Genomic DNA, 212748 nt, shown 5'->3' on the forward strand with positions numbered 1-212748 from the left:
GCCAACAACCAGAGCATTCACATAACAACAGCCAGTAAGTTGGGTATATTTTTTGCTTCTTTTATTTTTTTTTTTGGTTTTTTTTTTTTTTTTTTGGTCCAGACCAGACTTTAGCCTCCCCGCTAGCAATTTACATACACAAGCCCCGCCAGACGATTGTACATTTTAAATGCTGCGACATGAGACCGGGTAGAAGTTATTTAAACTTTTTCCTTGCCAGCTCAGTCTTTGCAGCAAGTCGTTTTACTCTGGCTGCTCTGATGAGCTCCACTCATAAAGCACTATATTTGCTATGTTTGTTTTCCAGTTTGGCACAAACGAGCGTACAGGCAGCCAGCCCCATTCAGTTGGCATCAGCATAATGATGATGAATGGCCCCTGCTGACATATGAAGCGCATTAATACAGTCTGTGCCATCGGATCGAATGGGACAGCATCGGAGGTGGGAATGGATGGGGCACCCTTCCAATCCATGGGATTCGTGTGGATGAGCAGCCATATCGCTTCTGTTAACGAACTCTCGATGGTGTTTAAGGGATTACTGGGTTCCCAGCAAAACAAAGGCATTGAAGGCAGGAAGTGGGTACATTAAAAACCTAATAACCTAGTAAAGCAACTAAATCGATCTTGATCACTGTGGCAAAAATATAATATTTGAAATAATGTTTTAATACCCATCAAATTCTTGTGCGGGTACCGAAGCACACTCGACTTCATTAACCATCAAATGTTTTTTTCGTTTTTGTGTGGTAGTTGGCATACGCAATTAATTAAAGCATAGTCAATGTTAATTATTTAAGCGCGTAAAGCTGATTACATAAGATAAACAAGGCGAAATCCGTTATAATTTATAATTACTGCACGCTTTATTGACTTACTTATGCAAATGACTTTGTTTTTGCAGTTAATTATCTCATAAGTTCATAATTGTTTGCATGCACTTATAAAACAACTTAATGAAATAGGCGAATGACGTGGCTACGATAATTTATTTATGTTTCATATGCTGCCCGCTAAATTGAAATTTGTCCAGGAGCCTCAAACTGTTAATATCCACACAGCGATTAAATATTGCATTTATTAAGCCGCATCTGTATGCCAGTTCGGTGAATATGGAATTGCGCAAATTACAATTAAATAAGTAGTCAATGGCCTGTAAAATGTTGTATTAATATTAATGAAACAACAATGGCCGGACTAGGTATTCTCGTAAATTATTTGCAGATTGTAGCTTACGCCAATTTAAATTCTGATTACGCTCCGACCAATTTCGCAGCATCGAAAGTATTGAAAAAAATACACGAGTATATATACTTTTAATTAAAATAGTAATTGTAATTACCACATACACGACGAGCCATAAAATGTAATTATCTGGCGTACTTATTTAAAAAGATTGTAAGGGATGCCTTTGGCGGGATTCTTGAAACGGAATTATTCGCCGCCATCTCAACATTTACTCCGAAAAAGGACGAAATGGCCTAGCAACATGTAGCCAGTAATTTGATTTCCCCTTCGAAGGACAATAAACTACCCCTGAATGGAAAATACCACCCCCCTCCACCGGCACAGTTGAAATTAACCACAATAAATACATGCAGCCCGTAATCAGGACAAAATTGCATCAAATATTAATATGGCAAACGCATTAATTTAACAACAGGCCAAATGCATTATATTTAATATGGGTTCCTGTCCGATTTCCCGATGCATAATTAATGCCTCGGGTCACGCAAAAGTTTATCAATGCCCAAACGTCTTGGGGTTACGCAACTTTTTTAATAAATTAAAGCCAAGCAAATGGGAAGTGATGTTGCCAAAAAAATACCGAATATAAAAATATGAAAGGTGAAAGGGAAAGCGAAAATCACAGCGAATGATTAATGTTAAAGAAATATAAAATGTGCCAAGCGATTAAAAGGCGGCCTTGCCCGTAACGCATTTATTTATGGCAATCATTTATCATTTGTTGGCCGGACAGGACCTCAGCCACGCCCACACCCCCCGCTCCCGCCCCACACTGCCAATCCGTTCAGGCTAGACAGGATGTGTGATAATGCAGCAAAGGCATGCGCGGCACAAGGACCTCTGCCTTTCGGACTTTTGCAGCCCAGCATTTCGATGGCCCACATGCCAAACAATTATTTATTTGATGCTCCACCAGCTACCTTTTGAATAAAAAATGTTGCAGCCCTTGGATACAACAGGATTGGGTGTGAGGGGCTCTGTGTCCCTCGACAAATGGAGCCAGCTCCACTGACTCCCGATTCCCGACTCCAGTCAATTCCATACCACTGACATGTGTCAATCAGAACAGAAACCGGGACAGAGGAATAATCTCTGCTCGGACTGAACTTAAATGTATTATGACAAATATTTTGCAATCTCTGCAGCGAACTGATGGGCGGGGCAAGATGTCCTGGCCCCACTTTTTCACTCCGCACTCTCAACAGAAACGGGCGTATTGGGCTGGTGACAAGGTAATTGGGTCAGAAAGCTTTTGGTAAATTAACAAATATCTATCTTACTCATCTATATCTATCTTAAGTTATGGAAAATGTCAGAAATTATCCCTACTGGTTCGCTTTGCAGTTGGTAAATTTGAACCCTAAAATAAGTCCAGTTTTAGAGGCACTTCATTGGGTAGTGGGTATCCTTGAGCCTGGCATATCCTGCGACGACTTATTCTTGTCTGTCAAGCAGCGCACAATGCCGTTAAAATAAAAATCATTTCGGTGCAAATTTATTGCGGCATACGGCTGCGTTTGACATCGTCTTTTTGGGTGCCATCTCTTCTTTCCGCCGCCTCAGTTGCTCCCGACGCATCCTGACGCATCCTGGCGCATCCTGATGGCTCACTCTCACTTGTTGGCGGCTAGGAAATGCATGGCGCATTTTCGCTTTCCCTGCGAGTTTCGCTCACTTTACTTTTGCTGAATGCTCGGGCCGTAAATCAATTTTTATATTTATTATTTTATGAATCGCGATTGCTTTTATTTCCATTTTTATTTTCAATTTGAACCGCTTGGCTTGCCGTCGGCGAGCGGCACTTAAGTACGCATCGTTTGCATGCGCGGCTATCGCGCAATTTAATTTACCGTATGGCGCACGAGCGACCTTAATTGGAAATATGTATTCGCATGTGTTCGCCGTGTCCGTATCTGCACTGCTGTCCTGGTGTCCCGATGTCCTGGTGTCCCGATGTCCTGGTGTCCGTATGTCCCGCTGTCCGTATGTCCCGATGTCCGTATATCCCGATGTCTGAATGTCCGTATGTCCGTATGTCCCGATGTCCGGATGTCCCGATGTCCGGATGTCCAGGTGTCCGCAAGTCCTTGCCTCCTGTTCTTGCCCAGCTTTGCAGCGATGATAGCGCGCAGCACGTAATTTTGTGGTCAAGGCGCCTCTCATTTCTCTCGAATGCAGCGGAAACGCGCTTCAAGATAAAATAAAATTAATTTCGCAGAAATAACGCTAAGAATTATGAGCAGTTCGATGCTCGGGCAGTGGTAAATATTCCATTAAGAGTTTATTTTTATGCGATCAATGAAGAAATAACATCAAATAAAAGAAAAAGCGATAATTAAAAGGTAGTTCTTGGAGTATAAGGCACTAACTAAAAAGGCACTCAGCTTGTAAGTTCTGAAAATAAAAATTAGTGAAGTCCATCTCTTAGTTCATAGAAAAATACCCCTCATGATATAAAAATCTTTGATTGCTGATAGTTTAACATATAGACCAAACCACATAGGGCCAAAACCGACGCAGTTCTGCATGTGAGTTCCGCCTACTAATTGAAACACTTTGCACTAATGACGGTCTCCATGCTAATGACACGGCCGAACTACTTATTAAATTGCCAATGATTCGCACGGCGCGAATGAATGGTGTTCGCCAGATATTCGGCCTGTTTGTTGATTGTTTCAAGGGAACAAATTGAGGTCGCCTCCACATATCACATGCAAATTTGGCCAAATCCATTCAGTCCGTTTCTGCGTTGATGTTCGGACCAGGAATGCTGTGAGATCCTTTGGGGGAAGGACGAAAGGATGGGTGGCAAGGGTCGGTGCTATTCTGGTGCCTTTGTAATGTGTACACATTAACGAAATTTGCATATTAATTAAAAGTTAACGACGCTGTTCTATTGTTGGTATTTTGGTATTTGGTTTCCGGGCCGTTGGATGCCAGCTGGCGGGGCCAAAAATCATTTACCCACCAATATACACAACCATCTAGCATTGGTTTGGTCGGAATGATTTAATCTTTCGCTATTTTACACGATGTCCCATCAACAGCCATCAACAGCTGGCTAATTATGTAAGTTCATACAATGCCTGGAGGGAAACTCACTGCTTATCCCCATCTCCCATCTCAGTTTCCCTCTGGCATCGCATCGATTCAAAGTTATAATTGCTGGAAAACTTTTGGCTAGAATACATTCAGCCAAAACATCGTCGATTTGATTGCCGTTGTTGCATTTCGAGTTAGGCAAATCCAATTTTCAAATTGCCAATTGCATCAAACGGCAAAACGGAAGAAGGATGTGAGTGCGGTTATAGTTTTGGATTAGTAATTGGCATAAGGAAAGCACAGTCAATGGTTCAGGAATCAATTGGGTGGCGCAGAGGGCTGGAAAATCGCTTGACTCTGGCAAAATATCAAAAATTGTTATGAGCACAGTGTGCCAGTTCGTGTGCCTTCAATGTCAATTTGCACATGTGATATGCACATGTAGGCAAATTTAATAAAGCTTGAGAACAAATTGCAAAGTAATTTGCGGGGTGTTTGCCCAGAATGGGTAGCCACTTGCCAGCTAAACCTAAAGTATTGTATATCCAAATCGGAATCGATGCAGTTTGCAGTTTGCAGTTTTGTGCAAACCCAAATTGAAATGACAATGGACAATAGGCCAAACCGCACACCGAGAAGCACACACACAATCCCCGAATCCCCAAATCCCCAAGCCCCGATCCCAAATCCAGAATAGTTGCCTCCAGAGGCGGGGCATCTAGCCACAGCCCAGTGGGCTGGGAGTGGTCAAGTCAAGTCAGTTGGAGCAGAACAATTGAAATAATTGCCCAAAATGTGGGTGGAGCTGCACATGGAGCTGGAGCTAACCGATGTCTAATGGAAAAGAATAAAACACACACATGCAAACTGCAGAAAGGATAACCGAAACCTGCAGGCACAGCATGTCGATTTCCCCCAATGCCAACGCACAGGTAAATGGAAAGAAATGCAGTTTGTAAAATGCTCCTTGACCGGGGCTATCGACGCAAGTCGTACTGTGTAATTTAGTTATCCACTCGTATTAGATGCCTTTGCGGCTCTACTAATTACGGAAATAATATTTACCCACACAGGGCATGAGGAATGGCCTGGCCAAAGGCGCCACATAAATCCTGGCCTCCAGTCGAACGGAGCATCTCTCATTAGACGGATGACCAAAACAGAGGGCACCTTCGATAGGCACACATTAAATATGCCTCCGAGTTTGGAGCTCCGTTTTCGGCACATTAACAGAGCACTCCGTTTTCGGTTCAGTTTGGTTGGAAATCCAATTGATTGATGGCCCGGAGCAGCGCGTCAAGGCAAATAGCCATTGGATACATCTTGGTCCAGTTTAAAACTAGCCTTGGTTCTTTAGTACTTAACCAATCACGCTGGCTGGCGAAACCAAGACCGCCAGACAATGAAATTTTCAATAACATTTTTAGCAAATCATTTCAGTGACCTCCAGAGCGAGAGGATAAATATTAATAACTTGGTCACTCAGCGCAGAAAAAGGTGAAGGCTAAGCCGAGTTCTCCAGATCTCCTGGCACCACAAACAGCATCCAACTGGGGGAATAGAGCTTCTCAAATAATAAAAATAATAATAATAATAATAAAGCAGCGGACCCAGCACAGCGAAGCACGTAAAGGAAGGGCAGTGAATAGACAAATAGTTTTGTTGCTGATGACAATACAAAAACAGTTCAGCCAGGACAACAGCACAAAGCGGCCCGAGCGGCAAAAAGGATATATAAAAAAGGAATTCCAGCCGGCGCATAATAAAGAACAGTCAGAAGGGTGTTTCAGCCCGGTTTCGGTTCAGTTTGGTGAGGGGTTGTCACAGCACAGGGTCTCCCAGCACTTGAGAGAAAAAGTACATCTACTTGAAATGCAAAACTGCGTTAATTACTATCTGAAATGTTCAGGTAAAAGTTTGTGTCAGGGCAAGATTTTAAAATATATTAAATATTACCTTATAACAAGCTTTGCAACACAAATATTGTGGCAGTTTTATTATTTGATTTTACTAGGGATTGTTATTAATAAGGAACTTTAGCTTGAAAACGAAGCCTATGAAGCAGGATTACTTTGTCGTGCCTATTTTCCTTTCAGTGTAAGCAAAATGGAAATATTTTTATAAACTCGCTGGCACATGAATAGACGAGAGAGCATAAGAATGCAAAGCCATCTACCTATGAGCCAGCCACTCTGGCTTAGCCACATGCCCAGTCCTGGTCTAAATATTAAAATTCATACGCCATGTCGTACAGCCAAATCAGCAGGGCTTGGTGGTGCCACTACTCAGGGCACTGGGCACTGGGTGCTGGGTGCTGGGTTCTGGGATCTGGATGCTGCTCCTACTGCTGCTCCTGCTGTGACAACAATCACAACGATTTTCATTAGGCAAACAGCAGTGGCACAGCATATTTGCCGTGAAGCGGCATTGGGCCAAAGGCAGAGTACCCACTAACCACTACCATGCAACTAGCAAGCCCAATCCCATTCTCGTACAACAATTGCACAATTTATGTGGCATATATTTGCCGCACAGACGGTGACGGTGCTGTGTTGGCCAGGTCAACTGGCCCACTACCACTCCGGAGCTCCGTCAATCCGGCAAACCTTTTGCACGCCTCCGCAACGTGTCCGACAATGCCATGAAACGAGCCGTTAAGCTAACACAAAAAAGAAAATACTCGTAGGGTCCAAAGCGATATATATATGTGTATATATGTACATGCCGTATAACGGTAGAGATATAGGTGGAGAGGTATGCCGTGCACACTCGAGAAGTAAACTGCAAAAATATTACAAATTCAAAATGCTAAATGTGCATTTAACTTGTGTATTTATGTAAATCTCTCGGAAATTATTTCCAACCCCACCAAAGGTAGAGCCGACATGAACTACGACTTGTGGAGTCCCCAATCCCCCATCCCCCATCCTCAATCTCCTCTACCCCCACTGCTCGACTGCAAATCATTTGAATATACTGGTATTTTTCATCCATTTCTGTTGTCAGTCGCTCTGCCACATGTTCATTCCCATTTCGATTCCGCTCGCCTTGTCTGCCAATTGTCACCATTTCGGATTGATGGCAAAGTGAACGTGGCGCGCTGCTCCTTCTTCAGCATTTACCTCCATGCCACCAAGCCCGCTGCGTCCTGGTCGTGGTCCTGGTTTTGGGTTCAAGTTCTAGTTTCGGGAGGGGGGATCTGCCAGCGCCAGGAACCACAGTGCTCCGGTTTTCGTATGGTTTTCGCTTTACTTTCGGTTCATAACTGAGCGAGGCTATTTTACGGGCTGCAGTAATAGTATCTGTGCTTTTTTTAAGACTGCCAATAAATCTGCACAACTTTGCAAAAGCGAACAGTCGTTTACTAGGTTTATGCGTCTCGATTTCATGGAAATGCAAGCGCAATACTCGATCTGCGCAAATCTCACTCAAACAATCAATTCATGCCGTCCATTCAATTAAAACCCTCCTTAAATTCATTCTGCCCCTGTTTTACTCTAAGTAAATCAGTCTACGAAGCGTAGGTACTCTAACATTTAACAGACTTCAGCAGTTCTGAATTATTAATTGCCGAATTAGATATGCGTGTAAACATATTACGTAGAAGGTGCTGCAAAAGTACAGTCATGAATTTACCTTGGCGTGGATTCATTTGCGTCACGTTATTGCATATTTATGGCCACTGCCCTGCACCGAACTAAACTACGTATGAAATTATTCAAGGTAATGTGTGGGACGAACGACTCCGGTGCATTACGAATTCTGGTTAGCCAACAAAGTGCTAAATCCGATTTAAGCCCAAGTCCAAGCCAGAGCTATGCCATTTCAGGGAGTTGGGTTCGCTCCTGGATCGTCTGCAAGGGAATATGTAATGCGAGTTGCTTCACCTTTTGCAATTAAGTTTTCAGAAATCAACCATCAGGCCGGCATTAAAGTTGTGCCCGTACATTTCTGATGAGGCACTCGTATTACCTTGCGGCATTGGGTTCTCCTCAACCGCATCCACATTATCTGGCAGTCCAACTTGGCCAGCTGGCAGACAAACAAGCCTCCAGGATCAGGGAGTACTGCGTCCAGGAACCAGACACCCGGTGCCCCATTCAATTTGCTCTCGTTGCTCCGACTTGAATGAGTTAATCCTTTTGCAAATCGCCGGCATATTATCAGTCTGGCGGGACTGAATGAAACGAGACGCCGTTGTCAGCTATTGTTTATCAATTTTATGCAAATCGCAGACACTTATTTTTTGCACTTTCCAAGGGGGTATGTTTACTTTGTATAAGGTTTGTGCAAGACCGTCTAGAAATACACTTTAATACAAGATAATCTTTTCATAATCATTTGGAGAACTACTATTATCATCAATAAACAATATTGCCTCATTTACTTAGGTAAATGAAGCACAATTATCTTTTCTTAAATTATATTCATATGCTCTTTAAAGCTACCACCTAAATGAAGTAGAAGCTGATTATTTGAGTTTGGAGTATTTTTGGTGTTATTCAAGCGATATAAGGGTATCCACACATCGCATAGTTGAGCCCAGCAAATTGTCCCTTTTTTCCCGCTGTTTTCCTCCCGTTATCAGGTGGACGGCATATTTTTGAAATTGAATTAAGTCGGCTTTTCGGCATTGAATACATTTTAATATTTTAATTTGATATGCATGCGACGAGAGCACAAACAACGGTGGCTCAACATTTAATCAAATAATTAAGATCTCGAAACTATTTGGAGTGGGCAGAGTGGCACAGAAGGCGTATTAGCCACTTGAAGAGTTTATCTTTCGCTGGAACTGCGTTTCGAGTGATGAGTGATGAGTGGGTGTGGATTTGTTGATGATTTTCGTCCTGTGATGGAGGCGATTTCCAGATAAAATTGCAAATGTTTGGTGGGCCTTAGGGCGCTTGTGTAGCTGCCGTTGATTTCCCGCTTAGTCGAAAATTCGTTTTAATCCCACACGCAGTGGCCAAACTTTCACTTCTTGCCCCGCGGCGAAGGCAACTGAAATTGAAACTGTTTAGCCCGGGGGCTAATGGCAGCGGCAGTGGCAGTGGAAAACCAGTTTGTTGGAAAATCAGCCTGCCAATGCGGTGGCAATCATGTGCCTCAAAATAAATCCCTTGCCCCCGGGGCACACACGACTTTCGGCGGACGAGATTTTAATTCAATTACATCTGTAGCTGCAAGTCGTGTGCAAATATTTTCATAGGACAAATTAAAACGTCACCCACCCAGTCCCGTCCACCAGCCGCCGTCTTTGAATCCACGGATTCCTCGCAAAACCACCACCAAGTTCTCGAGTTTCTCGGGAAGATGGTGCCCGCACCCACATGCGTGACGCGCTGTTTGCACTCGAGACAGAACTTTGGCCCTCTTCTCGCAGCTCGGCAAACAAGCCTGTTGGCCACGATTTAAAAATGCCGCCCCGAAAGGTCCTGCCGCTCCTTTGGCCCCACTCACACACCCAAGTGCGTCAGGATGAGCTAGCTGGTGATTGCGTGCATTCGTGTCTGAGGATTGCCACTGCCCACCGGGGGGCGTATAATTGTGGAGCAGCGTGAGTTTCAGCATTCTGCATTCGGCATTCGCCGTGCACTCCGCTTTCTGGACATTTCTGGTGGGGCAACCGGAGGGCTAGTCCGGCAATTGTCTTCTTGCTCGCTCCCCAGTGCTCCTTGCATAATAATGATCGTAGTTGTGGGCCCTCCGATTGCCCCAAAGAACCCATCCACATATCCTCATACCCCAACGCCACTGGCACAGGACAGCCACTGTATTTATCTGTGTTTTTGTGAGAATTGTGGCTTCTTTTCGGTGCCAGCTGTCTGTAATTATGTGCGCATAAGCAAGGTCCTTGTTGTTGGGGAATTGCACCACTCTTCAGCACAATCTCGTTTTGAAATTGCCATGAATCAAGCTGCAATGCTGGGCTTAGGCACAGACAGGCTGGGAATACTCTTAAGTCAACTAATTTATTTTAGGCTATATTTATTCAAATTATATCAGCCTCTGAATTACATCTTAAGATATGCTTTACATAAAAGTTGACACTTATTTTCCAGTGGAAATGGGTATTAGACTTCATTTTGTATGGCCCAACTTTAAGACCTGCAGTATACACTTCAGATGTGTAATACCCTCTTATAGAGCATCAAGAACACCAGCAGTGACACAGAGTGACATTTTTCAAAAGTTCCTTGTCATGTTGCGCCGACTATAATTTAGCAAACCCCCTTTCAAGTTTGGGTCCACCATATGCAGCAGTTTACAGAATTTAACACAGAAGCCGTGGCAAAATACCTCCAATCAAGAAACAGCAAATAAAAGCCCAGATAATAGCCAATTTGAGCCCATCAGGAAACCTTAAATTCAATTGACGCTTAATGCAGTTATCCAAGCGCTAAAGTCAATCGAATACTGATGGCTCTCCGCACGCCACGAATGCCTCAAGGTATTCAAATTACACGGAATTTTAATAATTAAAAAATGCAGCGATGGAGCGAAAACAGTAGCAGTAGCAAAAATTATGTATGTATATTCGCTGCGTCAATAAAGCCGCAAGTTGGGTCTTCGAATCGCCGAGGGTGAAGAAAAAAAAAAATGGGAGGAGCGATAAAAACCAAAGCAGAACTTCGCACAGGAAGTCGCTATGGGGCGAAAATCTGATGCGGAAATCGAAATTTGTTAAATGGAGCAATCGATGGATGGCGATGACTGACTGTGCCACGCCCCCCAACGCCAGCCGCCCCCTCCCGTGCTGTGGATACACTGTATACACTGCCCCACATCCCCAGAGAAAATCCGGAGTCGAGACTTGCGTTTGGTTTTACATTTTATCGCTTGTACGTTTGCACCATTTCAATTACAAACAATAACAATAAAAAGTGGGCGGCAGTGGGCGTGGTGCTTAAGGAAAATCGCGTAAGGGGTGGGGTGGGAGGAATTAAGACAGAGTTTTATACGTACACATCAATTTACAATACTGGTTGAAATCAAAGAGCAGATTTATTTCGGATTATTTCGCAGTATTATTCGATATTATTAAAACTGCGCACAAAAAACTGTTCAAAATAAGGAAAAACAGCAGCATAAATAGATTTCCATACAACATATATTTTAAAAATTAAAATCGAATGGAATCGAAGAAAAAAATTTTAAAACTTGATACTGATAGGTTTTTCGCTTCCCTTGCAATACTGCATAAAATAAATGTTACAGCGGGAAAATATTTCATAAAAGATGCTATTTAAGATGCCATTGGAGTGGCCGCTGCTGTATTTATAGGGCCACATAGAAAAAAGCGGAAGCAGAAGTGCAAGGGAATTAGTTCACACGGAAGTGGCTCACCCCCGGGCCTTCCAATTCCCCACACCCCCTCTATTGGATATCCAGGTGACGGAGGATGAGGTACAGATGGAGCAGGATGAGGAGCAGCGTGGGGAGCTGAATGATGAGCTGGATGAGGGGCAGGCTGAATGGAGGACAAGCAGAGCTGCGTAGCTTTCGTTCGGAAGCTAGGTGTCGAAGCGGGAATTGTAGGTAAATATTATTGTAAAAGAAATTTAAATACGGATTTTTTCCACTATCTCGGCTGTGCCCATTCCATGTACCATGGCCCCCATCTTCTATATACCAGCCAACTTGGCTCACGGCCTGACCCATTATCCTTCGGACGGTCGCTTTGCACTGACGTTAATGGAATTTCTGAGCTCTTTTTTTTTTTTTTTTTGTGGCGTCTCTATCAGTGGAGAAGCGGGGCCAAAGCATTTGCTTCTTAAAGTCTGCCCCTCGAAAGTTTTCTTAAGAGCGAACGCAATTGGAATAAACTAAAACTCGTCAACTCTCAAGGCTCTCGAAATCAATTTGAATCGCACATAACAACTGCGACTGAAAATTTCTAAGAAGTGCAGTTAACCGCAACGAGGAAATGGAAAACTCATTTGTGGGAAAGCTACGACATTCAAATGCAATGGCGTATTTTATTCTGGTCAAGGCTAAGCGGACGGACTAATTTTAGAAAAGCAAAAATAAAACTCATTAAAAACGAGCTTAGAGACAATACATTTCTCCATAAAATGGCAAAAAGCGAAGCACTTCAAATTGAGCGCATGAAAATACTTTAATAAAGCGAATTTCAAATGAAACCAAATACGAAATGGCATGATATACAATTTGTATACATTTTTTGGTCAAAAAAATATAATAAATGGTATTCTTTTGACATGAAGTTCGGACTTGTTTACCGTTGCCAGCTGGATAACAAATTGGGTTTAATAAACCTAAGACATGAATTTTCTGGTAAATACATAGTCTTGCCTTTGTCTATCTATTTGACACATTCAAATAAAAGTTTTTGTTTCCGTGTAGCCTTCGAATTATCTTCTGCCCCTAACTAAGAACTTTTCTTATAATCATCGATGTCGGCCAACAAACTTGAGATGGGGCGTGGATTGCCCCCGGCGATGGCATAGTTCTCGAGCACTTTGCATTTGCCACAGACATGGCCTTGCCGCTGTTCGAAGTTGTTCAAAGTAATTGAACATGCCTCACCTTGCAGCGCAGCTCCTTCGAGAAACCAACCCAACCCATTCCATTCCATTCGCCCACTGTAGAGCACCCATAATCTATCAGAGGAACTGCAATTGCAGCATTTTGTAGCACAAAAAAAGAGGAAGCAAACTCTACAGAATAATTATTGATTTTAGACATCTAGCCCAATTAGCGAATTTAATTAGGGTTCGGGTCGCATTAAATCAAGATGATATATTGCAATGGCCGTTGATAAATGAAAAATGCACTCTGCACAGAGGCTGTTATATATTTTGCGTTGGAAAAATAATAATTATAAAATGAATACATCAGTGATATAGCTAGATATATAAAAAGTGAATCTACCAAAAATCTTCCTAAAAAGCTCTTATAATAATTATAAATTATAATTATAAAATGAATACATCAGCATAGCTGGATAAATAAAAAGTGAATCTACCAAAAATCATCCTAAAAAGCTCTTAAAAATTAGCAATCAAAGAAGTTTCAATATATTTTGATTGGAGCTATATGTAGGAAAATCGATTTGAAATCTTTTAAAATGTATCCGTTAGTTCTAAGAAACTAGTATTTTTTCACTGTGAAAAAATATGGAGAAGGCGGTGAAATCTATTCTACTCACTTCGTGGTCATGCTGTTGATGCCTCGCTTTTTCACGGCAGACTTTAGCAACTTAACAGATCATTGGTCAGTGGATGTGGCAGTGGCAGTGCCTGTGGCAAGAAGTCGTTTGCAGTGGGTAGGTGTGTACAATATACCCCCAATACAGCCACCCACCCAGTTTCCCAGATTACCGAGTGCTCCACGTGGCAGTGTGGTCAGCATTTGATTCCCACTCAGTGCTCGATGTGCAGTGCACCGCGCTTAGCGCTTTCATTCAATTAGCCATGTCCACTGATTTACGAACCGGGCTCGAAGAGCCGTAGAAGTGGCTAGGAGATGCCGCATTTGAGCCGGGACGCGGTGACAGTAATTAATGGAGCAAGTTTCGAGCCGGATATAGATGGCATTCAGTAGCTTCGTCATCGTCAGGACCAAAGCGTCACACCTCACTGACTGGGCCGAGTCGAATAAATAAGGCGAAGAAGGCAGCAGAGTCAACGAAATAAAATCTCACAACTAAAAACTTATTTCATTAGCAATTTCCATCAAAGGACGGACGGTTCAGCCACAAAGATGGCAGGATGTCAGAACGCCAGGAAATGTCCTTGTCCACTCGATGCGCCGCTCAATTTAATTCAACGCTAATAAAAAACCATATAAAGTGAATTTCGCTGCGAATTGTGTGGCCATCAGTGGTGGAAGTCGCCTGGACAACACCTCCGCCGGCAGCGGAGTGTTAATCCTGACGCAGTCACAATGCGGCAAGTGAGCAGTCCCTGAAAAGGACGAAAGGAAAACTTGGACATAAATAAGAAATATATAAAAGAGCAACGGAAAAGTTTATGGGCAACATTTTTAGTTGCGGTCGAATGAATACAAAAGTGTATTCCACGAACAACACACATTAATACGCACACGAGTGAGTTGGTCAGCAGATATACTATGTAAGTGGCTGTACGAATAAAACTAGAAGCAACATTTATTATATATCACAAGTGGCAAGCAGCATCCCGATTCTGGGCCCATTGTTGGCCCTGCTCCGCTGTCGTACTTTTATTATTATTGATGACAATTTTGAGCAAACAATAAAACGAATAGCTAGCTGGCCAACAACATCAGCGTCCACATCAGCAGGCCCAACATCTGCCAGCTTTTGGTCCTTCTGACCATCCAAGTGACTTGTGACGGGGTCACTTGCCAGCCAACAACATTTAACTAAACATAATCAAAATAGGCTAGGCGAATCGAAAAGCTGCCCAAGACTATGCACTCGGAAAAAATGTCCAAGGTAAAGTTACAAGTTAGCAAATAGCAAATTAAAAAATTGTGATACTGGCTACTCGTACTTGTTTGATTATGTTCCCATCAGTTTTCTGTCTTGTCAAATAGTTCGAATTTAAATTCTAAAATATAACTAATGCTATTGCTAAGCTTTCTTAAGTTTTCACTTCCTGCGCTCCGACCCATTTTCTCCCCATGTAGTCACTGACTTCGACTGGGTGAAATGCTGAAGTGTGACCGAGAACTTTGTGACAATTTATGGGCGCGAAAACTTTTGGCATTTCCGTAAGAAACGACAATGCAGCTGCCAATTGCCAAAAGCCGCGCCACAACTAGTAAGTGAGTATAAAAATGTCAATAAGAAAATAAATTAATGTGAGCTTTTCCACCCAAAAAAACAAGACAGAATGCTATAGTCGAGTTCCCCGACTATCAGATACCCGTTAAAAAGCTGGTGAAATTCTGGAATATCGGTAGAAATGAAACATAGAAAATTCAACAACATTTTCAAATTCTAAATGTGAATGCAGATTTTTAGAGAATTGCTCCAGAAACATTTAGAGGTATGCCACTTCAAAATACGATTAAGATTAGTTGAGTTATGGACTTTAGAACTTCAGCCTTGGGACATATTTGAATTTCCACAACATCATCACATCAAAAAAATTACAAAAAATTTGGAAAAAAATAAATTTCCAAATTTGAATGCAGATTTTTAGAGAATTGCTCCAGAAACATTTTGAGGTATGCCACTTCAAAATCCGATTAAGATAAGTTGAGTTATGAACTTTAGAACTTCAGTCTTGGGGCATTTTTGAATTCTTACAACATTATAACATCAGAAAAATTACAAAAATTAAAAAAAAAAAAATTTCCAAATTTGAATGCAGATTTTTAGAGAATTGCTCCAGAAACATTTAGAGGTATGCCACTTCAAAATCCGATTAAGATTAGTTGAGTTATGGACTTTAGAACTTCAGCCTTTGGACATATTTGAATTTCCACAACATCATCACATCAAAAAAATTACAAAAAAATTGGAAAAAAATAAATTTCCAAATTTGAATGCAGATTTTTAGAGAATTGCTCCAGAAACATTTAGAGGTATGCCACTTCAAAATCCGATTAAGATTAGTTGAGTTATGGACTTTAGAACTTCAGCCTTGGGACATATTTGAATTTCCACAACATCATCACATCAAAAAAATTACAAAAAAATTGGAAAAAAATAAATTTCCAAATTTGAATGCAGATTTTTAGAGAATTGCTCCAGAAACATTTAGAGGTATGCCACTTCAAAATCCGATTAAGATTAGTTGAGTTATGAACTTTAGAACTTCAGACTTGGGGCATTTTTGAATTCTTACAACTTATAACATCAGAAAATTGAGAAAAAAATTGGAAAAAAATATATTTCCAAATTTGAATGCAGACATTTAGAGAATTGCTCCAGAAACATTTAGAGGTATGCCACTTCAAATTCCGATTAAGATTAGTTGAGTTATGGAGTTTATAACTTCAGCCTTGGGACATATTTGAATTTCCACAACATCATCACATCAAAAAAATTACAAAAAAATTGGAAAAAAATAAATTTCCAAATTTGAATGCAGATTTTTAGAGAATTGCTTCAGAAACATTTTGAGGTATGCCACTTCAAAATCCGATTAAGATAAGTTGAGTTATGGACTTTAAAACTTCAGTCTTGGGGCATTTTTGAAATCTTACAACTTATAACATCAGAAAATTGAGAAAAAAATTGGAAAAAAATATATTTCCAAATTTGAATGCAGATTTTCAGAGAATTGCTCCAGAAACATTTAGAGGTATGCCACTTCAAATTCCGATTAAGATTAGTTGAGTTATGGAGTTTATAACTGCAGCTTTGGGACATTTTTGAATTTCCACAACATCATCACATCAAAAAAATTACAAAAAAATTGGAAAAAAAATAAATTTCCAAATTTGAATGCAGATTTTTAGAGAATTGCTCCAGAAACATTTAGAGGTATGCCACTTCAAAATCCGATTAAGATTAGTTGAGTTATGGACTTTAGAACTTCAGCCTTGGGACATATTTGAATTTCCACAACATCATCACATCAAAAAAATTACAAAAAAATTGGAAAAAAATAAATTTCCAAATTTGAATGCAGATTTTTAGAGAATTGCTTCAGAAACATTTTGAGGTATGCCACTTCAAAATCCGATTAAGATAAGTTGAGTTATGGACTTTAAAACTTCAGTCTTGGGGCATTTTTGAATTCTTACAACTTATAACATCAGAAAATTGAGAAAAAAATTGGAAAAAAATATATTTCCAAATTTGAATGCAGATTTTCAGAGAATTGCTCCAGAAACATTTAGAGGTATGCCACTTCAAATTCCGATTAAGATTAGTTGAGTTATGGAGTTTATAACTGCAGCTTTGGGACATTTTTGAATTTCCACAACATCATCACATCAAAAAAATTACACAAAAATTGGAAAAAAATAAATTTCCAAATTTGAATGCAGATTTTTAGAGAATTGCTCCAGAAACATTTAGAGGTATGCCACTTCAAATTCCGATTAAGATTAGTTGAGTTATGGAGTTTATAACTGCAGCTTTGGGACATTTTTGAATTTCCACAACATCATCACATCAAAAAAATTACACAAAAATTGGAAAAAAATAAATTTCCAAATTTGAATGCAGATTTTTAGAGAATTGCTCCAGAAACATTTAGAGGTATGCCACTTCAAAATCCGATTAAGATTAGTTGAGTTATGGACTTTAGAACTTCAGCCTTGGGACATATTTGAATTTCCACAACATCATCACATCAAAAAAATTACAAAAAAATTGGAAAAAAATAAATTTCCAAATTTGAATGCAGATTTTTAGAGAATTGCTCCAGAAACATTTAGAGGTATGCCACTTCAAAATCCGATTAAGATTAGTTGAGTTATGAACTTTAGAACTTCAGACTTGGGGCATTTTTGAATTCTTACAACATTATAACATCAGAAAAATTACAAAAAATTAAAAAAAAAAAAAAATTTCCAAATTTGAATGCAGATATTTAGAGAATTGCTCCAGAAACATTTAGAGGTATGCCACTTCAAATTCCGATTAAGATTAGTTGAGTTATGGAGTTTATAACTGCAGCTTTGGGACATTTTTGAATTTCCACAACATCATCACATCAAAAAAATTACACAAAAATTGGAAAAAAATAAATTTCCAAATTTGAATGCAGATTTTTAGAGAATTGCTTCAGAAACATTTTGAGGTATGCCACTTCAAAATCCGATTAAGATAAGTTGAGTTATGGACTTTAAAACTTCAGTCTTGGGGCATTTTTGAATTCTTACAACTTATAACATCAGAAAATTGAGAAAAAAATTGGAAAAAAATATATTTCCAAATTTGAATGCAGACATTTAGAGAATTGCTCCAGAAACATTTAGAGGTATGCCACTTCAAATTCCGATTAAGATTAGTTGAGTTATGGAGTTTATAACTTCAGCCTTGGGACATATTTGAATTTCCACAACATCATCACATCAAAAAAATTACAAAAAAATTGGAAAAAAATAAATTTCCAAATTTGAATGCAGATTTTTAGAGAATTGCTTCAGAAACATTTTGAGGTATGCCACTTCAAAATCCGATTAAGATAAGTTGAGTTATGGACTTTAAAACTTCAGTCTTGGGGCATTTTTGAAATCTTACAACTTATAACATCAGAAAATTGAGAAAAAAATTGGAAAAAAATATATTTCCAAATTTGAATGCAGATTTTCAGAGAATTGCTCCAGAAACATTTAGAGGTATGCCACTTCAAATTCCGATTAAGATTAGTTGAGTTATGGAGTTTATAACTGCAGCTTTGGGACATTTTTGAATTTCCACAACATCATCACATCAAAAAAATTACAAAAAAATTGGAAAAAAAATAAATTTCCAAATTTGAATGCAGATTTTTAGAGAATTGCTCCAGAAACATTTAGAGGTATGCCACTTCAAAATCCGATTAAGATTAGTTGAGTTATGGACTTTAGAACTTCAGCCTTGGGACATATTTGAATTTCCACAACATCATCACATCAAAAAAATTACAAAAAAATTGGAAAAAAATAAATTTCCAAATTTGAATGCAGATTTTTAGAGAATTGCTTCAGAAACATTTTGAGGTATGCCACTTCAAAATCCGATTAAGATAAGTTGAGTTATGGACTTTAAAACTTCAGTCTTGGGGCATTTTTGAATTCTTACAACTTATAACATCAGAAAATTGAGAAAAAAATTGGAAAAAAATATATTTCCAAATTTGAATGCAGATTTTCAGAGAATTGCTCCAGAAACATTTAGAGGTATGCCACTTCAAATTCCGATTAAGATTAGTTGAGTTATGGAGTTTATAACTGCAGCTTTGGGACATTTTTGAATTTCCACAACATCATCACATCAAAAAAATTACACAAAAATTGGAAAAAAATAAATTTCCAAATTTGAATGCAGATTTTTAGAGAATTGCTCCAGAAACATTTAGAGGTATGCCACTTCAAATTCCGATTAAGATTAGTTGAGTTATGGAGTTTATAACTGCAGCTTTGGGACATTTTTGAATTTCCACAACATCATCACATCAAAAAAATTACACAAAAATTGGAAAAAAATAAATTTCCAAATTTGAATGCAGATTTTTAGAGAATTGCTCCAGAAACATTTAGAGGTATGCCACTTCAAAATCCGATTAAGATTAGTTGAGTTATGGACTTTAGAACTTCAGCCTTGGGACATATTTGAATTTCCACAACATCATCACATCAAAAAAATTACAAAAAAATTGGAAAAAAATAAATTTCCAAATTTGAATGCAGATTTTTAGAGAATTGCTCCAGAAACATTTAGAGGTATGCCACTTCAAAATCCGATTAAGATTAGTTGAGTTATGAACTTTAGAACTTCAGACTTGGGGCATTTTTGAATTCTTACAACATTATAACATCAGAAAAATTACAAAAAATTAAAAAAAAAAAAAAATTTCCAAATTTGAATGCAGATATTTAGAGAATTGCTCCAGAAACATTTAGAGGTATGCCACTTCAAAATCCGATTAAGATTAGTTGAGTTATGAACTTTAGAACTTCAGACTTGGGGCATTTTTGAATTCTTACAACATTATAACATCAGAAAAATTACAAAAAATTAAAAAAAAAAAAAAATTTCCAAATTTGAATGCAGATATTTAGAGAATTGCTCCAGAAACATTTAGAGGTATGCCACTTCAAAATCCGATTAAGATTAGTTGAGTTATGGACTTTAGAACTTCAGTCTTGGGGCATTTTTGAATTCTTACAACATTATAACATCAGAAAAATTACAAAAAATTAAAAAAAAAAATAAATTTCCAAATTTGAATGCAGATATTTAGAGAATTTCTCCAGAAACATTTAGAGGTATGCCACTTCAAAATCCGATTAAGATTAGTTGAGTTATGGACTTTAGAACTTCAGCCTTGGGACATATTTGAATTTCCACAACATCATCACATCAAAAAAATTACAAAAAAATTGGAAAAAAATAAATTTCCAAATTTGAATGCAGATTTTTAGAGAATTGCTTCAGAAACATTTTGAGGTATGCCACTTCAAAATCCGATTAAGATAAGTTGAGTTATGGACTTTAAAACTTCAGTCTTGGGGCATTTTTGAATTCTTACAACTTATAACATCAGAAAATTGAGAAAAAAATTGGAAAAAAATATATTTCCAAATTTGAATGCAGACATTTAGAGAATTGCTCCAGAAACATTTAGAGGTATGCCACTTCAAATTCCGATTAAGATTAGTTGAGTTATGGAGTTTATAACTTCAGCCTTGGGACATATTTGAATTTCCACAACATCATCACATCAAAAAAATTACAAAAAAATTGGAAAAAAATAAATTTCCAAATTTGAATGCAGATTTTTAGAGAATTGCTTCAGAAACATTTTGAGGTATGCCACTTCAAAATCCGATTAAGATAAGTTGAGTTATGGACTTTAAAACTTCAGTCTTGGGGCATTTTTGAATTCTTACAACTTATAACATCAGAAAATTGAGAAAAAAATTGGAAAAAAATATATTTCCAAATTTGAATGCAGATTTTCAGAGAATTGCTCCAGAAACATTTAGAGGTATGCCACTTCAAATTCCGATTAAGATTAGTTGAGTTATGGAGTTTATAACTGCAGCTTTGGGACATTTTTGAATTTCCACAACATCATCACATCAAAAAAATTACAAAAAAATTGGAAAAAAATAAATTTCCAAATTTGAATGCAGATTTTTAGAGAATTGCTCCAGAAACATTTAGAGGTATGCCACTTCAAAATCCGATTAAGATTAGTTGAGTTATGGACTTTAGAACTTCAGCCTTGGGACATATTTGAATTTCCACAACATCATCACATCAAAAAAATTACAAAAAAATTGGAAAAAAATAAATTTCCAAATTTGAATGCAGATTTTTAGAGAATTGCTCCAGAAACATTTAGAGGTATGCCACTTCAAAATCCGATTAAGATTAGTTGAGTTATGAACTTTAGAACTTCAGACTTGGGGCATTTTTGAATTCTTACAACATTATAACATCAGAAAAATTACAAAAAATTAAAAAAAAAAAAAAATTTCCAAATTTGAATGCAGATATTTAGAGAATTGCTCCAGAAACATTTAGAGGTATGCCACTTCAAAATCCGATTAAGATTAGTTGAGTTATGAACTTTAGAACTTCAGACTTGGGGCATTTTTGAATTCTTACAACATTATAACATCAGAAAAATTACAAAAAATTAAAAAAAAAAAAAAATTTCCAAATTTGAATGCAGATATTTAGAGAATTGCTCCAGAAACATTTAGAGGTATGCCACTTCAAAATCCGATTAAGATTAGTTGAGTTATGGACTTTAGAACTTCAGTCTTGGGGCATTTTTGAATTCTTACAACATTATAACATCAGAAAAATTACAAAAAATTAAAAAAAAAATAAATTTCCAAATTTGAATGCAGATATTTAGAGAATTTCTCCAGAAACATTTAGAGGTATGCCACTTCAAAATCCGATTAAGATTAGTTGAGTTATGGACTTTAGAACTTCAGCCTTGGGACATATTTGAATTTCCACAACATCATCACATCAAAAAAATTACAAAAAAATTGGAAAAAAATAAATTTCCAAATTTGAATGCAGATTTTTAGAGAATTGCTTCAGAAACATTTTGAGGTATGCCACTTCAAAATCCGATTAAGATAAGTTGAGTTATGGACTTTAAAACTTCAGTCTTGGGGCATTTTTGAATTCTTACAACTTATAACATCAGAAAATTGAGAAAAAAATTGGAAAAAAATATATTTCCAAATTTGAATGCAGACATTTAGAGAATTGCTCCAGAAACATTTAGAGGTATGCCACTTCAAATTCCGATTAAGATTAGTTGAGTTATGGAGTTTATAACTTCAGCCTTGGGACATATTTGAATTTCCACAACATCATCACATCAAAAAAATTACAAAAAAATTGGAAAAAAATAAATTTCCAAATTTGAATGCAGATTTTTAGAGAATTGCTTCAGAAACATTTTGAGGTATGCCACTTCAAAATCCGATTAAGATAAGTTGAGTTATGGACTTTAAAACTTCAGTCTTGGGGCATTTTTGAATTCTTACAACTTATAACATCAGAAAATTGAGAAAAAAATTGGAAAAAAATATATTTCCAAATTTGAATGCAGATTTTCAGAGAATTGCTCCAGAAACATTTAGAGGTATGCCACTTCAAATTCCGATTAAGATTAGTTGAGTTATGGAGTTTATAACTGCAGCTTTGGGACATTTTTGAATTTCCACAACATCATCACATCAAAAAAATTACAAAAAAATTGGAAAAAAATAAATTTCCAAATTTGAATGCAGATTTTTAGAGAATTGCTCCAGAAACATTTAGAGGTATGCCACTTCAAAATCCGATTAAGATTAGTTGAGTTATGGACTTTAGAACTTCAGCCTTGGGACATATTTGAATTTCCACAACATCATCACATCAAAAAAATTACAAAAAAATTGGAAAAAAATAAATTTCCAAATTTGAATGCAGATTTTTAGAGAATTGCTTCAGAAACATTTTGAGGTATGCCACTTCAAAATCCGATTAAGATAAGTTGAGTTATGGACTTTAAAACTTCAGTCTTGGGGCATTTTTGAATTCTTACAACTTATAACATCAGAAAATTGAGAAAAAAATTGGAAAAAAATATATTTCCAAATTTGAATGCAGATTTTCAGAGAATTGCTCCAGAAACATTTAGAGGTATGCCACTTCAAATTCCGATTAAGATTAGTTGAGTTATGGAGTTTATAACTGCAGTTTTGGGACATTTTTGAATTTCCACATCATCACATCAAAAAAATTACACAAAAATTGGAAAAAAATAAATTTCCAAATTTGAATGCAGATTTTTAGAGAATTGCTCCAGAAACATTTAGAGGTATGCCACTTCAAAATCCGATTAAGATTAGTTGAGTTATGGACTTTAGAACTTCAGCCTTGGGACATATTTGAATTTCCACAACATCATCACATCAAAAAAATTACAAAAAAAATTGGAAAAAAATAAATTTCCAAATTTGAATGCAGATTTTTAGAGAATTACTTCAGAAACATTTTGAGGTATGCCACTTCAAAATCCGATTAAGATAAGTTGAGTTATGGACTTTAAAACTTCAGTCTTGGGGCATTTTTGAATTCTTACAACTTAACATCAGAAAATTGAGAAAAAAATTGGAAAAAAATATATTTCCAAATTTGAATGCAGATTTTCAGAGAATTGCTCCAGAAACATTTAGAGGTATGCCACTTCAAATTCCGATTAAGATTAGTTGAGTTATGGAGTTTATAACTGCAGCATTGGGGTATTTTTTAATTGTTTTGAATTGGTACAACATTATACATCAGAAAAATTACAAAAATATGTCATTTAAAAAATTTTCTAAAGTTGAATGCAGATTTTTAGAGAATTGCGACAGAAACATTTTAAGGTATGCCACTTAAAAATCCGATTAAGATTAGTTGAGTTATGGATTATAGAACTTCAGCATTGGGGTATTTTTTAATTGTTTTGAATTGGTACAACATTATACATCAGAAAAATTACAAAAATATGTAATTTAAAAAATGTTCTAAATTTGAATGCAGATTTTTAGAGAATTGCGACAGAAACATTTTGAGGTATGCCACTTCAAATTCCGATTAAGATTAGTTGAGTTATGGAGTTTATAACTGCAGCCTTGGGACATATTGGAATTTCCACAACATCATAACATCAGAAAAATGAGAAGAAAATTAAAAAAAAAAAAAATTCTGCATTTGAATGCAGATTTTTAGAGAATTACTCCAGAAACATTTAGAGGTATGCCACTTCAAAATCCGATTAAGATTAGTTGAGTTATGGAGTTTAGAACTTCAGTCTTAGGACATTTCTTAATTTTTTGAAATTGTCAAATGAGCACTTTACAATAGAAAATTTTATTTTTACCTTTTTGAACGCTTTACAATACAAAATTTTACTTTTCCCTTTTGAACACTTACAAAAAAAAAAAAAAACAAATATAAACACTTTACAATATACATTTTTCCATTACACTTTTTGAACACTTTAAAATAAAAAACAAAAATAAGCACTTTACAATGCGAAATTTTCCTCTAATTATATGGAACTACCATTATTTTAACACACCAAGATTTTAAAATGTCTATAAATTTATGCACATAAAATACCACCCAAAAAAAAATGGAACATAAATTAAATCATTAAACACTATTTGCGGCGAATTTCGCATCATTGCCAACACACTTGCATTTATGCACGGCGAAGTAGAAGCACGGCGGATTTAAAACACAGCGAACTGTCGCATCGAGACACACACACACACATGAAAAGGCGCGTCACCCGCTTGAATGACTAAATTAAAACCGTAAATTCGAATATTATATTGCATCTTGCGTTCGCACGTTATTGCTAACATACTAACTAGCCGACAATGCATTAATTTTAAGTAGAATAACACCTTTTCGATGTCTATTTAACATAAAATTGGCAGCTGCCAGTTTTTGAAGCTCACACACACACGTGTGCACCGAAGCACGTGGTTTTTCACTTCTTGCCGGTGCTTTAATTACTCAAAATCGAAACAGAAAGATAAAGAGATAAACAGAGATAAAGATTACTTAGTATTAACACAAGTTTTAACTAATTCCGAACGCTTTTAGTTTAATTAAACTTATAAAAACACGTGATGCGAAAAAGCAACCGTCTGAGAAATGCGCAGCTAAGAACTGGCAGGTAACGACGTACTTAGAGGAGAGGAAGAAAATGGAATAAGCGAGGATCCAACGGAACATTGCTCTCTTTCTGCTCAGAGGGAAAGAGAATAGAGAGCTACTGGAAAATAGAGAACTATGCAATTTTACATAGGCAAATTGTATGTAAGCTGGAAATGCATATAAAATAATATCATTCTTATGTGATATAATGTAAATTGGAGTGCTTTTATTATAAAATAAATGAAATAATACTGCAAAATCACATAACATACATATTTAAATACATTCCTGATTTTAAAGCTGGCAATTTGACGATCATCACACCAAAGAAATTACATAAAAATTTATAAAAAATAAATTTCCAAATTTAAATGCAAATTTTTAGAGAATTGCTTCAGAAACATTTAGAGGTATGCCACATTGAATTCCGATTAAGATAAGTTGAGTTGTGGACTATAGAACTTCAGTATTGGTGCATTTTTTAATGTCATTTTGTAGTTCCTGAGATCGAGGCATTAATACGGACTCGGCTATTGATCCTGATCAAGAATATATACACTTTATATGGTCGAAAACGTTTCCTTCTGCCTGTTACATAATTTTCAACGAATCTAGTATACCCGTTTACTCTACGAGTAACCGGTATAATAAAGTAGCCTGAACCGCGCACTCAAAAAAATGGCCAGTATTGGGAAAAGTTGCTGGGACACAAAAAAATATGAAAGAAAATTTCATTAGGCTGGCAGCAGCCAACGAGCCAAGTTGCTGAAAAGTTAATCTAGCAAACTTTTTGGACAGCCAAATTTTTCAGTTGCCAGCATGTGTGTGTGGGTACTTAAAAGATTTCCATCCACAGGTAACACTGATGTATGGCTGATTTGTCTTATCTAATTTGATTGAATAAATTTGAATATCCGCAAGATGATCTGCTCCAATGGACGCAAACTTTATGTGTCTTAGAAAAAATTATGAAGATATTTTCCAAATTTACTGGCTGGCAAGGATGTGCTCCATCAATTTGCCACACTCTCAATAGACCAGCTCATGTGCTGCTGACACATTCAATTGATTAAACGAAGCCACAACGCCGCCAAGGAAACTTTTCGGCCAGATCCTGGATGGGTCCTGGCGAAAAGGAGGAGCGGAAGCTCATTGCAGGGCAAAGTTAATTTTGAATCGTTTATCAAACAGCGTGGAGCTGCAAACTTGAAGTGCATGTGCTGGCAGGCTGCCATATTCGAGTACCTGACTCTAGAATTGACTAGAATTTGACTAGAAAAAACTATAACCTTGTGTGGAAAATACTGCGCATATATGTGGGGGAAAAACTTGTGGGCGAAGGTGCTCCAGCTTCAGCTATTTGTCAAATTTGACTCGACTTTGGCTGCACTGGGTCTGGTGCAAATTGATGAAATGAGTTGTGAAAATTCACAGAGAACCTACTTGCATGCCATATGCGCATACACAAGTTAATGGAATCAATGCAGCAGGTATGAAAGTAAACGGAATGGAAAATAAACCAATGTTATGCAAACAAATGGTTTGGAAAAAAAAGAAAGACTCCTTGAAAGCTGAAAAAATCTGCATTCCGTTTGCCTACTAGGGCCAAAAATGTTGAAATGATGAAGTGGCAGTTGCCAAAGAAAGTATTTTGGCCGATTCCCACGGCAGCCAGTCAATCATGGAGTCACTTAACACGCTCCATATCCTGGTGCTTCAAGCTCGGAAGAGAACTGATTCCATATAGTACATATGAATTATCCTTGACACGTGTAATTCGCAGCCACTAGCTGCTGAGGTGTAATCGTTTACCGCTCGAACGGAGTGCCAAATGAGGCGACACACTGCACTGCAAGAAAATCGGACCGCCATCGGAAGCAAGCAGCGCAGTAAGACACTTGGATAACTAACTGTGCGAAATACTCTTTAAAGTAAGATTAGAATTCATAAAGCATGAATAGGGACATTGTCGACCAAAGTTAAAATCATTCTATTATAACTTACGATTTGCCGCGGTGCATGGTAACCCTGGAGCTAGGCGCACAGAGCGGAGAGTCCTTAGTCCGCAAGGACAACACAAAGCAGGCCAATCCAGCGCACTCATGCTGGTGCTTTGGCTTTATGGTCAGGTGTCTCAAGATGCATGCCCCTTTTGGGGCAACTCCAATCGGCAGGGCATTGTAATGAGCTCATTGCGCGGAGGTCCTTGCCGTGCACAAAGAACCAACAAAAGGAGAGCGGCAAACAAGGACTCCTGCTGCTGCTGCTGCTGCTAACTACGCGCATTTTCCGATCCATTTATCACAGAAACAGCCTCCGCCGGGCAGGACTCGAAACCAAAAGCGAGATTTTAAGCGATATCCTGCCAGACGATCGTTGGCGGAGCTCATTGTGCTCCTGTTCCTGCTGCTCTGTGTGTGTATGAGTGTGTAGTGCGCGAGTTAACGGGAAATCGCAATAAATGCGGCAAATGTGTTGCTTTGTGTGCTGTTAAACGCATTTTTATAGAAATTGCTTTCATGCCAGCCATCCAGCAAGCGGGAAATGCAGCGGGAGCAGCGCCCATTTGTATGCAATGCCTTTTTCCCCTTCTCCACTCCTTTCTCCTTTTTTTTGCACTGATTGCACTTTATGCGCATTTCCTTTGTGTTAGTGAGTGTGTTTGTGTATGTGTGTGTGTGGGGGTGCATATGCAAGGCAGTTGGTCTTTAGTGCGCATTTCCATGACAAAAGCACACCAATTAGCGAGCGTTTAATGCAAATGTTTTCGATTGCCACATAATCGCTGGCATAGAAGGCCTTTTAATAAGTTAAACGCCCAGGACAATACAGACGCCACGATATTGTGTTCGGCAATGATTGCTATGGCCAGGTCCTCAGTCCTCAGACTCACCAAATTAACTGGAGTGCGACAGTTTCTAGCTGTCGTAAAAACTTTTATTATGCATGCATAGAGCTAGCAGCCAACTGGGCATCCTGCAAATAACTAAGCTGCCTTACATAACAGGCAAGGGCAAACACAGACGCACCTCGGGGAGTGACGGACAGTCCCAAATGTCTGGTCAAAATGGGTCAGTGCCACCATTAGCTCATGAAACTGGAACACTGGCGACCCCGAAAGGCGAGATTAGCCCGCACACCAGCACACCCGTACATACACCTGGCATGCCCAAGGATAATTTTCCATACACCATATATGCATATATGTATGAGCAAGGCAGTGGATACGGTCAGGATGAACCTCCATTAGCTGGCAGGAAAAATCATTGCTGTAACAAAATTTAATGGTAGTTTGTGTGAATTATGCCAAGTCCATTCGAAAAATTCCAAGACTGCCGAGTTAACTATATGTTTCAGGAGCCACTGATGCGAAATACTTACAAATGTCTAATATTTTTATCAAGTTATATGAAGCTACAAGTGTACAGCTTAAACAAGGCGTTTCCCTGTAACTGAAATATTAAATATTTGGCAAGACTTCAATCACAAATCAAATGAATATTTATTAATTCCAGTTCCCAACAGCGCCTGCAGCACAGTCAACCATTTAATATACAGCCAAGGAACACTGTTAAACTCGAAACGCCAGCCCGCAGCTCATTAAATTTTTAAATTTCAAACAGATAGCAGCGGGTAAGAAGCCGAAATCATCAACTCCCAATGAATTGCAAGCGGCGAGACCACAAAGCAATTTACACAAGCGAACGCAGTGGAGGCCATAAATTAAAGGCAAATGGTGGAAATGGAGTGTGCGGGATGGAAAAGCGTAGTATGAGGCACGGCATTTTTCACATTCAAATTTCCCGCATCCAAACAAATCCGCTCTGAATGGTGGTTGCTGGTCCATGAAAGCAGGTCCGAAAATATAAAAGCAGTTAAGAGAAAGAAGGCCAGAGCGCAATAAGAAAAAAGCCCAACTAACTACAAGGGTTAACATGAATGACCGTTTGCCGGCAAGGCAGCGGCAACAATTTCCACAGCCGAGTGCAACTTAATTTCAATATAAATAAATAAAATGCTCAGCGTTGCTCGGGTCTCTTGTATGGATTTTGCAGATACTTTTTGCACTTTTTTCGAGTCCTTCGTCAGCCAGTGAATACGAGTGTGTATTCAATATATCAAGAGCAAGTCAGCTGCAGCGGACAGGCGGAGATTGTGCGTGGATTTGCGGCAGTGGCAGTGGCAGTGGCAAATATCATTAGATAACGATATAACTACGACTTTCCTCGGCCTCGGCTCACACAAATAATCCCATTTATGTACTTATTGCCGCCACACATCCGGTCAACAAGTTGTTGTGTCTGCCCCAGCAGCATTCCAAAGGCAGTCCGTGTTCGCTTCGCATCGGCTTGGATTGCTTCGTCCTGGCCTTTGTCATCGCCACACAGAAATACACAGGAATACACAGGGACACACAGGAATACACAGGAATACACAGAAATACGCAGGCGGCGTGGGCGAGGGCATATGGACAGGACATGGCATTCGAGCTATGTGTCATTGAAATTCAATAAGGACAATTCCCCCACGCAGCAGGCGCTCGCAGGGGGCGGTGGTGACTGGGGGCGTGGCAGGACTTTGAGCTAACATTGTGGGGCCAAGACAACATCGTCTTTTGCTGGCCAATAACTTCTGCTTCATTTTCTCAGTGCGAGCACACTGGTAAAATTTCTATAATATTTATAATATAGAATAAAGTAGTGAAAATGGTAAATTAAATTAGATGTTTTTATACTTATAATTCCCAAGTTCTTGTTTCGAACCTACTCCTTTGTATGATTTTTCATTTCAGCCTTTAGCTTCAATTTCTTTCAGTGCTGCAGAATCGTGGCTTGCTCTCTGGTCCTGGTTTCATCCAAGGACCAAAGCCAGATGACTTTCGTTTCTGAGAAATTGATTTCCGCTTATGGCACTTTGCCCTTGCTTACATGTTGCTCGCAACCAACACAATGAATATTTATGTGCAGTCCTCTCTCCCTCTCTCTCGCTCTCTTATCTCCCGTCCTTGTCATCGACATGTAAAACTCAGATTATGTTAATGACTTCATTAAATCATCCAGGGGTCGTACATTCGGAACATATAGACATCTTTCCAATTAATTATGTTTACCTAATTAAATACCAACTCTATCCTTAGCCTTTTCGTTGCAGGGCAGCCCTTTTGTAAAGTTTTTTGGCCTCAAATAATCGCAGTTTTTAAGTTGCATCAGCAAAGGTGCATAAATGTTTCCTCTCTCACTGGCAGTTTTCTCAAGTTGCTAATTGCTCATAATTAGAAGCGGCGTACGCGGTGGCCTGAAACAAAAATGCTTTCAGCCGAGTCGCAACTTCCTGCCAAGCTAATTAAAGGACTCTCGCGCAGCAGTTAATGCGCTTTAAAAGGCATTTCACGCGAAACGGCTACAATGAAACTAATTGAAAGTAAAGTTGCACCGAAAAAACTGCAATATCTTGATCTTAATTGCAGTGCGAAATGCGGCAGGAAGCGAAAACTCGCACTATGAGCGACACACACAGGGCGTATGCGCAATGTCGTTGCCCGCGTCTCACTCGCTTACGATATAGATATATGTATATAGCCGATTCCGAAGTGCGAGTGCCAATCACATTAGCGTTTAATTGTCCTACAAAGGCTGACCACAACAAACCGGAGGCATAGGCATGCAAATTAACTGCAAATATGTCCAAACTGTGGTCCGCAAGCCCACAACTCGGAGTTATGAACAAATTATTGTGTACTTAGCACAGCTGACCACAAGATTGCAGTTGCTTAGCTGGAGTGATGGGGCAAGGACATCCATGGCACATCCGGCAAATCTGAGTACACACCGGTCAATAATGCACTCATTTCGAACCAGTGTGCGCAGAGGGATGTACACACATATGCGGTCAGTGATTGAGTTGTTCGCTTTTGCAACTGATTTATTGGCCACCACAGAAATTGCGCTCAATATTATATTGAAACGTGCCAAATTGAATGCAATCGGTGGCTAAAAACCCAGCCTCCCCCCACAAAACAAAAGCACATCGAGACGAGGTATTTGGAAAAGCATGCCTAATTTTATACGGCAATCACTCAGCCGCATGTATTTTTCCGCCATCAATCCGGTTGCCATTTGGCCGTACTGCAAACTGCACACAGCACACCGTTTCTGAATAAATCGTGGTGTTGAGTGTGCGAAAACTGAAATTGCACTTCATTAAATAACCATCAAAACAACTCAATAAAATACTAAATTCTCGCAGTGAGCTCTCAACGAACTGCGGCCACTCACTCAGTTGGGAATGCGATTGTGCATGTGTGTATGAACAAGCTATAAAAATAAAACAAATGGTCGAAAGTTTTTCAATTTAACTACGGTTACATTGCGCGGTCCAGCAACACACACACATACGAATATTTTTGGTTAAATTCTCGGAGGCAGCACAAGTAAATTCCGGCTGACTGATGTGTTAGCCATCATCTCAAATGCACACTAATTTAATCAAATGCAGTCCATCAATGCCTCCTGCATTTGATGGCCAGCGCAGAGGCATCCTGGCTAAAAGCCCTTCTCGTCGGTTATCAGTTACCAGATATTACAGGCCGTAATACCAACTGCTTGTTCCAGAAATGTCCGTTTTCGTTATGGCCCGTCGTCAGTTGCTGATAATCGGAATAGGTTTATGTCAAATCAAATGGTTGAATAGTAGGGCACTTCTGAGGCAAAAAATGCAAAACTGTTGGCGAAATGCAACTGGCCAATGTGAAAGAGTGTTTGGCAGGCAAGAAGCGCAAAAAACCGAAATGATATAATGTCATTACTCGTCAAGTCGCCCAAATCGAAAATGTTGGCAGGGAATTTAATTTTACATGGATAACTTAATCACCCATTTGGCTCAATTTAAAGTACAGCTTTGCTTTAAAGCAAAAAGGTGTGCAATAAATTATAATGCAATGGCATTGCATAATTATGTTGTGCAATAATTTTCCAACTATTTCCGTTTTGACTTTAGGCCATGTGAAAATTTGGTTTTCCCGGAACAGACAAATAATAGAATTTAATAAGATGTGACCCCAAGTTTGAGCTGGGCAAATCCATGTGTGCCTTTAATCGATTGAACTCACAACTTTTCTTTGATGTCGAATTCTATTTGTGCACGAGCCGTGACCCCAACGAAAATCCCACTCAAGGGCAAAATTCATTAATAATTCTAGCAGAGCGTTAAAGACACAAAGTCAGTCATAAATGGAAGACAAATAAATGGCAAAGAAAAAAAACTTGGGATGAAATGCGAAAGGACATTCCTTGGACTTGTGGCTTTTGTTTCGCCAACTTTCCGAATTGTTTTGCGGCATTCTTTCTGGCAATATGCAGCAATTATTAAGATTAATACCTCTAATATGATGGAGCCTTCGCCACAAGAGCGTGGCCGAGATGTGTGAGGTCAAGCTGATGTGTTTTTAATGAGTTGAAGGATCTGCAGCGCGCTACGGAGTCAGTAACAGCAATTAAGGCGCATTAATTAATATTAAATATTTCAATGGCAATTAAATGGAACAATCCTAGATGCCCATGGACAGCAGCCGCAAAAGCCGCAGAAGTAGATGATGCAAAACTTTTGCCGGCCTGCCAGGCGAGCAAAATGAAAATTTCATTAGCCGCAAAGGCCAAATGAATTTCGCACCGCCATTCAAATGCGCCTTTTCGAGTGAAAAGTTTTCAACTTAGCCCCAAACAGGACACATGTTACAAAATTAGCAAATAAATTTCAAGTACTGCCAAACTTGCTGCTGCGCGCATTCGAAATGCAAATGAAATGCACGCGATTGTTGATCGGGCGGGGAGCTGGAAAAAAAGGGGGAATTTATTTAACTCTGCCAAAAGGAAACGGAACGAACTGAACTGCACTGAACTGAACTCAGCTGGAGTGAAAGCCCGGCTGCATTTTCTTATGACCGAGGGCAGGAAAATATTTTCCAAGGCATTTCAATTTGGCCCCGCAATACGCGTAATTGAAATTTGCATTTGTGTGGAACGTAGGCGAAAACAGAACCGAAAAGGAAAATCAAATGAAATAGGAGGTGCTGTTGCTGGCCAAAGACGGGCAAAAGGACCAGGCCAAGAAACTTCGTCCTGCGTCCTGAAGAAAGACCAATTAAGAGCCGCGGCGTGGAATTTTGATTGCGGCTTGCAAATTTCCAGCGGGCCAAGTCAGGAATTCAGCCAACGGGCCTCACACGCGGCCTGGTTTTGGCCACAAGCAGAAGGTAATGAAAAATTTCATTTTTCCAACTCTCCCCCCCCCTTTCCACGGTCACTCTGCAGCACATTTGAACTGTTGATATTTATTCAAAAGGAGGACGAGACACTCAGCGCTGGCAGTTGACATTCAAGTCAATCGAAACTTTGCACAAAACGCGAGGCTGTGTCCTCGGTCACCTGAGTCAACAACAACTCGGACTGACCCTCTCTGTATGGCGAAAAGCAAAAAAACAGGCTATGAAATGCCGCCAGTTACTTTTGCCAAGGAATTGCAAAAAAAGTTGCTCGAACCAGTAAATAAATGGGCGGCAACCTACCACTGAGCAAAAAGTAACGCCAAGATTTTTAAACTGTATTACAAAAGTTTTTCATAAAATGCAAGCCTCGGCAAATGTAAAAGTAGAAAGCTGTAATTTACCCCAACTTTATAAAAATAAAGAACTGTTTACTGGGCCGAACTGCCTATCGGCTTATCATTAATTAATTAAACACTTTAGTTGCCCTAAAAACCATGTTTCATACATTCATATGCAAATTTGAACTTCTACATAAGAATGCAATAACGAAAAGGGTAAAAAGTTCGCATTTCAAATTGTAAATTCAAATTCGAAGAATTTAATCACGCATACGATTTTTTTCTGTGCCACAATAAAGGAAACAAAACGGCCTCAAAAACTTTGGAGCCCAGGACCGCAAATTGTTTAAAACAAGCATTGCACAAAAAACTCAAGAAGCAACACAAACAGGCGGCTCAATTCCAGGAATAAAGCCAGAGGACATTGAATAAACCGTGCGGAGGGGCAGTGGGGGCAGGGAAATGGGGACATCAGTTGGCATTACAGCCAAGGCCAAGTTTCGGGCCAAATCTTTGTGGCTAGTGGACCAACAATAACCGGCAACCGACAACCGACGAGCATCGGCATCGACGGCCGAAAGGCAATGGAACCGTAAATTCTATTGCATGACTTGATTAAATTCGCATGCAACGATGACCGTCGACCCCGAGCCACCCACAGTGGAGCTCCTCCTCCAGGAGCCCCCATTAAAACCCACCTCCAAGCGGGCCAAGCAAAGGCCAGCGCCACTGCCAACTATGCCATAGCTGGCATTTTCTTGGCTGTTTGCTGGCTGCCTTGGCTCCTGGCTTCTGTTTTTGCTGGCTGTTGGACTTTAGCCTTTCCTTCGACCGTTTCCTCATTTTAACGTTTTAACGTGACTTAATGAAGTTTCAGTGTCACAGCAAAATCTGCTCCTGCTGCTGCTCCTTCTGCTCCTCCTGCTCCTCCTGTTAATTTTATGATGGATTTTATGCAGTGCGCGGCAAAGGAAACTTTGAACTTTAATAAGTATGTGTATGCAGGCATTTAACTTTGCCAGCGTTTTGTAGATTTTTTCTACTCACTTTATTTAATTTTTTTCATTTTTTTGGCCATGTTAAGCTGGGTGGCTAGCTGGCTGGCTTCTTTTCTATGGGAACTTTGCTGAAATATGCTTCACAGGGCTTGAAAGCATTTGAAGTAATGAAAAAGAAGCGCAAAAAATTGCATCCAACAAGTAACACACACACACACACACTCGTTCCGGGAGAAATGGGTGGGGGCTTACTGTACAGTGAAGCTGCGCAAAATTTAACGAAGCTTAACCTCATTCAATGTGAAAATACACTTTACTTGTACTTTGCGCTGTCATTTCGGTAGCAACTCGAGCAGCAATTGTGCAAATACTTTGTGCCGAAAGTGCGGTGACGGTGGGCGTTGGTGTTGCTGCCGGTGTAAGGGGCGTGGCAAAGGTGGCTATATATATATAAATGTATATATAGAGGAAGGTGGCGGGTGCCAACCTGGTGAACTTTGCAAACTTAAATGCGGAGCAGAATGATGAATGATCCAAGGATGCGAGGCTAGCAACCCAAGGAACTCACTTTATCTCCGTTTCTGCCGACTTTCTCTTGATTTCCCGCCAGAGGCAACTTCTCGCACAGAGAAAATCACAAATATAAGATTAAAATCTGAATATAAATGCAATACTTCAATATTTCCTTCCAACTTCAATAGCAGCAGAAACAAAAATGGTAGCTACAATAAATATAGAACGATTGCTTAGTGACCTTATTAATTATTATTAATGAAATAATTACGTGTTTATTCTTTATTTAATTTAACAATCTGAAAGTCTGTTGAATTAGAGTTAAATAAATATGAGTTCCACAGGCAGCAACTATTTGGCTGAGTGCACTATAAAATCGCTGAGAATCCTATTCCCACAAAGGTTCTTTAAAATTGAATCACTTTGGCCCCAAAGTGCATTGTCAGCTTTGAGTGAGCGAGGGCGTGGCAGGTAAATTATGCAAGAACACCGATACCAAATGTCGTCGCCTGCATCCAGCTGAAAATTGAAAGTGCTGCAATCCGAGATCTTAGCCGCGTTTCAAATGCACTTGGCAAAGAGCGGACCGCAGGCGAGCGTCACCATTTGTGCAATCAAACATCGAAATGGCCGCGACATTGACCGCAAGCTTCCACAGTGTGAAATCCGATGCGGCTGGGAGCCAGCCTGCACAGTGGTTCCAGAGCTGCTGAAAATGGCCAACCAATTGAGGCGATTTTCGGAGCCCCATTCAAATGTGATTATGCAAGCTTGAAAATAAGAAATATGTATGCAATCAGAACTTACTAATATTAACCTACTTATATTTATTTAGCTTACAACTTTAGTTTCTAATCAAGTGCTACTTACACCATTTTTATTATTTATATAAAAATATAAATAAAATATAATATATAAAAATTTAAATATATTGGATCGATTCATTCATCGAATCGAAAGAAGAAGAATTTTTGCGAACTTTACCAGAAAGATGGCCATAAGTTGTAGATAACGATGGACAATACTTTGAATAATGCTACTGTAATGATACCCTCATAGTAAATCACGACACTTTGAAGAAAAACACTACGAATTAATTCCAGCACCTTATAAATATAAATTTATATTAAATTTTTCAGCCCTCTGAACCACAGTGCAATAGGTCGATGCTCAATGCGGCCCAGCAATTGCGGTATAGCTGCGTATTTGGTGATTGCGGATTGTGCGGACAGCGGATCGCCGCCTCACTTGCATCTGAAAGGGACAACCAGAAAGGGCCTATCTGGAAGTTGGACTTGATGCCGCCGAGTGAAAGTTAGTGCCTGGGCTGCCACTTACACAATCCACGGTGGATTGGCCAATGAACTTGAAGTGCGGACGCGGCTATCCAATTACAAGTAGAGCAAGCAATGGAAGAGTGTGTGCGCTATAAAAACGCCATCGCGATGTCACAAATTTGCATTTCAAAGCGGAGCAACACCCACGCCAGCTGCATCCAAACACGCACTCCGCTGGCGGATTTGGACAAAGGACAAAGGACACACACACGCACAACCACCCATCGTTATGGGGCGGCCAAAATCGGGCCAGGGCTTTGGGCCACCTGCCACCAGTTCATTAATGATCTATGCATTAATGTGGCTCGCGTTGGCCATGACAATGGAGGCCATAGATGCCCCACTGCCTCTGTCCCTGGCCGAGTACCCGCTCGGCCTGCCGCTGGAACATGGCAGCAAACACCATTACCAGGATGCGGGCGTGGGATCGTTGCCGGGATTAACAGGATATACGCGAAATTATTATGGCCCCACTGACACTGCAGCCGGCGATGACTTGGCAACATATGGAAATTATGCTCACAATCTCCTCGCCACCCAACAGCACCATCCGCACTCATCCCTTGGCACCACGGCCAATGGCTTTGTGCCCTTCTACTACAACAGCCAGCTACACCAGCAATTCACCGCGGGTGAGGAGCCGCCTCGCGACCCATCGGCCAATATCGATTTTGTCATTAATACGGCAAATTATGAGCCAAATTCCGCTGGCTACGCGGTGGAGCCCCATCCCGGGCAGCACCACTACGAGAGCTATGCATATCGGCCACGGGTGCAGTTTGCCACGTCGCCACCCGCTCCCGGCCATTACCATTTCGAACAAATTTCCAATTACCGGGAGAATCGGGAACATCGGGAGAGCGGCCAGCGGGAGCAGGAGGCGGCGCAGCACCAGCAGCAGCAGGAGCAGCAGGATAATTCCAGTGTCGATGCGCGGCTCAAAGAGCTGCAAGCACTGGCCAACTCAGTGAAGCGTCAGCAGGAGGAGTCCTTATCGAGTCTCCAACCCAATCGGGAGCGAAACCAGCCACTGGAGCAGCGACCACTGCAGCAACTCGAAGCCAGACAGCTGCAACATGTGCAACATGTGCCACATCAGCAGCCACACTTGCAGCAGCATCTGCAGCAGAAGCAGCTACATCCAGTGCAATATCCTCAGGATCAACGGCAGCAACAGCGCCTGGGAATCGCCCAGGATCAACAGCTTCTGTACTCCCACAAGCATAGCCACATGGCGGATCTGCCAGCCATAACCACCAGTGTGCGCCACACGCCGGAGAGCAGCAAGGCGGTGGCCGGAGTGCCGCTGTCCAAGCACATCGAGATCACCAAGAGTGTGCCCATCACGCACTACCAGAGGCAGCATGTGCCCTTCAAGCAGAACGTCCAGGTGCAAGTGCCACGCACCGTGATCGCAGCCATACCCAAGCCCATTCCCATCAAAATACCAGTGGCCCAAGCGGTGGCCGTGCCCCAGATGCAGGAGGTGAAGATACCCATCGAGCGGGTGAGGCCGGTGCCCGTGGAGCGACCCATTCCCTTCGTGGTGGAGCGCAGGGTGCCCTATCGAGTGGAGAAGCCCGTGGTCTCGCCGGTTTATTACCCGTATCCGGTCAAAGTGCCCGTGGTGCGCACGGTGGTGCACAAGCAGCGACCCCACCATGTGGCACCCGGCTGGAGTGCCACCGGCAATCATCTGCTAGGTTGAGTCTCTGCAACTACCATGTATGCATCTAAGTTAGGTTCTTGAGTATATATTCCTAATCCAGTTTTACACCCTTTCAAGCGGGGTTTTCAGATTTGTAAAATCAATGTACAAACTTTTGGGTAGTCAGTAAATATTATGTGTTTTTGGTGAAATGTTCTAAGGTGGAATTAAAGAAATACACGAACTTTACATAAACTAGAGTATTTTTAGCTGCCCAGCCCCGGAAAGTAATTGCAATTAGGCAGCCGACAGCGACTGCAGTAGCTTCCAGCATGCAACTCCTTGATCTGAGATGCAAGTTCCTAGTTCCCAGTTCCCAGTTGCCAGTTAGCAGCTACAAAACAAAACAAGGGATTCCGAGTCGAAGTTGAAGCTGGAGTCACAGGGCAGGTCCCAAACCGAAATGAAGAAAAGTAGCCGAGTAAAACTTTTTAATTGAGCTAAAATCCAACAAATGCGGCTAATAAATATGTATTGAAGTGCGGATGGGCAATGCAAAGGGGGGCTGCAGCGAAAGTGCAGGAAAATGCAGCGGCTAATTGCCAAATGTAACTCCAGTTGCAACAACTTTCAACTGAAGCAGCAGAAGGAGCAACAATGACGCACAAATAAACGCGACGTTCAACTTCGCCGAAGCGTTAACGAAACAGCAACAAAATTAGCCAAAAAGTAAAGTTGCAGCAAGGGTCGCGAAAGTCGGGCCAGTAGTTTCTGGTTCGGGAAAGTGCTGCAAGTTATTGCCGGCTAATGAAATTAGCCCTAATTGACGTGGGAGCCATTCTACTCCATTTTTGGCGGCGAAGTGTGAAAGAACTCCTCGTCACACACAATTTAATATTCGGCAGCACAGGAGAATTTAAGCAAATTGTGTAGTTAAAAATGAGTTCATAGACTCAGGGGTTAAATTATTGATTTATTTGTTGATTTATGGTTTACACCTGAAGAAAAAGGGGCACCAATTACTCAGCTAACGAGAGATGCAGCTATAACGCCACCTAGCGGCGGCCAAGCGAATCTACAGATGGCCAGATCGAACGGCTGGTAAAATTCTTTAAAAGTGCCATGATTTTTCGAATGAAATGGAAACATTTCATAATAATTTAATTAGTTTTCTAGCTGTGTAATAAATTTCGTAAATTTAATTCGCTGCAGGCCACATTATTAGCATTTATATGCCACATACGTATGCAGAAGAAAACCGCAAAGCGACGGAAACCAACTAAAAATCAAATATAATAAGCATGCGTGCAAATCAACGCTTGTCCGTGAATCCGCACCAATATATACTACATGCACATGCATATGCAAATAGTAAATGGCGCTTGCAGCCGAATAAATGTGCATAAATTCATAATTGCACTGCCCACATTAACCGCTTCGTTAGGAATTTTGCTCATCTGACCACTGGTCACCACAGCCGGCGGCCGTTGTTCCCTGTTTTCTGGCCACCAGAGCCAAATCCAAAATCCAACGTCTAACATACGACATTCGGCAGTCCCACTTCGCAGGCCAATGACAAAAGCCACAAAACGCAATGAACATGGCGCTCCGGTCAGATTGTTGACCGCGAATCTGCTGATGAGTATCTCGTTTGTGCCATGTGCCCTTTGACCCCGTAACCCTTTAACCCTTTAACCCTGCCGCTGACACACACACGCCAGTTCAGCGAATCGAATGCGATTGGGTGACAAACCAAGTACATAGTGATTGAATTTTATAATTATTTCATTTTAGAATCACATTTCAACGCTACTAATATAAGAAAATCGTTTAAGAAAGGAAATTAAAGTGGATTTTTTTCTTGGAATTATGTTTCTATCTTAACTGCCCCCATTGCGCACTTTGAATTGAATGTGTGGCGCAAATATAATCGAGATGACAGAACCAAAAACCGAAAGCTCTTAAATCAGCGCCACACTTGTATCCCTCGGAATTCCTCGAAAAAGGGCAGCAAAATGACTTTATAATTTCGGAAATGACTCTGCACTTTCGAGCAGGTAAACTGGCAAAAGGAGGGGTTAAGAGCAGCAGGGCGACAAAGATAAACATTAAAAATTAATCAGCACTTTTGGCTCAAACTTTGATAATTGCCGGGCGGCCAAAATGAAGCCAAGAGCGTAAACAGCTACAAAAACGCTCCACACAGCATTAAATGGTCAGAAAAGCGTGGGCGCCAGACGGGGAGTCCTTTGAAAAATGACAGGAAACCAGCCATCAGTTAGCGCGGGAAAAGCAAAGTTTTAACCCTTTTGTGCGGGGAACCCCATTCACCAAATTCACCCCATTTCGGCCAAAAGTTGTGCACATTTTTGTTTGTGAAATTGATGTGCATCATAAAAATTTGCGACTCAGGTGGCAAGTTGTTACCTTTGATGCGCCACGGAGCGGACTTGAGGCGCCCTTCTTGATCATTTTAATTGAGGCAACGGAAGGCGTTGTGTAGATACCAACGAGTTGAAAGTGAAAAGTGCGGACAACGGGGCGTATGAGTGATATTTCATGTTCGCCACTTAATGGACGCTTGGCACCTTAAACACCGCCATCCGTTTGGCTCGTAAAGCCGAAATGCCTGGCATATCTTTTATGATTACCATAAACTATTTACACAGAACTTTAATAATCTGGTGCGTGCAGCAGCAAAATGTTTGCAAGTATTTTATGCGCCAAAGGATTTATGTCGACTCACAACATCCCGCAGGATCGTCTGGTGTTTTGCGAACTATACGAGTATACTCGATGTGTATGTGGCCTTGTTTGTTTTGCTTTTGTCGGCTTTTGCCAGTGTGTCTGGTGCTGTTGACGCTTTTGACTCACTCAACACCCCGCACCTTCAGCACCTCCCCCCAAAACCCGCCCAAAAAAGCAAAAGTTTGCCAACACAAACAGCTACTCAGGCGTATAATTGCCATTAAAGTGCGCTTAAAATGAGCTGAGAGACCCTCGAAACGAGCTGGTTTTATCGGGCTCAATACGTGGCAATGGAGTGCTGTGTTGGCCCGGCCTTTATGCATAAGTACGAGTATCAATATTTCACAACTTGGCCCTTCGGGGGTCCCGGCAATTAAGCGCTGCAACTTTCGGTCGTTGGGCATTTTTCATGCCACATTATTCCTGTAGCATCTACGATGTATAGTATATGTGTGTGGCCTGCTGGAGCTCATCTGGCTCGCAAATTAACCAAAAAAGGGGTCTTTCACATTCAGTGTCCGAGCTCCTGAGCTCGGATATGTCCCTAATTGAAGCCCACTGACGTGTACTCGAATATCAGATTGCAATCTATTTTGCTTCAGCTGAATGGCTTCTAAGTTGCCATTCGAGCGGGCACAATTTATGCCTGGCTATGGCTTGCAGTTGGGCATGGAGATGGGGCTGGACTCGCTTTTGATTGACAGCTTATGCTGGAAAATGCAGAGATATGATTACCTTAGCTTGCCTGGAGAATTGTCATCTTGGTGTCAGGATAGACAATGCTGCAAAAGCAAAGCCAAAGCAGCAGCAGAAGGGGGAGATGTAGCATCAACTCTGCAGCTGCAGCTGCAGCTGTGGCTGACAGCCGTCAGTTGAGAAATGAAACTAAATGGCAGAAAAGCAAACATTTCCCAGCACCGGATCATATTTCAAATTCAAACTGTGACCGGGCGTTCTAAGCACATAATGAGCAAAAATGTTTAAAATCAACAGCAAAAACCTTCTACTGAAAATGCATAGCCGTTGACATGCTGACAGCACATTATTTACCTCGCCAACAACCAGAAACAGACGACCAGTGAAATTATGAGCTCCGGCAATATTGCAGCGCAATGAGCTGAACTTCGGGCGCAATATGTACACGTATAGAAATTCTGCTCATGTATCCGTTTTTAATAAATTAGTTTGCAATTTGCCACGCCTGACTGGCTGCGAAGCAGCCAAGTGGCGCAAAAGGTGCAACTTGCTGTTGCAGCCAAAGTGGCAACAACGATGCGCAACCAGCGGCAAAGCACCAAAGAACCTTCTTGGAAACAACACTCACCTTTGAGCCTGTTTTCGAGTGCCATAAAAGCCAACTGCACGGTGAAAACATAATGTCGGTATGTAGCATATAGCTGCGATGCACTTCCGTTGCGCAACGCCCTCTACAGTCGTCCAGGCGCACTAAATGTCTGTCTGCAGAAGCGAATTTGCTTGCTCCTTCGAAGGACCTGCGATTTCTGTTTGTATCTCTGTTATGCAATTGTAAAGTGCGCATGTTACTTAATCCAGGACCAAATCGGACAGTTCTTCAAGTAACAAGAGTTTCAAAACGTTCTAAACCATAAATTCATACTTTTTGCAACGACAATTTGTATAGCTTCAAATCATACAAATTGTTCTTGCCCTTGAATAATTTAAGGTTAGTTTGACCCTTCCTCGAATACGACGACCTTCAAGCCCACGCAAGCCATCTGTTTGGCAGGGAATATTTGAATGAGAACTCCGCGGCTTTAAGAGCGATGGCCGTAAGCCACTGCTGGCTAATGCCGTCATTCAATGTCAGGCAATTTCCGGCGCGCCAAGCAGAGCATCAGGCCAAATTCGAAAATTCCGCGAAGGGCAATGGCAAATTGGTAATTGGTATAGCGTTAGCGCGTTTCGCGGACAGGATGGGACAATCCGCAATGCCAATTCCAGCCAACCTGATCCCGAAAAGATGGCCCAAGGGGCGGGGGCTGCTCCTGGCCCAGACGATGTGTAAATCATTTTAGCAAAACGTAGACATAATCTCAGAGCACGGGTATTGCGACTGTGCACGTGCCAGAGGCTTTTATTGTTGTCTGCCCGCCGCTCGTCTGATTCGCTCGAAACGGCAAAGGACCCTAAAAAATTCATAACATGTAGCGCCGCATATCCCCAAAATCCACACCCGAAGACGACGACAATGTGAGCGCCCATCATCAGCCATCAGCGACCAGGATGCGGAGTTTGTGGATGTGAATGTGGATGCGGAGGCCACTGAGCCAGCAACCATCTCGCTGAGTGGCGGTCTTACGTGGCAATGACATGGGGGGATAAAAGTATCATTGCTTTTAGAGAGAGTCCTCATCGCGGGCCTCCTTAGTCCTCCTTAGTCCTCCTAATATTGCCAGGACGAAGCCAAGGCTCGGCCGTCCGTCCAGCCATTGTGGCCACAATAAAAATTCGCATTCCCATTATATAGCCATCACCGTTCTTACTGCCATTCGCACACCCCAAAGCGGCATACGTACATATATATATTCCCACCTAAATGGGAAAAGTGGGCGCGTTACGGATGTGGGCGTACACAGAGAAAAATGCTGAGAGAGTGGCAGTTCTTTGGAATATTTAAAATGGGTCTACATGACAGCATTTCTAAATTAAATGCAACTGATAACACATTTATCTAATCAGCATAACTTAAGCCCTTCAAAAACATATGACACGCGGTTATTTAATTGCTAAATTAATACGCCTAGCGGGTTGTTTAATAGCAAATAATACTATTTCGAAATAGTTCAGTTCAAGTGCACCAAAAGCTGGCGGCAATCAATAGAAACTCCGCAAGTGAAATGAATGTCGTTTAATGGGCTGTGGGTGGGGTGAAAAATTAGACAAAGGAGTTGTGCATCATAAACACTTTAAAAATCATTTTTGGCCAAAAGTTTGGCAAAAATATTTATATAAATAGCTAAACCGAGGCGAACGAAACTTTTTTGTGAGTTATATATTGCGTCTACAATTTGGAGAGCAAGCTCAAAACTTTCATTATGCAAAAGTTTTTTAATAAAAGTGCAAACATAGTGGCAGCTGACTCCAAAAAATACCGCTCTTACCCTCTCTCTCTTTCCCCCTCATTTTGGCCACATGGCTAACACACACACACACACACTCACACACATGGACATGCACATGCACATGCACTTGGCCGTTATTAAAACCAACAGTTTTGTTTACTGCCACACGGAAGTGAGCGTGTGGTTGTGAGCCATCTATTCCCAATTGCATATAATAAAGTTTTTTGCACCGTTTTTCGGCCTTTTTACCTGGCCAACAAAGATATCGCACAAATTCAAATTCGCACTTGTGGTGCCAATGGTATTTAATTAAACATTTGAACTCAGCAAGTTGCCTAAACGAGTTTATATTGTTGCTAGGACAAATAATTAGTGTGATTCACTCGTTATCTGCCGACGAGTGATTTTATGTCATCTGCATCAAATGTGTATTCACATTTTCACACATGTGCTTCTAATGCTCCCATTTGCGAATTTCATTCTCATGCTGGCTATAATTTAAATTAATTAGTTTTATGCGCACCACAAGGCAAACTCTCCACAAACTAATAAATACATTGCCAGGCATTCAAGGAGAGGCCAAACTGAATAGTTAATTAAATATCGCACACACTTTTATGTGCAGCTAAAAACAATATTGCGGTATCGCAAAAATGTGACTAATAAAGCGGCGTAATAAAAATCATAATAACATTTTAAATGTTTAATTTAACATAAAAAGTGAGTGAAAAGCAAAAAAGCCCCGTAGCACATAACACTGCCACCGATGGAGGAACGCGAGTCCAACTTACACAGCCAACCGAGTTGGCAGCGATATTACGTATACGCACGCATGCACATGGCGACATGGCAAATATTTTGTATGCAAAATAAAGTACTCGAAAAGTCACTTAAAGTGTGTCGCTGGGCGGGCGGCTTCCTGCTCCGGGCTAACCGGCTGACTGGAGGGGCATAAAGAGCGTAAAAAATGTTAAATGATAAATAAAATTTACAACCGCAACAACAGAGCAGCAGCAAACCAACAGCGAGCATATGTGGCAAGCGAAGAAGTTTCGCCCTTCTCGTCGAACGAGCGACATAATAAAATGCAATTTAGACATCAAAAATACACAGTAAATGGAGCAGGAGTAGCAAGTCGCAGCTGACAGGACGAAAAGGACGACAGGCGGGCGGCTCCTCCTCCAAAAGGAGGAGGTTCGCGCAAGGAGTCACAGACAGCCGCGTGACTGACAAGCGGGGGGAGACGGGCGAGGAACCACAGCCGCATCCGCGCTCGCATCCGCAGCCACATCCGCGCCAGAACGACAAACAGGCGAGAGCGCGCAACACGCAGGACAGAGGACAATACACTTAGAACTAAGCTCCAAAGTGCTGGAGTGCACAAAATGTTGCTTAAAGTTGATTCTTCTTTATCAAGGGGTTGCTTTCTGTGGTTGCTTTCTGTTTATGTTTGCCAAGCGGACTTGCCTTCATTATTAATTACATTACTGAACGCAATAGTTGCACCTATTTGCTAACAAAGAGAAGGTTGTAAAGTTATATATTAGGAGGGGGGCTTCTACGAGGGAGGTATTATGAAGTTGCCATCTAGATGGAAACAGATTATCGAACAAAACGGCGCATATTTGAACTAAATCCGATCACTGTAACACTTTTTATAAGGCATTGAATAAAGAGCAAAAAAGCGGAAGGGAGATATTTTCCAACCTATTATTTATTTTATTTATTTATTCAACAAAGTAATGTGCTGTAGAGGCTAAGTATGTCCGATTAGTCTGACTTCGTTTAAGCAAACACTAATGCCTATTGAAGTGCTAGGAATTTTCTCGCAGTGCCCATCGACGTTTGAGGAGGCTGTGCGTGCGAGCCAAAAGGATTGCCGGAGCAGACAATTTACTGCGAACGATATGTTATGCTTTCTTTCCACCACAGCTCCTTCGTCCAGTGCATACTATATTTGAAAGCAGTGCGCTGGGGCACACTTCTCAGTGAGTGGAATGGAGCTGGGAGCTGGAAACTGGGAAAAATAGGGGACTGCGTCCCTTGGCCAATTCAGGCGGGCAGCAAATCAAAGCTGAGACCAGCACAGGTGACATGGGAAGCGGGCCAGCTCGAGCGGCGTGCCAGCGCGTAGCGGGACAACAAAGGTGTGCACTTAATTTAATTAGAGCCGGGAATGGGGGAGGGCCAACTTGAGCACCCACTTTCCAGGCCGAACTGGCGATGTAATGGTCTGGAAATGGCATTTGGCAGCCTGCGAACAACGGCGGAGAATGCGCGAGCCTTTTGTGAAGATGAATTTCATTTCATTAAACACAAATTTCATTGTGTGCGCTTAAAGTGAAATTAAATAAATGAGCATGGGCCCTTTGGGATGGGGTGCCAAGTGGGTTGGGCTGGGTCTAAAGGGGTTATGTCCATGACAAATGCACCGTGAAATCGCTGCTAAAAACCTCCTGCTTGCAATACGTGTGTATGTGCCAAGTCCGCCTTGCCATTTTGCCCGGTTCTCATTCGCATTCGCATTCGGTTTACGTTTACCCGTTTGTGTTTGTATTTTAATGCAAATTGTTGTAATGTTAAATGAGTCACAAAATTGTTGTACATCACGGGGATTAAATGAATTTTAAAACGCGACATTAAAAATGGAATGCGGAATGTGCAAAACTGCATAATGATGTTCGCTTTGGTTTGGTGACCCAAAAGGCGGGGACGACGGTGGCGTATGCGTAATGTGCTTATAACTATAACGAAATTCGCGTGCTCCGGATGCAAATGAGGAACGCTGGAATGCAGGAATGCAGGATGGGATTTATGAAAAGTGCACATCTACCACCAGCTCTTGACCTTGTGCAGCACGGTCTTAAAGACGGGCACCTTCACGGGAAACGGCTTGGGCACCTTGATGGGCACATACTTGACCACGTGGTAGGGCACATGCTTCTCCACCGGCACCGGGATGTGCTTCTCCACGGGCACGGGGATCAAGCGCTCGACGGGAACCTTTAGTTCCTTCTCCACCGGCACCTGCACGTTCTTGGTGACCGGTATGTGGATGGGCACTGGCTTGCGAACGGGTATGATGACCGCATGCGATATGGGTATCTTCACCTCCTTCTCCACCGGCACGTGCTGCTTCTTCACGTGCTTCACCGGCACATAGTTGATGATGTCCACATGATGCGAGTGGTGGGTGTGTCCCTGGCCATGACCACTTGCCTCCGACAAGTAGTTGGAGCTCTGCTCCTGCCCAGCATCGGGATGCTCCTCAAAGTCATCAGCACCAGATCCGCTCGAGGCAGATGCAGCCGATGTCGAACCGGATCCAGAAACGGATGGTTCGTGATGCCCGAAGTACGAAGGGTGCTGTTCCTGCTGCTGATGCTGCTGTTGGTGGTAAAGTTGCTGCTGCAGATGCTGCTGCTGCTGGTGCTGCTGCTGCTGCAACTGCTGGTGGTAGGGCTGCCCCTGCTGGCCATCGTATCCAGAGTCTGGCATGTACGGCGGCAGGAAATTTCCCATTGAAATTTTATCGTACGCATAGGGATGAGTGGCCTGCTGTTCCGGCTGCTGCTCCTCCGGCGCCGATGATGTCCACTGTGCGTAGTCCTGCTCGGGACCAGATCCATAGGCCGGCAAAAATCCACCATTATGCCCGGCACCGGGATAATTGTAAATCGACGAATGTTCCTGATTGTTCTCCAATCCACCGCCAGCTTGTCCATTTCCCGAGCCAAAATCATGGGCACCAGCTGCTGCAACGGCAGCGACCGCGGCGGCATCTTCATTCTGCTCCTCGTAAATCGGTATCTCCTGCTTGCTGGAGCCCAGGGCCAGTGCCTCCGTGTGCGTGGGTGCCACCGAGCCGTACCCATTGGTAACGTGTCCCAGTCCCGAGAGATTTGTTAGCCCGTTGAGCATGCTGGCCAATCCTTGACGGGAGCCTGAGGAATGACTGCTGCTAAAGGCCCTCCGTTCGCCCGCATTTCCCCTTGGAATTTTGGCCGAGCCATACCGATGATTGGGATGATGCTGCTGCTGCATCGCCTGGTCCATTGGCAGCCATCGATTCTCGAACAAGGACCCCATATTGTGATAGGACGGGTGGCTCCTGGTCGTTTCTGTCGAGGATGCGGTGCCGGCGGTGGCGGTGGCGGTGGCTCCACTGACAATTGTCAGTATGGTGGTGGCTGCTGCAATGAGCGGCATCTGCTGCGGAGGATAATACGCAACCATTTAATATGCAAAACACTTCAGTCGCGGAGGATAATCAAACAGAAAAGGAATCGACTAAACGATATCCATACCTAACTTTCAATGGGCCATAGAGCACTTTAGATATTTTAAGATATTTGTTTTAAAATTTGCAGATCTGAGCATCCTTTTTATGATCTCTCAGCTTTAAGGTTTTTTTTGTTAACATCACCAGCCGCAATATGCCCAAAATGGCAAGAGTACCTATTTTGTTTGAAAAAAGTGCTGAATAGCATGGGTTTGTATTCCACAATTTTTGCATAATGCATTTTTAATATCCCGACTCCGCCGCCTGCCGCGCCCTGCAATGCCATCCATTCCACACTCACCAAATTAAGGTTCGCCATGGGGCCTGGTGGGCTTCGAACTCTGGCTGGGATTGGGCTAAGACCTTGACTGCGGCTGCTGGCCGACTGCTGCGATGGTAATGTGGCCAAACTCCAGGCGAGACAGCGTTTTTATATGTGGCTCCCAACGACCAGGACAGATCTGCTCCGAGAGCAAAGCTCTTACACAATCTGCTGCGGCGGCAGCACAATTTTCAGTTTTCAGGCTTCATCTGTGTGGTGATAGAAGGCGGTTGGCCAAAAGTGAGTGTTGGCCATTCGCTGCTGACCTGTTGCCATTTCTCTCGCGCTTTTTGCTGCAGCATTTATGAATTAAGTTACGCGATCAATTCAAATTGTGCAGCAAAACGGCAGAAACATAATAAAAAAAAAGGAAACAAATGGAAAATGTAATAACCAAATCATGAGCAAGAAAACCGGCTCTCAAACACTTGGAAAAACAATAAAGTTCAAAGTCATTTTCCCCGGCAACGACAAGGAATTAGTCGACCTGGCACGCGCCACCATCGCAGTGCAGCTCCATGGTGATCTGGCCACGATCATCCGCTGCGGCGTGGTGGTGGCCTTCACCAGGTGCTTGGAAAACCTGCACTCCTTCAGTCGAGTGGAGTGCAGTGGAGTGGAGTGCAGTGGAGTGGATGGCCAAAGTGGTTGGACCGCTTTTGGGTAAGCGTGCTGGACAAAAGCTGATGACTGTGAGTCCATTTCTGTGGCCCAAAGCATTTCTATTTGCCATTGTGTTTTCGTGTTGTGCGGACTTGCCTTCACCTTTTTACCAAAAAGGTTAGTTTTAATTGTTTCAACAGTGGTTTTCTTTTCTTTCTGGCTCTCTCTCTCTTTTTTTGGGCCATTGTTCGGCTGGGTTTGAGGTTTTTCTGGGCTCAGCAATGGGGCGTGGCGGGCGGAAAAGTGAACGCCTTTTAAGTGCACCTGCAGACATGATGCTGCTGATTATATTTTTCTTGCCAAGCGTAACAGCTCGTTAGTATTTTCAAGTGATTTTCATTTATTTTCCCTGCCTTTTGCTGCAGACCAGCCGATGGAGGAAAGGCCAGGGCAAAAAAAGAGAAAAAGGAAGTGTACTGATTTGAAAGGAAACAAACATTTCGCAGCTGCCCAAAAGAGTCTGGGCTCTTATCGTTGCTCCTCGGCTGCCATGGCAGTCACCTTTCTGGGTATTTTTTTAAGCGAAATTCACGCTTACTTCATTTCAATTACAATTACATGATTCCATTTCTCTCGCTGGCTGCTCGCAAATGCAAAAGTGATGTAACTTACTAGAGGCCAGCGCGATTACCTGGCTGTTACCTTCTCATTCCCAAACTTCAAGCTTCCAAACTTCCAAACTCCCAAACCCAGCAATGTAAATCCACCAATGGAAACCAATCAATAGCTTTGAGCTGGCACAAATGTATAAACAACATGAAATCGCTTTTTAAATACTATATTTTCGCTTTCCATTTATATTCGTTTTTTCTTTGTTCCTTTTCTGTTTTGGTGGCGTGGCTCAAACAAATGACACAGACGGGCACAGATGCAGATCCATATTCAGATACATACCGATAGATTCAGATACATATGCAGTGTGCAGTGTGCAGTATGTAGTACGTAGTGCGGGATGCAAATGCCAGCACTGAGCGGGCTATAAAATAAATAAAACTGTTTCGCATTTTTGTGCTGTGCTGAGTCGAGTTTTTAAAACTCTTTCAAATGTTGTGTAATATTTTGCCAGCCCGTATATTTATTTTCGTTGCATTGGTCGAAAGGCAAAGGAGAGAAATAAAGCGACAGCACAGGCGAAATATGCATTTGAAATACCAGTTTTTGGGGGTGCAAATGCGGATACGCCTGTCGTTCGAATATCCTTGTGCAACGTGCTCATATTTGCATTGTATTTATGCACAGTTTTATTGTTGTTTATTGAAACTGTGGGGCTGCCAACAAAGGCTATTGGAATTTTGGTGCCTAAATAGAAGTGCCAACAAAACTAAGCACACTCTTACATTTTGTCAACTGGTCCATTTTCAACACCACAAACCTGGTTTTGTCAGCCGGAAAATAATAGTTGGACTTTTGGGTTACCCCGAAATGGTTGTCTTCGTACGAAAACGAAAGAATTTCACAGTCTGCACTCAATTTGTGGGCTGACTGCAATATTTGCACCCTTTACCACATTCGTTCTTGTATTTTTAAATAAATGCATGAACAAGATTTTCAATCATTTGCAGTTTATTAGCAATAGTTATTAGTGCCCTTTTGGCTGCAGTTTCAGAAGACCCGATTAAAAATGCGCATAGCTTTTTCTTGGACTCCTGAAAACCAGTTTTCATGCCTCGTTCCTCTTGACCCATCGTAGATTCCTGGCCCTAAAAAATCGACGTTTGCGTGCCGAGATGTTTGGCATTGGATGTGCAGGAGTACACCCCGGCGTATACTTAATTGCGAGCGTGTTTATTATCTGGCTGTGCTGAACGTCATGGTCGTAAATTAAAATGACACGCTTTGCATATCCTGCCACGCCCCGCCCCTCCGGCCGCCCCTTCCGCACACACACGCTCACACACACACACGGCAGCAATAAAAATTTTAATTATTCAATTAAATTACACTCGAAGGCGTTGCTCACAGCTCCTCAGTTCCGCAGTCCAGAGTCCAGTGTGCGGAGTTCAGAGTTCACAGTTCAGAGTTTGGCGAAATGCGAAATGAATGACGGCCCATAAAATTGACACCGCCACACTTGCACGAACAACGAAACAGAAGTAGGCTGGAGTGGAGGCACAAGGACAATGCATTGGCACGGCGAAATCATATAAAAATCATGTTTATTTAATTTGCATTACAAAGGGCCGCCGCTCGTTAAATTCACTCCACGGCCGACCGGCCACGCCCACGTTTTAAAAAACAATAAACCCTATATATGTACGTGGGCGGGAGCAGCACGTAAAATGATTAGCAAATATGCCACCGAAATACTTGCAGATACGGCCGCCCGGCGGGGCAGGGTGGGGGGTGGGGTTTGGCTATAAACTGGCAGGACATTAAAGGTGGGGCGTCGTCCTTAAAGGAAGGTGCCGGTTTCCAAGAGGTCAAGGGGCAGCGCTTGGAGCTCTTGGGCACGCAATACCCTCGGCGGACGGGAGCATTGAGGCAAGGCACGCATATTTAATTAGCTTCATGCACTGCCGTTTTGTGGCCAAATGGGTGGTTCACTGGCTCAGTGGGTGGGTGGCTTGGTGGGTGGCTTGGTGGGTGGCTGGTGGGTGGCGCCAAAGACGTTGGCCATTCGAGTGGGCGGACCTCGGCAAGTTAGTGACCGCACAGTGAAGATTCTCCCGGGGGAATCGCCTGCGCCAGATTTGATTAGGTATTGAAATGATAATGGATTACAGGCAGCACGATTGCCTGGCTTTATACATATTATGCAAGTACAGCGCTTGCGAAAGAGATTTGCTTTCAACAGGAAAGTAATCTTAAAGGCTTCTTAAAGGCGATTTGCCGACACTGGCATATTAATGCCACTTTTTTGTATGTTTTAGCAAGCTAACAAGCTTAGGAGTTAAAGTAATAATAATACCTTACGATATTAAGTTCAATATTCGAATTGTTGAAAGCACTGAAATAGCATGGAAATGCAAATCCTTTAATTCCATTTTTGTGCAACTTAGGCAATCTAAGCGGCTCAATTTACGGTGATCATTACTGCATTAATTAATTTAATTCGTATTAGCTTAGTTTCCTGTGAGAAATAGTTCGAAGCTGGCTTAAAATTGCAGTTAACAAGTTGCTTGTAATTAAATCTCTTCCTTCAAACTCTGCCTGCCAGAATGACACAAACTGCATTCAATTATATCCCAAATTGCGTATTATTTCCAATATAATGAGAGTGGGTTTCCCATCTTTGGCAGGGCGAATCCACCATAGCACTCCATTTGCACTTCGTGCGAGGGAATTTGAGCTGAGTGGCCGGCTTGGCACATTTTATATGCGTGTCCATGTCGTTCCTCTGATGATTTTTGCCCTGTTCAGTGAGTTTCTGGCTGTTGTTGCTCTTGTACTTCCACTTCCATGTATTTGCACTGCTAGTTGTACTTGTAGTTGTAGTTGTAGTTGTAGTTGTAGTTGTACTTGTAGTTGTACTCGCTGTGTGATTAATTCGCGCAAAGAGTTGTGCGCTTCCGTTTCCGGCGGTGTTGTTGTTGGCAGCAGCGCTCGAGCTTTTGTGTTTCACATTTCACAGGAGGCTGATTTGTGCTTAGCTGTGGGTGAGTCGGTGGGCGGTGAGCGGTGGGCGGTGAGCGGTGGGCGGTGAGCGGTGGGCGGTGGGCCACAATATTAATTGTTTTGTGCCCAACGAGGCTTAAAAACACATGCTCATGTAAGCCACGTCCGCTGCAGTGGCCTCCTCATCCCTCCCCATATACCTACACACATATATTGTGCCCCCCGTTGGCCTTTTCATGTTCACGTTTTGAAAAATCTGGGAAACGCACCGGGATTTCTGGCGGGGATCTGGAGTGCTGTGGAGTGGAGTGATGTGGTGTGGTGTGGTGTGCCCAACATTGGACGCTTCAGCTTGGCCCCAAACATTTAAGATAAGAGCGCCACAATGGGTTCGTTTGTATGCCATTAATATGAAAATCAGACACACTTATCTTAATTAGTTAGTCGCTCATAAAAGGGCCAACTGAAAAGTCAACCAAGCAGCTCATGGGACATACTTACTGGGTTTCCACTGGCCAGCTGGAGGTAAATAGCTCAACTGAAAATAACGCACACGCAATGGGGTTCATAGCATTACTTTTTTCACATTCCCACTTTTTTTCATTTTTTTCATTTGTTTTTTTTAATATTACACAATATTTCCAGGGGGTGTGTTCAGCTTTGTGTGGCTTCTAATGTGCCAGCATATACAAATTATGGTGCTTAACATGTAATACTTAATTTTGTAGAACAAGCGGCGCATTTAGTTTTTGGTCCCGTTCCCCAGCTCTGTTCCCCTCTCCCTTTTCCCTTCTTGTTTAGGGACCTTTAAAGGCGCACTTACCGCCGGCTAATTCGCGTTGAGTATGCGTCATGTGGTGCGCGGCGAAAGGGTTGCCATCACACACTAAGAAGCACGAGCAGCGAAACTATAAACTTAAATTACAGGAGCTATTCTGCCACTGCTTTAAGTCTAACGAAGTACAAGCTAGTAAATATAAAATATTTTATTAGAATTCTTAGCTATCTTTACCTTGTCTTAAAGCTGAAGTTCAAGGCAGGAAAAGTATTTTCACGGAATTCAAAGGCGAAGAATTCGCAGTAATAACTTTTTATTTGTCTTTATACAGGCAGTTATCATTTCCTTCCGAAATTATGTATTTATACGCCATTTTCGCCCTTTTCACCGACAATTTGTTCAAGTGTCATTGTGTTGGCCGGGTTAGTAGGCGGCCAAACGGCGACAAAACGTCATCGGAGCCCAGAGACTTTTAAGGAGTCCCCTAGACCAGAGACCAGAGCCCAGAGTTCCGGGCGGCAATGCGCAATTGAATGAACACGATGCCGATGACTCTGACGATGACTCCTTTGAAGGAGCTGCCGCTGAAGTTGAGCTGATTATTGCTGCCTTCTTTATGTGAGTGTGAGTGTGAGTTGGTGGCGGTGTGTGTGTGTGTGTGTGTGAGGGGGTGTGTGGGGGTGTGATCCGGGGGCGATTCGTGGAAACGAGCAGCTAATTTAAAATGTATACGAGTGTCGGGGACAGAGAGACAATAAAGGGGAATGGATGGGCCTGGATGGGAATGGAGGGGATGTTGCCATTTATGGCCATTACCATGAGGCATTCAACTTTGCCCGTTAACTGCCTGAATGCATAAATTAGCAATTGATTTTTGCTGCATTAAATATTTAAGATGCGTACTTGGCTGTTTAAGGGTTGACTTTAAGTTTTTGACCGCGCTTAAATCGCCAGATGATCAGAAGCACTTGCCGCTCGCAACTTTTTAAGACCCCTGACAATTTGAACTAGCAGAAAGTTCAAATGTTTCGCTGCTCGTGCACTTAGCAACACTTTAGCTGCCACCTCACTCAGTGCAGCCCCCTCGTTTTAGCCATCTTTACTTAAGGTTTGTACGTACATATATACTATATAAACACTTTTTTATGGCTACATTGTGCGTATATTCTGCTGGTTTCCTTCACACTTTTTTTCTTTTTTGCGCCATTCTCGTAATATCTATAAACGTAATTGGATATGTGGCGCGTCTGACTGTTTGACTGGCAAAACTTTGAGCTCTTCATGCGATGCCGAACTGGACGCCCGGAAAACCCACTATTTCAACTCCCAAAACGCACGCCACACGTCTGTTCCGCCCGGGAAATTGGCAACAATTGTAGCAAAGCCGCAGAATGGCGGCCATAGAAAGTTGTTATGAAAATTTTCTAAGCGCTTTTTGCTCCCTGCACTTTTCCCCTTTTTCATGCGATCTGTCCTGCTGAATTGCCGGATAGGCAATCAATTCACCAATTACACAACTTGGCGGCGAGCTGTTATGTAATGCGATAAGTGGAAGCGGGCAATCAGATCTTGAAATACAGATACATATGTAAACTTATACAAGCTTGTTGGAGAAAGAAATCGCTTTTAATATTTCCTTAGGAAACATATTTTCGTGTAGCCGCCCTATAATTCCCAACTAGTTCTAGTGAGGACTGTAAGGCATGTCTTCTAATTTCAAGTAATTTCGGTCGAGCAGTGAGTGAAGTGTATGTGTAGTGTATGTACCGGTGTATGTACCGGTGTATGTACCGGTGTATGTATGTATGTATACATGTATGTATGTATGTATGTATGTATGTATGTATGTATGTATGTATGTATGTATGTATGTATGTATGTATGTATGTATGTATGTATGTATGTATGTATGTATGTATGTATGTATGTATGTATGTATGTATGTATGTATGTATGTATGTATGTATGTATGTATGTATGTATGCATGTATGCATGTATGCATGTATGTATGTATGTATGTATGTATGTATGTATGTATGTATGTATGTATGTATGTATGTATGTATGTATGTATGCATAAATGTATGTATGGACATATGTGTGTAGCGTATGTGTTACTTGCACAAAGTAGTAAAAATTGTCTTAATTAAAGCCTGAAGAATGTTTAACTTGCTGTTGGAACACATAGTTATTGCCGCTTTTAATATTTGTTTAGGAAACATATTTTCTTGTGGCCCTATAATTACCAACAGTGAAGACTGTAAGGCATGTCTTCTAATTTAGAGTAGGGATGTCGTCATATTATCAAAAAAAATGATGATAATATTTTAAATATCACATAAAAATATCTTTATCCGCTGGTTCCATAAATACACTTCACAATCCTAAAAAAAAGCTTACTTTATATTCTTTATAATTAAGGAAAGTGCAAAAGAGCAGCTTACCGCAGTTAACTTAACTTTTGATTAATATTTCCGCGCAGTGCAGCTGAGCCGCTTGGCGTGGAGCTGTGGAAACACTGACAGTCACTTGCTGGTTTTCCGCTTCAACTTTGGCAGCATGTCTAGTTCGTCAGATGGCTTCCGCCAACAGCTGCCGTTACTCTTAACCCTGACCGCCAGTTTGGCCCACTACTCCCACTGCTCAGGCTGCAGGCATCCTCGAAGCCATTTGCCATTTGCCATTTTCCATTGCCTCCCCAATAACTGGCTGAAACTTTATGGGAAATTTCGTGCGTTAAGCCTTTTGACAGCTGCACCAATTTGAAGTATTTTTCTTAATTTCCCCAATAGATTTTTCCGCACTTTTGCGGCTGCAAGTTGAAAGTAGCCACAGAGGGTTGAAAAGATGGTAATATCTGGCCGAAATAAGTGGAGATGGTTTTTGGGGGCCAGGAAGCTCGGTTTGAAAACTTTGGCTTAATGTTTGCGCATTTTATGAACCTGCTGGAGGAGCGTGCAACTCTACGATGGCTATATAGCAACAACTATTTTGCACTTAGTCGCAGTTGAAGCATAAAATTGATTTTTAATTGGAAATTGTTTGCATATTTTGTGTACGGCCAAGCAGCCAAGCAGCCCCCTTTCACCTGGTGAAAGTGAGCCAAAGTGCATGTGAGAATTTCTGTGTGCGAGCAATGAAAAATGAAAAATGCACAACAACAAAAAAAGAACAACTTTTAAAAATCCCTGACCTCAAGTGAAACGAGCAGGGAACTTCAGATAGCACACAGTGTTCACTTGAGCGTTTATATGTTGAATTTTTCATTTCTACCCTAGCAAGCTACTACTAATAACTTTGAAATGGTTAAAAAATGAGTATTGTTTACATAATTTTTATATTTATTGCAACCATCGCATTTAAGCTACTTACTTGGCACTTCCGAGCTCGATCGTGCCACTTTCGATCCGCCCAAAATGGCCAGACGGCAGGAAATCGAATTTACCCACTCATTTCCCAACCTCCACCAGTTGGAGTTTATTAAAATTTCACATCAAACATCCGCATAGCGAGCAAAACAAAACGCGAGTGTCTGCGTAGCGGGTCATCCACAATGCAGTGGGTGGTGGACAGGACGCAGTCCAGTTGTGACCGGCGCCGTTAACTGGGTCAGATCCGCCGGCCAAATCGCGGTCGCCGATTTCGCTGCACCTGCGACACCAGCCCACTGAACCACTGCATTGCACAGTGTTGCACCACCAAGACATCCGAAAAACACCCATCCACCAGCCATCCGCCAGCCATCAAAGTGATTCCAACTGTCGAGCATGCGCTGTTCTTGGGGGGATTCCCCTGCGGCGAATTCAATGGCCAAAAGCATTTCACTTTTGGCACTCTGGCACAAAACAACACACAACACAATCGCTGCCGTGTGTACTGTGTGTTGTCTACAATTTCCCTTTTGTATATCAATTGCCTTTCATTTTATGGCCTTTTATTGCTTCATTTCGGAATTTTCGGTGTGTTTACCATGCGGCGTCCTGTGCATCGCGTGTCCCAGGCCCACGGGGCATTGGATACGTCGTTTTGGGGCTACGGGTAACGGGTTACGGACTACGGACTACGGCACTCCGCTCTACGGACTACGAACTACCAGCTACGGACTAATGATGCCACTTGCCGGCAGCAGCAGCGGCAACAAAAGGCGCTGCAGAAGTTTGGCTTCTGGCATTCGACGTGGCGTGTCCTGGCACTGCCAAAAACCACAAAAGAAAGGACAGCGGAAATCAGCGACTTGTTTGAGGTGGCGTTTTGAATGCCCTTTCCTGTCATGGTGAGTGGAATCGAGTGAGTTTGGCTACTGCCTTCAATGGATAGTTTGAATAGTTAGCAGAGCAAGTGATCATTTTAAATGATTTAGCAAGTAAACAAATGTTGCTAATATTAAATAACTAAGTTCCAAAGATATAAGATCGCAAGGAGCTAAAGCTATTAGAAAGTTTAAATGCATCGTAATTGTATCCAGCTGAATGCCGAAATCGCAGTACCCCGTCGTTTTGTTTGAGAAAGGACAGCTCGTCCTGCGACCGCCTATCTCATGTCCTTTGTCAAGGCATGTCTTTAGTCATAACTACTAGTGGTTGTTGTTTTCAGTTTGTTGTTCGTGTTGCTGGCGGGTCATGTGCATGTAATTATTTTTAGTAAAAATATGTGAATGCAAATACTGTAGGCCTCATTCGCAGTGCAATGTGCATATTTTATGCACTTTTGCTTTCCGCTTGACAGCAAAATTTATTTGACCGACTTATTTTTCGTGTTCCCATTTTCAGTTGTTTATATTATTTTTTTTTATTTTGCATTTTCTACAAAGGGGGCGTGGCACACACAATGGGTACAGAGACAATAACAGCGTTGACAACAGCGACATTGCTCTTGAGAATTACACTTATATATGTGCATATGTGTATCGCAGTTTAAACAAAAAACTTTTAATTACATTTGAAACCACGCACCGAAACGAGCGAGAATTAAATTTCATATGCAAATTGTTGCCAGCACTCGCGGCCCAAATGAGCAAACTTAATGGCCAACAAATTTCAATCGAAGACGCAAAGGAAAAAGTAAAAATATTTGCTTAACAAAACATTTGCTCCTTTGCCTTGGTGGAAATTTCGGGAACACTTGGAAAAAGAATGTTTTACTTTTAGAAAAGCTTCCTCGTAAATTGTAAGAAATACAGCTTTATTTATCAGCAAGATGTCATTTTTTTTTATATTTGTTGTACATTTCCAAATAAAATTAGAAATTATATTCAAAAGGGACATGATAATACCACCGATATTTTTAAACTTGGATATTCGAAGTATTTCTTGTATTGGGTAACTATAACATATATTTTAGGATTTTTCTCTTATTTCTACGAGTGCTGGTGCAAAAAATGTAAAGATTGCCACATGGCTAATGATAATTATCAAGCCAACACTCGCACACACTCACAATTGTTCCTGGCGCCCATAATAAATATTTGAAAATATTTCTGCGTAATTTTATTTCCCAATTTCAAGGCAAATGTGTGAACAGTTGCGTATGTGCTGGATTTTCGGTGGGCCGAAATGGGTGCTTCTTATGTAACTTTTGCCAGCCATACTTTCGCGCCTTTTGCAACTTTAGCGTTTTCATTATTTTATTTAATTAGGTAAATGTATGCAAAGGCACCCAGCCCATATGCACATGTATGTGTGCTCTCCCACACACTCACACACACACCCACACACACGCATAGCGCAACATGTGCCTCGGTAATTACAATTACTTTTAATAATGTTGCTTTAAATGGGCTAAAAGGGTTCAGGTTTAGCTCCTGTTCTTAGAAAGCTAAGCAGCGAATTAACTTTTCGCGCTTGAAGGAAATTTAAACGGATTTCACTGGAGGATAAATCAAAAATCATGAACGCGGTTAATAAGGTTACGTAATTAGGAGTTTTTAGTCGAAAGAAATGGGTGCTAATCTTCAAGGATTTGAACAGCTTCCTAGGTATTTTACAAACTTTTGGTAAAAGTCAAATTTTAGCCTGTTCCTTTCAAAAATGTCCAGATAAAACTCTTTGCAACAGAAATAAATATCTCCTTTAACTTTTAAAGGAAGAAGTATAAAAGTATGTGGTTTTAGTATTGATTCAAAAAATATTTCAAATCAGATAATCATAATAAATCAAATAATATTTCAAATCAGAGTAAAAATTATAAATGCAGCAGTTAGAGATGCACTGTTACATGCTTATAGGCACTGTTATACGTATACAGTTTAAAGCCATATCAAACAGTTTGAGACGAACTGTTCACAGTTGGCTTTAGGTCAACTGTCACACGCCATCACGCACTGTTATACAGTTTCGAAGTTACACAATGTGTAATATACAGTTTAAGACGAACTGTGCGTGACTACCAATAGCATTTCGAAATGAAAAACTCATTTGATTTTATTTTCATAATACTTTTTGCTTGTTTATTAATATTTTTATTGATTTTGTATTTTTATACATTTTTTACTTTCGTTTTAATACATAATATACTCCCGCATATCCATTTGGTGATAAATTCTCCCGCAATTCTATAATATGTGTTTCGTCCGCTTGTACATAATACAATAAGAGTAGCTATACAATTAAAGATAGAAAAGTGTTTGACTTAAGGCGTACAAACTAAAAGATGTCTTCCAGCAGTTAAATAACCAATTAACGTTATGTCATAGACAGATGGATATTATTAAATAGATACAAATAAAATAGTAAGATTAATAGTAGGTATAGCTGGAAACATATATCGTACAATTGAAATCACTTTTTGAGCCTGGGCTCAACAGCATAAGCTCGTTACAAACGAAATGAAAATTGCCGCATAAAATGCAAACAAAACCAGATCTTGCGGGTAAAAACCAAATCTAAAACTGCAAAGCATTCAGTAATGAATTAAAGGCCATTTGGAAATTTCTTTCCTTGATTTTCTCCATTCTTTCTCATTCAGGAAGAGGATCAGCGTGAGCATGGAAAAGCAACCAAAAAGATTTATTCTAATGCACCCGGTCGTAATATCGATTGGATCCGCTCTTGAGCTTTTCAATTATTGTATTTGGGTATCCAATATATCATGTTTTTCTGCCCAGCCTGGTATGATCCAAGTAACTTTTGTATTGTTTGCTGCTCGAGTATTTGAGAGTGTTATGCCTTTTTGCATTGGGTATAGAAAATATTTTATACACTTTATCATGTTTCCTGTGGGTAGCAAAGTCATCTTTGTCATTTCCTTTTGAATAGGTTGTGGAAAAGCGAGTCTACGCGTACATATATATATCGTTTGTGTGTGTATATACATCAAAATATTTGTTTAATTTACGCGTACTTGGCATATGTATAGATTTCATTATGTATACTTTGTAAAAAAAGAAAATTTAGCTACTTCATCTCGCAGACTTCGCTGCTCTACCGCAAATAAGGACAACGAAATCAATCAAAGATACCAGCACATCTCGCTATCAGTTCTCGCTCCGTGATCCCTGATCAAATCATCAATCTCCCATCTAAATATCACTTTCCGGGCCAATAGTAACTAAGCAATCGAGCCGCACACAAAGCCTTAGTCTAGAATTTTACAATGTTGCATTGTTTCTTGTTGTTGAATATGTTTTGTTTGCTTTTTGCTGTGTTTCCATCAATGGATTGTTTTTGGGGTGTGGTGTCTGTTGTCTGCCGTTGACTAATTGGGATGACTTGGACGCTTGGACTCGTGTGGACGCTCAACGCACTCGCGAGGTGGGTCTGCAAGACAATAATCGCATTAAGAACAGTTTGCAAATCATCCGAATATCATCACTTACCTGGGCGAATGGGCAACCGCCTGGCGTTTGGGCGTATTTGGCGCCGTAACCGCCACTCGATTGGTGGGCGTGCGTGCCCTGGCCGAAGTGGGCGTGGCGGATGTGGGCGTGGTCGCGCCGGCCAGACTGTAACGCTTGGGCTGCACTATCCTGCTGGGCGATCGAGTGCTGACCTTGGCTCCGCCGGCGGCTTCCTGGGCGCTGGTCAGTCTGCTAGGGCGGGGGGAGGTAAAGAGACCGGGTTTGTTGTGGCTTTTAGTGACAGTCTTGGGATTGGCCGGCCTAGCCGGTGAGGGCGTGGCCAGAACGGGGGCAGTACGTGACGAAGTGGGCGTGGAACTTCTGAGCATCAGGCCCACAAACAAAATCAACAACATCATGCAAAATAATAATTTTGACGCACGGATTTGGTTGGTCGGTTTGCCAAAAATGAAAAGAAATAAATTTTGGAAACATAACATACATAAATGGTTCGAAACAATTAATTTTGAATTTTCGCCAGAGGACTTGCAAGTCGGAAGCATTTAAATTAAAATGTAATCTTTTAAGTTATGCTTAACATACTTTTCCGACTTGCACTTCATAGTTTAAGATGTGAGTTTTAAAAACTACTGACCTGCCCGCTGGGTAGCTAACAGGCCTTGGAATCCTAGACCTTGGCGCCGAATTGGAGCCAGTCGAATTGGCCGAGGTGGGCGTGGAGCCGCCGCTCTTGGTGGCCGCCTCGCAGGCCAGCTCTTTCAGCATACTCGAGTCCTTGCTCATGAGCTCCCACTGGATTTGCAGGCGCTTGAAGCGATTGCTTTCGATCTTGCGCTGCTCCAGCACATCCACTGTATCGCGTTTCAGTGCGCCCATGGAGATGTTGGGCGAATTGGGTGGCGTGGCGAAGCGTTTGGCATGCTGCTGCAGTCCGGCCGCCACGCCCTCATCATTGAATGACACCTTCTTCTGCTGGCTAAGCACTCGGCTCACCTCCTTTTTCAGGGCAGCAGCATCGTAGGTCACCTGCTCGCCGGAAGACTCTAGAATGGACGCTATCTCCGCGTAGTACTTGAGCTCAGAGCGCGGCAAGGAGGCCAGGAAGCTCTCAGCCCGAGCCCTGGCATCCAGATCCTTGCGGGAAAGCCTCTGCTTCACAGGTTGCGCCGGCTGACTGTGCTCCTCCTCCTCAAAGACATCGGCAAGTTCGTCGGTGGAACCCAAGCCGTAGTTGTTCGGTGGCTCCTGCAAACTGCGCCGCTTCTCCAGCTTGGTCAGCTTCTGCGTCTGCTGTGCCTCGATCATGGAATTGCGCTTGGAGCGCGCCTGTGCGGAGTGTGCCTTGCGCAGAATGCTTCGGGGCATGGGTTGCGGCGGGGTTTGAGTTAACTGACTACCGGGACTGGTTTCCACGCCCGAGTCCATGCGCTGCTGATCGTACTGGTACACATACATCTGCTTCAGCGGATCCACGTCCAGCTCAGAGTCGGTAAGCAGCGTGGATGAGCCGCGGTAGCCGGAACTGGGCTGTTGACTGGAACCCGAGCTGGATGCCTCGTCCATTTGGGTCTGCTGGCCCTGGAAGTACTTGGCACAGTCGCAGATGTGCGTGCGATTTCGGCGCAGCGGCGGCGACATACAGAAAAGTGGACGCTGAGATAGCTCCGCATCCAGCTGCCGCACCAGGTGCTTCACCTCCGGAATGTGCTGCAGCCGACGGCGGTATTCCGTCGGCAGCAAGGTGGCCAGCGACTGCCAGTCGGCCACGTGCTTGTAGTCCAGCGTCTTGAGGATTTCATCATCGCTCACGCTCTGGCTGTTGTTGCGCTGTTTCTTTAGAGATCCCGAGCTGCTGGTACTTCCAGTCGCCCCATCCATCGTCATCTTGTAGTTGAAAGGTGAGAAGATCACGTCTGTGCTGGCATTAGTCTTAACGAATCCCAAATCGGGCAGGGCATAGTTTGGATAGATCACGTATATGGGCGCCTGTCGCTCCTCACCCAAGTTATTGAGTTTCTCGAGGAAGGAGGGCGGCACACAGCGATAGCGTTCGCTCAGGCTGCTCCTGGTGGTGCTCAGTGATCCGCAGGAGGTCTGCATGGAGCGCGTGATCATTTCGGAGCTGGAGGCACACGACAACGGGCGCGTACTGGTACCGCATCCCGCTTCCGACCGCCTGGGCACCTGGGTTAGCTGCTCCGAGCTGGCCTCCGAGGACATTTGGCTGCCAGTGGAAACCTGGGCTGCCAGTTGGTACAGCTGTGGATTCCTTAGTGGCATACTGCGACGACGATGTGCTGGTGAATTGGTCGCAGTTAGCGATCCCGTGGAACTGGAGGTGGCGACGTCATCGTAGAACACTGCCTCGGAACGGGCCCTCAACTGACGCCTGGGTGTCTCCGTTTCGGGGTAGTGTTCCTCCTCGTCATGCCGACTAACTGCCGAACCTTTGCCCGAGTCGTTCATACTCTTCTTGCGAAGTCGCTGCTCCAAGGAGCCGCTACTGGAGCTGGCCGCATCGCTGGATGGCCAACAGCCAGAAGAGACATCCATACAGGTGTGCGCACTTGCCTGGGCACCCAAATCCTCCTGACCGCCACTGCTGTTGCTGCTCTTCTGCTTGATGAACAGCTTGACTAGATTGAAGGCTGGCGGATTTGAGGAGTTGCCCGAGGAGGCCGAGCCGGAAATATGGAAATTCTGGCTCTCATGCGAGCAACTGCAACGATGCTTGTGGCGATGGTGATGCGAGTGGTGATGCTGCTGTTGTGGTTGCTGTGATGTGGGTGTGATCTGTTCGATGGGCAGCTGCTGATCCGCCTGTTGCTGCAGTCGCTCCGAAATCGACACACTAATGGATATGGGCATCTGGCACATGGGCAGCAGATTCCTGGACCTCGACTTGCCCGCCTCCATGGTGGAGGTGCTGATCGCCTGCGAGACGTTCAGCGGCACCGCCTGTGGTCCATTCTCCTCCGGTCCCTGCTCCTTGAGGCAACTGCCCGCCATGGACTCCTCGTTCTGCAGATTGGGCAGACTGCTGCTCTTCCTCACTGTGCACTGTGGTAGGTGTCTGGTTATGGTGATGGTCTCCGTGTTATTATTCCCCGAAGGATACCTGCGAGCGGGCGAAACAAGGAGTAACGAGCGTCTTTACCACAACAGACACGTCGAGCGTTTGGGATTACAATTTTGTTGGCGGAAGGTTTTCTTTTTCTGGTTTTTTTTTTAGGTAGGAAGCGGTGTGAGGTTTTCGGATTGGTTGCTGCCAGGGTTTATGACTTCTTTACCTGATGGCGTCTGTCCTGGGTTTATTTGCATAATACTTTCGGGTTTGCTGTTATCCCGGCTAATCGTTTTGTGAATGAGTTATGCGGGCTAAACCAGTAATTGCCCATCCTCAAGGATTAACTTGCCTAATCTCGTTTCGCGACCCGAAACCAAAAGCCCTTGAAGGTTAGCATATGCCGGCGTGGAATATACGCCAAAAAGACCCAGTTCCCATTTGAAATTACCCCCCGAACGAGACGTTCGTTCCATACGTTAATATTCCAGCCGGCAGGCAAATGGAACTAAATTGAATTCAATTGAAATGACCCCACACGATTGCAATGAGAGCAGCCTGCAAGGAAGGGGGAAATGTGTAACATCCGCCGGTCTTGATGATGAAGTTTGGCATTCGGACGCTGGACTACTAGTTATCTCATATTTTGTTCATTTAGCTTGATCAATACAACGCTGTCTCTGAGAACATATGGCGCAATATTTACTTAGTGACTTTAACTCTAGAAAACCACCCGGGCAACAGCCAATCCTCAGGATAATGTGCGAATCGGGTGCGGCATGTATTTGTCTTGCTGAACCTACCGCTGTAGCTTGGCCGCTGATGACGTGGCTGCCTGCCCCTTGGGCGACATGGGGCAGAGGGGCTGGAAGGCCTGGGCGGAACGCGACATGGACACCTCCAGGGCTTTATTGCGTTTCACTATGTCCTCCAGATTGCTGTGCAAGTTGATGCAGTTCTGTTTGTTCCTGGCGGCGATGTCACTGGGATCCGCTGCAAAGAGAAGGTTAAATCTGTAAGTTTGGACTGACACTTAAGTACTTGAATTACTCACCATAGAAACTATCATCCGAGTAGAGCACACTGCCCTCAAAGGCGATCGTGTAGTTGTCCTTGTTGCAGGTGAGTATAATCTCGCCGTCGTCCGGATAGGCGTCCATATCCAGTGAATCCACCGAGATGTGCGACTCCCTCACCGGCGAAAAGAGCAACTCCGACTTGCAGAAGGAGTTGTCGATCAGTTCGTTTGTGGAGGTCGTCGACGTCTGGGACATGTTGTGCTGCAACATATTGCTGTGATGCAGCACCTGTTGCTGTTGTAGCTGCTGCTGCTGCTGTTGTTGCTGCTGTTGCTGCTGAAGCAGCAAAGATTGCTGAAGACGACTGTTTGCGCCGCCCAAGCTCTTGCAATAGGCGGGCAGCTGCGAGAGCAGGGAATGTATGTCCTCCGCCCGGAAACTCTCCATGTCCACCTCGGCCAGATTGGCGTCCAGATTCTTGGCCAGATCCTCATAGTAGATCAGATCCCCCATCGCATTGTACGAGGCCGAGAGGGAACTCAATACGCTGCGCTGCATTCCGCCGCAGCCATCTCGGTAGCCGTAGTCCAGGAACCACTGGTAATCGGAATTGTCGTGAGTAAAGTCGTGCGACGAGGCCAACGAGCAGTTGAGATTGTTGCCACCGCCATTAGTAGTTTCCCGCATCCCGACACCGCCACCGCCACCACCACCACAAAGCATCCCACCTACCCCAAGTTGCTGCTGCTGTTGCAACTGCTGCTCGCTGCTGCGACCTCCTGGCGTGGTTGCATTGCTATTGTAATCCGATTCCGGCGTGGCTGCCATCTTGCCCAGCACAAAGTTATTGTTGCCCTGATGCTTCCTGGAGTTGTCGTTGTCGCAGTAGAGCAGACCGCTCGAGTCCTCGCCAAACAGGAGGCTGTCGCTGGGCGTGATGATGCTGCTGCTCACCTGCTCATTCAGGATAATGCTGCGCAACGCGTTGTTATAGCGATCCAAGTTGCTCAGCACAATGGCCACATTCTGCTTGAGACTCTCCTCGCTCAGTTCGTCCGCAGCCAGATCCTCCTCCACATCGCTGCTGCCCAGCGATTGCAGTTGCTGCTGCTGGCACTGCTGCAGATGTTGCTGCTGCAACAGGCGATCGGTCAGCTGCTGCTGCTGGTACCGCTTCCCAATCGTCGACTGCGCCGTGTTGCTGAATGGCGAATTGCTGGGACTGTTCAGCGGATTGCGGTAGCTCAGCGGGGAATGTGGCGATGATCCGGGCAGAATGTGGGCAGCCGTGTTGTTGCCGTTGTTTAGCTGGCTGAAGGGCAAGGTCTGCTGAAACTTATGGGGACGCTGATGCTGCTGCTGCTGCTGCTGCTGCTGTTGCTGTTGGGCCAAGCGTTGAAGCAAATGTGGGTGAGAGTTGGGATTGGATGGAGTGAATGCTTGCTGATGGATGGGTGAGTTCTGATGCGGCTTCTGCTGAGATGCGGTGAAATGCGGTTTGCTGTGATCGTTGTTTGTTGAGAATTCTGTCATGCCACGTCGAATTTTTGTGCCTGCAAGCAGAAGAAGGTATATCGTACACGTTAACATCAAGTCTCACATCTTAGAATAATATACTTAAAGTGTTGTAATACTGCTGCTTAAACTACCTTCTCGATAATCCCACCCGCAGTGCCACACAATGTCAATTGTCTAATCAGCATTGACACTGAACTTGGCTCAATTAAGATGCCACAGCACCGGGGCGAAACCAACTCCGGCTAATGATCTATCCCCATTTCCATTTGCACTTTCCCACTCTGCCTCTAATGGACATTAGCGTGCCGCATACATTTCGGAGCAGTAAAAACCTGACTGACAGAGGCGCCCATCTATGGTTGGCATGTTTCAATTAATTTTTACGATGCCAGACGCGCTGCTGTAGCAAATAAGGATGACACTATTCGGGTGACAGACTCGCGACTCCCTGGATTCCAGAAAAACGAAAAAGCTGTAAAAATTATTTTTATACGTCTAAGAGATTTTTACGAGTCAACACCCATGGACCGCCTCGCATCGGGTCGGATCGCTGTCCCATGTCCTATGTCCCCCATCGTCGTCACTAAAAAGTTCAATTGGAAAATGTGACGTTTTCCCATCTTGCCAGGCGGCAACCCATCTTCATGCAACATGCAACGCCCGTCCGCCAGCGGCAATTAAAGGTTAAACTTGATGGTATTGCATGTCTCAAGGCGGTAATTCAGTAATTCAGTGCCGAGGAAAACCTTCTCGTTTGCCGCATTGCCATCGATTTCAGTTGCTGGGTACGACTTCGAACTTACGACTTTCTTATGCAATTCCTGCACAGAATTTAGATTTAAAATTAACTCCGCGCATAAACAAATCAGGAAAATCTAGGAGAAAAATAGGGCGGAGTAGCGAGTTGGGGTACCTCCCAGAAAGTGCAGACACAAGGGATTATAGTTTTCAAATAGATTCTCCCCCAACTCAGCGAACTTTTCCTACAGCCGACAAGTGGCAAAGCACATGTTTGTCCGCCCAGCCATCTTTCAACCCCTCCCACCCCTCCAAAAAAAAAAAGAAAACCAGAAATATGAAATGGAAAGCCATTTCATATTTGGGCCAGCGCGAGATAGCGCACAAATAAAAATACTTTAATGCATTTTGTGTGTAGATACGGACAGTCGGTGGGGTGGTCCGCTCCAGCATCGGTGCACTGCAGCACTGGAGCCAGAGGAGGGCCAGTGACGAATGGCGACCCCTGGCCTCTCGGAGCTTCTCGGAGCTCAATTAAAGTTAATTGAAATTACAAAAGCCCGTCTCGAGATGCTCAAGAGGCTGGCAGAGCTGAGAAAGCAGCGAAGTCTTTACGATGACACAACTTTAATCCACAGCAGTTAAGCATGGTTATATTTTATTACTAATCTTTGTGATGCCCAGCAAGGAAGTAATGAAGACATAGTATACCCGCAGTTTACATTTTCTACAAAAATAACCCTTTTCGACTGCATACCTCTTATATATTTACAAAAGTACTTCCGTATCTGATTTTCAGTTTTCAAATGTATGTATCTTAACTGGAGGACTTATAGCATTCAGTAGTTAGAAAGGTTTAAGCTAACTTAAATTCCTTTTATATCTTAGGCACTAAACGTATTGGGTTTAATTAAAAGCTAAGACTTATCAACTGCGCACCTTGGCCCAAAACTCTGCCATTGTTGCGCTGGTTAATGCTGTTGTTCAGATAGTTGTTCAGATAGTCATTGTCATTGTTGCTGTTGTGGTCCACATAAAGTTGCTGCAGTTGATGCTGCTGCTGCAGCTGTTGCTGCTGCAGCCGCTGCTGTCGCAAATACTGTTGGTTGCAGGTGAGACCCGCCGTTGTAGTTTTTTCTGTTGCAGTTGCCGGAGGCGAGGGCACGCCCTGTTGCAACAGCTGCTGTTGCAGGCGTCGTCGCTGCAACAACTGCTGCTGCAACAGTTGCAACTGCTGCTGCTGCATGCGCTGGTAGAAGCGTATCTGCTCGAGTTGCTGCGGACTAACGCCAATGTTGCCGGATTGAGTCTTGGCGGCACTGTGCCGCTGATGTTGCAGCTGCTGCGGCACATAGTAGTTCTCCTTGGAGGAGCTGTTGCTGTCGCAGCCGCTGCTGGTGCTGCTGCTGTTGCTTGTGGCACCGGCGACATGTTGCCAGCAGGCCGTGTGGTTGCCATTGGCATCGTGTTGGCTGTGTGTTGGATTGCTGTGGTGGGTGCAATCGATTCCGGCCCTGGAGCAGGCGGGACAGCGCTTGGAAATGTCTACGAATCTCATGATGAAGGCGAGCAGCAGCAACAACATCTAGTTGTTGCAGGCGTATGTTGCTGCCGGTTTATTTTTGGCCAGTCCGCTGCGGACCAACGCTGCGATGTTGCCAAGATGTTCTTGGCAGTGTCTCTGCTTCACTTTGCTGTATTTTTAGTTATTGGCTCTTTTTTTGTTTTAAGCGACTCAACTCCATTGATTGGTTGCACATTTTGTTTGGATTTTTCCCTTCGGTTTTTGTTTTCTATGCTGCACTTTTCATTTTGATTTCATCGTAGTCTTTTGATGCTATTTATACATGTTGTTATGCTTGATGCGTAAGTTTTCTCTTCTCTACACGACACATGGACCAAGTTTTATATATAAAAATAACACGGAGTGTGTGTGCTACACTGTTCAGCACGAAAAAGTTTTTGTGTCTGTTTTCGTTGTGAGAAGCATATAAAAATAATTTACGAGTTTTCTGCAGTCGGTTTTCGGGACTTTAATGTTTTCCTTTTTTCCTAAACTTTAATGCGGAGTTTCGACGAAAAACGTCTATAATTATCCCGCCAAACTAACAATGTGGCATAAACAAAAGCTGTGTTGCCACCGGCGATTTATGCCCCTGCGGCTTTGGGCCAAACTCGGAATGCAATTCCCTGGCCTTTCCTAGCGCGCAAATTAACTGCATTCGGGCCTCGTTAGCAAAAGCGTTAGCAGCAAGGCCCCAAAACCCCAAAACCCTCAAGGCGCCTAATTTATGGCCTCCAATTTCCGACACAAAAAACGGAAATGGCCATCCTTGCTGAACAGGGCTTCTGAAGCCTTGAAGCTTTGGCCAGGCTCGCCGCCGCAGGTGTCTAAATTTAAATCGCTGGCCGAAAAAGAAACTTAGGCAAGTTCATTAATATTAACTTGCCGTCCGACTTTTTGGCGAGCATGTGTCATAATGTTTGCTATTGAAATCTATCTAGAGCGCACATGAGCTTGCCAAAAAAAAAATAGTATCAAGAAGCACCAGGTGCTTGACATAATGAGATTATATGATTATAAGAGATATATCTGCATACTTGATGCCTGACATCAGCAAACGATACAATATCTTATATATATACGGGATAGGTGCAACTAAATAGAAATTGCATACGTCTAAAAATTGCTACAAAATTGGTGAGCAAATGTTTATAAATGCAGAATATATAAAAATCCTTTTTTTTCTTTTTTTCTAGTGTAAAACGGCAGACAAAGGATCGCAAAATGGCCACCAACCACCGGGGAAAGCGTCGCGCAAGAAAAGGAAACCCTCAGGACTGCGTTTCCATATCGAGAAAGGGAAAGTCTGAGGAGCGGCAGCAAATTGCCACCGAGGAGTGCTCAGGCGCACCAAGGACCTGGCTCGGAAAATGCCAAACGGCGTGCCGCATCTGGCAAACGGCCAAAATACATAGGAACCAACCACAAGGAGGTGGCACGCACAAGTACAGGAGTATATATACGATATATGTTATGTTGGAAAAAGTGCTCTCGCATTGAGGCGGCATTTAAGCAGCTCCGATAAACATGGTGGCAAGTTGTCCGTGGCCACGCTCCAGCTGCCTTGTATTTGCCAACAGCCATGAAGTTCTTGAAATCATAAACATAATGCTTTCGGAACGAGCCAACGAACGAAAGAAAGAAGCCGACGCACTGCGAAAATATATATTGTGAAAATTGCAGATGCATTTCGATTTTGCACGCAACTCATTTGGATTTCTCTTTGCACCTTGCAATTTTCTGCGGCCGGGGCAAAAATAAACAGCGCATGTTGCCGATGCGAAAGTACAGTTTCTTTCACCCAGTTGGAGCAGCAAGGTGTATCCCCCACCAGGTTCAATCACATTTTGAACTCCTCCGAAGCGTTTGTTTAGGTGTTGGCATTGCGGAAAAGTTAAGAGAATTATGTGGAAAATTACACATTACGCATTGCCCTCTGAGGTCGCCAATTGAAAGCTACAAATTTAAACCAATAAAACAAGACTTTTTTAGCTACTTTCTTTTTGTTTCCTATAGACAGTTGCAAACCCCCTAAAAATGTCGCATAGTAAGCCCTCTTTTATAAACACACGTATATATGTATATTTTCCTCATTGTTCTAGAGAAGGCAAGCATTTTAGTTTAGTTCAACGCACTTGTTGGCCTACATTGCGCCTAGAAAATGGCAGCGGGGAAACTCTTTTGGCGGAGTACGCCATGCCCGCCAATTAAATGAGGCAGCCCAAGAAAAAGAAAATGCATCTGCAGATGGGGATGCAGTTACAGATATAGCCGATGTTGCATTGTCGATGTTGCTGCTATTTTGTGTGCCGATTGTAATTACGAAATGATCAAACGCATGTGTGCATATCGACGCGGAAGTCTTTTGGTTTGGCGAAAAGGTCAAAGCTATTTGCGAAGCTGGCTAAAAACAGATGCAGATACAGTTGCTACTGTGGCAGGCAAATCGGGCTTATCTGCAAGTTGCAAAACGCTTTCATTTGGCATGTCTAACTATTTGTAGGTGATAAGATAAGCCTTTAAGCAGGTAGAAATGCAACTGACAACCTGGTAACCGATTAGATACAGACGCCGAACTCGGATGATCTCATTTCCTACTGCAGAAAACTCGTAAATATTTGTTAAATGCTGGCATTAATTTACCCCAAAATGGATTGCGTATTAGATAATCCCAAACAGTTCGTTGTCAAAGAGAACTTTGGTTCCTTTGTTCGTATCAGACATTAAAGAAAGTACACAAACACACACTCTTCTCGTCTGCTGACGATGCACTCAAGATGGCCAATCTAACGAGTATCTTTGAGATAATTCTGTGGGGCTTGGCCCACGCACAATTAAAGCCCTTTAAGTGATTCCACTTTGATTGGGCTGCTGCTGCTGCTGCTGCGTCACACAAAGTATCTATGAGTTTATTATTCACACCAGACGAACGGAACGACGAACGGAAGAACGAAACGCGTAAACAAATTAAGCGAAATGTGAAACGAAAAATAAGAAATACACATATAGATATATGTATGGAAAATAATCAAGGCTTTCACAACCGACACGCTCCGCACATTTTCACAGTTGCACCAGCCCAAGGAGACTGACTGAAAATGAAAATACGCGAGCGGCCACGACAATCTGAAATCCGAAAAAAAGAGGCGAAGCGACGGCTACAAAGCGACGAGGCCTCTGTGTGTGTGCGAGAGTGTATCTGTGAGAGGGCACCTCCCAGTGTAAGTATCTTCGGGGTGTATCCGAGTCCAAGTCCGAGTGAAAAGAATGAAAAGCGCCCGAAAACGCACGAAGTACCCCAGCGCACCGAACATTATACAATGTGGTGCATCGCCGAGTTAACCCCAAAATCAAGAAACATGTAGCAGGGACTCCAGCGAAAAGTGAAATCGAGAGCGGCAACTTCGTAGATGCGGCTAATAGCTCCATCTGCGGCGCAGCAAGTGCAACCCTTTGGATGTCGTGGGATTGCAAACGTTACAGGAGTTCAGCAGCCATGGATTCAAATTCAAGAAAAAATAGGGAAGTTGCTTCTTCTATTAGAACTGGGAATTAGAAATTACCATTCTATGAACTACATTTAACATTAATATATATGAACACGCTTTATTATTGTTTGATGTCTAAGACTGATAGCAATTTTCCTTTAAAGAACCGAATACAACACCCGTTCAAATAGCATTTATAAATAACTTTAATCTCTTCTAAAATCTAAACTAACTATACAAACAAGTAGTAAGTAACAAGTCATCGTTGATGATTAATGAAAGATTATTATTAAGCCCATTTGGTTATGATAGTCTGAACTGATTTCAAATAAATAAATAACTATTTCACTTTTAACATTTGTACTTAACGATCAATCATTTCAGCTTGTCACAGATAGGATTCCCCTAGATATAAAACAATTTCTAAATTACTAAAAACCATTTGTAATATTTTCCTCATCAGCCGAATAAATCACTGCGATAAGCGCCGACCATCTGGCAAGTAAATCAACTGCAGATTTTGATTTATCTCTGTGCCTAATGAAGCTGTTCGAGTGGGAAGCCAAGTGCCCACTTGGTCCGGCCAAACAAACATCCCTCCTCCACTGCGATGGTGGTAAATAGAGCCCGAAGAGCCTGAAGACGCCTCTTCCGGCAGGATGAAGATCGGATTCCCCGGCACAGCGCATGTGCACGTGCTGCAACCAAAGCAAACAGCCATGTGCCACCCTCTTTGAAACCCAACACCGAACATAAAATTATATCATAGAATCAGAGTTCGAGGGGGGTTCAAAGGACGGGGGCGACGCACAAGTGCTCATTAACAATTACAAACAGGCGATCAGTCAGTGGAGCGCACTGAATTTTCCAATAAAAGCATTATAAATGCGCATAGATTTCCCCCATGAGATTCGAATGGGCGACAAAGGCAAGGCATGAATGAGTTGAATACATTAAGTAATCATCGGCATTCCCAGCACAAACACCCTGTATATACATATACCCCCTATCCATTATCAGCTGTTTTGGTGAACTGCTGATTAAATCAACCTCAAACCGACGGGGAATGTTACAAAAGATACACATAAAGATCGCTTTCAATGAACAGCAATTGGCTTGTTTACATGCAGATACGAAAAAGTATATATACAAACGCAAAACTTGTCGCTTTTTCTTTTTTTGTTTGTATTTTCTGTTACTTTTATTCGTCAATTAATTATTGTCGGCTGCAAAAGATCAGCGGATGCCATATGTCGTGGGTGTTGCGAGGGGAAAAGCAGCAGGTCGTGATCATAATCCATAAATTAAAAAAATTAAAATACCAGACACAGCAGCCCGATCGCAAATAAGAGAGAATTATAATTGATCTGCAGCTGGCGAGAGAAAGACTACATGGCATACTTTTAGGTGGATTTCAGAATTTTCCTTACACATCGATGGTTTGGCTTTAGTTCTAATTAAATTTAGTTGTTTTTCCTCAGTTGCAGGTATGACTCATCCGCCGATTGCCAAAGTCAAGTATGACAAATCCATTTGCCCCCAACTGCCGATCCAATTGTGGCGCTCGCCAAATTAGCATGGAAGAATCCACCCTCGAATATAGCACATAGTAAGTAGCATATACATCTTTATATATCTTTTGTGCATTGCTTGACCTCCCGCATGAGCGTGTTTAAATGGTCTTGCACAAAAATAAGTTGCCAAAGTAAACAAAAGTGCAGCTCCGCTTTCCTTGCGGTGGGTCCACCACCTCCACGACTGGATGAGCTGAGCTGATATGGCATGGGATGTGGGATGGGATGTGGCTCCCCAACACGGGGCTGCACTTTGCTCCCGGCTAAGGGTCATCATCCCATCATCCCATATTCCATCCCAATCCCATCCCATGCTGCGCGAAAAATTCTGCGCACAACCTGCGACGCAAAAAAGAGAAATCCTTGATGAGGAAGCCATCCAGTTTAGGTGCCATGAGTAAAAAATGATAAATGTGGCCATTTTCTGGCGTCTAAATGCTTGATACTAAATGCTTGATACTCAAAAATGTCAGTTTGTTTTATAAAAAGTGTATTTCACCACAGCTTACAAGTTAGTAAGTAAGCGTTACTAAATGACAATAAAGCTAAGTATTTAGTAATAATTAGACTGGTTTAATTCTAGAAATGTTGAAGAAAGTGTAATGGGATTTGTCCGATATGTCAGCGAATCATACTAATCCAATAAATTCATTCAATTCAATAGAAGCTGATGTCTGGTCATATTTCTAAGCCAATAAACTGATGATATGGATTAAACATACTTACTGAATATAAGATAAATAAAAAGATCTACTACGTTTAATTAATTTGAATTATTCCAATCGCGTAACTTGGCTTCAGCGCATATGGAAATCACCCAGTTTTCACTATTTGAAAGGAAAGTTTCATGTTACCGATAGCTCGATGCCCCTCGATGTTCATGGTCATTTATCATTCAGCCGTCAGCAAGGGAAAATATTATAGAAGCATATTTAATGACATATTTAAACGTCCAAGAGGTCGTAATTATGTCAGTGCCGCGTTGACAAATCTCGAAAGATCGCCGCGAAAAAAGGGTGCCTGCATTTGGAGCGTCACATGTGGCCAATGGGCTAATTAAAGACTGGCGTCAAAAACGAAAGACTCCTCATTGTTTACTCATCCCCGAAGAACAGACTCGAAAGAGGCTCAGTTTTCACATAGGAAATCAACGAGGGGGAACCTAGCACAAAATTGAGACTTACACGGATTCACTTCTCTTGGCTTGAAAGCAGATTCAATTGCACAAACCAGCAGGCGAATCGCTTCCTAGTTTGACAACAGAGCAGCGGGAACGATATTGAAACATATTGACAATTTCACAATCGGCCACAAAATGAAATTGAAGCAGATGTTGGCTGTGACAACCGCATGGATGATGTTCTCCTGCTGGTGTGCTTCGATTTTGGTTTGGGTTGCCACTTGCAGACCTTGACAGCAGCAATATGTCAAATGTCAATTTGCTACACATACGAGGAAAACAACTTAACAAAACCGAAAGCATGCCGCACATAGTGCACACATACTTCACGTACTATAAAATTGACGAAAGAAATTGCGTCAAGTGTGGTTTTTCTTGTCATAAAGTGAAAGTCGAAATCATGCGTAATTACCGCTCCATAAAATGCGGAATAGTCTACTCGCGCCATAAGATAAAACCGATCGATCAAGTCTGAAGTCCCAAGTTTTGAGGAGTCTGAAGACAGGCGACAAAAAACGCAGACAAAACCTACGCAGCCACTCGATGCGTGCAACTATCCAACTATCCAACCATCGAACTATCCACATGTCTTCGCTCCTCGGTTGTCAATAGCGTTTAACGCTTGTCCATGAACAAATTGGTAAATCTTGCCAACGACAAGCCATACAAAACTTTAAAATTTGTGAAAATTAAGTTCGGGCGAACGTTAAATGCTCTTCAGGCCGGGAAATAATTAAAAGAGGTATTTTCAACACGTTAGAAACTTCATTTGAACGCGCCACCAACAAATTAGAAAGTATATATAACGTAAAAATAAATCCATTTACTTATCTGCCCAAGATATGGGAAATAACTAAGGGAACCAATAGTGTCTATGTTTGTTTTATTTAACCATTAATAAATTTATTGATGGTCATAAGGTCGGAATAATAAGCGTTCGAATAATATAATTGATTTAACTATATGTGTCATTATAAATACTAATTGCTTTATGGTTACAAATATAAATTGGAGGTCGTGGGTTAACTCATTCCCATGCTGCTTGCAAACCACATCGAATCAATTAAAGCCCATTCAAATATACTCTTCTCCGCGCTCAACACACGTCATTAGGAAAATGCATAAATCTGTCACGGATCTCACTTTCCGATGAACCCGTTCAACTACTATCAACCACTATCTTTCCGTGGGCTTGGCATTGCCTAACGATGTCATTTGCCAATCCACAGATAACTGGCCAAGACAACACCAGCGAACTGCAGGCGAGGAGCCTTGAAAATGACGATAATAAAAAACAAAAACATCGAAATTGAATCTCTGTTGCATCGCTGAGTGGATAAGTTGCCTATGTTGCATAACCATCGAAACTGTCAATGTTAGTTTTCTCTCCAGCAAAAGGAAATATGTTTATGTGAAAGCTTTTCCATTATCCATGGCCAAATAGATTTGTTATGCAGATAGACACTTACAAAACGAAATCAGCATTAATAGGGGAAAATGGGAAATAGGAAATATCTATAAATGTCATTTTAAAGCAGGCCCATAATATTATATGGAACTTCGAACATTTTATGACATTATAACATAGAGAAACACTTTGTAGTAAAAATATCTACTCATTGTTCTAGCCGCATTCCATTGCCTTCGATGTGTCACTTTCGCCGTAAACGTTTAAGTAACTCTTCTTAAATTCTGGTCAATTGTAATTGTATTCCAACCCATTGACCACTATTGCATATGGCTCACGTGCTCCTAACGTAACGACGTGACTAAGTGTGCGCCATCATTCCAAGTGTCCAAAAGATGGGCAATTATTGGCGATGTGTCATTTTCGATTTAATCGGTTAGGTAACTGTTCTTAAAAATCTTGGCAATTGTAAACTTGATCTATGCTGCAGATCCGATGGGATTTGCATATTTCCCACTCCACTGACCACTAGTGCATGTGCCTCACGTGCTTCTGATTGGACGACGTGACTAAGTGTGCGGCGATGCTGATCCGCCGAACCCGCGATCATCTCCAGTGTCCAAAAGGTGGGCAATTATTGGCGGCAAACCACCTGTTTGTGTGACCGGTGGTTAGTTCCCTCGGTGGCTCGCGACCCTCCCAACGATTTGACGCGGGGATTTCTGATGAAATTCATCGGTCGCCGGTTACCTAAGCGATTAGCAAGCGTCGCGTAAGTAACCAGCTTGGAGCCACAATGAAACCGCTTTGGCACGGGAAATCGCACATTTGTTTACGTGCGCACCGGCAAGCCCCCAGGTGATTGAGTGGGTTGATTGAACCGCCGCAGAGATTCTGGCCCCGACAGCCATCAAGGCTCACTGACCTAGACCAATCGGTTGCTGATTTATTGATCATCTTTATTGATAGCTGTGTGTGGTTAGATAGTAAAAGACATACAATTTTGGGCATTGCTGCACAGGAGATTGGAAACTTTCAACTTAACTTCTAATGGGCGATAGCGTTGTAGGATTAGGCGCAGTCCCGCGACTGATAGAACAGTATGTAGCCCGTCTCCGAGGACTTGTGTATGTCCGAGGTCAAACCGTAGAAGTCCTCGATGGTGGAAGCCTCGATTTTGTCCACCATATCATCGTCGAATAGCAGCCACAGTCCGTGGCTCTTCACAATGGATATATAATGGCCACGATTCGGTCCGGAACCGCAGTGGATGACCACAGCGGTCAGATCGTAGAGTCGATCAGGATTCACTGCATCATCGGAGGTGTTAAAGAGCCTCAGTTCCAGTGGGAACACAACGCGATGCGAGACCTTGATGTGCCTGTTGAACTGCTCCATGTACTTGAAGCGCTTGAGATGCAGGGCCAGGATCATGGGCAACTTCTTCACACGCATCCGCTTCTGCGCCTCCTGGTAACTGCAGCAATTGTCGCACTTGAACTTGTTGTCCGAGCACAGCGTTTCCGTGTTGCTGAAGCACCGCAGGCAGTGCGTAATCGAGGTGTTCTGGTCCACATCCACCTGGAGGTCAAAGAAATTCTCATCCTTGCTGCTCACCGTCTCGCAGTTGAGGCACCGCGTCTCCGAGGTGAGTATGCCCTGAAAGATCTCGTGCACCCATGTGGGCTCCGAGTTGGCCCCATTGGTTCCAGTCCCGTTTCCTGAGATTATGGGCGTTGTGGTGGCCGTCAAACTGCCACTGGCATCCAGCACACTTGTGTTGGCATTCAATGATCCCGTCGAGTTGCTACTGTTCCCATTTGAGTTTGTCGTCGAATTGGAGTTGGAGTTCGAGTTGGACGTTGAGCTGGACTTGCTAGCTATGCTGCTGGCCATGGCACTAGTGCTGCCGCCTTGACTTGAGGACTTTGGATTCCCATTGCTGGGTCCTGCATTCCGTTCGGCCAGTATGATCTCATTGATGTGATTGATCAGAAAATTGAGAAACTCGTGCGCATCCTGCTGCATATAGTTATCGAACTCCTCCTTCTCCTTCCGCAGCCTGGTGATGAACTTCTTGGGCGCAATGGAGCCCACCTTCTTCTTCTGCGTGGCAATGCTATAGAACAGATCCGCCAGACAGGACAGCAGCGTCTCCTTGGGCCTCTTGTTCTTGGCCTTGTACTCGAGTACCTTCTCGCGAAATGGCTTGCAAAAGTAGAGGGCCTGCAGCACCGAGTTGCTGTAGCAGGTGTTCCCAAAGTTCACCAGCCCAAAGTAGTGCTCATTCGGTGGGAACAGATCGGAGCCAATCTCCCGCTCCAGCTGCGACACATTGGCACCCATGCCGGCACCAGGAGCTGCAGCGGCACACCGGTACAGAAATGACCACACCGTGGTTGCTTTGATTCAGTCGTCCTCGTTCTTTGTCGTTCGTCGGGATCGCGCTGTCTTTGGTTAGAGCATTTAAGTTCTGGCCTACTGAGTTTTGCTTGGAATACTTTTATTTTATTTTTTTTTTGGGGCAGAGGCGCACAAAACACTTTTTTTCTGTTTCTGTTTCTGTCTGAAAATAAATAATTTTGAAGAGGGGATACACGTGAGTTTGCTTCGCATAACACAAACAACAGAAATTAAAAATATTTTTTATATTTACTTTGCTTTCATTTTTAGTGTAGTACTTCGATTACTTTTTGATTATTGTTACGTTATCAGTTTTGTAGTAATTTAAATTTGGAATTTGATTTTGCGACACTAAAAACCAAGCAAATAATTGTAAAACTAAAATGCGTAAGAAAAGCAAATGAAGATCTTCAATGATTCAACTCTCATATCCCCTCTCGAAAATTATTTGTAATCTTGGGTGTTTTGCATTATAAATAATTTTTTGAACAATTTGTATTGGGAGTTCACTGAGGAAAAATTTTGAAATCAAGACATAACAAATTTACAGATTTTCAACTAATTTAATTCACTTATTTTAGCATAACATCTTAGATTATCACATCATTATAATATAAGTATTATTCACACAGTTCCAATTTTATATATTTATTGATAAATTTTAAACAACTTATTGGGATTTTGATTTTTCTAGAATTTTTCCTCAGTTTGTGAAACTCAGACACGTAGAACATATTGCAAAATCGGTTCAAGGATGTCCATGACCTTCAATAAAAAAACATATCTTTATGGTAAATATTCTTTATTAACATTCATGGTCGCCAGTGAACTTTCGTGCCATATTTTAGCGTGTCTGAATGAAGCCAAACTCACGATGATCAAGCTCAAATTTTCATTAAATGAATAACCTTTAAAGCGTTTTATGACTTGATCATCATCCAAAGTCCGAGTGTGAATCAAAATCCATAAATGTGCCATAAATATGCAGATAATTCTCATGTAATTCGAAACGAAACATATGCAAACATGACAGTGAATCAGCGCCATCGAGCAGCTGGTTTTCGATTTCATATCATCCAAGCCAGCTTACAGGCTGAATTGGATCGGCCGGCGGCGTCTAGACTTCGAGATGACGGTAAGGGCTAAATATAGTGTCAATTTTATAGACCGTAATTGGAGAGTTCGGTGCTTTTTCTGTGAACTGCTCGCTCAATGGCAGTTGAATGGGAAAATTCCGCATGCCACGCAACGCCCGACCCGGCGAGTGGCGGTCGTGTGCCATGGGCGGATGCACCCGCTCCACGCTCGCCGAGAATCGTATAAAAGCCGAGGCGCTTGGCCCTGCAAACTTACAGTTACGATTACCAGACGGCAGAAGAAACATCAAACAACCAGTTAGTACGAGTGCCAGACAACCAGCCAAGCCCCCTTAACTTTGGATAAGCAAATCACAGACAGTTGCATCTACCACCGATTCCCGAGGAGTCCCGAGACATCACATCAGATCCCCAAGCTCTTGGAAAGGATTCTTCACACAGCGTGCAAGGAATCAGCCGAGTTGGAGTATCTTCGGACAATCCTATCTAAACAACGCAATGCCGGCAACGGATTAACAACGGAACCCGTCAATAATCTATCAGCCAAGGTGCTGAAGATTTTAGCCTAAGTGTCGTTTAAGCCAATTTAATAAGTCTCCCGACTGAATATCCTTAAGTGTTTTAAACTGAAAATGTTTGGCAATACGTGCTAAAATTGTCAATAGTTCCTATACCCTTAAGAGTATACCAAACTATTACAGAGCATGAAAGCCTGTTGTTAATTTGTCTACATTGTTGATCTTGCTATAATAAACAATTTCAAGCTAAAATCCATTGTATGATTTTAATTGCATTACGTGAATTTGTTGATATTGCTCCAGTTTGGAGGGGATTTTTAAACCACTTTGAATAATTCTATCCTCGATTCCGCTTGGTTTTGTAATAGATTCTATGGCATAGTGCCATTTATCTGCTCCACTAACTATGGTAATCAAGTATGAGTTCCTTAGAATTACCTTGAAACCTCAATTTAGCATCGTGCGACTTGGTTTCGTATTAAAATTGACACACTTGTGTTCAATACGGTTGAAATTTGAGAATACTAGTAAAGGGAGTTCCTGCTAAAGCTAATGATCGAACCGGGTTAAATAACTTTGAAACGCAGTTAGAGAAAGTCCCACATGAACCCTCAGGAAATTTATCGATTAAGTTTGGATTATATAAGTTAATATCTCAATGTATGTAACTGCAATAGCTACTACAGTATAGCTTTTACTGAGAAGTGATCTAACGAAATTACAGTATCTTAAAACGCAATAAAAGAGAGATCCTTTCGTGACACAATAGGTAATAAATAAAATTGTTGTTTTTTTTTTTTTGATCATTAATAGAAGCCGTGTACTAAAAACAATTATTAAAATTAACCAACGTGTGTGCATTATTAATGTGCTATCCTGAAGTAAATGCTACAATGTCTTTATAAATGGGATGTACGAGGAATATTGGAATTAAAATGTGATTGAAATAACCAAACCAATTGATTACATTTTACACTGGAAGTTGATACACTAACATAATGTTATTGTAAAAAATATGTAGTAACGAAGCTTATACTTGGGAGTCCCACCAGTTTTGGGGTGTAGCAAACTGTTATAAGTAGTCTTTCAATTGCAATAAACAATAATTGAAATCAATAGTGTGTGGAGGCAACAAGTTATGTATATTCTAGTCGACTCGTTTGATGGTAAACCAATAAACGAAATTTAGATACCCTTTGAAAGAGTATAAAAAACGTGCTTCGTTTGTTTACATTCAGAACAGGCTTTAACTAGTACTAGAAGTCGTAGTAACACTAGTCATAATACTCCTAGTCATAGTAAAACTAATGAGTCATGAAGTGTGCCATTCGAGGGTGGCAATTACCAAGAAGTGATGTTTGTCGCACTTATTGGCAATTATTATATGGTTTGCACACTATCACAATCAAATTTATTCAAAATTCTCTGGGAGTGAATCAGCTTTAAGAACTGGGCTACTGTAATGACCAGCAAGTGGTAGAAGTCCCGTGAGAAAATATCATTCACAGCTATAAATATAGAACAAATTAATGATGCTTGATCGAAAAAAGATTTTCCCAATTCAAAAAACGCCCATACAAAAGTGCTGGACGCTAGCCCCACTATAAAAACTGTAAGACATACGAACGATCTGTCTACCTGGGTAATTTTATGCATTACTAACGACCAGCGCCACGTCGATATAAAACTCACTACCGAGTGGAATTTCATAACAGAAGTGAACTGAACATGCAAGCGATTGTAAGTGCTGAAGTCGTTTAACCCTGTAATAACCATATAATAATAATGTGATTTGCTTTCAGTTTATATTGTGTACACTTCTTGTATGCCTGGTTGTATTATTGGGATTAAGTTGGGGCGGCGGAAGTTCGGATACCCAGGACGTGACCACCTCGAATCCCAAGTTTCTACTGCACAAGGACTCATATTCTTTATATGACGAGGCCAAAGATGTCATCAAACACGGAGCGAAAGATAACGATTTGAATGGATTCACTGAACAAGAACTTTTGAAATCAAAAGCGAGATTTCAAAAGCTTCTGACTATTCTGAGGCGACAACCAACAAAGGATAACTATTCTCCCAAGGATTTACCAGTTCAAGTTGATGCCACCAGTGATCCATCTAATGCAGAAGATACAACCATCTTATGTAATCCAGTTCTTGACGAAAACTGCGACCCAGAGTCTATTGGACCAAGACTAAGCGCAACTCTACTAAAGATCCTCGCTTAAATTAACTGATCCCCACAGATCTTCAGAATTCGGAACCAAACCAGAAAAATATTAAATTATTTATATTTATTAATCTATTAATATTACTAGACACTTTAATATACATATGTATCCACATCTCGACTTGATTTCAATTTTTTTATTCGTGATATGATCAACATTCTATTATCTGATCAATCAAATGCTTTTACACGCCATCCAGACTTCAACAGGATTATATGATTGGATAATTTGATATCTGAAGTCGAGTCTATATAAACTGAAACTCAATCATTTTGATCCTCAGTATCAACATAAAAATGCTACCTATTGTAAGTGCAGCAGTGTATAGTTAAAATTCAAGAAAGCAAATATAAAGATAAATCAACTTTTCGCTTTAGAAAATATTTCTGTTCCTTGTGCTTTTGAGCATCCAGTACACGTTTGGCCTTTCAGACTATCCTAACTATGATAGTCATTCGCCAGTCCAAAGGAAAATCTATACGAAGGAATTTACATCCAAGCCATTGGTTTCTTTTACGGATTTGAATGCCAAGGATTCATCAGATGACGCAACAAATTATAATAGAGACCCTACGGACCCTTTTCATATATATCTTAGTGTACCCGTACTAAAAACGCTCGCTCAAAATAATTCATAAGTTAACTAATACTTGCGATGTGAAAAACTTTACTTATTTTTCAAAATGCAAAAAAATCTGACCGAGTTGATGATTGCCTACCTAAAAAGAATGTGTTTGAACGTTTAACATAAAACCAGTTACATCTAAGTTTAATCTATTAGTAACAAAATTAAAACAAATGCGATTGTAAGTATCGCGTTCAGCTCTATAATGTAAACGATATTAAATCAATATCTATTAACTTTTTGCTTCTAATATCGATCGATAGATTCAACGGCATCTTTAATCAAGAGTATGACATTTCAATGATATTATACACAACTTGAATGGAAATGTCACCTAGAAACAAAACAAGAGAATCTATGCACAGAAAACAAAGTACACTGATTCCTAAGTCTATAAAAGATATACATACGTGGAAATCAAAAAGAATCTGGCCAATCATTTTCGAATATTTAAAGAGCAGAAGAATTACTCAAAGCTTAATCTAAACCTAAAGAACAGTGTCCTACTTAGAGCAGCTCTACTTGGAATACTTGCTTTTTTGTTCATAAAATATAATATTTTTCATTCCCTTTCATACCTGTTTCTCATAGAGTAGAAACTAGATCGTTATGATGTTGTACAAATTCGAAAAAATTAAGTAATGGCCCAAGTAATGGTCCCATAACTCAACTTATCTTAATCGGATTTTGAAGTGGCATACCTCTAAATGTTTCTGGCGCAATTCTCTAAAAATTTGTGTTTTAACTTAAAAATTAATTTTTTTAATTAAAAAAAAAATGTTGCCATGTTGCCACTCTCACTTTTTTCCCAGTTTCTACCGATATTCCACAAAATGTTGAAATTTCTCGTTTGCACTTCCACTAGCTGAGTAACGCGGAACTCGACTTGTTCTCTTGTTTTGTTCTGTAATGCGCCTCGAAGTATGTGCTGTAATCTAGAAAGTAATCTAAACCAGTTTTCAATAATTATCTACTTATTAGCATTATAAGTTCAATATAAAAGCCAGTGCCAGACAGTTCAAGTTTTAGTATCAAATCGAAAATGCAGTTGCGGGTAGGTTTACAAGTAACTCGGATTGTGAAAAAGTGGTAATAAATGTATTCCATAGTTTATATTATTGCTCCTGGGCTTGGTAGCCGTTGGAAATTCACTTGGCACAAGTCAACTGGAATCAAAAACCCCATTACCTAATGTAAACAAGGAGGAGAAACCGAGTTTAAAACCCTGCAAACCCATCGAAACTTCGAGTTCAAAGCCAAAAGGACTAGGCATTACTCCTAAAGTCGCGTCAGTTACTCCGGAGTCAACTACAACTTCTGGCAAAAACGTAAAAGTAGTTGATACAAGTCTAGATGATTGCGAACCCATTACACAGGGTATTGGATCACGATTGAACGCGAGAACTCTGCAAACACTGGTTATAAAATATGATAAGGAGAGGGTATAGCTGAGTGAAACATGAAATTCATTAAATAACATTTATATAAACTTCCTTTCAATAATAAATACATACAAAGAAAGTCGTTAAAATTCTAAGAAGAAAAATTCTAAGTTGATTGATTAAAGCAAAACTGACTTAACAATTTAAACTCGTTTTCATTCAATTCCTATTCTAATGGGAATCTCACTAACTGGGAATTCGATATAAAAATCACTGCTAGCGAGATCGAGCTTCAGTATCAGATCGAATATGCAACTATGTGTAAGTATTCAATTAAACCGGATTGCATTGATAAATAGCGCTAATAATTTCAACTACTATAGATTATACTTGCGCTGCTTGGCTGGATCGCCGTTGTAAATGCTGGTGGTCTAAGCCAACTTTTCCTAACGGCATCAAATAGACCATCTTCCAATGAAAACTATGATCAGCCTTCGTCTAAGCAGGCCATATCGACCATTAAACAGTGCAAGCCCGTTGAAACTACGACTTTAGAGCCAAATGAACTGCAGCAACGTACCATTTCTCTTGGAGTTGCCAGCACAAGAGATACTGTACCCCTTCCAACTCTGGCTCCCAGCTCCTCTATAAGTTCCACGGAAATCAACACTAATATTAATAAAATACCCGATAAAAAGGAGAGGGGGGTTGTGCCTCTACCAACACTTAAACCCACTTCCACTTTAAGCCCGATTCAAGCTAGCAGTGAAGATGATCAAAGGAGTGTACCTCACAGCGGTATTAGAGAAATAATTCCATTGGCTGCAAAGGCACTGCGAATAATTAAAGAAAAGGTTGATGAAATTGTACCCAATTCAATACCAATTGAAAAACTTGTACCACTACCAACTCTAAGGCCAACTTCCACTTCAACAACTACCGAAGCTCTCTTGGAAACGGAAGACCAAACCCAGGATGATTGCGAAACCCTTCCGGATGGTATTGGATCACGATTAGATGCCAAAACACTTAAAACGTTAGTTAAAACTCAAACGGGATGAATAAGAAGTTTTCATTTACAAGTTACAAAATATCTAATAAATTCTTGATACCAAGAAAAATTCTTTCTTGACTCTCTTAAACGTCACTCGCTATTTGTCATAACACTGAACCCGTTTTCAGTCGCTATATATCTGAATGGGTAATTTTATGAATTACTAACTAACAAGGGGCTCAATATAAAACGAACAGTAAGAGAGATATAGCTTCAGTATCAGTTTTAAAATGCAACAGAGTGTAAGTATACAAGCGAACCGGATTTTATAACGTTACAATAACTAACTTCATATATAGATTCTAGTCCTCCTACTCGGCTGTGCGGCATTTGCCAATGCTTTTGGCATCAGCCTGCTATTTTTAAACCCATCAAGGGACTCTGTCGAGCCGCCAGCAAATTCAAAACCATGCAGACCTATGGAGGCTGCTCCTTCGGAAAGGGTTCACTCCCTGATCTCGCCATCTGAACAACCAAGTAGTATGCCGATTGATCCTGTAGTCGTTAATGGCAGACCAGTGGTACCTTTACCGACACTTGCACCGATTTCCACTTCAACTGCAACCCAGTTCAACAGAGGAACATATGAGGGAAATGTGCCTAATCTTCCGGTGGAGTGCCAACCCCCTCCCTTGGGTATCGGAACTCGACTGAGTGCGCAGCTCCTGAAAGTACTAACAATCTTGGGCTAAAAGGATACCTTCAGTATTTCATTGTTGAAAATTGTTTGCAAAGGATCTTGATATTTCATGATTTTAAGTAAATCTCGTCGAGGTTTTGTATCAATAACTAACTCAAGGTTTAAGCTTGTTTCAATTTCGTATTTAATAATAAATCTGTCGATCTTAATACTCATTTGATTGGGAAATTTCTTTTTTAAAACAATCCTTTAGCAAACGATTTTCCAAGGCTTTTCCCCCAAAGCCGCGATGACACAGACGGACCCCCCAAAGACTAGACGCTCCAATAGAGGCAATTAGTGTCAATCAGCATTGCTGGGGGCAATTATTAAATCCACTCAATAGTCACAGGTCCAATAGCAATGGAGGAAACCCGTTTTGGGGCGTTTGCCGACAGCAGATCAGAAAAATCAGAAATATCATAAATATCTCTCTCTATATCTGTCCGAAGAATAATGGTTGCGGATCGCCAGGTCGAAAACTCTCAGTTGCAATGTTACGGACCGGTTTTACTAGTTCCGTAGTATAGATTGCAACTACTGCAAGAACACAAAACAAATAAATATCGTCATCTCATCTGGGATTCCGTTCATTCAGTGCCTCAAAGCAGCTTAAATTAGAATGATCAGAGTTACTACGGTGAGTCAAAGTCCTCTAAAAACAAAATGCGGTGTAAGAAATGTTTTGAAATGTTTTCAGTGCCTGTCGGTGTTCGTATTATTTGTCCTTTATATCCATCAAAACCATGCCTCCACCAAAGTGCTTTACGAATTTCAGTGAGTATTTGATTGATTTTCATTTTGATTTCACAATAGTAATATTTTCTCTTTCCAGCATTAGGGAGGCCAACCAACAGCGAGATGAAAAGGGGCAGATCAAGGACTCGTCCGAGGAATCTGACAAGGAACCGGAACTGATCATCACGGGCAAACGAACCTCTTCGTTCGTTTTCCCCGCCAAGGATAACAACTATGTGTATGTGGAAACGGCCACCTATGTGGCGGATAACAATGGTTATCATGTCAAGTACAACATCACCTTGGATACCGTGGAACTTGACCGTCGTCTCAGCGGACAAGTTCTTAAGACCACCGCTGGCTAGGCGACGCATCGAGTATTAACCTAGTAACTAAGTCGTAGTTGTAGCAAATACTACATTATTTATTCGAACTAGAAAGTGACAAGTTCTCATAGCGCCATTGCAAATAAAAAAAAGGGACTTTGAAAGCGAATTGGTGGCAAACATTAAGTGGATCCCAAACGGATGACAGTGCAGTAAGTTATGGCACTTTGTCTTGGCTTTGTTCCAAAAGTGCCACTTTGGCATTATGATTTACGAGTGCAGAATACATACTTATACTATGATATACGATTTACAGATGCGGTCAACTTGTTTGAAAGTATGTGTTGGCAATAACAATCAATATCACTTTGAGCCTAAAACAGCTTATCCAAATAAACCAGGAACTATAAACTATTGGACTATTAACTTGACCAGCTTGACAGCTGTGTGCACTATAAGAAAGTAAATTCCCTTACCGTGTGTGGAGTTTCCTTGATGGCCGTTGTCTGGTGATGATTGCTAGCTGGCAATTTCTAGTCAATTTCCGTGGTTAAAATGTATTTAGAAATCAAGCCTGAGGAAAATTTCAATCTGCAATTAGAGGAGGAAGGGGAAAAATTAGTAGCGGCACGGCCAGGCACTGTGAGCACAAACAACATTTAATTATACGCTACAGGATGATGATGATGAGTCGGCCCCAACCTTGGGCCCGGAAAAGCCATTAGCTCATTAACTAATACGTTTGCATAGCATATGTACAAGTACACATAAGACTTGGAGCTCGGAGAGCGGCTACCTTGAGGGTCAAGTGCGAATACAGCCCACAGAACGCGATTATCAGATGCTAGAGTGGGAGAATTGGAGAATTGGAGGAAAATGAGCACTCAAATTAGAATTTAAGAATTTTAGGTCAGTCGCGTAATTGAGAGGCTGGGCAAATTCACTGCAACGGTTAATGGAACTAATTAACCAATCAAGCGGTGGTGGTGACGATAAGCCTCGGTTCAAGTCAAAAATCGACGCATCTCTCGATTCCCGCTCAGTTTCGTTTCGGCAATCATACGGATCACACGGAAAAAGTAGCCCTATTGCCGTAGATAATGGCCTCTCCACCGCTTGGACTCCTGCTGGGAGCCATCCTGCTTTCCATATGCGCCATAGATGCTACAGTGCCTCATTCCTTGGCCGCCAACTATTCGATAGAGATCCTGCGACTGGCCAAGGCGGCTCACATCAAAGCCTATATGGGCGATGACAAGGAGCAGCCGTGCAATAATTTCTACAACTATGCGTGCGCCAATTGGCCGCGTTTGCATCCCGCTCGAAAGTCGAAGACGCGGTCCAACTACCTGGAGGAGCTCCAGGAGCTGTATATCCGGAAGAGTGCCGATATGCTCAAGAGTGCGACAAGGGGAGCTGAGAACAGTGCCGATCGTCAGTTGAAGTACTTCTATGGCTCATGCCGCCTTCAAGCAAATGACACGCGATCCGCTTTGAATACCCTGCAAAATGTTACGGATTTCCGAGGCGGTTGGCCCGAGATACGTGTTGCCTCCTGGTATCAGTACGAGTACGATTGGCTGCAGGTGGTGGCCAATCTGAAGCGCAAGTTGGGCGTGGATATCTTCATAGGACTGGAGGTGATAGTCGACTACAAGGAGGAGAAGATGCATCGCCTGAAGATCGGTGCTCCCCAGTTTCCCATGTCACGGCGTCACTTCGTCCATCCCCACTACGAGGGCACTCGGGATCTCTACGAGCGTTCGATCGAAGATAAGCTGAAACTGTATTTCCCGGAACAAACGCAGCACTGGAGGCAGGAGGTGGCCAGCCAGGTCGTCCAAATAGAGCAGCAGCTGGCCAAGGGATTGCCCCACAATCCAGCTCTCACCTTGGCGCAAACCACTCGCCAAAGGACCGCCGCTGAGATGAAGGCTGCCTATGGTAGCTATGTGGACGTGACCCGGTATTTGCAGTTGATTTTCAACGACAACCTGTACATGGATTTGTATGAGACCCCCGAGGATTACATGTCCAATTTGGTGGATGTGATAAGGGAGACCCCCAAGCTGCAGCTGGCCAACTATACCATGTGGAAGGCTTTGGAAGCATTGGATACCGCACGAGTGCCACCGTCCCAGAGAGCAGATATTTGGTGTGTCCAGCTGGCTCAGCAATTCTTCCCCCATCAACTGGAGAGTCTGTTCCATCGCAACTTCCACCACATGCAGATGATCAATGAGATGCAATCGACGTGGTCGGATATCAAGCGAGTCTTTCGCGAGGATCTGCAGGCCTCGGAGCGTTTACTCTGGCTAACATTGGAGACCAGGCAGAAGGCCATCACCAAGCTGGAGGCTTTGAAGCTGCATTTCCGGACCCATGACGACAACAAGTTGATTCGCCAGATGCACGGACTTAATCTGCACATGGATCACTTTTACCCGAACTTGGTGAGCGTTCTCCAGTGGAAGACACAACGCGGTTTGGCCAAGTTGGTGGCCGACCCGGTGACAGAAGATGAAGTGCACAAGCTGCCGCACTACGAGATCCAGAAGAATCGCATCCAAGTGCCGATTACTTTCCTGCAGGCAAGATTCTTCTGGGATCCCGCCTATCCGAATGCCCTGAAATACGCCACCATGGGTGTGCTTCTCGCTCGCCAAATGCTTCACGGATTTGATGGTGTGGGAAGGCGTTACGATGCCTATGGTTATCAGAACAACTGGTGGGATCACACCTCGGAGAGTTCATACTCTCGACGTACCCAGTGCTTCCAGGAGCAGTACGCCATCTTTGTGGAGTACAAGGGTAAGCCAGTGCAGGATAAGGATCTGCTGCGTAGAATTGTAGCCGATAATGGTGCCCTGGATATCGCATATCGCGCCTACCAACAATGGCTGAAGAATGCGGCCGAAACACCGGTTATATATCAAAGAGAACGTCTGCCAATCCTGAACCATGACCACAATCAGATCTTCTATCTGGGTTATGCGCAGCTCTACTGCACCGACTATCCGGAATCTTTGGAGCGGTTTGATGAGCTTCCCGAGCAGCTGCGGGTTAACACGGCGCTATCCAATTCCCAACCATTCGCCAATGCCTACAGTTGCTCCAGGGAGGAAAAGCTGAACGCCCGCTTTAAGTGCACGCTCTACTAGGAGGAGAACTTTCCCTGCATATGCCTAACATGTATCTATTATACGAGATTACGAAATAAAAGCATTTGTTGCTTGCTTGTGTTTTCTATAACCAAACCTAAACCCTTTTAGATATTGTATTTTAAAGAGCACCCAAGTTTAAGTATAACATAACTCAAATAATTCCTGCATTACAGAAGCTCTTACAACGATCCAATCAGATTCTGGAAGCGAATCTCTTCTCTGCCCGCTTCACTCTCTTGATGGCTGATAACCCCAACTGACCCTTGGTCATATCAACTCGGACTCTCGGCAGCTGGAATGCGATTGTGAGTGGCGAAGGCAGTCGATAGCTTCACCGAGCTCCGGCAGCATGTCGGACCCGTGTTGGACGACAGTATTTTTATGGCTGCTCTGGCTGCCACACCTACAGCTAAATGTCTTGGTTTCTGGCGAGGATCTACCACCGCCCTTCCAGCGGATCTACCAATCGGAACAGACGGTACGACATTCAAAAGCTCAGGAAATGGGTAGTCATGTGAACAAAAGCATCGATCCCTGTGTGGACTTCTACGCCTATGCCTGCGGCAACTGGAAGTCAACTCTAACGCCACAGGAGCAACTGCAGCAGCAAACGGACCGGGAGCTTCTTGTGCTCGTGGAGGAGGCTGTGCGGAGAGAGGATAGCGTCATAGTTCGACAGGCCAAGGAGCTATTCAAGTCCTGCATATCGGCGCAGGCTCATCAGAGCCAGCAGCAGCAGCAGTTCCTCAGCGAGTTCATCACCCAGAATGGAGGATTTCCAGCTGTTCCTGGCTCCCAATGGGCAGTGCATCACCACGATTACAATTGGCTTGGCGTGCTAGGTGGTCTACGGCTGCGCTATGGAATGGACATTCTGATTGGACTCCGAGTGGGTTATAACTATGGCAATGTAAATGAGAACAGCTTGTATTTAAGCGAACCCAGCACGTTGATTCCAACCGAGCTGTGCACCCGGAATCGCTCAGATATTCGTGACTCCATTTACGAACCCCTTGAGCATCGCGTGGCATCCGAACTTAAGGCTTGGTTGGCATTGGGACATGAGGAATCTGCTCGTCTGGCTGCCGACATCCTCAGTTTCGAGCACGAGCTATGTGGCGGGATGAAAGGTGGATCCTTTGATCCCTGGGATGCTGAAGAGCAGCTCTACCTAGCCAACTACACACGCCAAACGTTGCGTGAGTTTTCGAATTCATATGAACTAGATTTGGAATCATATGTAAGGGCCAGTTTTGGCCAGGATATTTATAAGCCCGTTTACATGGCAGCACCGGAATATTTTCGCCAACTTAAACGCACTGTGGGTGCCCACAACATCAGTCTAGTGGCAAACTATATAATGTACCGAGCGGTGTCTGCTCTGAATTTTCCTCTGGACGATCGCCCACAGTTAAGGAAGCGGGCGTGCTTGGAACGAACCAAAGAACTACTTCCCACGGCATTGGGTGAATTATATGCCCGCCAGTTTGGAAGTGAAGATAGCAGAGTGCATTTGGACAATCTCTATGATACATTAAAGACAGCTCTGAGGCAAAGTCTGGGTGCGGAATGGTTGGTGGAGGGCAGCCAGCGGGTGGGTCAGGAAAAACTAAGGAACTTAAAGCTGCAGCTGCCCACTTACGAGCGTCCAGTGATCCTCAAACTGCAGCTGGAACGCGGCAATTATTGGCAAAATCTGCGCCAGCTGCTGGGAGTGGTTCAGTCCCAAAGAAACAATCGTCTTTTTGAAGAGTTTGTGCCTGCTCCCTCCGATCCCGTGGAGGCCTATGAGGCCAGGGTGCGACTGAGACCAGTTCAGCGACGTTTGGATATGGGATTGGCCCTGCTGCAGCCACCGGCCTACGATCCTCACTACGGCCATGCCATCCGCTACGCCACATTGGGCGTTAAGCTGGCGCAACAGTTGGTGATGGCTTTCGACGATCCGCATTGGTCGGTGGGATTGCTCGAACGGGATAATTGGGATGGTCAAACGGCCTGGCAATATCACATTCGAAGCAATTGCTTTGCCCGCCAGGTGGATAATTATTTGAGGCCCAATGTAAGTGCTACCACGCAACTGATCACGGACAGTGCAGCCATCAATGTCGCCTTTCGGGCGTATCTAAACTGGCTGGGTTTCCAGGAGCCAAACAACGACTTCACAAAGCTGACGAAGGAAACTCTGCCCGATCTTAACTACTCAAACACGGCTCTTTTCTTCTTAGCCTATGCCCAGCAGCATTGCAGTCTGGACGAGATTCGTCCTAGGGACAATCAAGGGACTCCAGAAGTATACCTCTACAGTGCCCGACAGAATCACACCTGGACTCGCCTGCTTGTAAACGGACCTTTGCGAAACTCAGCTGAATTTGCGAGTGAATTTCGGTGCCCCATTGGATCACCCATGAATCCTGCCAGCAAGTGCATCATATACTAACAGTAATGGGACTATATACTAATCATGAACGCTTCTGAAATATACTGCATTTCACTTATTGAATAAATATCAGCATTCGTGTTAAGTTGCTTTTAGAAAAAGTATGTTTCTAACAACTAACGTTGAATAAAATGCATATCTAAACAATAATTGTTGTCAGCTTAGAATAATCTACATTTATAAATATAGTCTATACTATAGATCGGAAATACTTCCCTGTCTGGGAGAAATTGTAAACCTTCCCGGTCCAATGGATTACAACATTTGCTAACTTGATAGCAGGAGAACCTTGTCACCAAGCGAATGGTGTTGTTTTGCTGTCAATGCCAAGTTCTCGGTTGTCGAGGCCGAGTTTGTTTACTTCTCTCGCAGATCCCAGAACCCCAATGGGTGCGATAACCCACAGGGACTGAGAGCAATCTTGACCCAGTTCTCCCAGGTTCAAGCCCAGCCAGGAGAAGCTTCCGATTCGCGTATTATCAAGCCTCCAGACAGAGCAGTTCAGTCGATTTTTCAACGCCAAGATGAGAGCTACCAAAAGCGCTTGGTTGGGCTATCTGCTCGAACTGCTGCTCCTCTTTGAAATCCAACTTTGCCATGTGACTGAAGGCCGACAAAACCATATGAATCGCATGCAGATGAGTGGAAACTTCCCAGACTCACGTGAGGAGCAACTGGTGCGCCAAAAAATAGCTACGGATGTGCAAAAGTACATGAACCTGAGCGTCGATCCCTGTACGGATTTCTTCGAATACGCCTGCGGTCAGTGGGGCCGTTATCACAAGCGCCAGCTTCGTCCGGATGAGTTGTCCACCGCTCAGCAACTGATGGAGACCAAAATCTCGGAGCAATTGCAGCAGCTCCTCACCCAGCCACTGCCACCGCAACATCATCCGAACGGATATAGTGGACCCAGCATGACGAATGTACGAAAAGTGCGAGCTTTCTACGAATCCTGCGTCGCAGTGGAGGCGAATGCCGCTGAGAGGCGTCGCTTTCTTATGAAGATTCTCAAGGATAATGGGGGATTACGCAACGTACCCAACTCCAACTGGCAGCACAACCGTCAGTGGGTCCAAACACTGGGTGAACTGAGAAGGAACTACGGATTGGACATACTTTTGGGTCTGGAAATTGATCTGAATCTGCAGAGCATGAAGGGGAATAGCATCTACTTTGGCGAGCCCAAGCTCACCATCATTCCAGCGGAGCACTGCAATGCCTTGGTCACCCGAGGAGCTCAGGTGCGAGATGAGGTCTACGAGCAGGTGCAGCAGCAGGTGACCGAAAACTTTCGTGATTGGTTTGGCATGGATACCGGAGAGGCGGCTAGGTTCGCCGGAGACATTATCCGTTTCGAGTTTGAGCTATGCAAACAAATGGGAGAACAGGATATTCAGAAGACAGAGGAGGAGTTTCCGCCCGCCATTCAGGCCCAAATTTACGGCGCACGCCCTCGAACTGGTCAAGAGCGTCTACGGCGCCAGAAAGGAGGAATGACCCTGACCGAGCTCACCAGCGAGATGGGCAATCACTTGGACTTCAAAATGTTGGTAGAGGTCATCCTAGAGAGTCAGTACCCATCCCAAGTCTACCTCCGTTCTCCGGAATACGTAAAACATGTGGTGAGGACTGTTAAGGCCAATAACCGCATCACAGTTGGTGGCTACATTATATACGTGGCCCTGAATGAACTCAATCAGCCGCCGGAGGAAGCACCTTCACAACGTGCCCGCCAATGCGTCCAGGTGACGCAACGTCTCTTTCCGCAAGTTTTGGGTGAAATGTTTCAGCGCCATGTACAGCGGGATAATGCGAAACATGATCTGGACGCCGTATTCAACGATGTGATCAAGGCGCTCGAGGAGCAGTTCCACGTGGAATGGATGGACGAGAACGATCGGAGAGCGGCTAGAACCAGGCTTTCTCAATATCGAGTCTCACTGCCGGATTACCAGAGTTTAGACCTCTCCGATTTGCAGTTCCAGAAGTCGGAAGACTACTGGCGCCGTTTAGAGATTGCTCTAAAGTATCGTTCCCATCAGCAGTTCGAAGGCCTCAGGGGCAACGATTTCGGCGAGGATACAGACGGTCTGGATGCATTCGAGGTGCGAGCTGCTTTATCGCCCCGCCAGCAAATGATCCTGGTTGGATGGGGTCTGCTGCAGGCTCCCTACTACAATTACTACTACCCCAAGTCTCTAAAATATGCGTTATTGGGCCACCGATTGGCCAGTGCATTGGTTCAGGCATTCGATGACGAGGGATGGAATCATCATCCACAGGCGACGTCCCAATGGAATGAGCTGACCATGTCTGGGTACCGAAATGCCAGCGAGTGCCAGCGGGCTCAGTACAGCAGTTACTTGTACAACGAACCTGGCGAGTTTCGCAATGCCACCAGGCTAAGAGAGATTATAGCCGATGGCAGCGGTCTCAACTTGGCTTTCAACGCATATTTGGCTTGGCTGGAGCAGCAGGATCACAAGCTACGCCCACTGCTGGCGAAAGAAACGCTGCCGGAGTTGAACTTCACCAACACCCAGCTGTTCTTCATATACTTTGCACAAACGCGCTGCTGGGCAAAGGACAACCAGGAAGCCATCCTGGACTCGATGCCTCTGATGCAGCACACACCGGAGAGATGGGATGTCAATGGACCGCTCAGCAACTCCGCGGAGTTTGGACGGGAGTTCGGCTGTGCCCTGGGCACACCGATGAATAGTGGAGACAAGTGTTTGGTTTACTGATGATGACGAGGCGGAAATAAAATACTTGGAAAGTAAGTCAAGAGAGTGGAGTTTCTGATTGAAGTGTGGTCAGTAGGATGCCAGTTTTTTTTAGGTGGGTATGCAAACATATAAAAGCAGCTCGCATTTACTGAAAAAACAGATATCTTTAAAAAGGTAATACGCAAAACCCCTCTAGTTCTCGCTGTCTCACAGTTTTTGTGTCAATCGAAGCTCTTGAAGGCAGAACGACGTGTCTACAGCCTGGGCTGGGTTTTAAGCACTCGAGCACGCAGCGCTCCATTCAAACCGATTCCGTAAGAGATATGGGCACTCGTTAGTACCCATCCATCGGATGTAGGCAGATGCCTCGACCTTGAACCGCCTGTCAATCGATTGCCCGTGGCCATACAAGGCACACGCATTTCCGCTCAGTTTAATATTAAGCTTACCTGCAATGACACAAGAATTGAGAAGAATTATTAACAATATTCATCAGAGCTTGAACAAGTTAAACAAAAACAATACACAATATGAGAATCATGAGCCACGTTTAAGTTAAGTAATCACTCTTCAGACGACATTGTCTGAACCTTTTATTGAGCTTAATTTTCTGATTCACCTTTGCTGATCTCAATTATAAATACAGTTAAATTGTATGCAATTTTTAGACATAGGGAAGCTCACTGAATTCGTGTTGCATTCTACATGGCACTCTAGTTTTCTGAATATTATTTATTGCAACCCATTGCAGTCAAGCATCGCATTGCCTCCAAATGGAGCGGAAGTGCACCATGGCCAGTGCATAATATTCTGCAACCTCTTGGAGCGTATCATCAATTACGGCTATGCAAAAATGGCATACAATTTTTCGTCTCAATGCGTCATGGGAGACACAAAGACTATGGCTATTAATTATAATGGTGGAAGTTTTGTAATCGCTTTGAAAGACATACGAAAAAATGAGAAAACCAAAAACCTAATAAAAAGAGCCCGCAAAGTAATTTTCAATTTACATTCGGTGGAAAAAGATGCCACGGTCTTGGGTATATCATTACTGGCTCCACAAAAACAAATGGGGAAAAATGTTCGCACAACGGCCATAAAGTGACGCGGAATTCCAGCCAAATGACCTTCTCCCCTTTCTGCAGCCCCCACATAGCCGCCGGGGGCACCTTTAAGTATCACGCTTCCCCCACAATTATGTGTCTTTGGCGAGACAATAGCCATCAAATCGGCGTCTTCGGCTCCGTTTGTAGCTGGCTAATCAGCGAAAAGAGAGAGAAATGCTACGGAAGCTTTGGGAAAGCCAATAACAATAATTACCAGATAATCCAAAAAAGTTACGATGCAAAAGGTGTTTTTCATATGGTAATCAAAAGGTTGGGGTTATTCAACTGCCACCGGTCATCTAGGTACACTGAGCTTTGTGGGCCTACAGAATATTAAACTCCTACTCACTTAAGCGGATTTGATCCAAAAGGTGCGGTTCCCCTTGGATCCTTTCCGGTTTCTAGGTATTTTTGGAAAGCAACCTAATGAAGCTTTATCTACGGACACAATGCTTTGGATTGTGCATAGCTTATGCAACTTAATTCCACGATATCAACGCAGGCAACGTCTCTTAAGACCCATAAATTTGACAACGCACCCAAAACTTAAATGAAAATGTGAGAAAAATACCCAAAAACTGCAGCGAACAACAACGAAAGCAGCTCGCGAGTCCATTTGATTAATCAACTTTACAAAGTCCCCAATAAATCAGGCGCAAGTATTTAAACAAGACAGACGCTAGGCAAATGACCCAGTTTCCTGCCCCCCATCCATCCATCCAACTATCTGTTGGACTGTCTGCCCGTGGGTCTTCGAGTGTTCGAGTGGCATTACCAATCTATGCCAAGTGACTCCAAAAAAGCTGGCGGACTCCAAGACGCCGGACTACTGATTCCCCCGGGCACGTCTGCCTGTTCCCCTTTTTTAAATGTTTGCGGAGCGATTCAATATTTCATTCACACATTTTTAACCCAAATTCGAAAATGTCTTTGCATTAAAACAGTTTCATAAAAACAAACACTAAGTGGTTCTACACATGTCGAGCGGCATTCCAACAAATTGATTTTGAACGTGGCCAAGAGAACAGATTGGAACACAAAGCAGATCAATGAATGGCCAGCAGGTGCGCCAGTGATGGGGAAATTCTTATCTTTGCAGGCATTAAGAGTGATGATATCCAAACAACACTTATTGGCGTGGACGAGTTTCTGGTATCTTAACCAACATACCTAACTCATAGACAAGCAGGTAAAGGGAGACACTCTCGTATATCCCATGGAATCTGGGTGCAAACACTTTTGTAATTTAAAACTGTTTACGTTATATCCACGAGACAGCAGAGATCGCGGAGAAACGAGAGCGAAGCTTGGGGAACTCACATATCTCAGATCTGTGCACATACTCGTATTGCTTCAGAGTTATTATTATATCTCTGCGGCAACTTCGCATGTGGGCGACGCCTCTGGGTTGTCATATATGGCCTCCATTTATTCACAGTGCATATGTACGGGTTATAAATACTTTACATGAGACTTTGGCAAGCCATAAGTAATGAAATTTATTTCGCAGTCAATTGAATTCTTGCTCACAGTAGGCATCATGGTGCCTAGGTGCGCCCATATTCGGATTTGTCCAAAACAATTTGTCATTATTCTAAGGCATTATGACAAGTGAATATGTCATGCATATTGCTCATTAGTTTGGAATCTTTTATATAAGTTGTTCTTGTGTTACAAGTATAGATGATTCTAATATATCATGTACTACCGTCTTATCAACCTAAATATGACCTATATATGACTGCAGGACATTGAGCTCGTTTTCGGTATTATTGTCCAGAAAAACTGAATCACTATTTGTATGTGAAAGTCGGTAATTTGAGTTATGGAAGCTCGATTGTCTTATACATAACATGAGATTGGTGCTGAAAGTTTTTTCCAGTGCGCCAAGCAATCTGACTACCACTGAAACTCAATAAATACTGCATACGTGGTTAATTAAAGTGAGCCATTGGACTGCAATCTTTGGGGGTGTTCCTGGGTACGAAAACCAATAAATAAGGCCCAAATGGGTTCGCCAGGCAGAAAGTTTTCCGGCTCAGAGGGTGGCCAATATTCATATCGCGTCCACCGCATGGAACAACCCTCTTCCGCCAGCTGGTAGATATTGCCACGACATGGCCTCTTGGATTCGAAACTACATCTTGCAGAGAGTGAGTGGGCCCAGTGACTCAGTGGCGATTCATTTTGGAGCGGATTCAATTGCACACAGCACGCGAAAGAAAAGTATCTGCGGGTAAAGGTAGCGTGTCAAGGAAACGGGGCTGGAACACTAACACCCACCACCCACCGCCCAACGCCCACAACCAACCGCCCACCGCCCAGCGCCCACCGCCCACCGCCCACGCCCACTTTCTCCCCCTGGCAATCAGCTGAGAGGCGGAAAGAGAGCAGCGCCCTCTCTCTCCAGAAAATCGATTTTCCAAAACAAATGCAAACTTGTGGCTGCCTAGGCTGCTAAAATTTGCCAAATAAAAACGCATTTACCTTTGGCAAACGAGAATCTCTGTCGATCCATGCGGAAATATCCATTGTAGAGTCACATAGAGTGACTGTATCCATTATATAGTATATAGTATGCTTTGTTCCAGCGATAAGGCGCAAACAATTGATAATTAAGTAACGCACGAAACAAAACACAAAGCTGAGCACTTGGCGAACAGTGATTCAATTCAGTTGAACAAAATATTCACTTGAAGCTCAATGCTCCACATTAGAACTATTTCGAAATGCACTCTATATACGCACTGCTGGAAGTGGAAAATGGGCAATGGGAAATGGAAAACTCAAGCCCGGAGAGAGCTAGAGATTCTGGCTTTTGAGTGGGTGTGGTGAGTTTTCCCAAGGCGCTGACTTATCGATTTCGTAATTAGTCGCGTGTATATTGCCAAATAACCCGCGTTATGTTTATATTCCTCCACGCACTTGAATATAGAACTGGGCAATCATAAACGAGTCTAAATATGTATTTGCCTCCAAATTCGATTCCGCAGGGGGATACACACACGACAAGGCGATTTCCGACCCAACCACGAGCCACTCAGCCGCCGAGCAAAGTGAGCACAAAGTGAGCGGGCACAGTCGACCGTCGATGTGTGGCGCTGCTTTGTAACTCATTTGGGCGCTCGGCTCGCCTCGACCATTCCGCTCGCAGCTCACTCCGCCCGCTATGCTGGCGCTGCTTTCTGCCGCGCAGCATAAAGCAGCGGCAGAGGCAGAGGCAGCTACCCCCGGGCCAGATGCACACAGTGGGCCAACTCTTCCAGTCACGAAGCGCTAGCGCACACGTTTCAAATGCCCAACTTTAGGTAAATTTGGTATAAAAATTACGATACTTGGTGGAAAATTATTCAACTACACCAAATATTCAAAACAACAGCTAAAAATTCAATTAATTACCCTACTAGCTGCAATTCCAAAATGTAAAAGCCTTTATGTGCATTTAACATAAAGTATGAAGAAAATTACTAAATAATATACTCTTTCATCATATTAGTCAGATGAAAGTACAAAGTACTTTTCTTAAGACTTACATTCTGATTACTGGCTTTACTTTTCTTATTCGAGCAATTTGATTTGGAATTACTGTTTAGCACACGCTTACTTCCATTCCCAATCCGCACAACAAGCAAACAGCCCCACTTATAGGGTATTCGAGCCAACAACAGGGTATTCCGGCGGCGTTCACTACAGAGAGCGATACTCAGCGCGAGGCGGAGAGGCGGGCACAGGCAGAAAAGTGGAGCAGCATGCTCGTGCTGATAGCCAACCGCCTGCTCCATGACACAGAGCCCATGACCAGATCCGCCGTATTAGCTGCACATAGGAGTGTGTGCGTGCTGATAAGACGGACGGAGTATCGAATCGTGCGCCTGCCGATCAATAACCCGAAAAGTAAACAAAGCCAACTGTCGATCGGTCACGCATGCGCCCGAAAAACCCACTGAAATGCTACCAATCGCATTTGGCCCACTATTGGCCATTGGCCAACTGGTTTCTCTCGTGGGGGGGAGAAGTTAAGTATTCCAAGACGATCCGCATTCTATGCAGATTAGAGTCGCCGCCAAAGGCGAGCGATTTTCCAGCTGCGAGCGCAGGAAACCCGTTCCGTTCCGTTCCGTTCCGTTCCGTTCCGAGGTTAATGACACAAACAGACAGCGTATACATTATTATATTATTAATGCAGTTGCAGTATCGGCCATTAGCTAACAATCCCCCACAGATGAGCTAATGATGTACGAGCGGTCAGTCAGCAGGCACGCCACATAATCGCACCAAAAATTATCTACGGACCGCCAGTTCCGAAACATCAAGAAATTCCAAAGAAGCTGACACAGCTGGACATGCGATGCGCAGCGAAAGGGATATATTTTTAGTCTGCGGCAAAAGAAAGTGTGTGGAATTGAATTAACAAGACGGTAACAATTTCTAAACAAAAGCTGTCTTATGTGTGGAAATTGTGAAACATTGGGAAGCTCTTAAAATCCATCTCTAATTCATTGGTTTACGTTCGTTGTAAATAATCGAGGAATCCAGGAGTTTCAAGGAGCATGTCAAAATAACAGCCCAATTGGATAAGTCGTCCAACCCTGAAGATAACAAAATTCAACACGCCTCTCGGCAGTCGAGTTACCGCTCTGGAAAAGCGATTTTCCAATGCGCAGGCGCACTCTTTGGCCAGAAAATTACGGAAAATGGTGAGAGGGAGTAATTGGGACCGAGAGCAGAGCATAAATGAAAATGTGTTACAGCCACTTGGCTGGCATAAAGGTATGGAATCTGCATAAACTGCCTATGCCACGTTATGATGAATCATCTGGTTGGGTTAGGCATGCCACATTTCACGTGAAATGCGAGTGGGTGTGGGAGTGGCAGTAGGAGCTGGTGGAAATGGGTGGTTCTGGGACGGGGGTTGGAGTCAATTGCCTGGCCAAAGGAGTACATAATTGATGTATGGGCCAGGCCAGGCCAGACAGCGTGACTGCGGCTAATGGCAGCTGCTTGAGCTGGCCACCGACCATTTGGCAGACGTTCCACAGAAAACATTCTTAGATTATTATCTATAATCAATACAAGAAGTTACGACGAACGACTTCCGGCATTACACAAACGAGTAGGGTCGCCCAAAATGAAAATCAATCGAGTCATTAGAAGGCGAGGGTCTCCACGCCACTGAAATGCAAATGATTCGTAGTTTTACTCCCAAGAACCATTGATGGGAAACGATAGTCGCATCGATACGTCTGAATGCGCAGAGATTTACGTGTGACTTTGGTTCCAAAAGCTTGATTATGACCATATATATTTCCATAAACAAAGCGAAGCTTTAGTCAGCGACAAGCTCGAATTACTGTTTGTTTCTTTTTTCGTTTTCAGTATTTCGATATGGTGTTCCAAACAAGTTTACCGAAAAGACCTCAAAGCTATCCAAGTTATATCTTAGTCACTGCAGGCACAGATGCAGTTCGACTTCCGTAATTTCACTTTATAATGTTGCATCTGATTAAGATATCATACTTTTCTTTATACTACTTCCACTATTATCAGAAAAAGTGGATAATTTTTAAATGGCGGCAATTGTTTTTATACTAGGAAAACAGTTTCCATGACATTCTTAACTGGACTTACTTTAATCCATGTTGTACAATAAGAACTTAAAGCAAACCATTGAAATGGTTAATGCACCATTGGAAAATGATCTCAAGAAATGTTTTAGTGTCACGGAAGCTGATCTGCACTCCAGAACTTCTATGGTGCCCCTCGCTCGTGGCTAGCGATAATTATCAAGTTAATAACTCAACACTAATTAGTCAGGTGCTCTGATGGGCGGGCGGGCGCGAAGGGGCGGGCCAATGCGACCCTAGGTCGCGGACCAAAAACAAAATACCATTACAGCGCCGTCCAATGTGAAAACGAAAGCGATACGGCGATTTTTCGGCGAGGAAAATCGGCCGCTGGATGGGAAATGAAAATCAAAGGCGAGAAACGAAAAGCCCAGGTGGAATGCGACGGAATGGGAAACTGGAGCTCTCGAAAGCAATCCAAATGCCAGGTAAATTAAATCGCAGCATCAGCGGCGGTAGCAAATCAACTTAATGACGATCGCTGGCAACTTTTCCGACAGTTTTTTCTATTTTTTCTTTGTATTTTATCTGGCGATCGAATCGTGAGGTGAAATGAATTTAAGTTGCCTTTACGAGCCACAATAAAGCGGCTAAAAAATCGATGAGTGCTCAATTAACTGTTATTCGTAGTACGCCCACACTCACACACACACACACAAATAAATAACAATACAAGTATTACCTTTTTCAGTTGAACTTTTGGTGGCTTTTTGGCAATAGTCTCAACAAAACAATATCGTTTTTGCAATTGGGCCACTCCCACTCCGATTTTTTCGTTGCCAATATTACAATCCGGGCTTTATTTATCTGCCCACCACTGTTAAATACAATTTACTTTTTGCAGTTATGTCAACTTCTCTCTTTCAGCGCGGCGTCCTTTGTTGTTGTTCCTGTTGTTGTCGTTGCAAAATTGTTCGTGTAAATTATGTACAGTGGTGGTTGTTTCTGGTTTGCAGGTGGTCTAAAACACTCGCGTTCGTTGGGTTGACGTGGTTTCGATGGCACTGGGTGCCGCACGCATAATTTGCAGTTTGCAAATCGTCGTTTTCGTTTGTAATTTGGCTATTGGCTGGCTTTAACACGGAGAAAACTTTCGACGTTTCTTGTTGGTTTTCTTATAATGGTTGGAGCGACCAGTGTGTGCACACGGCGTGGAAAAGTAAAACTCTGCGAACAGTTACTCGCTTAGGGTGACCATCCCATGGTTGGGCATGCCGAATGATGGTTACTTCAGTAGGCCTTTGCTTGAGAATGCAGTGGCATGGTCTTCCTAAGAGAGTAACAGTTGAATCACTGCTTTGCTGCCAGGGCTGCCAGGTACTGAAAGTAATACCACTAATTAATTTCTTCACTTAAGTTATTTGCAGCTAAATTGCAGTAAGTGTTTTCTTTTCTGCTTAACTTGTAGTAGCTTTGTTGTATTTAAAACTATATTTAACTATATTTTACTGACAGCGTTGCTGGAAATGTTAATCGTTTTCAATTAAGTTGGCAGCCCCATTGCTGACGCCGCAACCAAAGGCCACAAATTTGTTTACTTCCGAAGAAATGCTAATAAATCATATATTAATCGGATTATTAATTAGTTTTGTAAGAACAGGATGTGCAGAAGATGACGGACTCTGCAGTGCCGATCAAAAATCCTGCGGACAAAGTGAGCCAGACCAAATAAACGAGGACGAATGTAAGCAACTCGTTGCCGGCGTTGATTATATTCGATTTTAACTACTCCCCTTAATTTAGTTAGCTTCAGGATACGTCGCCAGATCGAGAAGGCTAACGCCGACTACAAGCCCTGCAGCAGTGATCCCAAGGACAGCGACTGCTCCTGCCACGCGGCTGTCTTGAAGCGGGATCTCGCGCCATACAAGTCAACAGGTGTCACCCGGCAGATGATCGAGAGTTCCGCGCGATACGGCACCAAATACAAGATCTACGGACATCGCTTGTACCGGGATGCCAACTGCATGTTCCCAGCCCGCTGCGAGGGCATCGAGCACTTCCTGCTGCCGCTGGTGACGACGCTGCCCGACATGGACCTGGTCATTAACACCAGGGACTATCCGCAGCTGAATGCGGCCTGGGGAAACGCGGCAGGTGGCCCGGTGTTCTCGTTCTCCAAGACCAAGGAGTACCGCGACATCATGTATCCAGCGTGGACATTCTGGGCCGGTGGACCGGCCACCAAGCTGCATCCGCGTGGCATTGGACGCTGGGATCAGATGCGCGAGAAGCTGGAGAAGCGGGCGGCAGCTATTCCCTGGTCGCAGAAACGCAATCTGGGCTTCTTTCGCGGTTCCCGCACCTCCGACGAACGTGATTCTCTGATCCTGCTCTCGCGCCGCAATCCGGAGCTAGTCGAAGCTCAATACACCAAAAACCAGGGCTGGAAGTCGCCCAAGGATACCCTGGACGCACCGGCCGCTGATGAGGTCTCCTTCGAGGACCACTGCAAGTACAAGTACTTGTTCAATTTCCGCGGTGTGGCCGCCAGTTTCCGGCTGAAGCATTTGTTCCTCTGCAAGTCGCTGGTCTTCCATGTGGGCGACGAGTGGCAGGAGTTCTTCTACGACCAACTGAAGCCCTGGGTGCATTATGTGCCGCTCAAGAGCTACCCCAGTCAGCAGGAGTACGAGGATATCTTGTCCTTCTTCAGGAAAAACGATGCCCTGGCCCAAGAGATCGCCCAGCGTGGATACGACTTCATCTGGGAGCACCTGCGCATGAAGGACATCAAGTGCTACTGGCGCAAGCTGCTCAAGCGATATGTGAAGCTGCTGAAGTACGAGGTGAAGCCGGAGGATCAACTAATCTACATCGGGCCCAAAAAGGATGAGCTGTAGCGATGGGAAGCTATCGCATTTGAAATGGTATTAGGATCAACAACTTCTCATTTTGTATTAAGTTGCTGAGCGCAAAATGAATCTCTTCGTCCGCATTCCATGAATTTTTTATTTCCAAGATTCAAAGAACTTCTCGAATATTTTTATAGACGCCATTTATACAAGGCCATTTGTTTTAAGACTCAAAGTTCACAATATATTTGGAAAAAAATGTATATACTCTTTGATTTAAATTATGACCCAGCCAAGTATAGGTAATATTATATAGTAAAATAAACTTGTGCTCACTTTATTTTATCATAAAATTTATATTCTGTAATACATAAGGTGTTTATATCTTTTAAAATCTGTGAAATTCAAATTTAAATCAGCCAGTGCTGCCACACCCACCGGTTGATGCAACATACTCTTCACTAGTGTGACCACACCACCTTGCACAGCTCCTGGTCAATTGTTACGTCACTGGCCAACAGCTGATCAAAAGTTTTGATTTGGTTTCGATAGCATTACATGGATTCCGCATCATGGCAGCTCAGCTGAATCCATTCCGCAATGCCTTCCGGCTGCCGGCCAAACAGCGCATTAACTGGTTTCCCGGCCACATGACCAAGGGTATGCGGCAAATCCAGCAGAAACTGCGAAATGTGGACTGCATAGTGGAGATTCACGATGCACGCATCCCATTGGCGGGCAGAAACTCCCAGTTCTTTGACACAATCACCGGTAGGTACGTCTCCAACCATAAGCTACCACTTAATACGCATATATTCCGTAGGAAGTGGCGTTAAGCCGCATATCCTGGTGCTGAACAAAGTCGATCTTCTGGGCGCCAAACAGCAAAGGAGCGTGCTCCAGCAACTGAGGAGGCAGCAGCCGGAACTGCAGCACATCCTGTTCACCAACTGCAAGGATCAGCGCAACCACGGCGTGCTGGACATCCTGCCCTTGGCCACTCGCCTCGTGGGCGAGAGCAGTCGCTTCAATCGCACCCAAGCAGCCGAGCACAATCTCATGATCATCGGTGTGCCCAATGTGGGCAAGAGTTCGGTGATCAATGTCCTGCGCAATGTGCATCTCAAGAAGAGGAGCGCCGCACGTGTGGGAGCCGAGGCGGGCATAACGCGATCCGTCGGCGAACGCATCAAAATCCAAGAGAATCCGCCGGTTTACATGATCGACACACCTGGTATCCTCCAGCCCTCCATTAAAGATGATGAAATGGGCATGAAACTGGCCCTCGTGGGCTGCCTTCCCGATCACATTGTGGGCGAGGATCTGATAGCCGACTACCTGCTGTACTGGCTGAACAGCCACCGCAAATACGAGTACGTGGAGAAGCTGAAGCTCAGCTCCGGACCCAGTGACAACATTAGCGCCGTGCTGGCGGAGTACGCTCATCGGGAGGAGCTGTTCCACAAGGTCAAGCAATACGACGGACGGGTGGAGGTGATGACAAATTTATTGGCGGCCGCGCGAAAGTTCATTCACTTCTTTCGCTCCGGCCAGCTGGGTCACATAAATCTGGACGAACCCAGAGGGTTGAGATAGCTTTACATACGCATTAACTTAGGGGCTAAGATTAAACACTGAACAGACGATTCTGCTAGAGTTATCATTGAGTTTCCGCCATGGGCACATCGATGGCAATGTCGCCAACGCCGGGCACTGGAATCGAGTACGAAACGCTGGCCAGATCGTCGGGATCATCGGCGAGATCCATGGGCGTATGGTGCTGCGGCACCTGGTCCACCTGGGGCGCCATACCACCGAGATGTCCGGCCAACTCAGCGGCCTGATCCACCTCCGGCGGAACGTCGACGGGAGCACTGCTGATGTGCGGATAACTGGTGCGCGATGCTGCCAAACGCAGCTCCTCCGGCACGCCCTTCATTCGGCTCGCAATGTGCCGGGAGTAGGGCGCCATTTTCTGGAAGTATGCAATCAGCATTTGCGGATCCTTCTCCGCTATCTGAGCCGATGGCACCAAGTCGAACTCGTCGCAGTATTGCCAGCGAACCAGGTACTTGATGTCGCCCGTCACATCCGTGGCGCCCACGATCTCGGCCAGCTCCAGGCCGCGTTCGTAGCCACGCATCTTCTGGATCTCCTCGCACTTGGGCTTCTTCTCGCCGCGCTTCTTTGACTTGGCACGCGACTCCTCGAATTTCTGGATGAGATTCGGGCAGTCGCAGTTCTCCTCGGGCTCCCAGGTGTTGTCCGCCGAGGTGTAGCCGCGCCACTTGATGTAGTACTCCACCTTGCCGTCGCTGGTGATGCGCTTGTCCATGATGCGTTCCACCACGAAGTTGGGCTCGTTTTTAACCATTTTGATTGCGTTTTTATTAGATTGTTTACAATAAACTTGGCTTCGGTTTTCCACTTGCTAGTGTGACCGTTTGCCGGTTGTTTAATTTTACCAACTTAACTCTTACAACAGTTATAAGAGCACTACATACGAAGCGGTCACACTTGCAATCCACGCGCTTGCAATTTAAAACCAGGTGAAATTTCAAAGCTCAGGTGCGATGGATTCTACGGAGGACGAGTGGCGTGCCTTTAATCCGATGGCCAAGGACTACTATGACGAGGGTGGCAACCGGTACACCAGCGAATCCGGCCAGAATCTGATCGACGAAGCTCCTGTGCCGCCCAAGGATGAACAGGAGCAACGTGCCGCCAAGCAGGCGAAGTATCCATACTTGGTGGTGCCCAAAAGTAGTCCTTATGTGACCGAAAAGATGCTGATCAACTTCTTTGGGCGGGCGCTCATCAAGGAGATGGAATTCCGCCGCATGTCGCGCGTATACTTTGTCTACTTTGAAAATATCGGGTAGGTTTTAAGCACTTACGATCAATATATAAAATATATTGAGCAGATTAACCTTTTCTAGATCCCTGGAGACGGCGCGACAGCGAGTGGAGCGTTATCCGAATCTGATCAAGTGCGTCACTGGTCGGCCGCAAAAAGATCGGGAAATCAACAGCGAACCGGTGACGTTGACGGAATTGATGCCAAAACCAGGTCCGGCAATTTCGCCCACCGAACGTACACCAGTGAATCGCAACAGAGATGTTCCCGTCTCGACCGGTGGACAACTGCATCCGGAGTTCTTGCAGTCACCGCTGGTCACCAAAGCTGATTACCAAAGGGGTTCGTTGTTGGCCACCAACGATGCAACTCAACGCTATCTCAATGTCAAGTATGAGTTCGCCCTGGAGCGCCATGATGTCTACAAGCTAAAGGATGAGAAAAGAATCCCGCAGGTTACTTTGCACTTTCGCTCCGGTAGAACCATTCCCGTGTTAGTATGGTCATAGGGTAACCTGCGCCTGATTAGCTAACGCGTATAGTTTGTACCACTTAGGTCAACCGTTGCTCCACCTGAAGAGGACAAAACGGAAACCCTGCTGGGAGATGGCGTCAGCAAGTGCGTGGTCTGCCAAAACTGGACAGACACTTTCTGCAAGCTATGCAAAATGCCCTTTTGCGATGCCTCCTGTTTCGCTGATGTGGCAGAGCAGCACAAGCAAGCTTGCGGCAAGGGCGAGATACTCAAGCTGGACGAAAAGGTGGGCCGGAAGTTCCCAAAACCCGGTTTGCCACCGTCCGGATCGAAAGTAAGGATTACTGCATTCGAGCAGACTAACGTGGTCTATGTACGCTCGGCCGACATTCAGGTTGATGTCGCCTATTACACAGTGCTCATGGAGGTAATGATGCTGGGCAAAACTGCCTCCAAGCTGCAGAATGGGCCAGACTCCGGGCAAATTGTGCTCTACAAGTTCGAGGGACATATGTCTCGCGCCTTGGTGCTAAACGTGGATGATCCCAAGGATATCTATGTGGTCTGCATTGACTTCGGAAGCGTTGAAGTGACGCAGCTGGAAGATCTGTATGAATGCAGTTCCTATCTAGCTGGTTTGCCCTGCTACCCCGTAGCCGTCAAATTACGCGGCGTTCCTAGGCGTTTTGTGGGTCCCAACATTAGGGAAGTCATGTACGAGCTGGACCAGTCCCTAGTTTTCGATATTAAGTACTCGAAACGCGAGTACGACTTCAGCAAATGCTTGCAAATCGTGGTGATGACCGAGATCGACCTGAATAGAAGCCTCAACCGCCTTTTCAAGACCGTAATTACTCCTGTGGAGCCGTCTGTATCGGATCTGGGATATAAAGAGGATGTAAGCCGCAAATTAACAATTGCCAAATATCCTAATTTCATTTGTAATTCGCCTTGTCGGTTTTAGTGTCTCCCATATATTCCTTTGCGCTTTGGAAAGAACATCGATGTTGTGGTCATGGACAACACTTTCCTGAAGTGCGGCTTTGTCTACTGCACCTCCAGAGATCTGGCTTACGAAGTTACCAGAATGCAGCGCGACATACAGGAGTACGGCGAAAAGATCGCCAAGTGCGCCACCTACGCACCGCCGTAAAGTTACTCGCCGTTTTCTTTTGCCCATTTGTCTAACGACCTCATTTCATTTAGGATAAATGAGCTTTGCATAGCTAAGTACGAAGGTAAATGGTGCCGGGGACTCTCTGTAGAATTAATAGGCGACGGTTATCCCAGCATTTTGTTCATTGATTACGGAAACATAGTGCCGACCCACGTCACCGACATTCGTCCCTATCCGCCGCAGTTTGCCTTCCCTATAATGACCACACAGCTGGATTTAATTGGTAAGTAGGTTCTCTGAGGATAATGATATTGTTTCTATAACTGGCTTTTCGTAGGTGTGCCTGAGCAGCCCACCGATGAGCAGATCAAATGGCTGGAACATTATTATCCCACTGGGACCGTCATTAATTGCAGCGAGATCATTTACTGTGAGGAGAACGATACCTATTCCACTCGCATTGAAAAGCTGCAGGAGCTCGTAAGTTTAGACTAAATTCTCACAAGGTAGCTTGCGCGAAATACTAAAAACTAATGATTGCCAAAGAGTGGACAAATCTTCCAGGGTAACTAAATTCCTAGGTATAAGTATCTTATCTATGAATATAATTCTAACGTTGGAGTTCAAGTATTTTTATTATATTTAGTTGTTCAAGTTTTCACCTTAATTTTTCTTGAATAAACCCGCTGAATACAATCCAGACTATCCGAAATAGCAGTTTCCTGTAAATTCACGTAAAGTTTCATGAATAAAGTTGGACAATTGTAATGCAACTCATACCTCAAAGAAATCACAGTCAAAAGGTGGCTCAATTGCGGTCCAGTCTGCCAAATTCTATGAGTTACAAAAGCAATTAGTGGTTTATTAGTAAGATAATTCGAAGTACTCACATCATCTGTATTTCCGGCCATTTGACTATAGAACTGCAACTCCTCCGTGGAACCTCCAGCTGTGATGAGAGTGTATATTGTCGTGTCCATTGCCCCAACGGCCAGCAGTTTATTGGCATGCTCCCTGGCATTGAGATTATAAATTATTAGATGTTTGCAGCGGAGAGCTCGAAGCTGCGACAAGTCACTGGTCAGAATCAAGCCAACCATGGGTTCCCCTTCCGCAAGAGAATTAAATAAATCCACCTTCTTGGGACCATCTAGCTGCGCATGGTCTAAACTATAACTCTGACAGTAGCCCCTAACCAGGGTAAGGCAATCCTCGCTGTTTGCCAAAATGCAGCATTTCTCTCCTCGCTCTGCCACTAAATTGTCCAGCATTACGTGTAGAAACTCAAACTTGGCGGAATCGTACAGTCCCATGTCTGGCCAGGGCGGTAGTATGGTGTCCAGTACCTCCATTAGTTCCTGCAACTCTGTTTTATTGACCAAAGTCTTTAGGAGCACAGGATGGTCGCAAACAGTTCGCACCACTTCCTTCAACAATGGCGATTTCTAAAATACATATCTGATTTTGATGTGGATGTACATAAACGGATTGCATCCTTCTTACCACTTTGGAAGTTTCCGCATAGTCTGAAAGAAAAATTAGTATTCTTTTCTGTAGTTCAGCTGGAGCTAGTAGACACAGAAATTCCGATTGAGTGAATTCCATGGGGGGATTATCTTTCTTTAAAGAATTTTGTTCACACATTTTCTTCTCCAACACATGCGAAGTGCCGGAAGTGGGGGCTTCATAAGAAACATGTTTCATTTTATGTTGGACGATCTCCATATGCGATGGAGTCAGTGCATCCGCCTCGCTCTTGATCTTCTTGAAGGGAGCCCTGGCTATAAGAAGTGGTGAAGAGGTGTCTGCATAACCATTCTGGGCATCTATTTTCTGGCACCAATTGTCTATTTCCAACTGGCGCTGCGTAAAGCACTCCTCCACAGTTTTAATTTCCTCCTGAACCTCCACATCCCTGCTGCCCACTTCCAGCTGATCGTTTTCCCTGAGTTCCCGCTGCCTAAAGCATGTCATGGTGTCCACCACCTTGCCAGTGTCATCCTTTAACGTTACTACGGATCCGGTGACCACCAGGGTTCCGTTGCCAGTCCACGTCTTGTGCTTTTTGGTGGTCTGATTGCGCCAGAGCACGTGGAAGATGCGGCTGTCTTTGAGGGGATTCTCGCCTGCCTTGAGTGCTCGGGGTCCCAGGCTTTGGGAGCCCCCTGAGGTGCCCCATTCGCTGGGTAGAGTGCTGTTGGGCCAGGAGCAGGGTGACTGTGGTTCCACTTTTGGATGCGGATCTTCATTCTCGCGCTTTGCTGCGCGGCGCATGGAAGGAGCCTTGGAACGCCGCATTGGAGATGAAAATTACTAGCTGGGCTGGGCACTAGATATAAGTTATTGTGCCCGATTCTGCTAAATGCATAGTATGTAAATGAACATAATAAAAATGAGAAGGCGCAATTTGTTTTCAAGCCACTTAGAAGTGTGGCCAAAGTAATGAACTGCGAAGGGTATTTGGAACCCTTCTCGCTAGCCGAGCCAACGGTCACACTGGCACGCTGATGGTAGCCGGCTCTGGACGATTTTCAGTGGAAATCTCGCAGAGACATTGGTGTTTTTGTGCATCCCCCTAGCCACGATGGCGTTCCACTGGTGTGACAACAACCTGCACACCACGGTGTTCACGCCGCGCGACTTCCAGGTGGAGCTGCTGGCCGCCGCCTACGAGCGGAACACGATTATCTGTCTGGGCCATCGGAGTTCCAAGGAGTTCATAGCCCTAAAGCTGCTCCAGGAGCTGTCGCGTCGCGGACGCCAACGTGGTCGCGTCAGTGTCTATCTCAGTTGCGAGGTGGGCACTAGCACAGAACCATGCTCCATCTACACGATGCTCACCCACTTGACCGACCTGCGGGTGTGGCAGGAGCAGCCAGACATGCAGATACCCTTTGATCATTGCTGGACGGACTACCACGTTTCCATCCTGCGGCCAGAGGGATTTCTTTCGCTGCTTGAAGATCGCGAGCTGCTGCTGAGCAGTGTCGAACTGATTGTGTTGGAGGATTGTCACGACAGTGCCGTTTATCAGAGGATAAGGCGTCTCTTTGAGGAGCATATCATGCCAGCAGCACCGGTGGACAGACCGCGAATTCTCGGACTTGCTGGACCGCTACACAGCGCTGGATGTGAGCTGCAGCAACTGAGCGCCATGCTGGCTACCCTGGAGCAGAGTGTGCTTTGCCGGATCGAGACGGCCAGTGATATTGTCACCGTGTTGCGTTACTGTTCCCGACCGCACGAATACATCGTACAGTGCGCCCCCTTCGAGATGGACGAACTGTCCCTGGTGCTTGCCGATGTGCTCAACACACACAAGTCCTTTTTATTGGATCACCGCTACGATCCCTACGAGATCTACGGCACAGACCAGTTTATGGACGAACTGAAAGGTGACTTCTTTAAGACCAAGTAAAATCGTTAGCCTAATAAGTTGCTTACGAATTCCAGATATACCCGATCCCAAGGTGGACCCCCTGAACGTCATCAACTCGCTACTGGCCGTGCTGCACGAGATGGGTCCTTGGTGCACGCAGCGAGCTGCCCATCACTTTTACCAAAGCAATGAGAAGTTAAAGGTGAAGACGCCGCACGAACGTCACTACTTGCTGTACTGCCTAGTGAGCACGGCCCTCATCCAACTGCACTCTCTCTGCGATCACGCATTCCAGCGCCAGCCGGGAAGTGGCAGCGACTCACGCCAAACCATCGAACGCTATTCCAGCCCGAAGGTGCGACGTCTGTTGCAGACACTAAGGTGCTTTAAGCCGGAAGAGGTGCAGACCCAAGCGGACGGACTGCGCAGGATGCGGCATCAGGTGGATCAGGCGGACTTCAACCGGTTATCTCATGCGCTGGAAAGCAGGTGCCGAATGGTGGATCAATTTGACCAACCGCCAACGGAAACACGAGCCCTGGTGGCCAATCTTGAGCAGATTCTGCACACGACAGAGGACAGGCAAACGGTTAGAAGCGCCGCTCGAATGGCTCCTATTCCTGTTCCGGCAAAGCCGAAACCTAGCTCTGGCACCAACACAGCACAACCACGAACTCGTAGACGAGTGTACACCAGACGCCACCACCGGGATCAAAATGATGGCAGTGACACGCTCTGCGCGCTGATTTACTGCAACCAGAACCACACGGCACGCGTTCTCTTTGAGCTGCTGGCGGAGATTAGCAGGCGTGATCCCGATCTCAAGTTCCTACGCTGCCAGTACACCACGGACCGGGTGGCAGATCCCACCACAGAGCCTAAAGAGGCTGAGTTGGAGCACCGGCGGCAGGAAGAGGTGCTTAAGCGCTTCCGCATGCACGACTGCAATGTCCTGATCGGCACTTCTGTGCTGGAAGAAGGTATTGATGTGCCCAAGTGCAATTTGGTTGTGCGCTGGGATCCCCCCACCACATATCGCAGTTATGTTCAGTGCAAAGGTCGAGCCCGTGCAGCTCCTGCCTACCATGTCATCCTGGTGGCGCCTACTTATAAAAGCCCAACTGTGGGTGCAGTGCAGCTGACCGATCGGAGTCATCGGTTTATTTGCGGGACTGGTGATACTACAGAGGCGGAAAGTGACTCTGACGACTCAGCAATGCCAAACTCGTCCGGTTCGGATCCATATACTTTTGGCACGGCACGCGGAACCGTCAAGATCCTCAATCCCGAAGTGTTCAGTAAACAACCTCCGACAGCGTGCGACATTAAGCTACAGGAGATCCAGGACGAATCGCCAGCCATAGCTCTGCTAGACACTAGCAACTCCAGCGACGAGGCCGTCAGCATGAGTAACACGTCTCCAAGCGAGAGCAGTACAGAACAAAAGTCCAGGCGCTTCCAGTGCGAACTGTCCTCTTTAACGGAGTCAGAAGACACCAGTGATTCCACAGCCGACATCGAATCTGTTGATCGTTTAACCAGCACTACCAAGGAGTTGGTGCACCAAATGGCTCAATATCGCGAGATCGAGCAGATGCTGCTATCCAAGTGCGCCAACACAGAGCCGCCGGAGCAGGAGCAGAGCGAGGCGGAACGTTTCAGTGCCTGTCTGGCCGCCTACCGCCCCAAGCCGCACCTCCTAACAGGAGCCTCCGTGGATCTGGGTACTGCTATTGCCCTGGTCAACAAGTACTGCGCTCGACTGCCTAGCGACACGTTCACCAAGTTGACGGCTCTGTGGCGCTGCACCCGAAACGAAAGGGCTGGCGTGACTATGTTTCAGTACACACTCCGGCTGCCCATCAACTCGCCATTGAAGCATGACATTGTGGTAAGTGCCTTTAATACAAACTATTTCAGATTTCCTACTATCTCTTTTGTTTTTAGGGTCTTCCGATGCCCACTCAAACACTGGCCCGTCGACTGGCTGCCTTGCAGGCATGCGTTGAACTGCACAGGATCGGTGAGTTAGACGATCAGTTGCAGCCTATCGGCAAGGAGGGATTTCGCGCCCTGGAACCGGACTGGGAGTGCTTTGAACTGGAGCCAGAGGACGAACAGATTGTGCAGCTAAGCGATGAACCTCGTCCGGGAACAACAAAGCGGCGTCAGTACTATTACAAACGCATTGCATCCGAATTTTGCGATTGCCGTCCAGTTGCTGGGGCACCATGCTATTTGTACTTCATCCAGCTGACGCTACAATGTCCCATTCCCGAAGAGCAAAACACGCGGGGCCGTAAGATTTATCCGCCCGAAGATGCCCAGCAGGGATTTGGCATTCTCACCACGAAACGGATACCCAAGCTGAGTGCTTTCTCGATATTCACGCGTTCCGGTGAGGTGAAGGTTTCGCTGGAATTGGCTAAGGAGCGCGTGATACTAACTAGCGAACAAATAGTCTGCATCAACGGATTTTTAAACTACACCTTCACCAATGTACTGCGTCTGCAAAAGTTTCTCATGCTCTTCGATCCAGACTCCACGGAGAATTGTGTTTTTATTGTGCCCACCGTGAAAGCACCAGCAGGCGGCAAGCACATCGACTGGCAGTTCCTAGAGCTGATCCAAGCCAACGGAAATACAATGCCTCGGGCAGTGCCCGATGAGGAGCGCCAGGCGCAGCCGTTCGATGCCCAACGCTTTCAAGATGCCGTCGTGATGCCGTGGTATCGCAACCAGGATCAACCGCAGTATTTCTATGTGGCAGAGATATGTCCACATCTATCCCCACTCAGCTGCTTCCCTGGTGACAACTACCGCACGTTCAAGCACTACTACCTCGTCAAGTATGGTCTGACCATTCAGAACGCCTCGCAGCCGCTATTGGATGTAGATCACACCAGTGCTCGGTTAAACTTCCTCACGCCACGATATGTTAATCGCAAGGGCGTTGCTCTACCCACTAGTTCGGAGGAGACAAAGCGGGCAAAGCGCGAGAATCTCGAGCAGAAGCAGATCCTTGTGCCAGAGCTCTGCACTGTGCATCCATTCCCCGCCTCCTTGTGGCGAACCGCCGTGTGTCTGCCCTGCATCCTATACCGCATTAATGGTCTTCTGTTGGCCGACGATATTCGGAAACAGGTCTCTGCGGATCTGGGGCTAGGAAGGCAACAGATCGAAGATGAGGATTTCGAGTGGCCCATGCTAGACTTTGGATGGAGTCTATCAGAGGTGCTAAAGAAATCGCGGGAGTCCAAGCAAAAGGAATCCCTTAAGGGTGATACTATTAATGGCAAGGACTTAGTTGAAGTTGAGAAGGAGCCGATAAGTAAGGAGACCCAACTAGACAAGGATTCCAAAGCCGATAAAGTTGAGAAAAGTGCAATCGAACTAATCATTGAGGGAGAAGAAAAGCTGCAAGAGGCCGATGACTTCATTGAGATCGGCACTTGGTCAAACGACATGGCCGACGATATAGCGAGCTTTAATCAAGAAGACGACGATGATGAAGATGCTTTCCATCTTCCAGTTCTGCCGGCAAACGTTAAGTTCTGTAAGTTATTTAATTCCTTTGCTTAGGATCAGAAATAATGCCTAATACATATTACAGGTGATCAGCAAACCCGCTATGGCTCGCCCACATTCTGGGATGTGAGCAATGGAGAAGGCGGCTTCAAGGCTCCGAAGAACAGTCAGAATAAGCAGGGCGCCAAGAGCAAAGGAAAGGGTCCGGCAAAGCCCACATTTAACTATTATGACTCGGACAATTCGCTGGGCTCCAGCTACGACGAAGACGATAACGTGGGACCGCTCAATTACATGCATCACAACTACAGTTCGGATGACGACGATGTGGCAGATGATATCGATACGGGGCGTATTGCGTTCACCTCCAAGAACGAGGCGGAGACTATCGAAACCGCCCAGGAAGTGGAGAAGCGCCAGAAGCAGCTGTCCATCATCCAGGCAACCAATGCCAACGAGCGGCAATACCAGCAGACCAAGAACCTGCTCATTGGATTTAATTTTAATCATGGGGATCAGGAGCAGAAAGAACATCCCACCATTAGATATGAAGAATCCATAGCTAAGCTTAAAACGGAAATTGAATCCTGCGGGATGTTGGTGCCGCATGACCAGCAGTTGATGCTAAAAAGAAGTGATGCCGCTGAGGCTCAGGTTGCAAAGGATTCGATGATGGAGCTGTTGAAACAGCTGCTGCCGTATGTAAATGAGAATGTGCTGGCCGAAAAGCTGGGTGATAGGCGGGAGCTTCTGCTGTCGGATTTAGTAGAGCTGAATGCGGATTGGGTAGCTCGGCATGAGCAGGAGACCTATAACGTAATGGGATGCGGAGATAGTTTTGACAACTACAACGATCATCATCGGCTGAACTTGCATGACAAGCAACTGAAACTGCAATATGATCGAATGGAAATTGAGCCACCTACTGCCAAGAAGGCCATATCATCAGCAATATTACCAGCTGGCTTCAGTTTCGATCGACAACCGGATTTGGTGGGTCATCCAGGACCCAGTCCCAGCATCATTTTGCAAGCCCTCACAATGTCCAATGCTAACGATGGCATCAATCTAGAGCGACTGGAGACAATTGGAGATTCCTTTCTGAAGTATGCCATTACCACCTACTTGTACATCACCTACGAGAACGTGCACGAGGGAAAGCTAAGTCACCTGCGCTCCAAGCAGGTTGCCAATCTTAATCTCTATCGTCTGGGCAGACGCAAGAGGCTTGGTGAATATATGATAGCCACTAAATTCGAGCCCCACGACAACTGGCTGCCACCCTGCTACTACGTGCCAAAGGAGCTGGAAAAGGCGCTCATCGAGGCGAAGATCCCCACTCACCATTGGAAGCTTGCTGATTTGCTAGACATCAAGAACCTCAGCAGCGTGCAAATCTGCGAGATGGTCCGCGAAAAAGCCGAAGCCCTGGGCTTGGAGCAGAATGGAGGTGCCCAAAACGGGCAACTTGACGACTCCAACGACAGCTGCAATGATTTTAGCTGTTTTATTCCCTATAACCTTGTTTCCCAGCACAGCATTCCCGATAAGTCCATTGCCGATTGCGTCGAAGCCCTCATAGGAGCCTATCTCATTGAGTGCGGGCCCCGAGGGGCCCTACTCTTTATGGCCTGGCTGGGAGTAAGAGTGCTCCCTATCACCAGGCAGCTGGAGGGGGCTAACCAGGAGCACCGAATACCCGGAAGCACCAAACCAAACGTCGAAAAGATGGTTACCGTTTACGGAGCATGGCCCACACCGCGTAGTCCACTGTTGCACTTTGCTCCCAACGCTACGGAGGAGCTGGACCATTTACTAAGTGGTTTTGAGGTGTTCGAGGAGAGTTTGGGATACAAGTTCCGGGATCGTTCGTACCTTCTGCAAGCCATGACACATGCCAGCTACACACCCAATCGATTGACGGATTGCTACCAGCGCTTGGAGTTCCTGGGCGATGCTGTACTAGATTACCTAATTACGCGGCATTTATACGAAGATCCCCGCCAGCATTCTCCGGGCGCTTTAACGGATTTGCGGTCGGCACTGGTGAATAACACCATATTCGCCTCTCTGGCTGTTCGCCATGGCTTCCACAAGTTCTTCAGGCACCTATCGCCGGGTCTTAACGATGTGATTGACCGTTTCGTGAGGATCCAGCAGGAGAATGGTCATAGCATCAGTGAGGAGGTGGGTGAAAGGAAAGTCACTAATAATGCTACATCTAATTGTACTACTCTACTTTGTTTCAGTACTACTTATTGTCCGAGGAGGAGTGCGATGACGCGGAGGACGTTGAGGTTCCCAAGGCATTGGGCGACGTTTTTGAGTCGATCGCAGGCGCCATCTTCCTGGACTCAAACATGTCACTGGACGTGGTGTGGCACGTATACAGCAACATGATGAGCCCGGAGATCGAACAGTTCAGCAACTCAGTGCCAAAATCGCCCATTCGGGAGCTGCTCGAGCTGGAGCCGGAAACAGCCAAATTCGGCAAGCCCGAGAAGCTGGCGGATGGGCGACGGGTGCGCGTTACCGTGGATGTCTTCTGCAAAGGAACCTTCCGTGGCATCGGGCGCAACTATCGCATTGCCAAGTGCACGGCGGCCAAATGCGCTCTGCGCCAGCTCAAAAAGCAGGGCTTGATAGCCAAAAAAGACTAAGAAGTCATCGCTGCAATCGTGTTTCATTAGATTTAATGATCATTTCTTTAGGCTTAAGAACATTAATTGTACAAATCTTAAATATATTGTCTATGTCGGAATAACCAATGACACTAGTCTAATTTGAGCAAAAAATGTTGCACGTTACACTCCTATCGAAATATCGATATAATGGAATTTTAAAAATTGAAAATATCTGCGCTACGTGTAGAAACATAAATATGCAACCTCCTCGAAAACAGTGGATCAAATTGTAATGAAACTTTTTGCATAAGCAATTAATAAAATTACAAAACTTTTAAGGTACCGTGCAAAGTGGAACACGATCTGTGAGCGGAGTAATTAATATTTGTTTTTAGCGTGGGTATTTTTTATACACAGTATTTTTATTTTAGCACAGCTTCGAACACGATGAATGTAAAAAATGTACTAATATAAATATGCAATCTCCTCGATAACTGTGGATGAAATTGTAATTCAACTTTTTGCATAATGTGCAGAATACTATTCCTGTTTTTTTCGACAAAACATTATCTCAGAGGTAATCGTTGTTGATAAGATAAGAAGTCGTATCCGCTGAAATCCGTCGTCAAATAAAAGTCAAAGATATGTGCAAAATTTTTCGCGATCTAAACTCAGTCGGATTTGGGCATTTGATAAGCTATGGCCGCTGCAGTAGAGGGTGTTCCCTATGAAGAGATAGTGACAAAAGAGGTGATGGCCACGCCGATAAGATGGCATTAATTATAAAGTGAGATTGCATTGCAGCTTATAGGTACAGGCTTTTTTGGGAGCGTACACAAGGCCGACTGGAGAAATCGCGAGATCGCAGTAAAGAGAATTCGAGAGGGATGTGAAGACAAAAAGATTGCAAGGGAGATCTACCAGCTCGCAAAAGCCAACCATGTGAATATAGTTCAGCTCTACGGAACATCCAGGCATGAGGGCTGCACTCTGCTCCTGATGGAGTACGTTGATGGTGGATCTCTGTCCAGTTTGCTGCATGCGGAAAGCAAGCCAAGTTACTCCCATGGCCACGCCTTCAACTGGGCGCATCAGATCGCTCTGGTATGTAAGACGTCCGCCGTCGAGCGAAGTTATTGTGCCGAATGAATATTGAGAATGCCTTACAGGGCTTAGCCTATCTCCATGGCATGCAGCCGAAAGCAGTCATTCATCGCGATATAAAGCCACTTAATACACTGCTATGTCAGAAGGGACTCAAGCTGAAGATCTGCGACTTTGGAACTGTTGTGGACCTATCCCTATCGATGTCGTGTAATGCGGGGACCTGCAGATACAAGTCTCCCGAGGTAAGAAATCGCTTGAACTGAAATCTTATCTAATAATCAGCTTATAATCAGGTTCTACAAGCAAGTCAATTCAATGAAAAGTGTGATGTGCACAGTTGGGCAATTACTTTTTGGGAAATACTGTCGCGCAAAGTGCCATTTGGCCATTATGATACCCTTTTCGAACTGTACATGGCTATTAATGGAGGCAAGACATTTACTCGATATTATAAGGATCTTTTGTAAGGATCTTAAATTTCAGATGAAAGGCCGGACTTAGGTGATATTATGGCAGGCTGCCCCGAGGACACTATTAGTATTTTAAGTGCTTGTTGGGACCCAGATCCCAACAGAAGATTCTCTATGGAACTGATTTCCCAAATCATGGGGAAAATCGTAAGTGAGGCGGGACCCATTGGACCACTGGATTTTTACTCATAGAACATTAGTTCTTCACCACTTCACGCATTCCATATTAATAACAGATATCGTTGTGAACGTTAAACACTATTTTATTTTCTTGAAAACTCTCCTGAAATATTTACATTGTACGGGATAGTGTACGCATTATGCGGATTGGTTGGTTGTGTGGGATGTGGGTTAGATGCTTTTTGGGGTGTGGAGCGCCAAATATTCAATTCAAGGTTACATTCCAGTGAACTGCAGAATAATTTGCGGAAATACATAGTTTGTTATTTTCGTTAGATGCGGGTATAGGTTTAGGTATTAGGTATGCATATAGGGAATTTATAAAATATGATCTAGGCATATGTTTTACAGTATATGGATCACTAGCAATACGTTTGATAATGTTACCTAATCTGGTGATGTTTTGTTTTTGGTTTTTACCTATCGAATGTAAATTTAAAAAATTAAATTTTAAAACGTTTTAATAAATATATTCATATGTGTTTGTATATATATTTTGCTTGCTTGTTAAAACAAAATGATCCTCGCTCATTCGTTTGGTTACACAATGGAAAACTGTAACGTTTCGTAGAGTTTTGTTTTGGAGTATAATTGTTTCGTTAGTTATAGGTTGCCTTCTTACTTATTCGGTTTTGTTTTTGTTTTAATTGTTACATACTTTAAACTTATATATATAACTATATATATAAACATGCGTGTATGTAAGCATAGTTTAATTAATTCAATTGGTTTTGGTATAATTGTTGTCTTAATACTCGCTATAATTGTTTTCGTTTCGTCTTTTTTTCACCGCACGTTCCTGCCTACGATTTGTTCAATGTCTTCATATATATGGATATATGGATGTTCAAGCATATATATTCCCTTTGTATTGTTGTAATTTAGGTCGCATTAATTTTGGTTGCATTTGCTTCACTTCATTTCGGCGTTGAATCAAAATCTTCTCATTAAAAACAAACGAACGAAACATAAGGATGTTCTGATTGCGAGATGTGATGGACGAATTTAGAATGAACTTCAGAGATAACAATGAATTATAGAAAAGGATGGCTTAGTTATAGTTGTTGCGATATCGCCAATACTCATACCTTATGCTGGTTTTACAACTTAAAGAATCTTATGGTGTATAAAAAAAAGCTTAACAAGGTAAATAAAATATGGTCTTAAAGTGTTAACAAAAGGTGTCAAAAACGTTTTATTGTTGTCATTTGGGTGTGATAGGTTTTAGGTTGTGGTAAGAACACAGGTATCAATAAATAATTACAAATTAGGAGGTTACAAACGAATGATTACACTTAAAAGTCGGCTTAAACAATAACTGAACGGCTCGGGGACATTCGAGTACAAGACTGTTTGGTAAAACTATTTTACAAAAGGTAAAAGAGCAACACATATTCGAGTACAATTGGTGTTGGTCGCACGATACACTGGGACAAACACATAATTAATTATATTCGAAACGGATGTATGGAGCACAAACAAACGTTTTGAAAGCGTAATCGGCATGAAACGTTGATAATGACGATGACATTGTAGCTTTATATGTCGTGGTTACCTGTTTTCTCGATTAGATGCATATACAAATTCTAATTTGGATTCTGCTCACGATTAGGATTGAGATACATGGGGAGTACATTGCTATGTATATGTAGCTGAGTATGAGTACAATATTGTAAGAGGTCTAGTTGCAACTAGCACCTGCTCTCAGTTTTCTACGGAAAAGCAGCTCTAAAAGTTGCCTACAATGCTGTGGAACTCATGGGGCATGCAATTGTATATAGGGGTTTGGTTAATGCGATTAACTTTCAGAATTCCTAGACGTACATACATGTGACTGACTACATGATAGATGTGGGTCGTGTGTTTGTGGCTTGTCTACGATTACCTTTCGAAACGAACACAATATGAACTCATTGGGGAAACGTCATCTAAACAAATGCCGAGTACTATAAGATGGTGGGTGGGATGGCTGATGGCTACGGATTTTTGGTTTGAAATGGTCATGATATACACAATCATAATTGTAACACATTCGCTTAGCTGCAAATTGCTTCTGTTCTTGAGTCTGATTTAAATCGAAATCTATGTGTCTGTGTGTGTTGTTGGTTGGTTGCTATATACTTATTCTACAGAACGACGTCAGGCAGGTCGTGCGGCCTTGCCTAGGCGCGCATTTGGTTTTCATGTACGATTTTCCTTTCCTTATAGTAGATCTCCTCCGACTCCTTGTCGCACAGCAGCAGGACCACGGCTCCAAACAGAAAGATGGCCGCGCCCCAGCCAACGCCGTAGGCCCAGCCGAATTCCCAGACTCGTCGATTGGCTATTACACGAATTAGAATATTAGTCAGTGGGGAGTTAAGCTTAAGATTTCTAGTTTCCATACCCATGGTTAGTTCGCCGGCAAAGCATACTGGATATACGATCAAGGCGGACAAAACGGCCAGCACTGCGAAAAAGTAACATTTAGCATGTGATTCTTTCATAAACCTAGTTAGTTACTCACAGGATACAAGCATCACCAATACAGCTATGCGGTAGAACTTATACTTTAGATTATGGTTCTGCGTCCGGAGGCCCAGACCTGTCAGTACTGTGGCAATGACATCCGTTATCAGCGTGATAATGCAGAGAGCGGCTGTGGCCTTAATGTAGCCTTAAATTATACAAATTGTACGTTAAGTTCTTGCTTAAGATTGCTGTTACTTCATGTAATACATACCAACATCGCGGGTCCAATAGCATCCTGGCGGGTCCTGGATGTTGAATGGCAGTGGCGACAACGAATCGTCCTCAATGCAGTGCACAAAGAGACCTTGCCGCCAGTCCGAGGCCATTAACCAATCTGTGGACGCCAGGGCCATAATCATCAGGGCCACCACGATGACGCCGCAGATAAATGCAATCACCTGTGAAGGCAGAGAAATCAGTTGGCCAATCTGTAAGTTTCTGAAACTTCAGACCAAATGCATACCTTAAGCGGCCTCGTGATTGTGATGGTCTCAATCGTCGTGGTCGGCGCCATTTTCTCCGCTGGTGGACGTAGAACACTGCGTGCATGATAATTAATATTAATTGCGTGGGAGTAGTGTTTTAACTGCCTTATCGGCCAAGCCAAACTCACCTTATCGACTATATGCAGGCAAAGTGCTGCCCGCAGCTACTAATTGGAATGCGTTTCAATGCGTTTCTTGGTTAGTTTTGCTTAGTGGGATGTTGGAAGGGTTTCTTTTTTTTTTTTTCGTTTGTAGGGGCAGGCAAGTAAATGCTACTCCGGTTGGCTATAACAATCTAATATAAATGCTTCAATTGGCGTTTTATTGCTTTTGGTTTGCGCGCTGAGGTTTATCCAATGCGTTTTCAATTTCAAATTGCTGGCGGAAGCAGCCCGTTCAACATCTGTATGGTCAAATGGGAGGGATTTGTTTGTTAGCAGGACGGGAAACAGAGAAATTGGTGACATTCGATTAGAGCGACTGGCGCACATTGTTCGTACAACATGTTTGTTTACATCAAAGCAGTTAAGTAAGCAGCAGCAACATGCAAAAACAACTCGAGCAACAACATCGACAAAGACAATGGCAAACTATTAGGGGTTCATTCCAATCGAACTGCATCAACTAGACAATTAAACCTACAGTAGTGCTCAAAGTTTTACGTTTAATACTGCTACTATTCTATTACCATTTTTAATGATTTTACCTCTATATTGTTTAGATTCACATAATAACATTGATAAGTGACAAATACGATCAGAGTTTGGTTGAGAGGTCTCTACAACACAGCAGAGTAAGCTATACTATTTTGACCACAATTGTAGACAGCAATGTAGTATGTATGCCAGGGATTAACTGACGCAATTTACAAAACAATGCGTTGCCACAGTTGAATGAGTTTGGGATTGTTTAAATTGAAATCGCTCTATTATGCCAGACAAAAACGCGGCGGAATATTTCAGTCTTCATTGGGGGGAGTACAGACCCAATGACAAAAGACGGAAGCTGGGGTGATGAGGTGCAGCCCCCACATAAATTATGCTGCAAGGCGACTGCAACTAAGCATTTGCAATGCTGGAAATACCGCCAAGCTAATTATCTACTCGCATTCCATTGCTATACCCTATCTGAGGATACAATAGTATTGGTCAAATGTTTGCGACTATTTATATACATATGTTATAAATATGGGTCAGAATCTTGATAGGTTTTAATGTCTCTGATAATTTTTTGACATTTTTTTCAGAATATATAAAATAGGTCTACCTTACTAGTAATCTTTTGTTTTCAGAGCAAGTCCATCTTTTAAGGAAATTATTTTGTCAAAAATGTATAATGTTGAATGAACTTTGTCTAAAAATGCAAGCGTATATAAAATTCGGCTAAACAAAACATCATATACACAATTCACACGATTCCTTGCCAATTTTAATATCTTCAAGATACAGACACGCAAACAAAGATGCAAAGATTTGTGTGAGTAGATGTTGCGTCTAACGAATCTCGAGATATTTCGACGGGCCAGACGGGGATAAATATAGTTTTACATATAGCGGCTAGAAATGTTGAATAAAAACAAAAACGAATTTCGCAGATGAGCGAGTACTGACTTTGTGTGTGTGTGGTTGTGTGTGTGTGTGTGTGGGTGAGTGGCATGGCAACAGGATCATAACGGTTAATCGCTATATAGAACGTAACGGTAACGGCAGGCAAAATTGGGGCAAATGGCCAAATGCAAAACAACAACAATGACAAGGGCGAGGGTATTTCTATACACGTATGTATGTACATATGCTTCAATATATATGTGTGTGTGGCTATGCGAAAGAACGGAAGCAAAACAAAATGCGATCTGTTTAGGTTCAGGAATATACCTTTCCTTATAATAGTCCAGGGTCACCGATTCGGAATCAAATTCTGAATAATCTGGCAGCGATTCGGCATCAAAGGAGCTCATTCCGCTGAGCGTGTAATTGGGCAAGACGTTCATTTTGTTGTTGTAGCCAACAAGGCTACCCTGCTGCTGTGGTTGTTGATGTTGCTGCTGCTGCTGGTAATGCATTGTTGTTGCTGTTTCTGCGTTTGTTTTAGTATATTTTCCTTATTAAACAATATGGCACACGCACACAAACTAACGCTCACTAGAAACTGGCTGCTATATTTTTTCTCTATTCTCTTTTCGCTGCCTTTTCACACTCTCGCCGTCTGCTTTGCACTTTCGCAAAAATATGCGTCGCTTTTTGGTTCAACCTGTGTGCACTTACACTCTGCTTGAAAAGCTCTGTCACTTTCCCACTTTCACATGTTCCTCGACCACTGACTTTTCTATATAATCAAAAAATAAAAACGACGAAAATAATAATGTTTTGCTTCCCTCATAGAGCTGGAACTAAAATCGATGTATTCTCGATACCATCGATTTGGCTTGGCATTTTCGATAGCGATAAGTGCCTTGAAACTATCGGTTAATTCACTTTTACCGTTGACATAAGTTTTAATACAAATAATTATGTAAATTTATAAGACTTTGCTTTCTTAGATAGATAGACAGATTGCCGAGGTGTTAATTTGTATCAAATCGAAGGCGAGGATTTGTAGAAATTTCCTAACAGAGGGAGCGACACTATCTGTTGCACCCTCAAAAGCTATGTGGAGCATGTAAACACCGCTATCTGATTATTATCTATGTACATACATATGTACATCTTCTTGTATTTAAAATGACGAACCGTAATAGAAAAATATAATATGATATCAGTGTTTTCAATTACTTGATTTCACAACTTGAGCGCAAATGGGAAGTTGAGATGCCAAGTCGGAAGTCAGAAGTATTCCTACTGCTGAACTTAACACGCAAGTAAAAAAATAATTAATTATTTCAAAGTTTTATTTTTTTCATTAAAAAAAGTTCATTTATTCCTCAAGCATTTAATAACTAATCATGTGGCGCTTTTTTAACGGTTTTACAAAGCACTCGATGTATATCGGTGGGGGCCAAAACCAATTACCATTTTAAGCGGGACAATAAATACTGGAAAACAATGTGCCCGTTTGACACTGTGCGTAAGAAATCGGCGTCGCGTGGCTTGGACAGATTATCGAACAAAACAAAATTCGACTATAGAATCTCTTAATTTCGTTTTCATCCTAAAGAGTCCGCGGTGGACCCAGTGAATCTATGGCCACGGACACGGTGTCCAACGGCGAGAACTTCGCCCAGCACTTAACCAACAACAGCGACGACGACGTGATCTGTCCCACATGCGACGTAAAGATCAAGCGCAGTCAGGTGGCCGATCACTGCCAAGTGGAGATGGAGCGATTGCACAATCCCCCCATTAGCGCTGTCAATCCACCGGCCACAGCTGTCGGAGCAAGCGGACCATCCGCGTCCGAAAACTCCGGTTCGGGATCGGGAGGCAGACAACCGTGGAGCGTGTTCCAGCGGGTGCAGCGCAATCGGCAGGCCCGTCAGCGCCAGCGCACCAGGAAGCGTCCGGCTTCTCCTGCTCCATCAGCAACTGCAAATCCTACGGCAGCAGCTCCTCCGCTTCCAGCAGCAGCAACACCGTCCGTAGCTGCTGCCGAATCGAGCCAACCCACCTGTCCCGTGTGCAACCACAACTTTCCGCAGTCCAATATCCAAGAGCATGTAAATCAGTGCCTGCGCCAGAGCCGCCGAAATGGTCAGGCCAATGGGGAACGGCATTCGAGTGAGGACTCGGAGGACAGCGAAGAATACGAAGAGTACGAGTGGGCGGGACAGAAGCGCATTCGCGTATCCACACTCGTGCAGGGTGGCTATTCCGCCTTGGGCCTTGGCCAGACTATCAAATACAATGGCAGCCAGCAGGCGCAGGACGACGAGGACGAGGATCTCAACGTGGACGAGGATGATACACACATATACGGTCCTACGCAGTATGGCGAGGGCGATGTGATCCCATTGGTCAACGAAGACACGGAGGGAAATGTATCCGAGGCGGATGTTACCAGCTATGTGCGCCGACTTATCTCCTCCAGCGATGGGCCCAAGCCCAACCATTCCAGCGAAGCCATCGAGCAAGAGACTGCCACTACCAGCAACGTGGAGGCTTCACCTGGCAGCGAGGAGCCATCTACGTCGCGGTCTACGCGTTCCACCTCCCAGAACCAGCAGCAAATCATCGAATCGCTGAAGGCCAAGCTGCGGCTCTACGAGAAGCAGGCGCAGGGCAAGTACAAGTGCCTGATCTGCATCGACGACTACAAGAATCCCGCCATCTCCGTTTCCTGCTGGCACGTCCACTGCGAGCAGTGCTGGCTTCAGACTCTCGGTGCGCGAAAGCTGTGTCCGCAGTGCAATTCGATCACAACGCCGAAAGACCTGCGACGAATCTACCTGTAGACGTCCACCTCAGACTTGTTATCCCCGCTGCCAAATTGCTTTCGCCATAAAAAAGGCTTTGCTCCCAACGCAGCTGTAGATGATAATCCCTATACATATTATTTATATAGATTACAAATACCAATTATATTACGTGACATTACAATAAGCCTACCATGTAACTCTTGCAATGAACCGCAGAAAACATAATTAATAAGTAAGTGTACTTAAAGGATAATTTTAATGAAAAAAGCATGTAAAAGAGGAAAAAGCGTTTAAAGACATGCTAACTATAGCGATTTTCAAACGAGTTATTTTAAATTTCTTATTTTGAACTAAAATCAAAATGCAATTAAAACAATCCGTACAATATTGTTTTCAAATTTTATTTTTGGCTTCAATAAAAAAAAAAAAACTAATATAACTATATGCATATATATTTGATGTGAAGTAAATCACAAATATATTCTATAGTGTACCGGTTTGTTTCGATGTTCAGTTATCGATAATTCAACGTTTGCTTTAGAGATGAGCTCGTTTTGTGTTGTAGCGGTTCCTCACGCGCCCATCTCTATATAACATTGCTTGGTATTCTGTTCAATTTTTCCACAATGTCCGGCTCCGGTGGGATTTAACTGGGAATATTTGATCTGTAAGCTAACCCTGTTGTCGTTGCAGGCGCCAATCCCTTCGTCCAGTTCCAGGAATCATTTACCCAGGACGGCAACGTCTACAAGTATTTTGATCTGCCCTCCATCGACAGCAAATATGGTAAGTAGTCATTATTGTTATCATTATTTTTGTTATCTTTAGTATTATTATAAACCCCCACAGATTCGCTGCCATTTTCCATTCGCGTTCTGCTGGAGTCTGCGGTGCGCAACTGCGACAATTTCCATGTGCTGGAGAAGGATGTGCAGAGCATCCTGGGATGGACTCCATCACTGAAGCAGGGAACCAGCGATGTGGAGGTCTCCTTCAAGCCAGCTCGTGTTATATTGCAGGTATGGATCCACAAGTCGATGATGTTTGTATGCAACTTTTCGAGATATTTCCTACTTTCAGGACTTCACTGGCGTACCCGCCGTTGTGGACTTTGCTGCCATGCGGGATGCTGTCCGCGAGCTGGGCGGCAATCCTGAGAAAATCAATCCCATCTGCCCTGCCGATCTGGTCATCGACCATTCCGTTCAGGTTGATTTCGTTCGCTCCTCGGACGCATTGACAAAGAACGAGTCTCTGGAGTTTCAACGCAACAAGGAGCGATTTACCTTCCTCAAATGGGGAGCACGCGCTTTTGACAATATGCTAATTGTGCCACCCGGTTCTGGTATTGTGCACCAGGTTAACCTGGAGTACCTTGCCCGAGTGGTTTTCGAGAGCGACAATTCAGCAGACGGATCTAAGATCCTTTACCCGGATAGCGTCGTAGGCACTGACTCCCACACCACAATGATCAATGGATTGGGTGTTCTGGGCTGGGGTGTTGGCGGCATTGAGGCGGAGGCCGTGATGCTGGGCCAGTCAATTTCCATGTTGCTGCCAGAGGTGATTGGCTATAGGCTGGAGGGCAAACTGGGCCCGCTGGCCACATCCACAGATCTGGTGTTGACCATCACCAAGCATTTGCGTCAGCTGGGTGTCGTCGGCAAGTTTGTGGAGTTCTACGGCCCCGGAGTGGCGGAGCTCAGCATCGCAGATCGCGCCACAATCAGCAACATGTGCCCTGAATATGGAGCCACTGTGGGCTACTTCCCAATCGATGAAAACACCCTGAGTTACATGCGCCAAACCAGTGAGTTAATCTAAAACATTTATTAAATTGAATACTAGATATCCATGGATTGGTTCCTTAGATCGCTCCGAGAAGAAAATCGATATTATCCGGCAGTATTTAAAGGCCACTCGACAACTTCGTGACTATTCCCTTGAAGATCAGGATCCCCAATACACGGAGGTGAGTGGGATTCGGTTTCACTATGCAAAGACATACTTACAAGCCTTTTTGTTTACCCTGCAGTCTGTAACTCTGGATTTATCCACCGTGGTGACCTCGGTTTCGGGGCCCAAGCGACCGCACGATCGGGTTTCAGTATCCAGCATGTGCGAAGACTTCAAGTCGTGCCTCATAAGTCCTGTCGGTTTCAAGGGATTCGCCATACCGCAGAGTTCCTTGGCTGCCAGTGGGGAATTCCAATGGGACGACGGAAAGAGCTATAAGATAGGTCACGGATCTGTTGTGATTGCCGCCATCACCTCCTGCACGAACACTTCGAATCCCTCGGTGATGTTGGGCGCTGGTCTGCTGGCCAAGAATGCCGTGCAGAAGGGTTTAGGTATTCTGCCTTATATCAAGACATCATTGTCACCAGGATCAGGAGTGGTTACCTACTATCTCAAGGAATCCGGTGTTATTCCCTACCTGGAAAAGCTGGGCTTCGACATTGTTGGCTATGGCTGTATGACCTGCATTGGCAACTCGGGTCCGCTCGATGAGAACGTAGTGAACACCATCGAGAAGAACGGGCTGGTTTGTTGCGGAGTACTGTCGGGAAACCGCAACTTCGAGGGTCGCATCCATCCCAATACTAGGGCCAATTATCTGGCCAGTCCGCTCCTGGTGATTGCCTACGCAATTGCGGGTCGTGTGGATATTGATTTCGACATCGAACCGCTGGGCGTGGACTCCAACGGCAAGGAGGTGTTCCTTCGCGATATTTGGCCTACGCGTAGCGAGATTCAGGATGTGGAGCAAAAGCACGTTATTCCCGCCATGTTCCAGGAGGTGTATAGTGAGTATACCTATCCAATAACTTTTAAGATCTCAGTGCTAACTGACCGCTATTACAGGTAAAATTCAGCTGGGATCCAGGGACTGGCAGACACTGGAGGTGTCTGAAAGCAAGTTGTATCCCTGGAGTGGAATATCAACATACATTAAACGACCACCGTTCTTCGAGAGTATGACCCGGACGCTGCCCAAACTTAAAGGTATCGAGAAGGCTCGCTGTCTGCTGCTGCTGGGAGATTCGGTGACCACCGATCACATCTCGCCAGCCGGCTCCATTGCACGGAAGTCACCCGCAGCGCGCTATTTGTCGGAAAGGGGTCTAACGCCGCGAGACTTCAATTCGTATGGCTCAAGACGGGGCAATGACGCGGTGATGGCGCGCGGAACCTTTGCCAACATCCGTCTGGTCAACAAACTGGCCTCCAAAACCGGACCCAGCACCGTGCACGTGCCAAGTGGCGAGGAGATGGACATCTTCGATGCGGCGGAACGGTATGCGCGCGAAGGTACACCTTTGGTTCTGGTCGTGGGCAAGGACTACGGCAGTGGTAGCTCACGTGATTGGGCTGCCAAGGGGCCATTCCTGCTGGGCATCAAGGCGGTGATCGCTGAATCGTACGAGCGCATTCACCGTTCCAATCTGGTGGGCATGGGCATCATTCCGCTGCAATTCTTGCCTGGCCAGAGCGCGGAAACTCTGAAACTGAGTGGCAGGGAGGTGTACAACATTGTCCTGCCCGAGGGCGAATTGAAGCCGGGCCAGAGGATCCAGGTCGATGCTGATGGCAATGTCTTTGAGACCACGTTGCGCTTCGACACTGAAGTGGACATAACGTACTACAAGAACGGTGGCATTTTGAACTATATGATCCGCAAAATGCTGGATTAGTAAGAGCATTCGTTAACTTTCATATTCCATATGCATTTCTAGGCGACTTTTAATTGTTATTATGTGATGGGAAATAAAATTTGACTTTCATCTTTTAGATGATGTTTATTACAAATTAGCTGTTTCCATGAAATGTTAAAACTTCTTAAATTACGCGCTCTGAGTTTTATCGATAGCAAAAATGCCGATGGCCAAACCAGTCCCCGTAAAATTTCCTAACGCCTGCTGGTGAATCATCGACAATGCAGAAGTAAAATCGAATAGTCGCTGTTAGGTCGCTGTTAACTTAACATAATTCGCTGCTTCTTTTTTGTCCGTCCCGTGGACTTTTCTCCAGAGGATTTTGATTCCAATTCGCAAAAGAAAAACACAAATAAGCAACAGATCGTGTGTTGGCCAACAACTATACAGCCAGTGCTCGATAATCTTTTGGAAGAACCGCGGAAAAACGCAACAACGCAGCAGGAAAGTCGCGCCTCCGCCTCCCCACCAAAAAACAAAAAAAAAAAGATCTCGGATCGTAGAGGGTTTTATTTTGGGCAACCACACTTGGACTGGTGGGTGCTCCGGTTCCGTCGACGTGTGGATAGTGCCCAGTGGCGTCGCGTCGCTTTGGATTATGTCATTTGTTTACGGGGAATTGCCGCAGGCCCAGTAGCCAATGTTGCATCCGAAAGAGGCAGCGAAAACCTGTAAAAATGTAGACTGTGTGCGTGTGTGTGTGGGCCAGTGCTAGTGTGTGTCCGTGTGTAGTGTTTGTCCGTGTGTGTGTTTATGTGAGCGGATAATGGACGTTTAGTTTTTGGTAGATTCCGTAAGATATATAGTGAAATAGATATAGCCAAGAGATCCAGGGAGCGGTAGCCATATATGTGCACAGCCACCGCTACCCGATGGCCACGTTTAATCCTGGCGCCAGCAGCAGTGCCGCCGATATCTTGAGCGCCACCACAGCAACAGCCACTTTTCTGGTGCCCACCACTGCAGCAGTGTCGCATCCTGGTGCCCATCCTGCCCAGCTGCAGCTGGACCAATTCGGAGGCTTCTCGGCGGCGACGGCGACTCCCCTGCAGCATCATCACCATCAGCAGACCAACTCGTCGTACACCTTTGTGCAGATCAAGAGGGAACCCTGCCAAGTGTCCGAGATCAGCTCCAACAATTGCCACCAGCAACAGCAGCAGCACCACCACCAGCAGGTGCAGCATCAGGGCCTGTCCTCCGCCTCGATGACCGCCTCCTCCAAGACCATGTCCTCCTCCACTCTGACCACTCTCGTCAAAATAGAGGCTCCCTCGCCAAAGGTATCGGAATTGGAAAAGTCCTCAGGTAGGTGACACACAGCCACTGGTCAAGAGCACTCCTCATCGGTTAATTACAATTCCATCAGGCAACTCCGTGCCCATTGGCATTGCCGTGGCCAGGAAACGGACGCAGGAAGCCCTGGTGCCGGCCATAAACACGCCCGCCACGCTGCCGCTGCAGCCACCACTTAACAAGGACTTGAACTGCTTCGGCATACGCGTCGCTGACCTCGGTGAGTGCCAAGCTACACAGAGAGAAAAGCATCTTTATCTCAAGAATGTGTTAACAGTAGTATATGATATTCAATGGGATCTAAACTTAAATTCTCTGATATCTTAAAGATAGCCAACGCTTGCATAGACACTTTTCCACAGCTTTTACTTTGAGGATCATTCGAAATTACTAGATGCTGTTTTCCAGATACATTTATATGTAAATTTACGAAAATCATTGTCTTTGCCATACTTTTTTTTCAATCCGTGTACCTTCTGGGCATCTAATTGAATTGAGTCACCAGATTTGAGCGCCCTAATGAACGGCGCGTTTGTGTTCCCAAGGGGCAGCGGTATATAATGCTTATGAAGCCAGGACGTGGACGTCGTTCAATTATGCCACTAATAAGATTGCCAACAAACGTTCAGCGTTGTGCGGAATTCCTTCAGTGAGCGATGGGTCGAGGGTGTCGCCTCCGCCGAAAACAACCCGCTGGAGTTGAGAGGGCAGGAATCATATGATGGCCGCCTGTTGTGCGGCTGTCGTTGTTGTGACAGCCACCGAATCGACTGGATTCGACTCAAAACGGCTCTGTCCTTATCCTCCCTTGCGGGTAGAAGGAAACCGGTGGTAAATCATACGAACTTCTAAAGCGGAAGTGAAACGAAAGTGAAACACATTGCGATTTGAGAAGGGAGGCTCTGCGACGACTTGGCTTTGGCCGACTTGGAACTGCTCTTGCTAGATGGGCACATTAAATATGTTTATATCCTTTGGGGGTGTGTTTCGTCACCGAATTGCCAATCGAATTTCATTTTCCGGATTATTTTTAAAGCCTGCTAATGGTGTAATAATCAACCATGTCCATGAGGCGAACATTTTACGATCTTGGATGGGTTTCTTTTTCATTTCAATCTATTTACAAAATAATAGCAGATGGGCCACACTCTTCATCAGCACTAAGAGTATAGGAAGCAGTGTACTTGGGTTTTATCACTACATGTTAAATAACTCAAAATGATAACGTCTATAAATAGGTAGAGCGATATGCTGGTAGGCCAATTGAAACATTGCACTTAACCACGTTGAATATGTAATTTGTATTACTTTGCCTAAACAAAATTGCAAGCAGTCACGTTTTTACCAGGAATCTCCACTTAGTCACTTATTATCAAAGCTGATAAAATTGAAATCACAAGCAACTTTTTGCGGAGTTTTCTATTTTACATATATATGATACTAGAAGTTAAATGCTGTTATAAAAACCCAAGGAAAAACAGTTGCGTATCGGAAATTTTATTTTTATATTTATGCCGGGTACTTCCCAGAAGTTCTCTTTTGCTAAAAAATCGTTTCAAAACAGCCTAATCTTGATTAGGGGTGTTTATTTGAATGCAGAAAATACTTTTTCCTTTTAGATTATTAAGATGATTTCAAACAAATACCTATTTCCGTCGTACCAGTCGGGTAGTAGTGCTTTTGATTGCTGAAAAACCCCTTATAAAGTAGGCGCATTACTCACGGTTCGGCAATGAGCAGAGTATCCAGGGCTTCGGCTTAGTTAGCACGCTCCAATGAAGCTGAAGCTGAAGTTCCAGTTGCGTGGGCGCCAGGCGGAGGAACATCAGAGCGAGAATCCAAAGACAGATTACTCATGGACTCATGCTCGGGTGGGTGTTTTTTCAGTCAAGGTAGCGGTGGCTGTTGCTAGAAGTAGTAGTCAGAGATCTCTGTGGGGGAACCAGGAATAAGTAAGGCATCACCTCTATAAGGGATGCTCGAGCTGGATGCTCGATGCATGAGTGGATTTCCGGGGATGGGAATCTAGAGGCAACTGTGTTACCCAGGGAGTTATCCTCCAGAACAGGACCTAGCAACATGACACGCCGAATTGGATTTTGGTACACGACCATATGGTAGAGTCGTCTTGCCGTGGCGTTTGGTTATTATTTTTTTTTTCCTTCCTTGCCACAAGTCACATGCTATTTATAAACGTTTGCTGGGTAGTTTCTCGGTCCGAAACAAATCACTTGTCAAAAGATGTAGCTCTAATTGCGTTTCGGAGATGGGACACTGTCGAATACTTGTCATTCATTTCGATTCGAGGGCGGTGGTGGGTTTCCCAATTCAGAACCCATAATGTAATCCAATTACAGGGCATCACGTTCGTTTTAATCGAATTTTTGTTGAAATTATCCAGCCAGAGGGTCGGGGGTGGGTTATTCGAAACGATTGGGATGTGTGATAGTTGCTTGGATGGCGTGGTGGTGGGCGGTTGGGCGCACGCGGTCATCAAATGCATAGTTCAAGGACACTGCAATATTTCACGTATACATACACATCTTCGCTTACAACTAAAGTTACACGGCAGGCCCGAAACTTTATTAAACAAACGAACGTCAAGCGAAGAGGTTGGCATACTCTACTCAGAATTTCGATTCCCAAAGAAAAGGAAAGGAAAGAAGCGCCAAAAATTTACTGAATCCTTTTTACTTGGCTCTTTCAGGTGCCACCAGTTGCGGCAATTTGTACTTTACGGGCAACGGCGACCTGATGACCACCGGCACAGCCACCGCCGAGGAACTGGCTCTGAGTGCAGCAGGTGTGAACCGCGCACCCTCCACCTTCTGGCAGTATCCAAGTAAGTTGTCCATGTTCGGAGCATGCTACAAGTAGATCCCCGGCAGAAAATGCTAAATGAAAAATGAGATAAAAAAAAACAATCCGTGCTCACCGCCACACTCTGTCTCCACCTCTATATTTTGGTTCTCTCTTTTTCCGTTGCGTTTTGTAGATGCATTACCCATTGAATCAGTGATTTCCATGTCGCCCGCCACGGTGGGCCTGCAGTACTCGCGGGAGGCCAGTCGCGGACAGGTGGTGCTGCTGCCGGCCGGCCCAACAGCGCTCGGTAAGTCAGCCGGGAGGATCGGCCTGATCTCCTCATTCGCACTCCGCATGCCAGCACCCTCCTAGGTGTCCTAGGTTAATTTGATTTCGAGACTCGATTCGCCAAAACAAAACTAATTCATGCTTTTAAACTGCGCTTCTCTCCCTCCGCCACTCCCTCGACAACTCCAAACTCCAAACTTCAAACTCCAAAAAACCCCGAACTTGAACCTACGACTTAACTGAATCGCTACCACGTCCATGCACAGCAGGCATATCAAATTTTCCCCTCTTAACGCCCACAGATCCGTTCCAGCAGGCAGCGGCTGCGGCGGCCTTCGTCTGGCCCTCGGCCTACATCCCCCAGGCGCCGGCACCTGGTGGTCACTCCGCTGCTGCAGCCGCCGCAGCTGCTTCGCTGCAGCCGACGCCCAACTTGTCCAGTTTGCCCAACTTCATCTTTCCCTCTATGGGCGGCCACCAGGCGCTGAGCACAACGCCATCGTACGCATCCACCCTGCAGCTGTATCTGGCTGCTGCGGCCACTGCGACGGGCAGCTCGACGATGTGCCAGCACAGCAATCAGCAGACCAGCACCACAACCACCAATTCCACCATTAATCTGAGCCTGGCCGCTGGTTCGGGGGTCACGCAAAGCGGCAATGCGGCTAGCAGCTTAAGTTCCAGCAGTAGTCTCAGTGCGAGTAGCTCCCGTTTCCTTAGCCTGGCCACTGGGCAGCCTGGGATTCCGTCACTTCTCTCCTTGCCGCCGCCGCCAGGAATGAAAGAGGAGTACTCAATGCCGCTGGCATTGCCGCCTCTTGTGCCGCTCGAGGCGGCGCGGGATAAGGAGCAGGCATTGAACCTGATGCGTCTGCCCACGCCGCCCACCTCGGCCACCATGGAGCCGTCTTCCCTAGGACATGCAACGCCCCACCATCTCTTCCAGTCGGGTGCCATGGCTACGCCCACGCCAGCATTGCTCAACCTATCGATGCATGGCAACGGTGGAGAGCTGCCTGCTGCCACGCCGCTGCCTGCGGTTAGTGATGAAGCGGCGCTGAACTATAAGCTGCATGCACCGTTGACGCCGCAGACACCACCTCGCCTGGCGGAGATTCCTGTCTCGGGATCGACTCAACTTTTGCCGCAAATGCAGGATGTCAATATACAGACGGATACGCCCGTTTGCAGTGAAGACGAGAGCTTTCCGGGTTCAGCAAAGCCCCAGGATCCTGCTGCAGAAGCATTTCCGCCTCCAATCCTTGTCCAGCCGCTGGAACTAACAAAAGCCAGTGAAGCCAGCCATACCCAGCCGACCGAGTGCCATACCCAGACCGAACCCAGTGACATACCCAGTGCCAGCCAGGAGGAGTCGGCGGAGCAGACTCCCCCGGAACCCATAGAAACGATGTCGCAAGCCACGCAGGCCGATCAGACAGCCCCCGAGGACCTGACCGGCTTGGAGCTGCTCTCGAACATAAGCACCAACAGCAAGCCACTGGTGCGAGTAAAACAGGAGCCGGTGGAGCATGTAGAGCAGCCCCCGCCACAGCAGCAGCCTGTGAATTTGATGCCGTCAGAGCCTACGCCGCCTATGCTAGATATGGAGCCCACTCCCGCACCCGAACCACTCGGAGGGCTCAAGCTGCTGTGCGCACTGGCCGAGCAACGCATCCAGGAGGAGGTGGTGCAGGGCAGCAGTCTGTTCGCTACGCCCTCGTCGCGAACGCCCACACCTACGTCACAGGCTCTGGGAACGACAGCTGCGACTCCGCCCGTTTTCGAGGCCAAGTCCTGTTTTGCCTTTGGGCAATCACAGGGATCCGTCTTCCCCTCCTCATCATCCTCCTTTCAGATGCCATTAAGCTCACCCGGATTCCCCTCGATGCAGGGCATCGAGCTGCCATCCACTTCGGCTGGTGCCGTTGCCGAACTGACTCCTGTCAAGCGCAAGAAGCACAAACATTCCAAGTCCTCAGGCAGCGACAGCCGCAAGTCGGCGCGTTGCAGCAAGAAAAGCAAGAAGAAGCGGCGCCACAGCAGCAGCCGCCAGCAATTTTCCGCTCCAGCGGAGGAGGATCTGGACCTGCAGGACGAGCAGCTGCAGTCGGAGCTGCGCAGTGCCCTCCACGCCCTGGATCCCAGCTACGCACAGCGATTTGGCCAGGAGGTGTTTAGCATCATGGATAATAGTATGCGTATGCGACTGGCGGATGTTACGCGGCAGTATCGCAAGAAGAAGCGGAAGCTGGATGAGATTTCCAAGCACAAAAAGAAGAAGAAGTGCTCCAAGCAGCAGCTGCAACTGCAACAGCAGCAGGCATCGCAACAGGCAGTGCAGCCACCCTCTGCTCTGCAACAGCCACAGATGACGCTGTCCAGTGTCCTGGGGTAAGTGGAGCCTTTCAAAAGCCATTTTATCATAGACCTAACACAATTTGTATTTTTAGGACTTCATCCCCGCTGCGCGATTACAAGTTCCCAAAGTTTTCGAGCAGTAACCTTCAGGCGTCGAGTTTTTTGCGATTCCCGGACAAGACGCACTCCTTCCCCCCACCGCCGTCCCTACAGCAATCCCAACCGGAGCCCAATCCCTTGCCCAGCAGCAGCTCACCGAGTACCTCGTCCTTCGTCCGCCTGGAACCCAGTGCATTGGACGCGGCCGTTGCCATTGCACCAACTACCTCTGCGACTTCCGCCTCCTGCTCACCATCCACCAAGCAGGCGGCTTCTGCGGTGCGGAAGCAGCGAAAGATGAAGGCGAACACCGGCGGCGCGGCTGGAGAGCAGACGGCGGCCACGGAGGCAAAGCGGCGGGTTACCGCCATTGACCGCGAGCTTCAGCTGACCAGCGAGCACCTGTATCGCGATGAGACACGTGTCTTGACGGACATGGGTGGACTTTTCTATGCGGGTGTAATGAAGCCGTTGCGTCCGCCAGATGTGTATTCCATCACATTGGACGGCGAGCGTGGCAACAAGTCGCATGTAATGTCGCGCGAGGATATACTCAAGGATACGGTGAGTGAATACTTCACTCTTACCCACTGATACAACTATATTCATTCATTTATTGTTTTTAGATTCTCGAGGTAGCTCCGAAGAGCGTGGAGAGTGTCCCAGTAGGTACGCGCCTGTGCGCCTACTGGAGTCAGCAGTACCGATGCCTTTATCCTGGACGAGCCATCGACTCCGAGCAGGTTGTCGACGGAGCGGCCAGCAGCGCAACGAATTCGGCTACAGCAGCGCCGGACTTTGTCAGCGTTGAGTTCGACGATGGCGACAGCGGCAGGATCCGCTTGCAGAACATCCGCATGCTTCTCAGCGATTATCCCATAGCAGGTGCGTGTTAATTTCGCCTTTTCATGGGTGTTCAACTGTAGCCCGGCACCATCTGTGCCTGTGGACATGACGGTTTTTCTTCCCAACCCCTCTGTCCAAACATTCATTTGTTGTGTACGTGCCTCCTTATTTACTACTTTGTTATTTTCGTTCCCTCTGCCCGACAATCCCACCTAACCCATTGGAACAGAGTACAACGATAATCCCCTCTACTCAGTAGGCAAGCAGAAGCGAAGCGCTCTGCGCGGGGGTGAAAGTGGACCTGTAGGAGTCTCTCAGGACCACTTGAGCGTGCCCGGCTGCGAGGATTCGCACAGCCACCACAGCCTGGGTATGAGTAGCGATAACACCACTTCGCTGGCGGCAACTATGGAGTTGTTCACGCAGCGCAGTGAGACGAAGCGCCTGAAGAAGAGCCTCAAGAAGATGTCCAAAGCTCAAAATGGCATCAGTCCGGCCGCGGCTACCAACGGTGGTGGAGATGCCGCTGCCTCTGGCGAAGGTGTCAGTGCAGAAGACGCCGCTCGAAAACACCATAAGCACAAGAAACGCAAGAAGCACAAGAAGCATCACCGCAAAAATGGCAGCGAGGAGCAGGAGCAACAGGTCGTCCAGCAGGACTACTCAGCGGCAGGCCAGGAGGCGACAGAGGCTCCTTCCTCAGAGATGGCAGCAGCAGCTGCGCCAAACACGAATCGCGTGAAGGTGGAGGTCAAAGTGAAGACAGAGCAGCTGGAGATGGAAGAGGAGACCGCATCCAATCTCATGTCAGAGATATCGGATGAGGTAAGCGGAAGCAGTAACTTTTCCCCACTTATTTGAGAAACCCTTTTTTGTTTACTATTTATGGCAATTTTATTCACTTAAATGGAAACACAAATATTTACAAAAAGACCCAAATTTGTAGTCAGGAAAGGTCAATTGCCAATAGCCTTTTTTCTGATTCCTTGTTCACCATTTGATTTTTGTAGAATGGTAAAAATAATATTTGTATTACACAATCCGAATTATTTGATTATGGAACAATTGCAATAGCTGCAAATTGAAAGGGTTGTCCCAAATGAAAGGGTTGAAATAATCCAATTTTCGCTCGCAGGCCAAGGGCGACGATCTGGTCGAGCATAACAACTCCAAGGGCAGCAGCAAGATAGCTGCCTTCCTGCCAGAACGGCAGCTTTGGGGTTGGTATGGTACCGCCTATCGCAAGGCGGGCGTCAAGGGACGCGCCAGAAAGCAATTTTACAAAACAATCAAAAGGGGAAAGGAGACTATCACGGTAAGTGCACATGCTCATATTTCAGTGCAATTATTGTATTTAATTTTGATTCTCTTATTTGATGCACTGCAGGTCGGGGACAGTGCAGTATTTCTATCGACGGGCAGACCAGATCGACCCTATATCGGACGCATTGAGTCCATGTGGGAAACGACCACGGGCAACAAGGTGGTGCGTGTGGCGTGGTTCTACCATCCGGAGGAGACGACCGGCTGTCCAAAATTAAAATTTCCGGTAAGCCACACCATGAATTTCCTACCAAAGGCAAGGGTAAAAGATGAATCTTTCATTTTTAACAGGGTGCTCTTTTTGAATCGCCGCACGAGGATGAGAACGATGTGCAGACCATTTCGCATCGGTGTGAGGTGCTGCAGTTTGGCAGTTACTTTGAGAAGTTCGGTGCCGATTCGAAGCAATATCAATCCATATACGATAACAATGATACATATTATTTAGCCGGGCACTATAACCCAAGGTTACAAGTGCTAAAACTACAAGACGATATTCCAACTCTCGAAGAGCTGCAGGATACAAATACTACTACTACTACAGAAACTACTACCGAGGATTAAGCGAAAAGTGGATAGGCGTGGTTAGGCATAGTGCATACAGATCTATATATATACAATATATATACATTATACATATATTTTACTATACGTGAACAGATGGAGCAGATATATACCTATATGTATACAAATATTATTTCTATATATTTTAAATGCATTACGTATTTCGAGAACTCAAAAAGCATACAAAAAGATCACTGGCGAGAGTAAAAACAAGAGAGAGAACAAGGAACTAAGCAACAACTACTAAATTAATGTGTAGTTACGAGAAGCGCAAGCAATTTTAAGTTTAATTTTGTAGAAAAAACAAAACGACAAAACCGAAAAAGCGCTTTGATGACGACAATGTTAATTCACTTCAAGTTCACCGAAAGTTTACAAACGAAATGTGTGCTTCTACATCCCTTGGACCCTTGACCCTTTGGACACAACACACCCAACATAACACAACCAACATAACACATCCAACACAACCAGCATACCAAGCAACCAACCAACAAACACAGTAAACTCTTAGATCAGAAGCTATAGCTACAGATATGGGATACACTTGTTAATTGGCGTGTATACCTACATGTTTCAGATGAAATTTAGAACGTGTTTTAAAGATTTTAAGCAGGCAACATGCAGCAACTACTACTATAAATGTAACAATTCAATGTGATAGCAAAACAAAACCAGATGTTGATGTGTACAGAGGAGAGAATAAGTATAGATGATAAATAAGAGATCAAGCAGATTGTGTGTGTTGAATATTTACAGTTTGTTTTATTCAAGACGAACAGCAACGTATAAAATCAAACCTATCTTTAATTACATCAATAAACTTGCCGGATATATTGAAATCCCCTCTTTTATTTCTATTACTCAATTGGTCGTCTTTGAAATTCGAAACACCATTTTCAGTTCGACGCTCTAGACAATCCTGGAAATTTAATTCAAATAATTCCTTTCATACATTTGCACACTGAGAACAGCTTACACGCATTTCGTTACACTGAAAACATGTGGAGTGTTCAGGCCTTGGTGGTGCATCTGCTGCTGCTCGGCTCCATCCTGAGCATCTACTTCCAATCGACCGTCTTGTCGGATCTGGAACCTTTGAGTACCCTGCGCGAATTAGGCTTGGAACCGCCCGCGGATCGACTGGTGGTGTTTGTGGTCGATGGACTGAGGGCGCAATCTGTGTTCGCGGACAACTGCAGTTCGGTTCCTGACCTCCGGGAGCTGTTCATTGGCCAGGCACTAGTTGGCATCTCGCGGGCGTGTCCACCGACGGTAACTCGACCGGGACATATCGCCATCTTCGGCGGCTTCAACGAAGATCCTGCTGCGGCCCTCACCAACTTTGGCTGGAATCCGTCCACTTTTGATACCGTTTTTAATAGGAGCAGAAACGCCATAGGCTGGACGCAGGATGTGGTGGCCAAGATCTTCACTCACTTGCCCACGGGTGGAGCTCCACTGCGTTTCAAAACGTTCGCCAGGTCGGACATTTCGGGAAGACTCAGGCTGGATCAGTGGGTTTTCGATAAGGTGCGCAACTTCCTGACCAATGAACAAAATGTGCAGCCATTGCGAAATGCCACCTCGGTGGTCTTCTTTGTGTACCTAGCCGATATCGATCTTGCCGGGCACGCCCACACGCCCTACGGCTTGAACTTCCGGGAAAAGCTTAACTACACCCAACGGGGCATCCGGCAGACCTATGATCTCTTCGAAAGCGTTTTCAAAGACAGTCGCACCGCTTACCTGATGACGGCGGATCACGGGATGAGTGATGCCGGTGCGTTGGGCCCTTGAGTTACCCTGTTTCATCTGTTCACCATTACCCATGCTACCCTCTGTTCTAGGTCAGCACGGTGGTGGCGGAGATCGCGAGGTGGAAACCCCTTTCATCCTCTGGGGTGCTGGTGTTAAACGCTCGGCGCCGGATCCCGTCCAGAACTTCACGGCCAGTGAGAATGGTCCCACCCTGCCATTATACCAGCTGGAACAGACGCAGTTGGCGCCACTTATGTCCGCTTTGATTGGCCTGCCACCTCCCATGAACAACATGGCCCTGATGCCTCTCGGATTCCTGAACACCAGCGTCCAGTACGAACTGCAGGCTCTACACCTGAATACGATGCAGTTGCTGGCTCAGGCCAGGGTTCTGATAAATCGACATGAGGACGGCATTCTCTATCTGTGGCTACCCAAATTTGAGAGTCTGGGGACGGCAGAGATAGAAAACTATCCGCTGAGAATGAAGTATCTGGTGTCCCAGGAAAACCACGACCAGGCCGTTAGGGTGAGTCAGAATATTTCCAAGCTAGCTCAGCAATGCATGGAGTACTACCATGGGTATTATCATCTGCCGCTGCTGGTGGCCACCACTGCCTCCTACTTGGTGTGGTTCTACCTGCTGCTGGTGCGACTTACGCGGGAGTCCATTCATCCCAAATCGGAGCGTGAGGGCTACCTTACATGGATCACTTTGATGATGGGCTTGGGCGGATTGGCGCTTCTGGAGCTAATGATATTGCAGCGGGTGCCCCACTTAACCGCCTTCTATCTGCTGCTGCCCTTCGGAATCCTCATCTTGGCCCTGGCTGAGCGTCCCTCACAAGAAAACGGGCTAGTGTGCCAGTTCCCAGTCCTTCACCTGGTCGGGATCGTTGTACCCGGTGTTCTCCTAATCTTGATGGCCTTCCACAACAGTCACATTGGGCTCCTCTACTTCGCGGTGGTGTGCCTCAATAATCGCAGAGCCTTCTTCAGACCCTCCTTGAAGTTCATTTTCTGGCTTGCCCTTGTCATCCTGCTGAGTGGAATCCTGGTGGTGAAGCAGAACTCAAGCCTGCACTTTATCACTGAGGCCATTGGAACTTATATTGAAAACAGCCACGTGGTCTACTTCAGTATGGTGTTATCCGTCATTCGTCCGCTGGTCCTGGGGCATCAGCAAGCCAAACGTGTTTGGATCGTCAACATGGCGGCTCTACTGGCAGCAGCATACGGAATCTATCAGTGGGATGCGGATCAGCCAGTCTGCACCTATGTTTATGTGGCATGTTGGTCATACCTTGCCTTTGCCTTTCTATCAATCCCTTACAGTGGGACAATGAAACTAAGACGCCGCTTGGAGCTGATAACTTTCAATATGCTGACCGTACACATAATGCTGACCACATCAATTGGTTCGCTCTTTGTTCAGATCATGGTCACCGAGTTTGTGCTAGGCCTGGAGCTCTACGAAGAGAGCATCAGGTACACAGATCTGAAGGCTGGGATCACAGAGCGGGATGACAACCAAGGCACAGAGGACTCACAACCTGGGAGTCCGCTGGAGCACTTAAGGCAATCCTATCGCTATGCGGCACTGATTCTGCTGTACTTCTACGTATCCTTCTTCGGAACTGGCCACTGGTTCTTCAACTTTACATTCAAACCCATTACATCGCGACTTTTCTTCCCACAATTCCAGCTGCACATGATTGCGGCCTTCATACTGCTAAAGATATTCATTCCATCAATCATCGTCATGTCGAGCATATACGCCCTGATATCCTTTGGCCAAAAGAATGTCCGGTCTATCTTCATCTGCCTGTTTCTGATGAACGACTGCATGAGCTTGTACTTCTGCTACTTTGTTAACAACCGAGGCTCCTGGCAGGAGGTGCGAAAGTCGTTAGATCGCCTCCTGGTGTCCCATGTCTTTATCATCCTGCTGCTTGTGTGCTCCTGGATCGCCAAGGGTTTCCTTGTCAACACCAAGGAGATTAAAGCTATACCCAGAGCACAAGTCCAGACGCTCGCCAATGATACCAACTTAGTTCAGGACAGTCAGGCTTAGAGCCGTCCGGATACACGTATGTGCCAAAATTATCAAGTTGCTGTTCATCTTAATTGAAATATGTTGGTCCTGCACCAATGATGAACTCAAAGCGGTAATAAATAATATTTGTATGCCAGTATAAACCATTTTTACGAAAGTATTTAAAGTTCACTGTGGCTCCTTCGATGTAACGCATACGACTAGTAGGATATCGTATGCTAAACAAAAATCTGGGTGATGGTTTCTTAATACCAATGACTCTTATTAGTTGCTACACTAAAGTTTATTATCTAACTTTCGCCCATCAAAGTTCTAATGAAGTTGGCGAGGCAAAGCTGACTACCGTTTCTGGTTATGACATCGCTAGACAAGCATTTGTTTTGGGGCTTCCACACTCGACCCCAAAACCCATTTGCATAAGGGGCAGCCCGACGAATGCGTGTCTGTCGATGATGTTCAATGGGCACCCACATGGGAGCTTCGCCACCCCCGATTTCCACCTCCGTGGAAATTCCGTACTCTTTCCGGGTCTCCACCCGCTGTCCGATGCGTGCGTTGCCTGGCTGCGGGGGTCACGAGACCAGCCATCGATCCAACAGAAGGAAAATTTGCATTCGCCAGGCTTGGGAGATAGGAAAGAAGCGGGTTGACGAGTGTGGTGCGGATGCGTGCCTGGAAGACACAATAATTAAAAAGCGATTTGTCTAGAACCAGGCGGATTTAGGGAGCCAGTGGGTAGGGGTAGGGGGAGCTTGGCGTGGTTCCGCCTCCGGCGGACAGGCCCCACCGAAAATGAGCACCACCCCGAAGTGGTACTGCCGCAACAAATCCCAGCCGATGCACACGTTCGCGGAAATCGGCAAATTGGGCCTGGAGCTGCGTCGGATTACCAAGCGGATTGTGATCGATGTCAACTCGGCGATTTTTAGTGAACATGTAAGTCATTTGCAGCATCTTATTTAAGTTGCTACCCCATAAGTTGCCCCTCGAAGGACACCATTTTGGAGGAGTGCGAGCGGGTGGTGGAGCAGTACTGGAATCTCAAGGACGAGAGCAAAAATGCTGACTTCCAATCGCTCGCCAAGAAGATCAAGAGAAGTCCCTACAATCAGCTGCTGATGAAGAAGTTCCATTTGATAATGGATCTCAATGACAGGCGTTTTTGCCAGCTCACCTTTGTGCTGAAGCGAACGGTGGGTATTTGCATCCAGTATCCTTGCATTCGGAATGATCTTGAAATCCCTTCAGTTGAGCTTCCTACTCCGCAAGTCAATGCAATCGGAGATGTGGCTGAATTGGGCACTGCACATCACTCAGTTGTACAACAAGTGCCGCAAGGTGGAGAAGCCACTGGCTACGGTCGAGGTGGATAAGCCACCGGGTGACGACGACCTGGAGGAGGAGCCCAAGCTGAGCGGCAAGCGGAAGGAGGAGATGCCCGCCAATGTGTGCAGCAATATGTACCCTGCTCTGCTCCTGGCGCTCAAGTCCATTGACTTTGGTTACGTTTTGCAGGTTCAAGTTGTTAGATAACCCATTACATACTCATTTTTAAAGAGCTTCTTTCATATAGTTGGTGGCTCAGACGCGGGTGGAGCAGAATGCCCTGGACTTGGTTTTTGGGCTCTTCAACATGGGCGAGCAGGATGCCTGGCGGGAGCAGCAGAATCTGGAGTCCACCTCCTCCAGCCTGGAGATTCTGCGCACCCTAAACATATCCTTCGCCGCCGGCGATTACCAACCGTATTGTGACTCCGCCCAGGATTACAAGTCCATGCAGCTGCAGATGGCGGAGGAGGGTCTCCAGGATCATGATCGCCAGAGCCTGCGCTGCAAGCACACGGAGAGCTTTCTGCAGAAGGAGCGGGTGTTTATTGCCCAACTGATAGCCAAGGCCACGGAAATTAGTCCAACCATTTTCGGTAAGTTTTGGGCATTTCCGTCGTTCGAAAAAGGATTTCATGTGCCTTCTGATAGACAATGGCAAAAAAGGACCTGTGGATATGAACGCGTACATTGTGAAGGGCTTGCGGCTGCTCTGGTCCTATGTGGGCATTATCTTGGATCACATACTGCTCTGGTGGATTGACAATCCCGTGTCCTGCTATCGCCTAACCCATATCGATTCCATACGCAGCTGGCTCTATCATCAGAGTGTTAATGGTCAGTAAACTATATAAATATATGCATCAATAGGCATATACATTTCTTTGCAGATATTCCTGAACCTGTTTTTTCAACGCTTCGTGGAATTGGTGAAATCCTTACAGGATTTGTGTGCAACAACATTTGGGATCAGCTCTTTCGTCTCACCTTAATATCCTCCAATAATACCAATCGCTTGGTGAATGTGGTAGCTGAGCAGTATCGCGATTGCCCAAAGAATGTGATACACATGCATATACTTTAATATATTCCATTTCTAAAAGGACTCATTCCTTCAGGAATTTGGAACCCCAACCGGCACCGTGTGGATCAGTATATTCGCCAACCTCGTTAATCTGAGTAACCAATATTTCTCCAATCTGGAGGCGCACAACAACTCCAGCCTGCTGCCGGTTGCTGAACAGATACCCATACTCCATAGGCTGGGTAAGATGGGGATAAGTTCATTATCACAGATCGACTCGCAATATTCGCAATTCCCATCCATTTGCAGACCATTCGGTGCATTCAATGCGCCTCTGGGTCACCGAACAGGCGAAGCTCCTTTGCTGCGAGTGGAAAATGGACCGATTCTTCCAGATTCTGGAGCACGATGTCAAACTGTGCCTGAATGTCTTCATTACCTTCCAACTGCCCAAACTCACTGCCGACCTGAGCGATATACTCATGCTGGTTTGCGTTGCCCTGCGCACCAAGCTCATCGCCGAGGTCAACGCCAATATAGACAAGCTAAAGGTAGGACTTATCTGTGCGACAGGGAGTTGATACTAATTACCCATAATCCTGCTGATCCCCCAGAAAACCACCGACGAGTGTGTTCAGATACTGTCCGCAGTTTGCCGAGTGCTCAGCCTAGCCAACTTTACGCTGTGTTTTCCTGCCGCCAGCTTCTGGCAACGCGAGGTGTACAACAACGATGAGAAGAGCCTCTATGTGGGCTACGTGCTGGACGAGATCTATCTGCCCACTATACGTGCCACCAAGGACATTGTCATACTCAAGCTGATCCTAAAGCTGATCTGTGAGGCCTGGCTGGACTTTATCTACCAGAAACGCATCCGCTTCAGTGTGAACGGAGCGGTGCGGTTGCTGAATGATTTCGATGATGTGCGTGAGTGGATCCTGGCCTGCAGTTTGCTGGACGAGGAGCAGCTGGATAAGCTGAGCAACCACGAGGTGCTGCGCATGTGCAAGGGTGTGGGCAAGATTCTGCTCCGAAAGCCGGAGGATGTGATCTCCATCACCCAGTCGCCCAAGTACGACAAGAAGTCGCGTAAGTTGTGGTTGAACATCCATCTGGATCCTTTTCGGTAAGGATTTTTCCGTTCTTCTTGCAGAGGATGCCTCTGCCCAGGACACGCAGCTGCCTTCGGAGATGTTTGTCTCCAATCAGAAGCACTGGCTGCAACTGAGGGCCAGTGGAGGCAACGGATTTCCGTTCCTGAAACTGTGCTGCGGCGATGTTGCCATGTAGATGACCTCGTCAGGGGGTACAAATGTTTATTGAGTCGCTAAAATGCTTTACAAAAGTGAGGGTCTAGAATATATTATATATATATTAGAAAAAGGGCAACTATGGTTATGGTTTTTCTCTTAAGTGGAAATCTCCCCTAGGCGGGCACCTTGCGACTAATGATCTTTATCAGCTCATCCACGCGCTCGCTCTTGCCGGCGAATTGTTTTGGATGCGGTCCAATCATTTGAATGATCATCGGCACGTCTTGCGAGACCTAAAAGATACGAAAATACTCGAACATTTGACAGCTGTCAATTTGGTCTAAGCCGAATATAGGTCAATACCTCGAGGAAGCGGACGAGGGCCTTCAAGGTGCGGAAGATCTGGTCTTCGTTGGGACTGCTCTGGAAGAACTGAAGAATGGCCATGGCCAGCTCCACGGCAATATCGTCGAATACCTGCAGATATATATAAATCATATCCTGAATATAGGATCATTTATAATACTGTGCATACCACTTACCACAGTCTTCACTTCCTTGATAGCAATGTTGTACAGGATCATGCTGCCAATGTTTTTCAGCTGCGGGCAATTGGATAGGATGCAATGGACGGCCACCTTGGTTGTCACCCGTATATTGGAGATGGTCTGACCATTGTACTCCCACTCGGAAATATACAGCAGCCATTCGGATGGACCCAGGTTCTCAAAGAGATTGCACATCTGAGACATATTGAGACGAAAATATAGTGCACTGGTGCAGCCATTATCACATTGATGGACCTACAAACATGGCCCAGGCCTGCTGCTCCTCGGGCGTCTGCTTGTCAATGTCCTGGGCGTAGTTCATCAGTGTGTGATCTCTTCGATCCTGGTGCAGAATGATGATCACATCATCCTTGAGCGCCGCATAGGCCAGCGTGCGGATCAGGTGTATCCGTGTGTCCGGTGAGAAGGCCTGATTGTCCCGCAGGACGCGCTGCACGAAGATCAGAAAGTTGTCGCCCAGCGCCCAGGAGCCGTCGTCCTCGATCAGGTACTGGTGCAGCTCCTCCATGGCCACCTCCTCCTCCTTGTAGATCTTGCCATCCAGCAGTTTCACTAGGCTCTCTAACTCAGTCTTTATCTGTGGCGATCAAAGCGGAAAGGATAAACTATTTAATATCTGATGGGTACATAAATACCCCATTAGGGATTGGATAATATAAGTTACGCATTAAATGAAGCTTCCAAAAGTGCATGTAATTGTTTACAAACAAATTGGCCAGTTTGTGTATACAAGGAACCATTTTTGTTGAAATGTTTGAATAAATAATCGCATGCATTGCAAACATGGCAAAGAAATTAGCCAAAAAGAGTCCTATAGGCTAAAGTGACTGTAAATACTATTTTTGTTTAGCAGCCGTTTTTAGTCCAAATTTTGTATCTGATTCTTGGATACAGCATCCTACTCGGTGGACTTACATCAATGTCTTTGAGGACCAGCGCCGGTTCGCGTGGGACTTCCTTCTCCTCCGTGGACTTGGAGCGCTCCTTGCCATTCTGGGACTGCTGTTGTTGGGCTGCGGGCTCTGACATCGCTGGTCTATTAATAGCCGAGTGAGGAAATTATAATAATAAAATAAATTGTATACACGAAAATAAACGAATATGCATTTGCATGGGCCACAACAAACTTTCGCTGCGCAAGAGCAGCGTCACTCGCAGGGCCATAAAATTGCAAGGATTTTCACTTTTTATTCGATATTATTTTTTACGAGCTGCTTGCGTTAATGTTGTAATTTTCAGCGCAAATTGCCGCTGAGGCGTGCTGAAATGTTTACAATTTCGGCAACAGAAATATGCGAGGAATTTGATGTTTCATATAAACAAAGAGGCGGAAAAGCATTTAACTTAATTAACAGCAGAGAAGAAAGAGAGCAGGGAAATGAAAGGGAAAAGGAAAAGCGGTTGCCGGCGGACGCAATGGTAGAGGAAAAGTTGTCAAACCGAAGTGTGACAGTAAAACTGAGGAAAACTCAAAATAGCCGTGGTATTTTTAGTTTTTTACTTTACGTAGACAAAAACAAGGTACAGAAGATTCTCAACTGGCAACACGAAATTGCATGCAATGTGATATAAACGATTTTTCCGGCCTCATCCGACAGAAATTAGTCCATTATAATCAAATAAAATGTGAGATATTCCCACTAAATTTGCATAATTTATAGATTTCCAAATTACTCACGTGCTATTTTAGTGATGTGACACAGAAATTCCTTCACTTTCGACACCAATTTCTGGGAAAGTCGAGAAAAAAACACAATTCAGAACTCAACTAGGGCACAAATGCTATCACTTGTTTGTACAAAATTCCGAAGATGAATATATGGTTATTTATTTTCCAGATCATGCAACTTTTGTATAATTTTTCATTCAATTCCGGAGATCGAGTAGCACGCGAACCGTTTTAGCAGAGAGTCGCCTAGAAATTGCCTCTGTTTGTTCGGAAAAGTCCCGTGGAAGTGTGAGGAAAAGTTTCGAAAAATGCACACTCAATGGCGTAGGAGCGGAGCGATCTGTGCGAGTGCTTTCGGATACATCCGATCGGGTCGGGTCTATATAAATAGATACACTTGCCTCAGTTCGCTCGCGAGCGAATTAGGGCCAATGCAGCTGCACTGGCCAAAATCAGTGGGCATTGTGTGGGACTTACGCCCACTTTAAGCCTGTCCAGTTCGGTTTCAAATTGAAGTGGTTTGCAGTGGTTTTTATTACGCTCTGCAAGGGCAAGGACCATCCTTCACACGTCAATGCAATGTTAATGTGCGGGGGCGACCCGGCTGGGAAAGGTCGGGAAAAACACAAAAAGCCATTAAGTGGCAACCAAAATACATTCCAGGCCCAGCTGGGGGTCCTGTCGCCTTCTGAAAGCAACAAGTCTCACATTGCGTAGCCGAGATGTTGACCAAGGCCCAAGCTGTTGCCACTTTCATTTGGCTTTCGAGTGTTAAGCGCATCGGTTGCTAAGTGGATCCTTATTAAAAATACTCCCGCAATGAGAACGTTCATGAGGATTTCCCTGAGGCTGGTCGCACTCCTGGTTTGTTTCATCTGCTCCCAGGCGTCGCTGGAAAGGGAGAACGAGGGCCCCAATATGGCGAATGTGAGTTATCAATGCATAAACTATTTCACAAATACCAAACAAAAAGCGAAAAGACATTGTGAAATTAGCGTATTTGTGCCTAATGCTACTAATCGAAATTGATAACATGACGCATTGTTGAAATTTCATTTGGTATACACACATAATTGAATAGTTGCTACCTTATTAATCTTGATTTATAATTAATTTATAATCGCTCGGTTTGTTTGCAGCACAAGCTAAGTGGCGTTATACAGTGGAAGTACGAGAAGCGACCATTTTGCAATGCATTTACAGGTAATTTTAATAAAATATATATTACTATGCATTACAATCCGTAAGACTTGCAGGATGTGGACGAAAGCGTACGTATCCCTCGTACCCTCCATTCTCGTTATTCAAGCGCAATGAAATCGAAGAGAAACCCTATAACAATGAGTACTTATCTGAAGGTCTCAGTGATTTGATCGATATTAATGCCGAGCCCGCTGTGGAAAATGTCCAAAAGCAAATCATGTCCCAGGCCAAAATCTTTGAGGCCATCAAAGAAGCCAGCAAGGAAATCTTCCGGCAAAAAAACAAGCAGAAAATGTTGCAAAATGAAAAGGAGATGCAACAATTAGAGGAGCGCGAGAGCAAATAAATCGGACAAATCGGATTTATCGGAATAATCGGATTGATGGAAAGTAAATTGACTGCATGGTTACCACACTGGTTTTGTTATTGTACATACTATCTTTATCCATGACTCCTTGAATTGTGAAGAATTCTACAGCACTGGCATTGCATTCAATAAAAATTGTTGACCTCACTTTCTGTTGTTTTTTGGACTACTATATTTATTGGTAAAACAGCCAATTATACACCACCATTTAAAGAGCTCATTATTTTTACGAATATGAATATACAATTTGTTAACCTATGCTATCTCTTCGTGGCATTAGTAATTGGTAATCGCAGTGGGTTCCCGTATCAATGCATACTAACGATAACGATAAGGGCAATCATAAAATTTATTTCAACCGCAAATAGATGGATTGCACCTGCAAAACCTTTGCAGAAGACACCTTTGCAGAAGTTGACCCAAAAAAATAAATATTTTTTACAGCTATATAATTTACTTTAGAAGAAATTATTTACTTTAATTTGTCTTAAAAGAAAAAACGATTAGTCTTGTAAATTTCTCTCCACTCTACCGCCCAAAACTGCCACACCCACATTTGGGAACAATTATATGTATAATGTTGTACCAATTCAAAACAATTAAAAAATGCCCCAAGGCTGAAGTTCTATACTCCATAACTCAACTAATCTTAATCGGATTTTGAAGTGGCATACCTTTAAGTGTTTCTGTCGCAATTCTCTAAAAATCTGCATTCAAATTTAGAAAATTTTTTAAATTACATATTTTTGTTATTTTTCTGATGTATAATGTTGTACCAATTCAAAACAATTAAAAAATGCCCCAAGGCTGAAGTTCTATACTCCATAACTCAACTAATCTTAATCGGATTTTTAAGTGGCATACCTCTAAATGTTTCTGCGGCAATTCTCTAAACATCTGCATTCAAATTTAAAAATTTATTTTTTTAAAATTTTTTTATAATTTTTCTGATGTACCAATTCAAAACAATTAAAAAATGCCCCAAGGCTGAAGTTCTATACTCCATAACTCAACTAATCTTAATCGGATTTTTAAGTGGCATACCTTTAAATGTTTCTGTCGCAATTCTCTAAAAATCTGCATTCAAATTTAGAAAATTTTTTAAATGACATATTTTTGTAATTTTTCTGATGTATAATGTTGTACCAATTCAAAACAATTAAAAAATGCCCCAAGGCTGAAGTTCTATACTCCATAACTCAACTAATCTTAATCGGATTTTTAAGTGGCATACCTTTAAATGTTTCTGTCGCAATTCTCTAAAAATCTGAATTCAAATTTAGAAAATTTTTTAAATGACATATTTTTGTAATTTTTCTGATGTATAATGTTGTACCAATTCAAAACAATTAAAAAATGCCCCAAGGCTGAAGTTCTATACTCCATAACTCAACTAATCTTAATCGGATTTTGAAGTGGCATACCTTTAAATATTTCTTTCGCAATTCTCTAAAAATCTGCATTCAAATTTAGAAAATTTTTTAAATGACATATTTTTGTAATTTTTCTGATGTATAATGTTGTACCAATTCAAAACAATTAAAAAATGCCCCAAGGCTGAAGTTCTATACTCCATAACTCAACTAATCTTAATCGGATTTTTAAGTGGCATACCTTTAAATGTTTCTGTCGCAATTCTCTAAAAATCTGCATTCAAATTTAGAAAATTTTTTAAATGACATATTTTTGTAATTTTTCTGATGTATAATGTTGTACCAATTCAAAACAAATAAAAAATCCCCCAAGACTAAAGTTCTATACTCCATAACTCAACTAATCTTAATCGGATTTTGAAGTGGCATACCTTTAAATGTTTCTTTCGCAATTCTCTAAAAATCTGCATTCAAATTTAGAAAATTTCTTAAATGACATATTTTTGTAATTTTTCTGATGTATAATGTTGTACCAATTCAAAACAATTAAATAATGCCCCAAGGCTGAAGTTCTATACTCCATAACTCAACTAATCTTAATCGGATTTTTAAGTGGCATACCTTTAAATGTTTCTGTCGCAATTCTCTAAAAATCTGCATTCAAATTTAGAAAATTTTTTAAATGACATATTTTTGTAATTTTTCTGATGTATAATGTTGTACCAATTCAAAACAATTAAAAAATGCCCCAAGGCTGAAGTTCTATACTCCATAACTCAACTAATCTTAATCGGATTTTTAAGTGGCATACCTCTAAATGTTTGTGGAGTAATTCTCTAAAAATCTGCATTCAAATTTAGAAATTTATTTTTATTTAATTTTTTGTAATTTTTCTGATGTATGATGTTGTAGAAATGTAAAAAATTGTGGTGGCATACCTTTGAAGGAAGGAACACATAGTTATTGCCGCTTTTAATATTTGTTTAGGAAACATATTTTCTTGTAGCCCTATAATTCCCAACTAGTTCTAGTGAAGACTGTAAGGCATGTCTTCTAATTTAGAGTCGAGCAGTGAGTGAAGTGTATGTGTAGTGTATGTACCGGTGTATGTATGCATGTATGTATGTATGTATGTGTGTATGTATGTATGTATGTATGTATGTATGTATGTATGTATGTATGTATGTATGTATGTATGTATGTATGTATGTATGTATGTATGTATGTATGTATGTATGTATGTATGTATGTATGTATGTATGCATGTATGTATGTATGTATGTATGCATGTATGTATGTATGTATGTATGTATGTATTTATGCATGCATGTATGCATGTATGTATGTAGTGTATGTGTTATTTGCACAAAGTAGTAAAAATTGTCCTAATTAAAGCCTGAAGAATGTTTAACTTACTGGAAACATATTTTCTTGTACATAACATAACAACATAATTCCCAACTAGATCTAGTGAGGACTGTAAGGCATGTCTTCTAATTTATAGTCACAAAATATTTCAAGTAATCTCTCTTACCGGTCGAGCAGTGAGTGTAGTGTATGTGTTCTTAAGTGTGATTACTTGCAAGATCACATTGGCATCCCTCTTGAACAAATAACCAGGAAAATGTAGTGGCATACCGAAAGTTTGTTTCCAAATGTTGCCACGCCCACACTATTGAAAAATCTGATATTTTTTCATTTTTGAATATGTATATCATGTAAATTTCTATAAATTTGCTAACAATTTTTGTCACACCCACTCCAACGCCCACAAACCGCCCAAAATTGTCACGCCCACATTTTCGAAAAATGTTGTGGTATTTTTTCACTTTTTTATATATCTTGTAAATTTCTATAGATGTGTAAAAAAATGTTTATGTTTTTTTTTAATTTTATTATGTTTTTTCCCAATTTCTACCGATATTCCAGAAAATGTTGAAATTTCTCGTTTGCACTCCTGTAGCTGAGTAACAGGTATCTGATAGTCGGGGAACTCGACTATAGCATTCTATCTTGTTTTTTATATGAATAAAAATCATTCCAAATAACTATTGTATTTCATCACCGTAGTGCTTTTATGGTAATTTGGGCACTCTTTTGGACAATCGCACTCGCACTCCATGCTTGGGAATCAGGGCAATGCCACTATTCTCGAACTCTATTTCGCTCCTGCTCATCACCTCGACTTTGAAGTTCTGCAGGATCTTGATGATGGCTAGTTTGGAGTTAATACGACCCATCCTCTGGGCAATGCAAATCCTGGGACCCTCGCCAAACGGCATGAAAGCTGTGGGATTGAAGTTGCGACTCTGCTCCGAGAAACGGTCGGGATCATAGGTCTCCGGGTCCGGGAAGTACTCCGCATCATGGTGTATGCCGTACAGGGAGATCACAACTGGAGTTCCCTTCGGAATGACGTGGTTGGTGTCGGGCACAATGTAGTCTTGGGTGCACTCGCGGTTCAGGATGGGAAGACCAGGATATTTCCGTATGGTTTCCTGCACACACAGATCCAAAAACTCCATTTTGTGCAACGAATCGTAGGTGATCCTTCCGTCGTTTTTGGCCAGTGTCTCGTCCACTTCGTCCTGTAGGCGCTTCAGTAGTTCTGGATACTGGGCCAACTCGTAGATCGTAAAGGCCGCTGTCGATCCGGTGGTCTCCTGACCAGCTATGTAGAATATAAAAGCCTGAGCGGTGATCGCCTCCAAGGAAATGGTTTTAATATGACCTGAAAACATTAAGCTACTTAGTCTATCTTAATCGGTATTTAGATTGTATTATCACTTACCATCTGGTGTCTTCTGGATGCTGAAGGACTTCTCGTCATTCTCGTCTATCTTGCCGGTATTCCTCAGCTGAATGAGCAACTGCAGCAGATCCTTGCGCACTATTCCATGTTTCTCGCGGTACTCAACGGTTTCCTTCACAATCTGCAACATGGCCAGGCCAACTGGATTTTTGAAGCCTATTCTGAATAGGAACTGTGCTATCCTACAAGCTAATCCATTAAACACAGCATAACAAAAGCCCTCAGGTATCACTTACGAGGGCACCAGGAAGATCATCATGCCAAACAAGGCATTAAATCTATTATTGGCTCTGGCCAGCGACACCAGTTTACGGAACTTATTGTCAGGATTCTCGAAGCTATTTACATCCAAGCCAAAGATAGTCGAGGCTATTATATCAATGGCATAGTTTTGCATCACTTTCTTCATATCCACCTCCTTGAAGCCCTCCTCCGGCAGCTCCTTTTGCAAATGGGCCACCATCTTGTCGCCAATATCCTCGGAGGTGCTGAACATGCTCTTCAACTTTCCGGATGTGAAACACGGCGACAGCATGTGCCTCATCGACCGCCAGCTCTGACCCCGTAGCGAAAAGATATTGGCCGACAGCGGATCCCGCTCCTCATCGACGTACACGCCGCGGTCGTGGAAGCTGGCGAAATCCTGGGCCAGCACCCGGCGAGCCAGGTCCGCGTCTCTGACCAGAACAGCCGGACGGAATAGCAAGTAAATGCCCAAGACGCGCTCTTTACTCTTCACATACACATCGTAGATGGCCAAGCCCATGCTTTTCTCCTGCCTCCACACGCTGTCCAAGCAACCGAATGGAATCCCGGAGTGCTTGTCAACTGGAAATCCGCGACGCTCCCAGTACTCATAGTGGCGCTTCAGATAGAACCACGCCAATGTCAAGAGCGATATGGCCAACAAAACCAGCGAAAACATAGTCAACGTATTTGGACCTTTCTTGTGCGCAACCTTTCCCTACGAAAGCTAATATATAACTGACTATCAAACTGAAGAGCTTCTACTTTTATACGCTAAAACTCAACGATTATTTGTTCTCTTTATCAGTAACGTTCTCTTAATTCTTTATAGCGAAGAATTCTTAATGAACAAAGCTATATTGATAGTCTTGATAGTAGCTTTATATTCGTGGTGAAATGCAACTGTTTAGCGTACGCAAAACAAAGCTTTTTGTTATAAGCTAATCAGTATTATATACAAAAATGCTAAAAGGTCGATTTATACAATAATTTAGAATATAGATCTTATAAAACAATTATTTTTAAAAATATTTTCGTTTACTGCTTATTTATGATAAGCTGCTGTTTAGTTTATATACTTTAGTATAGCAACTCTATTTCAAAATCGAAGAAACCGGCTTAAGAGTATATGGTTTATATATTATTAAATAATCAATTGATATGTGTCCTCATTCCTAGCTAGATCCCTTTATCAATATGTAAAGTTACATTGTGGGTTTGATGATTTGCCTTGGACATTACTCGCACCGAAGTGGATCCCCTGCTGATGCCTGTACTGTGAAGATCTTTTGGCTGCTGTTTCTCGGACCAGGGCTTGAAATCGAAATGAGATCCCTCCAGGTCCTGGCAATCCACATGGGGGTTACCTCCATCGCGCAATCTCTGCATAACATGCTCTCTCACTCGGGTAATTCCATCGGAGTTGCGACAAATGATGGCGGCCAGACTTGTTTTGTAGATCTCCGCCAACTGAGCTGCAGGATCAGGTAGAAGGTGGTTCTCAGTGAACGAATAGGAGTTCGAAGGACACTTACCTTTGGTGAACTTCTGTGGGCCCATTTTCCTTTCGTACCAATGGGAGTCGCCCAGTTTGAGGCGTAGAAACTGGTCGGACACCATGCAGCTGAGCAGCGGTCCAAAGATGGCTCCATCCAGTGGCGGCTCACTAAGTGCACCCGTATAGACATCTACATCTTGCGGAGATCTGCAAGCAAAAGCGTTTACCCCTAAGGCAACACAATAAATCATAAGTTTTCTTACTCATAAATCTGCCGGATGGAGTCCAACGTAGCGTTGTCAATGGCCAGAGACATCTGCGCCCACGTATCCACCGGCGGCAGGCGACAATGGCGACGGAAGACTGGATACGAGGGTATGCCATGATCCCGACCCCTTTGAATGTTCAAGGAGACCAAATCGAGTCCACACAGAGGCACCCTATCCTCGGCAGTGCCTTCGAACAGCTTCTGGGTAACCTCCAGTGAAAAGAAGCGATCCACTTGCATCACCGGAGTATTGGCCGCTGCCATCAGGGCGTGGTCAATGCCATGCTCCGTCCAGAGCGAGAATGGATTGAAGAGCATCTTGTGCAGTTCCATGGCCTCGGGACTGCTGTTATCCCTTGAGATATTAAACAATCCCGGCAGAAGGGTGTGCGCAAATCGGAATGCGGCTGCTGCAAAGCAATTGGCAATACTTGGATCCACATCCGGGTCATATGTATCCGGAGCATTTAGATTGTGCTTGGCTGGCAGCAAGCCCTTGACCTCGCTGAGATTCTGCCCGAGCAGCACAGGCAAAAACTCATTGTATGTGATGTGCGCCATCTGAGCACCCAGAATCTTGCGGGCCTCCTGGTAGAGGCGCTCGTCTTCCCAGTGTGGATTCTGCTCCTGCAGTTGCCGAGCCAAATAGTTGTGATGCCTGGCCCACAGCAGATGCATGGATGTGAGCAGCAGGTTCTCATTGGCCCGGTCGTCGCCAGACTCGAAGCAGTATTTACCCAGTCGCGTCATCTGGACTCGATTGCAGCCATCTGCCGGATTGGAGGAGATGGGCAATAGCTGGCGACCATCATCTGTGAGAAACATCCGCAACGATCCATTGATAAAGCTGCGCAGCTGATTTTGCCGCTGCTCCAGATTGCCGTACACGACGGAGGCATCAATAAAAGCCGTGGCCTGGTTCAGCTGCATCCGTGGACCAAATCTACCCGTGGGCGCTGGAGCAGATCTCACGAAATTCATGCAACTGATGTTGTACTGCTTGTAGTAGGGATCATCTGGCAGAATTTCAACCGGATAGCATTCCGGATGCTGCTCACGAGTGGCAGCCACACAGCAATCGATTGACTCCCCCTCCTGCGAAGTGGTGAGCGATGTGGCTGTGATGTCGTGGTCCATGAACTGACCAAATACGGCCAGCATCACCGTGAAATTCGAGTCCGTCTCGTAGCTGGAACGATGGATTTTCAGAGAGACCTGACGCGCGGGCGGTAACCGTCCATGATGACTAACGCGGGGAGCAGCAATGCCATCCGCATAATCCGGAGACACCATGCGACGGTACGGAACCATCGAGGCTCCGTAAGTTCTGGGATGTTGCTTATTGTTACACACTCCGGTGGATCTTCTATAGCGTGCATTGAAATCGCAATCCAAACGGAGCACCGTAGGATCGGGAAGCACTATCTTGGGTCCCCAACCAATGTTGCTGCGTCCCGGCTGTTTGGTGTAGTTAAACCTCTTGGCTATATCCATGGTGGCCTGGTTCTCCACATAGCCACGCCGAGCCAGTTTTCTCGCCTCTGGATTCGTGCTCAAGGAACGATAGTGCCGGAAGGACGGCGTATTCACCTCGTTGGGCTGCAGACCTTCCTCCAGTATTTCCCGATCTCCCAGAGCCTTAATCCCAGCACTGACCGCCTCGGCACCATCATGATTGCCCAATGCCGCTTGCTGGAGCGCCCATTCGGCCGCCGGTTCATCTGGCAGTGGCCTGTTTGGGGCCAATTCGCCATCCGTTCCATTGACGACGAAAAAAAAGCTGGGACCCCCGTCCGCTCTGCCCAGGGAATCGCTGAACACCAGGGCCAGGCACAGGGCGGTTAATACAATCGCTCTGTGGTTGGGAAAGTGAAATTACTTTGTGGTTTGCTTGCTGCGGTTAGGCGCGACTAAACGTTCACAATGGGTCAATAATAGAGTATTAAATATCCCAATGGAAGGGGCTGGAAAATGTGTCTCACTGTTTAAATTTCTTTAAAGAGCGCAAAAGTATCCTTTTAGGAAAACAGCACCTAGTTATTAAAGCTATTGTTTTTAGGCATAACACAATTTTTATGGTGTCACTGTTTTTGTTCAGGTGTCACCTCAGAAAGGTTACCTTTAACACAGCCTAACCAATTTGTACTTTTGCCGCAGCTTCTACGCTTCGATTCACACTCACATAAAGGTGATGCCCATGCAGCACTGGAACTGTCGCATCTTGTTGCGTCGCGAACGCGGAGAAACGCCGCCCGGAAAGACACGCTCCGGTCCCTGATACGGCGGCAGGACCACATATCCTGAGCTACTGGGAACGGCATCGGTAAGCGGCGTTGTTTCGTCCGTCATGATCAAAGTTAAACTGATGCGCACCGGCGACAAATGCAAACAGCACAGCTGCCTAGCCAGGCCGACTCTAGAGTTGCACCGAACACTTGGTGGGCTTCCGACTCTCCGCTCGCCACACTTCAGATACTTTCGCCGGCAGAGCCCGGCTGCGACAAAGCAACTTAGTTTATAATATTTTATAATGCCTGCGTTTGAGCGACGCAACAACAAGGCAGGCAACTGTCCACCGTCCAAGAACACCAGCCATCATTTTAAATTCTTAGCGTAAACTTTAATAAACGACATGTGAGGTGCTTGATTAGACTTCCATATCGTCTGGCTGTTTGAACATGTCGGCCACATACTCGTAGGTCAGTTTCAACAGATACTGGAACGGTTTCTGCTGCGGCAAGTCGCCGAGCTCCACGCTCTCCAGAAAGTCTTCCATGGGTGGAAAAAAGTTCTCAGACTCGTGGCCCATCAGCTGCGAGATTTCGATGATCTTGAAGAAGAGCAACTTCTGCATGTAATGCACTGCATTATTGGGATCGTAGTCCGTCCAGTTATTGCGCTTTATGGCCGCACACCAGATCTTGTGACGCATATCGTAGGGCTGTTCCACATAGCTCAGAAGTTCTAAAGCTTTACGGAACTCCGTTTCGGTGGCAGTTTCATTTTCCTCGGCGATGTAAAGCTGTGTACAAGAATTACAAATTATAATCAAAGTAAGTATTACAATTTGTGCAATCTTACGTTGATAATCTCCTCTGCTTTGAGCACCTTCTGTTCTGTTGGATCGAAGCCAAAGATTTCCAGTACGTCATGACCCAGTTGCGATTGATATTCTACCAGCGTAAGATCTGCATTGATCTTCTCCACTTGGGCAGTTAAATCGGATTCGGCTGCCGCGAAGGCAGCCAGTTTGGCTAGCGAAAGCATAGACTTCTTGCGGGCTACAAACTCCGTTTCGCATTGGGCCAATTCGTACAGTACCTTGGCAGCCCGCTCGAAGTCACCGTTGAATATCAGCTGGATCCAGCCTAGGGACGGATGGTCGCGCATGAACTGAGCCAAAGCCGTCTGGTTGCCCTTGAAACGTTCGAAGACCTCGCCGTGCCGGTTCTGGCGCAGGTGCCAGTTGATGGCAAACTGCGAGAAGTCATATTCCTCGTACTTGCGGGTGTAATCGTCCAGCCGCTCTTTGTCCTGCGTCTCATCGCAGATTAGCACCAGGCTCTGAAAATCGAGGTACTTCTCAGCAAGCTTTGCGGCGTACTCGTATTGGCGATCTTTGACTGGAAAATAGGCCGTATGATATATGTAAGCGGTATAAACTATGAATAGAATGGGAAACTTACTCAGTACAGAGATGAGTTCCCTTCGCTGAGCCTCAAACTGCTGCTGCAACACATTGAACTTCTCCGAGTCGCGCACACTTTCTAAGTAAGTTTTCCGTCCGTCCAAAACCAAATCAATCAGTTCGAATATCTGTTGGTACAATTGATGCTTTAGCTCAGTCTCGCTAACGCAGTGGCCGCCATAGCGAACGCTAATGTCAATGAGGCGAGTCAAAGTGTCGCGAACACCAGCACTACCAGCCATCGCAGTCCAGGGAAGATTCTCGCAGGATGGTAGTTTGTCGCTGTTCAGTCTAAAGCTACTTGCGTGCTGCTCGCGATGCCTGAACACTTGTCCCAAAACGTCCAGGACTATAGAGTTTATGTCGTTGATAAAGTGGGCCACTGATACGGTGGTCTGACTCTGAGCAGCAATACGATCGTCAGCAATATCCGAAAGGGCCTCGAACACGTTTTGGAACTTCAACAGCTTCACGTAAAATATATCCTGGTACGTAAGGCTACCATGAGGCTCCTCTTCCCATATCGCTACGGTGGCTTCGATAGCCTCTTCAATCAGCTTGGGCAGTTTGGTCTGCAAGGATCGCAGAGCCATGGCAGCCACTATCTTTTCGCTGATATCAGATAGAATAAAGCTGGTGGGTTTTAACAAATGGCTTCCGCAAGGTATGGCGTTTAACTGTAATAAAAATAAGAATGTATTTTATTAATAATCTACGCACATGAACAGTTTGTGATTATACCTTTTCCCAAACTCCACTGGAATGCAAAAACGTTATGAAGTGCTGGAAAGCAATGATCTTGTCCCTTAGTTGATTGATAATCTGCATGGAACGTGAGCTTCCGATGGCATGCCTATTAATTTCCTGATCTCCCAGGGCCTCCTCCCATCGGGGATCGGATATTGGAATATCCTCCGCCAAGTCCTCGGCGATGGTAATAACAATTCTATCCAACTTGTAAGCATCCATGGGTGCACCATTTGGATCGGCCCCAGTGACGTTGCGAAGCAGCTCATCAACGATTGTCTTGACCATGTTGCTGTTGCGTTTCAGGTGATACAGGAAGGCTGCCTTCAGTTGCCCAACCTCATCGCTAAGTTCGTTGTACATTTCATCCGGATCCAGTTCGAAAAGATGCAGATTGTGAGTGCTGCCAGTCACAGCAGACTGGTCGGGAGCTCCGAAGCTAGCGTTGAACGAAGTGGGAGCATACAAATCTGGCGTGTTGCAGGAGCTCATGTTCATCATTTCGGTACCATCAAAATCGCCCGGTGTAATAGAAACTAGACCGTGTGTGCGGCTAAAGAACAAGGGCAATTGACTGCAGATGGCGGCACTCAAAATGCGATCATCATGCAGATGGAACTCAATCTTTTCCGCCTCTAGCTCTGCTGTCGGCACGGAGCTGGACAAGTGCAGAGGATACACAACTTTGGAAGTATACAAATAGATGTGACTACTGCCGACTACAAAACGCAGGCTGAGGCAATCCTCCTCAGTCTTGGCACTAAAGAATTTATTGATCTTGAGCGGCGTGAATGACTCTAGGAGCATACTTTCTGCCTGGGCACTGCCAGTAACTAAAACACATAATATTATCATATCATATCATATACAAATTAGCTTTCAGAAATTTCTTACCCAGAGCGTAGCACATTTGTGGAGCATGAGCAGCATTCACAGCTCCAGCCAGTATGTAGGCTTTGTTCTTTACCAAATGGAAGTCCAGCAGATGGAGATCGATCTCCACATTATCCGCTGGGAGTCTGACGTTCCAGAACTTCGTTTTAAACTCTTCGCGTATCCTGCGCACCATCTCTGCATCCTCATACAGAAGGTTTTCGGTGTTTCCCTTGTTGGAGAGACTCCAGCGCTGGATTGCTCGATCAGAAAGCACAGCCACAACAGTTTCTCCACTTTCTGAATTGCTCTCGCAGCACATGCCGACCAAAACCTTAAAAACAAATCTTGAGAATTTGATCCCAAAACTGATCGAAGATACTTACTTGATCTTTGTCTGCACCCGTGTTCATTCCGATCAAGATGGAGGCAAACTTTTTGCCAAAACCACCAAGGAAGCTAGTGGCTGGCTTGATAGTCTTATGGTGCAGTGTGTAACGCCCATTGGTCAGTCCTACCCGCAGGAACACCAGATTGCAGGTGGTTGTAACGGCTAGGTAGCCCTGCTGCGTTGGCAGACTGAGCAGTTGGACAAACTCCTGACCAGTTAAGATGGAGAGATCCACAGAGTTCCCATCGTGTGCAATCGATGACCAGTAGCGAACTTCTCCCGTGGCAGATACCGCTATACAGGAGGCCATTTGCTGACCCTCCGTTTGGAAAACACTAATTAGATCACTCTTGTGACCCAGGTCACTGTAGGGTAAAGTCAATTCCCGACACTGGGCCAGGCCACCTCCACGTCTTGCCAGTTTGCCTACACGAGGTGGCGAACCCGATTTGGCCGTGTCCTTATACTGCCAAATCAACAGGCGTCTGCCTTGGACAACCTGAAAGAGGAAATGGTAATGATTGCTGAACCAGATGAAATACAAGTTGCTGTAACATTACCCAAGCCCAACCATTTTGCGTCACTTTGGCTGTTACTGTGCCCGCTCCTGGACCTGCGAAGGTTAGTGCTTCATTGACCACCACCGGCAGTGGGCAACCGAAGCTCTCGACCGCATTGTAATCGGACCGGATGCCGGGAATGGACTGAGTGGAGCGCACGGACAAGCTGAGCCGGCTGAAAATGGTTAATTGATGAGGGGTGAATTCCAGGAAGATCCGGAGCACATACCTGTTGGTCAGGGCAGTCTTTTTGAGGTTCCCCGGCATCTGGGCGCAACTGGCGCTGCCGCCAAAAATTGATTTTCGCGTGCTGTCAGCCGAAGCCGCTGGCATGCTGTACCTGCGTGCGCCTGAAGAAGACTCACGGGATATGCCGTACAATTGCTTCTGCAGATTTCTCTCCATTTTTTGTGCTGGGTGTTATTTAAAAATGTCTATAAACAACAAATAAACAACTATTTTTGCAACCGCAAACAATCTAGCCGGCATGCGTGTGAATCGATTATTTATGGCGCAATATCGAAATCACAGCTAAGAAATTTCGAATTAATTATCGATTATAAGTCACGACATTATGCACATTATCTACCCAACTTAAAATATAAGAAATTATTAATACTGTGTGAGCGATAAATAATTTTATTTTATTTATTTTCTTTATTTATTAACAATTTGCGGATGTCTTAATATTCGTGAGTCCATCCCTAAAAGAAGTGCATACACGATGCCATCACTAAGTCAAGACTAGAATTATTTCATAGCTTTTCGTAAACAAAACGAAAAACTCCAAGCAGATGGCCACCTGGACCCAAAATGAGCCGACAGGTGTTACCAAGCGCAGACGTTGGAATCTGGAAGGTAAATCTTAGAGCTTTGAGTGATATACGACCAGAATGTATCCACATACTCCCTTAAAGATCGTGCCTCTTTGAACAAACTTAAGCATCACATTGCCGAGGAAGGATGTCCCCAGATGCAATACGATCTGGCCAAAGAGTTACTCGATAGTGCTATAGGTGAGTATAGAGATTCGTAGAAGAACTACAAGATAATGTAGATTGCCGTGCCCGCCGTAGAGCCGAATCTTGCCAAAGGTAATCAGAACCAGAAGGCCGTCAACTGGCTGGTGAGTGCCGCACACAATGGACACGAGGATGCGGCCAAGCTGCTCCGCCAGTGCTACAACAATGGCAGCGGTATTACGGCGGAGAATGCGGACGAGGTGCGACGCTGCCTGGCCATGACTCCTGGCGAACGGGCGGCCAGAAAAGCAGCCCGGGAGCTCTTTGCCTGCCTATCGAATGGAAACGAGCATATTACGCCCAAGCAGTTGGAGCGCAAAATGCGGCGCATCTACAATTTGCAACGCAAACGACGTCGACGCGACGATGACCGCTCCTCTTCGAGCAGCGAAGGAGAACAGGAGCCGGAGTGCGAACCCCTCGAAGATGTGCCCACTATTGACCTAGCCAATGTGGAGCGTCGTCGCCTCATCACCGAAGCTCATCTCGTTTCGGCAGCTTCCAATTACAGTGCCGGACAAATGCCCAGCGTTAATGATGCTCTCACATTATCCGTCCCGGATCCGAGAAGCTTGGACCATGTACCCTGCTTCTACCGCATGATATTCCACCCGCTCATCTTCTTCACGCTCTTCTACCACCGGCTGCTCAACTTGATTGTGTCCATACCCAACGTCATTCCGCTGAGTGTACGCTGCAGTGTGCTCGTTGCAATCTCTTGGTGGAGCAGCCGACACATGCTGCCCCTGGTCAGCTATTACCTCAGTCTGGGCATCATGATCTGGGCCACGTGTAAGATGCTCAAGACCAAACAACAGTTCGTGGACTTCCGCATCTGGTCGGGACTGTTTCTGAGCTACGGGGATCAGAACATTGAGGCGGACATTGCGGAGCAGCGCTTTTTACGCAACAATATGAAGCCGTACCTGTACTTCTTTTGTGCCTTCATTTGCAACCTGATCGTCTACCCGCTGGTTACAGACGCCTGGCTGCCACACTCGGAGCTGACTATTATCTCTGGAGCCTTCACCTTTATCACCGTGTGCGTGTCTATGTACGCCTCCTCCCACCTACTGCCTGACTGGCTAGTGATCGTTTCCTTTGCCGTAAATGTGCTTGCCAAATATCCGTACGAAATGGACGAGGTTGTGTCCACACGCTGGCGCTTTCTTGACCTACGCGTACCTACCTTCTCATCGTTTGTCATTGGCAATGGGATTGAATTCTGTTTGAATTGCCGCACTGCCTTGTATCTGTTTATTCCTGTGCTGCTAATTATGATGGCCAAGCGCTCCCGTTGGCATGGAGTCTACACATTCCTCATCCCGCACTGTGTCACGCTCAGTTGGCTGCAAGTGTGCATTGCCACCTCGCAAAGTGCCACCGTGTTTGGAGTGATGCGTGCGGCCCTCGGCTTGGCTGGAATTGTCTTGTTCCTTCCTCTGTTCGGAATCGTGGCACTGCTGGTGCCTGTCTTCGTGGCCATAGATAGTTTGGGACTGGCCAGTGAGCAGCTCAGGTGGGGCAGCACGGCTCTCGCCTGCGGGCTGGTGGTTGTCCTGTCCTGCATTTTGGCGTTAAACCGAGCCACCCAGAAATACATCACAATGCTGCAGGTTAGTGTTATCTGGATAACCAAGTTTTAAGTGCCTTGTTCATATATTAACAAATAACCTTTCAGCTCGTCATGGCCATCACAACAGCGTGCTTATTGGTCTTCCCCTATATGACCTCTAGCTTTAAGGACACGCCCCGCTTTAATGCCATGCCCAGAGTGGGTCTGCACTCGCTTTCCGAGACGAATACTCTGCCCTGGGATCGCTTTTATGCACTTTGTGCTCAACCTCTTCACGAGCAGCCGAACAAGATAAAGGCCCAGCTGCGCTGTTCCCATTTGAATGGAATGCCCGTGACATGGCAGGGCAGCGTCTCCAAAGTGGAAATCTCGCGGGTGTCTAATTTTTTGGAGGATTTCATTACCAACTATCTGCCCGTATGGCTGGGCAGGATGCTGCGCTGCTTGCATGGCGAGAATATATCGCAGCACTTTAAATGCGATCCCGAACTGGATGCCCAGTGCGAGGAGTGGCAGAGCGTAATCAAGACCTTTAATGTTCAGAGCGGTAGTTGCACACTGCAGCGTTGGAATCGCTACGAGTACGAGCTGCTGGTCAAGGTGGGCGCCAAGAAGAGTGGCCGGCTTCTTGGCCGTTCCGCCACTACAGATGTGATCCTACAAGCTCACCATGACTTTGGGAACTTCACTCGGCTCCTAAGCGAAGGCGATGTTGTACTTTTCTACGGAATCTTGCACAATTCTCGGCTTTTAGCTGACAACGTGCAGGTGAAGCTGAAAACCATTGAGTGTGTGGAATGCCGGTCGCGGGATTTGGGTACGGCCAGCATCGAGCGTGTGGTGGCCGCTTCACCCATGGATGCTCGTCTCCAAGATTTGATGAGAGGCATCAAATACTTGTTGAACGCTTTGTTGAATCCTTTAATTACATTCAAGTAATTTTCATTCTATTAAAAGACTCACAGGAAAATGAGTTACTTGGAAATCGCTCAGCCCATTTTATTGACCCAATAAAATATGTATTATTTGCAGTGAGAGGAACCTGCTTTCTGCTGCGGCAGTATTTAAAAAATTATATTGGTTGATTATGTTTAAGATTGGTTGGGGTTATAATCCATACTCCATTAAGCGTTTTATTGGTTCTCAAAAATATATAAGAAACCTTATCACTGAAGCCTTTCTTTATTCTAAAATATGTAAATGTTATTATTAGTTTTTTCTTGTTTGTATTGTTTGAGGTAACTGATCCACACCTTTGACATTTAAGTCGAAAAAGTCCCGAGATAAGCCCTTTTTCGCCATCTTTGGTGAAGATGTTAGCCAATTCGCAACAGGTACTTTTGGAAAATCCTGATTCTCCAAGCTCTTCAACGAATCAAACTCAACATCCGGATCCAATTGCAGTTCGACATGATTGTGCAGCTCACAAGGCTCCGTGCAGATGAACTTTTCGGGTGCGTTGATCAGGAACTGGACTCCGTCCAGTAGGAGCTTTCTGTGGGCAGGATCATCCACTCCCATCACGATTAGATCGCTGGCGATAATTAACTTGCAGCGGGCAAGGCTGTCGTAGCCCCGCTCCACGAATTTACCGGCGTACTTCTCCATGGTCAGCAGCACCAACCACTCGCGTACAGCGTGTAGACACATCCTAGTCCTTTTACTCCAATCTTTAGATCTCCAAATTGTACACTTTCAAAGCTGTCAGTTTTGACAACTGGGAACTTTACAGTTTTGATATGGCATTCCATACATTCTCAATAATATTCAGTTATAAAAGATTTTCTTTGTTGCTAAAGCATAATAAATAATTTAATAGTTAGTTTTAAAATAAAATTTAAGCAAAAAAAACATTCCTTTGTTCTGCATGATGCTTTTTATTAACAATGCGGGCACTAATTATTTTAGCTAGATACAACTCGAATTATAATAATACATTTAATAGATTTTAAATTGTATTTCATTTGGATCGTGCACCCCTGGCGATGTATCGATAAGTTATCGAGGCCAATCGACTGCCGCCCACCACTAGCTCTCCGCGAACGTTGTTTCTCTCACCACACTTCGGTGCAAAGTGTATTTAAGTGGCCAGGCGGTCGGTGCTCGAGAACACACGCGTTTCACCCACCTGAGAGGGCTGCAGTTGTCTTGACGGGCGCGGAAGTAACAGATACCAAATAAGGAGAACACTTGTCACCATGATACCGACCATAACGAAGAAGTACCAGACAGTGGTGATTAGCACGGGCAACATCATCACCACCGAACTTGGACAGCGCAAATCGAACGAGGAGCTGTACGACGGCCTGAAGATAACGCTCCACTCCGACCCGAATGCGGAGCGCGTGGTGGTGGAGAAGGAGATCGACCAACTGCACGGCCGTGTGCAGCGGGCCACCCAGGAGCTGACCACCCGCCTGACGGAGAATGGCCGCAATGAAATCAGTATCGGTGCCAAGATATTCCTAAATCGTCACTCCACAGAGTGCGTGAATCAGGCGGTGGAGGCGCTGCTCAGCATACTCAGTGTGACGCACGTGGACAATGTGGTGTTGGCCTACCACCCGAATGCGGTTGCCAACGCAACGCCGGTGGCCACAACCAAATCGCCCTGTTCCGAGGGCTCCACCGTCAGCAGAGCTGCAAATTGGAGTCAGCGTAACGGAAAGGAAGGAGTAGCAGAGCTAAAGGAACTGTACCAAACACTGGAGCAGTATGCCCTCAAGCAGCAGATCACTCAGCTGGGCATTGCCGATTTGGATGCGGCAGCGCTGGAGGAGCTGCACAAGAGCGCCCAGGTGGCGCCCACAATTGCCCAGGTCAACCTGTCCACGTGCTGCGTGGTGCCAGCAGAGCTGCAGGAGTTCTGCACCGCTCACGACATCCAGCTGAACACGCACAGCGATCCCGAGCTCCTGCTGCCCGCGGAGCAGTTCGACGGACTGGCCCCTGGCTACACAATTGACTGGTCGCTGCGCTATCAGGTGCATGTCCGCTGCCGGGGCGTTCTCACCGCCAAGGGATACATTGTGGGCGCGTCAAGGTCGAGCGATTAGTTTTTAGTAACTCCCACATACAGATGCTAGGCTATAGTTTTAATATTTGTAATGTATGCTGTGTACAGTGGTGTACTTATTGTTTGTTATACAAAACCCCAATTGAGGATTCGGAGCCGATCGATTCACTTTACTGTAAACGATTTTTAAATACTTATTCTGAACATAAAGCGTTTCAAAAACGACAATTGGCAAATTGGCTATTGTGTGTCACTGGCTTCCATCTGCTGGGGGTCAGCGATTCGAGCCCCAACCGGTTTGAATGCCTCGGTTACAAATTAAGTATACGTCCAGCTGGTGTAATTTATATGCTCTGGTCGCAGACGAGCACTTGGCGATTTCCTTGTACTGGCTTGTTATTTGCCCCACTAATCGCTGTCTAGGCCTCCGCTTCTGGTGGACTCAAATCTAATTAAAGGCAGACGCGTCTCGCCCGACGACCCATCCAGATCACGTGGCTGACCCGCTCGCCTGTCGATACAACAAAAATGAAATAAATATAAAAAAACAAAAAAGAAAAAAGAAAAAAAGCCCCGCAGTTGATTAGAATATTGTATACAATGGCAGATATATTAAATATATAACCGGTGATTTAGATGGTATCAGCATTAGCAAGGGTGCAACAAGCAACCACCGGCCATAAATAAATCCAGCAACAATAAATGGAAATAGTAACCAAAAAAAAATAATAATAATAAAAATGTGGAATCTGTCCGGCTGAAATTAACTAATCAGTAGGGAAAATTTACAGCGACCGTATACGACTCGAGTTAGTCAAGTTGAGACGCGAGATTTGAGTGAAGGCAAGGCCTTTAAGTGGAGCATTTAATTGACAAGTGGTAGCAGTTGGTGGACGAATGGTTTATAAATGAGCCTGGCCAGTGGGAAGGTGTAAGTTGGCTGCGAAACGGAACATGTAATTTGGGGCTAAAGTTCAAGAGCCATGTGCCCGATTCAAATGTATGTATCTTAATAAATGTACTTGAAATACACATATAAATAGATGGGAGTGTTGTGGCAAGGGGAATACAAATACCGCGCGCACTTATCGCGCTGTTTCTCCCAACAGAATGACTTGTGTGTTTCAAAAATCCCCAATATAAAGAGAGAGAGAATGAGCACGGAGAGATAGCTGGAGCTGACTCAATATAACTTGTTTTCCGATCATTACAGCTCCGGGATCGTTTCGTCACTAAGTTTGTGGTATCTATACATGCGATGCGATGACGCATCGGCCACCAAAATAAACATTGGCAACATGTTGCCAACGAAATTGAGACATTGCAAAGAAGCCTCTGGAATACAATCAAACTGGTGGACATTAAAGATAATGAGGAAATTCTATAGCTGTAGCGGGCCTAATCAGCTCGTTATCATTATTAGCCATTTTTTTTTGCATTATTTAAGTCAAAATCGCATCCGAGTGCAGTGTCGCTTGATAAGCCGTGCGCCACACAGGGCGTATACGTAACGTGGACATTATAAAATTCGTCTACTATAATATGCGACCCATCATTATGTTCCGGCTGACTTACTCAGAATGATTTTGCACTTTAGGCTGTATGTATCACACATTTATCTGGAGTCCAGAACTTTCCACAAGCCGTCATTAGAAAAACAAACAATTGGGATTACACCATAACAGTTGTTGAGTCTTTATTAAGTTAATTGAATATTCTTTGAATGCTTCGTACCCACATTATCCTTACCATATCTAGTTGCCCGCACTTTTAGCTCCATACTCGGAATGCATCGTATATATTTAGGGCCATTAACACACGAAAAATGTACACAGGTAGTCGATAATGAGTTACACTTGATAAGTTTCATCTTCTATAGATATATCTAATTACAGGAATTATCTGCGCTGATGTATTATTATTATTCATGTTCATATGCGGAAAGACTCGTTCAATGCTTTTGGTTACATTTACATTTCACATTTTTGTGGGCCATTAACAATTAGCTACAGCTACAATTAGATTGCATCGTAAAAACTAATCTCACTGAATCGCAATTCAAAATAATACTCTGTATAATTTCGCTCCATTCGAAAATCAAACTCTCTTTTTTCTGGGGACGGACGCTGTGTCTGACAATTGAAATCGTTTAATTGGCATTCCGAATTAACAAACTGAAACTGGCCACTCACTCAGTTTGGAACTTGATTACATTCGTTGTTGTTCGTTCGACCATTCTGGGGACCATTCGATTTGAATCGCATCGAATCGAATTGAATCGAGGCAATTGGGTGGCGGTAATACAAATCTGAAACCGGGCCGTGAACGCAAGGGGGTCAGGTCAATATCTTGGGTATCTTTTGTGGTCAGAACTTAACTACGTTCGTTGCTGTTTGTCGTGCCCTAGGACTGGTAAACCATACAGTAAAAAATGTATCAAAATCGCCCCTGACGCCATCTCAAAAACAAGAAATAACGTACAAAAATCGTTTGTTGGTCGTAGACATCTTAAATAGTTCGATATCTGTGTTATGGACTCTGTGTTGCACATTCTTTTAAAGTAAGTGTTCTCGTCTAGTTTCTCATAAGATTCAAAATGTATACTTTTCACGACCTGCGACTGCGACTCCGATATAAATTCGACTTGTCGTCCAATAGAAATAAGTTTTTAATTGGGACATTATGAGCTTGACAATGAAACTGCTTCTTTGTCTACCGTTTCACAACAATATACGTGTATCTGAAGAATTTCATCTAATTTACTTATGGTATTTCCTATCGAGAGAGTACAGAGTGGAGTAGTTAGTTATAGACACATACGGCTTTGCACATTGAGATAGCCACGTTAATAGTATGGTTTCTAAGGGGGCCAACAGTTAGAGTAGATTGTGGGTATGGGGAATAGGATGATCAAGTATGGGAATCTTGGCGAGCCAATTGCAGAGAGGAGTAGATTGGGTTCGGGCTTGAAAATATCATTTCTACAATTAATAAATACAAACATTTGAATTTCAATTTGCAGTTGCCTATAATTTTTTTTTCAACATTTAGTTGTGCCAATATATTTTTAAAAAATATCTTCCGGTTTCGTTATCATATTTGTTGCGGTGATTTTGTTTACATACTAAGCAATTGATTACAGCTAAATTATTTATTTAATCCAATGGAATTGCAATTTTCAAGAACACACACACATGAAAGACATCAAGAGTGACACTTAAAATGCGTATTGACATCTGTTCATTGAGTTTCGCCATCGATTTGATTTGGTTTTGTGTTCCGTATTTACCGATTTAACATTTAGATCAAAAAATGTGCCCCTAAAAATGTCACAAAAATACAATCAAAACATTTGGTTACTAAACTACAATACATACAATAAAATACATTGATGCACGCATAATATTTATATAACATTCATACATACTACTTATGTACGGGCGTAACCTTCAATACTCTAGAACAAGTAACAACAATCTTTTTTTTGTTTAGTCCGATTCGTGTGTGTGTTTGCCTGGGTAATGTTGAATGTATAACTACTGAAAATATAATACCATTTCAATTACAATTTCATCAGTTTGCCATTGCAGCATAAGTAATTCAGTCTAATTCTGGAATTGGTCAACGATCATTGCCCTGGAGAGGGTGGAAGGAGTTGGGAATGGTGATTGGATGAACCCAAAAACAAAAGCATAACTAAATTTAACAAGAATCGGAACAGCTAATTCGTATCATCGTTAATGCCGGGTAGCCGAAAAATCTCAAAAGTTTCGAAAACAAAATCTAAGTGTGTGAACCAAATTATTTGCCTACTTTCGGGCACCTATATCTTAAGTTTTCAGATCTCTACAGATCTTCTTGTCACCACCAACAGTATAGCGTACTTCATTCCTTCGATGCTTCTCCAGTTCCAGTGGGATTTGAGTCCGATTGCTCAGATCAAATGCGATTTTCGATTTGAGTGTTCGATGGCCGCCAGCAGCTCATGCTTCTTGCGGACGTACAGGCGACCCTTCTTCCAGGGATTCTGTAGTTGCAGCGGTTTGAAGTCATCTCGCAGGCAGCGTTCCCTTGCTCCAATCACCGCCACCAGGCAAAAGTTCTCTAGCATCTCGGGTCCATAGATGGGGCCATTGTTCCCCTTGAGAACCACGGCCATGTTGAGTTGCTTTACCACCAGGTTGATCACCTCGCGGGCCGTCGTCTTCGGTGTTACGTGAATCTTTAAGCTAGTTCCACTGGCCAGACCCGTACTGTAGGCGGTATAAACTTGAATAATCCCCGATGTTTGTTCTGCGTTGAGACTGGAACAGCTGGCTGAATCCTCTTCGCTGCTCTGCCGTGACAAGCTCTTCATCGATGACGCCTTCGAAGTGCTGGCTACCGGCTCCTCGCCTCCCACTGCTCGTAGCTCTGCTAACGTGCTTTTCAAATAGGGCCCACCTTCGCGCAGGTTTGCACTCGATGCGGCTTTAGTGGCTGGCTTCAGCGGTTTGTGTTCCAAATCCGTTGCGAAGGCTCCGTTGCCGCTTCTCAAGGAAACACTGGATCCAGCCAGGTATGGCGCCGAGCTAGAGCTGTGCACCGTAATCAAGGGATTGGTATGGGATGCGATGTTGGAGCTGGTTCGTTTGCGTTGCGCAGCTACAGCTTGCGAGTGGCGCAGTGCATCCGCCAGAGTGTCATCGGAACGAGAGGGCGGAATGGCAAACACACTGTTTGTGCTATTTCCATCTGAGGCTGAATCCACGGCGGAGTAGAAGCTGCGGGACGTGTAGGTGGAGCTCATGGAGTCGCCACTGTTCTTCCTAAGTGATACTTCAGAGCATATCGACCCCGCATATTCGCTGATGTTGGAAACTTGTAGGAGTTGCTGTTGCGATTGTTGCTGCGGCTGCTGCTGTGTAGGAACTTGTTTGGTTGCAGGTTCCACTGGAGTGATAGCACTCAGTTCCAGGTTCTGTTCCGACTTGGAGTGCTCGGGCTTGTTCTGCGATTGATCTTCACTAGTCCCTGGACCCGGCCAACTGCCTCTTCCTTGGCCCGTCTTGGAGAACTTGCTCTCACGGATGGGCAGCTGTAGCAGCTGTTTGTTCGCGGAACCTCCTGCGGATGTAGCTACCGATTCGTCATGTCTTTGCTGTGCAAAGTCGAGTATTTCTCGCATTGCCAAAGAGGGTTGGGCGTTTTTGTTCCGTGCGTATGCCACCACATCCATTAGCCATCGTACACTTTTCCACACAATTGTAAGACTCGCACTGAGCTCCTGCAGCGTGGCCAAACGTTCCTTGGCCGCCTGCAGTTCACTGCTGGAGAATGCCTCGCGAAGTGAATGTGTGGCCAGTGCAGTATCCAATTCTAGGATGCAAGATAAGCGGGCGTACTTCTGTATGATGGCCGGCTGATAAGTGCGCAGGTGAATCATCTCAAAGGCCTGGATACTCAAGCTGGCCAAGTCATCCCTCTGTAGCAGTAGCTCAGACTGGCCGGGCACAGCGCATGAGGACTCGGCGGATGGACACACCACGAGGAAACTAATGTCTGGACTATGCTCAATCACCTCCACATCATACAGGCGGTGGGTGGTTGCATCAGCGATTTTGATGTTCATACTGGCAAAAAGTTTGTGCATTGCATTGGTGAGATCGTATAAAAATAGGCGCTGCACCTCCGTAGTTGCTGCCCCTCCGGAAGCTGCATCACCTCCTTGAGCGCTAAAGTCCAACGGCAGGCGTAGGGGATCGCTACTGCAGCGATGAAGCACTTGCCACTCCTCGGCCGTTATGTGACTGTTTTCGCGCACCTTGCAGTGCGGCAAGACATTCGGCGTTTTCACGGGCACTACCACCTGGATCTGGTCCATGGAGCATTGCATTTTTAGGTATCCTAGATAGAGACCGGGTTCTAAACGCTGCAGCGCCGCCTGTTGATAGTGCAATTGATCTCCAATCGAGGAGATGAGCAGCTCGTTAATGGTGTAGTCCTCGTGTAGAGCACCTAGCTTCTTTTGCAGCTTGCTGACTGGCACCCATCTCGAGTTCAGGATGGAGACGGCCTTCTGGCTCTTTACAGATTGCACACAGGTTAGGACCACAGTGCCCTGAGCATCCCTCAGTGGCTTATAGTATAGCTGGCCCAAATCCGTTATGCCCAGGGCCGATTGCATCTGACATACGGCCGATAGAAGCTTAGTGCGAAAGTGAACAGCGGATGTAAGATTGCGCTCCATATCCGAACGTAGGGACTTAACATCCTCCCAAGTGCAGGCCACTTTCATGAGCCAGTAGTAATCCATGTGCAGGGCACTGGGATATGATTCATCCACCTCGATGACCGGCGGAAAGTCTTCGCTGGTGACCAGTACTTTATCATCGCAATGAATAATACAAGAGAAGTAAATGCCGCTGTTCAGGGATATAAATACATAGTAAGTAAATCTTAAATCGGGAATTCCATTATTTCATACCGTCTCAGTGTCTTCTGGAACTTGGTGGTTACCGAGAACAACTGCTTAATGGTAGTCTTCTTTTTGGGATTGCGTCGTTGGGCGCTCGCGGGATCTAAAGTCAGCTCGGATACGTCGGCGGGTCTTGCCAACCGCACGGCGGTAAATAGATTGTCCAGGATCCGGTGACGACCCACGAATCGGTCCTCTCGATTGTCTAAATCCCGCCAAGCTGCACAAGGGAGTTCAGTTAAAAACAATTCCTTTTTAAATATTTGCTTCAACTTACTTGAGGGCACCACACTAGCCGGCACAGAGGTTCGATAGGCTCCCCATCCCTTCACATTGCCGCACGCAGATCGCAGGAAGTAGCGACGACCCTGGGTGAGGCCCGATATGTGACACTGGGCACCCATCGTGCCATGGAAGCTGATCCACTCCAGCAGCTCACTCTCGCCCACAACGTTGTTGAAATCCGCGCGAGTCGACCATTGTACTGTACAAAATGAAAGTGTACCGGTTACTTCTAATGTAATATAAATATTAATGTTATAAAACCGTATGTTCATCTTTAAAAACCTTTGTGATAGGTTTCAGTTTGTTGTTACCCGTCTGGTAAAGCGAAGTATGCGGTTAGAATCAGACAGACAACGAGAATCAAATCCAGAACCACTTTCTAACCGCAACATGGCGGCCCAACCACAATCACAAGTCCCATTCCACTGCCTTTGGCACTCGACGTTCCTGCGGCTTACCTTTGAATTTCGTGCCGATGGCCCCCTCGAAGGGCTCTAGGATTTGGACGCTGATGGAATTGTCGCCCGTGACGTCGACGACCACGGAGGCGGGTGCATCTGGGGGCCTGGCCTGATCCCAACCGAGCTGCAAGCGCCGCAGTCCCTTTACACGGCGCTCCCAGATGCCTATCTGTTTCTCCACCTCGCTACCCGTGCAGCCAGTTACCGATGCGCTTGAATTGCCTGCAGGGAACGAGTTAAGATTCTGATTAAGTGCACTCTCAATTGACTCGACGACCACTCACCAATTATGATGCTCGAGATGGAGGGACGCGATGCAAACACCGGTGGACAGAGGCCCTCCGGTCCACTTAGATCATGAATTCGCGACTCGGCGTCCTTGAGCAAGCCGTTCAGTTTGGTGCCAATGGTGTCCACAGAAACTGCGGATTGAGATTGATCGATGAAAAGAACAGTCGAAAGACAAATCAAAAGGCACTTACACTGAGAGCCCTCCACAGCGCCATGCTGAAGCAGCATCCTGGTCATGGAGCGATTATTGCTTAACACCGCCAAGTCCAGAGCAGATAGGCCATCGTTGTTGATGCTGGAAAGGATTAGGTATATCAGTTGCCATGTGTCCAGTTTTTGTAGAAGAGAACCAAGCTCACCTGTTCACATCTACGTCGGTGGACTCTAGAATAGTGCGCGCCTTCTCCAGGTGACCATGCTCCACTGCCGAGAACAGAGCTGTGAATAAATAAATCAAGTAAGTACCCTGCGGAAACGCTTTTCTAAACTTAACAATAAGCTTAAGACGACTAGAAACGGTGGCGATGCGTGCCATGTATGTGGATAGGTTTTGTTGGGTCATACCATGCAGATGCAGATTGTTCTGCGTCAGTTTGTCCAGCTGGGCTTGGGCCAGCTTCAGCTGTTTTTTGGACATTTTGTTGGTCCGCGGATGAGGTGTGTCTCCCGGGTTTTTATTGCGCAGCTGTATCGGCTGCCTGTGCACCGAAAGTTGGCCATTGGCCGAGGCATTCTCATCGCCCAGGGGTGGTGAATCCAATTCCGATGAGCCCGTCTCATCGTGATCATCCCGTAGCTTGGCATTTTTTGGCTGCGAGTGCCGCGAAATGCACAGTTGCGATTGGGAATTCGATTGGGGCTCGGTTCGCGAATGGGGCAGAAGGAATTCCATTTCCTTGAGATCCTGGGAGTGGCAGGAGATGGCTGTCCGTATCTTGGCTACTGCCGCATGTTGCGTCAACTGTTCCGACCAGCGACTAGTGGACAGCAATGGGGCCGGATAATAGGTGGGATAGTTGTCCTGGTTGTTGTTATTGCCGCCACTGGGATTAACCACCTTCTCCCGCAGCCTGACACTATCGATGTCACCGTCACGTTTATCTTGCGGCAATATGTTGTCTGTGCGAGTATCGTGATTTGTGTTGAATACAAATAAAGAAGGGAAATCAAATTAAATGCAAAAATGAAAATCAAATAAAGGATATATGGAAATAAAACGCGGATGTGTGTGTGCATATATTTACAATGGCAAATGACCAGGAGCACCAAGTTGTGTGTGTGTGTGTGTGTGTGTGGAAATGTAATTTAATTACAGTAATTGTCGTTTCTGCTTGCGATTAATTAAATATTAAACATTAATGCCGTTCACTCCTATTCGTAGCCGCTATTATTTTCTATGCAATTGGGAATGCCGTTGCCTATGACCAAAGCCAATTAAATTAATTATGCACAAACCGTTGTGGATGCAAGCCATGTGTGTGTTTTAGAGCATGTGTGTTGGAGTGTGTTATATGAGGTATCCGTGAAGCAGCCAACCCACCTGGACCCAAGTTAACGAACCCACCCACCCAAGGGCAGTCGGTGCACCCAACCAGCCAGCCACCCACCAATTTTCATTCAATTGACTTTAATTCGCTGCCATAGCCCAGCAGATACATGGATTGTTGTGTGAGCAAGCATTTATGATGAAATGATGTGGCTCAGTTTTTTAATTACCCCTCATGGGGGCTTCTTCTTCTCTATATGTAGATATATTTATATACGGGTTAAGGGCAGCCAGAGAATTACCGATCTCTTACCATCGATGGCATAGTGGCTGTGGCGACGTTGCTGTTGCGCCGCTGCTGGCGATGATGATGGCGACGATGATGCGGAGGTGGCTGAGGATGTGGCGGTGGCGGTGGCGGTGGCGGTGGCCCGATGCGGGGACACTTTCAATTGACAGAACCTGGTCAGCTCGTTGAGCGTGTGAAACGATTTCTGGCGGACGAAGACCGCCGGAGAACGCAGACAGCTGCTCATCGGGAGCTTCTGCGGCATATTGGGGAGCTTAGTGCTATCGCTGTGGTAGCATCTGGAAGAGCACACAACATTAACGACCCGATTTGGTCATGGATTAGGCCAGTTTATACTGTCTTCACATGTGTGCAGCCTGCTTTATATACACATGCATGTGTATCTACGTTTTCATGGACACTCGTGAAATGAATATTCATCCTCCTAGTCTCGCATCTCACACCAGTTTTACGGGTTTCGCCGATGGTTGTAAACAAATGGAATGCATAGCAAAGACATATGCAAACGAGTTACCAAGAAAAATCGCTGTGTGATGTAATGATAAAGCACGGGAATATCTGCCCTGGGAAACCCTACCCTTGAAATAGACCCACAGCTGCCTTTCGATTCATATGACACAGGCCATTTGGCATGGGTCATTGACCCACTTGTAGGGTATAAAATCTTGATTGATGGGCAATAAAAGAGTTTGGCAAAACACAAACAAAGCCATGGAAACATAACTGGGATAAATACAAGCTTCCACTGAATCACAGTTTTAGTTGTTACTGAAGCTATCACAAAATGGGAGTTTTATTGGCTGGAAGAAAATGCACGACGAAAGCTTTTTGCTCACATGAAATGCATTTTAAAGTGATGCATACACTTTTAAGAGGATACGAACTTTACTTTTAAAGCTTTTCAAGAATAGTTGAAGAACAATATTTGTTTCCTGCAGGTTTCCCCAGGTAATAACTTCCTCGTCACCATTTCATCTTTTATAGGATTTAAGAGGGCACCTACAAAGATTCAGGTAGAAAATCGGCTTCGATAAAAAAATAAACATTCCGTTGAATCCGCTTTCGGTTGTTTTGTTTCCTCAGAAGATTTGATTCACTCGACCAGAAATGTTTTTATAGTAGAATGTTATTCGTCATAAAAGTAGTTAAGCTACACTAGCTCTTCAAATGTGAAATTTGTCTAATTGGCTGAATCAAATGAAGCTGATTTTTAACTTAATCATATGTAGACGCTCTCAATCACTGCAATCTCAATCAGGACGATTTTAAATTCGTTTTTAGATACACCACTTTGCACCGGTTACGATATGCAATCACACTGCTGAGAAGGTTAACATCGAAGGGCTTAAAGGACACCTACGGCTGTTCAGGTAGGGCATCGGCTTCCGAATCGTGGCCGTGCGCATGCGCGTCGTTCCATAGATGCCCTGCTGGGCATGTCGAGTGATGTCCGCCAGCACGCTACTGGATTCCTCGCCACTCAAGGTATTCTCCAGATCCGAGTCGAGAGTGGCTTTCGGCGCGAGTTCTGTTTGCCGGCAGTAGTTCTCGGGGATCTGGAGCAGTTTGCAGGCTTTCCGGGGCAGCCTTGCGCCCACTGGCAAAGTGGACATGAGCCTTTCGATACCCAGTTCATCCTGGTCACAGGACTCGGAGTTCATCGCTCTTTTCAGCGGCACAAATTCGTTCTTGCCCTTCACTTTGGTGGTCAGAACAGCCACTGCATCCAGATCGCCCAGCATGCGTAGTGCCTTGGCCGCTTTGCTTTTGTTCAAGGTGGCCGATCCTCGCGAGCTGCGACTGCGCATGTGCAGCTGGGTGCGCAGCTTAAAGGGCGACTGCATCGGCAGGGCGGGACTGTGCAGCTTGTTTTTTAGCCGCCGTAGGGAGGAACGGACCGAATGAGAGCGGCGCAAGGCGGGCAGCGAGTCCTCGCTCTCATTGTCCTTCTGCGGGGTAACTGCAGCCGCCGCCTCCTGATGATCCTTAAACTTGGCATACGAACTGAGAGCCTTGCGACGCTCCATTGGTCACAGCAACGTTAGCACTTTACTTTTTGTTTAGTTTTTTATTACGACTATTATGTTTTATTTGTTTTACTAGGCATTTCCTCCGTATGGCGAAGTTTTCCGCTTTTCGATCGATTGGGTTTTTATGCCAGGATTTTCCGTTGTGCGCGTCGCGTGGTTCAAACTCAAACTGAGAGCAGCCAGGGGACGTGATTCAGAAGCAAATTTACAGCCCACATGCTCTCTGAGAGCCACAGGCTCTCTCTGGTCCTGTTTATCCCTCACGATCTCTCACTTTACAGTTGAGGTCAGCAAAATAGCATCCGAATGTGAGTTCCTGCATATAAACCCTTGAATTCCTGCACACAAGTCGTATGATAAAGTTCAGCGTGGCTAAATTAAACACCAGGCATTCAATATGTTTATATTGTAAAGATAAGCATACAGACCAATGCTAAAGCTATGATACGAATGTGCCATTTGTTACAATTTAGATTGGCTGACCTACTGATAAGGGAAACTATTTTCTTGGAAACATATTAGGGCAGATTAGATACGCATAATTGATCACATAATTAACATGACTCGTGTTAAGTGTGATATAATAGATTTGCAAAATCGACTTAAAGCAACTCCTATTATACTTCCCGCGTCTGTATTTCAAAGTACTTCCTACACCTCAATGCTCTCTTTCTCTCGCTCACTGAGTTCCCAACGCGCTACCTACCCTCCAAATGTTGTTTTCAGGAAATATCAATCTACTTGATCCCTGTTTACTGCGCTTCGCGCTTTTGGTTTAATTTTAGACTGGGTCCGCCGCATTAACATACATACATATACCTACCGAGATACGAGTATACCTGCCTTTCAACTCGCCTAAGCTGTCGCGGTTCCCGAAAATCCTTAGGATGCCTTTGTTCTCCTTCCGCGAGGGTGAGCGGGTGTTGTAAAATCAATTATCGGGTATTTCAGGCGACGTGAAACAAGAACAAATCAGCTGTGGTCCTTGGAGGACAAATGCATCGCTGCCACCGAGTCCTGGCCCTGATTTATCGATGTCTGTCTACAAATTTTGGTTGTATATGTAGGTGTTGTCGTCGCCCCGAGCAGTGAAGACAAATGGAATAAATGAAATTTACGTCGCGTCTAGGAGTCGTCGAAAGTCAGTCCCTGATTAGCCTCATAAAATGGAAAACTAATTGGAACACCGAAATCGAAAGAAACGTATACGAGACTTCGAGTATGTGCCCCCAAATCAAAGCGAAACTGGTTTCATTTTTCAAATTGCTTCTAAATACATATGTATGTACGTGTGTGTTTCGTTTGAATTCCATTTGTTTGCTAATTTTAGACAACAATGTCCCCATGTGGATGAGTGTCGCACGCTGGTTTTGGTCCACCTGTCAACATCCCCTTAGTTCCTCGGAAACGCTGGGAGCTATTGTGACTCGGATATCATCTATTAATATTTAAACATTGGGCGAGGTCAGTGACGAAGGGCGTTTTTGTGGTGACTCAGGCCGGTCTCTGACTTAGATTCGGATTGTAGCTCTGGTTTGGTAAACATTTCTATATTGATTCACCACCCGATTGAATAGTAACACCTTTGGTATTTATTAGACAATCTGTCTACGTTATTCCTAACAAATTTAATGTGTACCATTAAATTACATTTTATGCAATATTATAAGTGGGTTGTGGTATTGTATACAGCGATTCTCAGATTATTTTCTTTGTTTTAAGCACACACTAATATTTGATGAACGTGTATACTTCAAAAGATAATATGCTATTTTCTTCCAAGATAATATTTTTGCTATTCCAAAAATTTGCAGTTCCAAGAAATGTACATATAAGGCTTTTTTAAAGCAGAATCCAAACTATGAATCATAACAATTTCATTGAAAAGATTTTTTTAGTGCTTTAGTCCATAGAAAACCCTGTTCTCAAATAAGAGCGTATTAGCTTAGGGCTATTTAAGTGATAAAATCGGGGAGTTGACTGTGCCCCTGCCCCCTCAAATCAAGCTAAACTGTCAATTGGGGGTGTGCAATAAATAAAATTTGCTGACCCATAAACTTGAAAAAAGCGAGAGTGACACTAACGAAAAAATGCTGGAGATGGAACTTGATGCCCAGGGAACTCGGTTTTGCAATTGCAGGATAATAAAATTTATGAAGCTACGCCGCACAAAATTGCCCAACATAAATCACGGCGAACGTTCTCGACGACAGCCTCGTAGGAATGGGATCCAATGATGTGAGAGGACGGGATGGAGGTCATCGAATGGACCACCCAAATCCTCTCGGGTAGACAAAACAACATAATCCACTTAATGGAGACGACAAGGGAGTCCCGATAATGGAAGTCGTCTCTCCTTTCTGGAAACCCCCGTAAATTATGCAGAATTTATCTTACATTCTGTGCTGTCATAATTGTCAAATCTACCACACATTTAGCAAACTTACGAGGGACAGACAAGTTGCCAAGCAGCCAAGCGAGTGAGCAGCCCAGCATTTTCGACTTAATTTAAATAAATTTGCCGCTTCCTCAATAAAAGCAGCTTTGAGAACGCTGGATGTGCCTCAAACTGGAGTCTCTCGAGCTGGAAATGAGGAAAAGGCCAGTGAAGGCAGAAGGCAGACGGGCGCAAACAAAAAGCATATTTTATATGACTCTGATTTCGAGTGCAAATCGCATTATGAGGAGTTCAGCGGAAACGCTAATTGAATTTAAGTAACCATACCCCGCCCCCAAAGGCATTTCTGCCGTATAAATTGTGGCGGCAGGCGGGTAAGTGGAGCTTTCAACTTGACCTTTGTCCCTGCAATCAGCAAACGCATTTAATTCTATTGGTTTACTGTGTCAAATCACGAAACTAATGTATTCATATTAATCAGATATGCAAATTGGACCCTCGTCGCTATCACAGTAACCAAATGGAAAAAAATCCGCCACTCTCTTGGTCGAGAAAGTCCCAGCCAAAATGGCAATAAACGTTTCGACCGGGTCACTCGGACTCGCCCAACTTCCTGGCCCATTTTTGCCCCGACCATCTTCCGCCTGATCCGCTGTGGAAACAAACACAAACCAATAAGCCAGCATTTAAAATTATGTAAATCCAGCGCGATTTGCACAAAGTTTTCGCCGTTGACTATGTTTTTTTTTTGCATTTCTGTCGGATTTCCTTTTTTTTTACCTCGGGCGGGGTCAAGGCGCAAATCTGTCGTGCATAAAGGGATCTCGGTTTTTGCGTAGATTTTGACTTTTTTGGGTTTTTAGACTTTTGGCCTGCAAATTGAAAAGTTTATGCGGGTTATGGGACTAGAGTTGGGGGGAAAAGGGAGTGCACTATTAACATGGTCTAAATACGCACACAGCAAAAGTTTCAAAATCAACAAAGAGTTTCAGCTCACTAATTTTTCAAGCCCTTAAGTCAATTGTGGTTTTGCATCGTATTATTTCACCATGTTTTTACTAAAAAGCAAATTTGGAGGCATGCTTGAATACGTGGCACAATTCCTTAGACAAGAAGGTATTCGTGTCTCTCTTTTTTAGAAATTGGCATTACTCTGGATTTTTGTGAGTTAATAAAGAGCCACTTTGTACACGTTATTACATTTTCTAAATGAAACTTCCTCGTAAAAATTGGTATTGCGTTTCTTTCACGATTCGGAGAATTTTTTGGCCTTGTTACAATTTTCTCGGGTGACCAAGTTTAGCGTGTAAGAAAGCTCAATCGGCACATTTGGGTCACTCACTACCAATACAACGGCGTGTCCCACTGCCTGTTCGTGTGACCTTTGCGGGCATTAAGTTCAAAAGTCGCACAAGTTTTCTCTGCGGCTGCCACAGAGCATTTGACATATGTGCCGCCCATAGCCCATAGCCATTCATTTGCATTCTCCTATGTGTATCTGTAGCTGTATCTGTATCTACAAACTGTGTATATCCGCCGGTTGCCGTGTTTGGGGGATTCGGGAGTCGGAATCGGATTGGGACTGGTATTGGGGGTCGCCGTGTGGGTTCTACGTGCTCATTGCGTTCTTTGACAAACGTGACAAACGCAACTTCAATTCAGCTGTCGAAGATATGTAGGGAATCACAGCTATAACGACAACGACAACGGCAAGCATTCCATTTATATTGTTTGATATAAAAGTCTTTTGATTGATTTCGCTTTGCTTATCTGCTTTGAAAAGCGATGTCCATGAGAACACACATAGAAACTGAATGGGAATAGCCATAGACATAACTTTGGTAACCGGAGGATAACCTAGGGTCAGCCGGGTTAGGAACTGAGGGAGTTGAGGAAGTTGGGGGCCAAGTGAAGACCATTATGGTGTTACAGTTTGCACGACTCGTTGGTCGCGTTGTTCGGCATTTGAAAATCGATGCGAAGGCCTTTAAAGAGTTGCTCCTATTACAGGCAGAGATTTAATAAATTAGCATTTCTGCGAACTTAATGAGTCAGGCGTGGGCGCTGTCGTTCTGGATCCGTTGCTCATGAACGGCACTGAATGGTGGCTGTTGGAAAAGACTGAGAATTGTCATACGACAGAGCTCCCTTTTGTTTTCGAACATATAAAAGCGGTTCTTATTCAAATATCGTTACCGCACAAGTCACGCTATTCTCCCATTTCGCTAAAAAGCGCTTCAAATCACACATTCTACCTTAATCATGGGGAACACACCTATGGGATTGGGGGTTCTCTACCTTATCTGCAGACATACTTATTGTACAATACACATTGACGACAACTGATATCTTTGCCCGCTTGTTGTTTTGTTGCTTCCCAATGTTTATTTTTCAGCCATGAGCTGCGCAAGTTTTTGAGCTGCCAAAACCAGCAAATGCGATAACTATAAGATGGGCGGAAGAAGCGGTGGAGGGCTATAAGTAAACAAACTGAAGGAATTGGTAAAAGTTGCCAGCAATGTGGCACAACAAATTTTACGATGAATTCTTTTTAATCAAACATTTAAAACTTTTTAATAAGTGCACAACTCCAAATAAAATAGAATAGCGAAGGCAAACGCAAACATAAACTTTGCCCTGCGGGGTGTTCTTAAGTGCTTCGGGTCGGTACCCCTATCCAACCCCAACAAAATCCACTTTTCAGGTGACTATGGATCACGGAACTTGGCTACACTGGAAGAAATTACATCCCTTTTATATAATACAGCGAAATAATATTAATGCTGAATATTATTTTCTCGGTACATTTTTTGCTGTGCCTTATTTCTTCATGCTTTAAAGCTAGTAACTTTCTCTGTACATTATAGTTTTTGTACTTTAGCCACAATAAAAGGAAAACTCATACATTCGTCTTTTGAATCATTGGAGGGTTTACGGTTTTCTTTTGCTTAACGAGCCAAGATCGAAACAATGGTTAAAAACAACCGTTGAAATATTAATGGTCAGCGTGAACTTCGGCTTGAATTGCTAGCAAAGTGGGTGGAAAATGGGAAAATGGAACTTGGTGGTGGCCTAGGAAAATTGCGTGCTGAGCCAAATTTGCAGCTGTCAGCGGCAGAAAGTGCAGTAAACAAACCGCAAGGCACAACATGCACGTTTGAAAAACGCAGTTGGAAATGAAAAACGTAGCTGACGAGATTTTTTTTTTTTATAATGCCGGGTTTTTCCAACTAACAGATGAAACATTTTCCTTTTCAGACGCCGACAACTTTGACTTTCCTGCGGTGTGAATAAACCTTGGTTAACAAAAGCCAAGACGACGCAAAAATGTTGCAATAGTTGAAGTTTTTCATGTCGTTGCATATTTTTCAACCCTCCCCTCCAACCCCCTCAACCATCACTCAAAAAACAACAACAAAGTAAGAGGCTGCCTTTGTGTAAGAGTGTGTGTCTCTAGTTTGGTTGTGTATGTGTGTGTATGCTAAAGGTGAAGTATGTGTGCGTTGCTTACCTGTTCATTGTGCGGGGAGCGTATTTAAAATTGCTGCACAAACCACTTTAATGAAAACGTCGACTGTGAAAACAACACAACAAATGAGACAACAACAAAGATCAGTCGGCTTGCAAAAAGCTTTTTACAGTTGCAGTTCCTTGTGGCTGTGTGTGTGCGAGCGACAGAGGAGCTCACACGGAGAGAAAACCTGTCGGTTTTAGTTTCGATACAGCTTTATAACTATATAATTTTGTTTTTGACAGCATAATTTTAATTTTATTTCGCTGTGTATTCCACGGATTGTTTTTAAATTTAATTTGTGGGTTAAGCATTAATGAATTTAATTGACACCAAGCGAGTTTATTTGTATTATCAAATGTAAAATTTCATTCATAGTGATCAGAATTGTTTGCAGTGTACATAATTATGTTGCATCAAGAAGGGGGCGGCGTGCGGTGAAGAAGAAGACGCATCAGAAGGGAGACACTTTGATAGACACGTGAGTAAATTGCTCTCGCCTGTTCTCCCGTTCCCTTTTCTCATGCCGTCCCTCTCTTCCGCAAAAGCAAAAGTTCACTTTCGCTGCCCCCTCTCTTTCCTTTCGCCTGAGCAATTGTTGTTGTGGCGGCTCCCACAAAGTTGGACATGCAATCCAATTACCGTTAGAGCACAACTGTCTCCCAGCAAATTGCAGTTTTTACTGGCACGTAATATTTAATTAACATTGCTAATAAACACACACTACGAATTTCTCTTTGCCCCGCGGCTGTTTTTGTGTGTAGTTTTTTAAATACTGTTTTGACTTTAACGTTTCTTTTTTTATGAAAGCGACGCCTTTAGTTTTTTGACACTTCTTAAGCAGCACACACACACGTTTCGTTGGCTCTCTCTTTTTTAGCAGGTAACACCAACAAACTGATCTCTCTCTCTCTCTCGCAACACTCACACAGCGACACAGCAAACAGGTAGCGCGTATATGTACGTACACTCACACACACGCAGGCGCAGCAAGCGAAGCAGAAACAAAACGCAAAGAGACGCGTATTTTCATTTGCGCAATTTTTCAAATTCACCAGAAATCCGAGATTCTTATTCAGCACTTTCAAACAAATACAAGATTATCCATCCATTGGACGTGGATTATAATCAAGGGATTCACCAATTGGAGCGCTCGTGTTTTCAAAACCGTAACGATCGAGTAGGAAATTCTCATTCGCGACGCCGACAAGCAGTGCGCTCTCCGCTCAAAAGACGATCGCTGACTGAGAAATGAGAAAAGCAAGTTGCTTTTCAGTTGTTGCGCCTGCGATCGTGATCGTGGGGAATAACAGTTGTTGTCCGCCAGCGTCGCAGTCGCAGTCGGCGTCTGCGTTGGCGTTAGCGTTGGCCGTTAATGGTCAGCGCTTCACAGTTAATCGATGGTATCCAAGAAGACGCCATTTTAGTGGTTTGGCATTCAAAAAGCTAGCTAGAAAACAGCGTAGATCTGGCTATTTTGTATGCTTTCAATGCCAAGCTGTCAGCACTGAACGTTACTCTTTTGTGGCGTTGCAAGTTGCTGGGGGCAGCGATAAAGCGAACTAGTGAGTGGGAGAGAAGATATCAAGCTCTCAAAAAGTCTATTTGTTGCTATCGCAGCAAAAGCGTAATCCATTGGGGGTTGTGAAAGGAAGCTCGGCTTTACAAATTCTTTTATCACAAGCAATTTCTCGAAGAAGTCGATAAAAGCAGTTACACAGGAAAAATTACTATAAATTGATCAATTAAGAAACTGAGCAATGCTATCTGAAAAATACTTAATAATATACAATTTGCTCTAGAGCTGTGCTCCATTACTTTACTAAAATGAACTGGATAATTGCAGTGACATCATATCTTTTTTAAAACCTACTTGTATGTGCTTCTTTCTCAATATGTAACTATAATCCGCTGGGTTTACTGATTTGTGTTAATCGTAGCCTTGTTCCGGCTTTTCATTTCTTCCTCTCCGATAGGCTGGGCTTTGAAGTGCACTTCCAGGAAAAGTTTGGCTACGAGTGTAGCAACTTTTGGTTTTAGCCTAGCAACTATGTTTTTCAACGGATTGAACCACAAGGCACTATCTCACAAGTTTTCACCTTTGGCTTGTTGAGTATTTTAAGGCCTTGAAAGTTCGTTTTCATCGGCGGCTATGCTAATGTTTCACCTTTAAGCAAAGTTTGTGCAGATTCTCTAGTTCGCTGCATTAAAGCGAATGTCTGATTTATGCGCCGCTCTGCGATTTTCAATCTTTTAGACTTTGAGCTTCGGGCACTTGGCCCAAGTGGCAATCGATTTAATTCCGCGCCTGCCCGGCTTTCCATCCGGAAAACTCAAGTGCGCATTTGAATTTCAATCAGCCGGCTGCAGCGAAATAAATAAGCCACCGATGACTAGAACGACGAGCTCTCTCCGTCCACTTCCACTTCCCTTTCTGGCCAGGAAGTGCGCTTCCCAACGCAACAGTGATGGGTGAGTTGCTATATTTTTGGTTTTATCTAGCTAGTTCTAGGAGAGCAAATACTTTGATTCATTGAAAGCTAATAATCCTCTCACTTTATTAATATTTAACTACTTCAGCTGATAAATAATGAACCTTTGGAACCATTTATAATCCCACCTATATACACTATATACACTACACAATCAATGTTCTGTGTAAATAGCCACAAAGTTTGAATGAAATTCCAAAGCATAAGCTGTAAGGAAAATGTTAAGATTTAGAGTGCTTATGACGTAGGAAGAAAGTAGATGGTTTGCTTGGATAGCACTATCCATTGATACGGCACGCATCGCCTGGCCACAAAGTAGAAATTTTGGATTCCGCATCCGATATTCCGCACTCACCGTTTATGATTCTGGTCAGCTTGGAGCGGCGCGTGGATGAGGGGCTGAGCATGCTTTCGCGCCGACTGCTGCTGGCGCTGCTGCCCCCGTTGCCGCCACCTGATGGCCCATGGTGACCCGAGCCGGGTCCACCCGTTGCTGATCCGGATCCCGTGTCGTAATTGACATTCAGCTGTGCCTGCACCTGCGAGGCAAAGGAGCTGGACGTTGAGGTGGAGTACAGGCTGCTGGCCGAAGGACGTTTGCTGAATGGCGAGGGGCCGCCGGAGGCGGAGGCGGAGGCACCAGGTCCCGTCACTGCCAGCGAGGGGCGTGGCGACTCACTAAACACAATCTCGGCAAAGGAATCGATGCTGGCCGAGCGTTGCAAAGCGCTGCTGTCCTTGCGCCTGCAAAAGGAACAAAAAAGAAAACATAAATAAAATAGGAAAACACATAAACCACTGCCATGAAACACGACGAGCAACTCAATGGATTCTGGCGGGGATTCCCCCAGGAGGCGGCCACTGGGATCCCTATAACAAGTGCAAACTTGCCGAGTATCGTAATTACTTCACGCTGTCTGACATTTTAATGAGCTGCCCGCCGACCATTAAGTGCCGCTGCGGTCACTGGCCGACCGGCCTAGTTGCCATAATGCGACCGTTCTTTATGGCCACGCCAAGAGGAGAAAGCCGCTCAACGGGGCAGCGGTACCAGTGTCGCCACTGCTGTGCACGCAGAAAAAAAAGTGCAATAGCAAGTAAAATAACAGTATGCTAATGTTGCCCAAAACTATATTGTGCAAATCAAATCAAAAATCAAATGCAGATCAAAGCAGTAGGCGTAGGAAAATCGTATGTTTCCCGAGATGGATAGCGGATTTTAGGCATACGTTTTTGGATACTTTCAATGAACAAACGGTACGACTTTTCTGTGAGTGCAGCCACCACAGCGGACAGCTGGTGCTAATGCGATGTCGGGGATAATGCTGACAAAGTTGACGCATGTTCAAAGTCGGCAGAGCGTATTTCTTCATTCAAGTCAAACACTTTTCTGCGCTTTTCCCGCACTTTTCTTCGTTTTTTGCTGACTTCGGCTGGCACGCTTTTGCCCATGACTGGCCAAGTTTATGGCCTGCGAATGAAGGTGAGTGATGTGGCTGATGGGTCAGAGTAAACTGCAATTTACGGGCCACTTGGTGGCCTAGTAATGGATTAATTTGCCATCTGCCTGGGAATCGGCGATGGAATGGACTGGGCTGAACTGAACTGACTGCACCGTGAATTTGAACTTTGGCTGCGAACTTTGTTTTTCTTCTGCTGCATCATATTGTGCAGCGCTTACAACGCCACTCACAAATTGTGTTTCCCCCTGGCTCTTTTGCTCATTTACAGCATTTGCATAATCAGAGTCAAGTTGGCAAACTCGACCACATTAAGCACGCACCAGCCTTGAGATGAACTTTCTCTATGCGAGTGGCTCGTAACCAGTTTGTCCTCCAATGAACGCTCATATATTAATGCCAGATTCGGTTGTGTGTCCGTACAACATGTCGTATGCGCAACATTTTCAATTAAAACCGCAAAGGCTGTCGGCAATCTCATCGCCCTCGTAGATTCAAATTGAGGGATGGGGTTGGGGTTGGGGTTGGGGTATAGAGGACTCCGCCTTGTAGATGGATGCATTCGTACACACGCTAATTCTGTTAATCCGAAACCATAATAGGGACCCAGAGTCGCTCTTTCGTGTTTTCTCGGAACAATTAAGTGAGTTTGCAATTAAACACATTCATAATTTGCCAACAGCTAAATACGCTTAATCAACGCAAATTCAATCAAATTACGACGCTTTTAAGCAACAAACAAAGTGCTGCCCCAACCCCATAAAGTCGACTCTTTCCCCGGCAAACTGGTGCTTTTCCTTGCAACACTGCGAGAAATATTTACTTAAGGCTTACTTAAAGTTGGTTTTTAAAGTCGGTAAAGACTTATCTAGTGATACAATTAAAGTATTCCAAATTGTATAAAGAAACTGCAAGAATGTGCAATGAATATGAATTTTTCTCTGTGTGCTCTCACATACCGTAATAAAGTGCGGTGGAAAAACTTGCACTCGTCATCGTCGTGGATGCCTGATGGCTGGGGCTGAGTGGGGCATCCTTGGGATGGGCAGGGTTTGGTTCTGGGGGCTGGGGTGTGGTAAGAACTATAAGAAACCCCCAAGCCACAGACACATTTCACGACAGGCGACAGGCGGCAAAGTAGACCCTAGTTAGCTCTACTTGACTTGCCGCTGTGTCGTGTTGCCCTTGCCAGTTGTCAACCTCTCGTGGGCGGATTGGGATGCAGATGAAGAATGACAGGCGACCATATGCCCAGAGTTCTCGGAGTTCCCGTAAGATGGTAGCGTGTTTGCCAACAAACCTCAAAGTGTAGCTCTGGTTGAGGCAGCCAGGAGCTGTCGATAGTAATGATTGTTATTAACTTATGCATACAAGCACTTTAGCCGACTGCCAACTGGTGCCAATAAGTCAAGTGCTGTGCCAAACAAACTTGGCCAGTGTTTTCCTTTGCCTGGGATACCATATTGGAAAATCCACAATGCCTTCGAGCATTTGAGTTGACAAGGTCGTACATAAATACTCTTAAGGTGCGAGGGTGAACTGCATGATCCTTATCTGAATAGAAATATTTTTAAAAGCAACTTCATACATAAAATTATTCCAGCAGAAAATGTCGATAAATTGCATAGCTTTAATTTTTAATGGCTAAGGTCTCTTGAAATCGGAACTCTATGTTTTTCATTTAGTACATGCCATTTGTGTTCCTCGTTTACATTTTCACCCAACTGCCTGCTTCAGATGGGATTCCCGGGAAATGTGCTGAGAACAGGTGACACATTTGCGCACCTTGCCCGTTTAAATGCCTGACTGTTTAAATATTTCAGGCTTTCTTGGGGCGAAAGTGGGGGAGATGCTCTGCGAATTTCGAGACGTGTCCTTGGCAAACTCCTTTAGCTTTCGAAGGGCGGAGAAAGTGTCAAGCTAGTGTGGAAAATGCTGCTAATGCGAACTGCCTGGCAGTTGACTCAGATGTGGGTTGGCAGCCCCAAAACAATTGACTGCGACATGGCTTAGTGTCGTCTGCAGAGTAATTGGATGTGAGTGAAAAGTGCATTGGGATATGGAAGTTAGTTAGCTCTGGATCGATATCCGTTTTGGTCCGGTTCAAATGAGCCGCACATCAGGCCTAATGACTGTTGGCCAACTTCAGCCAGCCGGCGACTCATTCAGGGTCACATTTGCCAAATTTTTGGTTGTTGTCTGTCGTTCATCATCAGTGGGTGGGGGTTTTCCACACGCATTTGCCGACCTTTTATGCGAATCACACACACACACACGCCCTCTAAGGACACAAAGTGAAACTGAAAATAAATCAGAAACAGAATGGCGGCCGTGCCACACAAATTGATGTTGACATCAGCAAGTCGGCGACTTCGTCGGGGCTTTTAGCACAACATTTTTGTATTATTTTGTGTTTCGGTTCCGCGAAGCCGCATGCAATTTATAAAATTTTACACTACACAACCACCGCGACCGCCCACGCAGCCCAGCTAATGAGTTTTGTCATTGTATTTGTTTTCGCATCGCTGTGTGTGTGTTTTGAGTGTGCTTGTGTGTGTGTGCGGGTGGGTGGGTAGGTGGGTGCATGGCGCACATGACGTATGCGCAATTTCAGTTATGGTTCGTTTACTCGAACTTCCAGTGGCATCTTGTTGTCCCAGCTAGTTTAGTGGCAGCCACTTCTTCTTGCCACAGAAGCAGCGTCGTCGAGACGCACAAACTTTATCCCCAACATTGGACTGGCTGCACGGTGGCAGGACACCATTTTATTGGCTCCGCATCGCGTCCTTTCCATCTCAGCTACCTCTGGATTGCAAAATGCGGGGCATAACAGTTTATGACTTCGTATACCGAATTTGTGCATCAGCAAAGGCCTATCAACTACGTATTATTGAAAATGAAGCGTTTGTTTGTTGTTTGTTTAATTAGTGGCAGCTCCTGTTTGTTTTTCAATTACGCATATTTATTGGCGGAGGGGTCTTTTGTGTAAATGACAACGTTTGCCTTTCGTGTGTAAGCAAAAAAAATGGAAATTTATTTTTATATGAAATCTTTTTTGAAATTAATTCCTTCTGACAGCAGAGATAAAATAAAACCAGTAGTAAATTAAACTGGCCAATAAATCAGCCGGAAATTATCCGTTGGAACCTTTGCGTAATGTTATTTACCAGATATCCTTCAGTCGACTACCGCCCATCTACTCGTTCACTGTCTTAAAACTCTGAAGGTTTGGTGGACCGCCTTCATCTTTGTCTTTGGCTGTTGGCTCATGAATAATGCATTCACAATTAAGCCAGTGCGGACTGGAAAAAACCTCAACTAAGACCCTAACTCGGGAGTCCTGCACCCACTACCCACTACCCACTTTAACTTGGCCAACTCGGAGCTTTGCAGTTATTATTATGCGCACTGCTGCCTGCCACTCTTGCCATTTACGATGTTTTACTTGCGAACCAGCTCGTTGGCTCCAAATTTAGCCATCTAACAACAGCGATGGCCATATCGCATCCCAAAATAAGAACCAGACTCCTTTTGTTTCGTTTTTGGGTTTTTGCATTGGAAAATATCAAAGTTTAAACGCATAAAACAGTGCCATGGTAGTGACGTTGTAGCGCCACTAGACTCACTATATTCGAGTACATGTATCCTGTGTCCTGCTGTCCAACGGAGAAAGTGAAGTGAAGGCGACGGAGACGGAGACGGGGTGAGTGGCAGAGTGGCAGACAGAAAGCGTTGCAATCAGTGTTGTGGGGAGGAGGTCCCTTTGTACCTCCTGCGGCTTGTTGGCCCAAATGATTTTGCACTCTTGGCCATGGCCAACGCCAAGTGGTCCATTGTTCAGTGCTGGGTGCTGGGTGCTGGGCGCAGAGTTCAAGGCATACTCGTACTCGTAGTCTTTTCCGCTCGTAAATTGCTTAATTCCGTTTGGGGACATGTGGTATGTGGATCGGGTTGCATATCCTTGGCTGCACGTCGATAAATGTGCTTGCATAATTAATCAGGACTAGTTTTGAATCGCCCACAAGTCCGTTGAAGCTTGTGAGTATCGAAACAGCCTGTGTGCCGCAATTGGGAAAACCCATTCAGCATGTATCTCCTCTAAATTATTCAACAAAACACAAATTCGCTTTCGTCCGCCTATTGTTCGTGGTTTATACCCAATAACGTGTAGATTCCACACTTAATTGCTAAATCTATATCGCAATGCGCATACCCACTAAATGGACAGCAAGTGCTTTAATTTAATATATTTAATGGCTGCAGTTGTAAAGTTGTGCTGTAAGTTTATAATGAGCCTAGATAATACAATTATGAACGTGTATTGGTGCTAAATTTGCCATCTACCTAAATCTACTGGAAATATTCCGGTAGTTTTGGGGCACAACATATTTAAGTAAGATTATAAAGTTGTGGAATTAATCCTCCCATCTCCCCCAGATTTCAACTAAATGGTATTGTTCGAATTAGTTCCTAATGGGATTCCCTTCGAGTGGGTTTTAAACTTGAGGGTGGAAGGCACCATTAAGCCCGTCTAATGCACCTGCAAGTCAGCCAGCTGTGGTTTGATTTGTGCAACTTATCGGGTGGAGCGAGTGACGTTAATTAAGCCAGCATCCTGCGGAGGGAGCGAGGATGAAGCTGCTCCGGACGTGTTAATCTTGCGACTGCATGTGTCTCCATTAGCCCGCCCGTGAGGCGTAACGAATAAAGACAAATGCGCCACTCGAACGCAGAGCAGGCTGCTGTCCTGTCATCAAGTCCGTCCATCCGTCCATCCAACCATCCATCCATCCAACCATCCATCCATCTATCCGTCCGTCCATCCGACTGTCCATATAAGCCAACTAAGCAACCAACTAACCAGCCTCATGTGGCCAGCCATTAGGTGGCGCAGCCAGAGACACACGACCGAGATCAGCCTTCCAGCTTGAGGGCGTAAATGAAATTAGCTAATTGCACCAGCTCGCCACCAGCAGTCAGGCAGTCAGGCAACCAGGCAGTCAAGGTGAAAGTTGACAGGAACGCCGTAAATTACGTATACGCACCTCTCCCAGGACAGACGACGTGGCGCCTCCTCGCCAAGTCCCAGGCCCAATCCTCTGCCCAGACTCTGGACCGCATTGTCAGCCGTGGGCGGTGGCTGCAGATTGGACCTGCCTGCCAGCGTGCTTGATTGATGCAGCAATTTGGCCAGACGCGTGAAGGTCGTGCTCGACCCAGAGCCAGATCCGGAGCTGGCTGACTCCGCCAGCGGCATCTCGTGCAGCGTCTGCTCCCTGGCCATCGGCGTGGAGGCCTCCGAGGAGGCGGCTGCCCGCTTTCGAGCCGCCAGTCGGTAAGCTCGTGCGGCCACCACATGAGGAGCCGGAATTCTGTAAGAGATTATCATAATCTTTTTCATGAAATGTACAGAGCATTTAAGCAACTTATGTATATGTGCTTATATGTACTTATGGTTGCCCATTTCAATGATTATAGTATTACGAAGTACTCCCTAAGTTCTTTAAGTTCTAACGCAGTCAGTTCAGAACTCCAACTTTTGATGGACTTGGACGGCTGTTATCGTACTAATTTCTTTTCTTTGTTCGTTCCGCTGTGGCAAAATCCCCACATCGGATTTTCTAATTAAGAGTTAATGGGAAACTCCCCACTTTACCCACCTGAGGAGCAGGGAACCATCCGCGTGGCACTCGAAATCATCGGAGAGCTGGAACAGCGAGCTGTCCCCCAAGTGCTGCAGCATCTGCTGCTGCTGCAGCTGCTGCTGATGCTGCTGCTGCTGATGCAACTGCTGCTGCTGCTGGTGGTGCTGCTGCTGCTGATGATGGTGGTGCGAATTCTGATGTTGGTGGGGCGTGCTGCCCGAGGACTTTCGGCGATAGACCAAATTGCTATCGTCTTTGGGTAAATTCAATGATTTCACCATCAGCGTGTTGTTGTTGTTGGCCAAATGTGAATTGTTGTTGTTGTTGCTGCTGGCTGGATTGTTGTTGCTGCTGCTGCTGCAGACGTTGCTGTTGTTGGTGGCACGTGTGAGCAGCGACCATCGATGGCCACTGGCGCTGCCACTGCGGCTTTTGCTGCCCAGCAAACGCTCATCTGAATTGAAATTGAAAAATCGGATAAAAATAAATCAGGGTAAATATGCGAGTACATGTCCTCATGCATTGGCGCCATCATCTGCTATATGCACGGATATCAACTTGTGCTGAAAGCCTGTCAAAGTTCTTAATTACTTATGCTGTTGGTCCAGCATGCCAAGCCCACACACATTTACCAATGCCACAGAAAATTGTTCAAACGTTTTCATTAATATACTGCCTATTTAGCAGTCAACCGATTGGCTTTGAGTTTTTCCAGGAATCACAATTTCTTGGAGGAACTTAAATGGAATTCTATAATTTTCTGACTTTCTAGTTAAGCGCATTACTTTGTGCAAAGAGCTGTGTAAGTCAGGCTGCATGCATTTATTTATTAAATTTTTACCTTTCCATTTTAGTAGCACACTTTACAGCGCTGAAATTGTATTTAAATTGTGCAGCCAATTTTGCTCAATTAGTTAATCGAATCTGGCCATGGTCATGTTGCCATGAAAATGTATTCAGGCATTCAATGACCAGAAAGTGAAGGGTTTCCAGAGCTGGCAGCCTGTAGTACACCTACATGCCTTTAAAAGCAGCTCTTCAATCAGCTGACAAGCATGTGTGAGGATACCATTGGAAGCCCTTGACCTGATTCCAATTGCTATCTGAATTGAACTGATTAAGTGAAGTGTTTCAAGTAATATAACATAGTTGTTAGCTCTCCATTCAGCTTCTGTGATTAAATCATATTACTATTATTATTTTCATACAATAGTATCGTAAAAACCTCATGATTATTTATACAACTTGAACATATTCTTTTTGATTAATTGCAGTGCGTGGGCAAACGAACGAAGTGCAAGCAATAAGCTTTATATATAAATTAAGCCATTTCGAATAAAAACGTAAAGTACGCACCCAACTGAAATGTTTGCTTATCCGTGTGCAGCGAGACGACCGGAAGTCCTGGCACAATAATGGCGGGCAGCGTGCGCGACCGTAACAATGGCGGCGGCAGCTTCCGGCTGCCTGGTCGCGATTGTGACCCGGAGCCACCGCCCCCAGCCGCACCACCCGCGCCGCCCGCACCACCAGCCGCTGCGGCGGCACTTTGCTGGGCTCTGAAACGAAAGAGAGAGAGAGAGAGAGAGAGAGTGGTGGTCAGCGGATGAAGAAGGGGTGCGGAAGAGGCAAAGAAAGTGACAATAATAAGTTAATGCTATTATTTATTAAGTGCGACGAGTCGGGAGTGTCAGCAAGCAAATGCAATTACTTCCCGTCCTCATTGCACTGCTCCATGCCATTTCCGTTTCATTTGCATGCGCCATACCTCCCCCCGCCCTTTTGTACTGCTCCATACACTGCGCGAAAGGCAGGTGTGATTCAAAGCGAACTTAACAGCTACTTCATATTTAAGGTAACTTTTGCGGCAACGATTTTGTAGAAGTGTATGTATTGCATACTTTAAAGTACTGCTGTTACTTCCTTTGCGCATATAAAGTACACACTGTTTTAAGGAATTTAAGGCATTTCCGGCTTCTGCCCACTTAACATTTGATTAAAGGAGTTTTCTGCGGCATGCCGTGATGCCAAGAATTTAATTTGTTTATTACTTGCAACCCCTGTGCGTTGAAAGAGTGTCATTGTCAGCTGTCACTATGCGCTTTTTTTGCGCCACACGCTTGTGAATTACATTTGATTGTTGTGTGGAAATTACTTCCAACACCTCACCTATAAAGCCCCCTATAAAATCAATTCCCATATCACTCGGCTGCCTGCGACAGCTGCGAGATACAACCGCTTGCTCGAATTTTCCATGATGAAACGATGAAACCCTTGCCATTTCTGCAGCCTGATGTGTGATTGAATTCCTGGCACTCGAACTCGATTCCCAACTTGACGCCTACAACAGATGCGTCTGTCCAGGTCCTCCGCCGGCAATTGTCAATCCGATGGAACAGCTCCACCACCCAGCCACCCACTTGCCACTTGAACTATACACACATGTTCATGTATGTATGCTGCAATGAAAAAGAAGGAGTGCGAGAACTGTGCATGCTAACAAAAAATGGAAAACTTTTTATTTGATTTATTCTGACTTTGACATTTGGCCAAGGCGCCCGAATATCCGCCAAGCTTTTTAGCAACAACTTCCCTGCCATATTGATGATGATAGTGGGAGAGCAGGGTGGCAGGATGGCAGGATGGCGGAAGGACTGTCAAGCGAACAGAAATCAGCAAAGTTTTGCCCACCCAGAGGCATTTACAAGATGCCAGCTAGGGACAACACATTCAATTGCGCCACCATCGCAAAAAGCTGCACCCGCACTTAGTCCCTTTCCATATCACAGATGGAACGACAGCCAAGTTGCAGCAAAAGGCAGAGGAAATCATGTAAGCAATTTATCTGCGTCCTTGCAACCGAAGCAGTGTGCGACGAACAACGGCGGACAACTTGAGAAAACTGGCGAAACACTTGGTTAAAGCTGCCAAAAGAGCAACATATACGGCGCACAATGTCCACACATAAATAAGGCGAAAATTACATAATGCGCTGAAATAAGTTAAAGTTGTGAGGGCGCACGACGTCCCTTTGTTTTTAAGGCACACAGAGAGAAATCATTTTACAAACTACAAATATCTAAGAAAGCATAACACATGCAAGTAATAAAATGATATGCAGTTGAAATTCATAGAAAAAAAATAATTAGCGTAGCTAGCAAACAACATAATATTTATTGAATAAAATGAGTAGTTTAAAAGAATACGTTTGCATTCAAATAACATTTAAAATTCTAAAAAATTTCCAATCCATTTAAGTTCGAACCCAAAGTTCGCATTCCATTCAAATATACATTTAATGCCTGTGAAGTATTTTTTTATGGGCGGACAAGCTGACCCTTTAAGCATTTATGGCACCATCTCAGCTGGAAGCAGACTATCCGTAGGCCAAGTGAATGCCTAATTTGGTGAAATATTTTCGCCGTGCAGCTGGAGAGGCTTGAGGTTGAGTGTCGAGCACAAAGGGGCACATACCAGGAGGCAGGATAATGCCGCAGCAGCCACTAAAGGCAAGCTGTTACAGGTCGCAGCAGGGCGCTTCAAAGCGCAACAAAGCCAGGTCCGCCAAGCCGGCAAAAACAGGGCAGTCGGAAGCGGAGGTTTCTGGGGGTGAGCGACCTGCCGGCACGCCCACTCACATAACTCAAAGCGGATCTACATAATTGACGTGAAATACTCGTAAACGTAAATCGTACATTACCCCACATGGTGGAGGCGAGGGCCTAGGTACATCCCGTAAAAAAGGGTAACATGCTGCGGGAATCACCGGGAAGAGTGCTTTAAGATGGGGCCTGCATAAAACTTAACGCCCAGATAATGAAGAGGTGTGGTCTTTGATGAGCCAGGCGGCGAAGTGTTATGAAGTACTGCTTTTGGGGCAAGGATTATCCACCGATTTTTGGGCATTCTGTTGGCACCTCGCAGTAGGAAAACTAATAAAGTTCTTTAAGCCGACATGCGGGCACATTAACATCAGCTACGACAACATTTGTGCCTCATTCGGGCATCGTTCGTGTGTAAAAAGGCCAACTAAGCCGAAAGGCTTTGCCAAATTACGCATACGCACTGTGTGCGCCCTCTAATCCAGCCTCTGTGTGCGTGTGCCTTTGGTGTAATTGCACTTGCTGCTGTGTTTACATGTGCGTGCATAATTAGAGCGAATGTTGTTCGCGTAATCAAATCATCGAAAGGCGGTCCCTTTTTCAGCCCAAAGGACACCCGGCCACGCCCCATTTGAGTGGGGTGGCGAGGAAAGAGGTTAAGGGTGCTGAACTTCAGGACAAGTGAGTGAACTTTAAGCGGAAACCTCCTTGCTCGTGCCTAATTGAGTTTGCCGCTTGGCATTCTTGTGCTGAACCCGCTCTCCTTAAGCAAATGCTCAGCGTGCGAATGCCAGGATATAAAAAGCATTTTCATTACGGCGCACTGCAGTGCGGCCGAAAAAATGTTGGAAAATTCCAGAAGGAGGAGTCTGCAATAAACTGCGCTGCAGAGGACAGGCGAAATCGAGTATAAACATAGCTGCGAATCTCTAACGAGCTGCTGCCTTTTCCCAGCAGCAAGCAAATGAGCAATGGCACTGGTACGTGCATGGGAATCGAGATTGGCGTGCCACGCCCCCATCGGCACCTTGCCACACTTGGCCTCTGTGGCTCCACGAGCTCTATTTATCAGCTACTTTTTGGGGGTCCTTCAAATGGCGCATCCTGGCCAACAAATGCATTTGCCGCAGAAGCTGAAAAATAAAGTTGGCTCAAATGCGAGCACCTGAAAGCTGCTTTCCAGCCATTTCCGCTGGGTATTTGGCAATTTGCAGTAGTGTACACATGCTCAAGTTAAAGAGTCTTTAAGGATTTCCAAAAACAAGTTGCCACAGATTTCAGTGGAGCTGGAAAGGGGTTTGTTTGTGGCGTGCTTCACAGCTTGAATTCTAATTGTAAACTTAATGCCCAGAAATGTGAATGGCAAAGCTTGGATTAAAAAGCATGTAAAGCGCTAGTTCCCTTATAGTGAACTGGAATCTTACGCAGTTTAGTTTCAGGAAAATCTTCTTAGTTTCATGCAACGAATCCAAAGTGTGTAATATTTAAGGCAAATAAATTGTGGTAAGCGCTGTTTTTCCTGCTTATAAGTGTGAGACGTAGATTCCCAGCTAAAATGAATAAAGTAAGTCTATAAAATGAGCTACTATTGAACATATATTATATAAACGCACTAGTAAAACATGCAGCCTTGGTCAGCGAAATTGGATTTAGTTTCGGACGGCGCATATTGATTGGCAACTAAATCGCTCTTGATTGCGGCCCAATCCGCTTTCAATCCGCCGCTCAAACAGACTGTTAATTCTGTTTGCCTTCGGCTGGCAGACAATTCATTGCCGGGAAATCCGGCAAATCCCGACAAAGTTTCCCCCCGCACTACCACCCTGCAATGCCCGATTACCCCCCGCGGTGGTTAAGTAATGGCAAACATTCGACTTACTGTCGCTCCTTGCGCTGCTGCCGCTTCTTCTTGAACACTTTCCTCACGCGCAGCAGAAGGAAGGCGGCCCGATCCACGGAGAGGGTGGTGCCGCTTTTCTTGGCAGGACCTGCTGCGGCCTCCTGCTCCATGTTGGCTGTTGGCTGTTGGCGACTGCTGCTGCTCCCGGCTAGAATCCTGCTGCGTTCGCTGGCTGGTGTCCCTGTGCGCTGGCTGGTTATTCTGCTTGCAAGCCGGCGATGGCGCCCAGGACAAGTTGCGTCGACATGGCTGGCATTTGTATGCTCCTGGCGTAGTGCTTGGCTGCTGGCTTTCTCACTTTTGGCTTTCACACTAATACCTGCACTATGCCCATCTGGGCTGAGAAGGAAGGGGCAGCTGCTGAGGGCGGAACATGGTTATAGCTATGCACACACACGCGTCGATTTACATATCCTGGCAGGACCTGCACGTGCTCCCAGCTGCCTCGTTGCTTTGTCGGTACAATTGCGTGCCAAGGAGCAAATAGCATTTTGCTTACTTGTCGCAGCACCGCCTTCACCCACTTTCATGCCAAACGGCATATCCAGTTCGTCGACATTACGCATACGCCGCGTAAGCATTCATATGATATTGTTTTATTTATGATCTGCTGTTATGGCTGCTTAGGTAAGTTGCGAATTTCTCTGCGTTTTACGCATTTCCATAAACGAATTTCCCCAGCCACGCCCCCAAGGACATTTGTCTTGACACGCTCCCCGCTTTTCATACCCGTTACTCGTCGAGTACAAGGGTGTACTAGACTCGTTGAGAAGTATGTAACAGGCAGAACGTTTGCAACGTTTGCAAATTATATATATTCTTGATCAGGATGAATAGCCGACTCGAACTGGCCATGTCTATGAACGCCTCGATCTCGGGAACTACTAAAACTAGAATATTGGGATTGGCATGCAAAAAAATTAAAAAGTGTCCCAAGGCTGAAGTTCTAAACTCCATAACTCAACTTATCTTAATCGGATTTTGAAGTGGCATACCTCTAAATGTTTCTGGCGCAATTCTCTTAAAATCTGCATTCAAGTTAAGGAATTTATTTTTTTGAAATTTTTTTGTAATTTTTTATTTTTTCCCAATTTCTACCTATATTCCAGAAAATGTTGAAATTTCGTGTTTGCATTTCCACTAGCTGAGTAACGGGTATCTGATATTCGAGGAACTCGACTATGCATTCTATCTTGTTTCTTCCCTTGTTTTGTCAAATAAAAATTGAAATTCATGTTGCTTTCGGAATGCGACTTTAACCGTGCCACCAAGTAAGCATAAACTTTGAGGGTTTCTTTTTGGGTCAGTCGAGGAGTTTCTTTGAATTTTCCCTCATTGTCACATTCAGTTCCATCAGCGTGCTCATTGTCAGCTTCATTATCATAATCGTACCTTTTTCCAGATCAATTACGGATTAACTGTCAAGTTTATTGGTGTGCAAAAGGGGGAAAGGTAATCCCCGGAATCCCCAGAATCCCCGGAATCCCCGACAATGCTCACAGCATAAACTTGAATGTCTTGAGGGCCCCCATTCTCTGTCCATTTCCACCTGCTGTCAGTGGTGACTTCTAAGTGAGCTTGAGTGGATTTTGAAAACATTTGCAGCACTCTCAGGACCCAGGACTCAAACTCAAACTCACATGCAGGCTGTCCCTGTGTGCGACATTTATCCTTGACAAAGGGATAAGGAATTGCTGCGCAGCCAAAAACCGTTGCCAACTTGAGGAACATGCCGCAAAAGGCGACTTATCGGCTAACTTAATATTGACTTATTTGCTCGCTGGCAAACGAAAACTATTTACGGAGTCCTGCCAAATCGGCGACGGTAGGTAGCTATCCATGACTAAGTCCTTAGTCTGCGGATAAATGAATACGATACCGAATTTGGGTCACTCGGAGATGAGGAAACTTGGTCAACTGAATTCCCGATGAGCTCCGAGGCTCAAAAATAATTGCCTAAGCTGATTCATTCTTGATGAGGGTGATGACGTCGGGGCATCCAAGCAATTATATCTTGATTTGATAATCACAGCCGGAAGCTGTCGTATCCAGATGGAATGCCAGAGTCACGCGCCAGCCAGAAACAAAAAGATGAGCTGGGAAAGTTCAGATGGAAGATAGAGATTGATTGAGCATATAGGAATGCGCAGCTGCTATCGGGAATTTAATTGCTTCTACGATTGATTATGTACCATAAATGAAGTGAAAATAGTGCATAAAATGCTAGTCTAGATCTTTATGTCGAGGCAGACTGATTACGAAGTGCAAACTAAGTTTGGCAACTTCCAGGTGAAACTCTGAAAAACATTCCCGGAATACAGCCACTGTATTTGATGTTATACAAGCCACCGACAGAACCAGCGGACCGCAAAAACCAAAGATACACTTCTGACCACCAACAGCAGTTGACGCAAGGATTAATTTCCGAAATATCACAGAGAGCAGGAGACTTTGGCTTCTGGTCCTGTTCCAGAGCACGGCATCAAGTTAATTGAATGTCATGGCAAGCTCCGTCGCTGATTGGCACCAGGCTGGGATCCTGTATCCTGAATCCTGAATCATCCCCAGTCCTGGAAGCCAACAGCACGTGTCGCTGCCACTGTTGCAAGTCATTTCCGACACGCCCTAAGCCGCCGCCTCTGGCTTAGATTGCGCAATTTCACTTTAAAGTCAATCATTTCGCGCTTCAAGTCCTGCTGATTTCGCTGCTCCTGCCGATCCTGCCGCTGCTCCTGCTCCTGCTGCCGATGGTGCATGTGGCACAGGACGATAAACGACGTAGCCCGGACAGGTGGAGCTGGGCCCACCACAACCACATCGGTGGCACGTCACTTGCAACGCTTCCGCTGTTGATTTATTCGCCATTACCGGAACGCCGGAACGTGACCGGTTGCGTCTCAGCATCGGGCGGCCAGGATGCCATAATTAAATAACAATTTGCCGGCGAACACCGAAGGGGCGGAGGATTGCGACTGCGAGTGGGACCAGGACTGAAGCTGGAGCCGAAGCCGAGCAGCTAGTACCAGCTTGTCGCAGGACACCGAAAGGACATTCGCACATGTGCGTTGATGGTTGGCAGAGGAGCGTGGCTGCGGGAGCATTAAGAGCCGGGATCTGGCACCAAGTGCCTGGCATAAAGCGAGCCAACTCCCTTTATGGCCAGCATTTCGAGCGCACTTCGCCTTTGCATAATTTTTATTCGGCACAACAAGGCGCTAAGCTGACAGGCAAACATAAATACGCTTGTGCAGTTGCTAGCGGTATATTAGTAACTTTAAATAACTTTATCTGCATATTTGCACAATTTCAATGGAGTTTCAAAACTATGTCCAAGTTTCAAAACAATTTTGAGTTCTATAACCCTGTTGAAAGCACTTTAAAGACGCCTCGCACATCCAAAGTGCAAGTATCTAATAGCAGACATCTTTATAGCTTAAGCTTCTTTATTAGCTGGTGGATATTTTCTTTACAACCACTAACATTTCGGCCGCGTCTGTGGCCGCCCAATTTGTTTTCCATTTAGTGTCCAGCTGGCCCAGACATCTACGGAGAACGAGGGCCGGAAATGAGTGCAAATTTATGCAGAAAGTAATTAAAAGAACCGTTGTCCGGCTACATTTCCCGGCCCAGTTGTCTGCTCGGGGGGCGGCTGGCGCGGCGGGGGCGTGGCCTCCGTTGTGCAGGAGCTTTGAGATGTTTTTAACGATTTGTTTGCGCTCATAAAAGTAAAATTTAATGAAGTTGCAGCATAAAAGGCGCATAAACACGAGCCAAGTGGCTGCCTGACCTTTGTCCTTTGTGCTGTTTGCCATCTCTGTCTGCCGCGCTGTCCCTGTTGCTCTCGCAACTGCGTGTTTGTCACTGTCTTAATTACTTGGCTTTGTGTCTCATTGTTCGCTGACCACGACGGCAAATACCAAAGGCTCCTTAAGCTAACGAGCTGTTCAGCTTCTGCCTCGTGACTTTGCCTGCCACACCCATAGACATCACCTGCTAAGCTCTCCACTTGCAACTGCCTCTACGGATTTCCAGGGGGCGGCAGCTAAAAGTACAAACAATTCGATTTCGGCTTTACACAACGGCAACTCCACAGGAACTCGGCTTCGAGATGGGCCCGCCCATCTAATTTAGGGGACTAATTGTCAACAGGATTCAGCTTTGTGCGTCTGCCAGGACTTTGGAATTGGTTGGGCGTTTGTGTAATACCCCCTAATTTGTCTGGAACAACCAAAATGGTTTTGGCTATGAGCGGACTTGACTTGACTTGCAAATGTTCACGCTTTATGTGCACAAAATTCCTAATGTCCTAATTTCAAAATGTTCAGCAGCCGGCGAGCAAATTAAACTAACTATTTACTGCATGAAACTTGAAAAGCAGCTTTGTTAGTTAGTTGTACCAATATCTACTTTTGTGAGCAGCTTATATTAAGCCCAAAGTCCCTTAGAAACTTCCAGTGCTAGAAATCCTTTTCATCAATCAATTTGTGGCCAGTTTGTTTTCCCATCCATCGACATGTAGCAAGGCCTTGGTCTTCTGGGAAACATGAGAGGCTCTGTCTGCCCTCCTCCACCGAACTTCTCCAGGTATCAGCCAAAAAATGGCCCAAGAAGCCCATTGTTTTTTGGCAGACTGCCCCCGCAGGCGGCATGCATATTTTCAGATACACTGACATAGTAAGTCTTTCCCAGCTTCGCCACTTGACCTGCCACACCCAAAATCCAATTCACTGGCTGCTCGTCGCCCATTGTCTGGCCATGTCAAGTCAGCTGCCACTCGGCACTCAGTCGGCTGGGCAAGAATGTATGGCCCTAGCTGCGTGCCACCATGGGCAACAATATTAGCACTTAAGTGCTGTTTTCCAGTGTAAATAGCCGGGCCAACAAAAGCCGTTAAAACAAAGCACGGCAAGACGGAGCGCTGAGCGTTAATAATGCGGATTAAATGCGACATGTTAACAGGCGACGCCTTGAGAGGATTGGGATTTCTGCTTCGGGTTCCTGTTTCGCCCGAAATTTACATCCATTTGAATGTGGCGACAGGCAGAAAGTAAATGGAAGCAGCGTTGGAGTTAGACACATATTAGACAACAGGGCGTATGAGTGCTGTTTTCACTGCGAGGAGGAGCTGCGTCCAGCCATGAAAGCAGCAGCCTTGAAGTGTATTTATACGTCCTGCGTTTGGGCACTTGTGTGTCTTGCCTTTCGTCTGACTTGGCACACAGCCGACATTTATGGTTCGTGTTGCCAAGTCTTGTGTTCGCTGCCTGAAATTGTATGCCGCCATTGACTGGCCGTGTAGTTTTGTCTGTGGCCAAATGGCTTTCGGGTCCAGGACATTCAGGCCGCTGGCAGAGCTGCCACAGTGGGGCATCGGAGGGGCAAAGGTTGCACAGATTTCATGGCTGGCTGCATGCAGCTGGCGAAAAGCAAACAGGGCAACAAAGAAGCCAACCAACGCTGGGCAACAATAACAAAAAACCCGGCCAAAGCTGGACAGTAAAAACCAGCTAAGTGCATAGTTTGCATTCGCAATTAACATTCTTGTTTTACTTAGGCATTATGAGCATAAATGATGGGCCAACATTAGTCTTAAATGTTTACTCTCAAATTTGCATTAATTATTAATTTCCTAAACTTTAAATTGGGAGCTTCAATGCTGCGCATTTATCCAAAAAGTTTTCCCAAACATTTATACATCAAACTGGCTGTGACCAATCGCTTTCAATACCAACTTTGGCCATAAACAAGTGGAACTGCTACCCTATTTCAGTGAAGCGTAAAATGCCAACTATGAAGATAAATTTCTCGAAAAAGAGCGACACAAGTGCCCTACTTTAAATTTCATTTCTTTGAAATTCGATTAGCATGTTTCCTTCAAGTTTCATGTCGAATGGAAGTTCGAACCTCGAGCCTTTAAGGCGGCTGACGAGTTAGCAAAAAATTCACTTAGGCCAACTTTTACTGTCTATTCAATATGGATGAGTGAATGAAATGGGGATGCTTTGGGAAGGCCAGCACACACATATGCGCTGCGATGATGATGATGATGGTGAACGCGGTGACAACCAGGCCAGCCCCTCCCCGCGCCCCTTCTCTGGCCCGGAAGGCGGGCCTTGAAAAATTACATGCTTTTAAATTGAAATTTCAGACTGAAAGCAGCAGCGGAGCACGAAATAGCTGAGGATACGACATGGCCAGAACCAGAACCAGAACCAGAAACACCGAGACAACAAGCCAGGACACGAACAGCCGCGCGGTTGTTTATTATTTGTGGCTTTATTATTCCGGCCACGGGCAATGGCTCCTGGCCATATTTGGCTTCTTTCGTCCCATTTTCACTCACAACTCGGCCGCGGCTAATCAACAAATGAATGGCTCCTGCTTTGGCCAGTTGATTTTAGAGCAATTTCAGAGGAGCCGCGGTAATTGTGGCTGCGGCAGCAAATATAATTAGCCAACCCGCGGGAAATGAGTCTGCTCCTTGGCAGAACGAAGACGGTGAAGTGAGTGAGCCGCCCAGTTGACCACAGTCCTTGGAGTCCCTGGCACTCCACCAGCAGAAAGTGACCAATTACTCTGTGGCTTGGCCTGAAGTGATTAGACGATTGATGAGCGCCAGTCAATTTTGGGCTAATCCTGCTATGGGATGCTTATTGCTGGCCCTCTGTCAAAAGTGTTAATTGACAGACTAATTGAAACAGCCGCAAAAGGCAATTTGCAAATGGAATTTGAGATAAACACAATTAATGCTTCACTTTAACCCTTCAAGCGAGGCGCTCCACTGCCAATACTGAAAAGGCAAGGCAAAGATAAACACAAACACGAAATTTCCATTTTGGCCTGCGTTGGCATAATTGCTAAATTAGTTAGCAAGCTGCTGTGTTTACACATTCGCCCATTTCGAAGAAGTGCAATTTTCAATAAAAACTGATTGGCAGCCCAAGAGCACAGTTCCCAAACACCTCACTTGACTGGCTGCCCAAAATAAATTGCATTTTGTAATTAAATTTATCCAAGCCATACCCAGAGCCACAGTGAACATCAAGCAAACAGGCATTTAGCTAAATACCGCATAAGAATTCGCAGTTCTGGGAGCGGTATGAAATGGCCACACGGCGTATGCGTGATGATTGGCATTGTCGGTTGGGCAGGGGCTTTTGCTTTAGTCCTTTTCCCAGGCACAAAAGCAGCAGCAGCAGCAGCAGCAGCGGCAGCGGAACAAAAAAATGATTGGGAAATCCCTTCAAAGGCAAATATCCTTCGAGCACGTGAGATAGATAAACCGGATTGGGCGGGGGCAAAAAACAAGTCCCACGACAGCAGAAAATAGAACAGATTCGCGCTCCAGTAAACAAATCCCGAGCCAGCATCGGTTTGGGCCACATTAAAGCCGTAAGTACCAACAGCATGCAAAAAAAAGAGACAATACCCAAAAATGACAGACGTACAGATTTTCGTAGGTCTTCTGGCCGGGGGACTCCCAATCGCCAAGCGGCTGGGTGTTCAAGTTGGCCAAATATTGACAGGGCCATGTGCGAAGTGCGCGGTGCGAAGGGGGAGGGGAGGGGCGTCGCGCCTAAACGACCTACAAATGTAATTTCCCTACGAGCCAATCCACCGCCGCTTACTCAACCGCATCGATGGCAGCACTAGGCGTGCACTGGAAAAAAAGAGTGCCACGTAAGACTGCGAAACCACCTATTTACTGGGGAGTTTACAAAGCAGTGCATTTATTTCAATTTATTGGTTTCATTGGTTTCACTTGTGAATATATAAATATTCCCTAATAACTTGTGCCTTTTTTAACATTTAGCTTGGAATTTCTCGCGCTGCACAGCCGAAAAGAAATTGGTAAATCCAAATAGATATACAAATCAACCGCAAAGCAAGTAAAGCAAATGGAACATATTCGAGCGGAGGACATCAAAGGCAACTGGGCAACGGGAGGGATGGGGAGGGGAAGCCCAAGACAATTACGTTCAATTTGAGCCACAAGGACCCCGCAGCTAAGTTCGATTTCCCTGCTATTGGGAAGCGCAACTAAAAATGAGGCAACCGAGTGTAATTGTAATCTAGCTGCAGCCAAGCGAGATCAAAACAAATTGATTCGCTGGCACGACGGTGATTGAGTTACGTTAGTTTGGCTTGCTTATTTATGCGCATATTGGACACAAACAGACGGACCTGGCACTTAAGTACCGTCCGTACTAGAATCGCTTTTTGTTTGTTCGCGCTTTGCCTTCAACTGCAAACATTTGCAGCAAACACACACCGCCTCGGCATTATAGAGCTATTTTAGGCGGCACTCGCTCATAGTTACAGTCCAAGGTCGCAGGACACGCCCCCCCCTCCCCACACACACACACACTCACACACACTAAGTCGCCCCCACGACTGCGAAATATTTTTAAAACGAAAAAGCGTAGCACACTTTTCGGGGCGCCCATTTTTGACACTTCATTAGTTCGCGTGAATGAATGTTTCCGTTGTTGTACGTGTATGAAAAGCAGCAGAATAATAAAAATAATAATAATAATAATACTGCTGCTGATGAGATGAAGAAGCATAGAAATGCGGATAAGGAGGGCGAGCAAACTTTTTATGATTTGCCCTCGAACACCTTTTGGCATTGGCTGGAAATTTGCCTATAAAGTCAGCCAACTTTCCAATTGTAACCAATAACGAACAGCGCTGAGTCGAAGGGAAAACTTTCTGCTGCCAAAACAGCAGAGGGAGAGCCATTAAATCGCTACAGGCACTACGGCGGTAATCGCCGGATTCGGCCAGGGAAAAATCGAAGCGAAATTCGTAGGAAAACTTCAGGTGGAGTGGGTTGGGGAGCAAAGCAAGTGCTGCCAGCAG

General features: G+C 44.6%; 35 protein-coding genes across 56 annotated transcripts; 23 read left to right on the forward strand and 12 right to left on the reverse strand.

Annotated features, from left to right (window-relative positions):
- The first annotated feature begins 36668 nt into the window (after nucleotides 1-36668).
- On the forward strand, nucleotides 36669-38410 carry LOC6554901. The gene has a single exon (XM_001982176.3). It carries the CDS (start codon nucleotides 36760-36762, stop codon nucleotides 38236-38238), a length of 1479 nt encoding a protein of 492 aa, XP_001982212.3. The 5' UTR covers nucleotides 36669-36759; the 3' UTR covers nucleotides 38239-38410.
- Nucleotides 38411-45759: 7349 nt separating this feature from the next.
- LOC6554875 (ecdysone-induced protein 74EF) lies at nucleotides 45760-48695 on the reverse strand. 2 transcript variants are annotated; one of them, XM_026981006.1, is made up of 2 exons: nucleotides 48593-48695; nucleotides 45760-48218 (listed from the first exon to the last, which is right to left on the reverse strand). In XM_026981006.1, exons 1-2 carry the CDS (start codon nucleotides 48608-48610, stop codon nucleotides 46839-46841), a joined length of 1398 nt encoding a protein of 465 aa, XP_026836807.1. In that variant the 5' UTR covers nucleotides 48611-48695; the 3' UTR covers nucleotides 45760-46838. The 2 variants fall into 2 exon arrangements, with proteins under 2 accessions (XP_026836807.1, XP_001982213.1); XM_001982177.3 differs by having other exon boundaries at nucleotides 45760-48221.
- Nucleotides 48696-60290: 11595 nt separating this feature from the next.
- On the reverse strand, nucleotides 60291-72612 carry LOC6554877 (putative mediator of RNA polymerase II transcription subunit 26). 7 transcript variants are annotated; one of them, XM_015153384.2, is made up of 8 exons: nucleotides 71952-72608; nucleotides 68684-69626; nucleotides 66221-67041; nucleotides 65524-66085; nucleotides 65273-65462; nucleotides 62040-64556; nucleotides 61424-61765; nucleotides 60291-61364 (listed from the first exon to the last, which is right to left on the reverse strand). In XM_015153384.2, exons 2-8 carry the CDS (start codon nucleotides 69327-69329, stop codon nucleotides 61343-61345), a joined length of 5100 nt encoding a protein of 1699 aa, XP_015008870.1. In that variant the 5' UTR covers nucleotides 69330-69626; nucleotides 71952-72608; the 3' UTR covers nucleotides 60291-61342. The 7 variants fall into 7 exon arrangements, with proteins under 7 accessions (XP_015008870.1, XP_015008869.1, XP_001982215.1 ...); XM_015153383.2 differs by having other exon boundaries at nucleotides 61424-61633; nucleotides 65524-67041; nucleotides 71952-72612; XM_001982179.3 differs by having other exon boundaries at nucleotides 62040-64523; nucleotides 65524-67041; nucleotides 71952-72610.
- Nucleotides 72613-77896: 5284 nt separating this feature from the next.
- LOC6554878 (ubiquitin carboxyl-terminal hydrolase 12) lies at nucleotides 77897-104333 on the reverse strand. Of its 2 annotated transcripts, none has more exons than XM_001982180.3 (3): nucleotides 103769-104333; nucleotides 88494-88608; nucleotides 77897-79524 (listed from the first exon to the last, which is right to left on the reverse strand). In XM_001982180.3, exon 3 carries the CDS (start codon nucleotides 79302-79304, stop codon nucleotides 78030-78032), a length of 1275 nt encoding a protein of 424 aa, XP_001982216.2. In that variant the 5' UTR covers nucleotides 79305-79524; nucleotides 88494-88608; nucleotides 103769-104333; the 3' UTR covers nucleotides 77897-78029. The 2 variants fall into 2 exon arrangements, with proteins under 2 accessions (XP_001982216.2, XP_026832932.1); XM_026977131.1 differs by lacking the exon at nucleotides 103769-104333 and adding an exon at nucleotides 99950-100613.
- Nucleotides 82691-83326, forward strand: LOC26526710. Its single transcript, XM_015153918.2, has 2 exons — nucleotides 82691-82716; nucleotides 82779-83326. Exons 1-2 carry the CDS (start codon nucleotides 82705-82707, stop codon nucleotides 83208-83210), a joined length of 444 nt encoding a protein of 147 aa, XP_015009404.1. The 5' UTR covers nucleotides 82691-82704; the 3' UTR covers nucleotides 83211-83326.
- LOC26526525 lies at nucleotides 83466-84074 on the forward strand. The gene is made up of 2 exons (XM_015153898.2): nucleotides 83466-83521; nucleotides 83591-84074. The coding sequence occupies exons 1-2, from the start codon at nucleotides 83510-83512 to the stop codon at nucleotides 83849-83851; spliced, it is 273 nt and encodes a 90-aa protein (XP_015009384.1). The 5' UTR covers nucleotides 83466-83509; the 3' UTR covers nucleotides 83852-84074.
- LOC113563907 lies at nucleotides 84836-85422 on the forward strand. The gene is made up of 2 exons (XM_026977149.1): nucleotides 84836-84892; nucleotides 84948-85422. Exons 1-2 carry the CDS (start codon nucleotides 84881-84883, stop codon nucleotides 85284-85286), a joined length of 351 nt encoding a protein of 116 aa, XP_026832950.1. The 5' UTR covers nucleotides 84836-84880; the 3' UTR covers nucleotides 85287-85422.
- On the forward strand, nucleotides 85466-86338 carry LOC26526133. Its single transcript, XM_015153879.2, has 2 exons — nucleotides 85466-85541; nucleotides 85604-86338. The coding sequence occupies exons 1-2, from the start codon at nucleotides 85530-85532 to the stop codon at nucleotides 86279-86281; spliced, it is 690 nt and encodes a 229-aa protein (XP_015009365.1). The 5' UTR covers nucleotides 85466-85529; the 3' UTR covers nucleotides 86282-86338.
- On the forward strand, nucleotides 86481-87129 carry LOC26526834. Its single transcript, XM_015153924.2, has 2 exons — nucleotides 86481-86516; nucleotides 86574-87129. Exons 1-2 carry the CDS (start codon nucleotides 86505-86507, stop codon nucleotides 86964-86966), a joined length of 405 nt encoding a protein of 134 aa, XP_015009410.1. The 5' UTR covers nucleotides 86481-86504; the 3' UTR covers nucleotides 86967-87129.
- LOC6554879 lies at nucleotides 87542-88488 on the forward strand. The gene is made up of 3 exons (XM_001982181.3): nucleotides 87542-87593; nucleotides 87654-87730; nucleotides 87789-88488. The coding sequence occupies exons 1-3, from the start codon at nucleotides 87576-87578 to the stop codon at nucleotides 88054-88056; spliced, it is 363 nt and encodes a 120-aa protein (XP_001982217.1). The 5' UTR covers nucleotides 87542-87575; the 3' UTR covers nucleotides 88057-88488.
- Nucleotides 89026-91280, forward strand: LOC6554880 (neprilysin-1). Its single transcript, XM_001982182.3, has one exon. The coding sequence runs from the start codon at nucleotides 89118-89120 to the stop codon at nucleotides 91176-91178; it is 2061 nt and encodes a 686-aa protein (XP_001982218.1). The 5' UTR covers nucleotides 89026-89117; the 3' UTR covers nucleotides 91179-91280.
- On the forward strand, nucleotides 91306-93793 carry LOC6554881 (neprilysin-1). Its single transcript, XM_001982183.3, has one exon. The coding sequence runs from the start codon at nucleotides 91531-91533 to the stop codon at nucleotides 93619-93621; it is 2091 nt and encodes a 696-aa protein (XP_001982219.1). The 5' UTR covers nucleotides 91306-91530; the 3' UTR covers nucleotides 93622-93793.
- On the forward strand, nucleotides 94126-96407 carry LOC6554882 (endothelin-converting enzyme homolog). The gene has a single exon (XM_001982184.3). It carries the CDS (start codon nucleotides 94146-94148, stop codon nucleotides 96369-96371), a length of 2226 nt encoding a protein of 741 aa, XP_001982220.1. The 5' UTR covers nucleotides 94126-94145; the 3' UTR covers nucleotides 96372-96407.
- A 34-nt stretch (nucleotides 104334-104367) lies between the features above and the next one.
- On the forward strand, nucleotides 104368-106144 carry LOC6554883 (O-glucosyltransferase rumi). Of its 2 annotated transcripts, XM_026977134.1 has the most exons (3): nucleotides 104368-104463; nucleotides 104542-104770; nucleotides 104830-106144. In XM_026977134.1, the coding sequence occupies exons 2-3, from the start codon at nucleotides 104635-104637 to the stop codon at nucleotides 105927-105929; spliced, it is 1236 nt and encodes a 411-aa protein (XP_026832935.1). In that variant the 5' UTR covers nucleotides 104368-104463; nucleotides 104542-104634; the 3' UTR covers nucleotides 105930-106144. The 2 variants fall into 2 exon arrangements, with proteins under 2 accessions (XP_026832935.1, XP_001982221.1); XM_001982185.3 differs by lacking the exon at nucleotides 104368-104463 and having other exon boundaries at nucleotides 104528-104770.
- A 227-nt stretch (nucleotides 106145-106371) lies between these two features.
- On the forward strand, nucleotides 106372-107527 carry LOC6554884 (mitochondrial ribosome-associated GTPase 1). The gene is made up of 2 exons (XM_001982186.3): nucleotides 106372-106652; nucleotides 106705-107527. The coding sequence occupies exons 1-2, from the start codon at nucleotides 106454-106456 to the stop codon at nucleotides 107475-107477; spliced, it is 972 nt and encodes a 323-aa protein (XP_001982222.1). The 5' UTR covers nucleotides 106372-106453; the 3' UTR covers nucleotides 107478-107527.
- LOC6554792 (chromobox protein homolog 1) lies at nucleotides 107519-108366 on the reverse strand. The gene has a single exon (XM_001982187.3). It carries the CDS (start codon nucleotides 108253-108255, stop codon nucleotides 107542-107544), a length of 714 nt encoding a protein of 237 aa, XP_001982223.1. The 5' UTR covers nucleotides 108256-108366; the 3' UTR covers nucleotides 107519-107541.
- On the forward strand, nucleotides 108351-110953 carry LOC6554793 (protein vreteno). Its single transcript, XM_001982188.3, has 6 exons — nucleotides 108351-108759; nucleotides 108821-109231; nucleotides 109295-110111; nucleotides 110178-110362; nucleotides 110420-110613; nucleotides 110668-110953. The coding sequence occupies exons 1-6, from the start codon at nucleotides 108455-108457 to the stop codon at nucleotides 110823-110825; spliced, it is 2070 nt and encodes a 689-aa protein (XP_001982224.1). The 5' UTR covers nucleotides 108351-108454; the 3' UTR covers nucleotides 110826-110953.
- Nucleotides 110947-112775, reverse strand: LOC6554794. Its single transcript, XM_001982189.3, has 4 exons — nucleotides 111834-112775; nucleotides 111221-111775; nucleotides 111111-111164; nucleotides 110947-111052 (listed from the first exon to the last, which is right to left on the reverse strand). Exons 1-4 carry the CDS (start codon nucleotides 112626-112628, stop codon nucleotides 110981-110983), a joined length of 1476 nt encoding a protein of 491 aa, XP_001982225.2. The 5' UTR covers nucleotides 112629-112775; the 3' UTR covers nucleotides 110947-110980.
- A 38-nt stretch (nucleotides 112776-112813) lies between these two features.
- LOC6554795 (endoribonuclease Dcr-1) lies at nucleotides 112814-120218 on the forward strand. The gene is made up of 5 exons (XM_001982190.3): nucleotides 112814-113725; nucleotides 113784-115600; nucleotides 115657-117265; nucleotides 117323-119424; nucleotides 119487-120218. The coding sequence occupies exons 1-5, from the start codon at nucleotides 112915-112917 to the stop codon at nucleotides 119895-119897; spliced, it is 6750 nt and encodes a 2249-aa protein (XP_001982226.1). The 5' UTR covers nucleotides 112814-112914; the 3' UTR covers nucleotides 119898-120218.
- Nucleotides 120219-120300: 82 nt separating this feature from the next.
- Nucleotides 120301-121718, forward strand: LOC6554796 (mitogen-activated protein kinase kinase kinase 7). The gene is made up of 5 exons (XM_001982191.3): nucleotides 120301-120611; nucleotides 120666-120965; nucleotides 121031-121210; nucleotides 121262-121397; nucleotides 121452-121718. The coding sequence occupies exons 1-5, from the start codon at nucleotides 120561-120563 to the stop codon at nucleotides 121628-121630; spliced, it is 846 nt and encodes a 281-aa protein (XP_001982227.2). The 5' UTR covers nucleotides 120301-120560; the 3' UTR covers nucleotides 121631-121718.
- A 1063-nt stretch (nucleotides 121719-122781) lies between these two features.
- Nucleotides 122782-127062, reverse strand: LOC6554797 (transmembrane protein 47). 3 transcript variants are annotated; one of them, XM_015153378.2, is made up of 7 exons: nucleotides 126489-127060; nucleotides 124743-125017; nucleotides 124593-124668; nucleotides 124341-124527; nucleotides 124125-124274; nucleotides 124005-124067; nucleotides 122782-123941 (listed from the first exon to the last, which is right to left on the reverse strand). In XM_015153378.2, the coding sequence occupies exons 3-7, from the start codon at nucleotides 124641-124643 to the stop codon at nucleotides 123781-123783; spliced, it is 612 nt and encodes a 203-aa protein (XP_015008864.1). In that variant the 5' UTR covers nucleotides 124644-124668; nucleotides 124743-125017; nucleotides 126489-127060; the 3' UTR covers nucleotides 122782-123780. The 3 variants fall into 3 exon arrangements, with proteins under 3 accessions (XP_015008864.1, XP_015008865.1, XP_001982228.1); XM_015153379.2 differs by having other exon boundaries at nucleotides 126879-127057; XM_001982192.3 differs by lacking the exon at nucleotides 124743-125017 and having other exon boundaries at nucleotides 126489-127062.
- Nucleotides 127063-127254: 192 nt separating this feature from the next.
- LOC6554798 (E3 ubiquitin-protein ligase Rnf220) lies at nucleotides 127255-129350 on the forward strand. Its single transcript, XM_001982193.3, has 2 exons — nucleotides 127255-127471; nucleotides 127540-129350. Exon 2 carries the CDS (start codon nucleotides 127793-127795, stop codon nucleotides 128999-129001), a length of 1209 nt encoding a protein of 402 aa, XP_001982229.1. The 5' UTR covers nucleotides 127255-127471; nucleotides 127540-127792; the 3' UTR covers nucleotides 129002-129350.
- Nucleotides 129351-129510: 160 nt separating this feature from the next.
- On the forward strand, nucleotides 129511-133492 carry LOC6554799 (cytoplasmic aconitate hydratase). The gene is made up of 7 exons (XM_026976234.1): nucleotides 129511-129604; nucleotides 129659-129751; nucleotides 129815-129984; nucleotides 130046-130775; nucleotides 130837-130937; nucleotides 131001-131772; nucleotides 131831-133492. Exons 1-7 carry the CDS (start codon nucleotides 129592-129594, stop codon nucleotides 132658-132660), a joined length of 2709 nt encoding a protein of 902 aa, XP_026832035.1. The 5' UTR covers nucleotides 129511-129591; the 3' UTR covers nucleotides 132661-133492.
- LOC6554800 (protein winged eye) lies at nucleotides 132942-143102 on the forward strand. 3 transcript variants are annotated; one of them, XM_015153855.2, is made up of 11 exons: nucleotides 132942-133989; nucleotides 134051-134197; nucleotides 136685-136819; nucleotides 136973-137089; nucleotides 137340-139461; nucleotides 139521-140091; nucleotides 140154-140412; nucleotides 140603-141198; nucleotides 141509-141688; nucleotides 141761-141922; nucleotides 141988-143102. In XM_015153855.2, the coding sequence occupies exons 1-11, from the start codon at nucleotides 133554-133556 to the stop codon at nucleotides 142258-142260; spliced, it is 4998 nt and encodes a 1665-aa protein (XP_015009341.1). In that variant the 5' UTR covers nucleotides 132942-133553; the 3' UTR covers nucleotides 142261-143102. The 3 variants fall into 3 exon arrangements, with proteins under 3 accessions (XP_015009341.1, XP_001982231.1, XP_015009340.1); XM_001982195.3 differs by having other exon boundaries at nucleotides 137373-139461; XM_015153854.2 differs by having other exon boundaries at nucleotides 133536-133989; nucleotides 137337-139461.
- Nucleotides 143103-143190: 88 nt separating this feature from the next.
- On the forward strand, nucleotides 143191-146248 carry LOC6554910 (GPI ethanolamine phosphate transferase 1). Its single transcript, XM_001982196.3, has 2 exons — nucleotides 143191-144043; nucleotides 144111-146248. The coding sequence occupies exons 1-2, from the start codon at nucleotides 143263-143265 to the stop codon at nucleotides 146093-146095; spliced, it is 2766 nt and encodes a 921-aa protein (XP_001982232.1). The 5' UTR covers nucleotides 143191-143262; the 3' UTR covers nucleotides 146096-146248.
- A 457-nt stretch (nucleotides 146249-146705) lies between these two features.
- On the forward strand, nucleotides 146706-149813 carry LOC6554911. The gene is made up of 10 exons (XM_026983985.1): nucleotides 146706-147013; nucleotides 147070-147270; nucleotides 147326-147592; nucleotides 147651-147999; nucleotides 148055-148240; nucleotides 148294-148463; nucleotides 148522-148669; nucleotides 148737-148978; nucleotides 149042-149516; nucleotides 149581-149813. The coding sequence occupies exons 1-10, from the start codon at nucleotides 146870-146872 to the stop codon at nucleotides 149715-149717; spliced, it is 2319 nt and encodes a 772-aa protein (XP_026839786.1). The 5' UTR covers nucleotides 146706-146869; the 3' UTR covers nucleotides 149718-149813.
- LOC6554912 lies at nucleotides 149727-152285 on the reverse strand. Its single transcript, XM_001982198.3, has 6 exons — nucleotides 151928-152285; nucleotides 151165-151285; nucleotides 150488-150826; nucleotides 150223-150423; nucleotides 150044-150157; nucleotides 149727-149973 (listed from the first exon to the last, which is right to left on the reverse strand). The coding sequence occupies exons 2-6, from the start codon at nucleotides 151276-151278 to the stop codon at nucleotides 149854-149856; spliced, it is 888 nt and encodes a 295-aa protein (XP_001982234.1). The 5' UTR covers nucleotides 151279-151285; nucleotides 151928-152285; the 3' UTR covers nucleotides 149727-149853.
- On the forward strand, nucleotides 152132-153634 carry LOC6554913 (cardioactive peptide). Its single transcript, XM_001982199.2, has 3 exons — nucleotides 152132-152845; nucleotides 153058-153121; nucleotides 153175-153634. Exons 1-3 carry the CDS (start codon nucleotides 152738-152740, stop codon nucleotides 153465-153467), a joined length of 465 nt encoding a protein of 154 aa, XP_001982235.1. The 5' UTR covers nucleotides 152132-152737; the 3' UTR covers nucleotides 153468-153634.
- A 3244-nt stretch (nucleotides 153635-156878) lies between these two features.
- Nucleotides 156879-158654, reverse strand: LOC6554914 (probable cytochrome P450 6d4). Its single transcript, XM_001982200.3, has 3 exons — nucleotides 157910-158654; nucleotides 157653-157855; nucleotides 156879-157592 (listed from the first exon to the last, which is right to left on the reverse strand). The coding sequence occupies exons 1-3, from the start codon at nucleotides 158596-158598 to the stop codon at nucleotides 156937-156939; spliced, it is 1548 nt and encodes a 515-aa protein (XP_001982236.1). The 5' UTR covers nucleotides 158599-158654; the 3' UTR covers nucleotides 156879-156936.
- Nucleotides 158655-158935: 281 nt separating this feature from the next.
- On the reverse strand, nucleotides 158936-162097 carry LOC6554915 (chorion peroxidase). Its single transcript, XM_001982201.3, has 4 exons — nucleotides 161868-162097; nucleotides 159681-161540; nucleotides 159455-159624; nucleotides 158936-159394 (listed from the first exon to the last, which is right to left on the reverse strand). Exons 1-4 carry the CDS (start codon nucleotides 162032-162034, stop codon nucleotides 159099-159101), a joined length of 2493 nt encoding a protein of 830 aa, XP_001982237.1. The 5' UTR covers nucleotides 162035-162097; the 3' UTR covers nucleotides 158936-159098.
- A 191-nt stretch (nucleotides 162098-162288) lies between these two features.
- On the reverse strand, nucleotides 162289-166451 carry LOC6554916 (nuclear pore complex protein Nup133). Its single transcript, XM_001982202.3, has 8 exons — nucleotides 166174-166451; nucleotides 165945-166119; nucleotides 165380-165883; nucleotides 165015-165327; nucleotides 164115-164953; nucleotides 163372-164050; nucleotides 162767-163308; nucleotides 162289-162707 (listed from the first exon to the last, which is right to left on the reverse strand). The coding sequence occupies exons 1-8, from the start codon at nucleotides 166347-166349 to the stop codon at nucleotides 162333-162335; spliced, it is 3603 nt and encodes a 1200-aa protein (XP_001982238.1). The 5' UTR covers nucleotides 166350-166451; the 3' UTR covers nucleotides 162289-162332.
- Nucleotides 166452-166652: 201 nt separating this feature from the next.
- Nucleotides 166653-169708, forward strand: LOC6554917 (wolframin). The gene is made up of 4 exons (XM_001982203.3): nucleotides 166653-166802; nucleotides 166862-166960; nucleotides 167021-168582; nucleotides 168648-169708. The coding sequence occupies exons 1-4, from the start codon at nucleotides 166739-166741 to the stop codon at nucleotides 169479-169481; spliced, it is 2559 nt and encodes an 852-aa protein (XP_001982239.1). The 5' UTR covers nucleotides 166653-166738; the 3' UTR covers nucleotides 169482-169708.
- On the reverse strand, nucleotides 169628-170317 carry LOC6554885 (sterile alpha motif domain-containing protein 5). Its single transcript, XM_001982204.3, has 2 exons — nucleotides 169796-170317; nucleotides 169628-169729 (listed from the first exon to the last, which is right to left on the reverse strand). Exons 1-2 carry the CDS (start codon nucleotides 170190-170192, stop codon nucleotides 169725-169727), a joined length of 402 nt encoding a protein of 133 aa, XP_001982240.2. The 5' UTR covers nucleotides 170193-170317; the 3' UTR covers nucleotides 169628-169724.
- A 216-nt stretch (nucleotides 170318-170533) lies between these two features.
- LOC6554886 (glutamate--cysteine ligase regulatory subunit) lies at nucleotides 170534-172590 on the forward strand. The gene has a single exon (XM_001982205.3). It carries the CDS (start codon nucleotides 170741-170743, stop codon nucleotides 171596-171598), a length of 858 nt encoding a protein of 285 aa, XP_001982241.1. The 5' UTR covers nucleotides 170534-170740; the 3' UTR covers nucleotides 171599-172590.
- A 617-nt stretch (nucleotides 172591-173207) lies between these two features.
- Nucleotides 173208-198675, reverse strand: LOC6554887. Of its 9 annotated transcripts, none has more exons than XM_015153376.2 (11): nucleotides 189762-190063; nucleotides 188788-188850; nucleotides 180852-181126; nucleotides 179617-180171; nucleotides 179412-179490; nucleotides 179244-179347; nucleotides 179046-179183; nucleotides 178759-178983; nucleotides 178293-178499; nucleotides 178025-178235; nucleotides 173300-177962 (listed from the first exon to the last, which is right to left on the reverse strand). In XM_015153376.2, exons 2-11 carry the CDS (start codon nucleotides 188793-188795, stop codon nucleotides 175493-175495), a joined length of 4272 nt encoding a protein of 1423 aa, XP_015008862.1. In that variant the 5' UTR covers nucleotides 188796-188850; nucleotides 189762-190063; the 3' UTR covers nucleotides 173300-175492. The 9 variants fall into 9 exon arrangements, 8 of the variants coding, with proteins under 8 accessions (XP_026834926.1, XP_001982242.2, XP_015008862.1 ...); XM_015153373.2 differs by having other exon boundaries at nucleotides 189756-190063; XM_026979192.1 differs by having other exon boundaries at nucleotides 189716-190034.
- Between the last annotated feature and the right edge of the window lie 14073 nt (nucleotides 198676-212748).

The sequence above is a fragment of the Drosophila erecta genome, unplaced genomic scaffold, assembly GCF_003286155.1.
Source record: "Drosophila erecta strain 14021-0224.00,06,07 unplaced genomic scaffold, DereRS2 tig00000000-arrow-pilon, whole genome shotgun sequence".
Lineage (NCBI taxonomy): Eukaryota > Metazoa > Arthropoda > Insecta > Diptera > Drosophilidae > Drosophila > Drosophila erecta.

What these genes read in the sequence shown, in the direction of transcription:
- LOC6554901 (XM_001982176.3), top strand. Translation starts at nt 36,760, where the DNA reads ATGGGGCGGCCAAAATCGGGCCAGGGCTTTGGGCCACCTGCCACCAGT.
- LOC6554877 (XM_026977097.1), bottom strand. Translation starts at nt 69,329, where the DNA reads ATGTTGTTGCTGCTGCTCGCCTTCATCATGAGATTCGTAGACATTTCC. An exon ending in CTCGGATGATAGTTTCTATG is followed by an intron (nt 65,463 to 65,523) that starts GTGAGTAATTCA and finishes TTCTCTTTGCAG; the next exon opens with CGGATCCCAGTGACATCGCC. An exon ending in GTTAGCTACCCAGCGGGCAG is followed by an intron (nt 61,766 to 62,039) that starts GTCAGTAGTTTT and finishes CCTGATGCTCAG; the next exon opens with AAGTTCCACGCCCACTTCGT.
- LOC6554878 (XM_001982180.3), bottom strand. Translation starts at nt 79,304, where the DNA reads ATGGGTGCCAATGTGTCGCAGCTGGAGCGGGAGATTGGCTCCGATCTG.
- LOC6554879 (XM_001982181.3), top strand. An exon ending in AAAGTGCTTTACGAATTTCA is followed by an intron (nt 87,731 to 87,788) that starts GTGAGTATTTGA and finishes TTCTCTTTCCAG; the next exon opens with CATTAGGGAGGCCAACCAAC.
- LOC6554880 (XM_001982182.3), top strand. Translation starts at nt 89,118, where the DNA reads ATGGCCTCTCCACCGCTTGGACTCCTGCTGGGAGCCATCCTGCTTTCC.
- LOC6554881 (XM_001982183.3), top strand. Translation starts at nt 91,531, where the DNA reads ATGTCGGACCCGTGTTGGACGACAGTATTTTTATGGCTGCTCTGGCTG.
- LOC6554882 (XM_001982184.3), top strand. Translation starts at nt 94,146, where the DNA reads ATGAGAGCTACCAAAAGCGCTTGGTTGGGCTATCTGCTCGAACTGCTG.
- LOC6554883 (XM_026977134.1), top strand. Translation starts at nt 104,635, where the DNA reads ATGCTAATAAATCATATATTAATCGGATTATTAATTAGTTTTGTAAGA. An exon ending in CCAAATAAACGAGGACGAAT is followed by an intron (nt 104,771 to 104,829) that starts GTAAGCAACTCG and finishes CCCTTAATTTAG; the next exon opens with TTAGCTTCAGGATACGTCGC.
- LOC6554884 (XM_001982186.3), top strand. Translation starts at nt 106,454, where the DNA reads ATGGCAGCTCAGCTGAATCCATTCCGCAATGCCTTCCGGCTGCCGGCC. An exon ending in GTTCTTTGACACAATCACCG is followed by an intron (nt 106,653 to 106,704) that starts GTAGGTACGTCT and finishes TATATTCCGTAG; the next exon opens with GAAGTGGCGTTAAGCCGCAT.
- LOC6554792 (XM_001982187.3), bottom strand. Translation starts at nt 108,255, where the DNA reads ATGGTTAAAAACGAGCCCAACTTCGTGGTGGAACGCATCATGGACAAG.
- LOC6554793 (XM_001982188.3), top strand. Translation starts at nt 108,455, where the DNA reads ATGGATTCTACGGAGGACGAGTGGCGTGCCTTTAATCCGATGGCCAAG. An exon ending in TCCGGTAGAACCATTCCCGT is followed by an intron (nt 109,232 to 109,294) that starts GTTAGTATGGTC and finishes TGTACCACTTAG; the next exon opens with GTCAACCGTTGCTCCACCTG. An exon ending in TGCGCCACCTACGCACCGCC is followed by an intron (nt 110,363 to 110,419) that starts GTAAAGTTACTC and finishes CATTTCATTTAG; the next exon opens with GATAAATGAGCTTTGCATAG.
- LOC6554794 (XM_001982189.3), bottom strand. Translation starts at nt 112,628, where the DNA reads ATGCGGCGTTCCAAGGCTCCTTCCATGCGCCGCGCAGCAAAGCGCGAG. An exon ending in TGGCCGGAAATACAGATGAT is followed by an intron (nt 111,165 to 111,220) that starts GTGAGTACTTCG and finishes TGTAACTCATAG; the next exon opens with AATTTGGCAGACTGGACCGC. An exon ending in TTGACTGTGATTTCTTTGAG is followed by an intron (nt 111,053 to 111,110) that starts GTATGAGTTGCA and finishes GTGAATTTACAG; the next exon opens with GAAACTGCTATTTCGGATAG.
- LOC6554795 (XM_001982190.3), top strand. Translation starts at nt 112,915, where the DNA reads ATGGCGTTCCACTGGTGTGACAACAACCTGCACACCACGGTGTTCACG. An exon ending in GCCGGCAAACGTTAAGTTCT is followed by an intron (nt 117,266 to 117,322) that starts GTAAGTTATTTA and finishes TACATATTACAG; the next exon opens with GTGATCAGCAAACCCGCTAT. An exon ending in GTCATAGCATCAGTGAGGAG is followed by an intron (nt 119,425 to 119,486) that starts GTGGGTGAAAGG and finishes ACTTTGTTTCAG; the next exon opens with TACTACTTATTGTCCGAGGA.
- LOC6554796 (XM_001982191.3), top strand. Translation starts at nt 120,561, where the DNA reads ATGGCCGCTGCAGTAGAGGGTGTTCCCTATGAAGAGATAGTGACAAAA. An exon ending in AAGAGATAGTGACAAAAGAG is followed by an intron (nt 120,612 to 120,665) that starts GTGATGGCCACG and finishes ATTGCATTGCAG; the next exon opens with CTTATAGGTACAGGCTTTTT. An exon ending in GTACATGGCTATTAATGGAG is followed by an intron (nt 121,398 to 121,451) that starts GCAAGACATTTA and finishes CTTAAATTTCAG; the next exon opens with ATGAAAGGCCGGACTTAGGT.
- LOC6554797 (XM_001982192.3), bottom strand. Translation starts at nt 126,676, where the DNA reads ATGCATTACCAGCAGCAGCAGCAACATCAACAACCACAGCAGCAGGGT. An exon ending in CTGGACTATTATAAGGAAAG is followed by an intron (nt 124,669 to 126,488) that starts GTATATTCCTGA and finishes TCATGCACGCAG; the next exon opens with TGTTCTACGTCCACCAGCGG. An exon ending in CTATTGGACCCGCGATGTTG is followed by an intron (nt 124,275 to 124,340) that starts GTATGTATTACA and finishes GTATAATTTAAG; the next exon opens with GCTACATTAAGGCCACAGCC.
- LOC6554798 (XM_001982193.3), top strand. Translation starts at nt 127,793, where the DNA reads ATGGCCACGGACACGGTGTCCAACGGCGAGAACTTCGCCCAGCACTTA.
- LOC6554799 (XM_026976234.1), top strand. An exon ending in CAGCTCGTGTTATATTGCAG is followed by an intron (nt 129,985 to 130,045) that starts GTATGGATCCAC and finishes TCCTACTTTCAG; the next exon opens with GACTTCACTGGCGTACCCGC. An exon ending in CATGTTCCAGGAGGTGTATA is followed by an intron (nt 131,773 to 131,830) that starts GTGAGTATACCT and finishes CCGCTATTACAG; the next exon opens with GTAAAATTCAGCTGGGATCC.
- LOC6554800 (XM_015153854.2), top strand. Translation starts at nt 133,554, where the DNA reads ATGGCCACGTTTAATCCTGGCGCCAGCAGCAGTGCCGCCGATATCTTG. An exon ending in AGGATATACTCAAGGATACG is followed by an intron (nt 140,092 to 140,153) that starts GTGAGTGAATAC and finishes TATTGTTTTTAG; the next exon opens with ATTCTCGAGGTAGCTCCGAA. An exon ending in TGTCAGAGATATCGGATGAG is followed by an intron (nt 141,199 to 141,508) that starts GTAAGCGGAAGC and finishes TTTCGCTCGCAG; the next exon opens with GCCAAGGGCGACGATCTGGT.
- LOC6554910 (XM_001982196.3), top strand. Translation starts at nt 143,263, where the DNA reads ATGTGGAGTGTTCAGGCCTTGGTGGTGCATCTGCTGCTGCTCGGCTCC. An exon ending in TCACGGGATGAGTGATGCCG is followed by an intron (nt 144,044 to 144,110) that starts GTGCGTTGGGCC and finishes CCTCTGTTCTAG; the next exon opens with GTCAGCACGGTGGTGGCGGA.
- LOC6554911 (XM_026983985.1), top strand. Translation starts at nt 146,870, where the DNA reads ATGAGCACCACCCCGAAGTGGTACTGCCGCAACAAATCCCAGCCGATG. An exon ending in ACCCATACTCCATAGGCTGG is followed by an intron (nt 148,670 to 148,736) that starts GTAAGATGGGGA and finishes ATCCATTTGCAG; the next exon opens with ACCATTCGGTGCATTCAATG. An exon ending in CCAATATAGACAAGCTAAAG is followed by an intron (nt 148,979 to 149,041) that starts GTAGGACTTATC and finishes CTGATCCCCCAG; the next exon opens with AAAACCACCGACGAGTGTGT.
- LOC6554912 (XM_001982198.3), bottom strand. Translation starts at nt 151,278, where the DNA reads ATGTCAGAGCCCGCAGCCCAACAACAGCAGTCCCAGAATGGCAAGGAG. An exon ending in TGGTCCTCAAAGACATTGAT is followed by an intron (nt 150,827 to 151,164) that starts GTAAGTCCACCG and finishes TGATCGCCACAG; the next exon opens with ATAAAGACTGAGTTAGAGAG. An exon ending in CCCTCGTCCGCTTCCTCGAG is followed by an intron (nt 149,974 to 150,043) that starts GTATTGACCTAT and finishes CGTATCTTTTAG; the next exon opens with GTCTCGCAAGACGTGCCGAT.
- LOC6554913 (XM_001982199.2), top strand. Translation starts at nt 152,738, where the DNA reads ATGAGAACGTTCATGAGGATTTCCCTGAGGCTGGTCGCACTCCTGGTT. An exon ending in AGGGCCCCAATATGGCGAAT is followed by an intron (nt 152,846 to 153,057) that starts GTGAGTTATCAA and finishes GTTTGTTTGCAG; the next exon opens with CACAAGCTAAGTGGCGTTAT. An exon ending in ATTTTGCAATGCATTTACAG is followed by an intron (nt 153,122 to 153,174) that starts GTAATTTTAATA and finishes TAAGACTTGCAG; the next exon opens with GATGTGGACGAAAGCGTACG.
- LOC6554914 (XM_001982200.3), bottom strand. Translation starts at nt 158,598, where the DNA reads ATGTTTTCGCTGGTTTTGTTGGCCATATCGCTCTTGACATTGGCGTGG. An exon ending in ATGATCTTCCTGGTGCCCTC is followed by an intron (nt 157,856 to 157,909) that starts GTAAGTGATACC and finishes ATTAGCTTGTAG; the next exon opens with GATAGCACAGTTCCTATTCA. An exon ending in CATCCAGAAGACACCAGATG is followed by an intron (nt 157,593 to 157,652) that starts GTAAGTGATAAT and finishes TAATGTTTTCAG; the next exon opens with GTCATATTAAAACCATTTCC.
- LOC6554915 (XM_001982201.3), bottom strand. Translation starts at nt 162,034, where the DNA reads ATGACGGACGAAACAACGCCGCTTACCGATGCCGTTCCCAGTAGCTCA. An exon ending in TGCATGGGCATCACCTTTAT is followed by an intron (nt 161,541 to 161,867) that starts GTGAGTGTGAAT and finishes TCCCAACCACAG; the next exon opens with AGCGATTGTATTAACCGCCC. An exon ending in TCCATCCGGCAGATTTATGA is followed by an intron (nt 159,625 to 159,680) that starts GTAAGAAAACTT and finishes TTTTGCTTGCAG; the next exon opens with ATCTCCGCAAGATGTAGATG.
- LOC6554916 (XM_001982202.3), bottom strand. Translation starts at nt 166,349, where the DNA reads ATGGAGAGAAATCTGCAGAAGCAATTGTACGGCATATCCCGTGAGTCT. An exon ending in CGCAAAATGGTTGGGCTTGG is followed by an intron (nt 165,884 to 165,944) that starts GTAATGTTACAG and finishes TTCCTCTTTCAG; the next exon opens with GTTGTCCAAGGCAGACGCCT. An exon ending in CCAGTGGAGTTTGGGAAAAG is followed by an intron (nt 164,051 to 164,114) that starts GTATAATCACAA and finishes TTTTTATTACAG; the next exon opens with TTAAACGCCATACCTTGCGG.
- LOC6554917 (XM_001982203.3), top strand. Translation starts at nt 166,739, where the DNA reads ATGGCCACCTGGACCCAAAATGAGCCGACAGGTGTTACCAAGCGCAGA. An exon ending in CAGACGTTGGAATCTGGAAG is followed by an intron (nt 166,803 to 166,861) that starts GTAAATCTTAGA and finishes ACTCCCTTAAAG; the next exon opens with ATCGTGCCTCTTTGAACAAA. An exon ending in AATACATCACAATGCTGCAG is followed by an intron (nt 168,583 to 168,647) that starts GTTAGTGTTATC and finishes ATAACCTTTCAG; the next exon opens with CTCGTCATGGCCATCACAAC.
- LOC6554885 (XM_001982204.3), bottom strand. Translation starts at nt 170,192, where the DNA reads ATGTGTCTACACGCTGTACGCGAGTGGTTGGTGCTGCTGACCATGGAG.
- LOC6554886 (XM_001982205.3), top strand. Translation starts at nt 170,741, where the DNA reads ATGATACCGACCATAACGAAGAAGTACCAGACAGTGGTGATTAGCACG.
- LOC6554887 (XM_001982206.3), bottom strand. Translation starts at nt 182,875, where the DNA reads ATGGAGCGTCGCAAGGCTCTCAGTTCGTATGCCAAGTTTAAGGATCAT. An exon ending in CATCGGCACGAAATTCAAAG is followed by an intron (nt 178,500 to 178,758) that starts GTAAGCCGCAGG and finishes CATTTTGTACAG; the next exon opens with TACAATGGTCGACTCGCGCG. An exon ending in TTCCAGAAGACACTGAGACG is followed by an intron (nt 177,963 to 178,024) that starts GTATGAAATAAT and finishes ATCCCTGAACAG; the next exon opens with CGGCATTTACTTCTCTTGTA.